Raw genomic sequence first — 272,520 nt, forward strand, 5'->3', positions numbered from 1 at the left:
CAGCGTGGCAGCCGGGGCTCGCCCGGCCAGGGGGGGGGTTTGGGGCTTCACTCCCCGGCGCAGAGGGGTCCCGGCGTTTCCCGGCGGGTTCTCCCACCCTGCCCCGTCCTTCCCGTGACGCCAGGCATAGAAGCTTCTTGACGAGGGCACGGGAAGAGCCACCTCCGTGCCTCGGCACCCCGGTGCCAGGCTGCTGCCCCACGGGCAGGGGGAGGCGAGGGGGGGGAAGGGGACACGACACGGCGCACCAGCACCTCGAGACTCTGCGGGACGGGGACCTGTCCCGCACCCATTGCCTCCCATTCCCTGACCGGGAGCGATGCCCAAGCGCCGTTGGGTATGGCTTCAGCATGGTCACGGCCATCCCCATTCCCACCGGCTGACGAAGCCACTCCGGACCCAACGTACTCACCCGCTGCCGGAAAACCCTCTCGCCGCGTCTCTGCTTGGGCGCGGGGCGGCGGGAACTGCTTTTCGGGCTGTGCGCGGTAGGAGGTGACGGCGTCTGGCAGAGCAGGAAAGGTGAGTCCGGGAGAGGACAGCTCATGGCACTCTTGAACATTTGAAGAGGTGCCCGGGGATGATTTTGCAACCTCGCTCCCCTGCGAGCTTTCGACACTCGCCGCGGCATTTGCAAAGCACTCCTGAAACCTGTCCCGGTGGCCGGAGGGAAGCTTGGTGGGGCGGGATGCTCACCGGCCCCCCAAGTGCCTCCATCGCCCTAGATAAGACCCCCCACCCCTCCCTCCGCCGCAGCCGCCTGCGCCCAGCGCAGCGCTCCCCTTTCACAGAGCCCCACGAGAGCAGCCCTGTCCCCCCACGACACCCCCCGGGGGAAGGGGTAGGGGTGGCTGTGACCCCCCCCCCCACCCACCCCCAGCAGCCGCTCGCCTTTTGCCGCCCCCCCCGTGCCCCGCTTGCGGCTGCACCACCATCTCTCCCGTGCGCGGGGGGCAGACGCGCTGCCGGAGTCGCGGGCAACCCCAGGAGCAGTAGCCGTGGCGGGGGACGGCGGTGCCCCCTCCCCCGGCTGAAAGGGCGATGGGCGCAGTGGGGTGCGTGGGGCTGTGGGGTCCCCCCCCTCCTCACCCCACGCCCGTGGCCGGGCAGGGTGGAGCGGGGCTGCCGGCGGGTTTATCATCTGCAAAACAAGTCCGGGCTCCGCACCTTCTAATTTGGGATCCTTCCTAATTGCAGGCACCTGCCCATCGGGAGAAACAGGAGAGGGGGCATGGGAAAAGTGGATTGGGGAAGGGGGGGGGGGCGCGCATCTGCTCAGCCCCCCCCCGATGCCACCGGTGTGGGGGGCCGGGGAGGCAGCCCCTCACCCAGGGACCCCTCCTCCCGCTACAGCCGGAGCGAAGACCCCCCAACACCCACCCCCAGCACAGGCTGTGTCCGGCGGTGACCCACGGCGGGACACACACACACACACACACACACACACACACACACACACACACACACACACAGACGATCCCTCCGGCCCCTCGCCGCGCGTTTCCCCCGCACATGTGGTCCCTGAGCGGCGCCGGACATCTGGGGCAGAGCTTCGCGGCCCCTCGGGAAGCACCGGCTGCTGCCGCCGCCGGGGCCAGCGCTGCCCGGGAGCGCCGAGAACGGCGCGGGACGGGCGGACGCGCTCCGTGAATAGGGCTGAGACGGGGCCCCGGTGCTGCCTTCACGCCGCGCTCCAAGCGAACAGCTGTTAAACCTCTTTTTTTTTTTTTTTTTTGGGTGGTTTGGTTGGTTTTTTTTTTTTCTGTGTGTGGGGTTTTTTTTTTTTGCTTGGTTTTTTTTTTTTTTTTTTTTTTTTTTTTCCCCTTCTTTTTTCCCCAATGTCAGCAACTCCGCAGCTCACGCAGGAGGGGAGTTTGCCAAGGAGCGCTCTGGCTTTCTCATTCCAGGACTTCAAAGATGCTGGTAACGTTCCCAAAGGCCGGAGCAAGCACATACTGGAACCGGTATTTTAAAGAGAGCAAACAGGACGGCCGGGTGATTGCGAGCTGCCAGCTCGAAGGAATAGAGGGGAGTCTGTCCGGAGGCCACAGCAGCCCGAGCGCGGCCGGACGCGGCCATCGGCGCGAGCTGTGGGAGAGATGGCACCAAGCTAATTTGCCCGCGAGGTTCGGCGGATGGGGACAGCCGTAGGATTTACTCCGCTTTTTTCTACCGCGGCCGCCTCGGCGCAACGGGACATTTTGATGAAAAAAAATAAGAAAATAAAATAAAATAATATAAAATAAAATAAAATAAAATAAAATAATATAAAATAATATAAAATAATATAAAATAATATAAAATAATATAAAATAATATAAAATAAAATAAAATAATATAAAATAATATAAAATAAAATAATATAAAATAGAATAATATAAAATAAAATAAAATATAAAATAAAATAATATAAAATAAAACAATATAAAATAAAATAAAAAATAAAATAAAATAAAATAAAAATAAAATAAAATAATATAAAATAATATAAAATAAAAAATAAAATAAAATAGAAATAAAATAAAATAAAAAATAAAATAAAATAAAATAAAAATAAAATAAAAAATAAAATAAAAATAAAATAAAAAATAAAATAAAAAATAAAATAAAAAATAAAATAAAATAAAAAATAAAATAAAATATAAAATAAAATAAAAATAAAATAAAAAATAAAATAAAATAAAATAAAAAATAAAATAAAATAAAATAAAATAAAATAAAAAATAAAATAAAAAATAAAAAATATAAAAAATATAAAATAAAAAATAAAATAAAATAAAATAAAAATAAAATAAAATAATATAAAATAATATAAAATAAAAAATAAAATAAAATAGAAATAAAATAAAATAAAAAATAAAATAAAATAAAATAAAAATAAAATAAAAAATAAAATAAAAATAAAATAAAAAATAAAATAAAAAATAAAATAAAAAATAAAATAAAATAAAAAATAAAATAAAATATAAAATAAAATAAAAATAAAATAAAAAATAAAATAAAATAAAATAAAAAATAAAATAAAATAAAATAAAATAAAATAAAAAATAAAATAAAAAATAAAAAATATAAAAAATATAAAATAAAAAATAAAATAAAAAATAAAATAAAAAATAAAATAAAAAATAAAATAAAAAATAAAATAAAATAAAAATAAAAGAAAAAAATAAAAATAAGATAAAAATAAAATAAAAAATAAAATAAAAAATAAAATAAAATAAAAAATAAAAAATAAAATAAAATAAAAAATAAAATTAGTAGGCTGGGGAAAACCAACAGCACATATGAAACGAATCAAGAGCTGGCGAGCGGCTGAGTCTCCAGCTGCAGCGATAAACAAAGCAGCCACCCGCGGGCCACGGGGACGGAGCCCTCCGGGGCACCCCTTGCCCTTCGCCGCCTCTCCGAGGAAAACCGAGCAATTTCCGAGAGCGTAGAGGAAACACTGACGGGGACGGCGCATACCGGAGGGAGCGCGTCAGGGCTTTACTTGGCGCCCGAGACACACGCGAAGGTTTTAAGGGAGCCACGTGTGGAAGAGTGGTCCAGGAGCTTTCGGGGGGGTGGGGGATGCCGGGGGAGGACTGGGGGGGAACTGGGAAGCGCCGGCGGCAGCAGCCGTAGTGGGACCCCAGCACTGGGAGCACACGCAGCCCCTTGTGCGGGGGCAGGACCCCCGGTCCGTCCTGCACCCCCAGCGGCGGGTCACCTCCCGCTTTCCACCATTGAAGGATGCTGGAAAGGGCAGGGGAAGAGCTGAGCCCCCGGAGCCCCCCCGGCCACACGGTGCCGTCCCTCGCCCAGCCCTGCCCGTCACTTCCAGCGCCACAGGTAGGTCTGGATGGAGTTGGCCGGAGCCGCAGTATGGATGAAACCAACGGCGGGGTCCTGGATCCCGAACGGCACGTCCCAGCCCAACCTGGCGGGGGGGGGGGCGAGAGGGGTTGAACAGCGCAGCCGGGGCCGAGCGTCCCCCTGCCCGGGCTGCCCCGCTGACCTGTTGAGGACCACCAGGACGAGGGCCCCGTCGGGACGTAGGAGGGCCACGTGTTCCAGCTGACAGACGAGGCACCGGCGGCTGCTGTGCAGCCCCACGCGCCGGGAGCCCTCGGGGATGAACTTACTGCGGGGAGAGGAGCGGGAAGAGGGATCGTAGCCCCAATCTCGGGCTGGCAGCAGCGCCTCAGCCTCGCCGGCCCCGACCCACCTGAAGTGGCCCAAGTGGTAGAACATGGGCTGCTTGTAGAAGACGTCCTTGCTGGTGTCCACGATGACGGGGCTGTCCACGTAGTTCTTGACCCAGTTGGGGCCCCCTTCCAGGTCCAGGGCAAGGTTCCAGTCGGTCCAACCGGCCACAAAGTGGTTCAGGACCTGGGCAGGTGGGGAGCGGGGCTAAACCGGGTCCCCAGCCCCGGGCGGGCAGTGCCCGGAGGGGGGGGCGGGGGGGGAGGGGGCCGTACCGTCAGGATGCTGTGGCTGTAGCGTTCCCCTCGATCCCAGCAGCCCAGGGACACGGCGAACCGGAGGGTGAGGAAGCCGCTGCAGGCCTCCGTGTAGAGGAGAAAATGGTCGGGGAAGAGCTTGTGGGTGGCCTCCAGGCTGCAACCGGCCGGGACGATGCTGTCCAGGTACCAGTGAACCCCCATGCCGGCCACGTAGCGGGCAGCAGTGGCATTGCCCAGAACCTGGGGGAGGAGGGGGGGAGAGCAGAGAAGACGCCTCTCACCAAAGGCCACCGCTGCCCCGAGCCCCGTGGGGACGGACACACAGCCTCCACGTCCCCCAGCGCCGCCTGCCTCCCGTCTTGTCACCTCCTGCCACCGCCCCAAGCGGGAACCCGGGAGCAGCAATGGGTACGCGGCGGGGGGAGACGTGCCCCGTGATGGGCTCCTCTCCCCCATGGCGGCTCCCGTCGCTGCCCGGTCCTCCCTCCACCCCACGGCCCTGCGTGGTCCCCGGGTGCTGCCGGGCGGAGGCGAGGAGGGGACGACGCGCTGCGCCCTCCCCTTGCAGCTGCAGCCTCCCTCGAGGCAGGGGCCGGAGCACGTTTTCTTTTCTTTTCTTTCCTTTAAGTTGAAGGTAATTCCCACCACCAGCTTTTCGGCATCGCGAAGGAACACGCCGAAGCGGCTTGCGGCTCTGCCGGGAGAAGGAGCTGGGGTGCCGGCAGCGCCTCCGCTGCAGGACCGCGGGACGCGGATGCCACCTCCTGTCCCTGGTACACACGGAGGCGGTTGCTACCGAATTAGCCGGCTCCGGCTCCCTGTCCGGCAGACCCGGTTTGCCTCCCGCTCTGCCTAGGGCTGGGAGCGGCTGCTGGCTTAATTTTCAGCTAAATCCCAAATACTTTGATGGGCTACAGAGGGGAGGAGGCGGGCAGGGGGATGGGCTTTGCTCTTCACCACTTTGGCCCAGTGCGGGAGGTGGATGCGCTGGTCGTCCAGGATGATGAGCCGGGTGCGGTGGGGGCTGCGGGTCAACGCGGGGCCCAGGTCACGGACAACAAAATCCCGCTGTTGGGCGGCGGTGAAGGCGATAGTGGGGAACTGGGGGGGGGTGAAGAGCGCTGCGAGGGGCTCGTTCTGCGCTGTCACCGCCCAGAAGGTCACGTTGTGTTTGGCATATTCGTCCAGGAACCTGGCACGGGGAAGAGGGCTCAGCATCAACCGCCTCTGCCCACCCTCCGCCCACCCCATCCCCCAGTCCTTGAGCATCCCGGCTCCGGGGCACAGTACTTGACGAAGTAGTTGGCCCAGGTCTTGTGGTACTTGTCCCCCGCTTGTCCCTTCAGCGTTCCCTTCCCACGGACGTCCCCATTGCTCTTCATCCAGGCTGGGGAGGTCCAGGGACTGGCGTACAGCGACAGCGGCCGCCGGCTCATGGCCGAGGCTCGGTGCAGGAGGGGGATCTGCGGGAGGGGACAGAGGGACCGGCTCAGCTATGGTCGCAACCCCCCACCCCCCTTCTCCCCAAAACCAGACGGCTCAGCGCAGGATGATGGGGAGCACTCAGGCGACCTCTGTGGGAAACGGCAGCCTGCGAGCACCACCCCATGGCACGCTGCCCCGGCTCTGCACCCTGCCAGCGCCAGCCGGGATGCGCCGGGACGTGCCCCGGAGGAGGTGCCAGCTCCCGTGGGTTGTCCCCACGCATCCTGCCACCTCGCGAGGGGCTCGGCAGCACCCAGGCACAGGGGTCCCGGCCCAGGCAGGAGCTCCGGCAGGAGAGGGGATAAGGCGCCAACGGCAGCAGCTTCAGCCTCCCACCTTCAGCTTCACGTCCTCCTCTGCCAGCCTGAAGTGCTTCAGCTCGTAGTCGTGGGGGACGTCGTCGTAGCTGTAGGGGCGCACGGAGAAGTCGCTGCAAGCCATGGGGAGGCGGACGAGGTTGTACTCGATCCCTGCGGAGCGGGAAAAGCCTCAGGCAGCGCCGGAGCAGGTGCCCAGGTGATGAGCCACCCTGGAGCGGGGAGAGGGGCAGCCGCCTCCGGGACCCCGCGACGGACCCCGCGCTGCCGGCACCGCTCACCGCTCTCAGAGAAGTAGGAGCGCAGCAGGTTGTCCTGGGCAGGCTGCGACAGCCCCAGGATGTTGATGGCAGCGGCGTCAGAGAGGGACCCGCCGAAGCCCTTCACGTGCTGGTACAGCGTGGAGACGTTGATCGTCAGCAGCAGCCCTGCGGGGGAGAGCCCAGCTCAGCTCGCCGTGCCCAGGGGTCCCGCGGTGGCACCCACCACCCGCCCGGCCGCGGCGGGTACCTGGGGCGTGCAGGCTGCGCTGGAAGCTCCCCTCGCTGCGTTCCAGCCGCTTCCCGGCTTTGCTGCTCTCGTACTTGACGTAGGTGCCCGGGGCCGGCAGGACCACGGGGTCCAGCGTGTCGCAGTACGTGGCGTTGCAGACGCACACCATGGCGTCACGGCCGAAGTACTTGGGGCTACAGGGCCGGGCGCCTGCGGGTAGGGGCAGGGTGGGGGGTGGGCAGGATGGGGGCAGCCACCGGGTTGGGGACACGTCCCCGCCAGAGCTCTCCTGCCCGCACGGGGGGCTGCCTCCGCCCCCGCGCCCCGTCCCCTCCCCGCGCACCCCGACTCCGGCGCTGCCTCCGGCTCCTGACCCTGTCCCAGGGCACCCCGGCACCCAAGCCACTGCCACCCCCGCCACGTCCCCGTGCTCACCTGCGGCCCGAGGCGCTGCCATCAGCAGCAGGAGCCATCCCAGGACGCCGCCAGCCCCCATGGCCCCAGCTCCGGCAGGTCCCGGGGAGCGGAGCCTGCGAGCGGGGGCACCCTCAGCCGAGGCAGGCGCGGGCACGGGACGGGGCGGAGGGGCAGGCTGTGCTCCCCGGCTGGATCAGCGCCGTCTCCTCTGCCCTCGCTCCTGCTTCGGCTGCCAGGGAGCTCCTGCCGCACACCCTGTCCTCCCCCCAACCCCAGCAAAGACCCTCGCCTGGCAGGAAGGCAAGGTGGGTTCATCCCTGCCAGGAACCCACCCGCAAGCCCACCCGCCTCCGCCCCGGCTGCTCCCGGACCTGCGCTGCCGCCAGCCTTCCTCCTCCTCCGAAGGCAGCTCTCAGCCTCCCCACCTCGCCTTTACGGCGAACCACTTGGAGACCTCCCTCCGCAGCACACCCTCTCCCACCCCCACAGCTCCTCCTCGCTCCCCTCCCGCTGGTCTTGGACCCGGACCATCAGGACGTCTCCTCGCCAAAGAGCCGGAGCTGGGGAACGCCAGGTCCCCCTCGCCTCCCGCTGCCGTGCAAGGGCGTCAGCCCCCCGAGAGGGGAGACGGGGACATGGTGCTGGCAGCTCTGGCTATGCGAAAGGCCCCAGCGGCACTGGGCGATGCAGCACGGGGCAGCTCCGAGAACCCGCCGAAGGAAGCCCCGATTTCTTTCTTTTCTCGGGCAGGGTCTGGATGAATCCCTGGAAGCACAGCAGAGCCCACGGGCAGCCTCACGGCGCTGTACGGCTGTGCCGCTGATGAGCTCTAACAGCACCTTGGGTGGTTTACCGCTGCCCATCACCCCCAGTTCCACCCGGGGCCACCACCGTGCCTTGCCCGAGCCTTTTGCACCGCTCGCCCCAGCTCAGCGCGCCCCACGGAAGGCAGAAGCGGCGGCGGCGGCAGGCTGGCAAGTGCCCCAGCGGGAACTGCGCTGTCGAGCCAGACCCACAGCGGGGAACGCGCTGCCCCGATGCCGGCCGTGCCGGGAGCAGAGCTCCGCTCCTCCGTGCCTACGGACAAACTTCACCGGGAGCGCTCCCCGCTCTTCCGAGAGCGGTCCACCCAGTCCAAAGAGTCGGGGCTCACCCGGGCACACAGACACCGCCTGACCCCGGTCACATCGGTCACATCGCCCGGGATGCGCCCGCTGACCACGGACAGGCGTGCAGGCACCCAGCGCCGCGGGGACGCCCTTGGCATCTCTCCGCAGGGGTGGCCCAGGGGAGAGAGGACAGCCAGCTCCCAACCGCCGCTCCGCCGGCCCCGGAGCATCGAAATCCGGAGCTCAGAGTTCCCCTCCACAGGGTTAAACCGCTCCGTTAGCTCTCCCTCTCCGGGTGGAGTAGCACTCCATGACTAATTTTCTCCTTTTCTGGCATATCAGATGCAGCTGTGGGGCAATTCAACGCATCGAAGTTCCTCCTACCCTCCAGCGCTGCCCCGCCACGGCTCCCTGCCTCCGCCTGCCGCGCTGGGCCGAGCCACGTGGGGCCGAGCCACGGGGCACCCGGGCTAGCTGCCACCGGGGACGGGGCAGACGGGGCCACGCAGCCCCCGGTTACGACTCATGGGGCAACCGGGCAGCCCCGGAAGGAAGCTCCTGTCCCTGTCCCTCTGCCCCGTGGGTCTCCCACCCCTAAGATGTGACTAACGTGTCAGCCGGGTGCTACACCCAGGCTAATAAGCCCCAATTTGGGGGAGAGGCTAATAGGTCAGCCCTTGCTGCCCCACGGTTAGCAGCTGCCTCCCCATCTCCTGCCAGACACCCCGGGGTGCCCCGTTACACCCTTTCCCTCCCCAGTTCAGGGTCCGGCTCTGCCTTCCCCCCCCCCCCCCCCAACCGGCCACAGCCCCACAGCTGGCTCGCGGCCCCACAGCTGGCTCGGGGCCCCGGAGGAAAAACAGTGCGGAGGCTGCTGGAGCTCATCCCTATCACCACGGGCTGATAAGAGCTTCCTGCTGAGCAGGAAAAGTGAGACCCAGGGGAAGGGCAACGCCTCGGCGCGGAGCGGGTGGCACGGGAGGCGCTGGGCAGCCCCACCAAATCCTCTCAAAGCCGCTTCTCGTTGCCGTTCCCAGCACGGGGGAGGGGGTTCTCACGGGGTTTGCTGCCGGCAGAGGAGCCGGGAGGGGGGTTTGGGGGGGGGAATTTTGCCCCTTAGCCAGGCCAGTGGGGGATGGGGAGCACGGAGCTGCGGCTGAGCAGCCGTTACGGGGAATCACGACTCGGAACGCATCCGTGCCAAAGCGGTAGCCCCGGTGCGGCACGGCAGCGGCAGCTCAGGCTCCGGGGTCCTAGCAGGCAGCTGGAGCTCAGCCCCTGAGCACGGGGAGAGCCGGCTCTTGCTGGTGGTCACTGGTTCCGGGCCAGCTGCTGGGGGTTCCCCTCCTTCCAGCCCCAGCAGCCGCCAGTTGGTGTGCGCCCCAAAACGAGCCAACGCTTTGCACAAGAATTAATGAGCCAAGCCCAAGGACGGCGGAGGAGTCGCCCCCTCTCTATTTAACCTGGAGTTAGTCGGTCCTCCAGAGCTGAGCAGAGCACAGGGACGAGGACGGGTGTCCCTGGGGATCATTCAAGCATCCAGACATCAGCTTTCCTTACCAGGGCCGGTAAAACGTTAAAGGAAACCGGTAAGTAAGAACCTGGGAAAGAAGCAGCAGGTAGAGGAGCGGTCCTGCACCGGGCACGGGGATGCTGGGAGCAGGATGCTGGGAGCAGGATGCTGGGAGCAGGGCTCGCTGCTGCTGCCATCCTGGAGAAATATTTCCCTCTTGTGGACAAACACAAAGAGCCTCCGGCCAGGAGCGGGATGCTCCTGCCCCTCTGCCGAGCCAGTTCTCCCCAGGACGTGGTGTTGCGGGTTCCCAGGGCTCCTACCCCAGAGCCATACCCCGGTGGCACCGCGATGCAGGACGTGCCAGCTTCCCACGGTGACCCTGTCACGCACCTACCCAGCGCCCCGGGCGCTGCCGGAGCCGGTGCTGGGCCGTGCCCGGCCCACGCAGCGTCGCTGCTGTCAGCCCTGATGGCATCCCGGGCCGCATCCCGCCTGCCTCGACCCGGCTGACCCGGATCAGCCCAGCAGCTCCGGCCTCCCTTCCTCACCCTGCCTGCAATCGCGACCTCCCTGTCCTAATCCCCTGCTCAGCACATCCTCCCAGCTCCCTCCCTCCTTCCTGGGTGCGCCGGCGCTCAGCACCCACTCCTGGCCCCGTGCCCGCTTGCTCAAGCTGCCCCGGCTCCGCGGCGGGAGCTGAGCCCCTGCTGCGCCCCGAGCATCCTCGTCACAGCGGGGACCTCTCTCTGCCCCAGCTGCCCCGTCCCCAGGGGTGACGAAATCCACAGCAGCGTCCCTCTCCCTGCAAAGCCCCCGGAGAAGCAGGCAGATGCCCTGACCCCGCATCCAGGGCTGGCTTGTACCCCGAAACCCACCGTGCCGGGATGCTCCCGGAGCTGGTTCTGCCTCCAGCCTCGGCCCTGGGGAACACCCCACCCCCCCACCCCCCCCAGCCCAGCACGGGGCTGCGAGTGGCTCCAGCTTTGGCAGGAAAAGCAGAGAAAGCCGAAGCTTGGCCGCAATCCCTGCCCCGGGCTTCCACCAAGACGGGCGTCCACGCACTTTGCTCCCACTCCCGCTCCGGCGCCCGGAGCGTCTGGGTGCAGGGTAAATCCTAAACTGCCTGCCAGTTCCTAAACCTGCCCACACAGGCAGCAGGAGAGCGGCTGGCCTCAGCTCACCCCCCCCGCCAGGCAGCAGACGCTTGTTCCCAGTCTCAAACTGGAGCCTGCAGCACCATCCCAGTGGTGGGAAGCTCCGCCGCGAGTTGTGGGGAGGAGGGCAGCCGGGGTGGGCAGGGAGAACGGCCACCCCAAAATGCTTCAGGAGCTCCACGCCGCTCCTGGGAGTCCCACGGGCTCCGTGCCCGGGCGGCACCTAGCCACGGCGCCGGGGAGGGACGCGGCCGTCTCTCTTCCAGCCACAGACATAGAGGCAGCATCAGCATTTAATGTCGGAGCAGCAGCAAACAGCATTCACCGCCTGTGGGATCTCCACCCCGAGGGGCGCCGGTGCCCCCGGCCCTCCTGCACGCGCACTGCGCTCCCCAGCCCGGCTCGCTCCTCCGGCTCTCTCCGGCGCTGGGCTCCGCCGCAGCGCAGACAGTGGTGAACCGCCTCCTCCGCGCTCCCAGGCCCGAGCCCGAGGGCAGCGTGGGCTCTCCCAGCCCGGCTCGCTCCGGCCCCTGGCCAGCCACGGGCATCCCAACCCCATCACTGCCGCCGCCACAGGTACGTCTGGATGGAGCTGGCCGGAGCCAGGGCTGCGATGAGGCCAACCGTGTCGGCCAGCCCGAAGGTGACGTTCTGCATGGACCTGGAGGGGGAGGAGCAGCGGGGTCAGATCCGCAGCAGCTCCCGAGAGCCAGCGGTGCGCAAGACCCGTCAAGGATGAACCACACGCCGGGGCCGGCAGGACGGGGTGCCACGCTTGCGGGTTGAGCTGCATCACTCACCGGTTCAGAACCACCACCACCACGGCACCGTCGGGGCGCAGGAAAGCCGTGTACTCCAGGTCCGTCTTCTTGGATTCTTTGGAGGCGACGAGCCCCACGCGCTGGGAGCCCTCGGGGATGAACTTACTGCGCGGGCAGGAACGAGAAGCAACCTCAGGAAGGGAATCAGAGCCCGGCAGAGCTCTCCTCCCACCAAACCTGCCCTGCTCCCCTCCCGCCAAGCTGCTACTGCAACCATGGAGCGGGAGCCCAGGCAGCTGAGAGCACGTCGGGGCGGCCCCGACCCACCTGAAGTGCCCCATGTGGTAGAACATGGGCTGCTTGTAGAAGATGCCTTCGCTGGTGTCCACGATGACGGGGCTGTCCACGTAGTTCTTGACCCAGTTGGGGCCCCCTTCCAGGTCCAGGGCAAGGTTCCAGTCGGTCCAACCGGCCACAAAGTGGTTCAGGTTCTGCAATGGGACAGCCCAGGTGTCTGCCCAAGGAGTTGGGTGCCGACGGGAGAGGGAGCGCACCGGCAGCCCTCTCCGGGGCCTGCCCGTGCAGGGTGGCTCAGGGGCCTCACCGTCAGGATGCTGTGGCTGTACTGGTTCCCCCGGTCCCAGCAGCCCAGGATCACGTCCCTCTCCCAGAAGTGAGCCCCGATGCACGCCTCTGTGGCCAGGATGAAGTAGTCGGGGAAGAGCTCGTGAGTGGGCACCACCGTGTCCTGTATGGGACCAATGAAGTCCAGGTACCAGTGGATGCCGATGCCGTGGACGTAGCGAGCTGCTTCTTCGTCCTCCAGGACCTGGCAGGGAGAAGAGTCAGCCACCGCTGGGTGCCACGGGGCGGAGAGCCATGGCGCCAGCCCTCGCACCGCGGGACGGAGCAGCAGAGCCCCCCCACCCCACCCCTGCAGGGACACGCTGTGCCAGCGGGAGTGGGGCTCTGCCCCGGCTCACCGTGCTGGCCGACCCCATGCCACACTCACCACTTTAGCCCAGTGTGGGAGGTGGAGCCGGTTGTCGTCCAGGATGATGAGCTGGATGTGGCGGTGGGAGCTGTTGGCCAACGCGGGGCCCAGGTCCCGTGCGATGAAATCCCGCTGCTGCTCGGCTGTGAAGCCCAGGCACTGGAAGGGGTAGTTGTTGATCAGCCCGGCCGAGGGCTCGTTCTCCGCCGTCACCGCCCAGAAGGTCAGATTGTGCTTGGCGTATTCATCCAGGAACCTGGGGGGCGGGGGAGAGGGGGTGAGCCACGGGGCCTCCCCAGCGCCACCTTCCCCCGTCCCCTCGCCCCAGGCACCCCTTACCGTACAAAGTAGTTGGCCCACGTCTTGTGGTACTTGTCCCCCGCCTCCCCCTTCAGCGTGCCCTTCCCCACGTAGGACTCGCTGGTCTTCATCCAGGTCGGGGAGGTCCAGGGGCTGGCGTAGAGCGACACCGGCTGCTTGCTCATGGCCAAGGCTCGATGCAGGAGGGGGATCTGCAGGAGAGGGCAGAGGGACCGCCTGAGCTGAGCCCCTGTACTCCCTCCACGCTCGCCCGCTCCCTCCCACCGCTCACCTTCAGCTTCGTGTCCTCATCTCGCAGGCTGAAGTGGGTGAGCTCGTAGTCGAAGGGAACATCGTCGTAGGTGTAGGCGTGGAGGGAGAAATCGCAGCTGGCCATGGGGAGCCGGACGAGGTTGTATTCCAGCCCTGCCAGGCACAGCGAGGGGGGACAGGCAGAGGTGGGACAGGAGGTCTCCAAGCCCTGCTGGCACCCGGGGTCCCCGTCACTGTCCCTCCCACCTGCCCTGATGTCCTCACCTTCCTCAGAGAAGTACGAGCGGAGCAGGTGATCCTGGGCTGTTTCCGGCAGGGAAAGGATGTTGATGGCAGCCGCATCAGTGACAGAGCCACCAAAGCCTTTCACTTTCTGGTACCGCTTCGTCGTGTCCACGGTCAGGACGAGATCTGCAGGGAAGGAACCCAGTGTGACCGCAGGTCGCACGCAAGGTCCGGCCCGTCTCTGTTGGCCGCGGCGGGTACCTGGGGCGTGCAGGCTGCGCTGGAAGCTCCCCTCGCTGCGTTCCAGCCGCTTCCCGGCTTTGCTGCTCTCGTACTTGACGTAGGTGCCCGGGGCCGGCAGGACCACGGGGTCCAGCGTGTCGCAGTACGTGGCGTTGCAGACGCACACCATGGCGTCACGGCCGAAGTACTTGGGGCTACAGGGCCGGGCGCCTGCGGGTAGGGGCAGGGTGGGGGGTGGGCAGGATGGGGGCAGCCACCGGGTTGGGGACACGTCCCCGCCAGAGCTCTCCTGCCCGCACGGGGGGCTGCCTCCGCCCCCGCGCCCCGTCCCCTCCCCGCGCACCCCGACTCCGGCGCTGCCTCCGGCTCCTGACCCTGTCCCAGGGCACCCCGGCACCCAAGCCACTGCCACCCCCGCCACGTCCCCGTGCTCACCTGCGGCCCGGGGCACAACCGGCAGCAGCAGCAGCAGCAGCAGCCAGCCCAGGGCACCGGTACCGGTACCGGCACCCCCCATGGCCCCTCTATGTCCCCCGGGGGCGCAGGCCCTGGGAGCGGCGGCACCGCCGAAGCCCCCCGTCCCGGTGGCACCCCGAGCCGGTCCGGGCCGCGCTGGCTGCCCCGTCACCCCGGTAGCAGCGGGCCCGCTGCCGGCCTCGCCTTTAAGGGCGCCCGGGCTTCCCGTCCCGCCCACGCCCGGGCCGCCGGTGCAGGAGCGGCACCGGCACTGGGCGGGCCGGACCCCGGTTGGGCAAGACCGCGGGCCCGGCCCTAACCCCGCGACGGTAACGGGGCCGCGGACCCGGGGGGAGCCTCACCGGCGGGGCAGCCGCTCACCGTCGTCGTCCCCCCCCCCCCGACCCGGCACCGGGAGGACACCGGGAGGCGCGGGCGGGCACCGGGCGACGCGCTGCGTCCCCGCTCGGCCCGTGATCAGCGCCGGTACCGGCCGTCCCCCGCTGCGGGCCCGCCCCGCGCTCCCGGAACCGCCACCGGCACCCGCGCGCCCGGCGCCCCGCCCGCCGCTCACGTGACCGGTCAGCTGACCCACCCGCTCCGCCCGCCGACGCCCCCCCCCCCCATCCCCATCCCCATCCCCGTTCCCCGGCGCCACCGGTCCCACGGCCCCGGGCGGGCGGCGACCACCTTTATTCGGTGTGTAGCGGGGGGCAGCGCGGCTCCGAGCGCCGCGGGACCGGCCCCGCAACGCGACCCCGGGCGCAGCCGGGCTGGAGGGGGGGGGGACGGGACGGGACGGATGACACCGGGGAGGGGGCGGGCACGGCCAGCGCGGGGCACCGGGGACCGGGCAGGGCCGGGCGGAGGACGGGCAGCGCTGGTGCTAAGGGGGACACAGGGCAGGGACGGGCACGGCCGGCGCAGGGGACAGGCACAGGCGGTGTTGGGGGGGGGGGGGGACAGGGCAGGGGACAGGGGAGGGGACGGGCATGGCCAACACGGGGGGGACAGAGGAGGGGACAGGGCGGGGGACAGGGCAGGGGACAGGGTGGGGGACAGGCATGGCCAATGGCCAACACAGGGGGGGACAGGGCAGGGGACAGGGCAGGGGACAGGGCGGGGGACGGGCATGGCCAACACGGGGGGGGACAGGGCAGGGGGACAGGGGAGGGGACAGGGCAGGGGACAGGGGAGGGGACGGGCATGGCCAACACAGGGGGGGACAGGGAAGGGGACAGGGCAGGGGACGGGCATGGCCAACACGGGGGGGGACAGGGGAGGGGACAGGGCAGGGGACAGGGTGGGGGACAGGCATGGCCAATGGCCAACACAGGGGGGGACAGGGCAGGGGACAGGGTGGGGGACAGGCATGGCCAACACAGGGGGGACAGAGGAGGGGACAGGGCAGGGGACAGGCATGGCCAACACAGGGGGGGACAGGGCAGGGGACAGGGGAGGGGACAGGCACAGCCGGTGTTTGGGGGGGACACACAGGGCAGGGGACAGGGACGGCCATCCCGGGGTACAGTCACAGCCAGCGCAGAGGGGGACGGGGCAGGGGACGGGCATGGCCAGCACAGGGGACCAGGCACAGCCAGTGTGGGGGACAGGCACGGCCAGCGCAGGGGGGGACAAGGCAGGGGCAGGCATGGCCAGCACAGGGACAGACGCAGCCGGTGTTGAGGAGGGACAGGGCAGGGGACAGGCACAGCCGGTGTTGGGGCGGGGGGACAGAGCAGGGCACAGGCACGGCTGGCATAGGGGACAGGGCAGGGCACAGGCATGGCCATCCTGGGGTAGGGGCATGGCCAGCGCAGGGGGGGGACAGGGCAGGGGACGGGCACAGCCGTCTCGGTCCCCCAACAGTCACCCCAGGGGACCAGCCCCTCGCCCTGGCCCAGCCGAGGCCCCCGGGCAGTGGCGCAGGACCCAGCCCCGCCGGGGCAGCAGCCACGTCCGAGCAATGTCCGAGGGTCCTGGCCCGGAGCGGGGACCCCCCTCTCTCTGCAGCGGGAGGGTCCCCGCGGCGGCTGCGCCGTGGGTGGGGGTGCGCTGTCAGAGCACGCTTTCCTTGCAGGTCCCGCTGAGGCTCCGCGGGCGGCCGCGTTCCAGCCGGCGGGCGGACAGGAGCCGCCGCAGGGACGAGGTGGAGCTCAGGTCCCCGCAGCTCTGTAGGTGGATGCCTTCGTGGGGCCGCTCCGCTCCCGGCCAGGCGCTCCGGGGAACCTGCAACCCCGCGGGGACAGGCTGGCACCCCTGCCCGTGGCACCAGGCGCTCGCCCGCCCCGCCGGATGGTCGCCGCTGCGGTGGCAGCCGGGCAGGCGCGCGGGGCAGGACGGCAGGGGTGGCGAGGGATGGCGGAGGCGTGATGGCGGAGGCATGCGTCACGCGTGTACGCCGTCATTAAGGACAGGCTCGTTCCCGTCAGGGCCTCCCCGTGCTGCGCAAGGTCTCCGGTGTCCCGTAAGCCGAGGCCGGGATGTCCCAGCGACTGCCTCCAGGCTGCGGTGACTCAGGGGCAAAGCCAAAGCCGTTGCGACACGCGTGATTTTCCCACTCAGGGCTACAGTGGGGGCCGAGGGGAAGGGGCTGCCATGCCGAGAAGGGCTGGGCAAGGACAGAGCCCCAGGGAGGAGGCTCTCCCCGCAGCCCCGTAGCCAGGGCGCTGACGCCGTGACAGGCTAACGGAGACCCTGGAAGGGCCAGCGTGGAGGTGCTGGTGGGGACCGGAGGGAGAGAGGGGGTGTGGATGGGGCTCCCTGGGAAAAAGGACATACCCCTGTCCCCTGGGGCACCGCGGCTACCAAAGCTCACCTGCTTGTGCCCTTGGGAACTGTGCCCGGGCACCTCCACGCCGGCTGCTGGGCTGCGCTTGGGTCTCTGCAGGAACCTGGCCACCAGCCCACGGGTGCCCCGGCAGACCTTGAGGTCCCCCAGGGAACGGGTTGTCGTCTTCGACAGCTGCTGCGTCACCTTCTTGGGGGGCAGCGGCTTGCTCTTCCCCACCGAGCCGGCCCGGAGCAGCGGTGGGGAGTCACAGTGCGAACGGCGGAGCAGGCAGGCCTCCGAGCACAGCCCTGCGGAGATGCCACCCTCAGATGCCGGGACACTGCTCCTGCCCGGGACCTGTCCCCGCAGCCCCCGGGGGTCCCGTCTCCCGTCCCCAGCCGGTGGGAGCAGTACCGCCGCGGGTCTCCATCATCCCAGCCCCAGCGGGGTGAGCCCGATCCCCAAAGGGAAACGCTCCCCCCACCTTTTGGTGTATCCCAGTACAGCGCCGTGCCCTGACCTGTATCCGCGGAGGAGTTGGACACGGTGTCCTCCAGTGCTTTGGTATAAAGTACTTCCCTGAAATCTGCTGGGAGCAGAAAGAGCGCTCAGACCCTGGGCAGTGCCCCACGCTGCTGTGCGGACCCCCAGCACGAACCCCAGCAGCACAACCTGCCCGGCACCCCTCTCCCCCCATTCCCCTGGGACAACCCCGCCCTGGCTCTAATCCCACCTGGCCGCAGATAAACGCCACCCAAACCCACGGTGCATCCCGGCTGCACCGCTCCGGCGCTGCCGCCTGCGCGTCCCCATCCCGGCAGCCTTTGCCACCTACCAGCATGGCCGGCCGTCACGACGCCGGGGTCACTGTGCGACCTCACGAGCGGGCGCTGGTTCAGCCCCGGGGCCGGGGATGAGGGGCAGGAGGTCTCGCTGTTGCGCCGCGGTTGGCGGAGGCGCCCGGCGCCGAGCCCTGGGGAGCAGCCACCCCCGCGCCCCTGCAGCGCGCCCTTCTCCTTGAGCCGCACCTCGGGGAAACAGGGGCCGATGCAGCGGGACAACCCCTCCAGGCGATTGCAGCTGTGGGTGACGGCTCCCCCCACCAAGATGCCGTCGTGGCCGGGCTCCGCCGTGGAGCAGGAGTAGGAGCGCTCCCCCCGCACCCGGGGCTGGGGCGTCTCCTCGAAGGGCCCCTGCAAGGCCAGCGTGGGGCTGCGCGCGTGGTGGCTGCACTGCACGCAGTCCACGCTCAGGCAGTAGTCCGCGCGACTGCGCTGGATGGAGCGGAAGAGGACGTAGTCGACGGAGCGCATGGAGCCTTGCAGCTCCAGCAGGCACGAGTCCTCAGAGGGACTGCTGTCCCCGGGGATGTCCATGATCTCAGACATGATCAGGGATCCGCTGTCCATGGACACTGCGAGGAGCGGAGCGGGTGTGGGTGAAGAGGATCCGGGAAGGGCTGGTCAGCCCACGAGCCCTCTCCCATCCCGCCGACGCTCCAGCCCGAGGTGCGCCGATGGGGCGCGCTCACCTTCTCCGCTGAGCACGATGGAGGGGACACGGTCGCAGGTGCAGGCGTGCGAGCCATCCGTCAGCTGCGAGTCAAACAGGGTGGCCTGCGGGACGGCGCGGTGAGGGAACAGGGAGAAGAGGGACCCTGCCTGGCCCTCCCCTGCCTGCAGCCCCCCGTCTCCCACCTGGCTGTCTCCCCGTAGCCCCATCACGGTCTCGTAGGAGGGGGGGAAGTCGGTCGGGTAGAGGGGCACGGGGCTGTCCATGGAGCCGTTGTAGGTGATGCTGTGCAGGCAAGAGCAGAGAAGCCACGTCGGGTGGGACGAGCCCCGCTTGGGGTCCACCGCTCCCGCACCACGGCGGCCCCGCTGCACCAGCCCCGCTCCCAGCCGGTACCTCTGCGCATCTGTCTCGGAGCTGCAGGTGTACTCGGGTGGGTAGTAGGGGGGGGGTGGCACCGGCGGGACGAACTCCTCGAAATCCATCATGCTCTGCAGAAAGGTGTCGGGGGGGGAGGTGCATTCCAGCGTCACGGAGCTCGAGCGCTGGGGGACCAACTGCAGGGAGAGGGGAGGAAGAAGAGCTGGGACCCCCTGGCCAGTGGTGTGGTGAGCGACACGGGTCCTGGGCCTTAATTGCCACCCGGCTGGGGCCAGGTCCTGCCCTGGCACCCTGCTGCCCCCCCCCAACTCCCACCAGCTTGGGAGTGCTGCTCAGCTCCATCTGCTCCTGGGCCAGGGCCGGGACTCACCACATGGACGATGTCGAGGGAGAAGATCTGGATGCAGCACACGACAGCGGAGAGCGTGCAGATGATGGTGGAGAGGACAGTCAAGCCGCAGACGCTGAAGAGGAGATCCTGGGGAGGAGCGGGGTGAGCTGCGGACGCCCACAGAGCATGGCGGGGTGCGCGGCTACTCCCCAGGGAGCCCTTGTAGCCACCCCCACCCCCACCCTGGGTCCCCCACCTTGAGTGCCACGCGGATGCTCCGGCAGTCGGGGTTGGGGAACATGGTCAGCATCTCGCTCTGCCGGCTGCAGGGGGCTGGTGGGGGTTCCGAGCGGGCCTGGCAGCAGACGCACGAGTCCCTTTCCTGGGGACAAGAAACACCGTGATGGACCTCTGGATGCCATACCGTCCCCCAAGAGCCACCGGTGCGTCCCGCCACCGGAACCCTGCTCCGCAGCTCCCGGTGTCCCCAGAGCCCTGCAGCCAGGGAGGAGCTGCGCGCAGTGGCCCATGTGCATGGAGGCACTCGGCAGCCCCCGGCCAGCCTCACCCTCTCGCAGGCCTCCAAGGACTTCACCAGTTGCGCGTTCTGGCAGGACAGGATGGACCCAGCGAGGCTCAGCATGACGCCCAGCACCGACAGCAGCGTGAAGAAGGTGATCTGCAGCGGGGAGGAGAGGGGCTGCCAGCCGGGCAGGGCGCCGACGCACGTGGCTGCACGTCTGGGGGCATGTGGGTCCCCCCGCGCTGCCCTCCCCAGCCTGGACCCCCATCCGCAGAGGGGGTCCCCCCCTAACACCTACCACCAGGGTGAGTGGCCGCTTCCAGGAGACGATGCCGACGAGCCCAGACAGCGCCAGCTGCAGACGCACAAGCCCGGGGGTGAGGATGAGGAGGGGGTGTCTGCCAGGTAGTGGGGCCCAGAGCAGCCCCTGCCCTTGGGCAGAGCCCCCCCCCCCCAGCCCTGTGGGCCTGGAGCCGGCCCGGGAGCAGCAGGGCCGTAGGGGCAGCCTCGGTGCCGCAAGCCCGGAGAAACTGCTGATTCAGGGCACTGGAGAGCCTGGGGACTGCGGGCAGCTCCATGCCGGGCAGCAAACCTAGGCCAGGATCTGTGCCACGGGGTCACTGCCAGGGGGGACCCCAGGCCTAGCAGGGTCCTGCCCTCACCCCACGTCCCCAGCGGGCAGAGCATCCCCTCCCCAGCAGGGCAGGAGGCTGCCCGGTCCCCCGCCCTGGCGGCACTGCAGCACCCCACGCAGCCCTCCCTGCCTGTGGCTGCACAGACCTCGCTCAGCATTCATCCAGAACCGTGTCACCTCAACGCCTACCCCGGATAGCCCCCCGCACCGCTCCGGGGGTCCCCATCCCTCCCAGAGTCACCCTGGGGCAACCCCCGGGATTCTCCCACAATGCACCACGGCAGCCACAAGCAGAGGGTGGGGGAGCAGCGGGGCTACACTCCCCTGGGACCGGCGGCAAATTCAGCATCCAGGGAGCTGTATGGCCCCGGCAGCGCTGGACCCCTCCACGTGCTGCCCCAGCCCCAAACTCACCGAGAAGCCGGCCCAGGATGGGCAGGAGTGCCGGATCTTGGCAGAAGGCGTGATGGTGGCCGCCACCAGGCTGAAGGTGACGATCAGGACGCCCAGGATCACTTGGATGAAGCCCAGCACCAGCAGGATCTGCAGCCAGGTCCGCTGGACGCGGAGGTGGGTGAGGCTGCGAGACGTGCGGCCGGTCAGCGAGCGGCTGGACTCGCTGGGGGAGGGCATGGCTGCCCCGGGCGGCGAGCGGGGGCAACCGGCCCCAGAGCCCCGGGGCAGCCGGCGGCACCGCGCCAGGACGGGGCCGGCCCGGGGAAAGCAGGAACGGACGATCTGCGGGAACGGGCCGGGCTCCACCTTTCGCCTCCCGGAGGATGCTGACGGCGGCTCTTCCCTGCCCCCCGGGGGCAGCGCCCGGGACCGGGGGCCGCTGCGAACCGAACCGGCTTCACCGGTACCTTCGCATCCCGGCCGCGGAGGCGGCTTAGAGCTCCCGGCCGGAGGCAGAGCGCGGCACCGGGGCTTCCTCTTCTCTCGCCGTCCCTCCAGCGCCGGGCCCCCGCCGGGGGCTCATCCCGCCCTGCGGAGGCCGAGAACCGCCGCCCGGGACGCGGCGCCCGGGACAGCGCCGGGAGACGGGAGCCGCGGACCGGGCAGCGGGAGGGGGGCCGCCCGCCGCCCAGGAGCATCCTCCGCCGGCGGCGGGTCCCGCTGCCCCGGAGCGCCCCCGCCGCGGGCTGCTACCGGCGGAGCGGCCGCCCCGCGCCCCCCAGCCCCGGCCCCGCGCGGAGCGGCTGGCGGGGACGCCCCACCGGCGGAGCGCGGCCGAGCATCTCCCCCCCCCCCCCCCGCCGAACCCCGGCGGCTGCCTCCGGGATGCCCCGCTCCGCCGGGGCCGGTGCCGGGGCTGCGGCAGGAGGCGGGCGGGCGGCGGAGCGGGCGCGCCCGAGGCGTAGGGCAGCTCCGGGGGACGCTCCCGCCGCCGTCCGCACCCCGGGCTGCGCCCGCACCGGGGCCGCCCCTGCGCGGCACGCCGGGAGCTGTAGTCCGGCCCGCCCCGTCGGAGGCTGCGGCACCGGCTCCGCCGCCCCCCCCCCCCTCCTCCCCCTCCCCCCGCCCCCATCTGCGACCCACGGAGACAGCGGAGGCACAGAGTGAAACTTCATTTATTCCTTAAATAAAACCTGAAGGCGGCTTGGCGTCGGGCACGGCAACACACAGGAGGCTGCGGCCGGAGCTGCCCCACGGCGGGATGACCACGGCCGGAGCAGGGACCACCACGGTCACCCAGCACCGGCCCCACCGCAGCGGGACAGGGCAGAGCCACGGCTGCGGGGGACCCACGGCGTGAGCTGGCCCCTACGGATGAAGGCACGAACCCTCTCGCCAGCCCAGGAGCAGCGGGGACAAACCCAGGAGCATCGGAGAGGAGATGGGGCAAAGCAGAACTCATGAGACCCACTGCCATGGTACCAGGCCCAGGGAGCGCTAAGGACACTGGCACATGGGACATCAGGGGCTAGCGGGGACAGAGGGCACGTACTGGGCAGTGCTGGGCAGAGGGACGGGCTCAGCCCCCGAGAAGGGAGGGTGAGAGCGCTGGGGGGGGGGGGAAGGGGGAGTGGGGGGTCACTGGCCCCAGGAAGGGAGAAGCTGTTCACCCCCTCGCTGGAGGCGCAGAGGGAGGTGAGGAGGTACCAGGAGCCCCCCCCCGCCCAGCACCCAGCCCGGCTTTAGGGTCCCCCAGTTGCCAGGCCGGGAGGGCTGTGGCTGGGCACGCAGGCTGAAACCCCACCAGCAGCACATGCCTCTCCCGGCCACGCTCTCCTTATCCCTGTGCCTGGAACGGGATCAGCTCAGCAGCGAGGGAGAGGACAGGGAAAAGGACTTGGAGGGGGGCTGCCTCCCTGCTCAGCATCCCAGGGACAGAGCCTGCCCCACCCCACCGGAGCAAGCCCCTGGGAGACGATGTTCTTGGCAGAGAACCGAGTCCTGCGTCAAAGGGAAGGCAAGCGAAAGCCTCCAGGGAAGAGCCGGCCCCTGCACGCCCTGGGACTGGGCACAAGGGGAACCCTTCAGGTCCCAGGGCACGCAAGTGCCACCACCAGGTGGGGAAACAGGAGAGCCCAGGGAAGGTGAGCAGCCGTTTGGGTCCCTGTCACACGTCCGGTGCTGGAAGGGAGGGCGGTGACAGCCACAGGGCTTGGCCACAGCACCTTCCCAGTCCGTCGAGGGAAGGGGACCAGCACAAACCAGAACAGCCTCCAGCTGTGAGGAAAAGGGGTTAGAGCAGCAGACGATTCAGGCACCAGCACTTCCAAGCTGGGATGAGGCAGCCTCTGACAGCTGATGCAGACACACGGGGATCCAATGAAAGTGCAACTTGGATTTCCTCTTCCTTAAAACGAGCCCACGTGCAATGAGAAGCCGGGGCCCCCGCCTGGCTAAGGCGCCCGGAAGGCATTAGTGGCAGCACCCGCGGCAGCATTGGCCGCGGCGGTGCGCACCGCCTGGTTGGAGAAAACCCCCGCAGCAAACTCCTCCTGCGCTTTCTGGAAGCTGGCGCCCGTCCGGCGGTACAGAGAGTGGATCTGGAAGAGAGCAACAGGCTCGGGGTCAGGGCACCGGTCCCGTTCCGGCCCCCCAGTGTATGGAGCTGTGCCCCCGCGCCCGCCGAAACCCGCTCTCGTCCTCCCAAAGGGGCACTCTTCGATCCAAACTCACCTTTTTCAGCATAATGATGCCCAAAACAGCCACTGCTGTGAAGAACAAGGACACCAGGATCATCATCACAGCCACGGCCGTGTTCGTCCGCAGCGCTATCAGGCTCAATATCCAGCCACTGCAAAACAAGAGGCAGTTGCCCACGGGTGGCCCCGTCCCCACCCACCACCTCCCTTTCCGGGGTAGTCGGCCGGCCAGGGCTCCCCAGGGTCGGCACAACGCGCACCTGAATCCCCAGTTTGGTATGCCAATCGCCTGCAGCACGTACATGACGTTCTGGGCAAAGAAGACGAAGAAGAAGACAAAGAAGTTGAACGAACTGTCACTCCTGGGAGAAAGAGACAGAAAACAACTCTCAAACCTTCCTCGAAGGCGGGGGTGCAAGGAGAACACGCAGGCCCCAGAGGCGCAGCCACTGGCGAAGAGACTTAAAGCGAGGAGAAATCTGAGGAAGAGGCGTAAGGCGGCGCAGGGATCTTCAACAGCAAGGTCCACGGGAAAACACACTCCCGTGACCTCCTCGGAACAGCCCCGTGCCAAGCAAGATCCGCTCCTCAGCCAGAAGCTCAACGCAGGATCGCCACATCCCCCAGAGCCAAAGGCCACAAGGAGCCGGGACACCTTTGGGGCCATGGCTCAGGGCAGGGGCAGTTCTACCGAGCAGCCCAGTTTCCCCAGTTTCAAGCACCAGCCTCGCAGCCATCCCACCCCGCTCCTTTACTGGCCTGGGAGCTCGAACAGATACGCACCTGAAAGCTTTGTACATCGGCCTATACCAGCAGACAAAGGAGCAGGGCGTGTAGAGGAGAGCCCAGAGAATGGAGAGGCCGAACCCAGAACCGGACGAGGGCTCCACGCAGAACCAGGCCAGAGAGGACAAGAAGTTCAGGAAGAGAGCAATGGTGCTGGCTGAGAGAGAGGACAGAGAATCACAGAATCGTTACGGTCGGAAATGACCTTTAAGATCACCGAGTCCAAACATTAACCCAGCACTGCCAAGTCCACCACTAACCCACGTCCCTCAGCACCACATCTGCCCATTTTCTAAACCCTTCCAGGGATGGCGACTCCACCACCGCCCTGGGCAGCCTGTTCCAACGCTGGACAACCCTTTCGGTGAAAATATTTCTCCTAATATCCATCCTAAAACTCCCCCGGTGCAATTTAAAGCTGTTTCCTCTTCTCCTATCGCTTGTTACGTGGGAGAAGAGACTGACACCCCCCCCCTCGCTACACCCTCCTTTCAAGTAGTTGTGGAGAGCGAGAAGGTCTCCCCTCATCCTCCTTTCCTCCAGGCTCCCTCAGTCGCTCCTCATAACACTTGTGCTCCAGACTCCTCACCAGTTGCCCTTCTCTGGGCACGCTCCAACACATCGGTGAGGCAACACGAGCAAGGCTCCCCCCCTCCCCCACGAGCTCAGCCCCCCAAATCCAGGCACTGAGTGTTAATTGCGATTTCTCCAGAGCAGCAGCATCCACCCCTACGAAGACAGGCTAAGAGAGTTGGGGGGGGGTCAGCCTGGAGAAGAGAAGGCTCCGCGGAGACCTCAGAGCCCCTTCCAGTGCCTAAAGGGGCTCCAGGAGAGCTGGGGGGGGACTCTGGGTCAGGGAGGGGAGCGATGGGATGAGGGGGAACAGTTTGACACAGAGAGGGGAGATTGAGATGAGATATTGGGAAGAAATTGTTGGCTGTGGGGGCGGTGAGCCCCTGGCGCAGGGTGCCCCGAGAAGCTGTGGCTGCCCCATCCCTGGAGGTGTTCAAGGCCGGGTTGGACGGGGCTGGGAGCAACCTGGGCTGGGGGGAGGTGGCCCTGCCCAGGGCAGGGGGTGGCACTGGATGGTCTTCAAGGTCCCTTCCAACCCAAACCAGTCTGTGATCCACTCGAACGCAGAACACTTATTCCTCTGCCTCCTCCCAGGCTCTGCCCTTGGGTTTTCCCCAGGGACTCACCCATCCAGAGGTAATACATGGTCGAAACGGTCTTCTGGAAGTCAGCGGGGATCTCCACGGGGATGTCTTGGTAGAAACACGGCTTCACCGGGCAGAAGGCTGGCAGCGGGGGCCAGTTGTTCAGCCGCGCTGCGGAGAGAAGGAGGGGAGAAGGAGAGAGCGGTAGTGCCCGGACTGGGGGGGGGGGGGGGAGGGGGGGGAAGGCGGACGCCTTCCCGCCCTCCCTTTCCCCCGGTCCCGCAGCCCACTCACCGGCGCCGCCGCCGAGGGCCGCGTTCTGCAGCTCCCGCTCCCTCCGGTCCAGCTCCTCCGCTTTCCGGTTCAGCTCCTCCTGCCGCTTCAGCAGCTCAGCCGTGGCGGCCGCCGCCGAGGCCTGCGGGGGAACGGAGGCCCTGGGGCTCCCGCCTTCTCCCGGTTCCCCCCCGGCGGACGGGCCGCCGCTCCCCCCCCCGGTACCTGCGTGCCGTAGGAGCCGTAGTTCCGGGGCTCTGTGGGGCTGGCTTTCCGCGGGGGCTGCGCGGCGGGCTGCGGCGGGGCCACGCCGGCGGTTGGCGGAGGCGGCGGCGGCGGCGCCGCCGACGGGGCCTGGTACGGCGGCGGCGGCTGCGGGAAGAAGGAGGGGGGCGGTGAGGCGCCGCCGGCCACGGGGAGGGCCCCGCCGCCGGGAAGCGGCCCCGCCGTCCCGCCCGCCGCCTCACCGCGCCGCTGCCGAAGGGGTTGTAGGCGTCCAGCGCCGCGCGCTCGGGACCGGGCCGCGCCGTGGGGTCCTGCGAGAGACACGGTGTGACACCGGGACAACCGGGGCCACCGGAGCCGCCCCTCCCCGGGCGGGACGTACCTGGAAGGGGTTGTCCGGGAGCGCCGCGGGGCCGCCGCGCTGGGCCATGGTGGGACCGGGAACCGGGAGCGGGACCCGGACCGGGACCGCCGCCGCCGCAGACCCCGCCCCGCCGCCGCCGATTGGTCGCCGCACCGTGACGTCACCGGCACTACCCGCGGCGCGGTGGAGCCCCACTGCAGGGAGCTTCTGCGCACGCGCGGGGCCGGGCCGGGCTGGGCTGGGCGGAGGTGAGCACGTGATGCGGCCACATGTCCGCGAGTCACGTGCCGGCGCCTTGCCCACCCGTCCCACACTCCTTCGCGCGCAGGGCCCGCCGGGAGCGCGTCTCCGTGGCAACAGCGGGGCCATGGCAACGCCGGCCCAGGCCCCACCGCGTCCCCCGGGGCTCCCGGTGTCTCTTCCCAGGGCCGGGCCCCGGGTTCCCCATGCCTGCCCCCACGCCCCCCCGGGTCCCCTATGTTCCCCCCGGGGCCCCCGCGCAGGGCCGGCTCAGTTCCGCCAGGCCCACGGCGGCAGCAGGCCCCTCCTGCGGGTCCCCCCGAGGCCTCACGTCCAAAGCCCTCGGTGGGGCTCCCGCCTCGTACCGGCACGGCCGCGGCACCGGCCGTCCCCGGCCTGCGTGGAACACCCCCTCTTCACGCCCCGGCTTTACTCTCGGGGAGGTCGGCGGGGGTGCAGCGGAGCAGCAGTTTCACCGGGCCCACCCGAGCCAGCCGACTCCATGGAAGTAAAAGGGTGAGGGAAGAACTTGTGGCACAACGAGCAGCTTGGGGAATTTCACTTTTGTGTCTCCTGGACCAGTTATTTATGGGGATCCCTGATTCCATCAGCTGCCAGCCCCATGTGGACGGCACCCCCTCCGGAACGGGGGTTCCTCAGCACCCGGAGAGCAGCACAGGACATCTATCCGTACCTGCCTCTAGTTCCCGGCCCAGCTCTCAGTGCTCGGCAGCAACTGCACCCCTCCGCTGAAAATGTTCTTTAGCCTCTGAACAAAGACTCACAAAATTACAAACAAACCTGTGAGCTCCCGCTTCAGCCCAGATAGCTGGCACCTTGAGCCCTGCTCTCTGCTGGGAATTCAGGTTTTGGACTCTGATATGGGTTATTTTTTGTTGTTTTTTTTTTAAAGCCCGAGACAGATTGCAGGTGTTACTCGATCAGTCTAACTCTCCTCCAGTCTCAGCCAGGGGCTGGCTACACAGGCAGCAGGACCTGGTCTTCCCCTGCTGCCCTTCCCTGGCACACACCGCCTGGCTGGCTGCTGCCCAGCGCAGTGATACCGCAGGAGGCAGGTGAGAGCTCCCAGCCCAAGCTCTTTAAGTTGGGATCACAAGCTCATGAAGACAACTCAACTTCGCCCCTCCTGAGACTTCCCCACACTAACTCCAGGTGAAGCTGGACTTTTCCTTTATTCCTCTGCGTGGTGACAGCCTGCCAGAGTCAGGATACAGTCTGCCACAGACAGATGGTGCCACAGCAAAGCGATAAGCTCCTGCGGAACACTGTGAGTGTGTCCACCCTGTTACTATCACCACCCCAGCGAGGCTCTTCCAGATGCAGTGGCAAAGCATCTACACAGAGTTGCCATCAGGTCTGATACAGCCCCAGCAATTGCCATGGAAAAGCCCAAGCCAAGGCCCCAGCCTCACTGCAGAGCCAGTAAGAGCCAAAAAAGTCCAGACAGACACCGGGGTATGTGACAGCTGAACGTGGGCACCGGGGCACACATTTTCCAACAGCCATCACCAGTAGCCAGCACTCTACCCCGTCCAGGGGGCAAGAGGCTTCTCTACTACTAAAGAATAAGGACCTGGATTTGCTCCTTCAGGCCTTTTTCACCTGGATTTGTCACACCTATCTTGAAGTACCCACTGTCCTCCTTTTTCTATATCCCACCTCAATACCGATCACAGGGTGTGACTAAGGGGCAGCCTGTTTTGCTACCCCTCCCCACCAGAATGTGCTCAGGTCCAGCTGCAGCCCTGAAGGCCAAAAGCAGCTCCTACCCAGTGCGAGCTTAGCCACTAGGCCAGCATCCAAGCTCGGGAGGAGCTGTGCAGGTGGAAAGAGCTGGCTTCATTACTGAAGTTTCCTGGGACACAAAGTACCTTTCATCCCACAAGAGGACGGGCCTTCCTTCCCTCTGCAGGGCGCAGCATACAGCCACTGCACATAAGGAGCACAACCGACCAGCAGAACGGCCCCAAGAAGGTCCAAACCCAGACCAGATGGTTTATTCACTTCATATTTATTTTTCACAAAGACTGTACAAAATTCTTATAAAACTCTGGTGTGGGGATGGGCTATGACATTGATCCAAAAAATAATTCCCATGCAGTCCCACCAGTTTCATAACTTACAAGGAAACATACAAGCTACAGAGAGCTGCGAGTCCTGGAGTATTTACACCGAGGAGGGCAGGAGAGAACAGGAGACAAAGCAACACGTGAACAGAGGTATTTACAATATGGACATACAGGCCCCCTTGCCTCACAACAGCGGCAGCAGCAACAGCAGGAGGTCGGGCCCATGGTGCTCAGAAGCCGATATAGAATATGGGCTATTTACAGTATCTCACATATTAACAGCTTTACAAACATGTCCAGGGAGTTCTTCTCATGTATAAAAAAAAAGCACCAAGTGTCTGACTAGAAATCACACAGGCCTCCACGGGGGCTAGAATCTGAGGGCAGGCTGGCACCCGTGGCGTCACCGGCTGATGTCTCTGCTAGAGTCCCACATTTTTGTGCTCGGCTCCATCTCCAACACATCAAAGAAGGGGTGCTTGAGGGCTTCGGCTAGGGAGATGCGCTTGGACGGCTCGTACTCCAGCATGCTCTCAATGAGGTCGAAAAGGCGGTGATGGTCCTCAGCCTCCGAGGTCAGGTATCGCTGGGGAGATGAGGGGAGAGGTTAGGGGCAAGGATGCTGCACTCTGTCCCGGTCGCGATACATTCCCTGGGCTGAACAGCTAAGCTGAGGGAAGACTGGTGTGTTCAGACCATCACTCATCCTAGACCTGAGCTCTGGGCCGCTTTACCAAGCAAGGAACTGATGAGATTTCACCCCCCCGCCATCTTTCCCAGGCACTTCCTGAGGTCTCCGTGCCCTCGGGAGCAGGACCTCCTCATCCATGTCAGAATAAGCTCAGGTTGCTGCCGTCTTCCTAGTTTATGTCTGGGACAGCCAAGGCGTCTTTGGGAAGACACTGGTCTGACCCTTTCAGTGGCCCAACCTTGCCCACAGGAAGAATCTTCAAAACTGGGGCAGGCACTATTAGACTCTGCAAAGAGAAAATGATAAAGTAACCGTGTGCTTCTGCCCACCCTGCCTTACCCGCAGCGGCTTGCAGTTTTCCCTAACATAGCGGCCAGCAGAGGTGTTCTCGTCCCAGTCCAGGCGGCCATGGTAGAAATATTTCTGTTTCCTGTCAGAGTTAGAGGTGGGAACAGGTTACACCCAAGCACAAAATGTCTTGCAACAGCAACATGCCAGCCCTGGCAGCGCATGCTGCTCAGGACGCTGCAGCAGCGTGGACAACTGGCTCAGCAGGCTGCTTCAAAGCTCGATCACTCAGAGAGAACTGCTATATATGAAGCAGGAGAGAGCTGGCAAGCCTGCAGTGCCCAGCTGGCCTTGCTCACCTTGTCTTCCGGATCATCCGAGAAGGAATTGGCCCCAAGATCCTCTCCATCATGGCCAGGTGCTCCCGGTTGTCATGTGTCTGAGAGAGAGAAATGTAAAGGGAAGGCATGGAACAGATTCCAGTCGTTCCACCTCCAGCCCTGGGTGTTCCCCAGTGCAGAACCCCTTGCTGGGCAACACCTCGGTCACCTCTACAAGACTGCAGTGATGGAGGGAACCCCATCAGTCCCAGAGGCTTCTGGCTGTACTGGGAAACAGCCAGCATCCTCTTTCATCAGTTGTGAGGTAGCCATACAGCATACAGTTCTCACCTGAAACAGGGTGAAACCCACATAATACTCAAAGATGATGCAGCCAATGCTCCACACATCACAGGGCTGGCTCCAGCCAAGCTCTAAAAAACAATGGTTTTTAAATAAAAGATCCAGTTATGGCCCAAGATTTCAAATCCCTCTCCCTTTTAAAAACAAACAGCTGAAAAAACAATTCCCACTCTAGCCAGGCTCCTGATATAGTGGTGGCAATATACCACCCAGCTGGTAGCAATGCCAAAACACCAACTTATCAGTTGTTGACCCTCCCAGAAAACAGAGAGTACAGCATGTTAAATAAAGCACTTATCTCCCAGGGTAAACCCAGGACCGCTACGGAGTGATGTGGAGGCAAAATGCTTCTTAATCCAGCAGGCAGCACCCAGTGCCCTCCAGGCAAACAGCTGCCTCCGCAGAAAGACCAAGCAGTACCTACCCAGTATGACTTCAGGGGCCCGGTAATGCCTGGTAGAGACAATCGTGCTGTGATGCTCATGATCAAACGTGGCACTGCCGAAGTCCACCACTCTGATGGCTGTGCTCTTCACGCTCCGCTCATCCCGCTTCTTTGCGAAGGAGAATGGTATCAGTTACTCAAGAGTTTTGAGATGCAGACTTAGCCCCTTCCTTACACAGCTGAGGCTTCGCCACAGGGCGCCACGGGAGGGGAAGGCTTCGGAGGGCACATTAGTGCTGGCACAGCCCCGCAGCACAACCCCTAAACACACTCTCACAATCACACAGGTAAGCCTGTGGTCCCTATGGCTTATTTACAGACTACACAGTCCGTTCATATACAATATAGGCCCTGAACAAGTGCATGAACATTGTTGGTCAACTCTGTGTCTCCTGGGGCCACATTCCGACTCCTCCCACCTGCTGATAAGGTATGGAATACCAAGAGCAGACCTCTAACGCAAGGCAGCGCTGTTACCTTTTCCAGGTTATAGGAGAGTTCATAGTCAGAGTTCACGAAGAGGATGTTCTCCGGCTTGAGGTCAGTGTGAGTGAGTTTATTGTCGTGCAGAACTGAGGAAGCAAACAGAGTTGGGATGATGGAACAGAAGCAAAGCGAGGCTGCACCCACCCGAACAGCAAACACCATTGATTCAGTTTGCTTACGCTGGCACCAGTTTAGCCCACATTTAGAACTGTGCACGAACAGCCAGGCTAGTCCAGGCCAAGATGCTTCGGCAGAAGCACAAAGATTGATCATATCGATCACCAGAATGTGTGTGGAGGTGGATGCTGAAGTGCCCTGAGCTATTGCCAGCCCACATGCATCGGAAAACATTACAATCAGGAAAAGAAAAAGGATTAATTCTAAGCACGCATTCACCGCATTCAAGGCTCAAGTCTCAGAACTGGCACAGGGGCACCGCGGCAAGAACTCGCTGCCGTGGGCCACCAGTTGAACTGGCACAGATGCTGGGAGCTACACAGCTCTCCAAGTCAGTCAAGGACCAGCGGCGAGAAGCGCAGTGAACACTTACATTTCACAGCCTGGCACACCTGGTAAGCCATGTGCCGTACTTGGTGGATGGGGTAAGGCAGATAGTTGTTGTCCTTCAGGAAATCAAAGGTGCTGAGCCCCAGCAGTTCGAAGGAGATGCACATGTGGCCATGGTAGTCAAACCAGTCAAACATCCTGACACAGAGACTGAGAGAAAAATTCTGATTCGGGACAGATCTGCACGCACCACTTGGCTGTTATCCCTGCGCCAGGCTCCTCCCTTCCTTGCTCAGTCTGTACCCCACAGCAAGCCAATATGCCTCCAAAAACTAGCTACAAACTAATACAGTCACGTGACATCAAGTACCTCTCTCATCCCATCCCTGCAACTGCGCTAAGGCGATGCTTGCCCTTCCATTTTAACATCAAGAGCACACTCACTTCGTGTTCTCAGGATCCTTCTCGTTGATTTTCTCCAGCACATTAATTTCCAGTCGAGCAGCCTCTTTGTATTTCTCTACGTTTTTAATGATTTTGAGAGCAACACGTGCACCACCCCTGAAACAGGAAGAAAGCGCAAGATCACCCCTGAGCTGGGTCAGAGAGACTGTGCCCTGCAAAAAGGACTTTCTGACCCAGCCTCATCCTGTGCAGCACAGCCTTCCACCACCCCTACTCAAGCCAGAATCGGCTGTTATTAAGGGGGGGGCCACCAAAGCAGTGCCTTTTCCCTCCCTACAGACAGCCCTGAGGTTCACCCCGACCCCTCTCCAACACGTGGGCGACCCCAGATGGCGACTGCCCAGACCAGCAGAGGAACACTGGAAACCAAGAGACTCATTTTCACTCCCGCCTCCCACGTTAAGCACAAAAGGCTCTGTCGCCAGCCTGGTCTCTCTTTTCCCCTCACAACCATGTCCCTCCCTGTCCCAGGAGCAGACATACCTCCTGTGATCGATGCACTGCACCACTCTGCCGAATGTGCCCTCCCCTAAGGTGCTAATAATCTCATCTGGGAGGGAGAGAAAGAAAGGAAGGCAGATGAGAGAGCGAGCACGACCTGGATGCAGCGCATACACAAGGCAGAGAAGAATGCATTGCAACACCTAACCTGCACACAGCTTGAGAGACCGGAGCAGCGGAAGGCTGACACCGGCTGCACAAGGCAACTGCCCTAGTTCCCTGGCACTTCAGTAACAATACAAAATATAAACGTAGCTTTAACAAAAGGGGGAGGAAAAGGAGAGGGTTTCTCTTTAATAAACAATGAAAATAAAATGAAACAGAAAGATAAGACAGATCTGCGACTGCGATGGGAGCTTAACTAGAGAGCTAAATTATGTTACGATTTGGCTGTACATCTTTCTTGTAGCCAGTCGCCGACGCGATAGATCAGATGCCCCTCGTCGTCGTCCTCCACACTCTTGGCCCTTCTGCTGCTCTGTCGACTCCGCTGCTGGCCCAGGCAGACAGGGAATTCATCATTCACCAATCAGATTTTCAAACCAGCGCAGCAGCCAGCGTCACGCATTGGTTGGTTTGGAAATTCACATGGTTGTTTGAGGAGGGGTTGCAGGAGGAGATTCCCAGCCAATTCATACGGCACAGAGGAATATATAACGATAGGGATATTGCAAGGGAACATGTCAAGATACAACACACTAGCTCAGAAAAGAAAAAAACAGTTTGCTTTTCGTTGTAGCAAAAAAAAAAAAAAAAAAGAAAAAAAAAAGAAAAAAAGAACCTATAAACAGCCCCACCCGAACCAGTGTGAGAGCAGAGACGGTCAGAACAAGGGCTAGCGGAGGGGCAGTGGAAGCGGCCAGCTGCTCTCGCTCCTAGGGGGGCTCAGAGAGGAATGGCACTGGCCTCCGGGTCCTGGATAATGCCAAGAGAGCACGCCGAAGCACAACTCTGCAGCCGGGCACTCAGTGGCCGCGGGGAGAGGCTCAGTTCAGCCTCACGGCAGCCACTGAGGAAAGGCAGCAGAAGGCAGGTGCTGGGAAGTCCTGCACAAGCAAAGGGCCAGGCTGCCCCACACAGACACTCCCCATCCCGTTCCAACAACCGCCCACATAGCTTCCCCCAGCCCCAACACTCAGAAAAAGATGAACTCGGAGATTTCGGAAGCAACTCTTGGTACAACGATCCATTCAAAACCAGAGAGAATTTACGAGTGACTGCCTGGGGGAAGATGTGACACTTCTTCTAGACCCTCCCCCAAAGAAGCTAACCTTGGAAGGACTAACTTCCAGGAGAGAAGCAGAGGCCCAACAGGGAATAGGGACAGCCTGGGATGAGGCAGATAAGAGGTTTATGCCAGAGAAGAGAAAACTCCTGCCTTCAGTTCTTCAGCTAAGTATCCCCACACCTGGGAGCAACCAGCCAGCAGACTTGGGACCCGAATCCAGCCCACAATCCCATCCCTGGACATACAGCCAGAACAGACCAGACAACACTGAGAGCTCCACACACAGAGCAGAGGACTTGTCTGGAGTCTAACAGAAGTGGAAGGTGAACAGCAGAACAGACGAGAAGAGAAAGCCAGGGACACTGCCGAGAAGAGCCTGTGATGGTGGCTGCCTCTACCTGAATTGACCGGTCCACAAGCTCTACTCCTTTGCAAAGCTCCTTGCACGACATCCCACGTCAGCTGGGCCCACCCAGAAGGATCCCGCTCTGACGCAGGACCTAACCCTCAGAGATGGGGGGGCTTCCTGCCACAGAACACAGGCCCGAACCAGCGAGCACGGGGACCAAGCCGCCTGTCGCAGACAGACTGAGCTCTCTGGGACCAGGATCAGCTGAGCGTTTGCTGTACAAATCTCGTACAAAAGATTGGTTGGCTGGGGTTCCTAAACAGCTCTTAATGAGCATCACCAAACAAAAGCAGCGCTCTGCAGGGATAAAGGAGCTGAGGACTGCAGCACCACCCCGGGGGACACGCCAGCCTCGCAAGGCACGCCTGTCCTCCTCCCACCTTGGAGCGGGCAACACTAAGAGAGGGTCTGAGCCGCCTGTGCCCAGCTGGCACAGGGCAGCCACTGCCCAGGCGCATCAGGATGGTGGACAGGAACCGCTGTCTGCATCAAAGGCTTTCTACGCATTTCTCAAGCTGAGTCCGAGAGCGTTAGAAAGTGAGTTTTCCACTTACCCAGCTCGCCACCTGGGAGAGAAAGGTTACAGGGGAGGCCCAGCACAGCAGGATACTCACCGATGAGGAGCGACTAAAGGACCGGCTGCGGCGCCGCCTCCGCCTGTGCTTACGCCGGCTGCTTTTGCAGCTCCGGTAGCTGCCCTCGCGGTCCCGGGAGCGTCGGTACTCGTAGGAATGACGGTACTCGGGTTCATAGTAGGCTTCCCCTCGCTCACGGCTGTAATCGTTCCGCCGGTAGCTGTCACAGTAACGCCGGTCGTAGGCCCTCCTGTCTGCTGAGTGGTCATCGTAGCTAGGGAGGGGAAGCAAGACGAGGGGATTTGATTACAAACACCGCCAGGGAAGTTATGGCTCAGAGCACACGAGGGAACAGGGCCCAGGCCACCCAGAAGCTGGGCTGACCACAGTTGCCTCCAGCTGAGCTGGAGAAACACTAAAACACTGCAGGGTTTAAGGTCCCGCCTCATCTTTGCAGACTCACCTCCTGGACCGAACGTGGTAACTATCTTCCCGACGGTGCCGACGGTCACGCTCGCTGCTGCTCGATCGCGACCGTGTCCGCCGTCTCTTGTGTTTGCGACTTCTGTAGCGCTCATGATAGCTGCCTCGGCTGCTGCGCTCCGACGAGCGGTACCTTCTAGAGTGAGGCATCTAAGGGACAACAGATGGTGATGAATTTGTGAGGCAACTGCAAGGGAGAGAAACCAGCAAAGAGAGTCAGGGGCCAAGGAGCGGCAAGAGCAAGGAGAGGGGAGGCAATCAGCAGGGCATCCGAGCGAGCACAGGGGATTTGAGAGATCCCAGAACCCTGTATGAGAGAGGATGCGACGTGGGCCGTGTCTGCTGCAGTTCTGTTTTCCAGGTTACTTTCCCCTCTTCACCCCCCATCTCAGGCCAGAGCTCCAGGAGCGGTATTTGCACCTTCAGGGCTTCCACCTTCTCTCTTTAAACTAATGTGCTCCCCAGGAAGGAGAGAAGCACCACCAGGGAAAAAAAATAGGATGGTGAAATGAAGCTCAGGGTACCACTGGTGCTTGAACCAAAGTCCTTGCACACCAGTACCGAAGACACCTAAGTGGGCAGCTCCTGTCTCCAGTTTACTGCCAATCAAGTGACATCTACACTTCCCACTCCAAGTGGGGAGGGACCTACAGCATCCAGGGAGCAAAAAGCTCCTTTCCATGCACGGAGGTGTTAACAAAGCCCTGCTGACCCTACCTCAGAGGGAAGGAGTGCTCACATCTACCTCCCTGGTGGGATTCGAGAGTCAAGAGCTAAGGAGAAAACTCCTCGGTAAGATGGCACACGAGGTCCCAACCTTAGAGTTCTTCGGATGCCGCTCCCATCCTCACTCCACAGCTCTAAGATATTTCCCATGTGTATTTTGGTTCCGAAGCACCAGGCAGCTCCATCTGCCCCATCTCCATGGGAGCTCCCTTTGTCCACAGACCTCCCCGCCAGCAGTTTTTCCCCCCCTGAAAGGTTCACTGTGCACCGGGCTGCTGCCCCACACCCACGCTGATGTTACCACCACGGCCACCGAAAGGCCCCGGTGATGCGGTGACCTGAGGGCACGGGCTGTCACCCTCCAGAACCGGGCCGGGCTCCGCGTGGCAGCTCACAGTTCCCCCCGGTTCGGCGGCTCAGCCGGGTCTGGCTGCGCCAGTGGCGGGCGGCCGCTTCCAGCCTCTAATTACCGGCGGCAGACGCGGCTGGCGGCCCGCCGAGGCCGGGCGCCCTCGTTAGGCGCGGGCAGAGTCCGCACCGGGGCGCTTCGCAGCAGGTCTGGAACCGGTTTGGGGACGATGATGGCGGCCGCCGGGCGGGGCCTCCGCCGGGCGCGGGGCCGCGCTGAGCCCCAAAAGCGGAAGAACCGGGGTTCGGCCACCGGGACAGACCGGGGCGGCGGGAAGGGGCGGCGGGCGGGGAACCTCCCGACCCGACGCCCCAAGGCCCGGCCGGGGCCTTCTCGGGCCATCCGGCCCGGCCCGCCCCGGCAATCCCCGGGCCGCCGGCCTGCACTCACGGCCCCGCGAAGAGTCGCTGGCCGGGCCTGCTCCGCGCGGCCCCGGGCCGCCCCCGCCGGCCGCGGAGGCCGAGGCCTACCCCCGCCCCGCCCCGCCGCGCCCCGCGCCGCACCGTCCTCGCAGCCAGCCCGGTGCGCTTGTCCCACAGGAAATCCGTGATGGCGGCCGTGGGCCCCCGGAAATCCCGGGCCCCGCTCCAGCTGCTCCGGCTCCGCCGCTCGCTGCCGCCGCCCCGCCGATCCGGGTCCCCGCCAGGCCGCGCGCAGCTTGCCGCGGCGCCGCGCACGTAGCACGCACACACGCACGCACGCGTGCGTCACACGGCGGGGCAGGGGCGGGGCGGAGGGGCGGGGCGCGGCGCCGGCCGTCGCTCCCGGAGCCCCGCCCGCCCCGCCCCGCCCCGCCCGCCGCGGGGTCCCGCGCCGCCGCCGCCGCCGCCGCCGCCGCCACCCGGGCCTCGCTGCTGGGCGCGCCGCCGCTCCGGTGCTGCCGGCGCCTCCCCGCTGGCGGCGGGGCCCGGCCGCCGCGCCAGGGCGTGCGCAACAGGCAGGTGCCGGCGGAGCTGCGGGCGCCGGCGAGCGAGAGCGGCCGGTGACCGAGCGGCCGGGGGCGGCGAGCGAGCGCCCGCCCGCCCGCCCGGGGCCGGGCATGTGCGGCGGGGCGGCGGGCAGGGCGCCCGGGCAAGGGCGTTTGAAGGAAACGTGAGGCGCGGCGGCGGCGGCGGCGGTGTCGGCGGCGGCATGGATGCGGCGCCGGGCCGGAGCCCCGAGCCGCGGGAGAAGCCGCCGGTGCTGGACGGGGAAGCGGCGGGGGCGCCCGCGGGAGCGGCGGGCGCGGCCCCGGCCTCACCGGCGGCGGCGGAGCAGATCGTGGCGGAGGGCGAGGCGGCGGCGGGCACGTTCGTGCAGCGGCAGCTCGGGGCCATGCTGCAGCCCGCCGTGAACAAGTTCTCGCTGCGCATGTTCGGCAGCCACCGGGCCGTGGAGATCGAGCGGCAGCGGGTGAAGTCGGCCGGCGCCTGGATCATCCACCCCTACAGCGACTTCAGGTGGGACCCGGGCCCCGCGCCCGTCCCGGTCCCGGTCCCGGTCCCGGTCCCGGTCCCGGCCCCGGCCCCGGCCCCGCCGTCCCGGCCCCGGCCCCGCCGCCGCTGTCCGTGGTGCTGAGCGCGGCTCCGCCGCCCCGCTCGGCCCGGCCCCTCCATCGACCGTCGGGGCAACAAGTGACGGGCGCCGGGGCTCCGCACGGGGCCGGCGAGACGCGGCTGCCGGGCGAGCCGCGGGGCCGGCGCTCACCGGGGCCGCGCTGCCCCAACCCCTTCTCCGTCCTCGGGTTATCCCGCACCGCCCCTCCGGGGAACGCGGGCAACTTTCTCCCGCCTCAGCCCCTCCCGGGCCCCGCACCCCGGGGCCCCGCACCCGGGGGCAGCCCTCCCGAGGCGGGGAGCTCCGCTGTCTCGGCTCTGGGCGTGTGGAGGGGGAGGCAGGGGCCGCTTCTCCTCGCCTCCCGCACAGCTTCCCCAGCTCCTTGTTGCCGCTGTGTTTAATTTCTGACCTGATGAGGAGCCGCGCCGTCCCCACGGGGACACGGGCCCCGCGAGCTGCCCGCAGCGCCGGCCCAGCACCGGCAGCTGCTGGAGGAAGGCAGGGTGCCGAGCGAGGAGCTGGGCCTGGCTCACAGTGTCACCGGGATCACAGGGAGAGCTCAGGGATGGATGATGTGGGAGGAACTGGGTGTCACGGGGATGTTGAGTCATATAGGGTGGGCTTTCTCTATGGGGGATGGAGCTGCCAGGCAGTCATCTCCCACAGCCAGCTGTGACATGGCCGATGTCCCCAGCCTGGTGAGGCACCCTGGAGCGGGGCCGGCAACCCCCGTGGCTCCCTGGCACCTGTAGCCAGCTCTCCTCGCTGCTGGGCCCTGACCTGTGCGTGCCAGCTCCCCCATGCTGCTCCGAGGGCTGCAAGCCCTTAGAGCCCTTTTCCCGGGGAAGCTGCCCCAAAGTTTGTGAGCCTGAGCTCGGCAGGAGCGGCTTGCGCAGCCGGTGTCCTGCGCTGAAGGTGACATGAAGTGAGCTGGCAGGTGGACAGCCGGCGGGATTACGCCGGTGTTTATCACATTATGGGGATACATAAAGGCCACTGAGATCAGGGCCCCGCGCATTGGCCCTGACACAGAGTAAAGGACAAGGCCTGCCCTAAAGCGCTTAAGCCTAAATCTGAATCAAGAGCTCCCGGCAGGTTCAGGCAGCTGCGGGGGGAGGCAGTTTCCCCGCTTGACGTGCGGTGTTTCTCAGGGTGTGGTGTGGGGGTGCGGGAGGCGATTGCTGGGCCAGGTCAGGCCCCTTCTGCCTGGCTGGCGTCTCCTTGCCTGCAGGCAGGAAGGTGTTAATTTGTGCGAGGCTCCTGGGCCCTGGGGAGCTCCCGGGGAGGTGGTTCCCCCCCACCAGGCTCTGGTGCTCTCTCGGCTGGAGGAGCCTCACGTGATGCCACAACTTCTCCTTTCTCCTCCCTCCTCTTCCCTGCCACCTGCAGAAAGCCGGGCGCCTGTGCCCCACCGAGGACGTGGGGTACAAAACACCCGTGGGCTTCTTGTCACGTGTGAAGGCCAGTTTGGATCTACCAGGCACTGAGTTGCCCTGAGGTCACCTTTGGAGATTCAGGTCTATACCCGTAACCAGAACTGGGGGTAATGGGGCACCCGTAAAGACTTTGAGCAGGGAGCCCAGGAGTCCACCCGGCCGTTGCAGGACCGTCGCGGGCTCGTGAAGAAAGGCATTACATGCATTTGTGTGAAGATTGAAAACATCCCCGCCACATTTCATGTGAATGTGGATGCGGAATTTCATGGCATAACCAAACGCTAATCAACTGCTGCCCGGTGTCTCTTGGCTTTTCTTCCAAAGCCTCTAAGCTTGTCCACTCTCAGAGAAAGGATGCGGATTAGGGGGTCCTGCATGCCCAGGGCTGTGTAGCTTCTGCCCAGTGCTCCTGAACTGCCCCTTTGGGGTTAGACATGTCGCTCCCACCTTCCCCATGGTGATGGCACTTGTCTGTCCTTGTGGCTGCTGCCTGGCTCAACCAGGCTACAATCCCGACAGCTTCCCTGGCCCCTGAGCCCCTTGGCCACCCCAGGAGCCTGGCACTCAGTTTGCATAACCAGCAAAGCTTATTCTAAATCCTGCTAAGCCAGCCCGGGCGGTGGCGGGGAGCTCGCGGATGACAGGGAGCTCCAGGGAGCAAAGCCCACGTCCTCCCTGAGTTTTCCACAGGGCAGATGTCAAGACTGGAGTGGGGGCGTATGTCTGCATGCACTGCCATGCCACGAGGAGAGGGAGGAGCGACAGCCATGCTCCTCCAGCCACAGCCCTCCGTTCCCACACTCACAGGGTGATATTTCCTCCCTCAGACCCTTGGCCCTGCTCTGCCTCGAGAGCCGGTGCAGAATCGCTCCTCTCCGCACACATGTACTTGCATCTGTCCCCACCGAGCAGCAGGGTCTTAGTCATGTGTGTGGGCAGGCACGTGTGCGTGTGTCCTGAGCGCCTGTCTCTCCGTCATGCGTTGGGATCTCTCTAACTTTGAACCTGGGTTTGCTTTCTAACCAGCTGTGTCCTGCCTCTCCCCACATCTCCCTGCCCTGCTCCATCCCCCATGCTCCTTCCCTGCAGGTTTTACTGGGACCTCATCATGCTGCTCCTGATGGTGGGGAATTTGATCATCCTGCCTGTGGGCATCACCTTCTTCAAGGATGAGAACACCCCTCCCTGGATTGTTTTCAACGTGCTTTCGGACACTTTCTTCCTGGCTGACCTAGTGCTGAACTTCCGGACAGGCATTGTGGTGGAGGACAACACAGAGATCATCCTTGACCCTCACACCATCAAAATGAAGTACTTGAAGAGCTGGTTCCTGGTCGACTTCATCTCCTCCATCCCGGTTGACTACATCTTCCTCATCGTTGACCTGGAGACCCAGGTGGATTCTGAAGTCTACAAGACAGCCCGGGCCTTGCGCATTGTCCGCTTCACCAAGATCCTCAGCCTGCTGCGCCTGCTGCGCCTCTCGCGCCTCATCCGCTACATCCACCAGTGGGAGGAGGTGAGAACCCCTTGGGGGTCCAAGGCCGCTGGTCATGGTCTCGGGCCAGGTCAGCGATCCCTGGCTGCAGAGTCGGGGTTCAGAGGGCCGTTCTGGGAAAAGAGTTTCTCTGTAGCTCTGCTCCTGCCTCTTTCCCAGATCTTCCATATGACATACGACCTGGCCAGTGCTGTGGTGAGGATCTTCAACCTCATTGGCATGATGCTGCTGCTGTGTCACTGGGATGGCTGCCTCCAGTTCCTGGTGCCCATGCTGCAAGACTTTCCCGAAGACTGCTGGGTCTCCATCAACCACATGGTGGTGAGTGCCCTGGGCAGGGGAGATACTGGCTGTGCATCTGCTGGGGGGAGGAGAGGATTTGGTTACACATCTTGTACTCTAAGGATGGAACTGCCCAGATCCACGTGCTGCGGAGCAGCATCTCTCTGGTCACAGCCCCGCAATAGCAGTGAGATGGGGTAGAGGGAATCTCTGCATCACCTTCCCATCTCAGCCTGCCTCAGCTCTTGGAGTCGGAGCAGCCAGGAGAATCCCTCACACCCTACCAGGAGGGAAGGGGGCAGTGGGGGTCCTGCCTCCTCCCCAGAGCAGGGGCTGGTGCAGGCTCAGGGCTTTGCACAGTTCCCAATGCCTCCTCCAGGAGCAGAGCTCTGCTCTTTGTGCTTGGACACATCAGGAACCTTTTCCTCGCTGGGGCTCTGGACTCCCTGGGGTGGGGAGAGGGGACTGGAGGGTTCAGCCCAGCAGCTCCTTCCGACAGACCCCCCAGCGCCGCTCTTCCCTCGTCTGCAGAATGACTCCTGGGGGAAGCAGTACTCGCACGCCCTGTTCAAGGCCATGAGCCACATGCTCTGCATCGGCTACGGCCAGCAGGCGCCCGAGGGCATGACTGATGTCTGGCTCACGATGCTGAGCATGATCGTGGGGGCCACCTGCTACGCCATGTTCATCGGCCACGCCACCGCCCTCATCCAGTCGCTGGACTCATCCCGGCGCCAGTACCAGGAGAAGGTCAGCGGGATGGGGTAGTGAGTGCCTGAGTGCTGGGGGAAGACGCCCTGGCACGAGTGGGTCCAGCTTCAGAACCTGCTCAGCATGGGCTGCCCTGCCCTGCAGATTCCTGCCCTTGCCACTCACCTGGGGGGTGTGGGAGGGGGGGTCCGGCTCCCCATTTGGATAGAGACGCCCCATTCATGATGTTGGGGTTTACCCCAGCATAGTGAGGCCCCATCCTGGCCTCCGCCCTGGGACCCTCTGCATCCTGAGCGCATGGGGGGTCGTATCCTCTGCCCCAGAGGTGGCCTTTGGGACAGGGCCCCGGAGCAGGGGTGCCTGGATCCCAGCTCTGGCAGCAGCTGCTTCTCACTGCTGAGGAGAGGGAAAGCGTTGGCCGGCCGTGCCGCCGGCCTCTGGTGCGGTGCAGCTTGTTTCAGTGCCGCCCTGTGTGGCTCTGCCTCTTGTCCCTGCAGTACAAGCAAGTGGAGCAGTACATGTCATTCCACAAGCTGCCTGGGGACACGCGCCAGCGGATCCACGAGTACTACGAGCACCGCTACCAGGGCAAGATGTTTGATGAGGAGAACATCCTAGGGGAGCTCAGTGAGCCACTCAAAGAGGTACAGGCAGGCACCCAAGTGCTGGTGACTTGGGGGAAGGGGGGCTGGTGCTTGCTGGGGGCTGGCTCGGTGATGTCTCTGCTGACCTGCTCCTCGCCCTGCAGGAGATCATCAACTTCAACTGCCGCAACCTGGTGGCCAACATGCCCCTGTTTGCCAATGCGGACCCCAACTTTGTGACAGCCATGCTGACCAAGCTGCGCTTTGAGGTCTTCCAGCCCGGGGACTTTATCATCCGTGAGGGCACCGTCGGCAAAAAGATGTACTTCATCCAGCACGGGGTTGTCAGCATCCTCACCAAGGGCAACAAGGAGACAAAGCTGTCTGATGGCTCCTACTTTGGGGGTGAGGCTGGGCTGGGGGACCTGGAGAGCAGAGGGGAGCGAGAGCTTCCAGGGTGCAGGAACCAGGGCATCCCTGATGTGTCTGCCTGCTGCACCCTCTGCCCATCACCTCTTGCCCAGTGCCAAAGGCTTGGCATCCACCTCACGCCAGGCTCTGGGGCTCAGAAGTCCACCACCCCTGTTCTTATGGGCTACCTTGTCCAGCAGATTGAATCAGAGGCACCAGCAGTCAGAGTGCTGAATTCTGGCTGGCTCGGGCAGAGGGGGCATCCACCCAGCCCACCTGTGGCTGGAGAGGAGGTTGGTTTAGAACAGCGCATCTGAGATAGTTTATAGGCTGCAAATACAGGTTTGGGAGAGAAACGGGCCGGGCAGTCACAGCAGCCGTGCCCAAAGATGTCTCCATGGCCTGGGGAGGGTGGAAAAGGCTGTGCCTGGTCGAGGGCACGGCCATGGCTGTCTGGACTCCCAGGTCTGTCGCTCCTGAGTCATCCTCTGTTTCTGTGCAGGGTGTGGGAGTGCTGCCCTGTCCCCGCTCCGGCTGCCGTTACCTGGGTAGGCTGTTGGGAAGGGGATGGATGGTTGCATCATCCTGACACCCAAACCTGTCTGCCTGCAGAAATCTGCCTGCTGACACGGGGCAGGCGGACGGCCAGCGTGCGAGCTGACACCTACTGCCGCCTCTACTCCTTGTCGGTGGATAATTTCAATGAGGTGCTGGAGGAGTATCCCATGATGCGCAGGGCCTTCGAGACGGTGGCCATGGACCGGCTGGACCGCATAGGTGAGGAGCCGCCCCTGGGCCCAGCAAGGTCACCTCTGCAGTTGCTCCCAGGGGCTACGGCAACCCTGCCCCGTGGGTGATGGCATCGTGGACCCCATGGGTGACGGCATGATGGACCCCACAATGAGGATGAGGGGGAGCACAGGGAAGGAGCCTGCCTCCAGGATCCCTCTCTCCTACCAACCAGGCAAGATCCAGGCAATGCCGTATGACAGGCTCCCCAGGGGAACTGTCACCCCCCGCCACGTTTGCACTGTCTGGCATTGGCCAGCTGCTGTCCTTGTTGTCTGCCGCCCCTGCCACCTGCAGAGGACAAGCAGGACCACGGACCCTGGCCCCTAGCTGGAACCTTTGGAGCCAGGACTCCCCTGTTTTGTCCCTGCTTCTCCCTCTGCCCCAGCCTGGACCCTCTCCAGGGTCTTGCTTCCCTTCGGCACACCGATGAGGTTTTACTGTCCCTTCCCCACTGCCACCCGCCCTCCATGGTGTCCCTGAGACCAAGCGCTCCCAGGGTCGGTGACACTGCTGCCTCCCCCTCCAGGGAAGAAGAACTCCATCTTGCTCCGCAAGCGAGCCGAGCACAGCGCGGGGTCCATGAACAACGAGATGATCCAGCAGATTGTAAAGCACGACCAGGACATGGCCCACAACATCCAGGACCTGCAGCAGATGGCGATGGGCCGGGAGCTGAGCGGCAAGCCGGTGATCTGGGAGCCGCTGGTGCACGCGCCCCTTCAGACAGCCGCCGCCACCACCAACGTAGCCATTGCCTTGACTCACCAGCACAGCCTGCAGGCCCACATCTTCCTGCCGCCCTCCTCCATCTCCAGCCCGCTCTCACCTGAGGCCACCCTGCTCACGAAGCAGGTGCGCAGGTCCCAGCCCAGCCTGGGGGGCTCCCGGCCCTCCTCCGTGAGCTCCCCGTCAGGGACGCAGTCCCACCTCCAGACGCCCGCCGCCGGTTCGCCTTCCTCCCCCATGGTCCAGTCCCAGGTGCCCCTGGAGAGTGGGGGCCAGAGACCAAGCCACGGGGCGCAGCCCCTGCCGCGCGCGGTGCAGAAGGGGGAGCTGCCCGCAGCAGCCAAGCAGCCCCCGGCCAGCTCCCAGCCCCAGCTCTCCAAGTCCCGGGGCGCCTCGGTTTCCACCTCGCTGCTGCAGCAGGCGGCAGGGGCTCCGTCCCCCAGCTCAGAGCAGGCGCTGCCAGCGGGGAGAACGCTCCACTACAGCCTGTCCCGAGCCACCGGCTCCCACATCTCTCTTCTGATGCAGCCCCAGCAGCTGGTGAAGCACAGGAGCATCCAGGGCCTGCCCGTGGGGCGGCTCACCCAGGACGTCCGGCTCCTCTCCGCCTCCCAGCCCTCCCTTCCCAATAAAGTGTCCCAGCAAGCCGACGGGAGCTCCTTGCAGCAGGGCAGGAAATCCGCAGGGAACCTGGCCCGCAGATCCTCTCCCTCGGTAGCCGGACTCCTCACCAAGCCATGTCCAGGGATCCCAGGCCAGCCGGCACACCCGCAGCAGATGCCTTCAGGATCACTGGCTCAACCCAGCCGCTCCGTGGCGGGAGCATCCACCCCGCAGTCCCCGGTCTCTGCGTCCAGGCAGGCAGCAGGTCCCTCCCGCAAGGGCTCCGTGGCCTTCAGCCCCGAGGTGGAAACGGGGAAGCCCAAACTCCCGTCCAACATGTGAGTCCTCGGCAGCACCCGTGCACAGGCAGGAGGGACCCGGGCAGCCTGGCGGCAGAGGCGGCAGGAGAGGCAGAGCATCTGGCGAAGGTTCCCAGCCCCGGCTGTGTTGGAGCGAAGGTGAGGTGAGAGGCAGTGCCTGGGGCTGTAGACTGGTTGGTCCGGGCATGGGGGCACGGCAGGGATGGGTGTGGGGCAGCCCCAGAGCTGGCCCGGCTGGATCAGGAAGGGGCTCTGCTGACTGCCCTGAGAGGGGATACTCTGCCCGGGCATTCCCCTCCTTGCTCCATCACCATCTGTCCTGAGTCCTGCCCTCCTGGAGGCCACAGGATGGGTCGGAGCCCTCGCCCAAACTCCAGCCTCCCTGGGGAGTCTGGGTCCTCGCAACTGCTCCTTGGGGGCCAGGGCCCCCCGCACTCTGCCCTCGCACCCCATGGCCTCTCCTCGGGCCCAGGCTGGCGCTGGTGGTTCCTCCGGTTTGTCCTCTGTTGCAGCGGTGGCCGCCATACGCCCACCTTGATCCCCACACAGCTCTGCCCAAGCACTTTCATTTTTTGGGAGAGGAGGAGAGGCAGCCCCCCCGGGGCCCACTGCTGAGGGCGGAGCGAGGGGGCCGGAGCCCATGGTGGGGTCTTGCCCGGGCAGGCAGAGTGTGGGTATCCAGGGCCAGCGGGGACCAGGTCCCCCCTCCCTGAAGCCCTGGCATGTCCCTTGGGGCACAGTGCCAGGACCTGGGGGTCCCAGGCAGGGTCTCTCTGGTGTGACGAGTGCCACACAGCAGAGCCGGGGGCGGAGGGTCTCCCACTGAGCAGTCCCCCAGGTGCCTCTCCCCGGCTTGGGAGTGCATCTCGCCTCGTACGTGTTGGGTCCCCGTGGGGTTGGGATGTGCTGCCAGACAGGGCTCTGCCCCCACACCCGGGCGCTGTGGCCTGGACCCTCACCGTACGCTGGCAAGGGGGCAGCCGGAGGGGGACCGCGCTGCCTGCGGCTCCCGGGAGGATGCTCAGCCTGAGCTCTGCTTCCTCCCTGCCCTGCACTGCCGTCCCGTTTCCAGACTGCCTGGAGATGCCGGTCACCAGCGCCGCAGTGAGCGAAAGGGTATTGCAAAGCGATGCCAACCCCGGGCAGCACCTGGGTGACGTTCGGGCCCATGGGGCTGCCTCCCCTCGTCCTCCTGGGTCTCCGTGTGGGAGGGCAGGGGCCCGGGGTCCCCGCAGCCAACCCGCATCGCCCCTCCAGGGCCAGTAGTCAGCAATGTGTGTTCGAGCCGTGGCTCTGCCGAGCAGCTGAGCTCTGCTTACAGTGTCGCTTTGGGCCAACCGTGTTAACAGTCCTGGTTAGAATAGTGTCCCCTCCCGACCCCGCTGCGCTGCGCAAGCTGCTTCCCACTACTGGAGTCAGGAACCATGGCTTGTAGTCGTGCTCTGGGGCTTGGCTGCCGCCGAGCAGGGCCCGCCGGACCCCTGGCGCAGCAGGTGAGGGTCTTGCTCCACGTGGTACTTCTCGAAGTGAGGTCTTCAGTTCTCCCCTCTCGTGTTTTGGGATGTCGGGATTAGTCCGGACTGCAGGGAGAGCCCAGCCTGCGGGCCACAGCAGCCCGGCGGGAATCCCATCAGCGTGTCTGTCGGAGGGGATGTCCAGCACTGCCTTTTTTTCACGGACTTCAACTCCCCTTCCCTGTCCACCCCCGCGTCCCACTCCATCCCCATGGTCAGTGTCTCCCCGGTAGCCCCTCGGGAAGGGGTCTGCAGCCGGGCCGCGTAGTCAGACGTTCCCAGGCTGTGTTTACACTGCGTGATGTAGATGTTTTAGCGGTCATCCTAGGTGTCCCCCGCAGAGCACGCAGGCCGGCCCGGATGGCACCGAGCACAGCTCTGCTTCCGTTGGCCATGCCGCCGGTGCACCCTTCCCACCCTGCAGCCCTGTGCCAGGAGCCAGAGCCACCCTGTGCTCCGGTCACGCCATGGCGGACCCCTGCCACGAGCCGTGTCAGTTTGTGGCCCCAGCGCCCCGTCCTGGCGGGGGGCTGGTGGGGCCGGGGGTGCCGGCCGTGCGCGTGCGTGTCTCTGCGGCGTGCGTGGGCGCAAGTCTAGTCACCAAAGACCATGATCCTTCACTCTTGCACTCACGGCAGTCGATGTACAGAGCTTGTAGTTTTCATATCGCAGAGAATTTAAAAGCGTTTTTTTATTTTTGGTCGTTGTACATAATGGATTTAAATAATAAAGAGAGATTCTGAGCTGGTCTGGGGCAGCCTCCTTCGGCACCGCCCGCCGGCACCCCCCCGGGGGGCTCGAGATGGGGCAGGGGGGACATTGAGGTCCCTCTCCTGCTTAAAAGCTGGATCTGATCCTGGCCCTCCCCGGAGCCCAGAGCAGCCGGGGCATCCTCGGGTGCCCTGCGAGGGGCCTCTCCCCAGGCCCGGGCAGCGCAGTGGGAGCCCGAAGGCAACAGGTCCCCTCTTGCCCACCCCATCCCTTTAGGCCCTGGGGAGATTAACGTTTAATCTTTGGTTATTTTCCCCTTCCATCTCCCTTCCGTTTATTAACCGAGGGGGGCGGGGGGAGAGGTTTGATACTGCCTGATTGCAGAGCAGACTCTGGGCATTAACTAGATTAAATGAAGGTCATGCAGCGCGAGATGGGCTGGGGTGCCCGAGCTACGGCAGCCGGGGCGTTTGTGGCGCAGAGCCCCACACGGTGCTGCCGGCGCGCCCGGCGCAGGTCTGGGGGCACAGCTTTGCTCTGACTGCCCCCCCTCCGCAGCAGCTCCGCACCCTCCGCAGCACCATCCGCACGGCGCAGGCCCTGCCGGCTCTCCCCACCGCAGCCCCTGCCCGCGGGATGCTGATGGCAGCTCCGCCGTCAGCAGGAGTTAGGCTCTGTGATACACGATAAGATCAGAACCGATTAGCGGTTTCTTTCTAATTTGATTATTTCAGATTACACTGATTAAGAGCGCGTGTAGGCTAACAGTCCCCAACCCCAGCGTCCTGCTGGAGGGCCGGGCTGTGCTGCCAGCACCCGGGCCTGGCTCTGGCCGGTCAGCGAGCCGCTCTGCAGCACGCGTGCCGAAGCTGCCGGAAGCGAAAAGAGCATTTTCTTGGAAATACAATTCCAGCCCATGTGTCTCATGCTCAGCCGCGATTTACCCACCATCTGCAGGGCTGGGCTGCTCAGGCAGCCGACGCAGCTGGGGCTGGGGAGGAGGCGAAGGGACCTGCTGGCTCCCACCGTGTCCGGGGGGGATGGATGCAGAGCCCCGGGGGTGACAGCAGAGACGCTGCCAGCACCCTGGGCCCAGCACCGCACAGGGACCCGGCCGTGGCGTGGGGTGGCTCTGCCCCAAGCCCCCGCGTTCCGCAATGGCGGGGAGGGGGGGGGGGGGGGGGGGGCGGATTAGCAGGCAACAAGGCAGAGATTGATTAAACCGGGGTTAGCCGAGATTAGAGGATTACGGCGGATAAACGGGAGATTGCCAATCAGCGGAGCGGGCGGTGGGGAGGGGGCTGCAGGGCAGTGTCCCTCGGCAAGGCCGACGGGTGCCACGCAGCAGCAGGGTGGCCGCGGGGACAGCAGGAAGCCAGAGCCCCCCCCGCACCCAGGTTCTCGCCCGTAGGCAAAGGTGTGTGGCGCACGCTCCCCCGCACTGCACCCCCACCCCCGGCACCTGCACCCCCCTGCACTGCACCCCGCATTACACTGCACCCCCCGACACTGCACCCCCCGACACCGCACCCCGCGTCACACCGCACCCCACGTTACACCGCACCCCAGCTGCTCGCCTCGCCCCGCCCCGCCCCGCCCCGCCCCGCCCCCGCGCTCCGGCCGAGCGCTCGCTCCATCCTCTCTCCCCACCAATCGACCGTCTCGGTCCCGCCCTTCCCGCGCTCCTACTGGCTCAGCGTCCTTGGGCTCATCCTCATACGATGGAGCGGGCCAATGAGTGCGGGCGCCGGCCGTGGCCCGCGGCAGGCTCCGCCCCCAGCGCGGGGCACGCCGGGAGCTGTAGTCGGGCGGCGGAGAGGCACCGGCGGCCCCCGCGGCTCCGCACTACGCGCCCCGACGGGCCCCGCGCCCGGCACCGGGGGCGGAGCGCCTCAAAAGACCGCCGGCGGTGGGATCAGGTCGCGCTCCCGGTCACCATGAGCGGCAGCGGGGCAGCGGCCGAGCGGGAGGAGTTCGCGGCCTTCTTTCCCCAGATCGTCCGCGACCTGACGGAGGGCGGCCTGGGCCACCCGGAGGTGGGCGACGCCGTGGCGCGGCTGAAGGAGGTGAGGTGAGGGGAAGGGAGAGGAGGCTGGGGGGCGGCGGGCCCGGTTCCCCCCCCCCCGCTGCCCGGTTCCCCCCCCCCCCCCCCCGCTGCCCGCAGGTGCTGGAGTACAACGCGCCGGGCGGGAAGTGCAACCGCGGGCTGACGGTGCTGGCCGCCTTCCGCCAGCTGGCGAGCCCTGGGCAACGCGATCCGGAGAGCCTCCGATGCGCCCTGGCCGTCGGCTGGTGCATCGAGCTGGTGAGAGCCGGGGCGGGCGAGGGCGGGCGGGGACCCCGTGTGTCGCCCTCCCGGCCCTAACCCAGTCTCTCGCAGTTCCAAGCCTTTTTCCTGGTGGCTGATGACATCATGGATGCGTCCCTCACCCGCCGGGGACAGCTCTGCTGGTACAAGAAGGTGAGAGCACTTGGAAGGGCGCCTGTGCACCGGGGGGGGTGGGGGTCCTGTGGGGTCAATGGGTTCTGTGACACCTCCCTGCCTACCTGGTGCAGGAGGGGATCGGTCTGGACGCCATCAACGACGCCTTCCTCCTCGAGTCGTCCGTCTACAGGCTGCTGAAGAAGTACTGTGGGGAGCGCCCCTACTACCTGCACCTGCTGGAGCTGTTCTTGCAGGTGAGCCCGGCCCCTGCATCCCCCTCCTGCAGGCTTACCGTGGCTCCAGGCCGTTCCTGGAGGTTTTTGTAGAATCACAGAATGGTTTGGGTTGGAAGAGACCTTGAAGATCACCTTGTTCCAATGCCCCTGCCCTGGGCAGGGCCACCTCCCCCCAGCCCAGGTTGCCCCAAGCCCCATCCAACCCGGCCTTGAACCCCTCCAGGGATGGGGCAGCCACAGATTCTCGGGGCACCCTGCGCCAGGGGCTCACCGCCCCCACAGCCAACAATTTCTTCCCAATATCTCATCTCACTCTCCCCTCTGTCAGTGTCAAACCACTCCCCCTCGTCCCACGGCTCCCCTCCCTGACCCAGAGTCCCCCCCCCAGCTCTCCTGGAGCCCCTTTAAGGCACTGGAAGGGGCTCTGAGGTCTCGGCGGAGCCTTCTCTTCTCCAGGCTGAACCCCCTCCCCCCCAACTCTCTCAGCCTGTCAGAGAGACAGGCCCGTGGGTCTCCGACTGTTCCTTAACTCCCTGAGGCATCCTGCCAGACAGGCTCACAGAGGAGCCGAAACAGGGCTGGGGTTTGAGGTTTTCACTGTGCTGTGGGGACTCCCCTGGGGGACTGCCTGAATAAATCCTTTCTTTCCTCTTCAGACTGCCTACCAGACCGAGCTCGGGCAGATGCTGGACCTCATTACTGCTCCTGTTTCCCAGGTGGATTTGAATCGTTTCAGTGAGCAGAGGTAAAGATGCGGAAGGGGACAGAGATGCCAGCCCAGCTGTGGCAGGGTGACTCTGCTCGCAGTCCCTTCCAGACTGTGGGACAATCGTTTGCTGAAATGCAGCTGTCTCCTACCGGGCGTTGGGGAGCGAGCCTTGCTCACGCTGTCGGAGCTTGGGCGCTGGTTTGGAGGGAGCTGCCGCTTTTCTCCTGCTGGCCTTCATCTGCAGAGCCCTGGTGGGAGGGGAGGGCCTGGGCTTTGTCGCTGAGCGTGGCTCCTTTACCGCAGGTATAAGGCAATCGTTAAGTACAAGACGGCGTTCTACTCCTTCTACCTGCCTGTGGCCGCTGCCATGTACATGGTGAGTCTTACGGAAAAGTCTCTGGAGGGGCCTAACCCTCGGTATGAGGCTGTTGAGGAGGGCAGAGGGGGCGGGAGAAGTAAGGGTGGAAGGTGGGTACCGGAAGGCTTTATTCCTTTTACCCTCTCTTAGACTGGTATTGACAGTAAGGAGGAGCATGACAATGCCAAAGCCATCTTGCTGGAGATGGGCGAATTCTTTCAGATCCAGGTAGGAGGTGGCTCCCTGTCCCTCAAGGGCTTGCAAGGCGCTGGTTGTGGCGCTCAGGTGTTTCCATCTTTGTTCAGGATGATTACCTGGACTGCTTTGGGGACCCGGAGCTGACAGGGAAAGTTGGCACTGATATCCAGGACAATAAGTGCAGCTGGCTGGTGGTGGAATGTCTCCGTCGGGTGACACCAGAGCAGAGACAGATCCTGGAGGTAATGCCACCAGGCTGATGAACCCCCTGGAGAGGGGGGAGAGGTGGTGTGGACTTCCTCCCTCAGGACATAGTGTAGAGGGAGTGTAGTGCTGTAACGTACACCTGAAAAGCCACGTGGCACCCCGTGTAGCTGCGCTGGGCTGGTGCCTGGCTGGGAGAAGGGTTGGTGGTGTTGAGCAGTGCAGCATGGCACCAGGGAGGTGGCTCCTGCCACGCTTTGAAGGAGCAGAGACAGCAGAGGCTTGTTCTGATGTCTTCTCAGGAGAACTATGGCCGTAAGGAGCCCGAGAAGGTGGCAAAGGTGAAGGAGCTCTATGAGACTCTGGGCATGAAGGCCGCTTTTCAGGAGTACGAGGAGAACAGCTATCGGCGCCTGCAGGAACTGATCAAAAAGCACGCCAACCGCCTGCCCAAGGAGATCTTCCTTGGCCTCGCTCAGAAGATTTACAAGCGGCAGAAGTGATGGTGGGCTTGGCTGTGGACTGCTTAGCCTTTGCCAAGGGGGGCCCGGTGGGCTTCTCCGCCTGCCCCCCACCCTCCCCAGCTGTAGCTGCCTGGAGCCGGTCCCTGCCGGGGGTGGAGGGGCCGGGGGGGCTGTTTGTGACCCTGTGCGGGGGGTGTTGGAGGGAGGGGTTGGGAGGGTGTCGTAGATGATCTACCTGCCCTTGTGTCAATAAACATAAGTTATTTTGAGTGCGTCGCTGCCTGTTGTGAGCTGGGGCCGGGGCGGGGTGGGGAGATGCTGCCGGGAGTCGGCGGGAGGGGGACGGACACGAGACCGGAGAGCCGCCCCCACCGTCTGCCGGGAGGGGCGGGCCCGGGGCGGTTCCCGGGCGGTTCCCGGGGCTCCTCCCTCCCGCCAGCCGCATTCGCTGCCGCAGCGCGACGAGGTGAGCGGGGCTGGGGGGGGCTCCGGGGGTGGGGTGGGGGGCAGCGGCGAAGGGAGGGGGGGCGGCTGCCGCCGCGGGGCCGGTGGATGCTCGGGGCCGTGCGGGGGTCGCGGCTCTCCCCCCGGCAGCGGAAGGGCCGAGCGATGCGGCGGGCTGCAGCGGCTGCCATGGCCGGGGCCGGGGCTGAGCACCTCCCTCGGCCGGCAGCTCCCGGCTGAGGGGTCAAGGGCGTTTTCCCCTTGACGGCATCTCTGAGATGCTCCGGAGACCCACCACGGCGGCTGCCTGGACTGGCCAGAGCTTTCTCGGACCACGCTCCGGTTGTGCTCTGGGGATGGGCTGTCAGCTCCCCCGCCACCGGCTGCAGCCCGAGATTGATGGGGAGCTGTGGGGCAGCCCCTCTCTGCTGGGCATATTCCCATCTCTGAACCCACAGGCCCTCGCGCGGGTCCCCTGCAGCCGTCTGTTCCCTGCTCGGTGGCTGCCGCAAGGTCACTGCCATCCCTCTTGCCCTGTCCGTTGCTCTCCAGGTTTGTGCTGCCGTGTTCTCCCCCCGCTGACGGAAAGGGCGTTTGATGTTTGCAGGGAGCTGGATGGTCTGAAGAGAGGAGCTGTGGGGCTCTCTGAGGAGCCCTGGCACTACCAGCGGGCAGCATCATGCTGGCTCCGAAGAAAGGCCTGCTGTGCAACCTCAACCACATCCATCTGCAGCACATCTCCCTGGGGCTGCACCTCTCCCGGCACCCAGAGCTCCAAGAGACCTCTGCCTCCATGGGTGGAGGAGACCAGACCGGCTGCAGCGACTGCCCACAGAACTGTGAGCAAGTGGATGCCAATTCCAACAATCCTTCCTTGAAATGCCGGTGTTGTGAGTCCCACACTCCGCAGCCGGTGACGTTGAGTCTCCAGAACCAGGCAGCTCAAGAGGATTTCCCCTACCTGCATGCTGGGGAGGAGGTGGCTTCCCCTTGTGATCCCCCTTGTGATCTGGCTTCCTCCTCCTCCTCCTCCTCCTCCTCTGTCAGTAGCTGCTCAGATTTCAGCTTGGATGACTCCCCTGTCTCTGTGTACTGCAAGGGGTTCTCCAGAGAAGAGTCCCAATCCCCCGAAAATCAGCCCAGCGTCATTCCCATAGAAGACAGCCAGTCGTTGGCTGGCCAGGGTAGGACGTGTGATGGAAGAGACGCCAACCTCAACCCTCCGGTGCTCCAGAGATCTGGAGCCTTGGCTGGGGAGAGCCCGGACAGCCTCTGCGGCAGCCCCTCGCTTGACTCCCAGCGTGATGAGACCTCTCCCAGCACGGTGCTGCAGGAGCCCACCAGCATCTGCGCCAACCTAGACCCTAACTGCAACTCCCTCCCCAACCCTGATGCTGTGCCTCTGGCACCGCCCGCGCCAGGACTGTGGGATCCCGGTCAGAGCAGAGCTCCTGAGCTGCGGCCCCGGCCTGGCAGCGTCCCCCCGCCTGTGCCCCCCCGGCCCAGGAGACGGCTGCAGGTTCTCAATGCACACAGGGCAGAACAGCCACTCCAGCCCGTGGAGCCGAAGCCCGGCTCGGGTGACCTCTGCAGAGACACGGGCAAGAAGACCATCACCTCTTTCCATGAGCTTGCCCAGAAGAGGAAGAGGAACACCGCTGGGCCCACTCTTGCCCAGACCAAGGTTGACCGGAGCGACTGGCTGATCGTATTCTCGCCTGACACGGAGCTGCCACCCCCCAGTGAGCTCCTCTCCGGTGCCGCGGGCCAGGAGCCAGCCCGGCCCCAGCTCCAGCACAACTGGCCGGTGAAACCAGCCAGCTCCAGGCAGAGAGAGGTGACCACGTTCAAGGAGCTGCGGTACCGCAGTGCCTCCAACAAGCCCAAGGGCCAGCCAGCCGGCGAGCGGGCAGAGCCGGCGGCATCTCAGCACCCCTCTGCGCCCCTTGAGATGGCTGTGGGCAGCGACAGCTCGGGCTGGATGCCACCCGTGCCTCTGGGGGGACACTTGCTGGCACCTATGGAAAGCCACCAGCCGAAGAAGAGGCGATCCCGACCGGGACTGCAGCCCATTGTGGAGGCACAGGCGGGGGCCGCAGAGGAGGGGGTGCTGCCAGCGGCGAGCTGCCTCCCAGGAGAGCGGGGGGTGGGCTCCGGCTGCGATAAAGACCCCCTGGTTCTTCGGCGACCCGGTGGGGACCCCTGGGCGCCAGGGCTGACCGGCCGAGGAGATGAGACCCGCAAGGAGGGTAAGAGTTTGGGTCCCCTCTGGTTCCTTTTGGGGGCCGAGGGGGGCGGTGGGTGCTTCTGCCCCGCTGCCGCCCGCCGCTGCCGGCGAGCGGGGATCTCCGTCGGGGCTGCCCCCGGGGCCGGGCTGGCCCCGCCGCGGCGGCGCCTCCTCCTCCTCCTCCCGCTCCGCCCGCCGCCCTTCGCCCCGCCGCGGTCTCCGCTTCCATGGCCGAGAGCGGCCCGGCGGGCCCCGGCGGGGAGCGGGGCCGGGGCGGCGGAGGGGGCTGCGGGCGGGGAGCGCTCACCGGCGGCGGCGGCGAGGCCGGTCCGGGCCCCGCGGGCTGCGCTCACCCCGCCGCCCCGCTCTCTCCAGCCAGGGCCCCGCCGCCCGCCGCTGGAGCCGCCCCGGGCGCAGCCCGGCCCGGCGGGGGGAGCACGGAGGGAGCCCGCCGCCCCCGGGGGGAGCAGAAGAAAGGTACCGGCCCGGCGGGGCTGAACCGGGGCGCCTTCCCCCGCAGTGCCCCCGCCGAGCGCGGCTCCGCGGCGGTGGCGGGGGGTGACGGAGAGGGGCGGGGGGGGGTGGGGATGGCGGCGGGGCCCGGCGCCGCCGCCGCTCGGCAGGTGGAGCCGTGGAGCCGGAGAAGGGGGGTGGAGCCGTCCCGGTATCTTCGGGGGGGGGGGGGGGTGTCTCCTGCCCCGCCTCCCCCCCCCCCCATTCCCCCGCGGAAACGGCGGGTCCTTCATCCCTGCGGTCCAGAGCTACAGGTCGCCATGGCAACGGCCCGGGATGCTCCCTTAGCCGGTGCCGGCCCGCTCCTCCCCCGCTCCACCGGGGCTCCGCGTCCATCCGGAGCCGCTTCTCCCCTGCGGCGGTGCCGGTCAGCCCCGGCCACCGCCCGCCGCCCTGTTGCCATCTTCCTTTCCTTTGCCCGACAGCTCTGCTGATCGCCGTCAGCACTGCCGTGGACAAGATTGTCGCCCACTTCAGCACTGCGCGGAACCTGGTGCAGAAGGTGAGGAGCTGAGGCTCTGGCCGGGCTGGGGTGGGCAGGAGGGAGGGCAGGCGCGGTCGGCTTTGGGCAGGAGGGGGGGCTTTGGGAGCTCCAGGGGGGGGATCCCACCATCCCTCCCTGCAGACTCCGCGTTAGGCGCTCCCCTTCCCTTCCCTCTCCTCTCCTTGGGCCTCCCTACTTCAGGCCCAGCTGGGAGACAGCCGGCTCAGCCCAGATGTGGGGTACCTGCTGCTGCACACCCTCTGCCCTGCGCTCTACGCCTTGGTGGAGGACGGGCTGAAGCCGTTCCAGAAGGATGTTATCACAGGCCAGAGGAAAAATTCCCCCTGGAGTGTGGTGGAAGCCTCCGTGAAGACAGGTCGGTGTGAGGAACATGCACCTGGAGGTGGTGGCATCTCAAGGTGCCCGGAGTCCTTTTCCAGCCTGGGCTGGGGGAGGATGTGCGCCCAGAGCGGCGATTCCCCATGTGGTGTGTTCCGCAGGTCCCAACACCCGCTCTCTCCACTCCCTGTGCTGGCACGTGGCCGGGCTCGCCCCTCTCAACAGCACCAGGCAGAAGTTTCATGCCTTTATCCTTGGTCTTCTGAAGTGAGTACCGGTCCTGCTGACCCAGGCTGTCCTTGCTGCGATGGCAGGTTGGAACAGAGTCCCAAGAGCTCTAACTTGAGTTCTCTTTGTCTTGTTTAGCATTAAGCAGCTGGAGCTGTGGATCTCTCACTTGCAGAAGAGCCCAGGTAAGGACACAGTGCCCGGATGCTCCCCACCCAAGTGATAATTCCATACCCGCTCCACCCGCAATGCTTGGCTGGGATTTCCGTCGTGGATACGGGTTTTCCATGGTGCATCTTCAATACGGCTCTCAGCAGAAGCTCGTCTCACCTGCTAGGACAGACCGGCTGGCCCTGGGAGGGGTGTGTGGGCAAGAGCAGAGCATTTTGCGGCTGTCCAACACTGTCCATCTCTCGTAGGTGTAATTTCCGTGCTCTATTCACCCACGGCCTTCTTGGCCCTGAGCCAAGGCCCTCTTCCCCACCTCGCCGATGAACTGCTGCTGCTCATCCAGCCCCTCTCAGTGCTGACTTTCCACCTCGACCTGCTCTTTGAACACCACCACCTCTCCGTGGATGTAAGACCCTTGTCCCGTCGGCTGGAGTCACCCCTGCCTCCTGCCCAACGCTCCGCTCAGCCTCGGGGGCCTGCGCAGCATTCTCCGGAGGACCAAAGCGGTGCTGCCGGGGGAAGCCTGGAAGATGAGATTCCCCCCGACGCTGTGGGGAGGGCAGCCGACGCAGAGGGCAGCACAGGATCCCGGTCCCAAGCAGCTGTGCGTGGGCTGGTCCCTGGCCCCGAGGTGGGCGCTGCCCTGCAGCAGACCTTCCAGCAGGTGCTGCGGTGGGGCGACCAGCTCAGTCGCACTTTCCTGGGAGCTGACAGCGCCCCGGAGACCCACAGGCCCGAGGCAGGCCCTCGGGATGCTGGGGCTGGCCTCAGTGGCTGGTGGGGCCAGCTGAGCCAGGCCTCCAGGGTTTACGCTGCTCCTAGCAAGGAAAAGTTCCCCTTCGTCTGGTGGACAAAGCTGCGGACGGCTGCGGGGGATTCCAGCCCCGGCCAGACTGCGCGAGCCCAACCAGCCGTGAATGAGCCCAGAGGCACGGAGCTGCAGCTCCTTCAGACCAAAGCTGTCCCTGAACTCTCCGGTCCAAAGCCCAGTAGCAGTTCTGACACCTCTGGGACCTCTTCCCCTGAAGACCTCCTCGTGCCTGCTGGAGCTGGAGCACCCACCAAGCCAGATGATCCCGCTGCCGGGGAGAAACTCCTGGATGTTTCCCCAGAGCCTTGTGCGACTAGCAATCGGGCAGCACCTTCTGACCCAGAGGCGGGTGGTCCTCCTGGTCCTGACAAGGGCAGCTGGCTGGGCCGGCTCTTTGGGGCCACCAGCCCCTCTGCCAGGAGCTTCCCTCCCAGTCCTGAGACCATCTCAGCTAGGTCCAGGTAAGACCCAGCTTGGGCAGGTTGGGGGAAGCGGCACGTGCTGAGGAAGGGTTTTTCTCCCGGGCAACGAACAGAGCGCCCACCATGGGACTCACTGGCCTCGGGGGGTGTCTTGTACTGCCCATTATCCCGGTTTTGTGCTCCTGGGATTATCTCATGTCCCAGGTTCTGCTGCCATCACGTTGCATCGGTCCTTTAGAGCAGCAGGAGCTCACGGTGGAGGTTCAGTGGTGCTTGTCAGCTCCCTGATTGCCTGAATAGTCTGGGCAGGATGGGTGGGAAGAGGCATCCCAGACAAGCTTGTGGCTTCCTTTGCTTTGTGGCAGGAGACCTTCAAGCTGGCTGACCCCCAGCGCGCGTGTCCTGGCTGGGGTGGTGAAGGGGCTGGCGTCGGAGAAGACCCATGCTCAAGACCAGCCCGAGAAGAACACATCTGACTCGCCCCAGGCCCACAGGTGACACAGGGCACTGCGGTGGTTGTGGCTGGGAAGCTGGCAGTGGATTTTTCTGGGTGGGGGGAAGCAGGGGCTGTTTTCAGACACAGCTTGGGTATCCCTTGTGCCTTTCTAGGGAAGGGCTTGCACCACTCCTTGTTGCTCACTTGCACCTTGACTTCCCCCCCCCTCCCTGGGATTCCCCCAGCTCCTGCTGAGCTTTGGGTGAACCTGTGTGTCTGCCTGGCTGTGGTCAGTTCTTTTTCCCAGACTTTTTTTACGGGGAACTGAGCATTTTGAGGTTGGTGAGATGCTGGAACAGGTTGCCCAGAGAAGTTCTAGATGCCCCATCCCTGGAGGTGTTCAAGGCCAGGTTGGATGGGGCTGGGAGCAACCTGGGCTGGTGGGAGGTGTCTCTGCCCAGGGCAGGGGGGTTGGAACAAGATGAGCTTTAAGGCCCCTTCCAACCTAAACCATTCTATGATTTTCTTTCTGTGTGCTTTCTGGATTCATAGCAGCTTGTTTGGAGAAACCATGTGGCGAATCTGACCAAATTGTGGCAGGTCAGAAAAGTCGTAGTCGCCCATGGGTGCTTGCGCAGCGTCTGTCCCACCAAGCACGGCAGGCCAGTGGCTGTCCCACGCCACGTTTGGCCAGCTCCCTCCTCCCCAGCTCTGACCTGCCTCTCCCCGCCACGTCTGCGCATGAGCTGCTCATGCTCTGCTGCCGCACTGAGGGTCTGCTTGGCCGGATGCTCTTGTGATGTGGCTTCTCGATCAAATCCATCATCCGATGGCATCTGTGCCCGAGGAAAGGGGGGTCATTGGTGCCACACATCAGTGTCAGAACCTCCCCCAAGTGCTGTGGGAGACTCTCAGTGGTACCTGAGGTCCCAGGGGAGGTGAATCCCTGACGGTGTTTGTTGTGCAGGGCAGTTCGGGCGCTGTGTGATCACACTGGCACCGCCGACGGTCACCTGAGCTTCCAAAAAGGGGATGTCCTGCAGCTGCTCTCCACCGTGGATGAAGACTGGATCCGTTGCTGCCATGGAAACAACACTGGCCTAGTTCCTGTCGGCTACACGTCGCTCATTTTGTGAGGAGGTGGAGGAGACCTGAGGCAGCAACTGAGCTTGCGGAAGCAGACACCACCTCTGGGAAGGCCCATCTCCTGCCAGGCCTTCACCACCTCCGGGCCTTCACCACCTCCGGGCCTTCACCACCTCCGGGCCTTCACCACCTCTGGGCCTTCACCACCTCCGGGGCTGGCAGTCCCGCAGGGGACCCGGCCCTGCTCCCCGTGGCTGCTGCTCGCTCACATGCCATTCCCGGCTGCCGTGGGTGCATCCCGTGAGCCATCGCGGCGCCTCCCCCCGCAGAACCTGCTGGCGCTTCACCGTGGCTCCTCTTGGGGAACTGCTCTCGCTCGTGTTTCCTCAGCTGCTGCCCACGCCTGTGCCGGGGGAGGGAAGGGCCCCGTCCCTGCGCGGTACTCGCGGTCCCGTATGTCGTCTCTGTGCTGTCATGTCCCGCCACCGCTGCCACCTCCACATGCCCTGCTCTGCCCTGGGGCTGGTGGCCCAGGCCGGTCCCAGCTGCCGATGCACAGTCCCAACACTGTAAATAGTCATAACCACGGGAATAAGCTTATTCCAGGGGGAAAAAAAGCTGGAAATAAAGGTTCTGACTCATATACCCGCATGTGTGAATGGCTCGTTGTGGGGTGGGTGCTGGAAATGGCCACGTGCCTTCTCCCGGCCCGGGTGTGCGGGGAGAAGGCAGCGGGCGCCGGGGCTGCGCTCAGCACCCCGAGGTCAGACGCTGCCCGCAGAGTGCAGCCGGGCTCCTGCACCGTGCCAGAAGGTGCAGAGAGCCCGAGCCAGAAATAACCCTGGCAAAGCGCGCATCACGCCGGCCGGCTGGTAACCGGCCCCAGTACCTTTACACTGGTAAAGGTTCAAGTTGGTCGGGTGGTGGGTTTATTTAAATTAAACTAATCCTTTTCCTAAGGCGCAGGATTTCAGTAGGGGGCGGGACAGCTTGTCTTGTCTTTTCAAGCTTTTCTCATGGCTTGCGATGACATCCCACACCATTTACATTTCCTACCGGGCTCCCCAGTAGAAGAGAGAGGCGGAGGCACTGGAGAGCATCCAGCGAAGGGCCACCAGGCAATAGCAGTCCGTCCCACGGGCGCTGTTTGGGCCCGTGCCCTCTCCTATGGCCCCGGCCACACAGTTCAGCCATTTAGTGGCCAAGGTGCCCCCGCTTCAGCCAACGGGCGGTGTTCTGCTTCGGGGACACCACCACTCTCTTTTTACTCTGTTCCCATTTTCGTTTCTCTCGCTGGAATTTTCACTCTCAGACAAGGGACGTTATAGCTTAATCGGAATGTTATTCGGCTTGCCTTAAGTAGGTTTGATTGAATTCCACAGCTGCCTCTGGACTTTGAAACGGGGTCAAGCCAGCAGGAGCTGAATCCAGGTACCTTTTGCAACCTTTTTTAATAAAAAAAATGCGCACTACAGTCCTTGCCATGGTGTCGCTAGTTCAAAAGGACGACAAGTGTACGGGTCAAGCACGGCATTTTAATGACCACAGAGATTCAGGCGAGGAAACGGAAAAATAAAGATCAAGTTACATTCAAGGAGGGTGTGTGTGCGTGCGTGTCATCGAGAAGCTGTTTCATTCCCGAGTGACTAACGCAAACAGTTACCAAACTTATTCCCAGAAACCGCTTTTGAACCAGAGGAAGTTTAAATCCTGAAAGATTTGTAAGGACCAAATCTAATTAGTGCCAACAGAGGCTATTGGAGGAAACGCCAGGCTCGAAGAAGCTGCAGGGTGGTGCGCAGGGACAAAAAGCTCTGCGTGTGCTGCCGCGTGCCAGGAGGCAGAGGTCTGGCAGGACAACGGTCCGAGATGGGGCCAACAGCTCCCAGCAATCCCAAATGCCTCCGAGCCGTTCTGGCTGCCCTGACATTTTGGGGACGGAGGGAACGTACCCGGCAGTGCGCAGCACTGACGTGACTCGGGTCCGGTATCGGCGGTGGTAAGTGCACTGCCCCCACGACGCAGTAACGATGCTGAGAACCGAACCTGCTGTCAACGCAGGCGTGGGAGGCGACGTCTCGAGGCACCGGGGGTTTATGTTCTGGGAACAGACACCAAATTTGTAGATTTAACGGTTCCTGCATGGATCTGACTGCCAACCGGGGAACGTCTGTGCTGATGCTCCTGTCTCTGCGTACGTGCGCTGCCATCATCCCTCCTGCCAAGCTCTGACCAGGAGAACCGGCAGCATCAACTGAAACCCTCGCAAAAGGCCATCCCCTATCCGGCACATCTGAAAGAGCCGGGGCGAGACCGCCCGGAGCAGCGGCTGTAAGAGAGTCAGAACACGAGAGGAGGGGTTGAAACAAAGAAGCGAGAAAAGAAAACCCAAGACATGTCAAAGAAAACCCCACAAGCCATCGATAGGAAAAGATTTTCCATTTAATACTAGACTCTCTCAGGATTGAGATGCAGGCTTTTTATGCAATTACATCCAATGTTAAAATTGGTAATACATAATTTACAAAGATTAACATCAAAACAATGATCTATTTAGATATGCTTTGTAAAAAGGAAATATATTAGCAGCATTTATTTTCAGCAATCACACAGCCTACACCCATGCAGACTAAGAGTTCATATCTATTTGCAATAATGTAGTGCTTCCTGGTCTTAAAACAGCGATCCTGGTGACACACTGGTCTTCTCATTATTATAAAATAACCGAAAAATAAAAAAAGTCATTAATTTCTACACCAGTAAGAAAAACAATTCTTTGCACTTACCTAACATTTGATTGTCTAAAAAACATTTTGTTTAGTCTTTCAACAAAAGAAAGATAAAATGACAGAGCTAGTGTCTCGCTTCTGTACGCACTTTATTTTTTTTAAAAACTTTTTAGTGTTTAACACCATTTGAGACAATGATTTCTGTTTTAAACTAAATGAGACAACTCAAGATTTTGGACATGCGATATTCCTACTACACGCACGAGTATTTTATACTCAGGGTTCCTTGTACTGTACAGTGCTTCTCTACAGTAAGAAAATATTCCAAACTATTTTCTTATTTCTTTTTTTTTAATAAAATATTTTTTCTCAAAGGGTTTTTTCCTTTCTTTTTTTTTTTTTTTCTTTTTAAATCAACACATAAAAGTTAATGGAATGAGTCATGTTCCACTAAGAGTAAAATAATTATAATAATAACAAGAATGTACATTAGGACAAGCTTGGTCCATTAAAAAGGAACATGTAACTACTGTATTGCTTTACATCCACGCAGCAGATATATACAACTTGGCACATTAAAAACTGTTTTTCTTATAAGAACATCTAAAACAGGACTGTATATGCATATGTACGTCTGAAAGACAAAAAAGCAAAGCCATTTTAAGGGGCAGCGTACACCGACCACCCCCTCCCTTTGCCACAGCTCCGTGGCTCCGCACGCCGGGAAGGTCGCGGGGGGCAGGTCCTGCCGCAGCCCCGCTTCGGGGTACGCGACGGCAATGGCAATTTCCTGCGGTGAGGAATCAGTGCCTCGGCTGTTGCTTTCGGGAATAATACTTTTCGTCAGGGCAGAGAGAGAGGGCGGTGCCAGATACACTGTCTCTTAATTTAAGAGACGGACATTTTAAGCTGTACAACCAGAACACAAGAATAGTGTTAGAAGTTGATATATTCTACAGTTCACAACAAATACTCGCTCTGAATACTGCTTGACGGTTCATGTAGTGAAGGTTTCCTTTTTTTTTTTTTCTTTTTCTTTTTCTTTTAACAGATTTTAATTTGCACAACACACTAGACACACAAGAACCACAGCTTATCAAAAAAACCAACAGCACTGGTGTTGTCAGGATTTGACTTGCTTTATAAAATTTCTCTGCAGAAAAAAGTGAAAAAAAAAAAAAAAATCACACCCCGCTCCCTCCCCCCCCCGACGACGCAGAACAAGTGCCTCAACCAGCCAACTCCTGCTTTGCTCCAAGGTGACTTCGGAAGTTTCTCCTTGTCACAGACCAAAGGTACACGTGTGCACCGGCCGTTCCGCGGTGAACCTTTCGCACGTTTGGGTACGTTTCTCTCTTCTTGGAACTTGTGCAAATCAGAGGCCACAACTTTAGGGCAGCCTTTCATTTTAAGCCACTGGGCCTTCGCCCTCCCATCTGGTTTTCGTTCACTGCCATGGGCCACGGTGGTGCCAACAGCATCTTGTACAATCACAGGTTAATTGGTGAACATGGGGAATATTCTCATCAGAGTAAGCCAGTCCTTATCCTTTTTACCTCCCCATTTTTTAATCTTTTTTTTTCTTTTTTTTTTTTTTTTTTTTCCTCTCTCCTCTGAGTGGGAATATCAAGCAAAAATAAATTAAATTTGACCATCCTGGACAATAACCACGAGGTTTTTCTCAGTACCTAACATCAATACAAGGCACGCCCAACAACACACACACCATAAGAGCACTGCAGAGCAGGGCAGGGCAACCTGCCAACCCAGACATCTAAGTGCTAACTGTTTGTATATTTGTCAGTTTGCTGCTGCTCTCTTTTCCTTGGCTGGTGCAGAGGAAGTTGGGCTCCTGCCCTCAGTCCTCAGCAGACCTTGTAGCAGACTCCAGACCGCAGCTTCCTCTCAGGGCATCACTTCCTGAAGCTGCTCTCCGGGATGGTGAGAGTGCGCCGTCTCAGTTTTCTTCCTGATCCTTCCTCCAGCAAGTAAGTGACATCAATAGCTGCAACAGACCACAGGCTTTTGGTAAAAGGCGGTGATACGACTAACAGTTTTCCTATTTCCCCCATCCACGGTTCTTTCAAGGATGTTTCCATCCATAGCCATACTCAAAACTCCACGGGACACCTTGCGCAATTTGAAGTTAGCCCAGCTCTGAGTCATGTTTGGACCAGATGACCTCCAAAGATCCCTCCAACCTAAATTATTCTATGAGTCACAAAATCAGAATGGTTTAGGTTGGAAGGAACCTTCAAGATCATCCAGTGCCACCCCCTGCCCTGGGCAGGGCCACCTCCCCCCAGCCCAGGTTGCTCCCAGCCCCGTCCAACCCGGCCTTGAACCCCTCCAGGGATGGGGCAGCCACAGCTTCTCGGGGCACCCTGCGCCAGGGGCTCACCGCCCCCACAGCCCACAATTTCTTCCCAATATCTCATCTCAAACTCCCCTCTCTCAGTGTCAAACTGTTCCCCCTCGTCCCACGGCTCCCCTCCCTGACCCAGAGTCCCCCCCCAGCTCTCCTGGAGCCCCTTTAGGCACTGGAAGGGGCTCTGAGGTCTCCGCGGAGCCTTCTCTTCTCCAGGCTGACCCCCCCACCTCTCCCAGCCTGTCCTCCCAGCAGAGGGGCTCCAGCCCTCCCAGCACCTCCGGGGCCCCCTCTGGCCCTGCTCTGCATTAACTCCCAGAACATGACAGAGACTGGACAGACCTCATCCTACGCTTTAAATCAAAAACAAAGACATACTTAACCCATGCAACCACTGCACCCGTATTCCACAGCTTAGACAATAAATACAAAAGTTACTTAAAACCTAAGGAAAAGCTCATTAAAGGTCAAAAGAGACTTTCCAAATTCTCTTCAGTCTTTCTTTGCATGTCTGTTAAGTTTTCAGTTGTAAACACAGAATGATGGGGGGAAATTTGCCTTCAGACAGTTTTTGTGCTTACTAAAAATATTATACAAAACACAGTGTCTGTCGGAAAAGATTTAATTCGGATTCAGTGGAAATTGATACCGTAGCAAAAGAAACCATTGCTGCAAAGAAAACTAATTATTAATACTGTCCACTAGCAATAAATTCAGACAAAACCACTTATTTTATCAACATGGTCTGCAGTGAAATGAAAACAAACCCGTAGAAGAAATGCTACCGTGTAATCATAGCATAAAATCTCACCATTTTTCCCTGGGATTTTCTCTAAGAGGTTTAGCAGGATTTGATTAAGTCTCTCTCTCTGAACGTGCCGCCTTTCCTCTGGAGTGCACAGCTGCCTTGTGTCGGAATTGCTTTCTTCCACCTTTTTATCCGTTTCACAGGTCTCACCAGAGACCGCCTCTTTTTCCGGCTCCTCTAGGCTAGGCATCTCACTTGAAGTTTGATCTTGGTTTCCTAATACATCCTCAATAAGCGGAAGAGAATCTTCTTCTTGGTTTAAGTCTTTAATCTGTGGTTTTGAGCGATCTGTTTTCCAGGACGATCTAGCAGGAAAAAAAGGGTTTAAATACCACAGTTTTTCAGAGACTCACCTGAAAGGCCAATTACTAGTGAGTCAAGGGCCTCCCAGTAGGTAGGGGGCTTTCTGGAATCTCGGTCATTTGATTTAATACGTGCCTTCAAGCCCATCAGTCACTACCTTCGGGGGCTGCGTTCCCATAACCTTGTGTTATTTTGCATACCATCAAATGCAGTCTTTCAAAAACAAACTGCTTTTTAAATTTCAATTTGTAAAGGTTTTTATCTTGCAAAACAGTTGAGCTCAGCACTTACTGATGTTTTTTTGGCAATAGTCATGGCTCTCGATGGGGTATTTTTACAGTCTGTAACAGAACAGAGCGAAGGAATCAGCCCTGGCTCTTAGGGCAACGCAAACGTGGGCAGTGTGTTTGGGGATCCGATGTCCCTCGGTGCAGGAAGGCTGATGCTCTTGTCCCGGGCTCTGCCGTCTCCCACATTCAGCTGCTTTTGCTGACTTTCGAAACAGGTTCTGTACTCTTATTAAGGAACTCTAAGGCTGCTTCTATACTCTATCTCTCCTCACTGGTTCCCTTTTATCTCATTGAAAGTTTAGAGGGTTGCTTTTAATAATTTACATTTATTTACATAGCACCCGGGGAAATGGGTAGGAAAACGAGTGGACGCTTGACAAACAAATGGGATTATCTCATCTCTTCTCAATGGGCAATCCGGTAGGTAAGACTCACCTGCCTCCATTTCTCTTGTAGTTGTCTGGTACATAATGAGGCTGTAACGACAATAAAGGTTATAGTTAATACCAAATAAAACTCACAGCGGAAGAAAGTGCTGGTCTATCAAATATTCTGGAAGTACCAATACCGGACTCGCCTACTCGACACTGGAAATGCCAGTGCATGGCATCTCGCACATCAGATGAATTCAAAGGAGAAGGCATAACCATATAATAAGGATAAATTAGAGCCAGACTTATCGGATTCTTCATATCTTCTGAATAAATTTCAACCCATAGACCATCATGATAAAAATCATCTTTGCTTTCCGCACAGCAGAAGTTTGGAACCAACTCGAAACTCACTACAAAACCCTCTCTGCTTCCAGGAAGAGAAGTGCTTACTTGCAAAAGATTTGTCAGATCCAATACCTCTGTGCTCAGAGACAAAGCAGTGCTGTGTAGGAGGACACACACAACGAAGAGTTGCTACCTCCATGGAAGAGGGGAAAATGAGACAGTGAAATGAACGGATATTCAGATGGAGGATGTTAAGGGAAGCTGTACTTCATGACTTTGCTGCCTATCCGTCTGGTGTTGTTTTGATAAGATATCCATTTTCAGTGAGAATTATACATAAAGTAAGCGGTACGTCATTTGATAGAACAGGGAAATGGAAATAGGAAAATACTGTTTTTCTATATTGGGAATCACTATACAAAGGTACTGCTGAAATCCATGTTTTAAGCAAGTTTATCAAGACATGGAGTAATTACACCGAAGGAAATAAAGCCAGACAGAGACAGGCTAACAAACTCACATTGGACTTTATGTTGTGCAATTCTCTAAGACATATAAAATTCTTTTACAGTTGCAGAATTGCAGCTGAAGAGTGAGTTTTAAGACTTCCTTCATTCAGGAATGGCTTAAATGAAATTAGCATCTAGTTTTCAGTCAGAAACCACAATCTCTAAACTTATACATCACCACTCATTCAAAGTCTGTTTCTCTTTCAACTGCATATTCTCTGTCTACAGTCACTTTTTCTTTCCAAGCTTTTTTTCCAGCTGACTTTTCATCCAGACTATGTATGCTTTTGTGTCAGCATCCTTCATTCATAATCAGAGAGCCAAGGGCTTTCCAAAAATATGTGCAGTCTTCTAGTAAAAAGTAAGGCAGCTAAGAGAAGAAACACTTACTGAAAAGTCTCTCTTGGGCGTGAGTTTCTTGGGGAAGTGGTCAAAGGCATAGGGCTTGGTGCAGACAGGGTAACGATTCCGGTGGATCTTGTAGAAGAGATGAGCTGATTTATCAAGGCGGTAATCACAAATATATACATCCTGCTCCTTCACGCCTTTTGGCCTCCCTGCAGTTTCACAACAAATCCCGTAGGAAAAAACGTTAATCAGATTGAAGAGGATTCATGGTATGCCACAACAAGAACAAGCCATACACGGTGTCAGAGAAGTAGGCGGCTGTCGGAGCTGTTCCGTGGGATGGCAGGCATTCCTGTTTGTCCTCCTTCATTCAGAATCATCATAGTGGACACACTGCTAGTCCAGTTTAAGAGGAAAACCTGTCTACTCTAATCAAATAGTACCCAAACTTTTACAAAAAACATTATCAACTACCATCACTTTCTTTTCCTTGCCCACCACAATCCCACTCTGCTGCTGCCTCGTCAGTACTGGCCCTCTTCAAACACAAATCACTGTCCCGGTGCTAAAGCAATAGCGCTTCCTCAGCTCTGATACCCTGTAAACACTGGCTACGGCTTTTTTGCAGCAGTTACTATTTTAGCGTACTTTCCAAATTATTAGAAAGGTGTATTATATTTAATTTTTCATCCTGTTGAGTTTCCTTACCTTTGCAGTAGGTGTATAGGTCAAGAACACAGCACGTTCCCACCACAGCCTCTAAGGGGATTATTTCATACAACGGCACCCGGAAGAGCTCATTGTGATAAAACTTTCGAGAAGGGGAATGATGTGTTTCATGTGGACGGAAATAATGATGACCAAATGCAAATCGCTCCTCTCTGTTTGAAGGTGTAAAGGTAAGAGAAAAAGAAACAGAAGAAGAAAAAAAAAAAGAGTATTTCTATAAGCCCGTGATACAACTTTACTTAATGCCCTCCACTCAATTTTGAATTATCTATCTTGCAGTTTTGCAACGACTGTGATCAAGAGCGAAGTCACATGAATATTACACATTCAACTTTATCTCCTTCGGTAAGTGGAAATACTCCTAGTGTGACTTTTATGAACACAGTAGACACACTGCTGCTATCTTTGGGGCAGATGCATTTAATCACGTTACAGTGGCTTAGCAAGGCAGTGACCGTTAGCTGAGCCAATTCAGCTGTCGGTGTGTATGCTCAGCCTGTTCCAACAGCGAGGACAGTGCATCAACTTGTATCTCTTACCCCTTGCTTAAACCTCCAACCTTATACGTCTTTACTTCATGGTTGCGGAACACAAGCAGAGACGAGTGGGAAATCATCATGCCTTTATAACCGAACCATGTTCAGTCCTGCATTTTTAAGCTATGACAAAGACTTTCACAAAATTACTGTGTTTTGACAGGTAGCTATACGGAACGTCTCAAATTCAACAGATGCCTTGAACATACTTCTCATTTTTCCAGAGTTTTTCAATGCGGAAAATATCGAGTTTCTCCCTGTTGATGTGGGACAGCAGCCGATAGGACTGCCTGACAGGGTGTCCATCTGGAGTTCTACGGCTGTCTCTCATCAGGTAAACGCAATCACCTGGCAACAGGCACAAAAATACACACCTGTAAAGAACTTTTAATGAGTCCAGCACACCATAAATAGAGGAGTAAACGGTTTCATTAAAACTAACACGACAGAGCTACCTAATGTTGAATTGCAAAGACTGATGCAGAACCAACGCAGAACCCGCTAGAGGAGGAACGGTTACCTCGACCATTTTCACAAAAGCTTTATAGCAAGAAGTAAACATAACTTGAATTGTACACCCAGACCGAAAACATTAACATGTAATGAATCAAAATAAATTATGATAGATCACAGGACATGGGAAAAAATAGTTTTGATTAGGAAAATGCGTAGAAATAAGTGATAGCCGCAATGTTTAAAGACAAAATCTTAAAGATTTGAGAAGATACTTAGAAAGAAGATTATTATTGAGAAAATAAATCATTGACGGAGAAGCCCCAAGCTGCAGCAGAACTCAAATAAGATGCATGGCTCAGGAAAAGGTAAACAGAACTCAAAACGGGCTGAACAAAATGACACTCCTGGCAACTAAAAAAAGTCTTTCCCAAGTGGGAAAAAAAGGACCCTAAACAGGTCCCTAAATGTCTGTTTATTCATTTCTTCCCATGAGTAAATTAACTCTTTAATTTCTCTGCTCTGATCTGTGGAACGGCATTAAAAGTACTTCCTCTCCACCCCCCCCAGACTCGACTGCCGTTCTGACTTGTACACGGCACCCTTCTTTGTGACAACGACTATCATCCGACAGGGGGAAAATACAGTGCTCCATTCAAAAAGCCCTTCTCCTTTAGGGAAAAAGCTTTAATCAATAATGTTCACAAAGAACTCGAAGAGTCTCAGAAGGAAAACATTTGGGAAACTCAACGTATTACTGAAACTATCACTGAATTTAGTATATAGTATTTAAAAATCAATTCCATCTTTTCTGTTATTTATCTTACAATGAACAAAAACCTGCAAAGTCCCAAAACATAAAAACTTAAGAAAAACTACCCTGGGTAAGAACAAAGGTCATGTAGTGTAGCATTCTGGCTAGGAAAGTGGGCAGTAGCAGACGTTTAGGAGGAAAAAGCATAGGAATAAGGCGAGCATAGGAAAAGCCTTCCCGTGGTAGCCCCTTCAGGCTTCCTTTAATCTGCGTTTCATGGCCTTTTCGAGCTAAAGGCTACAGCTGCACATAAATAGGCAGGGATTAATCCTTCCTCCAAGAATCTGCCTCATCTATTTGGAACCATTTATACTCTTGACCTCTCAAACCTCCTGTTGCAATGCTTTCCATAGTTTAGTTATGTTTTTGCCAAAAAATACTTCCTATTGTTTAAATTTGTTGCCTGCTAATTTCAGTGTTCCCTAATTTCTGCATTGTTGCACTTTCCTATGCCACTCGTGATTTCACAGACCTTTATCATATCACCCTCCAAATGATCTGCGTAGACTTTGTTCACACCAAAGATGTTTCATATCTGATTATCCTTGCCATCGTGCTTGTTTTTACAAGTAGTGAGATACTCTTTTTGAGATGGGATGACAAGAACAGCATGCAAGAGACACACACACTGTAAGATTATAGAATGGTACAATTACTTTTTCTATTTTGTTCCCAATAATTTCTAATACTCAGTTTGCCTTTTTGACTCATGATGAACATTCCTCTTACGTTTCCATTAAACTGCAAGGACTCCTGGATTTTTTTCCCCATAGTACCTGCCTATTTTTGTGTATGTGTAGTTACGTCTAATTTCCTTCCATGTACATTACTGTTATTTAATTAGCAGGTTCGGTCTATTACCTCCACAGCTCAGTTAAACGATGCCAGGGAACCACCAAGTACAGTGTGGCCCCAGGTTCGTGAACACCTCAGTTTTCACAGTATCACAGAATTTTCAGAGTTGGAAGGGACCTCTAGAGGTCATCCAGTCCCACTGCCCTGCTAACGCAGGATTGCCTAGAGCACATCCCTCAGGACTGCATCCAGGCAGGTCTTGAAGATCTCCAGAGAAGGCGACTCCCCCCCCTCCCTGGGCAGCCTGTGCCAGTGCTCTGTCACCCTCACCGTAAAGAAGTTTTTCTGTGTATTTGAATGGAACTTCCTGTGTTCTAACTTGTGCCCATTGCCCCTCGTCCTGTCACTGGGAACCATTGAAAAGAGCCTGGCTCCATCCTCCTTCAACCCACCCTTTAGATACTTGTACGCCATAATAAGGTCTCCCCTCAGCCTTCTCCAGGCTAAAGAGTCCCAGCTCTCGCAGCCTTTCCTCTTAAGGGAGATGCTCCAAGCCCTTAATCATCTTAGTTGCCCTTCGCTGGACTCGCTCCAGCAGTTCCCTGGCTCTCTTGAACTGGGGAGCCCAAAACTGGACACAGTATTCCAGTTGTGGCCTCACCAGTGCAGAGTAGAGGGGGAGAATGACCTCCCTCGACCTACTGGCCACACTCTTCCCTGTGCAGCCCAGGATTCCATCGGCCTTCTTGGCCACCAGGGCACATTGCTGGGCCATGGATAATTTACTGTCTACCACGACCCCCAGATCCTTCTCCTCCGAGCTACTTCCCAGCAGGTCCACCCCTAACCTCTACTGGTGCTTTGCATTCTTCCTCCCCAGGTGCAGGACCTTGCACTTGCTGTTGTTGAACCTCATTAGGTTCTTCTCTGCCCAGCTCTCCAGCCTGTCCAGGTCACACTGGATAGGCTGGATTTTGTTCTCCCTTAGCTTATAACCAATTTAGGATTAAAGTGAGGGACTATGTTTTCATAAATACATTCTCATTTATTGATCTTGTGTAAGTTTAAAAGATGTTGCTAAGGACTTCTCACATGCAAAAATCGCTTTAAGGTGCTATGTTTTCACCTGTCATTGTAATGGTGGAGTACAACACACTGCACTATTAAAAAAAATCATCTGATTTAAACCACTGACACCTGCCTACAACCACAAAGCCAGCTTTTAAACCTTCTGGTACACCAGGATCCCTATAAAACAAATAGAAGCTGTGGTTGTGGGGAGGAGAGACAGAGGCTTGCACATCACCTAGCGGAGTGCAAGCTCTTCGAGGATTCAGCGGTCTATTTGTTGGTGATTAGCCTGTACTCACCCATCGTCTTAGCTCTTCTTACTGTCTGAACTAATGCTGGGACAGTAACAACTTCATTTTAGTAAGTTAAGGATTACTTTTAAGGAACCCACCTCCCTTATTTCTTTAAAAGACTTGTAGAGAAAAAAAAGTAAGGTACATGCTGAGAGCAGGCACTGGCCCCAAGAAGAAGGTAAATAACAGCACCTATTTTTGGCTGTTATTTTAAATCAGCTGCTTTCAACTCTTCTTCCCTACCTCTTCAGCAAGAATAAAACAACTCTAGTACTTATTGTACCTGACTAAAAAAGGAGTATTCAGAAAGAAATTTACATGGATACTCTCTTGCCCTAAGGATCAGGAAGCTTCATTTCAATTCAAGTTTATCCATATGTTATGAACTACTGAAATATCTACCCCTCTGTCTCAAAAGGGAGTTTATAGTTCTGTGTTTTCAAGGAAGAAATGCGGCTGTATTGCTGGTGCATCAGAGACGAGGACATGTGACAGATGCTGGCTGTGTAGGTTTTCCAAGATCCATTTTGACTTCTGTTTATCAACTCGCATCTGAGGTTGAACTCCTTGTTCCCTCTGCATGGTGCGATGGACCAGCTGATCACATCTATTTGCAGAGCCTCCTGTTTTTTTGTCAGGTCATTTTTGCAGAGGAAGCACATCTGTAGTATATAACTCAACAACCTCAAGTAGAATTATCAAGAAATTAAAACCTAAGTCCTCTAACTGGAGACTGAAGGACCTTCACTTATTTAGAGGGATATGATCACAGTAGAGTGCGTGCACTCACACAGTTGGAAGCTTTTCAGCCTTGTTCCTCAAAACCAGGAGTTCTCTGGAAGACAAACTAATTCAATGTACAGACACAACTCCCCAGCAGCGAGGGTGCATCGACTTACAAAGGAAGGCAATGGTCTAAAGCACTTTTGGTCTTTACTGCAAGATCAGCCTCTAATACACAACACATTGGAAAGATGTAATAGGTCTACGCATATAGTGACTGTAGGGCTGAAGGTCACTACGGTCTCTTTTGCTTTGAATTCTGTAAATGACATGGCCTTTTAGAAACCAGAGGGAGTAAAAAACTTTTTATTCTACTGTCTCCAAGATGCCTTCTATGCCTGTGCACCTGCATCCCAATTTCTACAGGCAGGTGTCGTGCCTCAGAACTTTTTGGTGGAGAACTTAAGACCAGCAATGAATCCACAGATTTCCCCTTTTTCTACTGTACAGTGTATTCCTATCCAGCACCTTCTGGCTATACTCCTTGCTTAAGCTATTCCCTGTAACTGCAGGGGCCTGTTAGCAGCAGTTTGGTCTCCTTTGTCCTCTGCCGATGGTACATGGAGTTTATGCCCGTAAGGACTATCATTTCTCTACTTAAAGTCACCAAGGTCAAACTCAGGTATGTGAATGAAATACTACGTGTCCTGGCAAAAATTACCTTAATGCTATGAATGACTGGAAGATGCCACAAAACCAGCTAAAACATAACGCATTTCAACAGAAAACGTAAAAGCAAGTACCAACACAACCCTAGAAAGTGAGCTACTCTCCAGCAAGGAATCCAGCACAAAAAAAATGAGAAAACCAAATGGCTGAACTCTAGACAGGATAGACAATGCAGAGCAACAAAGAAAAATGAAGACTGAGTGCAAATTCTAGAATACTGCAGAGGGGATAAAGAATATAGTGTTCTTCGGCATTTTTTTTTTTTCCTAATTCTCCACTTTCCTGAAGACTCTCCCATTCCTCTCTAGCAAATGTACCAACTAGTTTTACTCATTCAAGAGCACTTCTTTTAATAATTATACAGGCTTCTTTCTAACCTTGTACGTATCTGTAGGATGAAATAAAAAAAATAAAATCAGTGTACTGAATTATGTGGCTGTGTAGCTGCCTCTGAAAGACTCAGGGCTTTGAAGCAATGTCCAGAAAGAATACACTTTAGGGAACAAGCAAGCAATAAATTTGATGTTTTGATGACCATTCTACACTAAAATACTGAAGGCTCAATAGCCGCCTTTGCCTTTACTTCTAAATGTTAACTATCAGGAGTTGGCTCAGCACCTTCCTTCTCTGGCCAGGAGGAGAACGCTATCTGTGCTAAAGGTAATTACTGTTTCTTCATCAACCAGCCTGTGAGAACTCTTACTATGTGTCACTCCCATAATAGCAAAGAGTGCAGCTTTCTGCTTGTAAAAAGATAAAAGCATTTCAAACAGGGTGATGCCAGAAATCTCTGCACGCTCTTATCTGATGGAAACCACAGCAGCCACCAGAGTTAGCACATACCTTGGCGCAGCAGCAGATCATCCCGTAATAAGCATATATAATAAACACAGCCAGGCTGGGCATAATGGGGACGAGGAATCATGGGAACCTCCTGGATGAAAAAAGAAAAAAGGAAGGAATTTCTGAGATGCCCACTATAATCAGTGCAAAACCGGGGCTGAAATCCTTTCGGAAATACGCAGAGGTGGATAGAGAAGAAGAATTGACACTTAATGTGATTAAATCTAAACCAGGGAAGCTACACTATAAAGTGAGAATCTCACGCTGGTCTCACTGATCTCAATAAATATAAATGCAACAGCTGCTTTAGTTTATAACGGTAGTAATGAAGAGGAGACTTTTTTTTTTACCCTATTCACAGATCGAGGTTCACACTGCTCACACAAGTAGTGTTCAACATCAGAATTCACACCCATACAGTCGCAGTGCTGCCAGACCTAGAAAAACAAATATACCCCAGTTAGAAACTCCTGCCATAGATTTTATTTACAGATTGCATTTTCTCAAAAAATATTAAGGAAAGCAAGGAAACAAGCTCCCCAAAGGAAATTAAAGATTTTCTTTGAACTATTTCACACTATGTCAGAAGACAGACAAGATCCCCATGCAACTGTCTGTGTAAGAGCCCACAATTGTTCAAATTAATTGGCCTAAAGACAGGAGCTGCTGGCAGGTGCAGAGAAGTGCTAGCTCCTCTACAAAGAAATGCAAGTTGCATTTCCTCTGTGAAAATCTCTCAACGCTTCCAGAGAGGAAATGAAGGTCTGAAGAAGTAAATAACGCCACAAGCTACATGGAAACTGTGTAAGTCCCACCCGTTACGGAGAACAGAAAGAGAGCAGCAGGCTCCACTTTGCGTTCCCCTGCCTCACCATGCACTTTTCACACTGGATCATGAGTCCTTCGTCTTTGTAAAGGCCACAAATGCAACGGATCACATCCTCGTCCTTCTCGTGCCCATTTTCTTTTTCACAGACCGATGTCTCGCTGCTATCAGCTTCACTTGCTGTTTCTCCCACAATTTCATCAATTTGGGCAGACGCCTCATGGCGAGCATTATAATACGCCTTCCGTAGCCGGCACACATCACGCCCAGTTGGAGATTTTCTGCCATAATATTTCTGAACGAAAACAAAACAAAGAAACAAAGATTTCTTTTCTCCAGGTTCCACGCTTTTGGCGCGTTCCCCCGTCTGCACGCACCCTTAAAGCTGTCTTCACCAAAGCTGCATCCACAAATGTGGTATACACCTGGCCATCGGCTTCCTTCTTACGAACAGCAGGTCCATGTATCTTACATGTGACACTGAAGAACAAGGTACCTCTTACAAAAAATACTGACATTTCTTCAGGTTAGCTATTCATGCATGTTCTTGACCTTCTATTTGTCTGACAAGGCAACCGAAGGGCACTAAGAGTAGGCTGAAGCACATGAATTGCCATCAATGTCTGTTCAGGAGAAACGGATCATCACAAGTTCCCTTTCTCCAGAAGATTTTTCTTCTTTGCTTACTGTAAGTCTGCAAGAGCGCTAAATGAGGGTATATCCCCACTGTCTGTGCAATAGCTTTAAGGCCAGAGAGAGCCTCACCTCTGCATTCCGGAAGACCTTCAGCATGTCCCCATCAAAAGCTTCCACAGTTTTATAATAGCCAGTCAAGATCTGTTTCTCAATTGTGGCAAGGTCCAACGGGTCAGAGATCTTCTCATAATAGTCTGCATTTCTACAATGGGAATGCAGGCACAATGTCATTTTCACTAGCAATTCAAAGCTGTGCAAATCCATTATAGGAAACTACGGGTTGCTCTGAGAAGCAAGGACTTACTTTTTCTTTGGGGGTAGGTTCAGGAGGGGAGCTGCGAGAGCCTGCCTGGAGGAATCTGCAACAGGAACACACAGTTTACCAACATCTACTTGAGCAAAACTAACAAGTAACTAACGACATTCAATCTAGCTTCAAAAAAGGCTCTTCTACTACCTAAGGCACAGGGAATCGAAAAGCTTTTTGCGTTTCTAGAAGTTGGTTGCTGTAATTAGACTACACGTATCAAAATGGAGGATGGCTTCCTTGCAACTCTGTCAACTGTACCATTTTGATGAACTACTGAAAAACCAATTTAAAAGGACAGCAACACCTGCAGATTCTGGTGGCAGAGGAAGGGGTTGAGGATAAAGCAAAATGATTACTGGCAGCAGGAGAAAGAGGAAAAAAAAAAAAGGAAGGTTATTTAACGTCCTGAAATAAACTCTTTTTTTCCCCCTAGTATTTTCTATTCAGAGAGTCCATTGTTACAGAGGCTGAAAAAGTCTCCATGGAGATTTTTTTTAGGAGTGTCACCTTCACCTTTGTAGGATATGATGCTGTCACATATTTCCTTGAAGATTTGCGCTAGGCGGGCAGCACGAGCCACTTCAATATTCTCTTCAGCTGCAGCCAAGCGTCGTGTTCTCACAGAGCGGGAGGTCTGAAGGGCTGAAAACTGGGTCATGAAGACATCTGAAAGAGGGCAAAAATTACCTCTAAGCAAAAAATGAGTTAAAGATCAAATCACAGCATCTTTTCCGATCCAACAACTCCACCACCAATTATTAAAATTAACATGTTTTCTAAGCTACTGTAACAGTAAAAGGCTTCAGTTTCATATTCCCAAGTCGGCTCTCACCGCTTATAGCTCATCTAAACGGTTAAGCTGGTTATCAAAGTAGCTTATGTTGCCAGAGGAAATAAAGCATGTCATTGAATTCACCCAAAACACTCACTTCCCAACTTCTCATGTACCTGAGAGCGGGGACCAAATCCTGCATGGCTGGGAAGATTATGGTCCTACAAACAGACTGCTATTTTTGGAGCAGGATTAGTAAATTTTTTTTTTGATAGTCATATTTTGTCCCAATCCCACAATTGACTGCGTGCCAAAAAGCCTTGTTCTCTAAAGGCCTAAAATCTATCGAATTATGAGGATAAATGGCAATTTTCAAAGTCAGCGCAACTGTTTCTGGTCTAGGGATCGAGAAAGCAGAAAACAGCCCTTCTCTGTAAGGGTCCAATCATAGAAAATGTTAAATATCCTCCTCCTCCTCTGATAAGCCACCCTTGATGAAACACGAGACATGACAACTTCTACCAGGACTTGAGAGACATCAGAGCTGCTGGAGGAACAGAAACGAACCCAGAGAGCGGACAAATAGTTTATATAGTGCAAAGTTCTCATCTTAAGAAAATAGCATTAAGTGTTTCAGAGGAAATTGCAGAATCCCATAATGCAAAAAATACACCGAAAGAGTGAAAGAGCTTCTGTCTTACTCTGCTATGTAAAGGTAAGGGCATGCATACACAAACACATATATAGGTATGTTTTTATCTGTATAGCATTCCCCGTATGCTATGTCTGCTACGGAAGGCATATGGATCTTGTCGTAACTCGACATTTGATTTATAGACAGAGCTGGCTTAAACGCTTCGCGGGCATGCGATATAGGCTCTCCAAGGAGCAACCTGCGGAACCTGTGTTGGCCTCACCAGATTTAATGTTGCCGTCATCCCGACAGATTCCATTCCAGCGGTTGTACAGCGACGTGGTATGGATATTATCACTGACCTGCTTCACTTCCTCTTGTTTTTGTCGGATCTTTTCCCAGTTTCGTACCAAAAATACATGGTGTTTTAGCACAAAATTCCTACAGAAATTAAAAAAGCGTTCAAGAATCACCTTGTTACTCTAAAATCAATTCCTTAATGTGGGGAAAAAGACAGATACCCAGAGGTACACTTCTGTACCTTCTCTCCTCAGTGAAGAGGAATTCCACCCTAGCTGGTTAAAGCAGAACTAAGAACTGCTCGCTCAGATGTTTCCTGATGCCCTATCTTACAGACAAAAATAATTTCAACATTTGCACAACGATCCACTTCTGAGGAAAATCCCACTGAGATCTTTCCTTACCTTTCTCTGTTAGACATGGGCTTCATCTGAAGCTGTGGTGTCAGCCTTGTTGGCGCGTTCACACTTTCACTGGGCTCCTCTGGGATGTGGCCCCTCTGGAAAACAGATCATTCTGATAGACAGGAAAAACTCTGCCAAGAACTGAGCAAAGCGGTAAAAGTAGTTCCCCAGACAGAACCTGTAGTATTTCTCTATAACATTTCTCTGAAGTTTAAAATATACAAACACACAGTTTTTCGGTCCAACGTCACGAACTGATTTCCTATTAACCTTTATCCATGAAAAAAGCTGTCTTTACTACTTACTCTCTTCTTTAGTTTGTGCTTTGACTTCCTTTTCTCTTTTGATCGTCCAGGCCTTCTGTGGGTGCTCACAGGCTGATTGCTTTTGCTTGAGAGTCCATTCATTCGCTGACTTTTACCCCCAATTATTCCTCTGCATTTGTCAAAACCACACTTGCAGAGTTGCTTTGGAAAAAAAAAAAAAAAAGATAAATTATTTTAAATAAAACCCAAACCATTTAAATTATGTCTCGAGAATCCGTTACGTCAAATATAACACAATAGGTTTTGTTAATCGACATTCAACTTTACAGAACTGTTTGTCCTTGGTGATTTTTTTCAAGGTCTTGCACTGTGATCCTTACCTGTTTTTCAACGTTAAATGAATGAAAATTGTAGTCGTAAGTCAATTCGGTACCAGCAGGCATGTCTTTAAGCGCATACAATCCAATCCGGTAAACACCATTAACAGACCTGCAGGGTAAAGACAATAAAATATTCCCAATAATGAAAAAGCAAATTGTCTTTCTCCACATGGTGGAAGCGTTAGACAGGAAACACTTCTGCTGTGCCCTGGATTATGCTTGTTCTTCATTTGTACCGTTCTCTTGTTTATCTCTTACAATAAACTTCGAAAGCCAGTTAAGTGAATACTGTATTTACAAAGAGTAGGAAGTTGTGCTTCAAATAGAGACGCCACAAACTATACTCACCAGCATGGCAGATCCACTTACCGACCGCCAAGGTTCAGGCCCTCACCCTAAATCAAAAGCTTACACCGAACATCATACCTCAGTTCACGAAATGCACTAAAATTAACTGCCTCTCCAATTCTTTTACTTTTTTTTTTTTTTTTATGCTGGACTTTAAAATTTAAAACACGATTACTGCTGCTTAAATCCACCAGAATTATCAGAGAACCCCAAGCTGCTCTGCCGTACTGCTGCCACAGCTGATTCTTATTACGACCGTCTGCTATTTCACTGTGAGTTTTTCACTACAAATTTCTCACCAGTACTTCCTACTACTCTGGCACCGGATTTCTTCTGATAACATAGTACTGATACGACACAGGGTGTTGCTGAAATCAGACTACTTCCCTGTTTGCCTGCTTTAAAAAAAAAAACTAATTGCTAGAAGGAAAGAATATATCCACACACATTATTTTATGGCATTACCTAAGCTTCACAATTTCGAGGAGGTTCACAGTATGACAAACAACAATGTTGGATTTGCTTTGGCAGAAAACTTAGATCCTGTCTCCAAGATGTCCAACAACTAAAAACATTACGTTACTTCTCTTGTGCAATGCAAGCATGGTAGTTAAGTATTATTTACACTGTTCAGCTTGATTCCCCTCCTTATTTTTAGACCAGATTCTCTTAGATGATCTGGTTATCTATGTCTTAGTCACCGGTATACCCATCTTCCAGTAAACAGAATATATTTTTCTTACCATTTCTGCATCTCACAGTTAGGATTACAGCTGTGGTTGATAAAGCGAGCCTCATTGCCCATACGATAACTATCTATCACCATTCCACTGTCTAAATTCAGGCAGTAATGATCACTGTGATTATGGTACTGTTCAATCATCCGGTTCCTAGGAAGCAACACAGGAAAGTTATCTGTGAGTCTGCTTGTTGCTGCGAAGCAAACAGGGAGTGACATAGTAATAGCGCATTCAAGAATTCTGAGAGAGGGTTTTGAAGAAAAAGCAATTATAATCTTTTATATTTTATAGAACCGTACACCTAGAGATGGAGGAAAACCATTATTATACCTATTTTTATAAGTCAAGGCCATTGACAGAGCTTGGATTAGAATTTAGAAATTTGCTCTTCTGGAATGCTCCCTTTTGGGTTCTGCAGATTATTTGTATACATTTCATGTTGGTAACCTGTGTATGGAAGAGAAAATGCAAGTATACATTCTTTGGTGTGTATATGTATGCACGTGTACAACAATCAGCTTCTTCCTTTCATTATCTGGGACTGGGCGCAATTTCTGGAATTACATCCGTGGATTACAGCTACCTCTTTTTAGCAAGAGAGCCACAGCAGCAAGAGTCAGTTGTGTTAGCAGTTATCTCTGTATGAGAAGACTGCATTTGTCTTCTGATGGAGCTCTACAGGTAGCAAGTACGTCCATCCAACTGCAATGATCCTATGAGGCTAGGTAGTTAACAAGAATACAATTTCTTTCTTTCAATGGTTATTAACGCTCCCACTGGTTCTTTCTTCTTCATACCCATCTGCAAAAGCCCTTCCTGCCCCATTCTGCCCCTCAATTCTACCTTGCACAGTTCAAATCCTGCACAGTGTTCATAATTACATCAAATTCATATTTACTTGTGGCATTTGGCATTTAAAGAGCAGATGACGCATTCCAAACACTAATCATTCCTCTCTCTTTGACCGAGAAAAACTTGGTTGATCAAAAAAGCTGAATTCTAAGCCCTCTTTCTGGTGGTGTGACCAGAAAAGCATTCTTTTTTTCCCCTTACTCTCCCCTTCGTTTCTGTCTAAGCATTTCCCAGCAATGATAATAGATGCTAAAGTTATTTATTGAGCCTTCCATGCTAAAGCAGCAAATAAATATTTCTACCTGAATTCCTGCTCACTAACAACTTCTCCCAGATATTCAATGATAAACTGTCCTGCTTTCAGGGGTTCTTTGGTACGAATACCCCATCCTTTCTCCTCAGCCCGGAACCTTTCCAGGCACTGCACCCATTCATGCCTCTGTATCCGCTGATTACAACACTGTTCACCACAAGGGCAGGTGTTTGGTGAACACTCAGCAAAGATCATCCTGAAATAAAAAAAACAAAGAAGTTGCAAGAAGGTGAACAGCATACCTTTAGATCTGTCATACAAGAAAAAAAAAAAAAAGGAAAAAAAGAAAATCCTCTGCTAAACAAAAGTTATTAAAGCACTAAAATGCTTCTTGCTTTCAAGGTATAATTCACACCATGATTCACAGCCTGGCTCTCACTGAGATTTAAAGAGCAAAATGGAGCTTTTAATGGGATCTTCCTCTGAAGAAAGAGGTAGGGTAGCGTACGCGCAGCAGCAAGTTCCCCTCTCCGCTCTGTAACTATACTTTTATTACTGGGATTGCATCCAGCACAACTCTTCTTAAGGTATTATTAGTTGATGTGAAATAATACATTTATTGAACTTATCATAGTCAGTCAACCTATTTCTAACCTGTTAAGGCAGTCCTCCACACAGCCCTTTCCGTTGTCATCGTCCGGTTTCTTACAATTGCAGGTGGTGGCCTCATAGCCAGAAAGAGGTTTGACATCCACATAGACATCTGGAGAAAAAAAAAAAAACAAAAAAAAACCAAAACCAAACCCAAACAGGGAAAAGAATTCTTTCCAGGTGAAAAAACGGAACTATTTATCTACATTATTTTCATTCCAATTGCATAAAGCAAAAAAAAAAAAAAAAAAGGTGGAAGTGTCTTTGGTAGGATGAAGAGCACGACAGAAAGGAGGAGTGTCATGTGAAAATTCCACAGTTAACACATTTTAGTAATAAGATTTTACTTACTAGAACGGATTTTTTTATAAAGTGGAACATCTGGCTTTTTATACAACTAAAAGGAAGAAAAAGAAAAATTTAATACATTGCATAAGTGCATCTGTTATTCAAAAGAATCAGGGAAATTATGTTCTGTACATACATAACAGTATTGTAATAAATACTAGAAAATACGTCTGCATTCCCTTCTTTATGCTCCGACTACATTACCAAACCGTTCAAAAAAAGGGCCCGAATAAGTAGAACTTTGGCTTAGTAAGTTAGCTGAGCAGTTTTTCTAACGTTGTTCATTCTTTCCATGCTATCTGAACAGAACAATATGGGTAAGAGACACCACCAGGACAGACTACTCTGACCAACGCTGCCCTTCCCAGCGCTGAAGAATGATTATTGACGTCTACTTTGGAGAAAGCATCTTTGGTGGAATTACCATGTGCCAACACTTAATAAAGTGAAAAAGAAAAATTAAGGTGCTTATCGCAAAACGGTCGGACTCAGTGATCTCAGGGGTCTTTCCCAACCTAAATGATTCTGTGAAAACTGTGACTCCAGGTAGGAGCCAAGAGAAACGCAGATTCGTCTTCTAATTAGAGAGACTTCCTCTGCAGATGGGGACGACTGGAGAGAAAAGGGAAGCTTAGATCACATTTCATAACTTTGTATTTATTCCATCCTTGCAAACAAGCTTTAAGGAATAATTTCTAATCATTACACGTTTTGCTTACGTTTACTGCATTCGTAGCCTTCCCTCAGTAACGTACGTGGCAACAGGCACTGTACAAACCACGCAACCATCACCCAAACAAAACTACTCTGCAAGGGCTTTCAATACTCTAGGTAGACAGGGAAAACGCCAAGGAAATAGATCACATATATTTAATATTTATGTAATATTGAATAGATAAAATAAGCAGATGTAAGTAATCTTCAATACATGGCAAGAAACTGTCCGCGGCTGAAATGTCAATGATCATTGCTTTGAGATTAGATTTTGGTGGTATTACAAAGAGTAGCTGGAGCCACAACCACCTGGGAATTTGTCTTGCTCATTTACATGCTTAAGTTACATGTTTGGGAGCGCTTTCTTGCTGTAGAGACGGGGATAGATTTACCCTCCAGCCTCAAATCCTGGGTTAAATCACTTGGTGGAAACTTCCCAGGGAAAAAAAAATCTTCCTATTTTTAGGTTTGCACATATTTAAAGCTCTTTAAAAAGAGTGAGACTGTTAAACAGTTTCTCTTTTTTCCTCGGTATGAAAATTTCAGCTTGCAAGTGAAAAATAAATTCCACTCCGCTGGGATTGATCCAAGAAAAATAAGGCCTGAAATTTCTCAGTGCTGTTGGCAGTACATCTGAATTCTCCTGAGGCCTGTCTAAAACAAGATCACTGCAGAAAGCAGGCGCACTACCAAAATAAAAGTCTGCAGCAAAATTAATGACTTTTTTTCAGCAGAAACCCATAGGATTGCTATTTTGCAAGAGATGGAATAATGGAAATTCTTCCCATTAAACACATAGGCAAATCCTTTTTTTCCTCTTACAGCGGCAGCAATAAGAATATTCACCAGTACAGAAGATACATAACCATAGCTTCCATGTAAGAAGCCTGCTCTTTTCTTTCTAACACTCCTGATCATAATCTTGGCAACCCCGTAACTTTTTATCATGTACCTGATTGTGTTTCCACTGCCAGAGGATGTCGTAAGGCAGCTGGAAGTCAATTCTCTTTTGTCTGAGATACTTTCCTGAAACAAAAAGGTTTGTGAGTCGCACACACTCGTATTCACATCTCCCCGAGAGGAAAAAGAGCTGCTCCCAGGCACCCTGCCAAATTCTGAGAGGGCCTCTCGACGTCTGAAAGTCAAACAGGCAGAAGAGCAGAACCCTCCCAGCACATTTTGTTTGTCAGCAGCAAGCAGAGGGAAAAGCACTCCAGGACCAGGACGCTATCTTTGCCCTTCTACTCTGGTGTCGTGGTCAGGTTTAAACCTTTATCGCCAGCGAGGGAAGCTGCTGGCTGAGCCAGGAGATGCCTGGTGAGGTCGGTGGCAGAGGGGAGCTGCCTTCTGCGCTGGTGACCAAACCTGACGGATGCCATGGAACTCCAACAGTGCCAGGTAAACTCTCAGCAGAGGTGCCAGAGCCCGCAGGTGGCGGCCCAGGAGGGGTGACGGACTGTGAGCTACCGAAGGGACAGCAGCAACCGGCTGACACACCTGAGCACAACTCTCTGCCTTGCAGTAAACACTAGTAACTTCTGTGTAGAGATCTCAAAGTTGAGGCTTTCTCCTGAGCTTTTCTGCGTACACGTGAATGCAACGATTTAGCACAGAGAACAAAATCTGCGTGCACAATTCATGCCAGGCGGTACATCACGTCACTGTACTCAAAGAAACCAAAGCAGTCTTGAAAGTAGTTCCTACAACCTTCACCAAAGGAGACTTAAGAACGAATTCAGACTTGGCAAATACATTCCTAAATGTTTTGGAAAGAATTAAAGATGACCTATATTTTGAGCAATAACAGAAACTCATTTTAGACAGGAGTTACTACGTTCATTGCAGATTTCGTCTCTATTCTAAAATTTACTGTCACCCCTAACCTCTTCCCAAAAGATGGAAACTAACCCATTACATACTTCGTTAACGCAAGACCTGAGGTCCGACACAAGCGCTAGGTTAGTTCCAGACAAGATTAAAACGTTCTTTTATCATTTCCTTGGAATATTGTATCACAAAATTGCAGCAAGAAGAGTGACTAAGGATGGGGTTTCAGTCCCGTATCTGATTTTCCCAGCTTTTCTAAATGTTAACAAGCGCCTTTATGTTCCTCCAGCAATAGACTGCGGTTTCACGTAAATTCACACGCATACCCTCACCAATGGAAAATAAAAATTGTAGTGTTTGCCTTACAATTTACTCCTAAATTACATTTTATGTTCAATGCTTTATTCATCCATAGCAGGTTCCAGGAAAGAGCTAAATCTGCCGGGAATTTGCTTTCACTTCTATGACCTCAAGGGGCGAAACAAAAGGCTCTTTCAGGTGCCCTGGCCCCGTGCCCGGAGCGCCTGGAAGGTCCCTGCAGCCCTGCTCAAGCGGGCACTAGTGCAGTCATCTGGCAGAGTCTTCACCCTCTGCGGCGAAGCTGCTCTCCAGCTGCCCCACGCAGAGGAATCGAAGCCGCACAGCGCAGGAGCTGGTTCCTGTCTGCTAGCCCGAAGACACGTGGGGTCGGGGCCACGTGAAGAGGGAAGAGAACAGGACGGTGGCACTGCAGACTGAACCTGAGCGTCCCGACAGATGGCTCGGTCACGCAACAGAGTTATAGGACCCAATTCAAAGAGGCATTAAGAAAGGTCACATTTTTGAGAATTTAAATTAACACCATCAGTTCTGAACCCGGTGTGGTGGTAACTGATTCACACAGATTTGTCAAACGCTGCTACTACCTCTCTGGGAAAGTCAAAGGTGAGTATGGAGCAAAAAAGTTCAGTTAAAGACGACAAACCAATGAAATGTTTGTATTTGGTGGGACAAACATTCCTACTGAACAAAGCGGAATTTCCCAAACTCTCTTTGCATGACAGTACTTGAAGTCAGAAAACACAGCATTTTAAAAGCTGAAACAATTACCTGAAAAATAAATCAATCTTGGTTTATCCAGGGAGATGAGATGAGCTGCAAAAACATTAAGTCTGGAAGTTCATGACCATCCCCTCCAGGCAGTCCAGCCCAGCGGACCGCACTTGTGAAGAGCATCCTGGAACTCCGTGAGTTCTCAGTGCTCATGCTAGCCTTAGGTTTATGGCTTCTTTCTGCAAAATGCCGAGAGAGGCCCTAAACCTCATTTCTGTTCTACCTGAGACCTCAAAACAGGGATGAAATAAGAACTTATATAACAGCGAAGTTTTTAATTGTTTCTCCCTCTTATCCATGTGTGAAGACAGACACCATTAAGTGCATGGGGACATGGGGGAATTTATTATTGCATGCTTAGTTTTTGAGATTTAACAAAGGGTCGTAATTGTCTCTGGCTACTCTACTGTGATATTAGTTTGAAAAGGAGACTATTGTATTGCATTTAAGCAGAAGTATTATGGCAATTACAGCAGGTTTTAAACTAGATTGGTATTTTCTTACAGTAAACAAAAAATGAGAACAAAGTTCACGTAGCCAAAAAAGAAAAGCCAAGAAGCCTCTCTCGAGTCAAACTTCTGCACTGAAGAACCCAGAGAGATGAGCATGACCTTTGGCAAACTTCATAAGCTGAAAGACATGAGTAACCTGGCAAGGCAATAATATTAAAAAAAAAGAGAGGCAGAAAGACTGCGAAGTCCAGAGCACTTCTATGTCCCAAGTCCGATACTTGTTTCCCACCAACTGAAACACACACGAAGTACCCACCAACGTGAATAGGGGCTGGAAACAATCCATGCTCGTGCTCTCCGGGAGTGTACTCCAGCTTTTCTTTCTTTAATTGTATGAGGCGGCTCTTTGGACTGTGGATGATAGCGACAAAAAAAAAAAAAAAATCAGAATGAGGAACACCTGTCATTTGCAAAAACCACAGAACATCAGGTAAGAGAATAATAATAGAAATGGCCAAAAAAAAAAAATTATTTCCAGGTTGCTTGCCAAATACATTTATCCATTTTGCCCTGGTTTGAGGTAACACAGAACTGATTTTCTTTCCAGTAACTTCATGACACATTTCAAAACTCATGATTTGATTTTTCTCCACAACTACTATTCAGGCAACACCTAAAGGGACACCATCAACTTTAAATGCCTAGTACGTGATATGGAAGTAATAACTAAATTTATAAAAGTCAAAGAAGATCAACAAAACATATCCGAGGTTGCTTGCTGAGGTATTTGACACATACATGTACAATGCCTGCTTTCCTAATTTGCTAAGAGCAAACTTTCACGTTTCTACTCCTTTAGAAGGCTGTTCAGCAAGAAAAGCAGGAAAAGAACAGAAATCAGAGTTAAAAAGGCAACGAGATGCCCCCTTTGCAGAAGGAAAAAAAATCGGAATATGAAGTAAGAATGGTTGTACAGGTCAGGCAGACGTCAAACCACCGAGCTCAGTAACCTGTCTTTTATAAACATCTCCTTTTGGCTACTGACAAACTATGGAAAGAAAAAAACGATGTGGTTATATTTAGTACAGCAGCCCTGCAACATTCAGAAGAGACTTCTAAATGTTAATTATACCAAAGATTAAAATTATATTGAAGCCTATTAAAGTTTGCAGAAGTTTTTAAAGGGATTTATTTTAACGACTGAACGTACAACTAAAAGTTGACTCAATAAAAATGTGATATTATTATTTAACTAGTGAATGGGAAATGCAAGTTAAAAACAAATTCTGAGATACAGATATCAACAACTGAAAATAATTACTGAAGGTCAGAAAGACAACTGATGGATGGCAATAATTTCATAGAATCATAGAATGATTCAGGTTGGAAAGGACCTTGAAGATCATCCAGTTCCAACCCCCCTGCCAGAGGCAGGGACACCTCCCACCAGCCCAGGTTGCCCACGGCCACGTCCAGCCTGGCCTTGAACACCTCCAGGGATGGGGCCTCAACAACCTCTCCGGGCAACCTGTGCCAGTGCCTCACCACCCTCACAGGGAAAAACTTCTTCCTAATGTTCAATCTGAACCTGCCCTCTTCCAGTTTAAAGCCATTCCCCCTCGTCCTATCGCTACATGCCCCAGTAAAAAGTCCTTCCCCAGCTCTCCTGTAGGCCCCCGTTAGGGACTGGAAGGCCGCAATAAGGTCTCCCCGGAGCCTTCTCTTCTCCAGGCTGAACAGCCCCAAGTCTTTCAGCCTCTCCTCATGGGAGAGGTGCTCCAGCCCTCGGATCATCCTCGTGACTCTCCTCTGGACGCGCTCCAGCAGGTCCATGTCCTTCTTATGTTGGGGACTCCAGAGCTGGATGCAGTACTCCAGGTGGGGTCTCACGAGAGTGGAGTAGAGGGGCAGAATCCCCCCCCTCGCCCTGCTGGCCACACTTCTTCTGATGCAGCCCAGGATACGGTTGGCCGCCTGGGCTGCGATCGCACACTGTTGGCTCGTGCTGAGCTTCTCGTCAATCAGAACAATTTGTGGTTCATATGCTCTTTTAACACATTCTGGATTTCTGGTACTTATTCCACAAGCCTAACAAATTACTATATTTTAGATAGCGAAAAAAAGCTAAGGCATACAGCTGAAATGAGGGCTCTGTTGAGCTAGATGCTGTATATGCTCTTCTTTAAACAGCCCTCTTAACAGAGTTATACGGCAAGGCTCTACTTATGATGATACACTTGCATTTAACTTAACGCATACAGGTGGACGCACAGCTCTCCTAATCCAAAAGCAGTAACGTTCTCTCAACCAATAGTTTACGGTTTTTAAACATTATGAACCTCTGTTACTGATGGCAGGAATTAATTTCATTTGCTCTGGCAAATGGGCAACTCCTTTGCCCACTAGGCAAAAATTATATTCTAGAGAGTGCACCCTCAGCAAGTTTGCCGATAACACCAAGCTGTTAGGCAAGGCACACACGCTGGAGGGGAGGGATGCCATCCAGAGGGACCCGGACAGGCTGCAGAGGTGGGCCCAAGCCAATCTCACACAATTCAACAAGGCCAAGGGCAAGGTCCTACAACTGGGTTGGGGCAATCCCAAGCACAAATCCAGGCTCGGTGGGGAATGGCTGGAGAGCAGCCCTGAGGAGAAGGATCTGGGGGTGCTGATTGATGAGAAGCTCAGCACAAGCCAACAGTGTGCGACTGCAGCCCAGGCGGCCAACCGTATCCTGGGCTGCATCCAAAGTGTGGCCAGCAGGGCGAGGGGGGGGATTCTGCCCCTCTACTCCACTCTCGTGAGACCCCACCTGGAGTACTGCATCCAGCTCTGGAGCCCCCAACATAAGAAGGCCATGGACCTGCTGGAGCGCGTCCAGAGGAGAGTCACGAGGATGATCCGAGGGCTGGAGCACCTCTCCCATGAGGAGAGGCTGAAAGAGTCGGGGCTGTTCAGCCTGGAGAAGAGAAGGCTCCGGGGAGACCTTATTGCGGCCTTCCAGTCCCTAAAGGGGGCCTACAGGAGAGCTGGGGAAGGACTTTTTACTGGGGCACGTAGCGATAGGACGAGGGGGAATGGCTTTAAACTAGAAGAGGGCAGGTTCAGATCGAACAATAGGAAGAAGCTTTTCCCTGTGAGGGTGGTGAGGCACTGGGACAGGTTGCCCAGAGAGGCTGTTGAGGCCCCATCCCTGGAGGTGTTCATGGCCAGGCTGGATGTGGCCTTGGGCAACCGGGGCTGGTGGGAGGTGTCCCTGCCTCTGGCAGGGGGGTTGGAATTGGATGACCTTCAAGGTCCTTTCCAACCTAAATCATTCTATGATTCTATGAGGATTAAAAGAAACCCCAAACCCTGCAAAAAACCAAACAAACCATCCCCACAACTCACGTCTTCTCTCCTTCCACATTGTGCTGCACTGAATCACTAAGACTTGCAAAGAAAGGCCATAAAGTAACTACTCACAACACCTGGAAAGCAAGTTCTTATCAAGAGGAAATAGAAAGGTATTTTGAAAAAGCGAAGTGTGAACCTCTGTTTCCAAGAGGCAAGGAAATCCTCAAACCAAAGGCAGAGAAAAAGGAAAAATATTCAATAGAAAGGCAACTTAATTCAAGCCAAATGTGCACCCTTTAATGTCCATGTATTCAGTGTAAAGGAAGCCAATGGAGGGATAAATTATAGTAAATAAATTGCAAGGAGGAAACCAGTGTGGAAAAGAAATGCAGAAGACAATTATCTAAAAACACATAACATGATTTTCTTCAGGCACTGCAGACACACCCAGCTTAGACCTCGTCACAAAGAACACTGGGGAACGCACCTATTCTGTTTTCCTTCCCAACACAACGATGAAGTATTGTTAGAGGCATGTAAAAACCTGTTACGGCAAATCAGTAAGCTGAACAAAGGCCGTCAACACTTTAGGGACTTCCAAGGGAAAGGCTGAGATGTCAAAATAAAGCATATTCAAGATGCCAAAATAAAGCAAATTCCCAAAAAAGGGAAAATACTAAGATAACCAAGTATAAACAATACACCCAGTTTTATAAACATAAATACCACACAAAAAAAGCCTCATGAATTAAAAAAGGCCTCTCTATCAAGAAAAGGTCTGTATTAACAGGTGCACGTATCCCTACGAGGAAGATGACGAGCTATTTTAGGCTGGGGTTTCTGGGCAGGCAATAAAGGTTCTGGTTTTGTGTTTAGCTACTATCTTCATGAGAAAACCTCTCCCTTTCACTTTGCTGAGGCATGCTGATAGTCCTGCAGAAGCTTAAATCCGGTGTCAGGGCCCCAAGCGCCACTAACATGCCTTTATGACCCTCACCAGTCTCATGGGGGCTTCCACCCACCCCTTCTGCCCATGGTCCTGCAGATCCATTTACGCTCAGCTCAGGACACTCTCTCCCCACCTGGACTGCCTCCTGGGTGTCCCATCTCCAGCGCAGCCACGGCCACGGGAGCTGTGGAGCTGGTGCCTGAGCCATGTACTGCCTTCCTGCCTTAACCCTGGAGCTGCCTGGCAATCCTGGACTGTGTCAGACCCCGGTTGCCATCACCAGACCCAATCCTGACTTGCAGATTGAGTTCTCCACTTGACCTTGGCCTGTCCCATCACCACAGACTGGTCTGGCAATGCAGGCTCTGGCTGATGCTGGGTACCAGTGCGTGGACTGTCCAACTCGCCTCGCTCGGGGCTGTGGGAATGACAGTAGGTTTCCTCTACTACTGCTCGGATCCCATTGCATTTGTGTGATTTTTTTAACTAAGCTCAAATACTCACTGGCTAGATACAGATGGCGCAGGTCGCAGGAATTCCCAGGACTAAAACGATTGTCCTTGCAGCCTCCTAGGATCGGCTGACTGCACTGCTATCAAGGACAAGTACCGGCTCATTTTCATACCACGCTTTTTAAGATGTTTCCCTCAGATACAGACAGAATAATTGTTGCGGCTGGAAAGCAAAAGATCTCTCCAGAAAGCCAGAATCACTCTCTCCCCCTTTCAAGCAAGCCTGTTAGAATAGGGGGAGACCTCACCAATAATCACAGAGAAATGACACCTTCTCACATTTCGGGTTAGCATACTTTCAACAGTAAGCTGGAGGAGCACATTTCTGATGGCTTGACAGGCTGAAACATAAGCCTGGCTAGATAAGAAATGCTGCCCTCTCTATAATCCACTGCCTAAAGTTGTTTGGTTCAGTTGCTGTAGGGACATATTTAAAACGCCCATTTTGTAAACTGTCCACTTACCAACAACAGACTAAATTGGCCTGTCTTTGCAAGCTCCCAGTAACAGGACAACGGCAAAGTGATTTTTTTTCTGAAGATGAGAACATTTCGTACCGCTCTACAAAGGCTGAAGGTCGGGCTTAGTCTCAGAATGTCAGTCTAAAGTCTCAGGCAAATTAAGAAGGGAACAAAGACCAAAACCGCAGTCTTCTTTCCTGTACCTCCATTTCTCTCCATCCCTCTCCTTCCTTCCTTTCTGATACTGTGTTCCGTTTCTGTTCCTCGTCTCCAGCTTCTAGTGTCTTCTCCCTATGCTCTTACCACATTGGCTGGGATTAGTTACAATTACACAATTACGTTTTTGAGGTGTGGAGCCCAATTTTCTCTCTCAGACCATAGCCTGACAAAAATTTTAAGTCAGTATAAGCTGGTTTTGATGCTCCCCACCTTCTGCTGGCGTAACTGTTGGTATGACCACGAGGTTAACTGCACCAGGCGACCTACAGTGGAAGGTTAGATTTCATCTGAATCACTATCCCAGCCCAGTCCAGTTGCCCTGGTCATCACCATGGGACAAAGGAAGGGGCACCACAGGAATAAGAATAAGCCAAAAGGTGAGGAGAAAGTAAAGCTGATTCTTTTAGTGCAATGTTATGTTACACCAACTCAAAGCATTTAATGGCAATTCATTTGCAGTTCATTTGCACCATCATTTTCATTCAGCTGGCTGATTTTTCAATAGGTTTGCTTCCAAAATGTTCAGTTACTCCTGAGTCACGCTGCAGCTCCACGAACTCTTAACATCAGCAAAACAGAGGCACTGTCAGAGCAACGTGCCTATCACGTGGGAACGTCCCAGGAGAGCATCAGGCCGGCACTGAGCTACACTCCCTGTGCAACCGCGGTCTTTGAGCAGCTGTGGGTACCTAATGGCGGGACAGATGCAATTCGGTCCCCATCACAGCAAATTCTATAGGTTACACTTTTGCAATGAAGACTCATATTTGTTATTACTGGTAAAAATAATGTATTATATAAAAATACTGTATTTCCCTAAAAAACAGACAACATTTTAATTAATTACTAATTTACTAATTATTATTAAATTTCTTTGGTGAACTAGACTTTGCGCTCCTCTAGGAAAGTCACTGCTGGGTAAGCAGATAATGACTCCTGCACAAAATCGTCCTTTGTTTCCAAAGCTGCAGTCTTGTGCAACCACACACTGAACGCCTCTTCGGCAAAAGATGTGTGTGATTCTTCCAGTGGGAGCGGAGGATTCTGGAAAACTCCAGTGGAGGTTCACGTCAGATCAGCTACACTGGCTACAAAATTACATTTGGAAATTGAGGCAGAACTGGAGACTGACTCCAGAAACCATTCCTTTTATTCTTAGTTCATTTGAAAGGAATCAAAGTCTGAGCTTTCCTCACTGTGTTTTAATAAAGTTTCTAGACCAAAGGGAGTTGGAGTGAATCCTGTTAAGGCAAACTGTGCAATTCAAGCGGCTGCAGAGAAGTAATGCAGACTTTTATCTTTTAACAGCAGACTACGACTGGCAATGACAGGACAAACATTTTCGGTGCTGTTGTTTAGCAGTTGGATGTGACTGATGTAGAGAGAGGCTGTAAATTGTAACCGCAAACCTCTAAAACTTTCACTACTTGCACTTCTAATGACGTTGAGGAATTATTTAAGAAAGATGCAATAGAGTAGGCAAAGAGTCTTTTAGGCAAGGTGTCTGCAATTGAAGACTGCAAAGAGGAACACAGAAAAACGCGAGTACAACACCCATTAAGAGAATGGAAGGGCTGTTTCAATGGAGACGGGGATTAACGCTTAACTGTACCATCACTAGAGGGTGCCCTACCATTAGAGTTGCATTTTCGTTCTCAACTAAGACCACGTTCCTCATACTCATACAGCAGGTAGTTATAGAAATAATGGGATAACAACATGAACTTCTGCTCTCCTCTTGCACTGACATATGCCTGATTGTGCGGTAAAACTGGAACAACAACTTAAATCAGCAGAAAATTTAATTATAAAAAAGTGACTATGTTTCTGCCGATTTAGTTTGCTGAACCAACTTAGTAAAGAAGTGACAGTGCCAGCATGAAGGAATGGTGGGATCAGCCCTTCAAGCTGTACCTTGCGGTAAGAAGACACCTAAATGGAGATGGCCATAGTTCCGTCCTTGACCTGCTATGCATTTCCACACCTTGTTTCAGTATCAGCGTTCAAATACTCGTGCAGAGAGGTAGTTCAGACTGTGTAGGCAGCGTTTGCTTCCTTTGTAGTTTCCTCAGTGTTCTTAAGCAGCTCATCACAAACATCAGTATCAGTGCAAGGGAAGAACTCAGCGTGTGGAGCAACAGACAAAGGGAAAGACCAAATCAGACCTCTTCAAGCCTCCAGGCAACCGCAACACAAAATGTGATGGGAGAGGGAGGGTTGTAAGTAGCATTCAGCTTCGTCATGGCCTTCTCCAGGGTGGTGAACTTGATTCCATCCTCATCCACAATACCTACAAACCTTGACTTTCACTTTCTGTATTCATACCATTTTTCAAACCACGTGTTTGCTTACTGTCTATGAAATAAAGGTTCTCCCTGGGCTGACCAGGACTGACAATGTAACTAACATTTAATAATAAAGAAAAGGAGAAGACTTACTCAGGTCCTCTCCTAAGGCAACAGACCTAATTTTTACGATACCATATTTGAAAGTTGCATGACTGTGTATACCAGTGACAGGCCATCCAAATGCTCCAAAATGTAGCACATCTGCTTTCAAACTACTAGAAACATAAGCAGTCTCACTTTGATCAGACTTAGATCTTTATTTCTTCCTTAAGAGTCTTGATCCTTTCATTGATGCCTTCATCCTTCCATGGGAAGAGAATACACCAGGAGCAGCGGATAAACTATACTAGCAGTCCCACAGTGGTGTCTGTAACGCTTTTATGTGGTCTACAACATAGTGAGAAGGTGCCAAATTTTCTCTCCTTTTAATATGTCAGGTCATATTAGAAGAAAAGCGCAGATTCTTGGCTTCCAACACATTTGTTCAAATGGCTGTAGAAAATGTGTGTAACAACAAAAGGAAGCAGAGGAGGGCTGGTTAGCAGGAATGGGAGATGCCCATTTTCTAATGTACACTAGGTTGTGAGCCAACCAGTGGAAAAAAAATAGAACACTAGATTTTTACTCTAAACATCTCATAGAAAATGAAGATGAACTTAAACGTGAAATGAACAGGGTGCATATTTGAAATTCTGTCACACAAAAGACAACCAGTTGTCATCATTCAGTCAATAAAAATAGAAACCTAATGGCCCCTTTTATGTAGACACTGTACTCAGTACCTGAACATCTCAAGCTTTCCCAGCACTTTTACTGCCATGATCGTTAAGGTTGTCGAATGAAGCTCTCTTACCTTCTTCAAGGTCGATAATCAGAAACACTTTCAGACCACTCGAGGCTGCTTTCTGACTGGGGTTACATTTTAAATCTTCACTGGGTCAGATTCTGATAATTATCATACATGTAATTTTTCACAGGCTTGAATTAAGTTGATGGTTTTATTTCAGCCGCTCATTAGTAGCAGCTCTTTATGGCTCTAGTTGAAAGGAGACAGTTTCCCTTGGAATATCAGACAGCAGCTTTTCAGTGGTATTACTTACTCTGTTGTTTTGTACACATCAGAGTAGAGCCCTGCCTTCTGGTACTTCTTCTTCGGGGGTCGGGGGGCTTTTTTCTCACGCTGGGCTAGAGAAGGCAAAGGCTGTTCAGCGTTTTCAGATTCATGTGGTTTCCCAAGGGCATCATGTGGACTGGGAGGTTCAGCTACTGCCTCAGAAAAACTGGAAGAAAAAGTAAAGATTAAAGATTATCTTACTGTATTTCTTACCATATTTCATTATTCCTCTTTATAATCTGGTCAGCAGAAAAAAGTGTCCATGTTTCTGAATTACTATGTCTCAGCTATTTAAAAAAATGCAATTCACTGATCAAGTGGTGGTTAAGCAGAATCATAAGAAATGTACCATCTTTTTATAGTAATGTTATTATTAATTATTACCAGAAGAATGCTGTTTGTACTGCTAATGTTTATCCCTTGGAGCCTCAGCTGAGTAATTCAGAAGGTGGCTTATGCTGTCTGCTTTTGGACTCTAAGAATAGTATGTGGTAAACATTTTCTTAGGCTTCAGGAGAGCCATACGATACACCCTTTGAACATGTGGTTCCAGCAACATTCTGTGAATCTAAATGCCTATATTACAGTATTAATTTCTGAAACATGGATGGTTATTTTTCAGAACTATTCTGAAAACACATGAAGGAAGAGTTCTGGAAGAGTTTGATCCGTTTGTATTGATGACTTTGGGGACGAGCATGTGAAGCTTGGACCAGAGATAGATTTCTGGTGTGGCCCTTTACCAGCCAGTGGTTGCACAGGTGCACACCTGAACTCCTCCTTGCTGCTTTGGTTTCACTCTTTATTTGCTGTATATCAACTGATCTCACCGGACATCCTGTGTTGCTTGTAAGTATTTGTCTGTACTGCACATGAGTGACACTCTAAGACTCCCATGGCACATGTAACTCTTACAGTTCCCTATTCCGCACACGATGAAGGAACAGTATTTGCTACGATATCCCATCAGTAAACCCGTTACCAACTCATTAAAGGTATTCTTCACCAAGACAACCATAATACTTGCTTCGCTTGAGACACAAGCACAAACCCAACGGGTTTAGATCACCTGAGATTCCACCCCACTGTGGGGTGTGTTCGGTAACTTCGGAAGACCCTAAGCGTACTTCCACCTGACATGTTGGTTCCCTCTAAACTGAACTCCTTAATAAAAACAAAAGTAGCAAGAAGAGCTCATCGTTGTACGACTCTTTCATGGATTGAAATGTTACAAAATCAACAATGACTATACTGAGGGTACAAAACTGTAAGAGAATCACCTCTTATTGCTCTCCTGTTCATCTTCTGGTAAAGACTTTTGTCGCTTCCTGGCCTGTTCCTCTGCAAGCCACCTCTTTCTCTTCCAGCCTTTTCGGTGATCTGTATTCAAGTTCACACTCTGCACTACAGCTTCAATCACATCTGTGATGGTATCGGGTCCAAGGTGTAACGGACTGCTGCTTTCTTGTCTTTTATCTAACTCCTGACTGACCAGTCGAGCCGCCTGGAAAGCTTGCATCGAAACGACAGCCTGCATCGGGTATTTCCGGGGCCTACCTGGCCTGCGCTTCACAAAATTATTCCCTGTCCGTGACTGCCTTTGCAGCTTTTTGGCTTTCAGAATTTTATTGACATGGTCAAGATTTTTTTTTGTGGCCAAGATCTTGTTATAATTGCACATTTTCCTAGCTTGTCGCTGCATGGCTTCGACCACACTTCTCTTGAGGTGATGTGGGGAATAGCTGTTTGGTAGTCTGTCTGACAGAAGCGAGATACTATCGCTGCAGGAGCTGCTGGGAATTGCTGGAGCTACGAGGCTGTCCTGTTTCCCCACACCTCGCTCCCTGTTGTGGTTTCGAGCAGGACTAGATGATGGTGGAACAGACACATTTGCAATGACTGCTTCTAAGGTTTTGTCCAAAGTAGCCTGGCCTTCGTGTTGTGCCATGCGCTGCAGTAAGGTATCCACGGAGTCATCCACAGCGGCTGCCAGCCTTGCGCCCCGGGCAGGTACTCCCATCGCTGAAACACAGACACACACATACTGAAACAGACTTGAGATATAATCAAATAAAGTTGGAATTAAAATACAATAGCTGGATTGACCGACAGCCTTTTATATCCTGTAATTGCCCAGAACGTTCAATGACAAGACACCAACTTCTGTAACACAAGTTCTAATGGGAAAGGGACCTAGCGATGCAAGGAAGTGGAAAGCCTACATTTTATATCAGCAGTTTTAACAAACAATTATTTTCTCTTTCTTTACATGCAGTCCCCCACTTCTAATAGCAAAGAGCAATGAGGGCATTCCCTACGTATGTACAGTCCAGAACTCTTCTCAACACTAAATAAGAAACCCGCTGTGCACAGAAAAATTAAATACTGATAAAACATTTGAGCAACATCTGAAATGGTTGTAATCTGCTTTTTCTTTTTTTTTTTTTTTTTTTTTGTAGTTTGGAAGTACTGAAGTAACTTTTTCCTTCCTCTTGAAGCTTCTTTCCAAAAAGACAAACATAGTGGTGACAGAACTGATTGCAATAAAGCACAGGCTTGGATAAAGGTAAATCAAAATGTCTGGACAAAAGAGAAAGGCTAATATACACAGGAAGTGAAGTCAGAGCTTTCTTTTTAAACTAAATGTTATATGCTTTAGAGCTGCAGACTGGCATTTGAAAAAGAGTCAACCATATAGATTATACTGTATTAAAAAGGGATTTGTTCCAAACGAAGAGCTTCCCAAAGCTGCCCTGCTGGTTCTTAGCGATAACATTTAATCAGAAGAAACCATGTTCTTTCTGGAATAAAATGGATGCTGCCTTCTCATAAATATATCACAATTGAACATTAGCATTTACAAAATGTTACTGTAATTGCGGCCGATTATTTAGATGAGATCTACGTATACTAGTGGGTCCCAGGCTGTAGACTGAAGAGCACATACTGGTGTAAAGTGTTAAAGGGAAGACAACAAAATGTTTTTATAAAAGGGTTTCTATTATTTGGCAGGAGGGAAGTTATGCATTAGCTGACAAAGATAAAGCACAAACAGTTTAAAATATTTTCTAGCCCTAGTGCTCACTAGTCCAAGTGTGGTACTCTGAAGAAACGTATTCCTCATTCAGATTCCAAAGTCATGAATTTGCAAGTGCAAATAAAAACGTGCTTCTGAAAGTGCACAATTTAAAGGAGGAAGAATGAGCAGAACACGTTCTAGAAGTCCTCCTATGAACAACGTCCTTCGTACAGGGTAGGAAAGGAACAGAGAAACATGCTTGTCAGGTCACTGCTGCAAGCCTAACTGTAATTACTTGGAAAACCTAGCAACCTGAACAACTTTGAAAGAACTGGAAGGATTTACACTTTCAGCTTTCAATTTTAGATGAAATAATAAAGATAAATTACCCTTTGTATTCTTACGGTCTTTAAATACACATCGGGATGGAGCTGAGGGTTCCTCACAGAAACACCATCTGTTTAGCACAGTGAGCTCTGTAAACAGCTGCCCCATCCAACGATACCCAAACTACACAACACATTTGGACACAAAGTCTAACGAATGTCCTTGAACTAGCGTTTCTGTCTGGAAATCGATCCAAAAGGATGGGACAACTGAAGGCTGTGATCCCCAAAACAGCTGCAGCCCTGGTCAGGCACACTTGCAGCCCTCGGTAACAAAGCAGCGCTCTGCCAAACGCACCGAAATCCCACATGCATTCCAGATTTACAGAAAATACAACAAAGACTGGTCTTTTCAGCTGCATCACCAGTTTAATGACTTTGAAGTTGATAAACTTGTGATTCATTTCATTCCTATGCTCTCCTGCACAAAATATGCCCGAACTTTTAACACCTTCCTATGCACAGACATACACTGATTGCAGCTGCGCCTTTAAAATGGGTACGTAGAAGAAAGTTAACAAAACTAAGAGGAAAAAGAGAGAATGCTTCTTCACTGCAGGTGACTTTCTTTAGTGTACGCTGAATAAAGCATCTGTTGCAAATACCTGTTTAAAGGGATGAAGAAATAGCAGCTTTGGCAGATTCCTCCTATATGGAAATCATAACTCGTTCTGTAAGTACCAATCCTAAGGATGTTTACTACAAATTTACCATCAACTTCGGTGTCTAAGAATGTTTGAATTCTGCTAACAGGAGTTCTTTCTACAACTGGGCTTCTTACAAAATTGGTCTACGCTACGGATTTTTTGTGTCCGATCGCAGGTCAGCTCACACCACATTTTCCTCAGAGGGACTACAAACAAGGTCCGGTTTTACTACACAGCCAACAACTTGCCAGTAATATACAGGAAATGAGTATTTTCAGATCTTCCCTCTGACAATTTGGTCAATGGATTTGACAGTTTCGTAGGCGTGACAACGTGACAGGTAGCAACACGCATGCACTCACACACAGTGTGACGGCACAAGTCTGACCTCCTCACAAAAGAAAGCTCAACACACATCAGGAGTACCTTTCCCTTCCTCGTGAAGCGGACAAAGACAGACTTCCCCAACCAGCAGTCTGCACAGTATGTCACCCCATGGCTCCCTCAACATCCTGGTGGCACAGGTTTGCTGAACTTCCCAGTGATTTTGTGAGACTTGGTCCTTATTTGACAGAATTGATGAGAATGCTACCAGTGCTCCCGTGCCCTTCGGTACTTCCATCTCTCTCCCACTATCGTTTTTGACCTGCCTAGGGTCATTCACAACCGTATCATTACTGACAACTGGGATGAGCTGCTTGTCACCCTCCGTCACCTTAGCAGGATTCTCACGTGCTCTGAAGAAAACAACACGCCCCAGCTTGATCCTAACGGTTATCTACCCAAGGGCAGAAAACTGTCTGCCTTCAGATCTGCGCAGAAGTCAAGCTCTTCCCCATGAAGGAATTAATCTATTCATTTAATTCATCGATTAAATGTAGTATCACAGGTCTCTCTAGCTGTAAAGCATTGAGCTTCATGAAGACTAATTCAGCCTAGTGAGGAACCAAACTCCATTCTGCCATAGCTAAGCTGCTGCTTCTAAAAGCACCGGCTCAAGTTTCCCTATTCTACAACTCAATTTACAGCACTTGTATCAAAAAATTGATGTGGAAAAACTCAGTATCTCCGTGAGCTGCTGCTAAAGTTCTCACAGCAATGCTGCCTCAGCTGCCTGTAGTAGCACAGATCTCAGTACAGTAGTGGTCCCAAAAACAAGGCCACCAAATACGAACAACCTGGTCTAGTGGAAGGTGTTCCTGCCCATGGTGTGGGGGGGTGGAACTAGATGATCTTTAAGGTCCCTTCCCACCCAAACCATTCCGTGGTTCTATGAAATATTACTTGCCTGTAGAAGATGTGCTCTCAGATGTTGATCTCTTTCTGGAAGGGCTGCAATTTGTGCTCTCTGACTGCCTCTGGGAAGGTTTGTCCTGTGTTGGCACAGTGCCTGAAAAGCAGATGAGGGAAAAGCACAAAAAAAAAAAATCATTTCAGTCTGGCGGTGCCAATACAACGCACTGTAGATGCTAAATATTCAAACAAAGATTACTCTTTTTTAGCTTTAGGAAGACTTGCTTGCTATGATGCATGTAGCTGGAGAAGGATGGAAATGGACCATCAAGAAGGAATTTCTCACAGGCTAATGGCACAGGTAGGACAGTAAACAAGCCATGAGAAAAAGCCACTTAATATTATCACAGTATTAGCTGTTATGTAAAAAAAGAAAACAAAACCCCCATACTCCTGCTTTCAAATGAACCCTCTAGCTTCATTCCTTGATTTTTAGAGAACAGCTGAGTTTGGACAGGACCTCTGCCTAGACCGACCACTCTGCTCAAACCAGGGTCAACTAAAGCAGGTTGCTCAGGGCCACCACATTCAGTTGGGTTTTCAACATCTCCAATGATGGAGAGTTTAACCCAGAGTTAAACCACCCTTACAGTAAGACACTTTTTTCTTCTGTACAAACAGAATTTCCTGTACTTCCGTGTGTGCCCATTGCCTCCTGTCCTGTCACTGGGCACCACTGAGAACAGCATGGCTCCTTCTTTACTGCCTCCCATCAGGTACGTGTAGACATTGGTAAGATCTCCCTTGCGCATTCTCTTCTCCAGGCTGAACAATCCCAGTTCCCCCAGCCTCTCTCTGTGGGACAGATGCTCCAATCCCTTTGTCATCTTTGTGGCTTTGCACTGGACTCACTGCAGCATGTCCATGTCTGTCTTGTACTGGGGAGGCCAGAACTGGACACAGCACTCCAGATGTGGTCTCATCAGGGCTGAGCAGAGGCGAATAATCATCACCCTCGACCTGCTGGTAATGCTCTTCATAATGCAGCCTGAGATGCTGTTCCCCATAACGGTGTTTCCAGTCCATTCCACCAGCCAGTGAAGGTCCCTCTGAACAGCAGCACAATCATCTGCTGTATCCACCACTCCTCTCAGCTGTATCATCTGCAAAGTCATGAGGGTGGGCTCTGTCCCATCACCCAGGTCATTAGTGGAGGGGTTAAATAGTACTGGACCCTGTACCGGTCCCTGCGAGTGATGGGCCTCCAGCTGGGCTCTGTGTTGCTGGTCACAACCCTCTGCGCCTGGCAGGTCAGCCGATTTTCAATCCACTTTGCTCTGTAAAAGCATTTCTCTGCCACTCCTCAGGTAGAACCGCTTTATGTAAGACACTATAAACTGCCAAAAACTGAAAAACTAGAAGAAAAAAATCTTATGAAAAAGCACTTCTCTTTTGTCTCTTGCCATGTTAACTTTTCGTTTTTAAGATCCTGTCACAAAAAAAAAAAAAATCTGCTTTGGTCAGCCATGGCAAATACGTAAAAACCCCAGGGTCTAAATAAATGAGAGAGATTATTAGCTACACACAAACAAGTATAATGCATTATTGGATTTCAGGCACCTGCAAAACATGTTTCACTGTATGTTCTGCATGTGCAGGACTTGCTATTACTCGCTAAATCATTAGATACTGGCTTATCACTCCAAGATGCCGTCAGGCAGTGGCAATCACAACTACCACTACTTAAGTTAAAAACAGTTTTTAGAAAGCTATAGAAATCTCATGACTATTGAAAGGTTAAGGGACAAAACTGGTAATGGCGTCTTTGCTGATAACATGAGGAAAGACCTATTTCGGCTTTCTTTCTTACATATACATATTTTCTTAGTGTAACTTGTTTTATTTCCCTAAAACTTAAACTTTTAGAGAATCCCAATTACTCTTGAAAGCAAAGGTTGTAGGATTTGTTAAAATGTCACAGAAAAAGCTGCATATTGCAATTATGAAAATGCTGAGATATTAAAAATTCAGATCTTAGTATAAAAACCTAAGGAGGCACAAATGCATATGGCAGAGTGTAATGAGAATATCTGGAAGATAAAATCTAGAATGCATACTTAAAAACAGACTTTCATTTTTTCCCTTCAAAATATCATTGGTGATAAATTAGCTTAGTGCCGCACGTTGAGTTCTGATCTCTTGCCTTACTAACAGGCTCCAAAGAAACGAGAGAGTGGGCCACTGAAGTCATGCTCTAAACCAAAGCCACAAATTAGCACCTTGCAAATGACCGTTTGCTTCAATGCCTGAATAGAGATCCTAAAGGATAAGACGATGGGAGAATCCTGGAATGCACCAAAACGATTTACCAGAAATCTTCAGGAAAATCTCATTTGAGATCCTGTCTCACCTCAAAGTTTGGATCTTCTTTTTTTTATCACGTGGTGTAACGTCTGAGATAGGCTCAAGCGATAGAAGAAATAAACAATATTCCAAATATTCTAAGTTCTTGACAAGGCAGAGGATAGTTTACTTTTTCATTAGTTCTCATCAATCACAAGGCTGCCGGGCAGTTGGGAATCATATTCCTGGCGAAGATTTTCTGGTTTGCCTGCACAGCATGCCGATGCAGAGATGGTGCTGGTGGGCTCCTGACGAGGGCTTCTGTGCCGCTGGCTCCTGCCACACGCGGGCGAAAAGGAAGCTGCGGTGGAGCTGCGCAGGGAGACCACGCACGGTTGCTCAATATCAGAAAGAGCAGTCAACTGTTTGTTTGTTTGTTTTTTTTCTATTCCAGGATGAATTTTTCTACTAAGAAACTACAAAATTGCACATTGATTTCATAAAGCACTGATTAACACAAATACCCTGGGACCTCAGAGAACAAAAAGCAGGAATAAGCTCAGGAATAGGCTGTAAGTTATAATGGGGGGGGGGAACCAGAGTGAGGAATTTGGAGGCCTGCTTGGATGGCAAAGCTGTTGGTGAGCGGGAGGCAAGCGCGGGATGGCCGGGCGCCATCGCAATGCAGCGTGGCCCTGTCTGGCTGCCCAGGAAGGAGCCAGCGCCGCCCACGACTGTGTGCCCCAAACCCGTCCGCTGATTTCCAGATGGAAGGCAGGAGGGACACCCCATCCCTGGAGGTGTTCAAGGCTGGGTTGGATGGGGCTTGGAGCAACCTGGGTTGGGGGGGGCGGAACTGGGTGAGCTTTAAGGTCCCTTCCAACTCTAATCGTTCCATGATTCCACGTAGGCAGTAAAGACTTTTTAACTGCACCAATTCCCACCAAACGGCTGATTTTTTCATTTCTTCATTTCCTTCCAGGAATTGTGAGCTGCACACCGAGAGCAGTTTATGATAAGCCATCAGTTGTCTGAAATAGCTCGTGGGGTGAAGCTGCAGAAGTTTACTAAAGACCACTGGGAACTTCGGATGCACAGGTATCAGCGTCCTACAAAATCTTAAAGACAAAACTTCAGAGCTTTGCGACCTTCACTGGCCTCACTGCGTGTAGGCGCTGTCCGTATTAACCACCAGCCTGCAGCACGTAAACGCCGATCTTCATCTTCTGTGAAATACCGACCTTCTCTGGGGTCCTCTTTGCCAAAACATGCACGTTCCTAACACAACCTGGACACATGCAATCTCTGAAAATAGCTAGCATCAGGTAATATCATAGCAAGAACCTGTCACTTAACCTGTCAAGGTTTACATTCAAAAACCTATGGAAAGGAAGCGTATTTTCCATACAGAATACTTTGACGTAAAATATCATGAGTATCCCCTATGGATCACACAGAACAACTTTCGACAGCATTCCCCAATGCTGGTCTCTGACGACTCGCTTTAACTGCTCTCATTCACTGTTCTCTCCACCGGGTCCCTAAATTGCATCTGGTTTAATAAAGAAACAATCTTTGATGCACCACAGGTTTTTTTTCTCCATCTGTGGTATGTTCTGAAGTGCACGGAACCATCGAAGTCTTTCACCGTAATAATTTCAGAGTCACAATCCTTCACTATAGTTAAAAGCAAAACACAACAAAACACAACGTGCAACTTGACCCTGATCTAAAAAAAAAAAAAAAACCACAAGCCAGCCTTTTAACTTTACTGGGGCTTTTTACTGGCCACAGTTTTAAGTTTTCTGATATACCACATGCGCGTGATGTGGGGCATTAGGAGCTCCTTGTGAGTAAGAGGAACGCTGAGCTGAAAGCCAGGCTCACAATAAACCCAGCTGTTTCCGTGGCAGGAGATACAGCTGCTGAACGTGGACAGGGCACCCGAGGAACCAGTCAACCGTACGGTAAGAGGGAGAGTTATTCAGAGCCTTCAGGTTTCAGCTTAAAACATCTCTGCTTTTTTCCCTTAATTAGGTTGTTCCTCATAAAAACCCAAGTCAGATCATTCACTGAAATGGAAATCCTCAGGAAATTCCCAGAACTGTACGAGCTACCACAACCAATTCTTCACTCCTCGGAGCCAAATTTAACCCTTTTGGTGACCCAGCGCTTTGAATTCTTCTTTCCATCGCTGCAGGAGAAGCAATCTCATGGCTTTACTGCTTTCTCCTGACTCCCCCTGGCCCTGAGTAGTTTTAGTAATATGCAATAGTATGAAGCAATAGGAACTTCTATAAGAATCCAGCCACCTCCAACTGCCCTTAAAATAAGGCAGCAGAGCATAAAACTCCCCAAGTGTGAAAATAAAGCAGAAAAAACCCCTTCCGTACACAGGTAGTCAGATAAGGGAGGTGGGCAGGAGGCACCAGAACGGGAGTATCACAAGAAAAGGAGGCAGACGAGAGTAAGGAACGTGAGGAGGTATTATTCATTACTCGTAGCTGGTTGCTCGCTTGGCTCTTGGTCTGGGAAACGTTGGTCACAAGTGGCTTTGGACAAATGACTGAAATTTCAAGGGAGAGTGTAGGCAAGTATTGGGGGAGGGAGGAGAAGCTATCAGACTTCCCTTACACATCAGAAGGAGCAAGTAAGAACACAGGTCACCCTTCTGTCTTCTGCAGGTTATCTTTGTTACGTGGTCTCCTATGCGCCCGGGGCAATTATGACAGAAGTGGAGAAAATGTGAAAATTATTCCCACAAACATCTGTAATAATATAGTACAGCACAAAGTGACGCTTTGGCCAGTAGGGAAAGCCCGGCATAATATAGTCTCTTCAAGTCCTAAATTTCACATGAGATTTTATTTTTTTTCCTTAATACTGACAAAGCAAATGACAAAGCTCACAGTCTCAGAGTGGAGGTCTTTGCCTTAAAAAGCAATCCTCCGACAGCGTCGTTGCCGTTTTCTGGTTATGCAGTCTCAGCTAGCTCTGTTTCGGTTTTGCTGGAGGCTAAGGAAGAGCTTCCCAACTACGAAGAAAGCAGCCAGTACAAGGTTTGGTCTCAGGCATTCCCAGCATCATCTAGCAACTGTTCTGAGTTACTGCTAGAGGCCTCCAGTCAAGGATCAAGAGCTTATCAAAATAACTAAAATGGAGTTACAAAAGAAAAAGGAAACATTTTCTTAAACGGCGGTGTTATTCACAACAGTAGCACCAAGGGCTACTCTAAACCAAATCAACCAAACTTCAAAACAAACAGAAACACGGCTTTTAAAACACCAAAAATCATGAGAATTTTTAACCAGAAAGTTAAAATTGTAAGGAAAAAGCAAACGACCTTTTCGTGAGAAAGCACCCTTAGTGTAACTTCATACGCTGCTCGAACAAAGCGAGAAAAATCTGGTGGGAAGCGGTACTTACACAACCCCACAAGCAGCTCTGGAGGAGACACTCGGTTAGTCTGTACCAAATGCTGCCCAGACCGGTGTTTTAACAGAACCGAGACGCTCCGGATTGCTCCAGAGTAGCACTGAAAGTCAACACAGAAAGATTCCTACAAAGCCAAAGCTACGCTTGCCCTCCTTTTCTAGCGCACGTTTGGTGCAAGATAAAATAGCAAGACTCATAGGAAAGCACGCACAATTAGAGCTGCCTTACCTGCCAGCGGTGGTAGTGCCTTTTCAAGAGAAGGCAAGGGTTCCTTTCTGAGAGGCCGATTTAGCGGGGGGTCTTGTGCACTGAAGAGTCCAGGGCTGTCAGTTAATTTTTTACGTCCGTTGGTGCTGGTAGAGTTTGTGACTCTGCAGCTGCCTATTGCACTTGTGAAAAGATTGGTGTGTTCGTCGTTGCTGGCCGGCTCAGAGCTTGGAGTAAATCCCCCCAGAGACAGACCTGGGGAATTTTCTGAACAGTCTATCTGTAGCGGTGTCTGCAATCCCAGTGCTAACGAATTAGACTCCGAAGGCTCTCTCCTGACCCACTGTTCATCTCTGCTTAGCAAACCCTTTGAAGGGGACAGGTGTGGACAAGACATGTGACATCTGTGTTTCTCTTTATGTTTGTACCTCTCGCCAACAGCCTCCTTCCCAAACCGGTAGCGCTTCAAGGACTCCAGAACTGTTCTAGAAGAGCTATTAGCCGTTATAGTGTCCATGGAAACCTGCGGTTGTTCAGAAGAACGATGTTCTCTGTGTTTATGGCGATGTCTATGCTTATGTTCCAGCATCCAGCCATAAGCCATTTCAGGTGGAACACTGGGGTACGTGCTCATTGACAAGAGCGGAGTCCTACTTGTTGTGAGGAAAGCCTCTTGGCGCAAGAGTTTGTGCTTCTTCTTGTGATATTTGGTGGGATTGAGAAGCAAATGGCCTGTATGCATGTAGGAAGGTGGTGGCAGGGGGGTAGTAAAAGAAGGAGAAGGTGGAGGAGGATAAAGAGTTGGAGGGTACCTTCCATAATAACCTAAGCCTATGGGAGCAGCTGCAAGGGGAGAAGGAGAATAAGGCATGCCGTAAGAGGGATAGAACCCGGTACTGGAGAGAGGAAAGCTGAGACTATGCATAAAAGGCATTTCTGCCATAGCCTCCCGCATCTTTGGAGGCCTGCCTCTCTTCTTCTTTAAATCGGGTTTTCTAATGTAGTGCAAAGGATCTAAAGGAAAAGTAGGATGGGTGTAGAAACTGTTGAAATTTATCCTAAAAATGGTAGGCAGTAAATCTCGGGGTATAAAATGGTGACTTCTGTGGGTTATTCTAATTTCACTTAATCGACTTATTAATTCTTCTAATTCGGCGAGGAAATCTGGGTCCTGCCTACCTCGAAGTTGAGGATACTTCTTTTTCCTTTTTCGCTTCTGCCTCTTCATTTTGTCATAGCTAAGGTAATCGTGACTGCGGCGCTTACATTTGTGTTTATGCTTTTCTTTTAGATTACTTAAAACGGTGGAAGTTTCGGGTGGAATAAGGGAAACATGATCAAACGAATGCCTTTTCTTCTTTTGCCCGCAAAACTTCTCCGCTCGATCTGAAGTACTGTTATTATCTGTTCCTATTCCACTGTCGCTGGGAATCGTCTCATCGCTGTGAGACTCGCTTACTGGGGAAGGAGTGGCTTCTTTCAGCGATGTCAGCTCACTCAAGTGAGAAGGAGAGTTTGGCAACAATGTAGGTGGAGATAATCTCCTCCTTCCCTTTGCAGCTTTCTTCATCGCGAGTGTCTGAACAACACTTCCTTGCCTGGAGTGTATGTGTAAATACGGCACTGAGCTGGGCTCGATAAATCCTGCATCGCTGCTGACAGGGCTCTGTCCCCCACTCACTGCAGATGACTGGGAGCAAACTGGAGATGGAAGAATCTCGGAATTATTAGCTGTTGAAGGCAGCAAATGGGGAAGTACTTGTCCTAGTGACGTACCAGGAGCTTGTTGAGCAGACTTCTCAAGAACCGTCAAACTGGCAGAACTGCTTGTTAAAATACCATTCAGGACAGCTTTAGGTTTCCTTCCTCTCCTTTTTCCTATATAAATCGTTCCTTTCTTGCTGACATTTATTTGCTGGCCTAATTTTGAACCAAATGTGGCAGCAAGAGTTGACACTGTATTGTGGAGTTTAGATTGCACTTTCCCTTTGTTATTTGGTTCCACTGTACTGGACAGAATCTGATTCAAAAGTTTCTTGCGCTTCAGAGTTTTCATCTTATTTATTTTTCGAATAATTGTTTTCATTAACTGTCCATTATTTCTCTTGGCAACTTTTCTGTCTGAGTCTACTTCCAAATCAGTCATGCTACAAACAGTGGGTTTTTGGACTTCTTCTGGCCCTCGGAGCTGGTCCTTTCTCTCAAAAAAATCCCCACTTCGATGTTGATCGCTTTCAGACTCTATCTTGCTCGAGTTATCTGTCCCAACAAAAGGTGCCACAGAAAGAATAGGTGGCTTCATTTTAATGGATGACCTGATCTGTCTTTTAGGTCTCCCTCGCTTTTTAGGAAAAGGTTGTCCTGATAAGCTCTGTTTTAGGGAGGGAATTTCTACTTCAGGCTGCAAAATTGGAGGTTCTTGCTCTTCTTTTGACTGCACTGAAAAGACTTTTGATGCTGGGATCTTTAGAGTTCTTTTGGGGGGACCTTCGAGCTCTGGCATCTCCTTGGATTTAGGTCTTCCTCTTTTGGGTTTATACATGTCAGGTAAGAAATCATCTGACATACACAAACTAGAGGGTTGTTTGTGAGTACTGTAGAACTTTGGAGTTTGCTTGTCAGTCTCAGCTAACAGTCCAAGAGACTGTCCACTAGCTTCATTGAGTTTTGGCAACTGATGTTTAACAAATTCATGCTCCACAAATGAAGATGATCCTATGTTTTTCAAGAATTTGGCCTGCTCCAAATTACTGCTTGACAGTGCACTGTATGAAATGTTTTTAAAAAGCTCCGACCTTTCTAGTTCTAGACCCTTTGGAGGTCGACATGTGCTTCTTGACACCACTTTAGTCCATCGTGGTTTCCTTCCTTTTCTTTTCTTTAAAGGTTTTGATTGCTGAGTAGCGCTCAGATTTTTTGCTCCTTGGCAGGATTTATCCGATGCAGCTATTGCACCAATCTTGAGGAACTGCTTGCTACTAAACAAGCTTGTAAAACTAACTACTGAAGGGGTGACAGTAGCATGGATGCTTGTTTCAGCTGCCAAAATGGGCTTTTTCCCTGTAGAAGGACTAGTTCTTGAAGTTTCTACGTAAGTAGCTTTTGAATCATTTAAATCTTTATCAGCACCTTTAAAATCGGTGCTCAGAGTATGGTTCAACGTTCTGTTTATATTCAGAAGTGTACTGTCAGAAGAAAACTGCGTTTTGCCAATCTGATCCGACATACCTTCTAAGAGCTCTGCTGTGGAACTTAAATGCAACGAGTTAGATGCTAACTGTGAAGACGTCGTTGAGAGGCTCCTGTTTAAGGTGGTAACAGACACTGTGGGTGAAGGCGATGGGAGATTTCCTTCTCCTACTGCACTAAACGGGGACTTTGCTGTCGATACGTCTGAAGCACCTCCTGTTCTGAAGTCTGGTGAAGTGCAATATACTGGAGGCTGTTTTTCATGCTTCGATGTTTCATAAATCCCTTTTTCACTGGTTGAGTAAGCATCCTGTGGAACGCAGATTCCTTCATTAAACATCTCTTTGCCTACATCAGCAATTTCTTTCCGAATTGAAAATTTTTCCAGGATACTTTCTTTATTCTGTCTCATAATATGCTTCTCAAATGTTTTGCTAGCAGTATTTTCCTTCAGTAAATCTGTAGTCTCATGGTTTTCAAGGCTACTGAGGTTTGAATTGCAAGGAAGCTTAAAGGGCTCGGAGGCAGGCATAAGAGAGTCTGCTTTCAGAGTTCCAGAGTCCTTGTTAACCAAACCAACTGGACTGCCGATTCCTGTTGGCTTCTTTCCAGTGTCCTTGCTAACCAATCCCACTGGGCTGCTAATCCCTGGCATCTTCCTCCCAGAGTCCTTGCTAACTGGTCCCATTGGGCTGCCAATCGCTGGTGTCTTCCGTCCAGAGTCTTTGTTAGTCAGAACTGTCGTACTGCCAGTCCCTGGCATCTTCCTCCCAGAATCCTTGTTAACCAATCCTGCAGGACCATTTATTCCCAATAACTTCTTCCCAGCATCCTTGTTAATCAATCCTGCTGGAGTGCCAATCCCTACTGGCTTCTTGACAGACTCCTTATTAGTCAATCCAGTTGGAGTGCCAATACCTGGAAGTTTCCTCCCAACATCTTTGCTGATCAACCCAACTGCAGAGCTGGTCACTGGCTGCTTCTTTCCAGAGTCACTGTTAACTAACCTAGTCGGAGTGCTGATCCCTGGTGGCCTCTTCCCAGAGTCCTTGTTAACCAATCCAATTAACGGGCCAATCCCTTGTGGCTTCTTCCCAGAGTCTTTGTTAACCAATATGGCTGCACTACCAATCCCTAATGGCTTCTTCCCTGAGTCCTTGCTAACCAATCCAACAGCGATACCAGATCCTGGCAATTTCTTTACCAAATCTTTATTAACTAACCCGCTTGCATTTATGGTTCCTGGTAGCTTCTTCCCAGAGTCTTTAACCAAACCAGATGCAGTTCCATTGCTGGGCTTCTTCTGCTTTGTTTTGGAAGACTTTGAAGGAGGACAAGTTGCAATAAGTTGAGCCAATTTTTCTGTTACAGTTGTTGCTCCGTTAATTTGTGTTCTATCCTTAAAGTCAGAATTATGGCTACTGATAAGAGTTGGAGGAGATGACTTTATATAATCTGTCATTTCAGAGTGCAATGGGGAAACTTTCTTAGATAAAGGATTTGTTTCTACTTGTATACCTTCTTCCACATGTAATTCAACTGTTGCAACTTCTCCAGCTTTCTTGTACGACTTTGAAGGGTCCTAGAAGTTAATAAAGAAAATAATCTTTAGGAACAGAGCACAAAGACTCTAAGTAACACAGTATCTTTTCGTGTTGAGATGATTAATACCTGCATTTGGTAACAGGGTAACCATATAACCACTCGCTTCATGATCCTATTCATTTTAAAGCAAATACATTTCAGTGGACACGTTAAGGTTTTTCTGATGTTAAGGAAACCTAAACTCACTCCCAGCCAGATGTAAACCATTTAATCTGTCCCCCAATTATAACCATTCTCCTAAAATACTGTTGATGTTTTTTAAAAGAAAACGTTAATAATGTGTTGGACTAACGATTTATAGTGTGACAGCACTTGAAGACCTCACTTGCTACTGAGCAGCAGCTGAGCAACGCACTGCAAGGACAGGCATGGTCTAAACCTGCCCATGCCCAGCTCTGCCAGTGCTTCTCAGTCTTCTCCCATGATACCCTCAACCGCTGTAGGAACAGCTTCTCCCCACAGCAGACTGCTGATAGTAGTAAAATAACTCAAATTATTCTGTTGTTTGTATGGGGTAGCGGGAAAACACACACAACACACAGGGAGCAAATTAAACTTGAAAAGTTATTTTCAGTTCTACTTAACCAAATTTGAAATTTATTCTGTAGAGGTGAAAAAAAAAATATATTGCAATACCCATTACCTCAATAAATTCCATTAGGAACAGCTCAATAAATTAATCTTTTATTTTAGAAGCATATTCTTCTTCACATACAGTGCCCAACACATCTCTGAAACGCACAGGATACATTCACTCCAAGCAGGGGCTGAGAATGGAAGACTCTGATCCCTTATGAGATAATTACATATACACGATTTGAAAACCTTCTGGGATCTACTGTCTCAAACATGAAATAAAGAGTGAAAGGCACCAATTTCACATCTATTCCACTCTTGCAAGACCCAACTTGGAGTACTGCAACCAGCCTTAATAGGCTCAAGAAGTGAGGCTGTGCAAACCTCATGAGGTTCAGCAAGGCCAAGTGCAGGGTCCTGCAGGTGGGTTGGGGCATTCCCAAGCAGAAATCCACACTAGGCAGAGAACAGATGGAGAGCAGCCCTGAGGAGAAGGACTTGGGGGTGGTGGTAGATGCACATCAGCCAGCAATATGCACCGGCAGCCCAGCGAGCCCCCGGCATCCCGGGCTGCATCCCCAGCAGCGTGGCCAGCAGGGCGAGGAGGGGATTGTGCCCCTCTGCTGCGCTCTGCTCTGCTCTGGGGAGACCCCCCCGCAGTGCTGCCTCCAGCTCGGGGGGTCCCCACAGCAGAAGGACACGGAGCTGTCAGAGCGGGGCCAGAAGAGGCCCCGGAGGTGCTGGGAGGGCTGGAGCCCCTCTGCTGGGAGGACAGGCTGGGAGAGGTGGGGGGGTTCAGCCTGGAGAAGAGAAGGCTCCGCGGAGACCTCAGAGCCCCTTCCAGTGCCTAAAGGGGCTCCAGGAGAGCTGGGGGGGGACTCTGGGTCAGGGAGGGGAGCCATGGGGCGAGGGGGAACGGTTTGACACCGACAGAGGGGACATTGAGATGAGATATTGGGAAGAAATTGTTGGCTGTGCGGGCGGTGAGCCCCTGGGGCAGGGTGCCCCAAGAAGCTGTGGCTGCCCCATCCCTGGAGGGGTTCAAGGCCGGGTTGGACGGGGCTGGGAGCAACCTGGGCTGGGGGGAGGTGGCCCTGCCCAGGGCAGGGGGTGGCACTGGATGGTCTTTATGGTCCCTTCCAACTCTAACCATTCTATGATATATGATATTCATACCCTCTGCAATAAAAATCAGTAAGACAATTGCATGGTAATTACTGTACTTGATTACAGTCAGCATTGGATTAATGACGTTTTACAAATCTGTAACTACGGTTGGCCAATATCTAATTATGCTGAAGAAAGATATAGCCTGGATTCCTTTGAAATCATTTGATAAGCAGCAAATTTTTGTGCTGATCATGAATGAAGTATTTGGTCAGTAAGCTACACCACCATGGCTTAAACAGAGGACCACAAGCTGGATTCGGTCTGACAGTTTCCCAGAGATGGGAAGTAGTTGCTCGGGTAATGTGCTGCCTGAGCTGTCAGAGCCTCTGCAGTGCACTCCAAATCCTGAGCTGCTGCCTTTCCACACGGATGGAGCAAGAGGTGTGTTTCTGCCCCCATACAGGCCTGGCGCTTACGTGGAAACTACCGAGTCAGCATGACTCCAAACCTGGAATCCAAACGCGTCTGCTGATGCTCTTGGACATAGCTGGCATAGACTGTGCGTGCTAGAGACATTAACCACACGGGATTAAAGCAGTCTTTCTGATCAACGTGACTGAAAGCCTTCATAGAGTTACATCCTCTTTTCTGCGGTCTTAAATTTTGAAAAGAACTTTGGAACAGAATTTTAATCTTTGTTCAGTGGGCTTAGACGTATTCGAAAAATTCACCTAAATATTGACTTGGGAATTCAACTCTTCATTCCTGTATTTGTTAAGCTACCTGTGCATACACTCTCTTCCCTCTTTCTTCTATTTCTCCTGTATAGTCTGCTACCCTACTAGGTAGCGTCTGTTCTCATACTCTACCATTTCTGGGTATCGAACGCCTCTTGTCAGGCTCCACTTTTTCCTATTCACCTCTGTTTCGAAACAAAGAGCTTGGAAGTTTTATTAGATATTTAAATTTTTATTATTTTTATTTTTTTTATTATTTTATTAGATATTTAAATAAATAAATACATAAATAAGAAGAAAACCTTTCCAAATACTAGCTTTGATCTAATTAAGATGCCAGGATTTTGAAAACACAACTTTAGCATCAAACAAGGATTCTTTGAAAGCTGAAGGCATTTTCCCTGGAAAGTTTCTTTCTCATCTGGGGCAAGTGAATTTTCCAAGCACACTGAAAATTATTTCAAAGAACTTGAAAAACAAAACAAGAAATGTCTATTGCGATTACAGACAAGAAGTCAAAAAAGTCTGAAATTTTTTCAGCATTTTTAAACCCAAAATTTTTATATGGGAAATTATTTTCTTCCCCCCCCATAAACCCACTTAATAATTAGTATGATTAATAGAAACATTCAGCCTGGGGGCGTGGGGGGGATAGTGCTGTGAATTTTTTTAAGCAAAAAATTACAGGCGATAACAGTTAATAGAGACATCTTGATCAAAATATCTAACCTTCTTCAGAGAAGGTTTCACTACTCTGGCTGCTGCAGTAGCTGCAAAAACATTTTTAAAAAAACCCATGGAGCATAGAGTCAGAATTCCTTCTTGCAATTATTTATTATCAAAAATTTAAAATTTTCTGTTAAAGCGAGTGGGAGGCACTGCTATCACTAAGAAGTACAGCACAGGAAGAATAAGACTATTGCAAACAGATAATAAAAATTAAACTCAAGTAGTGCACAACCATGAACTTCAGGAAAAACAAGGACATTTTCTGTATGGAAGGCAACAATGGAAGAAAAGAATTTGAATACACTGCTCACATACTGAGGAAATCGGGTAAATCACTCAGCTTAAGCCAGGATCAGTGCAAGCCTACCAGCACCCGCCATAGCATAAGCAGTTGTACACACCAACTGGAAGTATTTTTAAGAAAGTTATCGAAAAACTAGTGAAAACAGGTCACCTCGTATCTCAGACAAGCCTTCATCACTGCCTGTTTCTTTACTAGGTCCACACTAAACCCCTCGATGTACCAGGAGCTACATTCCACTAACTGTCCCGATGACTGCCCTACCAGCCCAAATATGTGTCCAGAACGTAAATGAGATTTCGCAAGAACAGTGATATGTCACTGATCAAAGTTCTCCTTTTGGGGGAGGGTGTCTACGAGCATCACTTGGGGTCGGATGTCTCCAAACCTGCTGCCGTAGTAGAACAAAACCCACCAGTCATATCCGTTACTGGTTTTAAAGCTGTGGTGTAAAAGAGACCGTGGTCTATGGAGAATAGCTTGGCACTTAGCCCAGCTTTTCTGTGGCAGCTGCAATCTTATGTAAATTATGCTGGAGCGTCACATTTCAGGAACTTCCCCCCAACTTCGCCACCTTCATACTCACAAAACCCACAGCTGGGAGGCGGGGAGCAGCCATGATATGTCCTACTACACTGGAGACAAAAAAAAGGTGGCACGCTTTCCTGAAATAACTTCTATTGCACGAACAATCCCTCCATCAGATGGGAAGGAGAGCGCTGAAGTCCAGCACACGTTACAGAGTGCTTGCAACGCGTCCAGCACTTCAAAGCTTCAGCGGTTGGTGTGGCCACGTTCAGGCGCAGCTCTGCGAATGAGTATCTAGTCTCTGGTTTGCCTTTCACTCCCGGAGCTGGAAGCTGGCCTTACGTGCAGCGCACTCAGCATTTCGATTTTTCTCTTGTGGTTCCAGGCAGCAGAGCGCCCCACTTCACTGTTTGACTTGAACAAATGCACAGTTTTATATCAGAGAAAGTGTAAACTCGGATTTTAATGCAGTTTCGTGAGGACTACTGACAAATCACTCTCAGAAAACAAAAAAAACCCAACAAAACCCCCCTAATCCCCTCTAACCCCCCCTAGGTGTTTCATCCATCTAACTCACCTAATGCGTCTGCAAGCAAGCACATACCTCAAGCTTCTCCATTCATGCCTCTATGTTGCAACGCACACTTACAATGCCACATGACTCTCGAAAACAGTTTTTTCTTGGATTATGCACATTTTCAGTAAAAAGTTCTAGACCTACTCTACATTACTCTGGCTTTCAGATGGTAGGCTTCATCTAGGCACAAAGCTGTTAGAAAGGTCTACGTTACATTACATTAAAAAACATTTTTGTGCTTTAAAACTAAAAGATTTATTCCTCTGCAATCTCTAGCTCTGGCGTAAAACTCTGTCCAATAAAAGAATCACTCAAAGCAATTACATAAAACAGGTAAGTTTTCATGAAATCGTTGTTCTCATTATTAATTTTACACGGAGCCGAATTTAAAATTTTAAATCTCCTATGTGGACATACTGTTAATTTGAGGAATAAAAATTCCAGGTTATTTTGATATAAGCTATTAACAGGTTATATCAACCATTCCAGAATCATCACAGGCACCAACAGCAAAAAATTGGCTTTGCTTCTCAAAAAGGCATTCATTGTTACACTACAGCACGATCTCAGGGTCTATTCTTACTAGATTATTATTTACTGTTGTTATTATTAGTATTTATTTGCAAAAAGTTTAACAGTAGATAATCTTTCACAAGAACAGGGCTATCTCCTATCAAGTCTGGTGTAAAATTCACACTTCTCACACTAGAACCAAATTAGGAAATGCAAGATAGTCTCAGCTTCCAAAAGCTGAAATAGTTAAAAGAAAACAGCGTGTTAATAGAAATTTCATTTCTTAATTCTCTTGAGAACTACCAGCAAGCAATAAGGATTTTTATATGTACATACACACACACACACACAGATTTACCTGTTATTATTTTAGCTGCTGTACTTCTGGCCAATGCACAGGCTACAATTCAAATGGGCATTCTGAAGAACCATGGAAATTGTTTGTGTAGTTGTGGCATCAATATATGAAGTTCCCCAAATAACGAGTGAAGTGAGTCTGCTGTTAATTTTTCACCACCAAGACTTTTTAGTCTTTTCTAAAACCAAGTTTTACCTAACTACCAGGAAAAAAAGGACTTTGTGTAATCAGTCCAAGACAAAAACTTGTCTCTCGGATCCTGCAGAAGATATTCTTCAGCTACTCAAAAAGAAACCCACTTCTTCAGGTTTGTAAATTTTTTTGCTTGAAATTTTTCAGTTAGTGGCTGTGATTTCATCAGCAAACTCTCCTGTAGAGCTTCCCCACATAACCCAGGGCAATAGAAAGAACGAGAGAATCCTGCACTCAGCAGTTTTGCAAAGAAAGAAGGAGATGGAGCAAAAGGGCATGTTCCAACTTGCTTCACTGTTTTACCATGACTATTTTAGAATTACAGCAGGCTGTTACTATCACTTCTCATCTTCCTATTTTCTAGAACTTTAGTGCTGCAACTTTGCTATGCCATTGGCTACATTTACCTTGCAAGCACCGGTAAACCATTCATATGCCTCTTGTGCCAAAACTAACAAGCAAAATTTATATTTATGTCTAAGGCTCAGGTTTTCAGGCTTAGCAAAGGTCACAGCAATGTCTGTCTGTCGCAGGACACTTTTCTGGAAGAAAGAAATACAACTTTCATATTCAGTATCAAAAACCAAATCTAATACTCTTGCTATTACAGGAACTTCTAAATTTGTTTCTCTTAACACCTGGGAATCTTAGCCCTTTCTGGGTCTCTTTTCTGTTCTATGATTTGCTCTTCAGAAGACTATTAACTTTTTTGTCTATGCATTTCTGGAGGACAAATGGCAAATACACTAGTTACCAACCTCACCTACTCACTCACCTTGCCGAATGGAGGTAAACCCTCTATTAACATAACTGAAGACACTCCCCAGGTTTTCAGAGTCCTGAAAAGCACTGAGCTTGAGAAAGAAGCATAACTGTCATAGATGGGAGCGCAAAGTATTTTCCTACTATTTTAATTTCTACACTGATATTCCCAGGAGAAGATTTCCACTACCTTCTCTTTCTTAGTGCTTAACGGAGTATACTGCAAGTGCTAAATTCTCATTCAAATTCTCTATTCCTCCTTTAAAAGTATAGAGAGCTCAGTTTCACAGCGCAAAGTATTGCCGCATCTTGCTCCAAATTGGTCATATATTTGCTTTATTTCCTCTCCTCTCCATCAAAAGGAAAGACTAAGGGATCACTTTCATTTTCTGAAATGTAATTTGCAGTGCTAAAATTTGCTTTATTTCACTGCAGTAAGAAAAAAAAGTCCCTCGGGTATTATATTCAAAACATGCAATGGTTTTAAACCATGTTTGTCATTTGTTTCTAGAAAGACACTTTTTAATCACACTTGCTAGAAATCAGTGGGATGCTGTAAACCATCATTTCTAACAATCCAAAGCGCCACAATGGCAGCAGGGAACATACAGAGTTAAACAACTTGAAAACCATTTCAGTACAATCTGAGAGAGAGCAGAGTATCTAAAGTGAATTAGCATTAGTCAGGGATTTGAAACTATTTTAAGTAATGCAAATTTAATGCAACAAATCTGTTCTTCTCTACACTAAGCGTTTAGGTTGTTCACCAGAAAAGGAGCAGGAGTAACTCCACTTAGAAAAGCTGGAATTAAAAAAAGTGATATGGCATCAATGGTACCATATATAATATCAATAATATTTAATAATACTAGTAATACCTGTTTCCCAGCTTTCTAATTTCCAATTGAAATATGATGGATCTCTTGAAGAAAAACCTAGCATATCAACAAAGATGTCAAGGATGAACAATCTATGCTGCCATCATCTGAGTTTAAATATTAATTATTCTCCCTAGTAAGAATTCCCAGGGCACAATCTCTTGATGCAATGCGGAAGTTTCCATATGTAATGAGTCTCTTTGCTAGTAAGAGATTTTCAGTTGCAAAAACCACCTCAAGTTGGACATAGAGATCAGTGACTGGATATTCCAGATTGGCCCAATACTCAACTCATCACTATATAGTCTTGTTAAAAAAGAAAAAAAGAAATTCATCAGTATAATGACAAATTGTGATCTACTCTTCAAATTTTTCTGAAGATGAAGTTAGAGAAGTCAATAGAAACAATAGACTTGTCCTGAAATGGAAGAATGTAAAATAGAGGCCATAGACCAAACTTCTATGTTCCGTAATGTACAGTTGAGAATTTCTTGTTTGATAGGCTGAGTGAAACACCTGTTTAGAATGGGGGAAAAAAAAAACCAACACGGTTCCACAGTAAAGTCTGGAAAAAGTAATTTTAGTCATTACGCGTAACATATAGCACACTTTTTCTTTCGGGGCGTAATTTTTTATTTCTCTTTGAAGATCCTCCTCCTCAACAAAAACTGAAGTCTGGGTATGCCGGGGCAAAGAAAAAGGTTTGGCTATGTCAGACAGACATCATCTCAGACCAAGATATAGGAATTTTCCTTCCCTTTGGCTAGGCTCTTCCTCATGAGATATGCCAGGACAGATTTATGCAGGTAGATTTATGAACAGGACACAGGCTACAGAAATGAAAAACCTTTCGCCTTGAGAACCTTTGAAACAGGAGCCCCACGAACAGACAACCCCTGTGAAGGAAGGGCTCTAACTTCCAGGGACTCGCTGTCTTCCCCTGCTGAATCACCAGGCGTCACAAAGTTGAAGGAGGCTACGGAAGAACATGCAAGGAAACTGGGAGAGACAAATATGCGCTCATAGGGGAACACAGATAGATGCAGCAAAAACAGGAGCGTAGGGAAAAAGTTCAGCTTTAAAACAGTAGGCACATACCGAAAGGAGACAGCATGGAGGGTATATTCTAACATTCTATTAGTCAGCAACACTTCTACGTATATTGGAAAAAAGAGCATGCTGTAACAAAACACTTCTAAAATTTAGACTCCATGCAACTACATTTATAATTCTTGCCATTTATCCTGTTTTCCCTATCTGTTATTGCTGCTCCTACTTGTTACATCATGCAGATCATAAAAACAAGACATCCTCAAGGCAGGGCTATCTCCTTACATTGGGAAAATACCTGGCACATCTCTCAAGCCACCGCATTTATATGCAGTTTATCATCAGACTGTTTTCTAACACATCTGGAAAAGTATTTTCTACTTTTCAGACACTGCTTGATACTTTCATCGCAGAGCGTCAGTTAAAACGCACAGCAAAACCAATGGTTCTAACAGGTAAGAAAAAATATAAAACCCAAATACTAGAGACAAGCACAGCAAACTCACAGCCCAATTTAAAGAGAGACAAGACCCACCACTTTCTTCTATACAAGAGACTAAAAATGACATTATTGCTTTTCAGAAACATACCTATTATGTTCACTTCAAGTTAACATGGGAATCATCTTTCGCTACTGTTAAAAAACCAACACTGGCAAGCTGTGAAAGAGCAAAAGCATTTTTCCTGTCGATGGAAATTAAATCAAACCATTTATAACTTCAGAATCTTCAATATCAGAGGTTATATGGAAAAACAGTTAGTAGAACATGATCATGCAGAGATGCCAGAAACGTTTAAATACAGTTAAATTTACTGTGACTTGCAAGATGCTACATAAACACGCTACTCACTTGTTTTGAAGGACAGTGCTCGTTCTTCTCATCTGTCATCTTCCCACTCTTCGGTGCCCTTCTTGGTTGCTTGATGCTGGTTTTTATAGCAGGCCGGCACACATAATTCTCAAGGTTCTTGGGAGGCTTTTTCGTTCGCTTTGCTTGAAGACCAATCTTCAGTTTCAAGTTTCCCTCTGAAAAGTTTGTTTCTTTCACTGAAAACTGTTGCTGGGCATCAGTCAGAGCCTCGTTCTTCCCATTCTCAGCACTGTTCCCCTCCCGATTTTTCTTCTTACTGTCGTCGTCTTCCTTGGTGCAACTTTCTAGCTCCCCTTCTCCTTTTCCCACCAACGTGCCAATGTTTACCACAGAGGGGCTTTTCCCAGAAAACCCTTCAGAATCAGAACCCAAGCCTAACATAGCAGTATTCCGAGGGTCCATCACAGGCGAAATATATGCCTTCCGGTAATTTTAGGGAAGATTCACAGAGATATGTTCCACAGAAGGTCTGTTCTACTACTGGCAGCCAGCATCTTTTACTCTGCAGAAGGAAAAGACAAACAGAAGTAAACTTTGATTTTCTAGCAGAAATTAAATTAATATTAAAAACCACTAGAAAGCAGACAATCATATTTCAGACAAGCACAAATATGCAGCTGATGTGTCAAAATGCCAACCCTTCCTATAACGTACTACAAAAATACAATTTATCTGTAAAATCACTTTTAAATGATAAGTGAAAATCAGAAATATGTGAATATTATAATATAATTTCCAATTAATCCACAGGACACTTCAAATGGTGGTTAAGGCTTTTAATATTGATCATCAAATTTTTATTTTTTTTTTTTATTTAAAACGAGAGCCCAGCTACTCCTAGTATTGACACTCGTAGCCTGGACCTACTGAAACAGTTGCATGTGAGGAATGATGCAGCTAATGAAACCTACGATAAAGCATCCAGAACCCAGAGACAATCCAATTTTAATCATCTGAGCCACTAGGAAAGTTGAGCTTAACTCAAGTATGCATTGGTTTACAAACATGCCACAAAATCTGCTTATTAGTTAAGGACTTTCCATAATTCAGGAAGAAGTATGGGAGAAGAGAAAAACACCCCACCAAGCAACCCCGCTAAATACCCTCCCACACTAATTTGTACTTCCTGGAGCATGCAAACAGAAAAGTCCACACTTCTATCATCGGAGACACTGTTATGTTACTATATGTATGTTTTTTACATATATAATCTATATTATAATCTATATTATATGTGTTATATAATTAACCCATTTATCATAAGATATTAGAGGAAACTTCTTCATCTCAACTAAAGCAAAAGTAGATTTGAATGCACTTGCTAACGCAGGGGTTTCAGATCCCTGGCCAGCTGCTCGTGTAGTGCGCTGGCACATGGACCACCACAGAGCTGGAAGCTGCTCTTGCCCCCGCCGCCAAAGAACAACCAGTACCTGTGCACCCCGTTATAGTTTTATCCGTGCAAACCAACATAATCATAGAAAGAATCTGCAGAAGACACAAATATGCTGTGTCGATAACTACCAAAGAGGACAAATCACAGTGACAAAGGAGAAGCTAAACAGGCATTTCAGTTTAGTTAGATACTTGGAGTCTGGCGTAAGAGACAGGACACAAGCAATGTTTTGCAGAACTGGGGACTTGAAAATCAGCAGCCCTCAAGGGGGCTCCGCGCACAGGATGAACAGGACCTCCCAGTGAGATGTGACAGCCACAAGGCTATACACAATCCTGGTGGTGCACTGAAACAGCATCAGGTCTCTCTGACACTGCTGCGGCAGCCCATGGTCCAGAGAGGCCCATCCACCCCGGGGACACGGCACACTGAAAGTTCTCCTTTCTCAAGTTCCAGGAGCCAAAACACAACAATCCAGGTGGAGATATTTGTTTTAGGGGCATTCTAAATACTTTCATCATTTAAATACCTTAATCACTTACTGAAAATAAAGTATACCAGAAAGAGTTCTGAAAAAATATCGGTGTACTGAAAAGAGCATCACAGGAATGAAACCAGAATGATTTTCTGTTCTTACCTTCTATACAGTTATTAAGGCTGAATTGTAAGGAATGCTATGAAAATATTTCAATGGTTTCAGTGAACTTCAAAATGAGTTTCAATGGTCTCAAAAAGGTTTCAATGAGCTTAGCAATTATCTATGACATTTGGCCTCCTGGCAGGTCAGCACATGCATTCTCGAGCCCATCAGCACATGGCAGGTCCCAAAACCACATGCCTCTTGTGCAGACAATAATTAGAAAACCAGCAGTGAGGAGGTGGTATTTGGAGGTGGCTCAGTAAACACCAGCATTGCATAAAAGGGAGGAAAGATAAGGAATGTGAAAGGCGATACTGGAAGAGGACTGAGGCAACTGCAGTGGACACAGGTTGGAAGACAGATGCCAGGATTAGCGGGGACAGAAGAAACACTGCTGAGAACACAAAAAGCAAATCGTTAGCAAGGTAGGCTTCGTTGGCTACGTTCTCAGAGAAAACAAACTTATTTTCACATGTTCTGTGCACATTATTAAAAGGGATTTCTACCTGCAGTTATGACTTTTCAACTGAGAACATCCTGAAAAATCAAACCCACTATTATTACTCATAAAACCAGAGGTAATTAGGTAAAATCTCCATTTTACAACTAGAGAAAAAATGGGTAGAGGAGTGAGACACAGGGGGCTAGAGAGCAAGTCAGTGACAGCTCCTCGTTCAAGGCCCAATGTTCAGTCCATTAGGTTACATCATGTCACCAAAAATGGGCTTTTCCAAACATGTCGGCGCAGGAAGGAAAACTGGCCAGCGGTAAAATAATTCTAAGCTAATGCATGAATTTTTATTATTCAAGTTCAGGAAAAGGAGAGAATCCTATAGGCCATCATGCAATTCTCAAATCTATGTTCACGCAGATTTTTCCTTCTCTAGCGACTATGGTCCAGAACAGCTGCAACACTTCAGTCATTTTCTGACAAATAAAATTAATTAATAAGCTTAAATCCTGAAGCCAAATGAAACTGAAACAGCACCATCTATACTGCTGTATTTGGCTCCATATTTACTTAATAGCACGACTTTAAGTAAGTAATTACACTCATATTAGAAACGGCAAGACCAAGACAAAGTGCACATTGAGATTTAAAGAACTGTGTTAAAATCCTACTCTGTGATAACACAGAATCAGTAACTATCGTAGAAACAAAGTCACAAAATTGATGGCTCTCATAAACACATAGCAGGTCATTTTATTTATCCATTAATTCCTCTCCACACAGACAACAAAAATGCTAATCCTGGACCTAATCATCATTTTGCCTCGATCACTGTAATCTTCTCTCTGACTCTCCAATTACCCCACTCTAATTCACCGAAAATGTGTCTGCCAATTTGATCATTTTCATAACCGTGAACTGATTAGATCTCATCTCTTTGAATCCCAAGAATGCTTCTTCTTCCCTACCTCATCAAGTTCAAGCTTCCTGTCGTTGTCTTCAAGGTCTGCATAACTGTACCTCGACTCTTCACTCACTCCTGTCCCTCAGCGCCTTCTGTTTCACCAGTGACAACCATTATGGGTGTTCTCTTCTATTTTTTCCCCTTTTACTTAAGTAACACCATTGCTTTCCTGTGCTATACTTCACACTCCGTACGCCCCGCTTGCGCCAGTCTACAGGATCTTTACCGTTCTTTTTGCAGGCTGTGCCTTAAAATCTCCTTGTGGATGTCAATGCAAATGAGCAGCCAAACGATGACAGCCATAGTTCAGAGGCAGCTATAAAAGCTTGCATGAATTTACCCTGAAAACTCCCAATGATCTGGTACTTTCAAGACCTAAATCTATCATATTTACCTGTGTGGTAGAGGGTACATATCTGTGCCTTTGCTTTCCACATTTGTTCTGTTAATTTGCAAGTCTTGTTTTGAGTTATATGATAGGCTTCTTCAGGTCAGAAAAATAGACTACGGACTTGCTAAGTATCTGCTCCGACGAGACTGATCCCAGAAAGAGACCTTTGCATGTTTCCCCTGCAAACACCTTTATAAGGAAAGCACTATATCCATTTCTTGCCCTCAATAAGGTTCGTGTGAAATTAAAGCAGTGGAGCCTGACTGCCCGTGCCGCAATTGAGTATTTTCTAAGCTTGCACACTGTCATTTAACCACACTGCTTCGTGACTTCTACGACTAGAAAGTACCGCTATAATTGAGCAGCACGGCACTCTACACCAGGGCAAGAACTCAGCTCAGCAGTTCCTATCCCACTGCTCACATTGTGCAGACCCACAGCAGCTCTTTCCAAAGCAACATCAACATATTTTTATTTAAAGACTTTTTCGTTTGATGAAAGAAACTGCCATTTCCTTGGGGACTCTATTCCAAGACCTAATCCACATTTTGCAACAACTTTCATCCATGGGATCTTAGGCTAACATAAATTTTCCTCGATTGAGAACCATCTAGTATCAAATCTCTACACAGCCTTACAAATGATGATCAAGACACGTCCTAACCATCTCCCTAGGAAGCAAAACACATCAAACTTCCAGTCTCTCATCCAGTAGATTCTGTAGATCTCAAATCCCTCCTGTAATTGTTCTTCCCCAAAAAGATTAACTAGGAAGCATTTCAACAGCCATTTTGACATGTGCTACCTAGAACTAAACGGTGTTCATTAATGATTTTTCTAATGCCATATACAGTTTTAATACCTATTATCCATTCTTATTCCCCTGTTGACATATCCAAAGCCCTTTTTGCCCATCATCTGCTAAGATTTCTATACTTCTGATGCCCTGCTTTTCCTGAGAAAAAATACCAAGGGTTTACTTCTACTGCCAGCTCCTACACACGTTTCCCCCCTGCCCTCTTAGCAATATTAAATGAGATTTTTTTTTTCCTCTGTCCAATTTACTACATCATCTTCATTTCTGCTAATTCTTTTGTTGATGAAAACATATAGTAATTTTATATTTGGAAGGTATCTGCCTTTTGGTTCTTTGTGTTGCTTCAGCTCCAGGGGACATTAAAAAATTTCAGCTGAATGTCTGAAATCCCAGAGTATTCCTAGTAACTCCATGGCCTCCCACACCCCCTTCTCATATTCTTGTCATCTTTCTTCTGCTATGGAAGACAGCTACCACACTCAAAAGTTCTTTCTCATAAAGAAAATAAAATGTGTCATAAAAACTCCACTATATTTCTCCACATCACATAGCCTAAGCAGCAACAAGGACATTGAAACAGAAGTTCAAGGACCTTGGATTACCTATGTGAGTATTTTTTAAATGGTTAGAGATGGAGACACTGGTCAGAAATAAAGTTACTGTTTGCGTTATATGAGGTGACATAGAATATTTCATGAATAGAATCTGTTACATGTGGTTTTGACAGCTATAAAATAACAGAGTACCTGTCTTGTCAAGAAGAATATTCTACCCAAGCGTTTGTAGCAAAGACAGTACAGGCCAAGTGTTGGGAGAGCAAATGACAGCAGGACACTTATTTTGTAGGAAGACATGAAGAGGGCAGACACAATGATCCTCTGCAAGTATGCTCCAGCTGGAGGAAAACTTTGTAAGCAGATAAAATGTTTCTTCTGGTATCTTAACCTTACTTCTTCTGGATATCATACCTTAACTGAAAAGTCTGGAAACACAAGACTGAATTTTGACTTGCCTGATAATTCTGTTGTTTCACTATTCACGTGCAAATTAATATGAAATTGCTAAACACTGCATAACAAAACCCGTATTTGATCAGACAACAGGTTCATTTAGCCTAAGGCTGTTAGTCCCAACATTAGCCAACGCTGATTGCCTAGGGAAAAGCATAAAAAACCCCAACGTATGCAATGGTAATTCTGCTGAAATATTCTCCCAGCCTCTAAATTTGTGATTCAGGAACTTCACAAGTGGTATGTCTCTACATCTAATGCCTTTCAATGGACTCTTCTGAACAAGAAACTCTGTTATTTATACCCACCTAGTAAATATAAGGTAAGGGACATAGTAAACCAGTAGTATTTCACCTTTAACTCCTGACATAATGTGCAAACAATGCCTTTGGTTACGCCAAAAACACCCGAGTGCTAGGACAGCCGTACACATCACATGAGCCACGCTGCACAACAGGTAATGCCGTGAGATACAGAAAATTAGGGACAAATACAGATTTTGCTTTAACAGAATAATCACGTTAAGTCTGCATATCAGATTTTTTCTTTCTTTTTGAAAGCTGCGAGATGAAACACATGACTTCACTGAAGTGGAAGATATGTGTCCACAATGGCAAAAGTCAACCGCTTGCTAAGGGCAGCACAAATTAATTAAAAAAAAAAAAGTCAACAATCCATTTGACAACAATACTTGTTTAAAAATAACTGTAATTCAGTAACCATATGTGCTGTTTCCATTTTTCTCTTGTGACAACAGCATTATAATTTATATCAATAAGCCTGTCTCTTGCACCAAGTGTTTAAACTGCTTTTTGTATCCTCAAGGACAGTTTAAACTTTTGAAAACAACTAAAACCACGCTGCTTCTTTTTGTAAATTACAACTCAAATTATTTTACTGTTTATTATCACTCAAACACTAAGTGCTTTTTAGATGACTGTTGACTGCCTGTAGCAATCAAATGTAACTAAAGTCCAAAAAGAAGTTGCTATAATTCTGTCTTTAAAACCAAGATCTACTAAGACCCGCACAAAATAATAATAATAAAAATAATCTGTCGTATACTCTTATACAGTTTAGAAAAGCTACTGAAGCTTTAACTTTCGAGTAAGAATGCTTCTTAAGAACTCAAGGAGGCAGACAGATGATGATTTTAGAGCCCATCTCCACCCATATGTTCAACCAGCTGCTAGAACTTCCCCATTCACACAGAGGCAGAAGCACCAGGGATGGTCCCAAGGTCCTGAAGGATGACCACATGAAGCACAAGTCTTTCAGGATTCACCCCCAAACCCCATGTTCTTGAAAACACTGCTTTTGCAGGTGCCATCTTCATTAATGCAAGGAAGCCAATCAAAATAAACACCGAAAGATGCAAAAAAGGTACACGTTGTTGCTGAAAATGAAAACTAAGTATATTTAAATGCATGAAAGCAAAGTCACGGATTTTTGCCGCACGTCCATCCTGCAGTCCCAGCTCCCCAAATCTCTCCCAACAAGACTGGAAAGCCAGCGTCAGAACCCACTACCTCACGTTTCCCTTTCTGGCTCCTGACAACACACAACTACCAGGAGAGTGAATGTGTGTCCTGAGGCCATCTGATGGAAAGCCACATTCCACCTAGCTTCTCTTTCCCTGCTAGGTAATTAACAGGGTGAAGGAACCACAAACCAGAGGCGAAAAGCAGAAGTTAGAAAGTCGGGAGACTATCTAACAGAACGAAAAGGACAGCATTTTGGCTGCCGATCTGAGAGACAGGTAAGGCTACGACACATTATGCTCAGCCATCTAATTCCAAGTTACCAGTCAGTAAAGCTAAAACAGGATTAAAAATCCAATGAAAGCAAAATTTCAGAAATATGATTTGGGGAAAGGGGGGAGGACTGCAAGAAGAAGTCTACTAACCACTGACCTAAGAACTAGCCAATATTCCAACCAGCAAAAAAAAACCCCAACCGAATCTGCCAGAGCGACCCCCGCCTCCCCCCCGCCCCGCTCAGGGCAGGCCCGCGCTCTTCCCACCACCTCTGCCTGCAGGAAAATGGAAGTTTCGGGGACGCGGAAACCTGCGCGCAGACCCGATCACCGGGAAATCCCCCGACCCGGCCACCGGGCGGCCCGGGGCTCCCTCGAGGCCGCTACCCGCCGGCGGCCCGGCTGTCAGCCGACATCCCCCCGCTCCGCGGGCCCGGCCCGGCGACGGAGCGCGGCTGTCAGCCTCTCCCCACCCCCGCGGCCCACAGGCCCGGCTCGGCGCGTCCCGCCGGCACACGGCCCCCCCCCCCCCCCCCCGCGGGCACCGCTGCTGTCACCGGGACCCCCCGCGCCGCCCCGGGCCCCGCTGGCGGGGATCCCCCGCCTCCCTTCCCGGCGCGGGCCCGGCTGTCAGGGATCCCCCGCCCCCTCCCGGCGCGGGCCCGGCTGTCAGGGATCCCCCGCCCCGCTTCACGCAAAGGCCCCCACCAGGGTCCCCCCCGCTCGCTTCGGCCGCGGGCCCTAAGCGGGCCCGCCCCCCCTCCCCCCCCCCGCGCGCGCCCGCCCGCCGCCGGGGATCCCCCGCCGCCGCCCCGGCAAGCCCCGCCGCCGGGGATACCCCGCGCCCGCCAACAGGGCCCGGGGCGGCGCGGCGGCCCGCGGCGCGGCGGGGATGCGGTGCAGCGCGCGCTTCGGCGCCGGTGCGGGGCGGGGCGGCCCCCGCGGCGGCTCCCCGGCCAGGCTCCCCTCCCCCCGGGCTCCGGGCCTGAGGCGGTCCCAGTCCCCGCCCGCCGCCCGCTCGCTCACCCGCCCGCCCGCTCCTCACCGTGTCAGCGACAACACGGCCGGGGCCGAGGACGGGCTCCTCCGCGCCGCATCTTCCCGGCCGCCCGCGCGGACGGGGCCAGGGCGGGACCCGGACCGACCGGCCGCCGCTTCGGCCCTGCTCGGAGCCGAGGCAGCGAAACCAAAATGGCGGCGGCTCCTGCTCCACCGCGAGCGAGCGCCCGGCGCCCCGCCTGCCCCGCGCCGGGCCACGCCCCCTCCCGGCCACACCCCCCCGGGCTAGCCCCGCCCCCGCCGGCAGAGGGTGCCGTTAGCCCCGCGGTGGGCGGGGCCCGCCTCGCCTGTCCCTGCGCGGAACCCGTAGCGCCCTGACGTCACCCTCGGCCTCTGGCGCGGCGGATCCTGTCAGCGGGGCGGGCCCGCCGCTAGCGGTGAGTGCCGGGGCGGCCGCCGCCGGCCGGGAGCGGGGGCGACCGCTCGGTAGGGCCCGGCTCGGAGGCCCGGCGGTGGCGGTGGGGCTCAGCAGGCCGGCTGCGGGAGGAAGGGGCAGAGCAGCGGCGGGGGAGGAGGGAAGCGGCCTCCGGCCCGCCGGGAGCCGGGGCGGCCGGGCCGGGCGGCTGTCCCGTCGCCTCTCCCGTCGCCTCACTCCCCTTGGCAGGTTTCGGCCCTCCTTAGCGGGCCCCGTTTCTAGATGCGGTTGGAGGGTGTGCCTTACGCCTCTGTGTTACCTCAGTATGCCCAGAGCAACGGGGCCCGGGGGAGCACGTGGGGCGGGGGGCTGGGGACGAGGCCCGGGGACCGGTGCCCGACGCAGCGGCGGGCCTGCAGGCATCAGCCGTCCGCCGGCGGGGACACCGGGTGGCTCGGGGCGGGGGGGGGGGGCTGTCTCCTGTGTTTCTGGCGCTTGTAGTAAATACGTAGTAGCCAGCAAGCAACCAGAAACGTGGTTTTAATTTAGTCTGGAGAGATGAGGGGTTAGGGTTACTTAATGATGTCTGCAAATATAACTTCCAGGGTTCTCTGCATAGTTTTTACTAGCAAATTACATTCCGATCTATAAAACCTTTTCTAAAGACCACGTGTGAGTTCTGTAATGGAACAGAACGCGGAGTTGGACAGGTCTTTCACTTGCTCCAGGTACAGAGCAGTGAAGCGGCCGCAGTTTTACTCTACTTTTCTGGAACAGCTCCTCTCCCCAGAGAAGAGCCCTTACAACTTCTCTTAAAACAGTCATTCAAGAATTCTATCAGAATGTTAAGGGTGCCAGAATACACAGAAACTTTCAGATTTTTTGTGACTCCTTAATTTTGCCGGTTGTGTTTGAGAAATCAGCTTTCTTTACTGTGAAAACTTAAAACCCTACTCCCTTTACTGTTAAAACTGGGATTTGAAACAAATGGGATACGTTCTCATGCAGGACAGAATTTGTCCTTCCTGTTCTGCTGTACAGACTAGTATGGCAAAGTAAAATGACTAAAAGCCTCCACAGGCTGATATCTTCACTTATTCTTGAAACAGCAAAACTGGGGCTTAGTTTTCAAATATCTATTGTGCATTGATTGTTAGATGAAAGAACGTAAAGCATCTTTACAAAATTAACGTCCTTCAGTGTGGACTTATGTTCTCATTCTATGTTGTAGCAGTTGTAAGTGCCATTCTATGCAGTTAAATCATCTTTGTCTCACTTAGCATCAACACTGCAGTTAACCACTGATTCCACGAAGGCAGCTATTTCTCTTAAGGACTTACAAGGTAATTATCTCGCTTTGAATGCGTTGCGTAACTTACTGCAACCAAGAATTCTTAAAGCATCTTTGTGGGGTATTGTTGTTATTTTCTCCTAAGGAAGTGGTATGAAGGAGGCCTTGAATGCAGGCAGAGATGTCAAATTTAAGTAATTTACTTATCTTTTTCCCTTTATTTTTGCATCACAATTGCTGAAGTGTTTTGTTTGGGTTTTTTTCTCCTGTTGCAATCAAAGATGCCCAAACGGTAGTAGTATAAGATTAGGATGAAGCCGGAAACACAGAAACATCTTCAGTGTCTGCATCATTCCAGTTTCTTCAAAATAATCACTGTGTAGCCCTTGCTCTTACATCTCTGAACAGCTGCAGCCAAATAGATGCCTTTCCCCAATAAAAGAATCTGTCCTCGCTAGATTAATGAAATATCTTTACTTATAAAGTAAGTTATTTTGTAAATGTCTTTCTGAAAAAAAGGCAACATAATTAGTGGAATATTTTTTTATTAGGCAAATGATGCTGATTACCAGTAGTCAACTGTATTGCTGCAGAGCATTCTGACAGTTGTCTGAATTAGTTGTGTGCCTAGACTTTAAGCTCTTTGGGCAGGATCAATTCTTTCTCAGCGTAAGATACATTAAACATAATAAAAAAACCTAAAAAATCCACTTGTGTCTCTGCAGAAAAAATGCTAAGAAGTCTGAAAGGACTTGTCTGCCGTCCTCTAAAGGTAAGTCCTGTAATAGCATGATGCTGCTTGCAGTATTTCAGCTGTCCTGTGGACTGGAATGACAATTTACAACTGTAAAAAGTTACATTCTTCTTACATTCATCATCTAAAAACGTGGTGCCTCCTATAAGCCAGTGGTGTAAACTCCCATGATGGGCAAAGGAGGCAGCATGTGTGTGTTATTCCTTCTACATTCCTCTCTGTTGGCTGGAGAGAGAGGGAGCGCATGCAGGCGAGCCTGGATAGTTGCCTTAAATGAGATGTGTTAGAAGACTAAAGTGTAGCATTCTGCAGCGTCCAGAATGCTGAAATCCTACATCTTCAATGCAAGCGTTTCTCAGAAAACAGAGAATCTACTTGCTCTGCACTGCTGGAAAGTACGAAAGAAGCAGCCCCTTATACAGAACCAGAACCACCAGCCTTTCACAAAGCCGGTGTCGCTGGTGGGAAGATAGTTTTGTCAAAGATGGCTCAGTGCTTCAGGCGGGTGTGGTAATATGAACTCTGCCACAACGACACAGCAGCGCTATGGTATCAGTAAAGCTTCCTTGTATTATAAACAGCATAATGAGTTAACGTTGCATGTCTGAAATGACTTCCTAATGGTAAAGAATTTCAGTTGTTTTGTTTGCTTTTGTCTTTCAAAACCTTTTTCACTAGTACGCAGGGATATGCAGCCATTAAAGAGGGTGATGCGATAACTACTTGTTTCCAGAGAGGAGACTGATTGTACGGTACTGTTCTTGTGATGGCAGCCTTTATGGAATAAAGTCTTTTCTAGAGACTAAGATATGTGGAAACGTGTAGGAACAGCTCCACCTTATGGCACATGACTTTGTGATTAATCTCCATGTACCACGTGACAATTTGCTGCCATTTCAGGAATCCGAGTTAGACTGCCCTTTGGCAGATGGAAACTTACTGTAAAATCCACTCTGCGCTACTAGGATAAACTGCATTAAAAGATGATGTGAAAACGTGAGAACCTTACATACGTGTTAGGATTTACTCTGCAGTAAGCCAGAAAGGGACATGTATGTGTTTCTGGCATTCTGCATGAAGCCAAGGGGATCAGCGATAAACCGCTGTCTTTTGTTCAGGAGGAGGGACCAAGTGGCATGTTGCTACTATAAAGTCAGAATATATAATGCATTAGCAGTGGTATTCTGGGTCACTCGAAGGTACTTTTGTAGCCTGTTAAAGATGTAGATGCATTTTCTGCGTGAATTTTGTAAACGCAGCAATTAAAAAGACGCAGATCTGTATCTCTCAAATTCAGGATTTGAGTGGTGTCGTATTCACTGCTCTAGGATCTTGCGTTGATTTTGTAGCACTTCAGAGTTAGGAAGGATATCGTGTCTTCAGGTGCTTAGAAGCTGCTTCTACAGCCCAGCGCAAGCTTCAGTCCTCAAAGGAAAAGTTCCAAAGCACTGCAAGGCTACACAGTGATTTTGAGGAAGACGTATCATGCTAAGGCTCAAAGAAGTGGTGTTCTGAAATGGTATCCTTCCAGGAGGAACATGTGCTATGTTCTGTTGATGGAAAAACAGAAATTCCGTGTGCTTGGCTGCAAGAACAGAGGACTGGACTTCAGGACAAAGTCCATGCCACACTTGCATCCTGTCTTACTGTGCTGTCTTCTACTCCCTTCATAGACTTACTAGGAACTGGCTTTTGTGCCATAGACAATCCAACTCCTGCTGATCTTCTGAGATTGTGCTTTTAAAAAAGTGGTATTGGTAATATCGGTTTGACTAAGTATCATTCAGCTAAAGTCTTGAGCTGTATCTAGGCACACATAAAAACCAAACACACTTAGAGCAAGAAGCTAATCCTTGCTTAATTTTCCTTCACTGTTCCACAGCTCAGGGACAAGGATTGGTATGGTACTCCAGAGAAGGGATATCCACAGAGCAGTAAGCTTGCCTTTTCTTTTAAGTGAGCAAAGCTCACAGCCCCAAGACGTTCACTCGAGATTTGAGAAGGAGGGAATGCGGGAGGCTCACAGAAAATGAGAGGGACTATGATTCCAGGCTAGGAGTGACTTAGGGCTGACATTGTCTAGGTGAATAGGTGACAATAGTTGCATGCTTTAGTTAGTCATGTATTAAATCAGCATCTTAGTGCCTTGCTCTAGGCTGTAAATGAAGTCACTTCTGTGGACTTAAAACTAAACATAGCCAAATAAGACATCCTAATTGATCATTCGGATTTGAGGAGGGAAAGAACATTGTGGGAACAGGAGAAGAATGTGATGACAGAAGTGAATGTTTAGTGATCATCCGTATTTACACTGCAGTAGTTTGCTATATGGGTAGTTAGTGTTGAGTTCAAACCAGTTTAATTCCTTCCCTAAAAGGGGAGTGAGTGTTGAAATGCTGATTCAGGAGTCCATTGTGTGTTCAACATGGGATGTGGGGTAATCCGACATTACACTTTCTTCTGAGCCCTTGTGGCTTTCAGATGACCCCCTGAGGAAGACTGGGAGGACAGCAGAATTGCATCATGCCACGGAGAACTGAAACAGCTGTTCCTGTCTCTAAACTTTCGTTTATGGTTACTCTCATCTATGCAGACAGACAAAATAGGAAACTACTTGCTGTGTTTACAGTTGGAGCCTGCAACTGTTCCAGTCAGTAATATGAAGAGTGGCTTTCAGTTTTGCTTGCTTTGGTCACAGCCTCTGTTTGGAGTATACGCTTTTTTTATTCATTAACAAATGCTTATATTTTCTTTCACCATAACATAATAAAATGCTTGTCTTTCCGCTACTCACTTTCTTGCCTATTTTGGCTAGGCTTTACAGGCATGCTTCAGCAGCCTGTCTATGGAAAAAAGAATTAATCAGCTTAGCTGGCTGTTTCAGTTTCTCAGCCACGGCTGTATTATAATGAAAGAGTCTGTATGCAGGGACACAGTTAGGAAAATCAGTGCAGGGAATGTAATTATAAATACCAAATAGTGGGCAGCACTGCACTAATCCCTCAATAATTGAGGTGATTATGGATTACTAGACAGCTTGAATTTTCAAGGTACTAACTGCTATTCATTAGTGTAGGCAGAAACATTGTGGGAACTTCCCAGCAATAAGACCTTAATGGCTGTACTTGTGCTCTTAAGCAGTCTTGGAGGCGATAACTCTCTCAGGTACGGGGCTTGGCTCTCTAGATGACTTACGGTGGTAGCCAACTTAAGTGAATGGAAATGGTTTAGAAGCAGGCATCTAAATGTGAAATAGGGTTCTAAGGCATGTGGGTTTTCATGACGAATTTACATTCTAATGATGAATTTTTATTCTAATTGCAGAGAATTCTATTCTGTATTGCATGCCACCTCGACCCCATCACAATGTGCATGCAATGAGTGTGCAAAGCAATCTACTAACTGGATTATTTTACCAGTAATCTGACTGCTGAGAAGTTTGTTGTCTGATTGCCTTTTTCTTTCCATAGTTGGACCACGGGTATGCCCTGCATACAGCAACCAAGGATTGCTTAAGTTCTGTTGTCAGCCAGGATGTCCAAACACCGGCAGAAAGACCAAGAGCAGTTTTCTATACCAGTGAGAATGACCCGGTGAGTTACTGCCCCAATTGTTATTGTCAGACAGCAAGTGCCTAAATTCCATCAGTCTGCCTGTGGACGTGCTGGAGCCAGGAGTGCTTCCTGGGATTGGGTTGTTCTAGGATACGTAAGGGAAGGGAGTACGTGGGCCTAATAACAGGCATCTAGACCATGATCCGCAGCCCAAAGGACAACCGGCCATGGCCGTGCAGTGCACCTGCCTCGGTTTAAACAAGACAGAGCTGGTCCTCTGCCTGAAAACTCCTGGGAACAAGTATTGATTCCTTCGCTATAGTTGCACAGATGAGATAAACTGTGTATTGTAGAAGCTGAGATGTAGCTTAGCTTGTCATCAGACACCATTAATTTCAACTCCAGGGTTATTCTTCCCTGACTAACCTCCCCAAATTGGCTATGAAGAAGGATAAAAAACACACCCCAGATGACCTCAGCACAGCACAGCTCTCCAGCATCATAATTCTAGCCTCACACTCTCCGTCTCAAGCACAAAATGAAGTGGAATAAATGAATGGAATAAGCCTTTGAGGTGCTTTTCTGCTGCCTCTGTAATTGGAGTCTTTCAATACTGATTCCTCTGGGGTCTCTATGGAAACAGCAGCATGCAGATGATCTTACTCACGTGATGCGAGTGTCTCTATAGATTGCACAGAAGAGTCCAGATGGCAAGGATTGTCCCCACTGTCCTGTGCCTACCATTTACGTTGCCAGGCAACTGGCTTTGGCATTCTGACTTCATGTGCCTGATGTTTGGCGACAACCGCCATTGCTTATTAATTTATCAGATCAGCGTTCCTCGGACTTGCTGTATTGCAGATCGCGTGTTGCAGCAGAGAGGCTCCGCTGGCTCGCTGCATCAGCAAACCTGATAGCTCTGACTGCACCCGTACTTGTGCACCGTAAAGTCCCATTAAAAATGGATTAAGAAGACCAGATGAAAACTAAATTTTTAATAAGACTTAGCTTTTATATACCTTTCCATTAGCAAAACTCAAAGTGACTAAACATGAGGATAAAGATACTGACCCACTTTACAGATGTAGGAGCTGAAGAGTGAAGGAATTTACCCAAGGTTATGCAGCAAGTCAGTGATGAAACTGCGAATGAAAATGGTCTCTGGAGTACTGCTCTTCTGTTCGAGTCCATAGATAACACTGCTATGCAAAAACACAGGTGCTGTTAGTCTGTGTCCAACACATGCAGGAAAACTCTAGGGAATCCAGCCCAGAGTTTGAAATACAGCTCTGCTTGGGAAAAGACTGAAGTCTTTTGTAAAAGGTCTCCTCTTTAGTCTATCTCCAAGTAACATCTCCTTACTGCATAGGAGCTATTGACTAGACAGGTTTTTAAAGTTTTCTTCCTGTTAGTAAGATTTACTGACCAATAAGCACAAGATTGGCAAATAAAGCAGCTTGGATAGCAGTTTGCTGAAGTTACCATATAGTTTCTTGCTATGAATAGTTTGGCAAACCTGTGGGTACCTCAGATCCCACAGCTGTACCATGGTTAACCAGACAGTACAGGACGCATTCACCTGTCCTTTGAGTACCTGTCCTCCGTAAGGTATGGACTAGGGGTGTAGTTACCATGGGCTTTTCAGAGTGGAGGGAGGGCAAAAGATAAGAGAACAGGCATGCTGAACGACTGAAAACCTGGTCTGAAGAAAGGGAGAGAGACTGACACGCAGCAAGAATCTTGGGGCTAGAGGATTCATGGGTGTGCAACAGCTGCAGCAGATTTGCATGAAGAGTCCCATCAAGGAACTGGGAAAAGCAAAATCATAGAATGATGGAATGGTTAGAGTTGGAAGGACCTGCCCTGGGCAGGGACACCTCCCCCCAGCCCAGGGTGCTCCCAGCCCCGTCCAACCCGGCCTTGAACCCCTCCAGGGATGGGGCAGCCACAGCTTCTCGGGGCACCCTGCGCCAGGGGCTCACCGCCCCCACAGCCAACAATTTCTTCCCAATATCTCATCTCACTCTCCCCTCTCTCAGTGTCAAACCGCTCCCCCTCCTCCCACGGCTCCCCTCCCTGACCCAGAGTCCCCCCCCAGCTCTCCTGGAGCCCCTTTAGGCACTGGAAGGGGCTCTGAGGTCTCCCCGGAGCCTTCTCTTCTCCATGCTCACCCCCCCACCTCTCCCAGCAGAGGGGCTCCAGCCCTCCCAGCAGCTCCGGGGCCTCCTTGGGCCCCGCTCCACCAGGTCCATGTCTCTCCTGTGCTAAGGCCCCCAAGCTGGAGGCAGCACTGCGGGGGGGTCTCCCCAGAGCAGAGCGCAGCAGAGGGGCACAATCCCCCCCCTTGCCCCGCTGGCCACGCTGCTGGGGATGCAGCCCGGGATGCCGGGGGCTCGCTGGGCTGCCGGTGCGCACTGCCGGCTCATGTTGAGCTTCTCATCCCCCCAACACCTCCAGGTCCCTCTTGGCAGGGCTGATCTCCATTCATTCTCCACCCAGCCTGTATTTGTGCATGGGATTGCCCTCACCCATGTGCAGGACCTTGCACTTGGCCCTGTTGAACTTCATGAAGTTTGCACAGGCCCACCTCTCCAGCCTGTCCAGGTCCCTCTGGATGGCATCCCTTCCCTTCAGCGTGTCAACTGCTCCACACTGTGCAGGACAGTGTCAAATGCTTTGCACAAGTCCAGGTAGATGATGTCAGTTGCTCTTCCTTTATCCATCAATGCTCTAACCCTGTCATAGAAGGCCACCAAATTTGTCAGGTGTTTGCTCTTAATGAAGCCATGTTGGCTGTCACCTATCACCTCCTTATTTTCCGTGTGCCTTAGCAGAGTTTCCAGGAGGACCTGCTCCATGATCTTGCCAGGCACAGAGGTGAGCCTTACCAGCCTGTAGTTCTCTGGGTCTTCCTTTTTTTCCTTTTTAAAAATGGGGGTTACGTTTCCCCTTTTCCAGTCAGTGGGAACTTCACGGGACTGCCATGACTTCTCAAATCTGTAGGATAGTGGCTTGGCAACTTCATCTGCCAGTTCCCTCAGGACCTGCAGATGTATCTTATCAGGTCCCATGGGCTTGTGCACCTTCAGGTTCCTCAGATGGTCTCAAACCTGGTCTTCTACAGTGGGCAGTACCTCATTCTCCCAGTTCCTGCCTTTGCCTTCTGTGACTTGGGCAGTGTGGCTAGAGCACTTTCTGGTGAAGACTGAGGCAAAAAAATCGTTGAATACCTCAGCCTTCTCCATATCCCAGGTGACCAGGTCTCCAGTTTCCTTCTGGAGAGGGCCCACATTTTCCTTAGTTTTCCTTTTGTCACTGACATACCTATAAAAGCTTTTCTTGTTGCCCTTGATGTCCCTGGCCAGATTTACCTCTATCTGGGCTTTAGCTTTTCTAACCTGATGCCAGGCTGCTCAGACAATTTCTTTGTATTCCTCCCAGGGTACCTGTCCTTCCTTCCTTGTTCTGAATTTGTCCAGGAGCTCCTCGTTCATCCATGCCGGCATCCTGGAGTTTTTGCCTGACTTCCTCTTTGTTGGCGTGCATCGCTCCTGAGCTTGGAGGAGGTGATCCTCGACTATTAACCAAGTTTCTTGTTCCCTTCTTCCTTCCAGGGCTTTATCCTATGGTACTCTACCAAGCAGATCACTGAAGAGGCCAAAGTCTTCTCTCCTGAATTCCAGGGTAGCGAGCTTACTGTGTGCCCTAAGGATATGCCCTAAAGGATCTCGAACTCCACCATATTGTGTCACTGCAGCGTAGGCTGCCCTTGAGCTTCACATTCCCCACCAGCCTCTCCTTGTTGGTGAGAACAAGGTCCAGCATGGCACCTCTCCTTGTTGGCTCCTCTGTCACTTGGAGAAGGAAGTAATCATAAACGCATTCCAGGAACCTCCTGAATTGCTTATGCCCTGCTCTGTTGTTCCTCAAACAGATATCGGGGTGGTTAAAGGCCCCCATGAGGCCCAAGGCTTGTGAATGTGAGGCTGCTACTGTCTGTCTATAGAGGGCCTCATCTGCTTGGTCTTCCTCGTCCGGTGGCCTGAAGCAGGCGTGCACTGTAATGTCACCTCTCCCTGCCCTCCCTTTAATGCTGACCCGTAAGCTCTCCGTTGGCTCCTCATCCATCCCCAGACGGAGCTCCATGCACTCCAGCTGGTCACTGACATAGAGGGCGACACCCCCTCCTCGTGTCCCCTGCCTGTTCTTCCTGAAGAGCCTGTATCCTTCCATTCCAACACTGCAGTCGGAGGAGCCATCCCACCACCTCTCCATGATGCCAGTAAGATCATAGCCCTGCAGGCGTGTGCACGTCTCTAACTCCTCTTGTTTGTTCCCCGGGCTATGTGCATTTGCATAGAGGCATCTAAGTTGGGCCCCCGCTGAAGCTGACTTACTGGCTGGAGGGGTTGGAATTCCTTTGTGCAGCACTCCAGGTGCTCTCCTACTGACCTGCGACCTTTCTCCAGGCATCATACTGGTAGGAGTGGGATGGATTGCGGTTCCTCTCCCCCAGCAACTCTAGTTTAAAGCCGTCTTCACGAGCTTGGCAAGCCTCTGACCAAAGATGCTTTTCTCATCGGGAAGGGCCCTATCAGCCCCCAGTAGACCAGATTTCTCAAAGCAAGTCCCATGGTCTAAGAAGCCAAACCCCGGGCTGTGGCACCAGTCCTATAGCCATTTATTGTTTTGCCAGATTCGATTGGCCCTGTCAACCCCCTTCCCTTTGATCGGGAGGCTTGATGAAAAACTACTCGTGGCAAAAGCAGGCAGTAGTCAAACCTGTAGGTACAGCTGCTCACATGGCTCCACGTGAGGAACAGAGCAGGCAGCCAGGTCAGGGTACCAGTACTCATTGCAGCTTTTTCTCCTCATCCCTTCCTGCTGGTCAAACCACGTGTCAGCCAGACCGCACAGGAGAGCGACCAAGCCCAGGCCAGTATTGTCTCATCTGTTTTGGGCCTCAGTAAATTAAGCCCTAGGTCTACACCGAAGCTAATAAGGAATACAAGGAAAGTCTGGATCAGCCTCCAAGTCTGCTAAAGCTGGCAGAAATCATGACTGCTTGTTTTTCTTTCTGAATAGTAAATAAAACTACTTTTCCTGGATCCTTAATGTGCGAAATAAAGAAAACAAGGAAGTAGTTATATTCCAATTCCATCTCAACCCAAATAGAAGCAATAGATCAGCATGCACAAGAATAGAGAGGAGGATTTTTTTACTTTAAATCTGTGGAAAAGTGCAGAAACTGTAGGGCAGGACATGATATTAAGCTTCAAAGCTTACCACAAAGCTGCTAAAAGAGCCAGACAAAGCTTGGCACAAAAGTTGCTAAAAGTCACACTGCAGAATAATGTCTCTCTATATCCTGTCCTAATTCTAACAAGACACAAAAACTGATGACTAGACCGTGAGCAAATAAATAAGTGCTTTGCAGGTATTGCGCGGTAGGAAAATAGAACAGTGAAGGGGAAAAAGAAGTACGTATAACAAGGCATGAAACGGGTATTACATTTTCAGATACCAGTAACAACCTCTCCTTAGAGTGCATAGTCAGAGATCTTAAAGTAATCGCTATAAATAAGTGCAGAAGGATGCAAGTCTGCTGGAGGAATAACGCTGACCGCTTATGTCACGACAAGGGACTTGAAATTACTGCCCCAGAGAACAGACTGTGAGTTCTTAAGCAACCAGGACCAGTTAACAAGGCAAGTGGTGTGTTAGGAATTACTACTGAGAGGCAGCAAAGAACAAACCAGGAAATGTAATTTTGTCACAGACTTAAAGAAAGTAAAATTGAATCCAGCAGATAACTCAAAGGGGGATCATATTGCTGTTACGGTATTGTGATGACCAGAAGTACAAGTGGACTAATAAAAGATTAGATGAATTGATGGAGTGTAGGGCCACTGGTGCCCACCAAACATGATGGTTCATATCCAAGCTCGAGGAGTGCCTTTGTTGCCAGGCAGGATGGCCTTTCTTTAGACTCTTCCTAAGCATCTGCCAGTAGTGTCCTGATACTACAATTCCTGCTTTACTTTAACATGCTTGTTCTTCTGACTCTCAGTAAGTAGACACTGGCTTTGACTGAGCGTTCCCTCCCTGTTCCATTCTCGCAGGCCTTCTGTATCCAGAAAAGAGGTATCTGCCTTTCCTGAGAATTACAGCTTGCGTTTTACCTTCCCAGGCCAACCACGCAGAACACCATGTAGGTCGCCATTACAGCATTCCGCTTGAGGAGGTGAAAGCTGTGTTTCCACACGGACTGCCCTATCGGTTCCAGAAGCAGGTACTTTGTCTTACAGCAGGTTTGTAGGGAGTGGACTGGTGTGTGGGAAGAACCAGATCCACTGGGTAACCACGGTGCTTTCCTGTTGGAATAAGAGAGAGTGACATGCTGCAAGAATGCAATTATTCCTGGTCCTTACTGTTATTTTCTACATCTAAAAGATATGAGTCAACCTAACCAGAATAGTGGCAGAAGGGTGTGAGGATTCCACTTTAGACAACGTGTATTTTTCACCTCTAACTTCTGAGCACATAACGCATTACAGAAATGTTTTCCACAGTTACATTTCTGTATGAAACAGGCCGTCTCATGAAATAAGTTTATATCAGCAACAAAAAAAATCTTGCCTCTTGATTTCTGTTGTGAGACAGATCACACTGTGACTGGATCAGGCTTTGTAAGCAGCTAACGCAGACTAGAGTTTAGGAACAGATTCCTTATCTGTGAGTTATTAATTCTAGGTGGTTGACATCCAATTCATTGACAGGCTGCTCGATCTCCCCTCGACCTCTGGGAACATGACGGAACAGCTAATGCTGGAAACTATTTCCAGGCACACAAAGGACGAGAAAGTCATTAGGAGTAGTAAGCACCAAAGGGAAGTCAAGCTTGACCAACCTGATAGACTTCTCTGATGACAGGCTAGCCTGGTGGACATGGGGAGGGCAGTGAACATTCAGACCCCGCACAGTACCGGTCAGAGATGGAGTCACCAGGATCAGCGGTGGTGTGCCAGCACATGGCATCTTGTTCATACTCTGTTCCTTTTCTCAGATTAAGACCTTCAACGAAGCCTGCCTGATGGTGCGAAAACCAGCTCTAGAACTTTTCACATACCTGAAAAGCTCCAACTTCGCACACCCGGCTGTCAGATATGTGATCTGTATCTTTTATCCCTTACTCGATGGTAGAATGCAAGTTAAATACAAGTGGCTGACGGTTTGATCCTATGCTGGTCATCGTGGTTTACTCTTCAGGAAGTGGTTCTGCCACATGTCTGTTGCCAGCAAAGCTAGTCTGAGAAGTTCATGACGCTTGTATACTTTTATTCTAAGCCAGATTCGGCTTATGGCACAGATCTACAGACAGGGCTAGCAGCACAACTAAGGGAATGGGAATCATCAGTTCTATGTTGTGGGGTGGCGGGAGAAGGAACTCTTTAGGCTAAGTTTGCTGCAGAACAAAGGCATGGACATGGACCTGCTGGAGCATGTCCAAAGGAGAGTCACGAGGATGAAATGGGTTCAAGTTATGTCAGGGCAGGTTTAGATTAGATGTTAGGAAGCATTTTTTCACTGAAAGGGTTATTAAACATTGGAATAAGCTGCCCAGAGAGGTGGTGGATTCACCATCCCTGGAGGTGTTTAAGAAAAGGGTAGATGAGGTGCTTAGGGACATGGTTTAGGAGTGGTGGTGTTTTTATCAGGGTAGGTTAATGGTTGGACTTGATGATCTTAAAGGTCCCTTCCAACCTCACTGATTCTATGATTCTATGATTCTATGATCCGAGGGCTGGAGCACCTCTCCCACGAGGAAAGGCTGAAAGAGTTGGGGCTGTTCAGCCTGGAGAAGAGAAGGCTCCGGGGAGATCTTATTGCGGCCTTCCAGTCCCTAACGGGGGCCTACAGGAGAGCTGGGGAAGGACTTTTTACTGGGGCATGTAGAGATAGGATGAGGGGGAATGGCTTTAAACTAGAAGAAGGCAGGTTCAGATTGAACATTAGGAAGAAGGTTTTCACTGTGAGGGTGGTGCGGCACTGGGACAGGTTGCCCAGAGAGGCTGTTGAGGCCCCATCCCTGGAGGTGTTCAAGGCCAGGCTGGACATGGCCTTGGGCAACCGGGGCTGGGGGGAGGTGTCCCTGCCTATGGCAGGGGGGTTGGAACTGGATGATCTTCAAGGTCCCTTCCAACCTAAACCATTCTATGATTCTGTGATTCTATGTTGGAATGCCATCCTTGCTTTTACGAATTTTGAACTTCCCTTATGCCTTTTGCAAAAGAATTACAGTCAAGTAGAAACGGCAGCTGTTTTTTTTAGAGACTTTCCTTGACAGTCCGTGTTGGAGATGGTGAGAAGGGAACAGGGAAAACCATGACGCTGTGTCACGTGGTTCACTACTGCGCAAGGCAAGGCTGGCTGGTGCTGCACATCCCGGACGGTAAGAGCGCCGCCCTGTCTGTGTTACTACAGCAAATACATGCGCTGGTCCGTAAGATGCTGCTTCAAGACAAAGGTGTAGGGTAGGCCACAGCAAATTACCTTTGTTTTTCCATAGTGGAGAAGGCTTATAAAGCACAACCCCCCAAAATAAAGTAGAACAGAAAGGTATTTTCACCTGCTCTCACATGCTTATTATAGTCAGTCTTTTTTCCCCACGGTTAAGGAGTGTGCCAAGAGATATACTGCGTGTGGGTCTGTGCAACCTCCTCTGTTCTGAAGGAAGAGTCTCCTCCGCTAAGGATGGCAGACTTCTCTTACCAGTGTAGCAGAATAAGGATGAGAGAGACAGACACACCCCGCACCCCCCAACTCATACAATTATTTTGACTCAAAAAAACGCAACTGTTTTATTTTGCTTGCAGCTCATCTCTGGGTGAAAAACTGCAGGGAGCTTATGCAGTCTTCCTACAACAAAGAACGGCTTGACCAGCCTTTGCAAGCATCTTTCTGGCTCAAGAACTTCAAAACCTCAAATGAGCGCTTCCTAAAAGAGGTCTGTAGAGCCTGTCAGGCTCTGTCGGGGGCTGCACCTTGACACGAATTCTAGGTTTGCTCATTTTACAGAAATGCTTCATGTATTATCGCATGCAAACCCACAAACCCTCCCCTTCACTGGAATTTGATTTTTGTAGAAAAAGAAGTGCTTTGAATCCCCACTGTGGGGATGGCTATTTGCGATGAATACTTCTCCCAGATTCTGCACTAGTCTTTACCGCTGGCAAAGAACCAGGAATCTTGCCATCCAGACTTCCTGAGCTGCCTTTGCACTATGTATATCCCAATCTACTTGTCGTTCTCTCACCGCAGATAAAAACACAAAAAAAATACGTGTGGGGCAAACGAGAAAGCACTGAGGCGGGCAGACCGTTGGGTGAAGTGGTGGAGCAGGTAAGGAATAACAACTGCTTCTGGCTTTGTCTCACCTTTTATCATAAGATCCCGTCATTGCATGTGTGTAGAACAAATTGCTTCTAAAGAGCTTACAAATCTGAGTTCCAGGAAACGGAAGGCATTTCCCCATCAACGAGGTGGCGGCAAAAAATGTTGTGGAAGATGCGATGGGAGTTGTACAGAGAACTTGGGTGGAAGCAAAAAATTAGAATTTGAATATTCCTCCGTCTTTGACGCTGGGTACTGTAGACCAGATTGCTCCTTTGAAAGGGACAAACAGACCGTTGACTGTCAGTTTATCTTCCTTCCCCCTTAGAAAGGGCAGACAGTACCCGAAGTTGCCAGCATTATATATTAGCAAGAAAAACAAGCTGAGTTACGTGCCTTTTCCTACTTAAAGGGTTTAGCTCGCGTGAGAAATGCCAGCGATGCTGTAGGGGTTGTGCTGAAAGAGATTAAGCAGCAATGTCATCTTGGCTCATTCCGACTTCTCGTGGCAGTGGACGGTGTCAACGCGCTCTGGGGAAGGACGACATTAAAGAAGGAAGACAAAAGCCCCGTAAGAAGTGATCTGCTGTGATGATATTTCTGCATTCCTACTGCAAGGGAGAGCAGGGGAGGGGGTTCTGTTGATTTTTAAGTTCTATAGTAATCCCTGAATGATGTACATTTGGCTTTGCTAGCTTGGAGGGATCTGCAAAATTCATATTATGTTTTAGACAATTTTTTACTGAAGAGAGTTCTCTCAGTAAGAAGAAAAGTGCATCTACGTCTTGTTACAGCAGGAAAGGTTGGGGCATGTCTCTGTGTGAAGTTACTGAGGCCGAATGCTACGGTGCTAAGTAAAAGCAAGGAAAAAAATGCACCTGCGCAATGCAAATGATCCCTCCAGTCTGATTTAAAGTAGGGGAGAGAAATGTATGTCTCGGGTAGAAACTGCTGGCAAAAAACCTCATACAGACAATCTTCACCAGGTTTCTCCAGAGGAGCTGACGCTTGTGTACAATCTAAGGAAGATGATGATGAATGATTGGGTGAGTTTGGTCTGTACCTTTGGGTGTGTTACTCTCAGCAGTTACAGCTACGTGCTGATAAGCATAAAACTGCAAATTTAGCATCCCACTGTCCCTTCAGCAAAGGAGAGGAGGAGCACAGCGCAGCTGTTAAGGGTTAGTCTCTCATCAGCGTTTCTGACATCACCCAAAGAGAGTAAGAACAGGTCGAATAGATAACAATGCTTTTCTTGATTACTGTGCCAAACGCTACCCGCGCTAGAGGTATTTAATAACCCGTAGGACACTTTATGATTTTTGAACTAATGAGAACTTCTAGTTTCTAAACGTTTTGCTATAGGAGGTCAGCTCCTTCTGCTTCTTTTTTGGTCCCCTGGATGCTAGTATCTCAAACAGGTAGTCTTCAGATTTAAAAGTATACAGAAAAGTCCTTTCTAAAGTTGTGTGAATAGAAAGCCATTTATAGGTAAGAATAAATGCCAGCCCTGGAAACACTGGCTGCACGCTCCCTGTGCCGCAGGTGTACTTGGAGTAGCCAGGGTTAAGGTAGGTCGGAGCATTACAGAGGTCCATTATATATCTGAACTACAACAAGGGAAAGTGTAGGGTCCTACATCTGGGCAGAAACAACCCCAGGTTCCAGTATAGGATGGGGAGCTACCTGTTAGAGAGCAGTGTAGAGGAAAGGGACCTGGGGGTCCTGGTGGACAGCAGGATGACCATGAGCCAGCACTGTGCCCTTGTGGCCAAGAAGGCCAATGGCATCCTGGGCTGTATTAGAAGGGGGGTGGTTAGCAGATCGAGAGAGGTCCTCCTTCCCCTCTACTCTGCCCTGGTGAGACCGCATCTGGAATATTGTGTCCAGTTCTGGGCCCCTCAGTTCAAGAAGGACAGAGAGCTGCTGGAGAGAGTCCAGCGTAGGGCAACTAAGATGATTAAGGGAGTGGAGCATCTCCCTTATGAGGAAAGACTGAGGGAGCTGGGTCTCTTTAGTTTGGAGAAGAGGAGACTGAGGGGTGATCTTATTAGCGTTTATAAATATATAAAGGGGGAATGTCATGAGGATGGAGCCAGGCTCTTCTCAGTAGCAACCAATGATAGGACAAGGGGTAATGGATTCAAGCTGGAACACAAGAGGTTCCACTTAAATTTGAGAAGAAACTTCTTCTCAGTGAGGGTGACAGAGCACTGGAACAGGCTGCCCAGGGAGGTTGTGGAGTCTCCTTCTCTGGAGACATTCAAAACTCGCCTGGACGCCTTCCTGTGCAACCTCATCTAGGTGTTCCTGCTCCGACAGGGGGATTGGACTAGATGATCTTTTTTGAGGTCCCTTCCAATCCCTAGCATACTGTGATACTGTGTGATACTGTGATATAGAATTTTGGAATTGAAGTAACTGTAAGATCAAAGAAGAAGATAACCTCACTTGTTCGAATCAATCCGTACCTAGTTCACAAATGCTACGTTTGCAGCTGAACGGGTTCCTAATCTGCCTTTTAGAACGGAGGTGCTATTGTGGCAACCCTCAGCCAGACCGGCTCGCTCTTCAGACCCAGTTCTGCCTATCTGCCCCAGCAGCTGCTGGGAAAGGTGAGTCACGGCCCCGTTTTTTTCCGCCCTTTCACACTGGGGAAACAAACAGAACCATGGTTTGGGAAAGCAGTTTCGACAGCCAGCTGAATATGAGCCGGCAGTGTGCCCAGGTGGCCGAGAAGGCCAACAGCATCCTGGCTTGTGTCAGCAATAGTGTGGCCAGCAGGACTGGGGCAGTGATGATCTCCCTGTACTCGGCACTGGTGAGGCCCCACCTCAAATACTGCGTCCAGTTTAACGCCCCTCATGACAAGAAAGACATTGAGGCGCTGGAGCGTGTCCAGAGAAGGGCAACGGAGCTGTGAGGGGGTCTGGAGCACACGTCTGATGAGGAGTGGCTGAGGGACCTGGGGGTGGTTCAGCCTGGAGAAAAGGAGGCTGAGGGGAGACCTTCTTCGCTCTCTACAGCGCCCTGAAAGGAGGGGGTAGCGAGGGGGATGTTGGTCTCTTCTCCCAAGGAACAGGCGATAGGACAAGAGGAAAATGACCTCAAGTTGCACCAGGGGAGGTTTAGGATGGAGATTAGAAATTTCTTCACCAAAAGGGTTGTCCAGCATTGGAAGGGGCTGCCCAGGGACGCGGTGGAATCGCGTGTTTAGAAGAAGAATAGCCGTGGTGCTGAGGGACATGGTTTAGCGGTGGGTTTGGCAGTGCTGGGTTGATGGTTGGACTCAAATGAGCTTGCTGGTCTTTCCCAACCATGACGATTCTGTGATTCCATAGCTGCCTTCAGGTCAGGGTGGCAGACGCTGCCTCGCTCCCCGTTCAGACCCCTACACCCTTATTCTGCCCCGTGAGCTCTGCCGGAAAGGGAATACCATAAATGTCACAGTAATTTTAGTTACTTACAAAAACATTTGTAAAGATTTTAATATCATCTACTATATGTGAGCACTATCGTCCTAAGTAAGTGAATCCATAAAGAACAGGTTTTATTATAAGGTAATCTTAACCTTGGTGAAATAATCAGTATTCCCGAATCACCTCCAGTTTGGTTAATGTTGATAGTTCTTCCGGATAAACCTAAGATAAAAAGATGATATGCAGCATTGAAGACACTATGAATTTGGGACAGTTATAGAATTTTGGATCCACTGAAAACACTACAATGAAATGAAATATAATGATTCCTTATGTGCCAAATATTCTGTCTGGTTTTGTTTGGTTCACATAACAACCCAAAATCCAAGTACTCATTCTTCTCAAAGCAGCACCTCACAATTTCAAATAGTAAGCATGAATAACTGATGTTATACCTATATATATATATTTCCACACCTATATATATACATTTCCAGCTTGGGGTGGCCGGGCCGTGTCCTCTCCCCGGGCGAGCAGCGGGGGCCATGGCGGGGGGCGTCTCACCCTCGCTTCTCCTTCCAGGAGGGCTTCGATGCGCTGGACCCCTTCGTGCCCATCCCGGTCCCCAACTACAGCCCGCGGGAGTTCGAGAGCTGCTACGGCTACTACCTGGACCGCAAGTGGCTGCAGCACGAGAAAGGTCAGCTCCCGGCGGGGGGCGGGGGGGGGGGGTGGTGGGGGTGTCCCGGTGGAACCGGTGTCCCCAAGGTGCCTTCTCTTTCTCTCCCGCAGCGCGCACGGAGGACGGCAAAGCGGAGCTGCGGTTCCTGAGCGGCTCCAACCCGCGGCAGCTGGAGCGGCTGGCGGCGCCCCTGTAGCGCCAATAGAGGCCGCCGTCGCGGCGGCGGATCCTTCCCGGTGTCGGTGTCGGTGTTCTCCGCCTCTCGGGGAGGGCGGGGGGGGGGGGGAGGGCGTGGCCCCGCCGCTGACGCGCTTCCTGCCTGGCGCCGCCGCCGTCGCCATCACTATCGCGACCATGCCGGGGGAGGCGGTGACGCTGCAGCTGGGGCACTACGCGGGCTGCGTGGGAGCCCACTGGTGGGGGCTGCAGGTGCGGGGGGGGGGGGGGGGGACAACGACACCGGGACAACAGGACCACCCGGGGGGGGGGGACACGGGCACAACGCCACTGGGACCGGGGAGGAGAGAAATAACGGGGCCGGGGCACAACGGGACCGGGATCGGGATCGGGACCGGGACCGGGATCGGGATCGGGACCGGGATCGGGATCGGGATCGGGAGGGAGGGAGGGGGGGGGGTGAAGGAGGGGACGGGACGGGACACAAGAGAACAACCGGGGGGGTACACAGACACAACGCCACCGGGACCGGGGAGGAGAGAAATAACGGGGCCGGGGCACAACGGGACCGGGATCGGGACCGGGACCGGGACCGGGATCGGGATCGGGATCGGGGGTGTGTGTGTGTGAAGGAGGGGACGGGACGGGACACAAGAGAACAACCGGGGGGGTACACGGACACAACGCCACCGGGACCGGGGAGGAGAGAAACACCGGGACCGGGACCGGGACCGGGGCGGGGTGGGAGGGGGGGCGGGATGGACAACGACGCCGGGGCCGGGGTGGGGAGACAGCGGGACTACCGGGGGGGGGGGGGCACAAAGCCACTAGGACCGGGACCGGGGAGAACCAACGGGGCACAACGGGACCGGGGCGGGGTGAGGGGACACACACACGGACAATGCCACCGGGACTGAGGGTGGGGGGGGACACGACGTCGCCGGGTGGGGTGGGGGGTGTCGTGGCGGCGGGTAACGGCCCCGGCCTTGTTCTGAGCCTCTTACCCCCCCTCAGGCCGCCGTTCCCCGCGGCCCCGCCGAGCTCCGCGCCGCCGCGCTGCTCCGCACCGAGCGGGAGACCCGCACCCCGCGGTTGGTGGCGCTGGAGCTGAAAGGTACCGGGGGGGGCCGGAGAAGAGGGGCCGGAGGATGACCGGGGCCGGGGAGGGGGCGGACAGCGGGGTCACCCTGCCGTGCCGGCCTCTCTCGCAGGCGGTGTGGGAGCGCTGAGGGCCGGCGACGGGGGCGCGGAGGCGGCGGCGGCGGCGGCCTGGTGAGCGCGGGAACCGGCGGTAAGGCTGAGGGGGGGGAGGGCGGGGGGGGGGGGGGGGAGAAGCGGGGACGGCGCTGCCGGAGCTGCCGCCGGTTTGTGTTGCAGGGACGGGGAGGTGGCGAACTACCTGGAGGAGGGCTCGGCGCCGCGGGAGGCCGGGAAGCGGACGGTGAGGATGGTCGGGGGTATCACGGGGCTCCTCCCGGGGTTCCTTCAGGCGCGGCGTCGGCTTTAACCTCCCGTCCCGGGAAGGATCATAGAATGGTTTAGGTTGGAAGGGACCTTGAAGATCATCCAGTTCCAACCCCCCCGCCATGGGCAGGGACCCCTCCCACCAGCCCTGGTTGCCCACGGCCACGTCCAGCCTGGCCTTGAGCACCTCCAGGGATGGGGCCTCAACAGCCTCTCTGGGCAGCCTGTGCCAGTGCCTCACCACCCTCACAATGAAAACCTTCTTCCTAATGTTCAATCTGAACCTGCGCTCTTCTAGTTTAAAGCCATTCCCCCTCGTCCTGTCGCTACGTGCCCCAGTAAAAAGCCCTTCCCCAGGATGAGGCAAAGTGTTGAGTAACGGCCGTATCCCGGCTTTTTCCTCAGGAAGACACTTCCTCGGATGGGAAGGGAAGTTCCGGTTCTGCAGTTCAAGGTGTGTAGGTGTTTTCGGGGCTTTACTGGTTGTTTTGTGCAGTTTGCGCTGTCACGGTGGCGTTGGTTTAATTAGAATCACAGAGTCATCTAGGTCGGAAAAGACCCGTAAGATCACCGAGTCCAGCCCTTCCCCCGACACTGCCAAACCCACCACTAACCCGTGTCCCTCAGCACCGCGGCTCTCTGTCTTTTAAACACCTCCAGGGTGTTCAAATGGTGACTCCACCACTGCCCTGGGCAGCCTGTTCCAGTGCTGGACAACCCTTTCGGTGAAGAACTTTCTCCTGATCTCCATCCTAAACCTCCCCTGGCGCAGCTTGAGGCCGTTTCCTCCAGTCCCATCACCTGTTCCGCGGGAGAAGAGCCCGACCCCCCCTCGCTACCCCCTCCTGTCAGGGAGCTGTAGGGACCGAGAAAAGCTCTTCACATCTCTCTCATTCCAGATGCATCTCCTGCTGCTTCGCGACTCACCGTTTCCCAGGAAGTTCTCTCAGGAGGCAGCGCGCAGGTCTGGTCCGATTACCTCAGTGTGCGCTTGCACCCCAAGAGCATCTATGTCATCCGTCAGTACATGCATGATGGGTATGGCCTAGAGGTTTGGTTCAGAATGTGTTCTCCAGAACAGGATCTTAGTTTTGCCTTCAAGGAAGAATAAAGAGGGGATAGAATAAGCTCCCCCCCCTCCTCCATTTTTTTTTTTCTTTAGAGACTGTGGTTGTCTAGAAGCATTTGGACAAGGTGAAAGTCTCCTGCAGGATCCCGGCTGCATAGAGGAGCTGGAAGATCGGTTGCACTTTTATGTTGAAGAGTGTGATTATCTCCAGGTTTGACAGCTTACTCCGAACTCCTCTTTCTTTGAAGAAACTTCCTGTCCAAGATTAAGCAGAATCTCAGATGCTGCCATTGTTTTACACAGGGGTTTCAGGTCCTCTGTGACCTTCACAATGGATTCTCGGGAGTCGGTGCCAAGGTGACGGAACTGCTCTGCGATGAATATTCAGGAAAAGGAATCCTGACCTGGGGCTTGACTCCAGTCACGAGTAGTGTGGGAGTAAGTAAAGAATGGGGAAAACCCAAGAAGAGGTGATGCGTTCATGCCCAGCCTGGATTAGACCGTTTCTTGCTTGTCTTATTCTAATGGTTGGATTTTTTTCCCCCCAGAATTCCCAGAAGAACGTTTACAGAGTGATGAACACAGCCCTGGGAATTGCCCGTCTCTCCAGTCACAGTTCGCTCTTTTGCCCCCTGTCACTCAGTGGGAGTCTGGGACTCAAGCCACAGCCCCCCGTTACATTTCCGTATATAAACTATGATGTACGTGTGTGCTGTGCAGTGGTTCACCTGCCATCGCCGCCTGCTGTGGCCGGCTCTCGGCTTTCTCAGATTTACACTCTCTAAAAGCGTTTTCTGCAGCTACGCGTTTTCAGCAGTGTTTTTTCACGGCGATGTTCTGCTAAGCAGAACATACTTTTTTCCCTGCTTTTTCCCCTGTTAGCAGAGACTTAACTGTCAACTTTTCATTCCCGTAGTTTTTTCATACTTTAAAAAAAATATTAACACATTTCCTTTCTCTCAGTCTTTCTGTTGGTGTAGTACCTTCAGTTTTCGGCACTGAAAAAAAATGCTTTACTGCATTATTCTTCGCAGGCAGAGTCTGTAAATCCGGCCTTGCCTGAGCGCTAAGAAGCTGCTGACAGGAAAACTGGCAACGGATCATCTGTTAGCAAACAGCTGACTCGCTTAGCTGAAACCCGCAATAACTGTTAAACACAACCTATGTAACAGCACAATTTACCTCAAACCACGACATTGCTGAAGTTGAATGTACAAAAAGTGTTGAAGGAACAGATGAATTTAACTTGTCCTGTAACTCTTCCCTTTGTCTCCCTCTGTAGGCATCACTGAACTACCACAGCAGCGCGATTTTGGCAGCAGCGCTCGATACCCTTACTGCGCCGTACCGGCTCTCTTCCTCTCAGGGCTCCATGATGCACCTTGCCGAAACGCTCACCTTCTGCGGGAGAAAGGTAAGGGTGGAGGGAACCGCAGCCTCTCATCCTTCCGGCTCCTCCTGAGCCGCTGCTCTTCTGCTTCACATCCCGACAGACGCGTAACGGGACATGGCGAGCGTGTTCTAGATTGTGACTTGTCTCCCGCTCTCTGACTTGTAGGTCGTGGCTGCATGGGCTTCTCTTCCCTTCCCTGCCCTACACGGCTCCTCGCTCCCCGATACTTTATGTGCCTACCCACAGGCCCTGCCCTGGAAGCTTTTGTCTCCGTGCAGGGAACGAAAGGTCAGATGCTGTTTTGCTCAGTCTGTTGTGCTACGAGGAATTTGCAAAGAAAGCCGTGTCAGGTAAGCGGCGTTTTAACTGCACTTTTCCCTGGGGAGTGCCGGCGCTCTCAGCAGCAATGACTTCTTACCAAAGTTCTTTGCAATCCTTCTGTTAGGAGGGTCAGCTGAATGGAGGGGGGGGGGGGGGGGGGGGGAAGTCTGGGGATCGGGCCAGTTCTGTGCTACTAACTTTATAGCGAAAGAGGTAAAAAGCAGCCGAGTCACCCGAGTCACTGACATTTTCAGTCATTTGTTTTCTTTGCAGCAGCTGTCCAGGAAAGCAGCCCACTTCTCCCCTCCACGCTTGCGAGAGCACGGAGCAGACTCTGCAGCGTTACTTACACACTCTGTTTCCTGGGGCATTCAGGTTGGTAACAGTCTTTTTTTTTTGAAGAGGGAACAGTAACGGGAAGCTGAAGGTCGAGTGAGTTTTGGATAACTTCTATTCACCTTCTTCCTTACAGCACATCCCACGTGCTCGAGCAGCCATGTCATACTCTACCTCCATACCCCCAGTTTTTTTCTCCTCTTCTGACCAGAGAAGGCTTCCTCCTGGACAAACCTCCCCGTTACTCCTCAGCAGGTAACAAGTGCCCCTTAAACTTACTTGGCAGCAGAAAGAGATTATGTGGCAGGCCCGAGCACAAACCCAGACTGGGCAGAGAACAGATGGAGAGCAGCCCTGAGGAGAAGGACTTGGGGGTGGTGGTAGATGGGAAGCTCAACATGAGCCAGCACCGTGCGCACCGGCAGCCCAGCGAGCCCCCGGCACCCCGGGCTGCATCCCCAGCAGCGTGGCCAGCAGGGCAAGGGGGGATCATGCCCCTCTGCTGCGCTCTGCTCTGGGGAGACCCCCCCGCAGTGCTGCCTCCAGCTCGGGGGCCTCAGCACAGGAGAGACATGGAGCTGGTGGAGCGGGGCCAGAGGAGGCCCCGGAGCTGCTGGGAGGGCTGGAGCCCCTCTGCTGGGAGAGGTGGGGGGGTCAGCCTGGAGAAGAGAAGGCTCCGCAGAGACCTCAGAGCCCCTTCCAGTGCCTAAAGGGGCTCCAGGAGAGCTGGGGGGGGACTCTGGATCAGGGAGGGGAGCCATGGGACGAGGGGGAGCAGTTTGCACTGACAGAGGGGAGATTGAGATGAGATATTGGGAAGAAATTGTTGGCTGTGGGGGCGGTGAGCCCCTGGGGCAGGGTGCCCCGAGGAGCTGTGGCTGCCCCATCCCTGGAGGGGTTCAAGGCCGGGTTGGACGGGGCTGGGAGCAACCTGGGCTGGGGGGAGGTGGCCCTGCCCAGGGCAGGGGGTGGCACTGGGTGGGCTTTAAGGTCCCTTCCAACCCAAACCCTTCTAATGTGGGGGCAGTAGGGTCTAACAGGGGAATCACTTTAAAAAAACCAAAACGCTACTGCGTGGTTGTAGGGCAAAAATTTTAAGTGTTAAGCAACTCCTCTGCTACATTGAAGTAAAGTAGAATAGGGTAGGGAAACAAATTTTGATTTGGTGTATTTAAATAAAGACGTTTTTCCCTGCAGCTGTTGAAAGCGTCCCTGTTCTAGCAGCCCTGCAGTCATCGCCGCTTCTGCACACGCTGCTCTACGGTTTGTACAAGGATCTACAGAAGCTGAACACACGGCGCTGGGCCAGCTTCTTCTCTGCCGGAGTTGAACAGGATGACTTCCAGGAGGCCTTAGAGGAGCTAAGAACTCTGTCCCAGTGCTACGAAATGGGGTTTGAAGCAGATGAATCTGAAGATGAAGCAGATTCAGACTAACTCATCTTTATTACTAGAGAGAGCAGAAGAATATCTTTATTCTGAAAGTGATCTTAAAGGGAATGGCTTTAAAGATGGCCCAACTGCTACTTCCTTTTCATTTCAGCAAAATCCTGTAACAAGGGCTGTCTGAAGTTGTCCAGTTACTCGCAGCTGTGTTGTAAAGGAGAAAAGCTGCTTTTTTGGGGGGCTGGTTTTGTACATTTGTTTTTTGTTTTTTTTTTTTAAACTTTGCAAAATGAATTTGCTCCACCTGTTAGATATAAGACCACACAATAAATACAGAATGCAGATTGTAACTTTCCCACGTACAAACACAAGGGGAAAACTTACAAAAAAAATCATGTGTGTGTTCCACGTGAAAACAGACACCTTATGATACAGTATTTACATGTTCTTTTCAAAGGCTGGTGGCCCAGTCTTCACCAGGGAGTGAGGTCAGTGTCCATAAGCATCACTTCTGTCATGTTGTTGTTGAAGCTCCCCATGTAGGTTCTGGAGGACGCTAGCGCCCTTCCTCATTCCTTTACTTTGAGACAGATGTGAGCGCAGCTTTTCAGAAGTATAGCAGGAAAGTGAACAACAACAAAAAAAAAAGGTGCTGTCTTTTTTGCTGTGCAAATATTTTTCCTTTATCCACAGCACCTGTCTAGCAGCAAACTGGCAAACGAGTCTCCTCCTGATGCAGTCAGGAGCTTATCAAGCCAGAAAAGCCTTAGTCATCAGGCTCATCCTCAGAAAGCAGAAGATCTTTATCTGATAACTGGTCTGTGTTACTGGTGCTGGTGGCATCCTCCTCATCTTCAGAGCTGCCATCACAGGATGTGTGAAACAGCCTCATCAGTTCTCTGAACCTGTGGGATACCTGTAAAGAACAAGGGAAAGCCAAGATGACTAGTGACATAAAAGGTGGTACAAAATGGAAGTTTCCTATTACAATGTTCAGGGTGTTCTGTGCTTCTACAGTAAAAAACCCCACAATCACATTTTATACAAGATTCGTTCATGAAAGGAAAGAGGAATGGAAGAGCATTGGCTCATTCTGTTTTCTTTGGAAGAACAGTTACATTCTACTGGCTTGCAGGTAAAAAACTGGCAGTTTGGGAAGACTGCCAGGCAGTGATGTGGGGAAGGTTGAGACAAACCCCGACAGATTCCTTGTGTGCTGAAGCAGAAGGCTGAAGACCCAAGTAGCAGCTGCTGAAACAGTTCTGGCACCAAAGATAAAGCTGGAATGTCAATGGTAACGTTGTAAAAGGGACCGTGGCAGTCAGCTTTTGGGTCCACCAGAACAGATCAGTGTTTGTTTTGTTTGTTTTTTTTTTTTTTTTTCCTATTTGCAATTAAGATTATTTTTCTCTGATGCAACATCAAATTAAGGTTAGGAGACCAATATGACAGCAAACCTCCACCTTTCCTTCCTTTCCACCCCCTTTCCCTTTCGCTGTAGTGGGTGAAAGCTTTCCCACCCCTCACCTCGCTGGCAGTCTTGTTGCCCAGTTTCTGCGAGATGGCATGGAAGGTTTCCAGGTGGGCTCCTTTCTCCTGGCAGGTGGTAAGGATGACTCTGTCAGCCTCCCTGCAAAACAGAACAATAGTTAAAAAGCAGCCGAAAACAAGTGCTGACAGACTTCAACCACCACAAGCCCGAGAGACCTCTTCCCGGGTCAGGGTAACAGTCACCAAGCAGGTCCAGCAGGCTTGTTCCTTTACTGCCACCACCCATCACAAGACGTAGCTCTAAGCAGAGCTGCATTTAGGCTGGGTTTAAGCTTTTTTGAAGGAGAAAATAAATTCTTTCCCAGCCTGAAGTACTACAATAACTACCCCGCCTCAAGCAGACAGTGTTTCTCGTAGGACCAAGAGGGCAACTACGACAGATGGTGGTCAGAGGAAACAAGGCAGGACTATTCAAAGGGAGGGGGCAGAAGGCATTAGAAAAAGGGGATACAAAATGAAAATAAAGGATAACGTGAAAACTGAAAGCACACACTGAATGCACGAAGGATGCAAGATGCAGTTCAGGCAGATGTACCTGGTCCAGAGGACAACCTTCTCCCCGGTCGAGCTGACTTTGCTGTTCTTCGCACACACAGTTGCTTCTGTGACTCGCTGCTGTTGCTGCTCCTCTTCCTTTTGCCCCAGGGAGGCAGTCACCACGCTATATTCTAGCTGCTCAGAATGCCGATGCACCTGGAAGCAGTTGTTTGCATTTGACTTTAATCTGCTCTCAGGAAAATTTCCGGTGCGGCCCGTGTCATCTGTTTCCAAACTGCAGTTATCAGGGGACTGCGCGCTGCAGCCCTTACCCAGCGTTTGTTTTCTGCCCGCTGTTACCCAGCTCTGTTTTACTTCAGGTTTTCCTTCCAGCGGCAAAGGCGGTCCCTCAAATTCTTTCACACCCGATTTTGAAGCATGACCAAAGACAGCAAGCTTATCTGATGAATCCAAAGCAGGCCCTTTAGTCTGACATAAACTCTTTCCAGAAGAGGAACTACGTCCCGTTACATCTTTTATTGTGGCAGAACGAGAGGACAGCACCAGATCTCTGCTCAGCCCAAGGGAGGCCTCTGCATTCCCTTGCTGCGGCTGGTTTAGTCCCTCACTCTCTCTTCCCGCAGCGCAGGGGCAGTCTTTGGTTTCTTGAGGTAGTTTTAGAGTAGGTTTCTGTAGGTGTGTGCATCTGGGGTCAGTGATGGAAGAGTCACTGTCCTTCGCAGTATTCACAACAGCTCTGACAGCTGCTTCTTGAACCTGATTATCAGGCAGCGCGGCTTTTTCAGAAGATGCGTGTCTGCCAGAGACAATCTTTCCTTCCAGGTGACATCCTGATAAGAAACCCAAACAAGTTTAGACTAGCTGTTAGTAAGAAAAAATTCTGGAGGCTTAGTTTTTAAGATTTTTTTTTTTTTTTAGTTATTTTTCTAGAGCACAATACTGTAAATGAGAACACAGTTTGGGAGCAGCTTTGTAATTCTATCTGCAGTTTACCCATCCTGTAATTCAAAGGCGGCACTCTGCAGTCAATTTTATTCACCATTGTGGGTTACAACAACCACCTGCTGCGCAAAGAAGTGATGAACACATGAAAAAGCTGGAGTGCATGGCCCAGAACAAAATTCTGAAGTGAAACACATATTGCTGCTCTTGGCACCCTATTTACAAAACCACTATAAACCAGTCATCGGATTGCGTTACACTGAAACCACTCTATTTAACCTGTGCATTGTCTCCAACGCAGCATTAATGGAGACATGGCTGCTGGAAGGAGGACAAGATCTCTTTAAGGTTGTTTATCCTGCAATAATCATGTTTCCCCTTGTCTGTACCAGACTGAAGGAAAAAACAAGTAACACGAAGGAGATTATTTAAAAGAAGATGAGAGAGATGGTGATTGTGAACTGCTGTGCTAAAATGAAAACTGGAAAAAAAACCCCACCCAGTATCATGGACTGGTAGTACTGGGAATCGGATTAGTATGCTAGCAAGGGAAGCTTCAATGGAGAAATCATTCTGAAAAGGGGAGACTATTTCTCTAGTCAGGAAAGCTTTTTTTGAAGGGAACGCTCTGGATATGTGCATGTTCAGAGCGTCCAGAGTGGATGAACACAAGGAAAAAAATGAAAAAAGATTTTTAGGAGTTCTCATTATCTCAATAAATTTGCATTAGAAAGTCCTATACTTATTTTCATTTGTGTGAACCAGTTTGGAGATGAATGATACACCTGTCTGTACACAAGACTTTCACGTACCTGAAGTCGGAGAGTCCACTTTCCTGCATACGGCTTTTGTTCTGCTCTGGACATCCTCTCCCTCATCTCTGTTCTCCAGGCTTTCTTCTGCACGTTCCTTAGACATGCCAGAATCCTTCCCTTCAGGCTGAGGACTCGATTCTTGTTGAGCAAGGCTTGCAATCAGCTCTTGAGAATCTTTATTTTTATAAAATTTGTTTTCACACACCTGCAAATCAATATATAGGCATACAATTACAGATGTGATATATCAGTCCAGACCCAACGCTCTGGTCTTTGCTTCCAAAGCATTCCTTGACCCTAGCAAAGGCTGCAGGTTGGCAATATGCTTGCATTTAGAAAGCTGAATCTTTTTTATTGTTATGAACAGGCACGGTTCTTTTCACATAGTGGCCACACAAGCATCTTCCACTAGAAAAGCTTATACTTAACTCAAAAGAACATCAAAACTAACACCGTTGAGCACAGCGAGGAGGGGCAGTAGAAAGTAAGCAGGAGACAGACGGGGGAAAGGCCAGGTCGTGCAGTCAGAGCTCCAAAGAGGGAGACACTACTGGTCATCTTTTGATTTATTTTCTTCCTCAACACATTATTTTGGAGACACGAGGCCCGAGGCTGGACAGATCATCACAACAGGGGGACTCTTGGCAGGACTCTACTTTCCACTCACCACTCCAATGACTTGGCCTATCAACTAACCTTACTACTACAATGGCTGCAGGTCCTCCTTTTGCTTTTCTTTAGCTTGAGATCGCTACTCCCTTCATGGCAGGAACAAGAACATTCCTTCATCCCATCTACCCACTCGACCTCCTGGAAACAGACATACTCCAGCTGACAAATGTGCATGGTACACAAAGATGACAGTCAGGGGAAGGTTAACCCCAGAGGGAGCCCGGAAGGGCCGAGTGACACTCTGCGCACACCTGGAGAGAACTAAAGCAATTACGCTGCTAGCAAGCGAAGCACAATGGAAACATTTCAATCCCCTTTCTTCAAATCTTTTTAGGCTGTTGTCACGTCTCTCGGTAAGACACGTTTATCCTCATGGGCGTGCATTTGCTCAGAGTCAGGATGTGCGGACTAGCGAGATACCCCGGGCCCACCTTATCATTATTCTGGCCTCCGATCTCTTTCCGCTTCTTATTTTTTGAGGCTGCATGCATCTTGGGTGGTTCATCCTCCTCTTCTACATCCGGCAAAGACACCTCTTCAAACCCATCAAACTACAGAAAAAAGAAACACAGAAAAACTGCTCTATTGTGACAGCTCTTCAGCAGATCAAACTTCATCTTCCCCATGAATTTCTGAATACTGAGCTCAGTTCCAGGACATGAGAAGTTCAATTATGTTAGAACAGACATAAACAAAGACATAAGCGCTTAAAAAAAAATAAAATTGGAAAGTCAGCTTCAGTCCACCAACACCTATCCCACCCTGCTGCTTCCTTCTCTCTGGAAACACAGCCAATATTTGAGTTCAAGTTCAAACATCTCTAGTATCTCTGCTTTCGTCTTTTCTAGTCTTGGGGAAAAGATTGCTCCACCTCATATTCCTTCTCTTCTGTCCAGTTGATCTCCTCAAAGTCTCCCATGCGGCTGGCTGAGGGCCTTAAGTGATCAAAGAAAATGGAGAATTCATCCTGCAAATGGTCGTGTCCTTTCAACAGTTGCCACATTTGGGTCTTCAGCTGAAAGACAGAAATCCAGAGAAAAATCAGTGTTTCGTCCCATGTCGTCATATTCTTCTCAGAAGGATTTCTCAAATCAAGTAGAACATCAAGGCTTATTAGACCTCCAACCTGGAAGTTTATGCTTGCACTGGTACTCCTTCATCAATATTTTGAGATCATTCCACAACCAGCTATCAAATTAGCATAGAAATATCCCTCCAAAATTCTAGGCAGACTCTGTAGGAGGCACTAAGCTAAATTTTCACCTGCAAGGTGATGAAAGCAAGGTGGAGGTCGCAGAAAGGAGACATGCAGGCCAGTTAAATGTAAAGCCTCTTGAAGAGGCAGCTTCAATTCTTTACCATGCCCCACAGATGGAGATCGCACTCGGTAAACTTTCATGGTCTCAAAGAGCAGTGAAGCAGGCTAGCTACTGCCGTTCCCAGGGGTTTTGAGAGCAAGGAGATACCTGGATGCCCAATTACCTCTGCAATCTCCTGGGGGAGGCAGTCTGCACAGCTCTGCAGAACTTTGATGATCTTTTGATGGTGGGCAGGATTTTCAGCAAAACAAATCTCCAGCTGCCTGAGGAACTTCCGGCTTTTTTCAAATGCTTGCTGCTCTTCAAACTGACCAAAAGAAAAAGATTCACCCCTCATATTCAAGAATATATTTCTGAGCATCTCTAGTTGGCTTAAGCAAGCTATAAAACGCCTGCCTCGCTATTTGTTCTCCATTTGTGCTGACACCCATTGCAAAACTGGGAAGAGGTGGAGGAACAGAAACAAGACTTTGTATAATCAATACTTACGCGAGCTATAAAGTTTTGCTTCAGCCATACGCACATTAGGAAGAAAATCCAGAAAGAAGGTAACGGGTGAAAACCTATATCTTACAAAGCGGAAGGTGGATTTGTGAGACAAGTGGAAGGCGGATTTGTGAGACAAGGGAATCATTCCACTTGCTGCACATTGTCTCTGCAGGCAGGTTCTGCGATGCAGCTGGGAAAGGCAAATTCTCCACAGTAATACTTAGTATGAGACTTAAAACAAACGCCAGACTTTTCCGTTCTGATTAATAAAACAGCAAGGTAAGCAAATGATTTACCATCTGTTTACCTTTCTTGCCTTAGGAAGAATTCCTTACTCTTTCACTCCCACAAGCGTTCACATTGCCTGCTTAAAATTTGGTCTCCTCCTTTCCTTATACCTACCAGGCCACACTCCAAAGCTTGTTCTGGTAAAAGAAAGGCAGCAAAATCTGTGAGCAACTGTGGCCAGTCGTGCAACAGTTTTTGTAAAGTGGAATAGAGATCCACAGCTGTTCGCTTGTCCGGGCTAATCTCAAACTCATAGATAACGCGCAGAAAGTCTTCATACTTTCCAGGAACATGCTGCAAGGCTTCACGCACCTGGAAAAAGCAACAGACCTTTACAAGAATACGTAACATCCAGGAAGAAAACAAGTTAATTTAGTAGTCTTTGATCTCTTGCTACTCAGAATTTACACAGTGCTTCCAGTTTGGTTGAGCCAACCAAGTCTCTTCTTTAAAGATAAATTTGAACTGCTCACAAGAGAGGAGAGAACCAAATCCAAGACTATGAAATTCTGAAATTAAAAGAGGCCCCGTGTTGCGGATTGACTGCAGCCAGCAGCTAAGCACTCCCCGACAGCCACTCACTCGCTCCCTGCCTTCCCCAAGCGGCACAGGGGAGGGAAGAAGAAGAGCAAAAGCAGGAGAACTCATAGGTCAAGATAAAAACAGTTTAATAAGTAAAGGACCACCATATGGGGTGCTATGAAGAAAGATAACTCCATCCTGGCCAGATCCAGTATGCTCAGTTAGAACTGGCAGTTACGAGGCTCAGGCATGAACCGTGACGGAGGACTCAAAGCGTCCAGCGTTCCTATTTCTGGGTTACAACCTGGTCTGGCGTACCCTGGTTAGATAGGCTTGTGCAAATGCCAGATCCTTCTGTTCCCGCAGGGGATCTCTCTCCAGGATGTCTTCATCATACAAGAGGAGCAGTTTAGATGTATCTTTGCTAGCACGAGCCCGGCCCCTCTTATTTCTGGTTCTGTGGGAGCTCCTGCTCTTCCCAGGGGCTTTCATATTTTCGCCTGTGAAGCAGCACAAAGCAAGTTGTACAGTTACTTTTCATACATTCCCTCGGCTGGCCGACAACTACTCCTCCAGGTCAATGTTGCAATAGAAAAGTAGGTTTTCAGAGTTAGTGATGAGTTAACTGTTTACGCTCTCCTGTAAGTGTATGAGCAATATGTTTTTCATTAGTCAGGCTGGCTAACATATTTTAAATTGGCTATTTCTTTTTATACTGTCCAACGGGAAAAATCTCTGGATACAGCAACAAACCCGTGCTAGCTGTTACTCAGCTAGAATGTACTGAGAACTAATAGATACATTTCCCGCACACCGGGGGAAAAAAAGCATAGTGGGTGAACAGAGAGAAGATACGAGCATCAGAGCTGGCTGTTAACACTTGCAAATTATTCTCTTAGCTTATCATTTACATGAATAGAGTTAACATCACATATAAATAACTGGTGTCACATAATAGAGAACGAAATAGTGTACTAAGAGTTGCTACATCACGGTTTTTATGTCTTTAGATTAGGAATCTGTTGGTCTAATTGGCTGCTCAAATTCATCTACCACTTGCAACCTCAACGTGACCTTATAACACAAAATTCAATTTCGCAAAGATTTGACTATTTAATATTGTTCTTATATAGGTATTGGGTATGAGCTGACACAAATCACAGACCTGCAAATTTCTGAAGCATAAATGCATTACAACAGACTGAAGACACTCGGTTCACATGCACAAGGGCTTCTATGATAAGAACCGTTTTTACAGAATTGTGACTGTGCTGCAAAATTTAATCTTCAGATGAAAAGCATCACTACGCTAAGTGAAATTAAACCCAGATACGGCTTCCCCATTGTTTTGCTTTTAATGCAGAGAGCACCTCTATTTCCCCATGCCCTGTGTCTAAAGAAACCCACAGAACTTACCTGCTGGCATTCTGTGAGCTTCCACCTGCGGGGCTGTCTTTGTCAATGTGAAAGCAGATTTAGGTTCCTCAGATATATCACCACATATTTCATCATCTTTCTGTAAACTCTCTATTCCTTCCCCCTCCTCTTCCTCCTCCTCCTCCTCCGGCTCAGAGTTTTCCTCCTGGGAATTCTCTTCTTCAGAATCTCCTTCTTGGCTTAAACGTCTCTCTGTTGCAAGCCAAGTAAGTTTTTCCATTGTCTCCTTAGAAAGCAACAACAAAACGTCACATTGTTTTCTTTCAGTGTTTGTTTTAATGTCATTCAGCAACAAGCTCACTCCATCATAATTCTAACAGCCAATTTCACATATCAACGTCTGACCAACTAGAGGATTCTACTAAAGGGACAGAACTCAACAACAACCAGAACTGCCTATTTTTGTATCACGCACAAAATTAAATTTCAGAATCTGCCACTTATAAAAGCCTTAAGTTAGAAGGGAATCCTTAATTATCATCTTAGTTCTTAAAGGCTTGCTGTAACGGTGACCTGGAAAACAATTTTCACTTCTTATTAAAGAACAGCCTCAGTTGAGGAAGTCCTTACAACTCTGCAGAATTTAAAGTTGTGTATTTGCAAGATATTCTTTTAGTTTGGACTTAAAATCTTCTCAGAAGAAACATGGTGTGCAATTTCTCTGTAAAACAGCACAATACCATGCTATTATATAGTTAACAGTCCATCCTTCCAATTGGATTCAAATGGTGATTTGCCCTGACTCCACTAGGGTGTTTCAGGATGCTGATATTTGTCATTAGCAAGTTTCTTAAAGTTTTGTTTGCTTTTACCTGAAGTTCTGGCACTGAAAGAATAGATTCTTCTGAGGCCGATGACATTTCTTCCTCCTCATCTTGTGTAAAATCATCAAAGTCGTCTTCTTCCTCTTCTTCTTGCCCTTCTCTCTCTCCTCCGGCTTCAGGGCCAGCTGGTGTCCCAACAGACTGGCCATCTATACTGGACGAATCCTCTGGTCTTCCTAGCGGACTACTAAATTCTGCCTCAACATCTGCTGTATAAGAAAGATTCTTTGGAGACTCATTGCTTACTTGTGGTCCAGCAACACCACCTGCATCCATCTGTTCACCCTGAGGAGATGACTGCAAAGCCCGTCGTTCTTCTTCTCCCTTCTCTTCACACGAAGTATGCTCCTTTTTAATCTCTTTCAGGTCATTTGAACATGAACACGCAGCCTCCATGTTCAGCTCCTGGCCAAGATCCAGCATGAATTCCTCCTTCACTTCACCACACAAAAGATCCCTCTTCTGTACTGGATTTACTTCCTTGCTAGCATCATTTGAATCTTCAGGCTCGGTTTTCACTGTTTCATCTGGATCTTCTAAATGAGGCAAAAGGTCCACAGACAGTGGCTCTGAAGCATTCTCATCTCCTTCTACCACAGTCCAGCTACAGCAGTCGCTCTTATTTACCTTTTCCTGACTGCCGTTATTCGAAGTGGCAGGATTTGTACTACACTCCTTCTTGGGGGAGACGGCAGAGCATGAAACGTACAGCTCTGGGGGTTCAGCCTTGGGCTCTACTGTGGGATAGGTATTTTTGTTGTTTCCGGCAGGGCAGGAAGGAACCAGATTCAGCTGTTCTTCATTTTCACCAACAGATGATGCAGAAAGACCCACAGGGTTAGAAGTGACTAACAACGAAGGGATTGAAGAAGTCACTAGAGGCTGATTTAATGGACACGGGAAAGTAGATGGATTTACCAATAAGGTTGTCACTGGAATAGCCTGAGTGCCTCTACCAACTGTTGTATTTATGGGCTGAATCATATTGCAACCATTGCCTATATTGACCACTTTCACTGTGGTAGCAGGTACAGTGAGGATGACGGGAGACGGCTGAATCAAAGGCGAAGTCTTTATCGATGGGGCAGATTTTGTCCCTTTTTTCTTTTGATATCCCTTACGAACGCAAGGCTTGCGTATTTTTGCTCCAGCCAAAGCTGGCAACATCAGTTTTGGCTGAAGAGTTACTGGATTTGAGGACAGTAGAGCTGGTGGTACAGCAGCTGAGAAAGCTTGTCTGGAGTCTGAATGCAAAGTGGACAGCACATTCTGAAATTCCAAGCCATCCCCACTTCCTACCACTGCTGGAACATTCAAAGGCTGCACTCCCGGCACCGTCTGCATAACTGTAGCTGGCTGGATTAGCCGAGGAATCTGAACCATAACTTTGCTGGGAGGAGCTTCTGACTGGGACAACTTCACAGTTTTCTGGATGTTAATAGTGTTGGAACTGGGCTGCAGACAAGGACTCGGTCGAATGAGGACAGGCTTTAGAGCTGAAGACCTCTGCCTTCTCCATGCTCTCCTAGAGAATCGATTGGCAAGGGGCTTTAAGGTCAGTACTAGTCCCTTTGGCATGAGTAGAGGGTATTTTTCATCATATTCTGCGTCTGAAGTTTCCTTTCCTGTCCCCAAAAAGACAGATTCTGCATCAGGTGAACCTGGCATCTCCCTGGCATCTTCCGCTAATTGCTTCAATTCTCCCTGAATGGAGGGCAAGCTTGCCTAAAGGGAACAAGAGTTTATTAGTCCAGTCCATAGGCTATTCCTCTGTTACCACCTTCAAACAGCACCACAGAAGGTGACAGACAGCAACTTGCTTCTGAAATTGAAGCCTTTTTTTTATTTTCTAGTGCTGTACATTACTTTGTATTAATGAGTTCTACTCCAAACCCTTCAAAAGAATCAGAGTCTGACAGAAACAACAGAACTGAACTGCTTTATAAAGGTTCCTTTAGTAAATACAAGATTTTGTGGGAAGGAAGCTTCACTGTAACAATGACATACAATGGGCGATTAAGAGAACTGGATTTTATGACATCTGAGTGCAATTCTTTCCTCGGGGACAGTCCTCCCTCCCTGACTCACAAACACAGTTACTGCACCTCCAACTTAGTCTTGTGCAAAGAGTCTCAGAGAAAGAATCCTTAAAAAGCGTGAGACGTGGGTGTAACGAAAACAACAGCCATATTCCAGGTGAAGATAACCTTACCAAAAGCCACCCCAGTCCCCAGCTTTCTTCTTTCCTCCCAGAAGGTGAGGTTTTGAGGGGGAAGAACACACCCTCTCTCATGGTTGTAATACACTGGGAAAGATTGCAACACTGCTAACCATAAGGCACGGGTCAGACTATGTTGGTAAACAAATTAACAAAGCCAAATAACAAAATCAACACATCAAACCAGAGAAATGATAAAATACACCCATGTAGCAAAACACGGACGTGACGACACACATTGTGTGTGCATAACTTCAATCCTGTGCTGCAGCTGGGCAGACAAGCACCAAGAGTATGTTGCTAAGCACTACTGTTCTTGCTACGTTAACGAGCTAGGCTCAGGATAACACAGGCTCCCGTGCAATACAACCAGACTGCCTTTTGACTTCAGAGCTGTAGGCTAACCAAACAACCCACTCTGGACCTAGGCTGTACAGAAAAAGAAAGAAAGAAAAAGCCCAAACAAAAAAAAATCCCCGAAGAAATCAACCAACCACCACCACCACCAAACCCCCCCTATGCTGGACGAAGAACAGCAGAAACTACCTTTAGCCAAAACGGCAGGCGATGTTCTTCTCTCTCCACAGGTGGCTTCCACTCATTAGGCTGGATTTCCTCACAGCACTTGAACAGAATGGGCAACTGTTTTGTCTTTTTATAGTACTACGTGGAGACAGGAGAGAATGCAACACAAGATGACTGCGGTCAGACCACCTGTCCGGTAACCGCTGGGATGTAGGATAAGGACTGTGCTCTGTAAAAGTGTTCATGTGAATAAAGCAATTCTCATCACTGCTACTTTAATAAGGCGCTACCCACAGAAACATTAAAAAAGAATAATAAAGGCTGAACAAGAGCTCACCGCCATCGTGGTTTCTCTCGAAAGCAAGCATGAAGTCCTAGCAGATGTGCAGGCATACTTGCTTTAAGTGCTTCTGGTTCTTATTCTCCCTTCAGCAGTGGCCGTTAGCATATGGGACAGGATATTTAGCCAGCTGGACCTTCAGCCTGACTGGACACAGCACTTTTGTTTAAGCTTCACTACTCAAAGTTTATTTGTATGAATTTGTCAGGATTACTGAAGCCACAGTTGTACTAGAACTGTGTGCAAGCGCTGGGCTCTAAAGAGTCAAAATAGTAATATAAGCACTTGCAAAGTACAGAGGATAAGGTCTTCAAAAAGAAATCCTCATTGCTAATAAAAGGATGGCATTTTCTTTTAAGAAAGCGTCACCACGTATACAAAAATGTCCTTGGAACAAACAGTACATCTCTTCTTGTATAACAAACACAAATCTGAAAAAGACCAAATCACAATCTGAATGCAACACTTACTCTGATGATATTATCAGGGGCTCGATTCATGTTCAGATTCTTGATTCGCACTGTAAGCTGGTGGGCAGTTTTTGTTGGCAAGAGATACTTGCTGATCAAAGGCTTTGGGAACTCTGTCCCTTCAAAATGTTTCAAACCTAATGCTAATAAACTGAAGAAGGAAGGAAGGAGGGGAAAAAAAAAAAAGATAAAGTCTTTTAGACAGTACAGCAGATTGCTATTTGGATGTGCTGTTGTACAATACACAGATATCCTGAAAGACTGCATCCTAGAAATTCTCCTTAACAAGTAAGTCTAATTTGTACGCATTTTATTCAATAATTATTTAATAATTCTAAGCACCTACTTGTCCTCTGCCTTGGTGAAGATAATCTTGTCCCGGGGAGGGTTTGCTTTCAAGGAACATATTGGCAGTAACTCTGGATACATGAAGACTCTCCTTGTTGCCAAAATCCATGCCACTTGCTTTGGCAAACATGGAAATTCACTGCCTGTGAAAAGAATTAACAGATAAGGATAGACATATACATGGACAAATAATGTTTTTTTATAAGTGCCTTCTTGGAGACACTGTTTCTTTTACTCCCTTCACTGCAAAGAGAGAGACTTTCTCCCTGGTTTTTAGAACTTGCATATTTTCTAGTTTTTGCTCTTAAGTTTACATCAGCAAATGGTAAAATTACTTTCCCCTTCCATCTTTTCTTTTGCTCTATAATAAAAAAGCACTTTTAAAAAGCTCTGTTTATGTCAAGTGAGTTCACTCTCTACATAGCAGAAAAATCACAAACCAACAAAATACTAAAATACTCCAATGAAAGGAGTATTTCCTTGATGTGTGTTAACCAACACATTTGGAACAATTATTTCCAGTTTCATAGTTTCTTGATGGACTTCTGCAGCTCAAACCATCAATGCAGAACAATAAACGGCAGGGTTATGATGTCAAACAAAAGTCAACAGCTCCATATAACATGTTGTAAGTTTAAGCTGCCAAAAGGTAGACCATAAAGTGCCAACATCTTCCCACCTCTCGTCCCTTCTAGTACGTACCACTCTTCTTCACAGCTTTGCGAGGGCTCCAGTCCACCTGGACTTGGGCATGAAAATCTTCAATGAGCTGCAGTGCTCCCTTCAAGTTACATGGCTGGAACATCGTTTGAAATTTAGGATTGAATGACTGACGAAGGAGCGTAGAGCTTCGAGCAAAGTTACCAAGCTCACTCTGCAAAGTCAAACGCAGAAAAAGCTAAGAGAACGTACCTTCAAATGGAAGGTGACAAATACATGCAATGCAGTAATGCAAAAAATAAAAGCTGGGGAAGTGACAGGCATAAAAAAGTAGAGTGTTACAGGTCTTACTTTTGAGCATTACAAATCTAGGAACAATCAGAGGAATTTATTTATTTATTTTAATTCCCCCATTTTCCAGAACCTTCCAAGGTCACAGAATGTTCACTAATTACAGAAACTGTATTTTTTGAACTTTGTTTTCAGTATTTCAAAGAAAACAATAAAAAACCCTCAAAGACATGCCAATTCAAAGCACTGTTATTAGTCAGCACAATGTGAATTATTTCTCCGAGTACTGAGCACGTTCATAGTAGGCTAACAACATCATTGCCTTATTGAGTGGTAGTCTCTCTCAATTTAATAGGATCAGTTAAATCAATTAAGCTCTCTGAATATCTCCAGTGACCAGCAATCATTAAAATTCATGTAGCTCTGATTTTAGACATATCCTTACCAAAAACATCCTGGTAGTACTGGCCTCTGAACTTAAAGCAGGGTTGGAACTTGCAAGAAGATGGATTTGAGTCAGAAGCTGAACATGCTTGAAGAATAAAATCAGACAAATGTTTTTTTCAGTGTATCAGAAATCCAAGAAACTGGAAAGCATAAGTATAGAGGCAGAAGAAATATCTCCTGAGCACCCCAAAAATCACATTCTGACTTCAAAAAACCTTTTAAGCAATAGAAAACTGAGGGGAAACTTTAGTATCCACTGGCAGGAAGTTTCTTACACATATTTTGAACACATCTGTCTAAGCTTTAGGGCAGGTTCCTAGCTTTTGTGCCAAAGTCTCATAACATAACGATCAATACAGAAAGGACATTTTTTTCTCATTAAATACTAAAGTATTTCTTCAGAAACAACGACTTCAACTATCAGAACTTCCCATATGCACATGAACATCATACATCTTGCATTGCAGCTGAAAAATTTAAAAAGTCATTTACTCTACACGTCTAATGCAAGATCTATTTCTTTAGCTTGTGTTTCAGAGGTCTGTGTCCTCTCCTTGCTGTCACAGACCAAGACATAACCCTGTATGAGGTATGCAGAATAATAAAAAAATTACTCAGCACGACTTGTATCAAGTTCACACAAAACCAGTGCACTTTGACATCAAGTTGACGGTAAGTTTCAAGTTTTGAGAAGTCCTCTTGAACTTTGTATGGATATGGAAAAAGACTCTCTCAGTACAGCTTCTCATCTATGCTGCTGGCAGCCTTTCAAATGTTCAAGCTGAATTTCCACACAGTTCTACGTGGTAGGAGGAGGAAAAATAGAATCCAAACTACATCAAGAGTAATACTCTTAGAAAGTAATAAAGAAGTTGGTGAAAACAGAGGAGTTTGACAGACTGCAGTCAGAATTCAGACACGGCCAAGGCATCTACCTCACGTGAGAACAATATAGATGCCAAGAAATACGCTCTACTTTCAATTCAATTCAAAGTGTCTTTCAGTGTGGGATCGGGAATGTAAGTATCACCCACTAAAGCTCCAGCCTCAAATGTAGCTTTTTCAATTAAGAAAGCCAAAGTGCATGCTGTACCACTGGCTTCCCTGCCCCCCAGAGTATACAGCAAATATTCACTAGGTCAGACCAGGTAGCACTTTATTACCTGCTGCATTTGCTGCTGGAGCCTCTTTCTTTGCATACTGTCCAGAACAAGGCTCTGGAGAGGCTTCTCATTTTGAGGTTTTGATTTTTCTATCTCTTGAGGTGGCTTGATCGAGGACTTCTTCATTCTCAACTGCTCAAGCTGTTCCTTCACTGTCCGATGTTGTTCATTCAGTAAATTGGCCAGAGGCTCTTCAAATCTGTTTGAGATCAGGCAGACAGAAATAGAATAAACGTATGATTTAATAGCCATTCATATTTATTTAGAATATTTTACTCTGTATCTGGGATGCACAGTTTAAGAATTATCATCCCTGTACTACTCAATACTCTGACAGTATACTTCAACTTGAAAACAGAGCTATTCATACAGTTGACTTACACATAAATTTATTCTACCACAGCACTGCTGTAGTTCTGGGATGCAATGCTTCAACTGTATACTCCAAGGACAGTGTCGTGGTTTTACCCCAGCCAGCAACTAAGCACCATGCCCCCGGTGGGAGGGGGGAGAGAATTGGAAGAGTAAAAGTGAAAAAACTCGTGGGTTGAGATAAAGACAGTTTAGTAAGTAAGGCAAGAGTTGCACACACAAGCAAAGAAAACCAAGGAATTCATTCCCTGCTTCACATGGACAGGCGGGTGTTCAGACATCTGCAGGAAAGCAGGGCTCCATCACACGTAACAGTTAACTGGGGAGACACACTCCACCACTCCAAACATTCCCCACCCTTTCCTCCTCCTCCTTCCCCCAGCTTTACTGCTGAGCATGACATCATATGGTATGGGATATCCCTTTGAGCAGCTGGGGTCAGCTGTCCCATCCGTGTCTCCTCCCAACTGCTTGTGCCCCCCAGCCCATCGCTGGTGGGGCGGCATGAGGAGCAGAAAGACCTTGGCTCTGTGTCAGCACTGCTCAGCAGTAACTAACACATCCCTGTTATCAACGCTGTTTCCAGCACAAATCCAAAGCACAGCCCCGTGCTAGCTTCTGTGAAGAAAACTAACTCTATCCAGCCAAAACCAGCACAGACAGTTAACAGTCTTGTTCACCATTCCCAGATATCCCATGTGGGTTCCACTCAAGTACTCAGATAATAGCAACAGCAGTCAGGATCTAAGATAATCTAAAATACATTAGAGCCAATCCTATTTAACTTGTATCATCAGCAAGGTCTGAACCCAAGGTATTATGAGTGGCATTTTACCACAAAGGTCTCCAGAAAGATCACACACTGACTCAAATGCTGTTACTTTAAAAAAAAAAAAAAAAAAAAAAAAAGTATTACCTAGTTTTATGCAGAGTACTCTACTAGACTTCTGCTGATACTATAGCAAGAGCTACGCCTGTAGCAGAAAAGAGGATGTACATATTACCGTCCTTTCATAACCAGCTTCAACTATCCCTTGTTTTATGATAGATTTTTATTTATTTTAGCTACACCAGTTAATATTCTGATTTCTGCTAGTTATCAGCTTCACTCCTGTAGTAGGCCTGACATCAGTTATAAGTAAAGTTGTTCCATGCCGCTTCTATCGTAAAAATAACAATAAACCTGGCAAATGGATATTTTGCCACAAAACAACTTTAACAATCTTGTATACATATAAAACTGGGGAAGAAACAGTTGGGAGAACCAAAGAAAAATAAATACAACTAGCCATTATCAAAGACAAATGCATACAAATAATAAGAGAGCACATAAAGTTTCCCTGCTTTCAGTCTGTAGCTGGTTTAAGAATTGCTGCACTCCCCTCTGGTACTGCTCATCCCAGAGAGAGTATCAAGAAACTCCAGCCTTCATTTTATCTCCTTTCCCAAACAGATACAGCTTGATCTCGAGCTGATCTGCCCCATAAACAAGGAGACACCGTTCATACCGCAGTTCACCTCTAGCCAGCTTCTTTAATTAGTTAAACAGAGCAGTAGTATTACACAGAAAGAAACACTTTCGACCCTTTCCTCTTCAAGGCATTGTTTCAAGTATAATCCATACCAAAAATCATCAAAAACCAACTTTCCAAACTTTATAGTCATTTCAGACCTAGGCCTCAGCTACCTTATGCAGCCTTTTTCCTTAGAAAAGGCCACCATTACATCCAAGCCACTTACTTAAAAGATAAAGTGACAGTCAAAACCAGCTCCTCATGTGTTTCTTGCCATCAAAAAAAAAAAAAAGTAAGGGCAGTAAGTGATCTTTACCCCTCTCCTTAACAATAAGGCACAAGAATTAAGAGAGCTAGAGTGGCTATCACTTTGAGGTCGGGACCTTCTTTGCACAGGTCCTACAGAGCTTTGATCACACAAGCAGCATCGCCTCAGTATCCACTGTTTGTCTACCCCTCGCTTTGAAGTATGATCGCCAGTCATGCAATATCCTGCTCCGCTAAACTATTGTTAGTTTAACAGCTGAAGTAAGCAACTTAGCTGGTAGTAAAGCAATTTTTTCAGAAGAATTAGTCTAATAAGGGGGGGGATATGTGGACAGATTTGAGAAATAAACACAATTTAAATACAGAGGATAGTATCATGGAGACTAAAGCAGCAGGAACAGAATCCCCCACTAAATATGCTGCCTTGTTGGAAAAGATCACCCTTCTGAAAGACCTCAGCTGTTTTCGGCTATGATACAGAACAGCCAGCACCAATCTTTCAGTGCAGCCATTCTTGCTGGCTCTTTCCGAACAGTTACATTTTCATTGTTGTCATCATCTTCTTCAGATGCATCACAATAAGTAAAGTGAAAGGTGGCAGAGAGAAAAAAAAAAAAAAAAAAAGAGGGTCAAGTTAAATGTTCATTCTCATAAATAAAAATGGCTCAGAGCTTTCAAAAAGGTGGCCTGTGCTGAAAAGGCATTACTTCTTTGGTGGCTGACATAGCACAGCTGCAAAGTAACCATAGGCTTTTCATCGGAACAGAGCAGTAGTTATTTTTTTAATTTTACAACCATAATCAAATGATCCTACCTTAGTGCTTGTGGTGTATTAAAATTTGGCCGTGACTCAGTAACATTATCTTCGTCTTCTGGACCTTCATCTTCCATGTTTGAGAAACCCATCTCGTCCTGAAACTGACAGCAAATGTGTAGCAACAGTCAGGAATAGAAAGCTCGAGTAGTACAGTTACCACCAACTGTCTTTAGCTAATAAAGCTCATGATGATCCTCTTAGCATGGACATTAATCTCCGCACGGGCTTAAGGAAGTTCCTACATACGTTCCTTCTCAAGGCTAAAACCCACACTTTTATGGTAGGGTCCTTTGCGCATGGTCAGCACTAAGCATCTTACAGAGACCACCTCTTCACAGCTTTAGAGATTTCATGTCAGATCTAAGAAAGCTCTGTTCTTCAGTGCTATACCCAATGTATCACTTACTGTCTCAAACAGCTCCTCCATCAGTTCATTCACTTCCTTTTCTGCAAGTAAAATTAAAAAGAAGTATGAAAAGTTCATTTTCGGAGAAGCATTTAGCAATCCTGTCCTAGTATCAGGTCATTTGAGGACTCTCTCTTGCAAAGGGAAACCCCCTGCTTGCAAAGAGAGGATCAAGAAGGAAAGGCCGCTGGTATTATATCCCTTTTGAATGCTGGGCCCCAAAAAACCTCAGCTGAGACTGTTTTGATTCAAAAATATACAAAAACTAATTTTCAGAATTAATTTTAGAGTTATGTTAACCAGTAGTAACGCATAAACCAAGCGCGCCTTATTGAGAAGATGAGAAGTGGTATGTATGTTTATAAAACTAACTCAAAGATCGTAAGGACTCAGAGAAAATTTCATTACATTCAAGTCATTAGGCAAGCATTCAATTCTGATTTGGCTGAAGCTTTATGAAAGACCGTACTATCACACAAGTATTATTCTTTAGTCTTGGCTATGGAGTAAAGGTGCATCTGAGAGCACAGCAGCTCTGGCTAGATGCTTTCATCTATTCACCGACAGCCAACTTTGCAAAGATTTTGCAGTGTAGGCCAATTAAAACAAATACGCATACTTCCTTGAACAGCTTTAGGAAAGCAACAGAACATTCACTTTTCAAAATGAATTACTAATCCTAACAAGAAAGGAGGTGGGATTGCCAAAGGACTTACTGGTAATTCTCACAGCACGATCATTTCTGAAGTCTTCTGTATCTGGTTCATCCAGATCTTCCAGGAAGTTGTACTCCGGGTCATCATCATCATCTGCTTCATCTAATAAGAAGCATGTTTTGAAACGTCATTACCCTGCTCCGAGACCAATTGGATGCCAGGAACAGAAGCACTTTGTTTACGGCCTGACCTGGCGCAAAGAGGGCTAGGATTACTGCTTGAAATTAACAGTATGTTCCTTTTTATGGAAGCAGTATCATCTTTTCAGCGGGGGTTGTTCAGCCTGGAGAAAAGGAGGCTGAGGGGAGACCTTACTGCTCTCCGCAACTACCTGAAAGGAGGCTGTGGCGAGGGGGGATTTGGTCTCTTCTCCTGAGTAACAGGTGATGGGACAAGAGGAAACCACCTCAAGTTGTGCCACGGGAGGTTTAGGATGGAGATTAGGAGAAATTTCTTCACCAATAGGGTTGCCAAGCATTGGAACAGGCTGCCCAGGGAAGTGGGGAGGTGTTTAATCACCATCCTCGGACGTGTTTGAAAGATGGGTGGACATGGTGCTGAGGGACACAGTTTAGTGGTGGTTTGGCAGTGTTATGTTAACGGTCGGACTCGATGATCTTAAAGGTCCCTTCCAACCTAGAAAATTCTACAATTTTGTGATTGAAACTGAGCTACAAGCACCCTTATTTGCAGCCATTTCCATTTAGAAAAACTAGATCTAGCCTCTGGGATCTGAGTTCCAGCTAAATTCAGAAAGAGCAAAGTAGTATTATTTCAATTTGTGGTTTATATTCAATTTGCACAACTGTAAGCAACCGGTAAATTCAGGACAAAAGGAAATCAAGCCCCAAAGCTTGTTCTTTTTTCTTCTCAGAGAATAAAATAGTTGTTTCTACCAAAACAAGTTATGTCCCTAACAAGAAGAATGACACACTCAGATAGATTCAGGTGTATCAATGCTACCAGCTTCATGACACAGCACAGTGGATTAAGGGCTGAAACATATAACTTTCATTTATGGTTGCCAGTTACTGCACCTGCTGGCTCGTAAGCATTTACAAGTGAAACACCTGAAGTTTAAAAACACTCACAAGTGTCCACAGAGAAGATAAACTGATGGCATGAAAAACAAATGCAGGTTACTAAACAAGATAATGGCTACAGCCAAGAACATCATGTATAAACAGGAAGAAAAAGCCCCAGGCTTTCAATGTAATGCCAAATTCCAGCGAACAACAACAAAACATCTGTCATATACCTTCATTCTCCACATCGTCATTCATGAGTCCTCCAAGCCACCTTTTCCATTCTTCATCATCTGCAGTATTGGGATCATACATATCAGGCGTGATATCTGGGGCTCGGAGCTCAGCCTCCAGCTGACCAAGAGGAACATCCTTCAGTGGTCTCTTAGATCGGGTTCGGAAGGCAATGAGGCTGTCTTCCAGAGACTGAAAGGTGAAGAAAAAGCACAATAGAAAAACAGAGAGGTTGTCATTCCGTTTCTGGGGCAGCAAGGTTTTCAGCCCAGCCAAAAAAGTCCAATACCAAAAGTATTAGATTCCTGCCACAAAGAATCATTTACTCTGACAGTCCAAGCAAGCTGATGTTTCATTAATCCCACTATTAAGCTGTTATTCTTTATAAATATATTACTGTTCATTTAGCTCCTGTGAAACTGGAGATATGTGCTACTGAGGAAGCAATCTCCACTTGCAATATTTGATTCTTTCGCATATGTTTTACTCTGGTTGCCCTCTTCACTATCTGAAATTCATCTTGAGCAGCAGCACAGGACTGGACCTTCATGACTCCTCACCCTCGCACAGTAACACAGATCAGGAACATTTTTCTCATTATTAATACGGAACGATGGTTCTCTTTATAACCAAGCTTCCTTAGCTGTTAACAGTATACTTGCCTGCAAAACACAGCTAAGCTGACAGGGTATCTTCCAAAAGGAAAACTATTTTCGTTAGTTATGTCAGTGTCATAGAATTACATTTAACAGTCAAAACAATGGCAGTGAGAGACTTATGAGCATAAATAGAAAGTGTAGTTACGATACAAGAAACAAAGTATATGTCATTAGCAACTCTTTTCTAACAGCTACCTCTATTCTCTCACAGAGCTAGCGTCCTACACACTATAGAGATTCAACCTATTATTTAAAGTTAAAAACTGAGAGCAGAATGCAATAAAAGTAATAGCAGAGAACACCAGAAAGCTACCTCCTTTCTAACAAATTTTCTTCAAACTAAAACCAGTACCTGGTAAGAATCCATGCACACTGGGCTTGAAGCCAATTCTTCATCCACTGCATGCAGCTTCTCCATGAACGTGCTGTCTCTGTTTTGCTTTGGTTTAGGAGGTGGTGGAGGTCCCATGGGAACTACTTCAGCGCTAATATGTCTAACAACAGGTGTAGTAACCTTCTCCATCTAATTAAAAAGGCCTTTGTGTTAAAAGGTTTTATTTAGAACATAAATTTCCAAGGACAGAATAAGTCTCTTTCTGCTTGACCAGAGTCTAGCACAACAGAAAATAGAGAAACGCTTCACAGAAGGAAATGGATTCTTCATATTACGCTCACTTTGATTTTTCAGAAAGGACAAATAAATTTACTATTCAGAAGACTCGCAGGAAAGGAGACATTTGGAAGATTTGAGTATCAGTCTCAACATTACTAAAGCTGATAAACCTGAACATTAGTAATTGTGGCACACTCCCAACCCTCCCAAAAACAATGGTTCCATTGTGAGTGGAACGTGGAATATCAATACATCCTTGCTCCTTCCCCAATTCCAGTGTCAGTCGTCAGTTCTCACAGTCAGTTTCTCATTATTGTCTGCTGATACTCAGGTCTTATCACAGTGCACATACTCCTTCAACTGATTTGACAGGGTGTGCAGTCACCAGAAATAGCTTTATGCTTTTATCAAAATCACTTTCTCCTCCTAAGCCAAGCACAGAAAGCAATTCTCCTGCACCGCTCTTAAAAATAATCAGAAAAATAAACATTATCTGAAGAAGAGCCGACTGTTTCCATTGCCAGTGCTTTTTTTAAGTACTCGTGTTTATTCTAGGCTAAGCTCTTTCTGCAAGGGTTGCACCTCACTGCTTATGCAGGAACCATTGCAGTGGGACCCTAAAGCCACGCAGCACCTGTAATGTCACCACGACTTTGAGCAATAATATGTATCTTTGCTTTTACATTAATAGTTTAGGAATAATGACTGAAAGCTGTTTTACAGAAAGCAAAAACTCTCTTGCAAGTTTACCTCGCAGAGTGTCCCTCCCTCTTCATCAGATGATCGCCTTGTCCTAGATCGCTTTGCTCCCCGAGGAGAAGAAGCAGTGCTCTCTACATCACTTTCCAGCAAGCTCTATAATGCAAAAGATGCAGAATGCAACCAAACAATCAGGCCACAAATAAACACTGCTTCAATTAATATTCCAAAGACTCTTTCTAGCCAAATGAATAATACAGCATTGAAGAAAGATTATACTAGACGGTCCGGGACAACTTACAAGTTTTCACGGGTTAAAATAAAGGGAGCATTCTACTGCCACAAACATGCGGACAACTCCATGCCAAACAGAACAGATCTTTGTACAAGCTGCATTTACCTCTTCTGCAGTCTCATCCTCATCCTCATCATCAGGCTGGTATTCTTCATCAGATGAATCATCTTCCTCAAGAGGAATGTCCACAAACTGAGGCGGCTGCAACAGAACAGAAGCAAGGTGACAACTTTTTACAGGCAAGATAAAGAGTTGCACTCTAATGGTGCACTATCAGATGAAGGATTTCTAAGTGAGGAAATACCCTGAAGCTCAGAAAGGAAGGAGACTACTGAAATAGGCTGAAGAAACCAAAGAAATTGCTTTACCAATCTTACTTTAGTGAAGTAAGTGGTTTGAAAAGGTGCAAGGGTGGGCACAAATGATTTAGCATTTATACGGTGGAAACACTGCATGAGCAGACATTATCTCAAAGACATGTTTCTGTTACTGGAATGGTCTTTCACTCCCGCTACACTGCTGAATCCTGCCTACACCTAGATAACAAATCTTTCGGAGCAGGCAGAGCTCCGAGAAAAAAAAAAAAAAAAAAGAAAGAAGGAGCACCTCGCAGCATGAGGGCTGAGCAGTGGCGTTCACTGTCAGGAGTTTCACTCATGCTGCAGTACCAGCATGAGAAGCCAGACCATGAAGACATCCCTATGGCACGTCACCACTTCATCATCTTCAGTCTTCCCCCAAAGGCAGCTCTTTTGGGCTCCCTGTGCACCTGCTGCTACGTTAACTGCCTCGTGTACCCTGTTTGCAACACTCCTGGTCACCAATACTCCCAACATGCTTAGACAGGAGCCCACTCCACCCCTCCAAAAGATTCCCGGCTCAGCAGGGTGCCTCTAGGTCTCCACTTTCCCAGCAGTAGTTCACCTACCTTCACCTCATTTGCCTTCTTAATTGGAGAAATGTTCCACGTTGGAATCACCTAAAGATAGCAAAACCACTTTTAAGTATCTCTGAAAAGCGAGGTGTTGCACAGCTTAGACAATCAATCAAATGCGTACTTGAGCTCGAGGCCTTGTTCTCCAAAGCAGCCAAGTAACAGCAGACTTCAAACAAAGGCTTTCTAAACTGCCCACGTGATCTCTACAGGCAATAACTTTAGTAGAATAGATACTGTCAGTTCGCTGCATTTTCTAACTCTGACCTGGTTCTATTCTGCTTATCTAAAATGAATTCCTTCTTACACTATTTTAACTTATTTTTTAATTTTAAGAATAAATCACAAACCCACGCTTTACACTTTGTTTAGAAGACTCAACAATTAAAACCATTTGGGTAGGGGGAGGGCGCAAAAGCAAAAGCAGATGTACTTACCACTCCTTTCTCCACAACTTCCTTCAGTTTGGAACGAGTCATTTTGGGCTCCTGAGAATTTAAAACAGGACAACAGCAATCTATTCAGCTATTTTCCTTCACTGCAAACTTTCCCCCAGTAACTCTTTTACTACAAGACTTTTCTCTTTATTAAAATTTATTAAAATTCTAGACACAGAGTGACATCAAAAACAACCCCTCATAATTCTGTTTCATAATTTACACTCATACACAGACACTACTCACTTCATCCAGGTGGCAAATCTGATAATGAAACGTAAAGTATGGTACTACCTCTTCTACCTACTCTCTCCATACCCCATCATGGACCAAGAAGAGAGACTAGTGAAGGGTATCACGGATTTGGAACAACTGAAAAACCTAACTGGAAAAGCTTTTTACTTACAAACAAAGGTATATCTTCTGTCTCACTGATGGCTGCTTTCATCATGGCAACCACATGCTCATTTGTAATCACTTCCTACAGGAACACACAAAAAAGTATCCTTTACATTCTGTTTGTTAAAAAGAAACGAACTTAAGTTTAAAATAAACTAGTTAGAAACACGATGAAGAAATAGTCAGTGTACTACATACTTTGTAATTATACTATAATAAAAAGAGATTGTTCAGCGATTGGACAAGAAAACATGAAGTAAGCACAGCAGTGATAAAAACATTTGCACTACATTCTCTGTGAATGGTCCATGGAATAAATTTCCAGCAGAAGGAAAGAAAAAAGTTAAAACATGCCAGTTTCCCTTCCCTCCTGTCATGTAATCAGTAAAACGTGCTGATCCCAGCCACATGAGAAACGCAGCTATGAAGCTGCAACAGAACACTCAAATCCTTAAGCACGGAAGGCAGAAGAGACTGGTATCCATGACTACATTTCCTGAATGCCACCATAAGGTTCCAGGGAAGGTGGGCGACTGAGATATTTACAGCCCTTCCATGGTGCCATGTGACAGAGATTCATGTATGGCACTTGCACAAAATCAGCTGCTGAATCTGCCCGAAAGAATCACGCCAGTCTCCAGTTTGTTTCCCACAGGGATGGCAAAAAGGGAAAATATCTGAGATCACCTGGATTAGAACAACAGTAGCTGCGGGGGGGGGGGGGGGGGGGGGGGGCAAAAAAAAAAAAAAGGCAGCACAGTTTTTGATCCTGTGGAAAAATAAATGCTATTGCTCTGCAGACCATGCTCACGGGATAAACTGAAATCTATACCTAATGTAGGTGTAGAATTCAAATTTCACTACACAGCTGTCACAGCACAGATATTCTTCTTGTAGCTCCTTTCTCACTGGAAGTTGTGTGATGGTCTACAAGGTTGGCTGGGGTCGTTAACCAAGAGTAATGCATTTCTGTCAGCACCACTAGAATTCCATCAGGACTTTGTCGTGAAACAGCTCACTCAAAACAAGAAACAGTGAGTTCACAGTCTACATCTCCTCACCGGGAACCAGAAGCATGCATTTTAGTTCAATTACTCCTGCTACTGCGGTACAGTAAAACAGACCCATTAGCCATTGTAAATAAATGGAAGTCAGGGATCAATACCTAATAAGAAAGCCAGGTCCAACTAACCTATCCGTACACCGCATGATTCTCTCTTTATAGCCTTTTATAGGAGAGATTAGGACATGGGTGCCTACCAAGCCTTCCTTGTTCATGAAATCAAGTGCTATCATTAGTACTATACCCAAGTCTAGACTGTGCTTTCTGAAAAAGCCGGGCACTTCTCCGTTGCCTGTCAGAGTCCCACCGCACTCACATGCAGGATGTTTCGCACATTGACAACTGTCAGGTTATGTTGTTTAGCTCCATCTTCTAAGGTTCGATCAAGGGTATCATCTAGCTTGATGTCACAAGACAAAGATCCCTCCTCTTCTTGACTTCTCCCTTCTCTTTTCCGTTTGGTTGCCTTCCTCCTCCTCTTCCTTCTCTCAATATCCTCTCCATCTTGCTCCTCTGAAAATTAATAAAAAATGAGTAAAAAAAAAATCAGACAATTCACATCCAGTACATTCTGACAGTATGAGTTGAAAAAAAAAAAAAAAAAAAAAAAGCTAGAATTCTGCAGACACTGAAGTGGCAGCAGCTTTCCAACAGCTGATAAGATCACTCGAGTGAAAATGGCCATAAGAACTAGAAACAGCCTTTTGAATAACGGATTCAAATTCTGCAGGACCTGAGTGAGTCACATTAGCCAAGCAAATAAAGGTTATGTATTTGTCATCTCTACAAGACTGATTTTACAGAATGGTCTTTGCAGCCTTTTTATGTCTTTTCCAGAAGGAATTTTAAGTATACCGTTGAGATTAAAACAGTTGCAAAACTCCAGGCATCACACAGCAAGAGCACATTACAGTTTCCAGGACTTCAAGTGTTTCCCAAGTGGTGCTGTTTTGCTGACTCAGGGAAATGAAAGAATCATAACTTCCTCTGAAGGAAAGCAGTGTTTTTAGTAACCAAAACTGCAGAGATCGGTTCCAGCAAGTTTCACTTGGATGCCTGTAGTTTATTTGGTCACTGAATTACAGAGCTCAGGATGCAAAACACAAAAAATGTTGCACCTAAAAAGCCCCTGTCGTGGTGTACACAATTCCAGAGTTCTGCGTCTATTGTATCAAGTCACAGGTCTGTTCCTTGCACAAAGCTTACCCAATGGAATAAACAGCCCCAAATCCTCATTTTCCTCATCAGTCTGCTGGGGCCACTCACCAGCTCTGGTGTTCTTCAGTGGCTTCATCACAGTAGGGCTTCTAACAGCCAGCTGCAAAGAACTTCTCACTGGAGACTCCTGCACTGCAGACTGGTTTTCAGTCAGATATGGATCTCTCTGCGAATTCACTTCCACCTCTGTGTACAGCTTAGGTGTTTTTCCTGCAAACAGTACACACTAAGTTGTAGTCAGATATGCCATATGGAGACAGCTGAGCAAGGTTAAGGGGCTGCTGCAACTACAAAAGCTTTTCATGACCCATTCCAATCTGTTAAATCAACTGCACAGGTCTAACCTAGCCTGTGACAGCAGTCCAGACACACTGAACACTGCAGCAGCAGTCCCATCCCACTGGAAACAAATCCAGGTGAAGATTCCCACCTCCAGCTATCCAGTCCTGCTCCCTCCACTAACAGTTTTGCACAGCCGTGCTCAAAACCGTTCCTGTCACATGATCCGGTCGTACAAAAACGATGATTTGTTTAAAACACGGTTATACTCCCTGTTGTATAAATGCAACTGCAACAGAAATGAACAGCCAGGGGCAGGCACTCCTTCACCCAGACAGGTTATTCGCAGCTAGAACAGCCCCGCTGACTGCAACCTCAGGACGAAGCTTCACAGCCACCTTGGGCCAATTTAAACCCACCCTCCTGCTGACAGGGGTGGCTACACACCCTTCCTCGGACTCTGCACAGTGCTCGAAGTTACACAGGACTAGAAAACAACTGTGAACTGGCCCCTGTTCCACTCCCATTTCTCCCAACACAAAACCAGCTGTTGGTCAAATCAGCGAGCTCACTGCAGCAGCATGAGAACCAGAAACAACCCTTTTCACAAGGAACAGAGGAAGCCTTGTCCCTTTTTGCTGCCACTTGTAGTTAGACGGGCTTACAACGGCTATTAAAAAAACCTGAAGTTTCACGAACACCTTAAGCCAGTATGAAAACACATTGCCACCCAATAAAACCAAATTCCTGACACCGCAGTAGCTGCTGCTCTGGGCTGGCACAGCTATTGGTGTAGCTGCGCCAAAAGTCCCATCAGGGAGTTGATCCAGACAGAGAGAAAAAACCACCCCCACCCCCACACTTCCCACACTCCCTCTTTTTTTTTTTTTTTTTCCCAGTTCAATTCTCCAATCTCATTGAGCTCAGAGACAAAGATGTACACCAGGAAAAGAGAAAAAGAATAGGACAGACAATTTGGGGAAAGGGCGAACAACCACTTATTTCAGTAGACTTAAAAGATGACCAGAGATACACAACAGGCATCGCTTTGATGGTGAATACCTCTCATCTCCCTCCCAAGCTCACACATCATGCTTTCACTCAGTGAACCTCAGAGCAAGCAAGGTTCACCTGGGCTTTTTAAACAAACTTCCAAAATATCTGTGTCCCATTTCTAACTTGGTATTAACACAAGCTCTACTCACACCAGCTCTGGCAAAGGATCACATTAGAGCCCCTGGATCTACAAGTGCCCCTCTAGACTACTCTTCTGAATGCCTGAAAGAATTATCTTCTGAGAACGAAAGTAAACATGAAAAAAAAAAAAACCTCAGCAAACCAGCATTTTTGGAAGCAGCAGCTTGCCCTTTTGCCAGCTTCACAACTCACTAGCCAAACATTTCTTTTTAAAAACTACACACGAGGTGGGTGTTTCAAATCAAAGTCTGAATTTACAAAGACTAGTTGAAAGCAATATATCCTGCGCCGTGTAAAACTTGTGAAACGTGTCCACGGAAGTTACTGTTAGGACTGATCGCTGATGGGTGTCAGTCCATAAAAGATTAGACACAGAGGCAAGATTAGGAAAATGTGTGCAAGTTTGTAAAACTGGGTATTTCAGGTTGGAAATTTGGGGGGGGAAAAAGCCAACCCCAACTTTTAAAGCGCTTAGCGTTCGGCAGCAGTAGAGGTAATCGGTTTAAGTTCTGCATTCGTTTTCTAATGGTTTATGGGAGGAAACTCCCCAAACTTTGGGAACAAGATGCCTGTTAACCTGGAATACTTCAGAGAAAAAGAAAGCGCACCACCAAAGCCAGACACCCAAAGGAGACGCTTTATACAAACACGCCCAGGAAGGCTCCCGGCGCCGGCCCCGGCGAGGGGCAGCGGGCAGGGGCCCGTGGAGCCCCACCGCGCCGGGCCGCCCTCACATTTACCTTCCGCCGCCGCCTCGGGGCTCCCGCGGCCCTCCGGGAGTGGGGCGGCCCCGCAGGCCTCCTTGGCGCCCGGCGCCTCCGGACCGGGGCCCGACGCCGGCCGGACAGGGGGCCGCCTCCCGCCCTTCAGCGAGGCCTCCCCGGGCCCCCGCCACACGCCCGGGACGGAGGAGGACGGCCCGCCGGCTCGGGCCGCCGGTGCAAGTTTGGCCGGGGAACCGCCATCGGCAGCGCCCGCCGAGGAAGAGCCGGCGGCGCCGGGCAGCTCCCCGTCCTCCCGCGGGCTCTGCGGCCCCGCCGCCGCCGCTCTCCTCTTCTTGCAGGGCAGCATCTTCAGCGAGAACGACATCCCGGCGCCCACCTGGAAGACAGGAAAGCGGCTGGCCGCGGGGCTGCTCCGCCGCCCGGGCCCGGGCCCCGCCGCCCCGTCCCGCTCGGCGCCGCAGGAAGCGGAAGCGCCGCGGGGCCCGCCCGCCGCGCAGGCGCCGAGCGCCGCCATGTTGGTCGGGCGCCGGGCGAGCAGCCGCCATGTTGGCGGCGCGCGGGCCGCCCGCCCCGCCGTGACGACGCGAGGTGGCGGGGGCGGCGAGCGCCGTCGCCGCCGCCATCTTGGCTGGGCGACGCCGCCGGGCGCCGCGCCCGCTGCCTAGCTCCGGGCTCCCCCCCCCGCCGGCTCGGAGGGTCCTCCCGTGAGGGAGGGCGGGCCGCCCCGGCACCGCTGCCCGCGCTCCTCAGCGGAGCACCGCCGGCCCCGGTGCTGTCCCCCTCACGGCGGGAGCGAGGTCTCCGGCCCCGCCAGCCCACGCACACGCCCCGCCGCTCTACTGCCGCCCGGCTCTTCGCCCGGGAGGCGCGGCCGGAGCCCCGCCGCTTGCCGAGTCACCGCCGGGCGGGGCCGGGCGCGGGCGGGGCCGGGCGGGGCCTGCGCCGCGTCGGGACCAGTCGGCGGCTCCTGCATCCCGGGCTCGAGCATCCTGCGGGCGGGGCCGGCACCGCGGGCGCCTCCGCACCGGGCTCCGCACCCCGGCCTCAGCGGGGCCATGGCGGAGATCACCAGCGTCCACCCCGGCTTCGGTGAGTGGTGTCGGGCGGCGCGGAGGGCCCTTTCCTCCGCCCCGGCGGCGCCCAGGCAGGCGAGGCCCCCGGCCGCCCCCCGAGGCCGGGTCCCACTCCCCCCTTCCCCCCCTCCCCCCCCTCCCCCGGCCGGTCGCCCCGCCGCCGGCAGCCAGTACCCGCCGCCGGCCCTGGGTCGGTGCCAGTGCTCGGCCCCGGAGCCGCCGCGGGAGCGGGGCCCGGGCCGGCGGGGAGCAGGTGGCGGCTGGGCCCGACGGTCCCCGCCGCATGACGTGATGTCTGTGCCGGGCCGCGCCGCGCCCCGGCCTTTGTTCGCGCCTCCCCGGGGACTGGGGGGGGGGGCTGCGGCACCGGCACCGGTTGCCCGGCCAGGCGGGGGCCTGCCGAGGCGGCGCGGCGGAGGTGCGGGGGGGGGGGGCGGGCGGGCGCGGCCGGGCCCCGGTGGAGGCGGGAGCCCCTCGGTGAGGAGCTGCGGCCCTCAGGTGAGGCGGCCCCTGTGCGGCTCCGCGCATCGCCGGTGGAATAACTCTCCCGGGTTGGTACTGGCTGGTTTTTAAGATGGTTTTTGCTGTAGCCCGGCGGGTGCCGAGGGCCGGTGCTGCGGCAGGGGAGGGCCGTGTCGGTTGGGTTTCTCCAGCCCCGAGGAGTCAAACTGCTGCCTCCGTCCTCCAGCCACTGACTGACCTTCCCCTCAGACCGTAAAGCCCCATAGTTAAAGCACGGTTCCTACGTTTTCTTTAAATTCTGAAGGGCTTAGTAATAATTCTCCATCCTATGTGGTTTATCTAACATGCTTACCTTTTACATTCTGTGTTTCCGGGAACCTAAGAGCCAGGTGCTGCCATCATTTAACCGTTGGCCACCATTAGCCATTAGGGTATAATTAGCAAGCATCAGTTTTAAGAGCAAGTTTTCAATTATTTTTCATCAATTGAAAAATAATTTCATATGCCAAAAAGTTGGTTTTGTTTTGGTTACATCTTAGCATCACATCAGAACAAAGATCTCTTCTACAAAGTTGGACTAAAATAGCGCGGCTCTGCTCTTCTTGAGAGAGGAGATGGGCTGTGGTGCCATTTAAAATGGACATTGTGCATGGCAAAGTGCTTTGAAAATTGCAAAACCTTATCCAAAATTGTTTTTAGGCAGCTTTACATCAGCGTAGTTTTCACCCGTAAGGAATTACAGAGACAGGACTAATGAATGTATGGAATGATGACATAAGTGGGAGTCTTCAGCCAAGAAAAGAGGGGTGTCATAAGCAGCACAGAGTAGGGAACGGTCGCTCCCTGTTTCTTCTAATGCAAGAACAGTCATCAAATAAAAAGAGGTGGGGTGGGCTTAAAATAAAAGCCCTTGTTTTCTCATGCCACGTAATCAGGCTGAGGAACTCTTTGCCACAGAATGTTATGGAAGCCAAATTCAAGAGCTGAGATAATTTGGTGGAAGAAAGACCACAAAGACTTATTTGGTGCTTTCTAGTGTGACTGCTGGTTGCTGCTTCTAAAATTGTCCCTTCGGATCTGCAGGAAATGAAGGTACAAGAGGTGATTCTATGAAGACGCAATAGAGACAAAACACATACAAAAAAAGAGATCAGAATAAGCATGGAGTTTCAGCAATTATCCTTTTTTACATATCAAGTGAAGCTTTTAATATCTGTATATGGCTGTTGTATTCAAATTAGCTTTTAAAGACCACTTTCAAAGAGGGAACATTAAATAACAAAATAAAGTGTTGTTTGGGGGGTGTTTTGTTAATATTATGAATTGTTCTTGCTTTAGTTACTTAATCCAAGGCTGTACTTCCAGTGGGGCCTGAGGTAGATTTATCTGTGAAGTCAGTCACCATCACAAAAGATTTCCAGATTCAATCTGGGAAGGCTTCTGTCTAACCAAAAGTGATTTTGCTGTTTTTGCAAAAAGGAGACGTATTTTCTTGAAAATCACAGTTTTCCCTGAGCCTATCAGATATTCAGATTATAGTCTGGCAGTCTTGACTTCTTGCCTGTTAACCTCAATAAATAGTAATGTGGAAAGAACAGAGAAAATACTAAATCAAGGAGCTCTCTATAGCTTCAAGTGTGAGGTTGGAAGATTATTTTCTCCTGTGGCACAGAATGAAGATAGGAAAACAAGACAAGCTTACCTTTTTTAGTAGTTGTTCCATTTAGCTATTGCCGTGATTGTCATGGCAATGATTTTTAGCTTTCCCTTTTACTATGGAAGCAGTTTGTACCATTTGTAACAGAAGAGATGTAGGGCTAGAGGGCTTTTTTTGTTTGCTTGCTTCCAAAACCACCAAATTGCTTTAATGATGATTAAACCTGTAATACAATAATCAGTTATAAGAAGGGCCTGGCTCTACCATCCCTACAACCTCCCACCAAGAAATTGAAGACAGCAAAAATATCTCTCCCGTTTCCTTCCCTTTTAAGACTGAGCAAACCCCGCTCGTTTTGGCCTCTCCTTGTCTTCCATCTGCTCTCCATTCTCCATCCTCCGTGTGCTCCAGCTTTCAATCATCTTGGTAGCTCTTGACTGGAATTGCTTGAGGATGTCAATATAATGTACTGGGGAGCTCAACACCACTGGTTTCATTCTGTGTCTTGGTAATACTTGTCCAAAGTCAACCGTTATAAATAGAGAATAACTAACATGGTTGCTAAAAATGAACGCGGTGCTTTTTTATTCTGGCTTGACATTACTGGAGAACATAGTTGACGTAAACTGTAGAAAATATCAAATAATCCCTAAATCCAAATACAGGATTTTCTGTCCATTGGTTTTGGACATTTGGTATACATTTGGTGTATACCATTGGCCCCATATCTGCTGTAAGGGGCTAAGTTGAAACAATCAACCATTTCAGGCCAAAGCGATTTTTTAAAAGTTGTTAATAAAGGATAGCTCCAGATCCAGTGTTATGGCCGTATTTATTACTCCCTTTCAGTTGTTAAAATAGAATAGTGTAATGTTTCTGAACAGGGCATTAAAAAAAAGTGCTTCCTGCAAACCAAGAAACTGTTTTCCTGTGGAGATGCTGCTAATGCAGGAGCTTGATTTGGCAAGTTAAGGCAATCAACCGTTTGAAATACTTAGCACATGAAGCATATGTCAAGAACGTCTTAGGAGTATAAAATATTTCCCATGTGGGAAAATATGAATTAAATGAAGTAGTAGTTTTATTCTGGGGAAGCTTTGATACCAAGATCATTCAATTAATAACAACACAATAGTAGTGTATAGATCCCCATCCAGATGTGTTTGGCCCTGTGGGGGCACGGCCACTGCAAAGGTTCAAGCCCGTTCCTGACTGCCTTGTCTTCTCCGCAGATGTCTCTCCAGTTGTGGCAGGCCTCATTGGTGCTACTGTCCTTGTGGTTTCTGTCTCAGTAACAGTTTTTGTGTGGACATGCTGTCACCAGCAAGCAGAAAAGAAGCACAAAACCCCACCGTATAAATTCATTCACATGTTGAAAGGCATCAGTATCTATCCGGAGACCTTGAGTAACAAGAAGAAAATTAACCGAATCCGGAGAGACAAGAATGGCACTCCTAAGGAGACTGGGAGGGGAAACCTCTTGGTGGATGCTGCTGAATCTGGTTTAATAGGCTCTGATAAGGCTCCAGATGGGCCAAATGCCGTCCCTCATGTCGACCAGCTCCCAATAAAAGTAGATTATGGAGATGAACTAAGTCCAGATCAAAGCCTCACTCCAGGAGGAAGTAAAACCTCCTCCCCATCTTCTCCAGGGGATGATGTCATGCTGGGTGAACTGACTTTCTCGGTGGACTACAACTTCCCTAAAAAAGCGCTGGTAGTTACCATTCAGGAGGCTCACGGGCTGCCAGTGATGGATGAGCACACTCAGAGCTCTGACCCTTACATCAAGATGACAATTCTTCCAGATAAAAGGCATCGAGTGAAGACTCGTGTACTTCGCAAGACGCTAGACCCAGTCTTTGATGAAACCTTCACCTTCTATGGGATCCCATACAGCCAGCTCCAGGATTTGGTGCTTCACTTCCTCGTGTTGAGCTTCGATCGCTTTTCTCGAGATGATGTTATTGGAGAGGTCATGGTGCCCCTTGCAGGGGTGGATCCAAGCACTGGAAAGGTTCAGCTGACCAGGGAGATCCTCAAAAGGAACATACAAGTAAGTCCCTTCATGTACTGTGACACAAGACTCCTTGCATTGTATTTGATCCCAGTTGTTTTGATTTGGGAGCCTCCATGGTCTAATAAGCAGGAATACTGTAGATCCTTAGCCATGAAACCCATTTTTCCACAGACACTTGTTATTGGTATTGTACGGCTGTGCTTTTTTAGTTAGGCAGTTCTGTGCCGTGTGGTTATGGTGATTTGATAAGACATGGTCACTATTTAGGCAAAGAAATGATGGATGTTATAACTCATGATGCCAAGAAAAACGGCAAAGTCCTCATCTCCAAGTAAAAGAGCTGATGTGATAACTGCAAAGACAAACCTCACTTAGAGAGGGAGATTTGTCTGGTCTGACCATTTTAGATGCCTATACTTGTAATTATCTACATCTGAATGGTTACTGTAAGCCCCAAGTGGGAATACATGGACACAGTCAGCAGAGTCTGACGTGATTCCTCTTGTTCTGGAGCAGAAATCTAAATCAGCTCAGATGAATCCCACCCTAGATTACTCCATTTTTTTCTCATTTGAGAACAAAGTGTGTCTAAGATGGCTTTGTCTAACGTAGACATCTAAAATTCAGGTGACGTGAATCCCACTCTTAGTGTCTAGTGCTGTAAAGTAGAAAGATGAGCGATCCATAGGAGCTATTAAGGCTTACAATGGGGAAGATGTCTTCTGTCCTCAGGAAATACACTATGCTCAGGTAGGAGGATGAGATGCTACTTAAGATTTTTGTTTTCTTGCTTAGTTTATTTTCGCTACCCATCTTTCAGGTTCAATAGAAGAAGGTGTTTGGGCTCACTTACTGCCTTAAGGTATTGGAAATTGTTGCTGGGCTCTATAAAATATTTCATTATGTCCTACAGTGGCAGTATTTTACTTGAAAAGTTTTTTTTACTATATGGGGCATTTAACATGTTTTTTTTTTTTAAGTTATTTAAAGGAGACTCTGTGTCAATGACCCAAAACAAACCAAAGCAATCCCAACAAAACCAGAGTTCTGGTAATTACTTTGCTTTTCTTACATTCTTGAGGTGCTTTACTTAATGATAAAACAAGTGGCTGGCTTAGGATCTTTTAATAGTATTGTTTTCAGTGTACTGACCCTATCTTTTAGAAGTAACATTAAAAATAGAGGAAAAAGTCACGCTAAATAAAAATAGATCTAATCAAGGATGCAAATTATTTAACGTTTATTAGTAATAAAAAATAGATTTACCTTGGTGCCAGGTCTGCATTATTGAAAATCTGCGCAGTTCCACAATGTCAAAACAGCTGTTACTGAACAAAGTTTTTAGTGTCAGGAAGTTTCAAAATCTGGAATACAGAATTGCATTTAAAGCCTAGTAAATTATTGCACTGATCCAAGCCAGCAAAGGTGTACATCCCATCCTGGTGAACGTTCCCAATAATTTCTAACATACAATCTAAGAATACAAATTACTTTGAAGTCACTGCATTAAATTACTGCAGACCAAAAGAACCCCAAAACTCTAACAACATAGACCCCCACACCACCCCTTCTCTCTCTGGCTGTTGCCTTCTGGTGTATCCAAGGAGCCAAAGTTCTGAACGTTTCCCTTCCAGGGCCGGGAACTTGCTCATAGATTTACTCTCCTCCCAGATTTTTGCATGAGCAGCAATAGCCTTCATTCCTTGCATTTGGAAAACTTATCTTAAACACACAGGAACTCCTCGAATAAAAAGAAACCACCAAAACAATAATGAACATTTTCCGTGTTTAAGTTTACACGCACAATTTTTTCCCCGCGAAGCTGAATGACAGCACTAGAAAGAACAGCTTGACCTCTTGGGTGATCCCCAGAGCGTTTTGTGTGACATCTACTGTAGTGCTTCGCTGGTTTGAGGTGAGAAACGTTCCTTCATTTGGTGCCCCTCCACCCCCTGTGCTCTGCTGGGTTACCCGTACCAGACACTGATGGGGGCAGGAGGAGGACCAGGTACTAAGAGCCAAAACCTTCGGCAGGCAGCTGTTGGAGTTGCTGCAATAGCTCTGCTGTCGGTGTGCTACTGACACCACATGATTTCATACCTATTGCTGATACTGTTTGCCTTGAGAGCAAATAAACTTAATCTAAATTAGTGCCATCTCAATGAAAGTTAACGAATGCCACCTGGAGACCAAACCTAATTATTTTAATATTACGTTACTCTTTGAAAGGATATACAGTGAGTTTAACTGAGTAGACCCGGTTTTCTCATTTTGTCTTCATCCTGTACCTTTGCAGGCTAAACTGACGGTGAAACGGTCAAAGCATACCTAAAGAACTTGAGGGGCTCGGCCATCCAAGCTCCACCAAAGCCAATGAAACTTCAGTTGCTAAAACCCACAAATGCCTGTAGTAGCAGACCTCAGAAGGCAGCCATGGCCGCTGTTCTATCAGCAGGTGCCCCCCAGGTTTGCCCTCATGGAAACACGGAATTCAAGGGGAGAGGCTGTAGTGATGCTCCCTGTGCCCAACAGGCGTTGGGTGAACAGCACAGGACGATTTACCCTATGCCACTCGCTCACTCGTTCCTTTTCCCAGAGACTCCATCTGCCTGAGGCACTTAAAATGGCCTGCATCTAATTTTCCAACTTTTTAGGCAAGGAAACTCTGGTGACCTCCAACTTTTGCCCCTATTTATAAGACCACCTTGTCCTAATAAGTTCTTTCTGTTTCTTTTTCACAGAAATGCATTAGCAGAGGGGAGCTGCAAGTCTCCTTGTCTTACCAGCCTGTGGCGCAGAGAATGACTGTTGTGGTGCTTAAAGCCAGACATTTGCCAAAGATGGATATCACTGGGCTCTCAGGTAGAAGCTATTTTCTCCAGCTCTAAATGTGTAGCAAAAAAAATCTCCAAGTTCCCTTTCAGATCTTTTCACCTGTCCTATCTGAAGATTTTCTTTGTTTGCGCACTTTTCCTCAAACTCTTTCTAAGGGCGATGGATCACTGAGTGATCCGTCACTCCCTAACAGATGGTTAGACAAACAAGACCAAATCCTTCCTACTGCGAGACCAACGGTTGCATCTTTCTGGCATCATCTGGTTTATTTATGAAGGCAGTAGTTGCCAAATTGAGCAGATCTCCGTGTTGCTTTTGGCCAGAGTGTGCAGGCTCTGTGCCTCCATGCTGCTGTCACTCCTCATTGCCCTTAGCAGCACTTTTTCCATGGCACGGCCGCTGCTTGCTGCGTCTACCTCAAACCCTGCCCCCAGAAGCGGAGGGTAAGAGAAAGCAGGCGTAAAAAAGAGGAGGGTAAGAGAAAGCAGGTGTAAAAAAGAGGAGGGATAGGCTCGGAATAGAGAGGAGTGAATTCATGTGACATGAGAAACAATTCATTTTGGTTTTGGGCTTTTTGTTTTTGTTTGTTTGGTTGGTTTGGTTTGGTTTTGGTTTTGCTGGTTTTGTTGTTCCTCTGTTTGAAGAGAAGAGCAGCTCTTCTGGCTTTCCTGTTTTGTATTTACAGATTCCCGGACTCCTGAATCCCCTTAGCAAAGTTTCCTTCAGGATTGTGGGAAAATGATTGGAATCAACTTGAGATTCAATAATAGCCTGACTGATAGCAGTCCTGTTTTTGCAGCTTTCTCCTGTATGCCTCAGAAAGAATGCGGGCTAGGCTTAATTATCTGTTGTAGGCCTTAAATTTTACTCTTTCTTAAAAAAAAAAAAAAAAAGCTTTCCATACGTGGTCTCCAGCTACAGGATAAATTTTTCAGTAACTTCTTCTACCTGCTGAATCTTGCAAGGCTAACGTCATTTCTTTACTTGATCTTTATATCATGCATAAGATCATCATTTTGGTTGGATAAAAAAAAAGTCAAAATTAGCCAGTGTCAGCTGGGCAAGTGACTTCCAGCTTCAAAGCTTGTGTTACATGAAGAAAAAGCACTGTGTGCCTGGTATCTTAATTTTAATCCTAAACAAGCACCCGCATAAAGAGCAAGAGGACTGATAAAGTAACACAGTGAAGTTAATGGAAAAGTGAAGACTTTGTTTTAAACTTCCTTCTTTTTCAGTACCTTTCACTGTAAATGTTTTCCATCTCCAAATACTTAAAAGTGTTTTGACACTTTGGGCTATTTCCTGAAGTAGAGTAAAAATATTTCTTGTTATAGATGACAGTGAAAAGTGAAAGTTTTGGCCAGTCAGGTGCCTGTTTGGTATTTCTAGGATTAATCACCGCAATTTGCACACGACTTGCTTCCCCCCAGTCCCCGTGCAGTGTTGAAACTCATGAAGAACTTGTGCTGCTCACATCAGCTGGTCGCTTTGCAGTGAGAAAAGGTGCCCAGAGTGCCCCCCTCCTGGGGGAGCTGAAGGGAGTAGCCCAGATTCACACCATTTTCTCGAGCTGGCACAAGTTCAGCAAGCTATATCCATCCGTTACTTCCAGGAGCATTACTGGGCTGTGTTATTAGTTTATTTCTCTCTCTTCTCCAGCAGATCCGTACGTTAAGGTGAATGTTTATTACGGAAGAAAGCGCATAGCAAAAAAGAAGACTCACGTGAAGAAGTGCACTTTGAATCCTGTCTTCAATGAATCCTTCATTTACGATATCCCCGTCGATCTCCTTCCTGACATCAGCATTGAATTTCTAGTTATTGATTTCGACCGTACCACGAAAAATGAAGTGGTGGGACGGCTGATTTTGGGAGCGCACAGCATCACCGCAGGTGGTGTGGAACACTGGCGAGAGGTGTGTGAGAACCCTAGAAAGCCAGTTGCCAAATGGCACAGCCTGAGCGAATACTAGCAGAGGTTGCGGCAGCGACAGCCGATCCGTAGAACAGACTTAAACCTTGTTTTAGCTGTAGAACTAAACTTTCGTAAGAAGCAGCAGCTGATTGGTTCTCTAGTGATGTGATTTTGCAGGGCACTAAAATTCTAAAGAGCATTAAATGAAAAAAAAAAAAAGATATCACGAATATATATAACAGTGTAATCACGCTATTGCATGCCTAATACAAACTGAAATTAGTATAACTACCAATATCAAGTTGCAGATTTTAATACAATTATCTGTCACTATGGAAGTTGTGTTTGTGCCGAACTGTCTTTGCTGGTATTCACCAAGATTGGCCTGTCTTTATTAGGCTTCTCCCAAAGTTTCCGAATTCTGCTGTTTAACCTCTAGTTTCTTGTTAGTTTGCCTGCCCATTGGTTCTTGCAGTTCTGTTCTTGGCTGGTTTGGGAGTACCAACCGCATTTCAATATAAAGGTGGTTTAGAATTCTGCACTAGAGCAAAAGGAAAATACAGGGGAAAATGGCACTTTCGTTCAGAGAAGAAATAATTCTGTTGTCAGGTACTGAAATTCTTGCCTTTGCGAGGTACTTGTGGAGCCATAAGGCCACAGCATCAAAGATTGGCATCTAAAATTCAGACACCAACAAACTGATCACGTTGCTTTTGCCACATGGAAGTTAGAGCAGGCCTGAGCTCGCAGACTGTCAGAACTGGGGAAACTCCGCACTATTTCATTTTGTTTAACTCTGTCTGTGCGTGAAGGGCCCAAGAAAAAGACAAAACCTAATGTGTCATTGATTGGTAAGGAAACTCTTGCTGATTCTTTTACACATTAAATGTGAAATTCTGCATGATTGATAAGTTCTGTTATAATGGTGTAACATAGCTGAGATAGGAAAATATCTTGAGGGAAGAAGTTGGAAGTGAAAAAATTAAAAAGCTTCCCTTCATTCATACTTGAGTCAATTTGCGTTATATACGATCTTGTCAGCCAGCTCTCAAAAAAGGACTAAACGTAGGGCAGAGCGTGGCACTACGAAACGTGTCAGATGCTTCAAGAAGTTGTTTTTCAGCGTTTCAAGGCAGCTTGAGTGAGTTCTTAAATTGTGAATGACTTCTGATATGCTTACCGTCACCTCTGAAGCGTAAAAGCGTTACTTGGCAAGTGTGACCTGTAGCACTTCAGGCTATTAACCCTGAATAGTCAGTAGTTCTGGACAGAAGTTCATAAAGTTCCACAAGTACAAATTTGGAAGTAGCTGCACTAGATCTCGTGGTAAACGCGCTAGCCTAGGAGCTGGTTTTGTACAAGACAGTAGCGTCCTGGCAAGTAACTCGATTTGGTTTCTTATTACATTCAGGGAAAGATGTAAGGATGATAATTGGCAGCAAATAATTGGTTGTAAACATCATTGGTAAACTAAGCGGAAATAGTTATAACAGGCTGTAGAAACTACAATTCTTCCTGAACTCTCCAATGGAAATGCGAAGCAGAAGTGAGCTTGCAAAGAAGCACGTAGAAGATTGCAAATTTTCAGTAAACCTTTAGTTGCTTCCAGGCAGCCAATCTGTTCTGTGCCCTGTGGAATGTAAATAATGTATTATAATTAAAAAATTTTGAGATCATTTAACTACTTACAGGACTTGACTACTGAATTTTAGAGGCCTGTTGGAAAAAATGATCCTTTCCACCTTCGTCCTAATGAAAGTAGAGTAATTGAGCAAGTCTTACTCAGTTCCCTCTCCAGCCACCGTGTAAAGCAACAGCCGCTGGGAGGGCTCTTCATGCAGTCAGCACTTTGTTACTTGGTGATACTTTGGCATCTCTTCCTAAGAAATGATTTTTGGAAAGCTGCATTTTTCCCGCTCATAACTAGTTACTCATTGAAACTTCCTTCCAGGCAGAGTATCTTTTTAGCGGCAGAAGTGGCATGGAAGCTGAAGGTCTCTGTTCTCAGCCTTGCACGGCAGACAGGAGCGTGGACGTCGTTCCTGCTTTATCAATCCCGATCACGGGGATTTCTGCCCGGGGCTGTAGTCGATTTTATCTTTGTCTTAAATGCTTTCTAGCTCATGCTCTATTAGTGGCTCGCAGCCACAAACCAGAGAACGAGTTCTCCCTTGGAAATTGTTGTAGACCTATTTCAGTCCCAGTTTTTGCACTAAGCAATTGTGCTGCTGAAGTTTAGCAACTGTCATGACTTTTCCTCGGAACATGCTTTCCAACACCGCTCCAAACGCCCGAATAGGGACGTACTAACAACAACAACAAAGTTCCCGTTTTTCCCTCGGTGTGAAAAGCATGCTTAAGCCTAGATGATCTTAAGATTCCTTTAGTTGGAAAGGAAAGATGAACTTCTTGTCAAGGAAACATGCTCAGGGTAAATAGACTTAGGCTATCGGGCAGGTAGGAGTAGCTCCAACACTCTTCTGGAATAATAGGAAACTGAAGATGTGCAGATATATATTTTTTAAAACGTAAAATAGACAGTAAGTGACAGCGGACTCACTGTAAAATCTCCCAGGTGTGGTTATTCTTTACCTTGTGTCTTCTATTGTAAAATTAACTTGGACAGTTACCACTTTGTGTGAAAAAAAATAAAAAAAAAGGCAAAAAACCTAACTCAACATGTGTGAAACTGCATAATGCTATAAGCTAATCTACATTATGTAATGCTATCTTGTATGTTGAATTTGTTAATGCACATTGAGCGTGCAAATAAAAATTAAATCACTTTAGCTGCTGACTGGGCCATGTTTGACCGTAGGCAACACATACGTGACTACACTGAATACTTTAAGAATTTGTCTCTAAAACCACGCATTTCTGCTCTGACAATCCACAGGAAAAGTACATGCAAAATAAATCTCAAAGAAATAAAGGAATGTCACAGGATCCTGGCAAATGAAGTGTAACACTATTAATTCAGTGTTAGCACATACAAAAACTCTCAGTAATCCTACACAGCATTAGGAGTTGGTATCATTTGGCACGACTAGATATTCATTTGCTAAGTTGAATCGAAGTGCAAAAAAGAGGACAGGATGGGCAGAAAAAGAAGCCATTTGACGCTAACATTGGTAATTCAGAGGCATTCCTGGGTCCTTAGTCAAAACTGGATCCGGGAACACTTTTGTGCATCTCGCTCTGTGCGAGATGCAACAGTCTCTCCTCCAGTGCCATGATCTGGCTTCTCTGACTTGTTTTTCTGCAGCTCCCTGTCAGCGCTGCACAGAGCAGCACTGCCAGGCACAAAGCCACGGCTTTAGAAAGTGCCAAATAGTCCCGAGCCGCGAGCTGTGTTTCCCCAGCAACACAGACTGCAGCGAGCACTTCGCCGCCGCACTTCACCCGCTTTGACAGCAAAGGACCAGGCTCCAGAGGCGGTTTGGGTGTCTCGATATACTTATAACGAGGTTCAGGTCTCATCTTCAAGGAACCAGACAGTTTCACAGCCCGAACCTTCTGGAAAGATTGCCCGATGTCCCAGTGTCCTGGTTTGAGGTAAAACAGGACCAATTTTGTTCAGTAACTTTGCTTCTTAGCTGGGCCTCTTCTGACTACTGACATTAACAGCGTATTGTGCAGACAGTGTTCACTCTCTCAGAGTGATCAGACCCACGTCTATAGCCGATGCCCGGGCGTGGGATGCAGAGAGGCTCCTGCTCATACTCATTGCTATAACCCCCACGGCCAAACAACTTTGTTATTTGCCCCGTCGGAGGGTCGGAAGCGGAAAAGCATAGTGGGGTCCCACCTGCAGGGAGGAGCGGACAGGACAGGGGACCCCAAACTGACCAACAGGGTATTCCATCCCATCTGCCTCATGCTCAGTATAAAAGCTGAGGGATCAAAGGGTCAGCGCTCTTCCTTCAATGGCCGACGTCTGAGGAGGACTCTGTTCACAGTCTGCCTGTGATCCCAATCCTGAATCCAGATCCAGAATCCAGTTCCCGTCTGTCACTGAGTCCAGCCTGGGACTGCTCCAGTGCCAGCCGGTGACGTGATCGTCATCTCAGGAGCTTGATATGGTTTCGTATATATTTCATTATTTCTTTTTATTTTATTATTAATATTTCATTAAAGTAGTTAGTTCCTTCTAAACTCCTAAGTCTCTTTTTCCTCCTCTGCCTCTCTCTTTGAAGAAGGGTAGAGGGGAGCACCTGTCGATCCCATCTGGGGTCCCCCAGGTCCCCAGTAGCCGATTTGGCCTAAACCATGACACCCAGATAAAGGGATGTGCCCAGTGCTTCAGCTCTTCACACGTGGCTCTGCACCGGGGTAAGAGCATCACAAGCTTTTCACCGGGCGCAGAGTGGAGCACCCTGCGTGCCGCCTCTAGTGCAAACACACCACAGTTAATGCTAAAAAACAAATCGCTCTGACTTCACTCTGGGACAAAGATGAAAACGATCAAACTGCAACAGCCACTGGTCCCATCACCTGGTTCACCAGCGACTCTCGGCTGTTTCGGTAGCCCTGAGAAAGGAGTGACCGAAGCACTCATGAGGTTTAGTTAGCTTGACCTGACTCCTGCTTTGGCGGTTCAGTTCCACTGTATCGCTCAATGATGGTGTTCGGAGAAGGTGCCAAACACAGGAAAATATCAGAAGCCACTGAGATTCCGCAAGGAGTGATCCACGTGGCTTTACATCCATTGGAATCCAATGCCCAGTGACTCAAGACGCAGTGGTTTATCTAACACCTGGGCTTGCCCTTAATTACATTGTTCTCTGCACTGCAACTGATTGCGGTGTTTAACCACTTTCAGTTATTTATCATGGTAATAACTGCGGTTATTAGAGCGGTTGGCTAAAACTGCTCGGCCAAAGCACACAGTTGCCGATTATTTTCTACTTACTGTGCAAGACGTGAAAGAAGATCTCTCTTCATCCTTCCCTGCTTGGCTTCTGCATCACATGCCTTTAACAAAAGTCCCATTTCAGGTTCTTATACCATTTGGCTGAAACAGAAACAAAAGAATTTGCATAAGAAAAAGAAAAAAAGTCAAACAGAATGGGTTTGACAAACCATGAAAAGAGAAACGGTTTTGTGGAGAGCATGGAAGCTCAGCTCTGACTCTCTTCCCACCTCCCTTCGGTCTGGGTGCTTGTGCCATTTCAACCAGCAGGATTTTGTGCTGCACAATTGGGTCTTTCCTCCTCCGACAGCTTCTGCCTCCCCTAATTCCCTGGAGGAGCTCCTCGCGTTGCCACGGCAATGGGATTCCCTTTTGATGGCAGACACTGGCTCAGGGCTCTTTTGGTATTGCCTTTGAGCAGGCAGGGTCAGGAATCGCTCTGTCTTCTTTCCAAGCCCCAAACACGGGATTGTGCTGCGAGGGAAGCAGCTCCCACCAGACGGGTCCCTCCGATGGGCTCCAGAGCGCCATTATTTCACCCTCATTAAAATGCCACAACTAGATCTGGAGCGTTCGACGGTCATTCCACCACGCTGGACAGCCCGCAGGGCCCTGGCGTTAACACTGTTATTGTTAAAACTCGAGAAGTCTTCACCAAGAACTATTCAAAGTCGAGTCAGTCCCTCTCGGATCCTCCAGCGCCAGAGCCACCGTGCCTGCTGACTGCGGGTCTGTCACACAGCACCTGCCTGGACGTCTGCGAGCGCTCGGTCTGAGCTCCCGGTTTCACTTCTGTACTGCAGAAAAGTCCATGATCCTTGGGGAGATAATTCCCCTATCGGGCCAAACAGGAAACAGGACAGGAAAGGAAAAACATCCCAAGAAATTAGTAGGACATAAGGAAGCGGCAGAAAAGGCAACACCAAGAAAAAACACAACCACACACCGCAAACAAACAAACAAACTAACAAAAAACAACCCAAACCCCAAACCCTCAAACAAACCAAACCGACCCCCCCCCCCTTACGATCTTGCACAAGAGTGCTCCCTTCTTCCCACCATGGCCGGGCCCGGATAGACTGTTTTCAGCCTACATCAACACAGAACCTGTTGCCTCACGTACATCAGTGTGTTAATTCATCTGAGCCTGAATTGCAAATTAGTCATCTCAAAGGGCTCAGTAGCCACTGAGGGATACCCCATTAGCACAGAAGAAAAGCATCCAGCAGATGGAAAAAAAAAAAAAAAAAACAAAACAGATGTGTACCCAAAATAAATGAGAGTGTGGGGAGTGTGTCGTCACCCCCCACTCCCCCCACCGGAGGCGCAGGGACACCGGGCACGTGTGGGCTGAGGGGGGTGAGGACACATTCATCTCAGCTGGGACGGGTAAGGGCTGGACCCACCTGCACCAGATCGGTAGATTGAGATGAGATCTGAGGGAGAAATTGTTGGCTGTGGGGGGCGCAGGGTGCCCCGAGAAGCTGTGGCTGCCCCATCCCTGGAGGGGTTCAAGGCCGGGTTGGACGGGGCTGGGAGCACCCTGGGCTGGGGGGAGGTGGCCCTGCCCCGGGCAGGGGGTGGCACTGGATGGGCTTTAAGGTCCCTTCCAATTCTAGCTGTTCTGTGATTCTATGATTCACTCCTCCAGGCTTGTGACACAAACGTTGCTGCTTTGATTCAGTGGGAATTTTGGCAGGGTTGTTTTTCTGTTCTCAGTTACATGTAATTAACTTCCACGTGCCTTAAATGTTAAGAGTTTTGCGTTTTCGTAAACAACAACTTGTTATCTCAGCAAAAAACTGACCTGTATTTACAGCAAGGAGGCATTATAGTTTTGCATTCCCATAATGAAATCACACGAAGTAAATCTGTATCAGCACCACAGAATATGGGAAAGACTTTCTTAGTACAGAGTAAACAGCAAAATTTGCTGAACCACACACACACGCTATGACAGTGTTAGACACTTCTTCGTTGAGATTTCTTCATTCCTGGTGATGGATTCACTCTTTGCGGGCAGATCTCGGCAATTACAACCTTAAACGCCTTTGAGCTCGGCTTCGGGGAGGTGAAACGCTGTAAAGCTCTCTTATACGTGTGACACCATTGCGAAGTCCCAGCAACCCGTGTGCACGGCCCCCACTTCTTCGATCCGTGAGGTAGTTGTTATTTAAAGGCTCCATTACAGTAAGCTTTTATATAAAACCCCACTCCTGTAACTATTTAGACGACAGATAAATGGCACTCAACCATCATGTTGGAGAAAGAATTGTAGGAATGCAGTGGCAGGAATTTTTTCATTCCATAGATTTGCTCCCGCCCTTTAAGAACGGGGTCACCACTGAGCAGCTTCTGGATTTCTAGGGAGAAGCCTAAAAAACTACGCTCATAGTCATCTGCTTCTAACAAGTTAATTAGAGGTCTTCCCCTAATTCGTCTCTGGATCCTACCACAGTACCTACATACTTAGGAATTTTCAGTACGAATATCTGCAAAGTAATTTGTTTTGGTCTATATTTGAAAGACACGTAGCCAAAAAATATGCAAGAATAGCCCTTTTCTTTTGGTGTAAATTATATTTCCTGTATTGAATGGAGAACACAACAGAGATGTAGCAAAATTATGGAAGAACTGCTACCTGTCACTGAACACACTCAAATGCGCTGACTTTGGGTAAACTGGCCCAATCCATAGAAAACACCACCACCAGCAGCACGATCAAGGACAGCGCAGCGTTAGGGGTAGCTCTGCTTCAGCTCTTTCTTCCGTATATATTGACGGATTAAGCGGGGTGTGTGTGTGTGTGTGTGTGTGTGTGAAACAGCTGGTGAACTGTATTTGGGTATTTTGTATCTCACCTCTTACTCTTAAGCAAAGCTCTCCTGGAATAAGGAGGAACTCTGAAAAAGGATCTCCAAAAGGAGCAAGGTGACACCATTCCCAGCAGAGGAGTTACTGGGAAGCCCCGACAGCATGCGCGGTAAGGGGCAGTGCTGTTCAATATATTCTTAACTTGCCTGCGAACGGAATGAGCTGTCACGCTTTTGAGATACTAGAAGCTAAATAGACCTGGAATATTTCCTAGCAGGCTTAGAGAGAAGCCGTACGGTTAAATGACTGGATGAAAACTGCACAGAGAAAGGAAATAACACCGCCAAAGCCTTCACCATTGTATTACATACTACTACTTAAAAAAATACCCTCACATTATTTGATGTTGCTAAAAACACCTTGCAGGTCTACCAAATTTTCATTAATTTCCAGTTTTTCAAAGCTTCTCGGACACAAATCAGCTTCCAAAGTGTGCTTTAAACTCTCTTCTAACCATCAGCTAGGTGGTGATGGGCAAAGACATTCCTCCTGTGAAGTGGACAATCAGGGAAGAACCACAACATCTGCATGCCACTTTATGATTCACAGCTGTCAACCGCAGAACATGTTGAACACAACTATGTAAGCATTAACCTTCTAGGAATCTTGTGTTTGGTCCAAAATTCTAGTTCAAGAGGCTTTCTCAGGAGCACAGAAGCGGGTGAGACCCATCAGGCTGTAAACCAGGGGAAGACTTTTCTGCCAACTCATCTCATTTGACAGCAGAACAGATAAAGCTGTGAACCCAGTCAGGGACCATATTGCCACAACCACTGCCGTTTCAGCAATATCTCTCCAGACTCGAAAAACGCACAGCGGAGTTCCTGCCATGAACGAGCCGGCCCTTGTTAAGAGGTGGGGAAGCTGCCCCCGAATACCCAGCGAATGCTCGAGGAGACATTTCTGCCATGCGCAGGAGAAACTGAGACACTCTGTGCCTCTACCACCAGATTGTCATTCACATGATACTGCAGGGAGAGATCCCCTCTCACCCAGCGCAGGTGATGCCATTGGCCTCTTGGTAAGTCACAAAGCCAGAGTTATACCGCAAATCTGGCTACAGTATAAACACCTCAAGGGAAGGAACAACTACAGCTACTCCAAAGCCCCAAAGGAGCCTGAACCCAGCTGCTTGCTCCTATTACAAAATAATGAAATGCAACCGACCAGCGCACAGAGCGATGGAGGCAATAGCAAACACCAAGGGATTACTCTGGCCCATGCCCAGTGCTCAAGTACCTGGGCAAAGATTTGGACACTTGCCCCACGCAGCTGCTATTGCCCTCGGAAAGTCAACACACCTTACACGGAGCACACAAAGGTAAAAGCAATGCAGTTCCAAAGCGTCCAGATCGTATTTAAAGGCTTTAGCACCAGACTTGCATCACAGAATTTTTAGGCTTTGCAACACTTAAACATAACGTACCAACTCCTTTTTTGTCAAGCAAGATAAGCATCTTCCAAAATCATTTACAAATACCCTGTGAGCTTTCCTTCTTCAGCGCGCTCAGGCTGAATGGCCTTCTACCCATCAGGCTAGACACCAAAGATTGAAACATCAAATGCGAACGTTTGTATTAAAAATTATATATTGTGTCAAATAAAACAATAATTCTGTGTACAAATTTATACATGACAAAAATAAAACTCTTTTTGAATAATACTGTAAAAAAAGTGCTTGCTGCTGTTCTGATGTCATAATTCCATAAGCAACAGGCTCACAAAAGGCATTAGTAAACACTGAAGTGGCATTGAAGGCATCATGTAAGGCACAGACATGTTATTTAAAGGTAAGAATAGTCACATACAGCTTCCAGTACTGCTGACAGGTTACCTTCACATATTATCTGAAAAATTTGAATGTAGGAAGCTGACAAATGTTTTACGTTCACTTGCTGCATCAAGGAAAAGCACAGGGAAAACGCGTCATCACCATCAGGCCCCTGCTCAGTGCTTCCAGAAGGCTGGTCTGAAATAATCTGCAGGATGACAGATTCAGCGACTGCTTTTAGAGCAACTTCTTAGCTGCTGCCCCCTCCTTCTCCTCACATTTGCTGCTAAACGGTTTTCATCTGAGTTACAGACAGCACTGAATCCAAACAGGAATCATTTGGAGGGCTTTCCATCCTAAACCAGTAAATACTGAAAAGACGCATGCAACCACTCACACAGTTAACGTAAAAGTGGTCTTAAATTTGAAACAAACTGAATTATTCTCAGCCTTTTTCAAACAATCTATGTGTGATCATTGCCTGTGTAGCATAACACTGGAACACTAGAGGATGTGGGAAACAGAAACCAATTTAAATGTTTAGCTCAGCCACAAACAAAAAAAAAACGTAACCCCCCTCCAAATTACTCATTATAATTATTTTTAAATCTTACACAAAGACAATAACTCTTAAAACCAACAGGCACGGAATTTCCAGTTGTATCTTAAGCAATAAGGAGTTTAGCAAGAAAAAACGCTTAAGTTTATATATTTGCTGTCCTCACTTCTTGTACTAAGCCTTTCACGTAGGAATTTTCAGTTTTGACTGCACTATCACATGCAGCACACTAAGACTGACATTACAGATCTGATTTTTTGATCGGTAAGATTAACAGTCACTGACACAGATGATCGACGATTAACAGAAGCTACGCTACATTTAGCTCTATTAAGCGCTTTCACTCTTAAACTCAAAGATTCTAGGCACTTAGCTCTCCAGAAACTTGTTTTAACCATGTCTGAGCTACCTATGATTTGTTCCATTATTAAAAAACAAAACAACATCAGAAATCCCTCTCTCTGCTGGATTTAAATTCTGTAACTGATCTATGCATAAATCAGCTTGGAAGCAGAGAGTATCTCTACATATGGAGGGTTTGTCTCAGCAGCACTTTCTTAACCAAACCATTCTTTACTGAGCGTAAGAAAACCTGCACCTGCACTGCCTGCGTAGGGAAGGGCAGGGACGTGAGTACCTGTCAGGACTGTCGCTGTGCCCAGGTAATCGCCTCCTTCCACTGCACTGGCAGCTCTGCTTCTAAGACTGCACTGGAAGAATTTTACCAGTATTAGGGACATTAACTCTAGGACCAGATACCTCGGTATCAGTCATTTTCTCTACAAAGTAGTTACCATAGAATAATCTGAAATTGCTATGTTAGAGATTTCTACTTAATACAGATACTGGCTCCTTTTAAGACAAGAACATAAAACTGAATGTAAATAAATAAGCCAGCGCACCATTACAGCTACGATTTTTAAGTAGCAAGTCAGAAAATTCAAAGCTGTGGTTTTCTACAGCATCATTACATTACACATGCTGTGGCAACGCAGTAAATGCTATATACAGGAGGAAAATGCTACATATTCGTGCACTGTTGCCAAGTTACAGCTGCCATAGGAACCATAATTTGCTTTTTCTGACTTGTTTAGAATCCCACCTACAACACTGCTGATTAACTGATAATTTAGATAAGCTTGTACAAGTATTCCACACTACTTTTGCTGGAAAGAATCTATTCGATGAGAACACAAGAACTCTAGCACAGCTCTGTTCGATAACACCTGTACACAGCCCAGGCTGCTAGTCACGACATGCACTTTGTAAACTACTTTTCAGCACGACCTCAACAAGCCGCTTCTCGTGATGTGGGTTACTGTTCCAGAGAGCAGCAAAATTTTCTTGTGCAAACAACTAGGGAAAAAAATAATTAAGTTAGGTTGGGTAGAACTTCAGCAATATTTTACACAATTCAGTTTCCAGTACTCAGTGACTGAAAACAAACATTGGAAAGTGCAGGGACATAAACCTATCAGCATTTGTAACCAACAACATACAAGGAACATCTGCTGGATCCAGTAAAAAAATGACAACAAACAAAGTACAACTGTTACTGTGTGTTAAGTTAAATATCCAAAATTAAGGGAATATCATTCTAAACAAAAGTAAGCCGTAAAAGTTAAGCATTCCCTCATAAAAGTCCCATCAGGTTTAAAACACACTGTCAAAATGTTGTCACTAAACCACTTTGGTTACAAATGGCTGTTCACAGGTTTTGTTTTATTTTGCAGAGGAATTCTCTCTGGTTCAAGTGACTGAATCCTTCTTCCTTCTAAATGGTGACTTCAGTCTTTTCCACACGCTGCTTTTAGGTTTTGATTTCCTTTCCATTGCCATTACTGCTTCCTTTTCTTTCCTGCGGATTTCTCGCACAAGAGCATGAAATACATCATCAATATAATAACGGTATGCAGCTGAAGTTTCAAAAAAAGGGCAGTTGAATTCTCGTGCTAAAGCAGAGCCTTCTTCTTTGGAGATCTGAAAAATAAAAAGTTCACATTTGCCAAGAAAGAGAAAACCAGGAAGTTTCTTTACCATTTCTTGTTCTGCTTGCTCTGTAACTGCGTGCGGCACCCTCCGAGTTCTAGAACAGCTCGTTTCCACTCACCTCTAAATCTTTCTCTACAAAACTGTTTCTTTCACTCATTGCTTCTCTAGCAATGCTACACATTCATGAAACAACAAAGTCCCTTGAAAGGATGTTCTTCGCTTGGAGCTGAATCTAGAAGTTGCCTAACGTGAGAAGTCCTCAGCCCTAACCCAAGCATTTGTCAGTTTGGGTATTTGCTTCTTCCTGGTCAAAATCTATTATGTTTGTCAAACTACTGCCCAGAACCAAGCAAAACTGTTCCAAAAAACACCCAAAAGAACAAAAAAAAGAACCCCAGTCTCATGGAGGCCTTAGAAAAGCAACACCCACCGCTCTTCCAGTACTTTCCATCTCTTAGCATGGGTGTTCTACCATAACTACCATCATTTTCCTGCTACAACACACTGAAAATTCATCTAATTCCAGATATACAAACAGCACCTCTCAAACTTGTTTTCCAAAGTACGTTTCCTTTGAGTGAAGTTCTGCTTCATACTGTTTTCCCACAAGATGGTAGTCACTGTTTTCTTAAGCTGAAAGTAATTTTCCTTTCTGTCCATTCTTATGCAAGTTCTCCATTATTTCGTGCCCACTCTTAGCACACTTGCATCTGTAATTCGCACTAGTATCTGCAAGTGGTCTATGGAATGCTAAATTTCTACCAACATCATCTCCTCTCAGGAATTAAAAAGAAAAGCCCAAGACCAGCTGACAGCAAAAGCATCAACCTGAAGACTTTACTTTTGTGATGGCTATATGCATTTGGGTATTCAACACATTTTGGGTTAAACAAATACTTCCCTACTGTTCAACTTATTATATAGTAAACATGCAAAAAAATTAAGAAAGAAAATATAACCACTTGTATTACTGCATTTTACAAAAGAAATAGCTAGTCATTGTGAGCCTCTTTCGTGCCATTTACCTGCCGGAGCTGTGTCAGATCAGATTTATTTCCCACCAGGACCACAGGAGTGTCATCGGTGCGTCGAACACGATAGATTAGCTGTTTGAACTCACGAACTTCATGGAAACTGCGCCGGTCTGTGATTGAATAACAGATGATAAATCCCTCGCCAGCTCTCATGTACTGGTCTCTCATGGCCGTAAACTCTGCCTAGAAACAGACAATTACATTTCAATTGCACAAACACAATCACTTTCTAATGTGCTCAGAATGGGAAACACAACATGCATTCCAAAAACAGCTGCATAGGAACTCTGTAAACAAGCCCGTCATCTATCTTCTCATCCTGTTAGATACTACATAGGCTTGGGATTAACACCAAGTTTCCCTCGCCACAGAAATCATACCAATATAACTTTTATCAGCCAATATGTACTGCTTGTCGATCATGAACAGCAAGGTGCAACAGAGAAAGCAGTGCATGAAACCAGAGTACTGTCTAAGCTGCCTAAATGTAAACGGTATGATACTGATGCTATAAGGAACACGATACTTAAAAGAAATAAGAGAGCTCAAAAACCAATTTGGCAGAAAAGAGAGGCATGCTTTTACAGAATTTCTGTCTCTACACCTGACCATTATAGGCTCCTTAACATCCTCCCAATTCACTTACTATTACTCACATACCTGTCCTGCTGTGTCCAAGATATCCAGATTGGCAGGTTCATCATCAATACGTATCCGTATTTTATAAGCATCCTCTGCGAATTCATGGCACATTGGAAAGAACAAGATCAGAATACAATTGCAATATTCATTAGTCATCAATTCACAAAGAGAATGTTACACTAGAATAATATAATCTGGTAATATTACTATACTACATTAGTCTGAGCTTTGTTTAACAATAAATTAAATTTTTAATTGTCCTGGTGTGATTTAGTATCCTCCCAACTGTTTGCTAAAATCATGCTACTTCTGACAGACACGTGCCCACAACCTATACGTTCATTTTGAACACCTTGGTGGAAAGCATGGAGTAAAAGCATTACATTTTTCTCAAAGCCAGAAAATCCCTGTGATTCAAGAGAAGAACTGGCCACCACCAACTGCCATTTTCTTAAAAGTACAACAATAATTATTGTCTCCCTCTAAGTCAGAACTCCCACTCTCCAACAGTCCGCTTTCAACAAGCAGCTGGCTGGTTTCCCACTTTTCCTTTGACAGTGTTGGTTAAGGATTCCCTTACAGATGCTGCAAAAGTTATCTAGCAACACAGTAAGTTGTTAAGCACTTTCATCCCTCCCAATTTCTAAAACACAGAGCACAATTTGGCCAGACAAACTAATAGCAGAGAGCTGATCTACAGCATGGAGACTAGCTTTTTTGAACAGGCAACTAATAATCGCTTATCAGCAGTTTTTCATCCTTTTCTGCCAATGTACAAACAAATATACATAGCACACAGACTGAATACGTGTGACAGGAAAACCATTAAAGATCTAAACCTCAGGATATGTATCCCAATCCTCACAGCAGTCTCAGAACTCTTTCAATCAGTCATCTAAAGGACTTAGGTCTCAGTTTACAGCCAAATTTATAGCTTTCTTTAAATTAAGTGCTTTAAAGCAATGGACTCCACAACAGCTTAACCTGCCACGACTGGGAGCGAATAGCAAAGAGAGATTTTTCTTACCAATTGTGGGATCATGATCCTCTGGAAACCGGTGACTGATGAACTGCATGGTCATGGCTGGAAACAAAAATCAGAGTACACATTTGCACAAGCCTCGGTAAACATCTGCCGCTTCAGCATTCCGTACGCAACGTGCTCGAGCTCATTGTTTCACTAACAGCTAAAACATAAAACCACACTCGGTGCAAGGCTTGAAAGAAACACAGTAAACAAAATAAGTTAAATAACTCTGAAATGGAGAACTACGCCCTCGTCCTCAGCAAGGCACTCCGTTAGCAGCTTCAGAAACAAAGCTGGACGCGGCCAAGACTCACAGAACGGTTTGGGTTGGAAGGGACAGGGACACCTCCCACCAGCCCAGGTTGCTCCAAGCCCCGTCCAACCTGGCCTTAAAGACGCGGAAGCCGATGACACACCGTGCTCCCGGGACACCGGGGGGGAGGGGGGGGGGGCGGCGGAGCAGCGCCCCAAACCGGCCTGTTTTGCTCAAGAAACGTCACTTTGGCGGCTGCCGAGCCGAACCCCCCGGGCCGCTCGGTAGGGCCCGGCCCGGCGGCAGGGAGCCGCTCTGCGGGCCCGGCCGCCCCCCGCCGTTCCCCCCGCCCCCGGCCCGAGGAGCCGTACGCACCGCTCTTGCCGACGCCGCCGGCGCCCAGCATCACCAGCTTGTACTCGCGGGACTGCCCCGGAGCGCCGCCGCCCGGGCGGGCTGCGGAATCCATCTCCTCAGCGCCGAAGAAGCCACCGCTGAAGAGGAGAAAAGAGCGTGAGCGCCGGCAGCCGCTCGCCCGGCCCCGCACCCGCCGCCACCCCCTTTCTCCTCACCGTCAGGCACCGCCGCGCCGCACCCGACCGCCCGCGCTCAGGCCCCGGGCGGCGACACCAAAATGGCGGCCGCTCCTCCACCGCCAGCGAGCGCTCGGCCCCGCCCCCACCCGGCGCATGCGCGGTGCCGCCCACCCCTCCCTCAGCCCTGAAGGGGCCGAGAAGCCCGCGCGCAGCGGAGCCAACGCTCGCCCACAAAGGCAGCAAGAAGCAGACTATTTATACATTTATTTATAATGAAAGTATGGTTCTAATTATTTACAACACATACGAAAGACAATGTTTGTACAAGTGAGCCGGCAAAGTCCGTCAGTGTGGAGCAGCGACACACATTCCCCCTTTTCAAAACGACTTCGAGAGCTGCCCAGCGCCTCATCGCAGTCTCAGGCGTCACCTCTCCACACAAGAGAGTTCTTTCTCCACCAGCCCACCCCATGTCACGGTTCAGGTCCGTAAAGAGTCCAACAGTCCAACAACTTATTCCCAGGTTCAAGGGAAGAGCAGGGCCTGCGCGGGCTGGTGGTGCCTGCCTTCCCTTTGTGAAACCACACCGGAATGGAACGGGTAGCACAGAGCGAGTGAGGGAAGAGACGGGGCAGAACCTCCTGGGAAGGAGTTCCGTCCGAACTGCGGGATGGGAAGGAATCCAGGGGTGACTGGAGAAGATTAAGTACCAGTGCTACAGCCCCAGGCCCACCTGGGGAGCTGCGGCAAGATGAACCCATCTGAAAAACTGAGCATCCTCCCCCCCCCGCCCCGGCATCTGGCTAGAAGGAGAAGTTGTGGGGTTAGTAAAACCACATTTGAAAGAAAAAACAGTGCGGAGTTACAGGAGATGCTTAAAGTAAAAACAAATTAAGAGTTTTAGGAAACGTGATCCTCCAGTTTTTCAGAACCACTGTATATTCCTTTCCTTTGTTGAGAGTCCAAACAAACATCGAAGCTGGGGTCACCATTAGCTCAACAGGACTGCAAACGCAGTCTGACAGCAAGAATGCTCAATAAAATATGAACATCAGGTGTAGAATGAAGTCAGTGCGACTGACACTTTCCATTTTTAAGTTATCCTGGAAAAATGGGAAATGCAGACCAACAGGCTTCCCTAGCTTCTCTTTACAGTACTTCCCCCATTGTGTAAGGGACTAGCCCTGTCAGAATACTACTTCAAATATTCCTTTTATAATCGACAAATTCACTGCAGAAATAAGGATTTTAAAAATAATGGAGCCCTTTTGAGGGGGAATACCGAACCTTTAGCTTCTGCAAATGTAAAAACAATGTGTATTTGCAAAGTTCATTCTGTAATATACATGCATTATTGCTAGAGGGAAAAAAAAATAAGATGAATGAAAACTCTTCTGCAGCTTTTATGGTGCCATCCAAAATGGCATCTGTTGTTTAGCGCGCTGTTGTGATGAAGGGTACTGGTATCCCAAACTCCATCCCTGTGAAAAAGTACTTGCGTTTTTATGGCCACCATGTTCCTCCTCTTCATCTGACGAATCTCCAGCATATGCCACTAATCCAAAGCCCTTTTCTGCAGTTTTCATCTTCTTAGCTTGATGATCTAGGAGGGGAGAACAAAACAATCCCCCCAGCCCCCCAAGAAGGAAAAATAAAAATAAAGAGATAAAATGCCCCAAAACGAGTTAATAAAAAAGAGACGTTAATTGTAAATTGTTAGTTGGACACCATTTTGAGGTCACAAGGCCAATGGTCATCCAAGGTCGAAGGCCACACGAAACAGCACCAGCAACAGCACATGTGATCCATCAGAACCATGTAAGAGAACAGAGAAAGAAGAAAGAAACACACAAAAAAGTTAAAGTTAGCAAATGGGTCTAAGCGATGGCAATTTCACCGTTAAAGAGATAAATATGTAAAGAAAAGTAGAAATTTTGTTCAAAAGAAAGCTTAACAGAAGAACAATCTCTGGTACCAGTACTGCAGAAAAACTAAGGTTAAACAGGCTAAACTAAGGTTAAACAGATGTACCTGCAGACCTGAAAGGCACTAAACTACCAGGAGAGTTAAAATGATTACGTTTTACCAAGTTGCAAATACTTGATGTATGACACAGCCCTGAGATGATGAAATCTGACAGCACTTCTGTTGTTTGCAGACATGACTCAGGTCTGTAAATACACACCTGAACCGTAACTCCCACCGATACTCCTTAGTGCCTCTAGAGGTAGCTGCTCACAGTGTAAAGCCACGAGATCTGTGTTACACAACAGTCCTATGAGATTCTGTGCCTCAGCTGACTGATGGGTCAAAAATACCCATCTTTAGTCCTTCACTTAATTACACTCTCCACAGTGATACAGATATTTACTAAAGTTTTAAGAGAAGCATCATGTGTGTATAATTACAGACCACATAAGTGATTTCAGAGCAGTGCAACATGACCTGCTTTTCACTTTAACAGTGCGGTATAAAGAACAGCCGAAAAAAAAATGAATCACCTATTTAGAACAAATGTTAAGACCACTGCAAACTCCTTTGGGAAAGGAAACTTGACTTACAAGTCTATTTTATTCATTGCACTCACCATGGTTGCCTGGTAAAGAGCCCGCACCATTTCTTTCTTCAGATTCCGATTTCATCCCAGTGACAGGAAAAGCTGGCGGAGGCATCAACTGCCTATTTAAACCAAGGCAAGCCCTTATTTTTTCTTTTTTTAAAACAAGCAAAGTGTCAACAGTAATAGCAAACAAATTCATAACTCAGTCCTCGACCTGAGGAGTTTAACTTTTACTTGCCTGACTAATCTAGTGGCCTTCTACAGTGACCGCATCAGTTGACAAGGGAAGAGCAACTGATGTGACCTACCTGGACTTCTGTAAGGTCTTCAATATGGTCCCCCCCAACATTCTTGCCCCAAAATCAGAAAGAAATGGATTTGACGGACAGGCTATTAGATGGGTAAGGAATTGGCTGGATGGCCACATCCAAAGAGTTACAGTCAACATCCAAGTGGAAACCAGTAACAAGTGGTACCCCTTAAGGGTCCATACTGCAACCAATACTATTTCATGTCTTCATCAATGACAGACAGTGGGATCAAGTGCACCCTCATCAAGGTTGCAGATGACACCAAGCTGAGTGGTGCAGTCTATACATTAAACAGAAGGGATGCCAGCCAGAGGGACCTTGACAGGCTTGAGGAGTGGGCCTATGCAAACCTCATGAAGTTCAACAAGGCCTGCACTTGGGTCACAGCAAGCCCTGGCCAGGGAAAAAGGGATTGAGAGCAGCCCTGGAGAGGAGGACTTGGGGATACTGGTGCATGAGAAACTGGACACGAGCCAGCAATGTGCACTTGCAGCCCAGAAAGCCAATCATGTCCTGGGCTGCATAAAAAGCATGACCAGCAAGTTGAGGGAGGCGATTCTCTCCCTCTCCTCTGCTCTGAAGACCCCACCTGGAGCACTGCATCCAGCTCCAGGGTTCCCAGCACAAGACACGGGCTTGTTGGAGTGGGTCCAGAGGAGGGCCGCAAAAATGATCTGAGGGACGGAGCACCTCTCCTATGAGGATAGGCTGAGGGAGTTGGGGTTGCTCGGCCTGAAGAAGAGAAGACTCTGGGGAGACCTTACTACGACCTTTCAGTACCATAAAGGGGCCTTATAATTATGAAAGATGTAGAGAAACTTTTTACCAAGGCCTTTAGTGACAGGACATGGGTAACGGTTTTAAACTAAAAGAGGGCAGATTTAGATTAGATACAAGCAAGAAATTCTTTCCTGAATGGTGATGAGACACTGAGTTTCCAGAGAAGCTGTGGATGCCCCATCCCTGGAAGTGTTCAACATCAGGTTGGACAGGGTTTTGAACAACCTGATCTAGTAGAAGATGTCCCACCTCACAGCAGAGGGGGACAACTTGATGATCTTTAAAGGTCCCTTCCAACCCAAATCATGCTTTCAAGTAAAGTGCAAGCCCGAGAGTTTTGTAGCTCAATGAACTGGAGTGCATAAGGAAAAGTAGTGATGCCTGATGAATTCAAATAGCTATGCTGAACTTAGGACTACATGCAAGGTGGAGAACACAGAAAACTTTACCAATACCCTTGATGATAGTCCATTTTGTTTTCTGGTCATTATGAAATACAAGTAAATCCTTCCCTGAAACTTCAGACTGCAAAATTTCAAGCTTACAACTTTTTCAGATTTATTTTAAAATTGAAATAATTAAAAGTGTAAGTGCTAAACTTTTTCACAAGAATATCCTGTTATCTCAAGAAGTTGGCAAAATACCAGACCCAGACAAAGTAAGAGCACACAGACTCAAACGGAGTGGAAATTAGGCTATTTTCATTGTGTAGCATGAAAAAGTAACCCTTGCATCCCTTCTTAAAAACGTAAAACAAACAACAACAGCAAAAAAAAAAAACAAAACAAAAAACCCCACAACAAAACAAGTAGTCCCCCCCCAATGCCCAAGTCAGAGAAAAGAACATGAAACAGATCATTTCTCAAGTAATCTTTCCATCAGAATCAGAAGAGACCTGAACATAATCCCTTCATCACTCACCTGTCCCTCTCTCTCTCCTTTCCTGAGGAACTTGCTGGCTTGGAACCGGCTCCATCGATTTCACTCTGACTGGAGAAGCCTGTACCTAAATTAGTCATATGAATGGGTCCATGCTATGAGCAGAAAAACACACGGCATTAGCAAATCTACAACTACAACATAAGCTATAGCTCCTTAATGATAATGACAGGAAACCCAACTTTTCAGAGCATATTGCCAACTAGCTGAAGAAATCACTAATGGCCATTGTTAAACAAAATGCTTTCTCCTAAAAAATACTGAGGGTTATGTAGTAAGAAACATGCCTGAGCACCAATATGGAAGACACCTGACCACCTACTCCATCTTTTCAGCAGTGTGGGCCAGTAAAGATAGCTGCTTAGTTCACAGATCAACTTACTACCTCCTCAGTCAGCTAATTCTGAATAGTGCGTAGACCTTGTGCCACAGTAAACTCTGCTCGAGGTACTAATAATAGGTCTAACATATAGGCAGTTCCTTATTGTCTCTAGGCAAAGCTTTTATTATGGGTTTCTGCCTGTAAGCAGGGGTGTATCATCAGAGAAGGATTTGCAGAAACTCCCTTTTCTCACATACAAGCTTGAAGAACTCAATTATTTTTATTAAAATCAACTGTTTAAAATTTGCTATCTAAAAAAATAACAAAATTAATCTCTTAAAATTAGGTTTCTTGAAATCCTCAAGTGCAACCTGCAAGAAAGGTAAACAGGGAAAATCTGGAAGTTATTACCACACTTCCCTCCCACTCCTCAAACAAGCCCACCCAGAAGACCCACAAAAAACCCAAACAAACTCCCAAATAATCTCCCTTTACACTCATCAGTAACATGCTGTTGCCATCTCTTTGACCTGAAGGCACCGCTATTCTTCACAAAAGACTGAGGGTGTGGAAAGCAAGCTGCCAATGAATCAAGTCACTCAGAATTTAAGAACAGTGCATCCACTCAAAGAGACCAAAGCGTGGTCTCCATGTTTTGTAACAATTGCTGCCATCTGCCAAAGGTCTTGCATGACCGTTGCCAAATAAACTGCGCTAATAACAATCTCTTTCCAGCCAAGTTCCATTTTGGTGAATGAAGTAAAATTGTCGATTTTATTCCACCTGATATCCCAGCAGTCCTGACTCTCTCTCATCCGGTAGTTCCTCAGTGAAGCGCCTCTTTTGACCTTGGGGATGGGGTTGGACTTGTGGCTGTGTACCAGTCGGCATGGTTGTTTTTACTGGGGCAGCAGGAAGAAAAGGACCGCTCAGTGGACTCTGATATGCAGAAGTTGGAAACAAAACACAAGAAAGTTTGATAATACGCATATAAAGTATTAATTCAATGTAGAGTTTCACACCTAGAACACACAACTAGTATCTCTTTGCAGAACCTAAGAGAACCTAAAAGGAAATTCACAACTTAAAGCAAGTATTTAATTTATAGAATGCTTCCACCTCAAACTAATCACTGTCTGTAACTCAAGCTCATTGTACAACACAGCTGCATCACAGACCGTGATAATGCTTTTCATAAACAAGTGACCACCCCCTGCAAATATCCTGGCTATGATATGAAAAATGCAGTATGAAGCAGCCATACCAACAATTTAGTTGCTTAGACAGAAGCATCAGCAAAGTAATAACAAAAAAAAAGATGCCCCAAAGAAGAATTCACCATCTGGAACTACTGCAAGTATTTTATCATTAGCAAAACAACAGTTTAGTAAGTTGACAACTATAGAGCAAACAAATAATCTGTGTCAGTACCTGGCCGGTGCTGGCTGGAGGCTGTACTTGAGATATTGGGTACTGGGTTGGCACAGGTGGAACTCCTGTAGGTAGTGTTGTTAAGACTCCGGGTGCCAATGGCACTGCAGGTGGTACTATGCCTGGGACACCGTATGCTGGCTGAACTGGTTGTTGAGGAGGGGGAACAACAGGATAACCAGACTGATACCCATTGGAAGGGTAATACGATGGCTGGGAAGGTACGCTATTTATAGCAGCAGGCTGCGTGAAGCCTGGTGAGAGAAAGGGAGGAAAGAAAGGGTCGTCTTTAATTTAGCTAGAGTCACAAAAATATCATATTTAATTACCAAACGTAAAAGAAGCTGGACTCCTTTTCAACTGAAGGACTTAGGTAAATAAATTCCACAAAACTAACTGTAAGTACAGCTCTGCAGAATGCAATTCTAAAGACTTGGTTATTGCTAACGTTTACCTGCCAAGGGTACTGCAGTAGTTATCTGATTCACAAATCGGGAATATTCAGCATGAACCTAAAAAGAATTTTCAAAGATTAGATAATAAACTTCTATTGACTATATTAACCTTCTGCAGGCAGAAGGCATCTTACACTGCAACCCCATAAAACTGTAAGGGGACTTTGATTACAGAACATACCGTGCACAAAGACAGCAATAATCCAAGTATAAAAACTGAAAATAAAAACCCACCGACCAAAATCACCACCAAAACCCTACTGAACATCCCACTAACCCTGCTGGTCTGTGTGACAGATTTGTGTAAAATACAGGACAATCTTTCACAAGAAATAGTGGGAAACTAATTACTTCAGTAGAGACAAAATACCCAAAGTCGAAGAATCTAAAAGCTTCTGTATATTTTTCCAAAGACACTCTGTAGCCCATACTCAATTATCAATACTAACAGGAAGACTGTCTCACGGGATTTCACTCTATTTGCATTCATATAATATTATTGCATTAATATAAGAAAAGCTGAGAAATTAATTTTCTGCGTGTACATGTGAGAGATTTTCTGAAATGTTTTTGGTACAACAATCACTTTAGGAAAGATAAAGCAGACAGCATGGCTCTGGACAACATTCAAAGCCAAAGCAAGGGAAGCTACAGCAATCAGAAGAAAGCAGGATTCCTTTATGCATACAGTTGGACAATCCCCTGCCCCCCTCTCCAGCTCTACTCAGGAAGCATTTGCATATTTTCCCCCCCAAAATTCTACTACTACAGCTCCATCCTGAGAAAAGCTTATTCACTGTACAAAAATTAGACAGCAGTACTTAGAAGGAAAAACCTATTAGCAAGTCAGAACACATGGACAATTTTTGAGAGCGTAAAAAAAAAAAAATCATGAGCGAGGCACATGCTAAAGCTACAACAGACTCTGAAATCCCATATTTGTAAGAGCTACTTACAGTTTGCAATAGATTCTCACACAGCTTTTTAGCAGCTGCCAAACCTTCTGGCTTTGGGTGACTGAAAACATATACAAAAAATACCTCATAAGCACAAACGTTTCCGCCAAATTTGGAAGCTACTTCTTTCATCAGCAAGTTGCTGTCAGATCTTATCCCTTTAATGAGTGATCAGTCACCTCAACAGGACTCTAGCAGCTCTGCAGCTATCTACCACAATTGCAAACAAAAGCAATGAATATTTTCTACATGAAAATTCAGGTTAGTCTAAATACTGCAAGAAAGGAGCCCAGAACACTGACCTGATTGGTCAATGCATTTTGTAGTCTTCCCTTAAAGCTCAACATTGCAACTTGAGCCCAAAAAGAACGCAGCTTTACTGTGTTCCCAATAAAAGTAGTACCTTATGGGTCGAGTATCACTTTATACCATATCACTATCTTTATCGCTTTAGAGAGATCGCTATTAAAATGGAAGTCAGCTTCAAAACCTATTTCATTTGCACTAAGTCAGTCAGAATTAAGAATTCCCCATGTCGATTAAACATTAAGCTACATTCGTGACTGGGATTTTTTTTTTTTTTTTAAATCCTCATACCTAATATAGATGTACATGGGTTCAAATGCTTCTCTGCCCGATGCTGGTTCTATGCAACCTGAGCCTTTCCCACGAAGAAAGACTTTAGCACCCGTTTCAATTTGAATGTGCTGCAAGTAGGAGCAACCAGGGCCTTCCACCTTCTCCTTCACATTAAAGGTAGGTACAGCATGTTCCAGACCAACAAATAACTTGTCCTGAACATAATGCATCTGTAAATGTAACAGTAAAAGCTTTATTATTTCACTCTAAGAATTAGGATGTTCATTTCACTGGAGGCCAGAAACCTTATTTCTATGGCAGTCGGAACAGTGAAGTGTTGGATGGCACAGTCAGTCCTTTGCTCTTCTGTAAGAAGGACTGCTCTCCCCATCCCTTTTCTTTTAGGAGGCTACTGTCATCCAAGTCTCACTCTTCAGACTTGGTCTGATTAGTCCTCCACTTTTCACAACACACAATGGGTTTTTTGATTTTTTTTTGGGGGGGGGCGAGGGGGAGGGGGGGGACTGCTGCTGGTGGTTTGTTGGTTTTGTGTTTTTTTGTTTTTTTTTTTTTTTTCTTCTTCCACATAAATAGCACATTACATGTATACTTTTTAATATGTAAATCTTGTAGTCAATGATATTCAATGAAATTCACATAAATGAATTACTCACCCCTGACTGGAATGGAGGTTTTTGGCCAACTGCTGGAGACATCTGAGTAATAGGGGCTGGCTGGTGATAGACAGTAACTGTAGCTCCGTTGAATGTCGGACTAGAACCTGTGGCTGCTTTCACTACTCCATTAGTAATTATCTCTTTAATTCGGTTAACAGCTCCTAGATGACAGAATATGAAATTCCATTTACATTTTGGCTCTTGTCAACTGCCCAGATTAACCAAATCATGAAATGAGCAGGTTACTTTCCCCATATCCTGTGATGGCAGATCTACAGGCAAAAAGATTGCATTTGACAATGACACCCAATATTAGCATTCTGGGATTGGATCCCAAAGGATGGCAACAAGCATCAGGATTCTTTCTCCACTCCCACTGTGATAAAGCTTAGGCTAATATATGCAGGTGGGCAATTTTAGCCCACACGTTTTTAGCAAATGCTAGAATCATTTACACTAGCTCCATATAGAATTTACAGCTGAATGAATGAGAAAACTAACACCTGAAAAATTGTTTACTAGCTGTGGAAATGAAGGTAGCTACAAGTGAGCAGCTTCAAGTTTCAAGAGACAACTGAGGGCAAGCCCATGACCTGATACACAGAACAAACACACGCCTGAATAGCTCAGTATTCCTTTTATTCCAGCAGGCATAGGCAAGACAGGAGTTCTTTGTCTATCTACATGGAAATGTAGATATTTCACAAAAAATGTTCCTTCTTGTATATTAAAGAGAAGGTCTCCCTGTCACACACCCACCTCAGCGTGTTATCAGTGAATAAACTCATACGTAAGAGCTGCACCTGCCTAGGAACCCTACCCACTCCTCTCACTTTCCTCAGTCTATCAAGTTTTATTTTCATGACTAATGCAGTACAGAGCACCTTAGGTAGTTCTGAGCAGAGATCTTAACATCAATGTTTAAATGGGGTCTGTTATCAACACTGATATATTTATAGTCCAAATCCATACTGATCATAACAAAGCCCCTCAGTAAAACCCCTTTATCACAAATAATGAGAGAAAAAGCAGAATGCTTTGTAAACTTACTGTCAACCAATTCCCGTGTCTGACCCTGGACATGAAGATACAAAGGACGATCTCTGGAAAGCAAAGGTCAAATATTCCATTAAATTCATAGAAAACATGCAGTAATGGATTCAATCTAATTATATTACAGTCATCTAGACACGTTAAGTCTACCATAAAGATTTTAAATACTCTTCAATAAGGAAGTAAATACACATTCATTGAATATCACAGTGCTCTGCAAAGCTTCTGCTTTGCACTGAAAACTAAAAAGACTCAGAAATTATTTACATGATGACTTATTGAAGTTATACTGGTGAAAACTTTGCTTGTCCATATGAAAGGTTAACTAACTAAAAGCACTGAATCTATGATGTATTAGCTCTTTATAATTGGAAAGTTGCCCATTCTCAGCAAAATGTCCAAGAGATCCAGTATAGCGTTCAGTCAGAAGACACAGTTCAGTCCAGTCTGCCACTTTTTATTTTTAATTTCACCCTATCAATACTAAGCAGGTAGGGAAGCAGCTATGCAGTCAGTCCTATCATAACGGCAAACATATTCCAAACACTCAATAGTCAATTTGCTCTGGCAGCCAAAGGTGACACTGCTCATGGAAAACAAACCAAACAAAACCCCCACCACTTAGCCACCCCATGAGGAAAAAAAAAAAAAAAAAAAGCAGCAGAAATCCCAGAAGAGAAATACAAACCCGGGTCCCACTTTTGCTTTCTCTTCCGCAGTCATGAATCTCCCTCGAGTAGACACAGCTGCTCCACTCAGCCGACTTATCTACAAACAATTTAAAAACCCCAGTGACAAGTTTACCAATAATAAATGAAGCACACACAAAAACCCCAAAGTGGTTCAAGCTATGCTGCTGTATAAAGAGACCAGAAGACATTAATAAAGTGGTAAGAGAACGAATGGTGCCCGCTAAAGGATACCAGCTATGCTACCCTACCTCATCTTCTGACATTTTATTGAACAAACCAATAAACTACTAAAAAAGTGTCTTAGAAAACACAGCGAGTTTTGTAAAAAGAAGAAACCACCACAGCATATAGTTTATTACAAGCTCTTTTAACCTTACAAACAGGTACAAACGTGCTGCCAAGCCTAACAAATCTGACATAGATCCTGTACATACCTCATCCTGAGTCTGTCCTCTTGTCAACAGGTTTCTGCACGTGAGGGGGACATCATTGATTTCTACCTCTGCCACCACGAGGTCATCTTTGCTTTTACTTGTAGCCGGACCTTTTCCCAGAGCCTGCAGCTTCAAAGACAACCATTGCAAAAGACCAGTGGTTGGAAAGCAGAGATAAATGATGTAACAAACAAATTGACCCGAGTGCTCCAGAGGTGAATATCCTTTTCATTCTCCCCTTTCAGCTGTTAAACACAAAAGCTTTACAAATATTAGCAGAAAGCCCTTTATCCTACCTCTTTGCAATCTTGACCCCAAATAGAAAGCTGGTTTTATCTTCAGCACATTTTAATATAATAAGTAATAACTGTTTCTGTCCTATAAATGGGGAAACAGACGAGCAGTACAGTTGTTCAAATGGAAACCAAGGCATCTTACACTTGAACTGGCATGTCTGACAGACATCTGTGAGACTAATAAAACATGTAATTCATACTTCTCTCAACTCCCCTTATACAGACATAGAATTTAGAATTTCTGTTCAAGATCTAAACTCATCCACACTGACTCCCTCCCCTCACCTTTTTAAAAAGGGCATAATATTTTTTGTCAGTACGTAAGCACTAAAAAAGAAAAAGCAACGGAGTCACAGATTCAGAAGATGTGGCGGAAGAGCTGGAGTTACAACACAGACTTTACAGCTTTTTCCATATATACACAGTTAGATAGTACATCCTTCTAAAAATTCTGAAATGCTTTTGAGGACATAAACATAAGACAAAAGTCTACAAAGAGGGAACTTTCCAGTAACACCCAAAAGGTATCCATCCACTCTCATAAATACCACATGAGGCATGGCACATGCATGAGAGCCAGAAGGCAGCTACAGAGGGACATCTAATGCATTGTACACACATTCTATTTCTCTGTTCCTTGCATGCTTTTTCTAACAAAAAAACCCAAACAACTACCTTCATTAACCTCCAGGCTCCCTAATTTCCATTCGCTCACAATCTGAAGTGCCCTCAGAGTTAATTACTCTGGAAATATCATCACTGAACATTTCCTAACAAAAGCAACATATGCAATAAAACAAAACAAAACAAAACCAAATCCCATTTGCAAATTAATTAATAGCTTAAGTGGTTCCCACAGCAATACAATTTGCCACGGGATGCCAGAAGGCCACCACAGCTTATGGAGACACCAAAGCATCTTCCAATTTTTCGGTGTATCAAACTGCCAGTCAGCAAATAGACTGGTCTCACTACAGAGGAGACTACCTGAAACCAAGCCATGTGTTCAACACTGACGATTTCACATCCTCAGGAAGATGTAATGTCTTGAAAAGCAGACACCATGTTTGTGCAGCAAACAATACGTGAACTCACCTAGGATTGCTGAGCAGCAATCAAAAAAACACTACTAAACTACTAAAAAGGCTCTAATGATCATTTTGGACGCAGAACCTACAGAGAACCAATTACAGTGAATATGTGGCAGGGCACATTTGCCACTCTTTCTTATATTATCTGTGAATGAATCCAATGACAAAAAGAACACTCATTTTGATACTGCCTCAAAAGGCAAACTCTTACAACATTATTCGCAGTCCCACCAACACTATGCATGTGAAAAAGAAGATACAGCACACTGTGAAAGCATACTCTTCTGGTTAACTTTACATTTGAACAAGTTGGGAAGGAAACTTGAAACAGCCTCCTAAACTCAGCTCTAGGAGAGGCTAGTAATATGCAGAAAAGCAAAGTTACTTAAACTAGAAAACAGGCTTTGGATTACATTTCACGGAATCACAGAGTTTTCAGAGTTGGAAGGGACCTCTAGAGATCATCTAGTCCAACTCCCCTGCTAACGCAGGATTGCCCAGAGCACATTACTCAGGACTGCATCCAGGCAGCTCTTGAAAACCTCCAGAGAAGGGGACTCCACAACCTCCCTGGGCAGCCTGTGCCAGTGCTCTGTCACCCTCAGCGCAAAGAAGTTTTTCCGTGTATTTGAACGGAACTTCCTGTGTTCTAACTTGCCCCTCGTCCTGTCACTGGGAACCATTGAAAAGAGCCTGACTCCATCCTCCTTCAACCCACCCTTTAGATACTTGTATGCCATAATAAGGTCTCCCCTCAGCCTTCTCCAGGCTAAAGAGTCCCAGCTCTCTCAGCCTTTCCTCTTAAGGGAGATGCTCCAAGCCCTTAATCATCTTAGTTGCCCTTCGCTGGACTCGCTCCAGCAGTTCCCTGGCCCTCTTGAACTGGGGAGCCCAAAACTGGACACAGTATTCCAGTTGTGGCCTCACCAGTGCAGAGTAGAGGGGGAGAATGATCTCTTTCGACCTACTGGCCACACTCTTCCCTGTGCAGCCCAGGATTCCATTGGCCTTTTTGGCAACAAGGGCACATTACTGGGTCATGGATAATTTACTGTCTACCATGACCCCCAGATCCTTCTCCTCAGAGCTACTTCCCAGCAGGTCCCGCCCCTAACCTCTACTGGTGCTTTGCATTCTTCCTCCCCAGGTGCAGGACCTTGCACTTGCTGTTGCTGAACCTCATTAGGTTCTTTTTGCCTTAGAATAGAAAAGTTCAGTCGGAAGGGACCTCCAACAATTGCTTTGGCCAACTGCCTGACCACTCCAGGGCTGACCAGAAGCTGACCAAGTGGTTTCGAACTCGAACATATGGTTCCTACTAACAACTTGTTTAAGCATGAAAATAATTTGGTCTCATGTTTTACACTGCCTGTTTTATACAGCTGTATTACTTAGAAAATACTCCACAAAAAAAGTTTATCTTGCTACAGATCACTTTGGTTAAGCCTTATGGAAGAGCGACAGGACTGACCTCACACCAATGCCACTGTATTCTGTTATTCTGAGCAAAAATTAAAGGAAGGTTTTCCATTTTTTGTTACATACTTCTTTAGGAAGCAAACCTCCGATATTCCCTGTCTCACTATTCCGACAAGTGGAGGTAGGCGGTCTTCACAAGACAAAAGGGACACCCACCCTCGCCCCTCACCGCCGGGCCCGGCGCGGCTTCTGCCGCCCCTGCGGGCACCCACCTTGTCCGCCGTGCTGGGCGCCGGTTTCAGCTTCCCTTTGGCCATTAACATGGCGTTGATCTTCGCGGCCACGGCCGCGGCCGCATCCAGCGCTCCCGAGGGGGCGGCGGAGCTCTCGGAGCCCGCCACCGTGGAACCGCCATCTCCACCGCCGGGAAAGGGGCGCCCGGGCAGCGGCGCCGTGCCGGGGAGAAGGAAGGCGGGGGGCGGGCCGGGCTGGTCCCACTTACTGCGGCGCCTGGGAGAGAGAGAGAGGCCTCAGCCCCGGCCTGCCCCGTGGGAGCTCCGCCGCCCGCCGCGCCTCACCCCCGCCGCGCCTCGGCCGTTCCCCAGCCTCGCCCGAGGACCCGCCGCACCCGCGTCCCGGCCTCACCCGCCCGCGGCTGCCGCGTCGCGCTGCACTCCGCCACCCGCTGACATGGCTCCGGCCCGGCTCCACCGCCTCCGCGCCACCCGCAGCGTCATTTCCGGCCTCAGGGCTGCCTCGAAACGCCCCTTCCGGGCGTTGCCACGGAGACGGAGCGACCCGCGTGCGGTGCCCCCGCAGACAAGGGGCGGGAACTGGCACCGGGAGGGCCCGAAGGGCCGCGGCGAGATGGGGCGCGGCACCTGCCCCCGCGCTCCGGGCGGATAGGCCCGCGCAGCTCGGCGGCGAGGGCGGAGCGGGCCGGAGAGCGCCTGCGTCACGTTGACGTCACGGAAGGCGATGGCAGAGCACGCGCGCTGAGGGCGCTGAGGGCAGGGGTCTCACGCATGCGCACCGTTTTTCCTGGCGGGCTGCTCTCCCGTCTCGCAGCCGGGCGGCTGACGCATGCGCACTGGCGCGAGCCACGCTCCGCGCTGCCCCCTGGCACATGCGCGCTGCGCCCACTTACCTCTTCCCCCCCCTCCCGCTGGCGGCCGGGGGAGAGGGGATTCCGCCATGTTGGGCCCAGGGGGCTTCCGCCATGTTGAGCCCAAGGGCCGCCCTGGGCTGTCGCCTGGGGTCTGCTCTGGGTCCCCCGAGGCGCACCAGGCGTGTCCCTAGGCAGGTGTCCAGGTGGTGTGGAGAGAAGTGGTGTGTAAGGGGCTGCACAGGTGCTTGTTCTCTCCCTCTCTCTGTTCAGTTTTATAGAATCACAGAATTACAGAATGGTTTAGGTTGGAAGGGACCTTGAAGATCATCGAGTTCCAACCCCTCAGCCCTGGACAGGGACACCTCCCACCAGCCCAGATTGCTCCCAGTCCCGTCCAACCTGGCCTTGAACTCCAGGGATGGGGCAGCCACAGCTTCTCGGGGCAACCTGCGCCAGGGGCTCACCGCCCTCAGAGGCAACAATTTCCTCCTGATATCTCATCTAAATGTCCCCTCTTCTAGTTTGAAGCCATTCCCCCTCATCCTATTGTGATAAGCTCAGTATCGTTTGTTCACCAAACCTAGAAACTCACATTTCCACAAGAAGGTAACTGCTTAACAAGATGTGGCAAGATAGCCAACATTTTACTGTGTAAAAAAGATATGCATGATTGTGCAGTCAAGGCTAAGCTGCAAGGTCAAGTTATGTAGACAAAGTATAATAAATTGTGAAAAGACTTGAAAGAAAGGAGCCTTCACCCCAAGACCACTAGCAACACTAGTGTTTAGGATATTAATTTGTGTAATTTTAAAAGTGTTTGTTTAGTGTTGCCAGAGTTCTAGAGATGCCTATAGCATCTGGGCGAATATTTTGAGAAAATGTTAGATGAAGAATCATTGTAGTAATATAATAAAAGAATTTAATAACTCTTTAAAAAAAGGAGGGGACTGAGTCAAGGATATAGTACTAACTGACTAGTAGTAATTCATAACCTAAAAGACAGGCCTGATAAAAAATGGACGAAGCAAGAAGTCTTGAGACATTGCCAAGGACAGCTCCTGATAACGAATAAGAGAAGGCCTTGAAAAGCGGCTGAAACCAACCCTGCAGTCTGGACAGAGACCAAAGAAAAACTGAGTCTGCGCAGGGACAAAAGGTTACTTGAAGTGATGAAGAAGAATTTGCAGCCTTCATCCTCAAAGACCCTCAGCGACCACCACCAAAAAGCATTGCGCAAAGCGCAGTTAGGAGGAGTTTATGAAAATGACTTCTTAAAGCTAATTTTAATACGAAGCGGGGATAGGTTATGCATATGTATAGGCGTATTAAGAAATCTTATGATTATGTAAATAAGTACCATATATATTTGAGAAGGCTGCTGCATTGGGCACGCGCCGTCAGTGGAGTGAGGCTCCCGGGCTGCCCAGCGCTGTTTTGCTTGCTGCCACTTGCTAATAAATACTTCAAATTTTAATTGACTCTGTTTCACATCAATTTTGTGGGATCAACTTATAACCCTATCACTACACGCCCTTGTAAAAAGTTCCTCTTCAGCTTTCTCTTAGGTGCCCTTCAGATACTGGAAAGGCCTCTGAGGTCTCCACGGAGCCTTCTCTTCTCCAGGCTGACCCCCCCACCTCTCCCAGCCTGTCCTCCCAGCAGAGGGGCTCCAGCCCTCCCAGCATCTCCCGGGCCTCCTCTGGCCCCGCTCCACCAGGTCTATGTCATTATGTTGAGGGCTCCAGAGCTGTCAAGTCTGGGTCAAGTGCTCAGGTCTTGCTCCTCCTCATCCCCGCACCTGGGGAGCTCAAAAACACTGAGACCTTGAGACCCACACACCATAGCTGGCTGTAAAGTAAATATTTTCACAAATTCAGACACTGGAGTCTTCTAAAAGTGCAGTTTTCCAAGTATTAGAAGAGAAATTGGTCCTGTGTCGCTTAAACCAGGACACTGACTTAGACATAAGATAGCAAAATGTAACTTCTGGACCAAATTTGCGTGTATCCCAAACTAACATTGGATAATTATAATGCTAAAGTACACACTGCTCTGTGAATAATGAACACGCTAATCAGGTAACCTCCCCAAATGTTTTAAACATGAGCTTAGATGCATATGTATAGTTAGGAGTGGTAAATGAATCATTATTGACCGATCAGCTGTATTTTATTGTTATAGATATTGGGCAGTTTGAGACATGAGGCGTGCTGGCTGTTGTTAAATGCCCAGCACCCCATTCTGCAGAATTGAAATAAAGACAAATATCTCAACTCAGTGTGTTGATTAGTTTTTGCACACAAGGTGAAGAACCCTCATTTAGGGACAACATGACCATGACACAGATATCACTTTATCTGTGTGCGGATGGAATTGTAGACTTTCTTTGAAGAATTAAATATCAGTTTCAGATCAGTCTGAAAATCCTGTGTGTGGTGCCTGATGCTCAAATTTGCCCGCTTGCTGTCCATGGCAGCTGCCCCATAGTTTACTTGCCCTTGATGTGGTGAATTCTTCTTGCTAAAAAAGCAGGACAGAAACATTTCCCTGGGAAAGGGATTGTGTTTCATGGGCTCGCCCAGGAGGGAAACCTCTCACAAATTTGGTTTCCCTCCAAATTATTATCCTATTCCTGATGGAAAAAGCAGGGAAGAATTCAGCTGGGGACTTGCTAAGCCAAGGATGGCAGCAGGAGCTGGCCCTGCCCCATGATGAGACTGATGAATGATCATCATAGCCCAGTAATGACTCTTCAGGTGTCATGAGGGAAGGGACCATTACGGCACCAAGTACTGTGACAGGCTCCTGCGCAGGAGTCATTTATCTGCATTAACTAATAAACAATTGCTTTATTCTTTGCACTCGTAACTGGGGTTCCTGCGATCCTTCTCCAGGATCCACCACCCTGATTTCTCTCCTGGGACTGAACTAGAGGCTCAGTGACTTGGAGACCATCTGAGCCCTGCCACGTGTTTTGCAGATGGCTGCTCCACAGAGCCCCCAGCATCCCTCTGCCACCAGGCAGGGTCAGTCCTTGGGAACCAGCAGTGCCACCTGCCACCTGGGGAAGGGTCTGATCCTGGTGGCTGGATGTGGACCAGGGTGTCCCTTCACCACCCACTGCCCACACACACACTTCAGCTACAGCTATTGGGCTCAGGAAACGTGGTGTTCGTTATCCGACACAAAATGCCAAGGCCTTTTGTTACCAGGCGAGCAGAAAAGCTCCCAGCTGAGAAGTGTATTTTGTGGTCAGTCCAGCTCCCACACCTTCAGCTTGACTATACACTCTTTAATTAATCCACTTATTTTATCCAGAAGTGAGGTGCAGATCCTCTGAGCTGACTGAGGGATCACAAAGCTGTGCACACATCTCCTGCTGCTTGGAGAAGAGCTTCAGGTGGAGTTGGTCTCCTTGAAGGTAGTGTCTCCAGAGGCTGAGTGTCCTGGCTCACTGAGGAGGTAGCTGCAGTCAGGGCTTTAGATGACATGGTAGACAGGCCTAGTTGGACGAACACAGCTGAACAAGGCATGTGTCCTGTCATGCCGCTTTTCAGGAAAGTAAAGGTATAGCTTGTCCAGGAGATGACCTGGCCAGAACTTATTGTCACTTGTCATTCGCATCTTATTCCTCTGAAGATAACTGTGAAAAAAAGCCGGGGGGGAGAGGGGGAAGGGGAAGAAAAACTTATATGAGAGAGAATATCATGCTTTACAAAAATAAAATTCTGGGCAGTTTTCACTGCTTCTTTTAGTTAGGGCAAAAGTGAGCCTGACAAGAACCAGCTGTCTGGGCTTCCAGGCCACAGGAAGCTCTACCAGATCTGTGTGCAGACCATGTCAGTCCTTATTAGACATGACTGACGCTGGAAATGCCAGCTTGTGAAGCTATCTTAAGAGCTGGTACATTGCCCATCACTAAGCACTTTAAGTCAGATAAACAAAGATTGTGCTCTGCTTTGCGATGTTTTTGTCTCTCCAAAAGCTTCTCCAGCCACCCAAAGCTTGGCTCTTCAGGACTGTTTTTCTTCCACAAGAATAAACATTCTCTGAGGAGATTTCAGACAAGCATTGGGTTGGTCTGAGGAGAAGTTTTGTCACCTCTGTAGTTCACAGCACAGAGCTAGTCCCAACTAGCCTACAAGGCTTCTGCCAGGCACCACAAACTGTTCACCAGCACCACTGCAAGCCAATGACTTGGCTAAGCCATAGGAGTGGCCGTGTAGCTGAGAAGAGGATCTGCCTCTTCGCTGTTGCTTGCTGCTCCCTTGCAGCATCCTCATGGTTCACTCCAGTACCTCGGTACTGCCTCTGCCATGGGGACTGAGCACAGCGGGGTGATACACAGCAGGGCAGCAGGAGGGCACTGATCTTAAGCCTTCTTTGAACAGACCTATCTTCCGCCTCGTCCTGGCTTCCAGATCTGGAGGTGCTCCCACGTAATCGACCATCAGCACGTCCTGTGCTGTAGTATCCTCCAGGCTGCCTGATTTTCTTTATGTCTTCTCCCTCCTTGATGATCTTGTCTCCTGGGTGCAGCAGGCCTGTTGGCAAAGTGCACAGAGAAAACAGTCATGCATTGCCCTGGGATTAGGAGCCCTGTTTCAGCTCAGACATTGTGGGCACAGCAGTCTGCAGCTCATCCACAGCACTGTTGGTTCCTGGCTATGGACCCGATCCTGACCGTGGTCTGACTTCCTGACTTGACCTTGGACCTGCCCCATCACCACGAACTGGCCTCATGAGCTGCACTCTCGGTTGAACTTGGCTATGGTCCCAGGGGCAACGGGAGAAGGCCCTGGCTGATCAGCAGCACCCTTTTATATCTCATCCCTGCTCTGGCCCTGCTGATGATATTGCTGATTGTAACTGGCAGCATCTGCCATGGCCCTCTGAGGGCTGCAAACATGCTCCATCAGCAGTGCCCCCTGACATTAGTCATGATTCTGGGCTTAGGAAGAGACGCGAACTTGTCAGATTTAGTGCATTCACATCAGACCCTTGGTCTTTGCTTTACCTTTCTGCAGCGTTGGATTGGTGATGTGAACATTGCGGTCTTTGCACAGCTTGGAGCTCTGCATATAGCTCATGATGGCCTTCCTGCGATATTGGTCAACCAGTTCTCCAAAGTCAGTCTCTACAGTTGTCGGCAGGCAGTGGTCATCAATGGGGCCATCCCCAGATCTCACCATCCGACACTTTTCTTTCCTTTCTATCGGGCTGTCTTTGTTCTGCAAGTAAAGGGCAGGTCCCAGTTAGCCTTCAGAGGGGGCCTGGAGCTGCTGTATTCCCTTCAGAGAAGCTACAGGCAGGGATTCGTCTCAAAAGTGTGTGCAAACAGGAGTCAGCACCCTGCAGTGGGATCACAGGGACAGCACACCGGGCACAGGTGCCTTGGATGAAAAAAGTCTTGCAGCCACCTTCTCGTTTCTGATTGTGTCAGGGAGCCAGAGGCTCTCCCCATACTTTGGCGCAGTACTTTGGCAAGAGGAGGTAGCCCTGGATTCTGCCAGAGTTCATCCAACCCAAGATGCTCCAAAGAAAACATTTGGGAGTGAGTGAATGAGTTGTTTCTGTTGGAACATTTTGCATGGAACAGGACAAACTGCTTATCAGCACCTTAAAGGATAAATCACAGTCTGGTGGACAGGTTGACTAGATGATCAGAAGTTGACCCCATCCCCAGACACAGAAACTGCATCAAATTCTCCTCCTCCTCCTCCTTCTTCTTCTTCTTGCCAGTTACTCAGAAAAAGTGTTTATCTCACCAGAGTGTTCAGAAGCCAAACAGATTGTTTGAGACGGCTTGTAGCACCTCAGCTGCAAGGCACCATGTGGTCAAAGGACTAATGAGAAGCTAATACTTACAATAACCCCTCATCCTTTCCTTTACTGCTGGACTGTGCTCTAATTACCTCACATTCACTAGGGCATGCAGGTGCGCTTGTTCTCCTGTCACATACACAGTATCTTACCTTCTCCCACCGTCTCCTCTCTCTTAATCGTTTTCCAATCTCTTCCATTTCTTCACAGTTCAGATGTCGTTGTTCTGGCTCAGTGTTGACTGGTGGAACTTCCAAGTGTATTAACTTTCTTTCAGGCTTGGTAGGAGCATGAGGCTTCATCCTTTTAGCTGTGTCCCCAGCAGAAGGTGGAAAAGTGGCAGTTTGGCAGGTGGCTTTCTGGAACTGAACTTTTACACCTAGGATAGAATAAAAAACAAACAAACAAACAAAAAGCCCAGAGAATCCATGTTTAAGACAAAGGGGTTTGGCTTGTGCTGATTGGAACTGTCAACAGAGCTTACTAAGAATAAGCTCTTCTGAATCTGGCATTTTCCAGCTGCCACCAACAGCTGGAGAAAGGGTCTGCTTTGGATGAGCTGTATGATGAATGCTAACAAACAAAATCCAGTACAGGCTGTTAAACTACAGGGTTCAGAGTTTTATCCCAAGCTGAAAGACTGGATAACTTGTCTCCTGGAATTGGGCTGACTACAGTATTGCACATCCCCGGGATCCTTCAGCTTTTCCCTAAAAGTTTCCTCTGGCCACTCTGCTCTAGGACAATGGTCTCAAGAAGTCATATTCTGGACCCACTCTGGGATTTCCTGTCTGTACAGAGATGCTTTCTGAAACTAGTGCTCTCCTCTCACCTCTTTTGGTCTCTTGGGATTTTCTTTTCTTCATTTCCTGCCACTGCTTTTGACAGCCAATCAGATCTTCAGGGCTTATAAAATTCCCTGGTTTTGAGGAAGTCAAGAAGATGAACACATCCTCCAGGTCCTTGTCGCTGATGGGAACCTTGGCCTGGCAACCAGAAAATGACAGCGGGATCACCAAAAGATCAAGGCTTGCCCCAGAGCGGGAGGGGTGAGCTTTGATGTTGTTCCAGATGCTTTTGCAGGGCAGCATGGCACAAGGGCAACCTCCTGAGGTTTCCTTGGGTTTATCAAGCATTCACAACTCGACCTGACTTCTGCTGCCCCCTGCAGAGCACTCGGCTTTTATTGTGCCAAAGTTCCCAGTCCTCTGGGTTTCAGGAAGGTATTTTGGCTTGGAGTATCAGTTAACATCTGAACTGCTAAACCCTAATAAACCTGAACATGCTGTTCACAGCTCTGGCTCGTGGAAAGTGAGACCCAGTGTGAGCTGGGCTGTGCAAACATGTACCGAAAGGCAGCGCAGTGGGGAGATGTAGGAGCCTGATGCGGGAAGGACCAAGTTATCAACACGGGGAAACTCAATGCCAGTTCAGGGTTTACAGCAGGATTCCAACAGCCACACTACTGAGCAGTGACTGTCTTCCAAATCTGTGAGGCAGTGGGTTTCTTCACTCCCTCCTGGGACTCGACCTAGGTGCACCTCTGCAGCTTTCCCTTCCCTCTGCCCTTCAGCTTTTCACAGGTTGTGGGAGCCATTCTTTGACAGTAAGGCAAGCGAAAACACCCCTTGCTGAAGCTCTTCCATTTGCTCTGGGTTGACATGCAGGAAAATAGGGCAGAGTTGAAGCAGTTCATTACTTTTCTGTTCCCTCATACCTCCTTGATGACTTTAATGAAGTCCTCTCTATTGATCTTCTTCCCGCCCATACGAGCTGCCTTGAATACGGACAGTATGTTCAGCCTCTTTTCATGCAGGAGGTTATGCAGCATGATGAGAGCCTGGGGATATGGTGCACAAACAATGGGAACAGTACTGTTCTTCTGGAGCTGGCTGCTCTTTGGTGGTACGAGCTGAAAAGGATTAGAAAATACCCTGAGACCACTGTTATCCAGGATCACCATGCCCATCAATGTGGCATCAGCTGGGGTAAAGCAGTGTGACTCTACTGATTTGATGGCAGATGCTATTTCCCATGCCCTTCCGTACTTACATCCAGGCTGTCGGTCACACGTGATTTGGCAGCAGCCCTCCTGTCTGCTCTGCATGCCTTTAATTTTTCCAGGTATCTTTCTTCTTGTTGGCTGAGGAAAGGTTTTTGAGTCAGCCATCTTTCAACATCCCCTAAGCTTTCCAGATCAGTTCGAAAATTCCTCCTCGGCTGAATCCAAGCCTCCACTGTTTGTAGACCCTCTTCTGTATTGGAGGTGGTCTCTGGGGATCTAAGGCTATCTTCTGCCTCCTGAGGCAGCTGTAAGACAGACAAATGACAGAAATCTGTAGCCCGAGCTGGTTTCTAAAAGGGAGAAGCTGGTCTTGCCACAGGTGGAGCAAAAATAATGTGATATCTGGATTTGGATAGCCCAGACCTACTTGCTTTCCCTTTGAAAGCAAAAGTTGGACACATATTTCTCCAACGGTGCCATTGGAAACTATGCTCCAATCTAATTCTGGCTTGACAATAGTCATATCCTCAGTCACATCCTTGCTGCTCATGCTGGTACTTTATGTGACAAGAGATGCACTTGTAGAATTGAGTTGGGCTCAGGCAGGTATGGTGGTTTTCAAAAATGGCAGGAAGCCCATCGGAGAACAGTATGGAAACACACATGGTAGGATGTGGTTAAAAGTGGCAGCCTCCATGTGTATAGTGGGCAGGGGCCTCTGGTTCTGATGTGCTTCTGGCTGAACTGGGAGGGGTGGGGTGGGGTGGAGACAAGGCCATCAGCAAACCATAGAGCAGCATAAAACCAGGTGGGTCCTGCCCACAAAATGCTGGCTCCCTGCCACCAAGGAGCAGCTGAAATAACGTGTCAGCCATTTTGCTTATGAAGAATGGCTGGAAGGCTACTGGGAGAGACAGCTCTCCCCCTCCATGCTGCTGGCTGGAGCTGGCTTAAGCCATGTGACTGGGACAGATCCTGCTCGAGCTCCAGGCTGGCACCGGGGCAGATGTGGCCTCTTTCCAGGGATGGACCTGATCCACTGATGCCCTCACCCTGGCCAGCTGCTTGTTTTGCCCCTTGGCCTCTACTGGCAATTCCTCCCTCGCAGCAGTGAGCAGGCGAGAATGAAAACCACAGCTGCCTGCCCTGCTCTTTGGAGGGAGCAACGTTGCTGGGACTTGGAGACCTCCCCAGCTCAGTGCCACTCCAACCAGAAAAAGGCTGCTCTGTTGATACTCCCGTACCTGGGCCCTCCGCATCTTGTCGCTTTCTCTCCCAGCTTGCTGTTGAGGCAATTCTGCTTCTCTGTTCTTTTCTTTTTCCTTCCTTTTGGCCACAGATGCCTCCAGTTTCCTTCTACTGTTCATCCCAAATACAGACTGTATTTTCTACAAGGACCCAGAAATGCAATAGCAATGGTTAGTCTCATCTGTCTCTCTTTTTTTTTCTTTAAATAGTGCTCTTCTCTCTGTCATCTTCCCTTTTTTTCCAGTTTCTGTCAGTAGACAGTTCTTACAGACGGAACCAGAAATCCCTTCTGTTATAATCAATGAACTAAGTCATCAAAGAGCTGCTTTTTAAAAAGGGCTACAGTTCCTTCTCTGAGATGAACAATACCCAAAACAGGTAACTGAATGAGAAAATGAGCCACAGTAAGAGATCTACTCAGAATCGGTATCTACATATTTTTTTATGTACCTATTTCTCCTAAAATATCCCCACTTGATTTTCTACAATCAAGTGACACAACAATTGCCTCAATCGATATTACGTACCTGTCCTGTCTGCCTGTGCTCTTCAGAAGTAGGCAATGGCAATTCAGGGCTCTCAAAAGGAGTTTCTTTGTTCTGCCTTCCTTCTGTGCCTGCACTTTGTGGCAACAGTCTGAAAATACACACCAGGGTGAGTCAGTATGAGTGCAGGAAGAGTTTCTTCTCCATCTTGTGCTCACACTGCTCACCTGCTTTGGCAGCACACCGAGTTCTCTTCACCCAGTTGTCTTCCCCTCCACAGAGACGGGGATAACCCTGAGCTGTAATGCTCAGGTGTACCACTAAGGAAATCAAGGAGATGAGCTTTTTCCATAAGGAAGGCTCTGGGACATGCAGCCTGATGCAGCCCTCTTGATGGAATGATTAGAGGACTTACATCCTGTGCGATGACAGGTACCTGGAGATACTGGTATCCCCCTCCTGGCCATTACACTGACAGCTGCAAAGCTGTCCCAAATGCTGTGGGACTTCCCATCCAGCAAAGAAAATGCACTGTGTGGTGATGTGTGTTAACAGCCATTCTGAGTTAACGCAACCACTGGGTCCAAAGGAAACAGGAGATAAGGTTTCTCAGAGAGCTTGGGCAGTCTCCATCCCTGAAGGCTTTGAAGACAAGACTGCATGAAGTCCTGAGAAAACTGGTCTGACCTCAGCTCATAGCTGACTCTGCTTAGAGCAGCTAGTTGTACTAGGACCTCCCAAGAGCCCTTCCAACCCCCATTATTATATGAGCTTATAAAACATCCCGCACCAGCACTAAAGCACAAGGCCACTCTAATTGAGTCCTTTCACAGTCTCACCTGCCAGGAGGCCATTTTCTCTCTGTTTTCTTCTGTGCTTCTTCCTTCATCTCACCTCTGGCTAAGCGGTCTGGAGAAACGCTCCTTCGCAGAAGGAGTAATGTGCGATGAGCAGGTGCTGCAAGCGTGAATGGAGAAAATGTCTTAGAACAGCAGGAGGAGGGACAGATCTGCTTCGCAATGTTAGAAGCTATTTGAGGCCTCACTGGCCCTCAATCACTGGGATTCCTTCTGAGACCTGTTTTCTCAGAGGCACATCTTAAGCCCTTCCTGACACCAGCCCTTGATCCTCTTAAACCCTCAATAGACACATTATTCTCTTCGGTGTGAATTTTCTCCTGCTGCAGCTAGTCCTTTCTCTGCACAGCAGCTTTCAGGAGGAGACAGATCTTGGCACTTAACAATCTCTTCTAGGGGAACAATTTCTTGGTGTTGCATACATGTTTGGTATACAAAAATTTGCTATCATGGCGCATTCAACTCAAACATGTTATAACTCTGATGTTCCTGAGGAATTTAAGCTGAGGAGCGAGACTTCCCAGCTTTAAGAGAAGTGAGGTCTTGGCACAGCTTAGCAACCTTCGCACAGTTGTTCTCTACGTGATTTTTGTCATTGAATCATGCCACAGTGATTCCAAGAGATATGCCAACCCCCCAATCTCCTAAAACTCACAGCAGAGTTTGTGATTCACAGTGCCAATGGACTTCCCCAAACATTTACTCCCTCCTGCACAAAACCTTAAAATGGAAGAGCTGCACTCCAGGGTATGGAGTGCAGGGGCAAAACACACTTCAGCACCATCAACTGCAGCTGGTGGTGCTGAGCCCTTCTGGGATCTTGCTCCAAAACAAGTCCCTAGAGATTTACCAGGAGGAGTAAATAGAGGTACACAGGGTGCCTCTACCATCCCAGGCATCTATTGTAGCCTGGGCCCTAAACACCCACCAGTAATGAAGACAGGCAAACGCACAAACCTCTGCCAGGAATCAGTGGATAACATTACCTCTTATTCCTCTGCTGCTCGTACCACTCTCAACTTCTGTAAATTTCTTTAGGTCTGTGAGAGAAATTCTTCGAGGCACTACCCTCATCTCAAACCTGGAAATAGGAAGAAGGCACCATTCTGAGAGAAGGACTTCTTTGTCAAGTGAATGTCAAGGTATCTCTATAGAGTCAGCGTCACATCCTAGGCCATTAAGGGAACCACTGAGCAGTGCTAGCCTCAAGAACAGCTCAGGAGCCCATTGCTAGGCAGACGTTTTATTTTTTTGCCTCAGTCCTCTTGTGCCATCTTGACCCAAGAAGGCATTTTGGAGTTACTTTGATTCACGTGAGTTTCACAGAAGGCATGGAAACATCACAGACATGCATGGATCTGGTCTTTGATCCACCCACTTAAGAGAAGATTTCCATGTTATATTCAAAACAATGGCAATATTAGGATCTTATTTCTGTTAAATGTCTGGGCAGTCTCTACCAATGGAAAGAGAACGAGCAGATGAAACATTAGGAGGGTTGCCTAAATTCCTCTGTCTAGCAAACCAGTTCCCTCTGATGGCCGTAATGGTAAAATGCAAACCACAATCAGTAATGGAGGATGCATAACTCCAGACTAAGAAAAAGCAAGGATGAAATTAACTGCAAACCAGTAATTTGGCAGAGCCCTACTAAACATGAGCAGAGCATATCTGCACTTGGTCAGATAAGGGCTGCAGAAACAAATATACTCACTGTGGGAACTGGTGGACACGGCCAAAAAGGCTCGGAAACAGAGTGACTTCTTTGTCTGATATGACCCATTTCTTCTGCAACAGGGACAGAAACATCTGAAGTGACTCCAGGGATGTCAACTCAATGCTCACAACAGCCTTTCCATAGCTCTAAGAATTAGCAACCCCTCAGCAAACTTCTGGCCAAGTGCCTCAGCCCCTTGCTAAAACAAGCTGCACAGCATATCATCTGCTAGGGTGAGGTACATTGCCAGCCTTTTTGCAAGGACAAGAGTTAATGGCGTCAGACAGGAGATTCCTTGTTTAGCAGGGAAGAAGTCAATCCAGGCCAACACAAGGGAAGGCCCATTATGAGCCTGGGTTCCTGGCTGCTGGTTGCAGTGACGTGGCTTGCTTTAAGTACTGCTGAACCAAGAGCAAATGTTTACGACTCTGGTTTTATCCCCAGAGTCCTTCCAAAGGCTTTCAAAGAGACTGCATGCTTCTGCAGCATGGAGGAACCCAGCCATTGTCTCCTTCTGTCACGCCAGGAAAACTACACCAACAGGGTGCCAGCAGCCACAAGGGGCTGGTCTCAGCAAGGCCTTGGTGTCTCTGCACCTCAGCCTTGTCTCCAGAGTGTGGAGTGATCATCATCACCCCTGCCATTGCTTTGGCCTTTTTCCTATTTATGGCAAGGCCGGTCCAGGGTTTTTCCTTGCCCAGCAAAAGTAGTACTGAGTACCTTGCCTTTAACCACAGCAAATAAAAGAAAGAAACTACACCAAGCTTTCACTGCTACAGACAATGCCTAGTCCAAGTGACCCAGCAGGTTACAGCTGGCCAGCAGGGCTCAGTTCCCCAGTCCTTTGACAGAACGTCAAACCCAGTGTAAACTTACAGTGAGCAACTTCTCTACCATGTCTGTAGACTTGTTGAGGCTTAGTAAAAAGTCTTCACAAAATGTCATTGTCACTTCTGTTCCCCGAATAGCAAGAGTGCCAACATCCTTTAAAATGAAGTCTGCATCTTCCTTCTTTTTTAGGATGAAGTAGAAATAGTTCAGGGTCTCCTGCATACAGTGCTGCACAACTTTCTCAGAATAGCGCACATCCGAGTGGATCTTCTTGTAGCTCACTGACACTTTCTTAATCTCTTCTGGAAAAGAGGAGGAAGACTGTAACTCAGACAGCAGTTGGACAGACTCAAATAAAGTGCCAGCAGCTCCCAGGTATAGCACTTTCTGGTCTAACCACCCTGTACATCTCCTTAAAGGGCCTGATGTAGGCTCCTCTACAAGTTAAGGTCAAATCACTCTATTAACAGATGTGCCAAGCCGCAGCCACGATTCCCTACACAGAAACAGGAACCAAGAACCTTGGCCACCTGTGTCCACATGGCGCAGGAGGGCAGGACAAGGTGGGAAGAATAGGGCTGGTTCCCATGGGGAGAGTGGAGGGTGCTGGGCCATGGAGCTGAGCCCACATGTAGTGCGCTTCTGGTCTGGGGAGACTTGGGTATAAACACAAACAAACCACCACTTAGTGCTGCACAGGCCCCATTGATGGCACACTGCAGATACAGCAACTGCAGCAATGGTCTGAAACGGCAGCAGATCTGGTCATTGCCAGGTTTCTGTGCTAGCTATCATTTCCATCTCACATTCAAGGTTGTCTACAGCTGACTTTGACCCACTTCTCTGCATGAAAGTAGCTCTAAGGGCCTGTGGGCATTTGCCTAAACAAGGTCTAGTGCGGTGCAAGAACAAAGCATCAGCATCATCTCAATGCCTTAATGGTAAACAGTTCTAAGAAAGGACCATCAGCCAGCAGGCATTCTACAAAGCCATAAAAGTGGCTGGCACAAAGCCAGTTGCTAAAGCAGATCAGGGAGAGACGGTCCAACATTTTACAGCCTTAATAAAGACTAGTCCAAATGAAATGGCCCCTGTCTAGGCATTGCTACTTGGTGGGCTGTTTGTGTCCTCCCACCGTGGTTGTTCTCAGGGCCTTCTGAAGGCCTCTGATATGTCCATCATCACTTCTAAACAGCAACCAGCATAAATCACAAGTATATGGATATAGGGAAAAACAATGAATTTCATTGCTCTCTTACCAGGAATGGGTACAGAAGTATGTTGCAGCTCACGGATCTGTGCAACAGTCCTGGACAGTGAAAATACAGGTCCCTGTAATGTGAGCACCTTGCCATTTTCAAAACAGTGCCATTTTTTAATATGAAATGTCCCCAGTCCTGTTATGCTGACAGCCTGAGGCTGGAAAAAAGAAGAGAATGGCAAGCATTTGTAGGTTGAAAAACAGAGTGAGGACTTGTGAGATCTTGCAAGGGGGGGTGCCTTGTGCCCTGCCAACTCCTGGTGCAGAACACTTTTGCACACTTCAACCAGACTTTTATTTCTGTATTTATACATTGCATGTATATAAAATACGTATTTTATGTTATTATTTTTCTTTTAATGTAGGTATTTATTTGATGTGTCTCCATTTATGGAGAAGCTAGTCTTTGGCACATTTGTGGCAGATCTGTAAATCGCAATGCAGTTCTGGGAAGAACAACAGCACTTGCTGGCACAGGGGTGCCGGGATCCCTGAAGCCATCTAGGTGAAGGGAGGCAGTAGGGTAGGATCTCACCTTTTCCTTCAGGAGCTGTTGCCGGACATGCTTAGACACACTGCTCCAAATAGTAATGACATCTGGAAAACAAGGAAAAGACACGTCAAGCTCTAAGTCAGCCAGCTCATGTCCCATCAGCATGTCTGTAGACAAGGAGATGCAAGTGTGCTTCAACAGTCCTCACAGGATAAACCCATCTGTGACACAGGCCGAATCTTTGACTGGCCTTGGCCTTCTTCCAACGGGACATCTTTACCTTCAGAGCCAGATCCCTGAGTGTGACCCACTGCCGAGGGAAACCCATCCACGGGACTTCCACCACGGCAAAAGGAGGTGCTGCATGCACTGGACCCTATGGGGCGCAGGGTGTCCCTAGGGGCCTCCCCTGCAGGGACACACCCCACTTCCCACAGTTTGTGCCCTTCATCTTGTCTGCAGTGATGCTCATCAGAGAGCTCCCAAAGGCCTTACCATTGGCGGAAAGCTTCTTGAGGGTAGGAAATGTGATGGTGCTGCAGAGCTCGACGTTGGTGACCAGTGCTTCCAGTTTTGCCATGTTCTTGCTTGGGCTCAGCACACCAGGCTGCTGGAGGATTTTGATGTCTTCTACTGGAAGCACCCCCTCTCTGATGTGCTCGCCTGTGCTTCACCAAACAGCTCCTGCACTGTCCCACCGCCTCCCTTCGTCCTCTGCGTCTCTGAGGTACAGGAGAGACTTCTCAGGTCCCCTGGATCCAAGAGCTTGCCAAGGCGTTGCACGGAGGCAAAGGGAGGGCCTGGGGTGCAGGGTTGTGATGGGGGGGCTCTGTGACACAGGCTGATGTCACAGAGGGACGCTCCCACATCACCCCCACACCTGCTGGCCTGGGCAGGTTTGGTCCTGCAGTCAAAAGGGGGCTGATCTCTAAAACAGTCCTCAGTCCCTGAGGAGGCCGTGGGGCAGGGTCAGCCTCTGAGATGCCACCAAATGACGGAAACGGGGACACAGAATATGTGAGCCCACACAAGGCAGGACCTGGGAACAAAATCCTATGAGAATGCATTGTCTCAAATTGTTACTTCTAATTCAAAAGGATATCCTTGCCCAGGAGTGTATAATTACACATGCTCAATCAAAACATTTTTTTCAGGCATCAAAAGACTTCCTGTTGCTGCTTGGTTCCCTGCCAAACAACTTTCTTCCTAGTTAATTTCTGCAGAAGGCACATTAATATCACCAGACATGGGATAAAAGTTCTTCAATACCCTAGTCCTCAAAAGGTCTGTAGCTGTTTTACTGTGATTGGTACAGGAAATCTCTGGACTGTTTGCTCTACCATATTTGGTATTTCTCTAATCTGTCCGTGCCAAACTATTCCCAAAAACTGTACAGTAGTATTAGGGCCCTGTATTTTCTCTGGATTAATTGCCCAGCCTCCTGTAAATGCGCTTTCAGCAATTTGGCAGTTGTTTCAATTTCTTGTTGTGACTCTGCCATAACCAATAGATCATCAATGTAGTGGTAAACAGTAATGGTACCCGACCATAGAGCTACATCAGCTGCTCTCATTAGGTGGCAAATGGAGGGACTGTGTTGGATATCGCTTTTGTTGCCAGGTAACCTCTTGTACGGATGTGGCAGGTGGGGAAGAGGTGGGGCAAGGAGTTAGTGATAGGGATGGAGGCGGTCAGCTTTTTTGTGCTAACGCTAGCTTTTGCCATCGGTGAAACATTTCTGATGCTGTGATCCCATCTATTTCCGATTGTGGGATACTGGCTTGTACAAGATCGTTCCACATTTGCTTCCTCATCACCCGTGCTGTAACTCCTTTTGGTTTTGCCGGCTTTCCTTTATTCACCACCCGGCACAGATGGTCCCGAAATTACAGCCCCTTGAGGTATTTGCTTGGGCAAATACACTGCCCATAGCATTTGTCACTGCTGATATAATGAAGGGGTTTAGTGAGGCAGGCGCTCCTCTCAAAAACTGCATTTTGATACTTCTTGTTACTGCTACACTGTCTGGATGGGATCCCGTAGCCCACGCATGAACCATCCCCATCTGCCGCACTGAATTAATACCTTCTTCCATTGTACACCAGTTTCTGAGGCATGACATTAATTCAGCACGTTCTGCATATGCTGTTAAAAATTTACACAACCATTGATATAGTGTAGGTGCAATAATGTCTCTCCTGTCAGGACCTCTGACATTTTGCAACTGAGCATATCCTCACTGTATCTGATCATCATTAGCTATAGGGCTTAATAAATCTTTTTCAGCCACCAATGAATGGATAGATGCAGCTCCCCTACCCCAAGCTTGCAAAATCCATGCCAGTATGCGTTCTCCACTCTTTTGCTGATAGATCTTTCAAAATTCCCTTAACTCTTTCAGAGTGTAAGTACCTGTGATCTGTATTCCCCTATGCGCTTGTTCCTGCTCCCCCCTCATTTGTATGAGGTGCTTCCACCATGTCATTGCTTTTTAAGTCCTGATCAAATTCAAACTCAGCCTCGGAGTCTGAGGATTCACTCCTAATATTTTCATCCCATTCCTCAGTATCCCATGACTGATTCCCCACACGGAATCACACACTCATGGACTGGTTGAGGTTGAAGGGACCTCTGGAGGTCATCTGGTTGAACCCCCCTGTGGGGAAAAAATGGAAGATCAGTGAGGAGGATTGTGAGTCACTTGCACCTGGGGTGTTGGAAAACACATATATCACACTAATTGTTGTTTAGTTTTATGTGCTCGACAAGTAGAACATCTGTACTTAGACAACACAGGCCTGTGATGGACTCAGAGGCACCTTATTAAACATGCCTGAGATTCCTGCCCTGCTGCTGGGAAGATCAAAGCACAGTGGAAAACTACGCCTGCTTGAATTCCTGGTCTATAGGCGAGAACAGCAGGTTCAGACTCTCTCTCTCTCCCACTAACAAGAAAAAAACCCTCTAGCAAGGACTGAGGTCCATGGCGCCAGTGTTCCCACTTGCATGCTTCTGCCCGGGTGCTGCTTCAGAGATCTGCTGGTTTGTGAGGTATCAAGATTAAATTTATGCTTTGCATTTCATCCGTTTTGTGGTTGTTCCTGTGTTCTGCCTGTATCGGCTCACGCACCCCCTGCTCAAGCAGAGACACCTCACAGAATCAGAAAATCACAGACTGGCAGGGTTTGGCAGGGACCTCTGGAGATCATCCAGTCCAACTCCCCTGCCAAAGCAGGTTCACTCAGAGCAGGTTGCACAGGATGGCATCCAGGTGGGTTTTGAATATCTCCAGAGAAGGAGACTCCACAACCTCTCTTGGCAGCCTGTGCCAGTGCTCCACCACCCTCAAAGTAAAGAAGCTTCTCCTCATGTTCCGGCACAATTTCCCATGTTCCAGTTTGTGCCTGTTGCCCCTTGTCCTGTTGGCAGGCACCACTGAAAAGAGCCTGGCCTCATCCTCTTGACACCCGCCCTTTAGATATTGCTCAGCGTTGATGAGATCCCCTCTAAGCCTTCTCTTCTCCAGGCTAAACAACCTCAGGTGTCTCATCCTTTCCTCATCAGAGAGATGCTCCAGTCCCTTGATCATCTTTGTAGCCCTCCGCTGGACTCTCTCCAGCAGTTCCTTGTCTTTCTTGATCTGGGGAGCCCGGTACCGGACACAGTGCTCCAGATTTGGCCTCACGAGGGCAGAGGACACGGAAAGATGACCTCCCTCGACCTGCTGGCTACGCTCTTTTTTATGCCCCCCAGGATGCCATTGGCCTTCTTGACAACAAGGACACATTGCTGGCTCGTGGTCAACTTGCTGTCGACCACGACTCCCAGGTCCCTCTCTGCAGAGCTGCTTTCCAGCAGGTCAGCCCCTAACCCGTACCAGTGCACGGGGTTATTCCTCCCTAGGTGCAGGACCTTACACTTGCCCTTGTTGAACTTCATGAGGTTCCTCTCTGCCCAACTCTCCAGCCTGTCCAGGTCACGCTGTATGGAGGCACAGCCTTCTGGTGTGTCAGCCACTCCTCCCAGTTTTGTATCATCAGCAAACTTGCTGAGGGTACACTCTGTCCCCTCATTCAAGTCGTTGATGAATATGTTGAACAAGACTGGACCCAGTACTGACCCCTGGGGAACACTGCTAGTTACAGGCCTCCAACTGGACTCTGCACCACTGATTATAACCCTCTCAGCTCTGCCAGTCAGCCAGTTCTCCATCCACCTCACTGTCCACTCATCCAACCCACACTTCCTAAGTTTACCTATGAGAGTGTTACGGGAGACAGTGTCAAAAGCCTTGCTAAACTTGAGGTAGACAACATCCAGTGCTCTCCCCTCATCTACCCAGCCAGTCATGCCATCACAGAAGGCTGTCAGGTTGGTCACCCCTTGGTGAATCCAGGTTGACCGCCCCCGATAAACTTATTTTCCTCCACATGCTTAAAGATGACATCCAGAATGAGCTGTTCCATCACCTTTCCAGAGATGGAGGTGCAGCTGACTGGCCTGTAGTTTCCTGGGTCCTCCTTCTTGCCCTTTTTGAAAACTGGAGAGACGCTGGCTTTCCATTAGTCCTCAGGCACCTCTCCTGTTCTCCATGACCTTTCGAAGATGCTGGAGAGTGGCTTAGCAAAAACATCTGCCAGCTCCCTCAGCACTGGTGGGTGCATCCCATCAGGGCCCATGGATTTCTGGGTGTTGAGTTTGCCTATATGATCTCTAACCTGATCCTCCTCAACCAAGCAGAAGCCTTCCTTTCTCCAGACTTTTCCCTCCAGGGTCTGGGGTTCCTGGGGGATGGCCTTAGCAGTAAAGACTGTAGTAAAGAAGGTATTGAGTAACTCTGCCTTCTCTGCATCCTCTATCACCAGGGCACCCACCTCATTCAGCAGTGGGACCACATTTTCCTTAGTCTTCCTTTTGCTACTGATGTACTTGAAGAAGCTCTTCTTGTTGATCTTGACATCCCTTGCCAGATTTAATTACAACTGGGCCTTGGCCTTCCTTGTTGCATCCCTGCATACTCTGCCAGTGTTCCTATATTCCTCCCAAGTGGCCAGTCCCTTTTTCCACATTCTGTAAAGTTCCTTCTTCCATTTGAGTTTTTCCAGAAGCTCCTTGTTCAGCCATGCAGGTCTCCTGCCTCCTTTGCTTGACTTCTTACTCCTAGGGATGCACCAATCTTGAGCGTGGAGGAAGCAGTGCTTGAATATTAACCAGCTCTCTTGGACCCCCCTACCTTCTAGAGCCCTAACCCTCTTTTTTTTTTTTTTTTTTTTCTGAGTAAAACTGTGGTGCCTACAGTCATAAAGGACTTCCCATTTTCCTCCCTCTAGTTCAGTACTGAGTATTGGGACGATGACACAGGTATCACTTTATCTCTGTGCACTGTTGATTAAATTCTTTGAAGAATTAAATATCTGATTCACTGTCTGAAGCCTTGAATGTGGTGTCTGGAGGCAGGAATAGGTGGCAGAGGGAATTCAGCTGGCCTGGCTCTAGCTGGTTCTTTGCCATCTGGTGGTGCCCCCCAAGGAGGTACCTCTCGCAAAATGCTTCATCTTCCTTTTCCTACAGCCCAGCTGTTTGATGCTCAAATTTGCCCGCTTGCTGTCCCTGGCAGCTGCCCCATAGTTTGGTTGTCTGTGGTATGGTGAATTCTTCTTGCTAAAAAAGCAGGACAGAAACATTTCCTTGGGAAAGGGATGGTGTTTCAAGGGCTCCCCCAGGTGGGAAACCTCTCACAAACCATGTGCCCCTCCCACAAACCATGTTCCCCTCCCACACCTTCAGCTTGAGTATACACTCTTTTAAAAATCTGTTTATTTAATCCAGAAGCGAGGCCCAGATTCCCTGAGCTGACTGAGGAATCACAAAGCTGTGCACACATCTCCTGCTCCTTGGAGAAGAGCTTCAGGTGGAGTTGGTCTCCTTGAAGGCAGTGTCTCTGGAGGCCAAGTGTCCTCGCCTCCCATCGTCCTACTGAGACCCTCACCTTGGCTGGCTGCTCTGTATTTTTGTTTTGTTTGTCATTTGGAAATGGAGGATATAAACCTCATGAGGTTCAGCAAGGCCAAGTGCAGGGTCCTGCAAGTGGGTCGGGGCATTCCAGCACAAATCCAGACTGGGCAGAGAACAGATGGAGAGCAGCCCTGAGGAGAAGGACTTGGGGGCATTGGTAGATGAGAAACTCAACATGAGCCAGCACCGTGCGCTGGAGCCCAGCAAGCCCCCGGCATCCTGGGCTGCATCCCCAGCAGCGTGGCCAGCAGGGCAAGGGGGGGATCATGCCCCTCTGCTGCGCTCTGCTCTGCTCTGGGGAGACCCCCCTACAGTGCTACCTCCAGCTTGGGGGCCTTAGCACAGGAGAGACATGGACCTGGTGGAGCGGGGCCAGAGGAGGCCCCGGAGATGCTGGGAGGGCTGGAGCCCCTCTGCTGGGAGGACAGGCTGGGAGAGGTGGGGGGGGTCAGCCTGGAGAAGAGAAGGCTCCGCAGAGACCTCAGAGCCCCTTCCAGTGCTTAAAGGGGCTTCAGGAGAGCTGGGGAGGGACTCTGGATCAGGGAGGGGAGCGATGGGACGAGGGGGAACGGTTTGACACTGAAAGAGGGGAGATTGAGATGAGATCTGAGGAAGAAATTGTTGCCTGTGAGGGCGATGAGCCCCTGGCGCAGGGTGCCCCGAGAAGCTGTGGCTGCCCCATCCCTGGAGGTGTTCAAGGCCGGGTTGGACGGGGCTGGGGGCAACCTGGGCTGGGGGGAGGTGGCCCTGCCCAGGGCAGGGGGTGGCACTGGATGGTCTTCAAGGTTCATAGAATTGTCTAGGTTGGAAGAGACCCTTGGGATCATCGAGTCCAACCATCTACCCTACTCTACAAAGTTCTCCCCTACACCATATCCCCCAACACCACATCTAAACGTCTCTTAAACACATCCAGGGATGGTGACTCAACCACCTCCCTGGGCAGTCTATTCCAATGCCCGACCACTCTTTCTGTGAAAAATTCTTTCCTAGTATTCAGTCTAAACTGTTCCTTCCAACCTAAACCACTCTGTGATTCTATGACCATTCTATAATTCTATGATTCTTTCTCTTCTGAAAGGCCTTCCTGTGTAAATTGTTGGTTGGGACTGCAATCTCACAAAACCCTTTTATTTGCATTTCAACATATATTACATTGCCATAAGGCCTACATGCTGGCTTAAAAATGTTTCAATGAACAACAGCTGCTGTGAATCACTGTTGGACTATGTTGGGCTAAAGAACGAGGAGCGCGGCCCTGCAGGCCCTTCACCCGCCGGGGAGGTGAAGCTTAGGCCCGCCCCGCCGCCTTCGTCGCTGTCGAGGAGGGTGTGAGGAGGCGGCTCGGCGCACAGCGCTGCATGCCGGGAGGGCGAGCCCCGCCCCTCCGTTTGCACACGGCCCCTTGCGCTATAAAAGCGGAGGCTTCGGTCGAGCCGCTGCAGTGTGTGGCGGTGCGTCTGTGGCGTTGGTATGTGCGGGCCGGAGAACTTTGTGCGCTCTGTCCATCATCAGCTTGGGCTGTTCTTGCCTTTTGGCTTCGTTTGTGGGTGGCCTTTATACCTTGAGGAGGCGGGTTGTCTCTTCTAGGGGTGGCAGTGCTGAGAAGGGGTTTTTCTCACAGAAGAGCTGAGCTCAGCTGCATACTGAGATCAAGTGGGTTTGGGGAGGCTCAGCTGAGGGGATTTTGATTCACTGTATGGTCCAGGGCCAAGGTCCTACTTAGAAAAGGTGTTTCTGGTGTTTGTCAGTGCATTTCATGTTTACAGGTGGTGATGAAGGCTTGTCTTGGCGAGTCGGGCTCATGGTGCTGAGAGTCAAAGGCTTAATGAAAACATGGCCCAACAGAGTAGCTGGAGAGGGGTTGCTTTCTCCAGTGCTTAAATTACAGAGGAAAACAACCCAACCAAGGAGGTGTTTTCCAAAGGTGATGGTTCATCTCTGGCTGGAGGTGACTTAAATGTGGAGAGCCTCTTCTGAGGGTTCTTTGAAAATCTGCTGCTTTGGGTGACAGTTGGTGCTTCAGAGCATTGCTTTGAAAGGCTCATGTTTCAACTGCAACCTTGGGAGATGGCTGCGCTGGTGTGAAAATCAAGACTGTAGTACTGGTGATTATTAGATGAACTGTCCTGCCACATTTCTTTAAAATTGTGAGGTTGGTTTGAGCTGATAGAGATCAATTGTGCAGGCAGCGTTGGTAGGTTCAGGTAACTAAAGCTGAAAAGCTGCAGCCTGGGCTTGCGTGCACTTGTGAGTGTGGTCGTACTTGTGTTCATGCAGATGTTTTATTAACAGCCAGAAGAGGATCTGCAAAATGGCAACTGCTCAGAAGCAAAGGAATTGTGTGGTATGATTTTCTTTTGTGTTTCAGCACAGTATATTATTTGAATTGGAAAAATTAGTGAATTCTAGCTGAAATAGTCCACCCAGGTGCTCTGTAATATTTCTTCACTTGAAAATTACAAGCTAATTAAATCTTTTAACTACAAATAAAGATGCTTAATAGCAAAATAGCTTGAGTCTGAACTTTGTGATTGTGCACTTGGTAGAAATCAGCTATGTCTTAAAGACATGGTAACACCAAGTGTTAGGAGTATCCTTAACTTTATAAATGGTGAAAGTCATACTTCTCAATTAAATTAAAATGTTACACAGGTATTGGACCAGATTGTAGACTGTACAGGTTTGTTGTGGACAGAGATCAATTCTCTTCCTTCTCTGACTTGCAGAGTGCAGTTGTATTTCCTAACAAAATATCTACTGAACAGCAATCCCTGATGCTAGTGAAGAGGCTCCTGGCAGTAGCAGTGTCCTGCATTACATATTTGAGAGGAATCTTTCCTGAAAGTGCCTATGGAACAAGATACATGGATGGTAACAGTCTGGTTTCATGATTCTTTGCAAAATCTATTGTCATAGAGTAGTTACAAAGTCAATGAGTCTTAAAGCTGCTTGGTCTCCTTAATTAAAGCTAATAGCCATTTGCAATGACCGTAATGGAAATTTCACTAATACAGTCATAGCTGAATTTTGTTAGATAGTGGTGATACTAATTCTGCAATTAAAACTGTCTGTGCCCGTCAGTAATGTTAATTTCAGTCTGCTTTTCATATATACTTTTAGGGAATGAGCTTCACTTTCTTAACAATGTAGCTGTATTTTGTCCTAAATAAATATACATGTATATATATATTTTTTTTTTGAGATGTCTGTGTCAAAATTCTAAGGGAAGACAAGAACTGTCCTGGCTCTACTCAGCTGGTGAAATGGTATGTTAATTACAATGCATACATAACACTTCCATAGCATGTCAGTTCTGAAAGATACTTTTCTGGTTGTTTCCAGATATAAAGAAAAAGGTTCACTTGCAGTGAGTGAACAGCCATGCAGTGCTTTTAATGCATAGTATTTACCATGTTGACAATTATTTTTTTGATGGAAGGTCAAAATGTGTGTGTTTCGGTAGAGATGTAACTGACTTGGTCCAGAAGAGGGCCACAAAGTTGATCCAAGGCCTGGAGCCCCTCTGCTGGGAGGAGAGGCTGAGAGAGTTGGGGGTGTTCAGCTTGGAGAAGAGAAGGCTCTGGGGAGATCTTATTGTGACCTTCCAATACCTAAAGGGGTCCTACAGGAGAGCTGGGGAAGGACTTTTTACAAGGGCATGTAGTGATAGGATGAGGGGGAATGGCTTTAAACTGGAAGAGGGGAATTTTAGATTAGGTATTAGGAAGAAGTTTTTCACTTTAAGGGTGGTAAGGCACTAGAACAGGTTGCCCCGAGAAGCTGTGGCTGCCCCGTCCCTGGAGGTGTTCAAGGTCAGGCTGGACGGGGCTTGGAGCAACCTGGGCTGGTGGGAGGTGTCCCTGCCCCGGGCAGGGGGGGTGGAATGGGCTTGTCTTTAAGGTCCCTTCCAACCCAAGTGATTCTGTGATTCGTACAGTTTCATTTCTAGAAAGGCTTACAACTTGGTGTTTAGTAGAGGACAAATCTTTGTTTACATAGCAATTATACTTTACATTTAGTTTCAGTGGGTGTATATGAGTGCTCAAGGCTGTACATAGATACACAAACCTAATTAGTAGTTCCCCTTTAGTTGAACAGGAGATGCAGCATTACAGTTTTATATCTTGCATTGAAAGATCTTTCAGACTTCTTTAAGAAAGGGGTACTGTTGGCCTTTGTATTCAGGCAGAATTGTGTCTGCAAACGATAGTCTGTCAGCTTGTATATTCACACAGTTGAGTGTATGTATGTCACTTAGGACCAGAGGTATTTATTTTAATTTTCTTTCTGTTCTTAGTAACTGCAAGATTTGTTCATTGCTGTTCTCCTTGCTGTTTAGAAAAGATTATATATTCATTAAATACACATAGCTATTTTTTGTTACCTTTACAAAGGCCATCTTTTTTTCTTGACATGCTTTTACCAGTTGTAGTACAAGGTGAGGCATCGGAAATGCTGCTGCACTCAGCAGCGGGGTTTTGCAGCTGCTGTCAGTGTTGAGGTGTTCAGAGGTGTAGGTCTGAGTTCTGATGTTAAAGGTGAAATTGGTCATCTGCTCTTTGTCCATGTGCTGCCAGTAAGATGGGGGGAGGAGAGGCTTCCTTTGCTGTAACCTGGAATTTCTTACTCAATCTTCTATGGTAGAGGAAACTGAAGTGGCGCCGAGTGCATTTCACCTTACCCTCATGCATCAGACATTAGTGAGGGCAGTGGTGTGGCAGCCTGTGGATGCTGACAAGGAAAAGCTCCCTGGTTTTTGTGTGAAAGGTGTGTGCTACTTGTCTGGAGTTTACAGGTGAGTGGCCTTTCTTAACTTGGCGTTGTGTACACATCCAAACCAATTGTTGCTTCTTGACTACACAAAAGAAATGCTAGAAAAAAAAAATAGGGCAAGATTTTTTTTTTGCTATTTGGCAGCTTTTTGCATGTTATATAAAAAGCAAATTGCAACAGCTAAATAATGGCAATAATGTAACTTCTTTGTGCTTCAGAGATGTTGGCGTTCAGCCGAAGTATGTATTTATAAATAGATTAATGAATACATGTGTTAGAAGGTGTTTGAAAATGGTAGGTGTAAAATTGCGTTATGATTTTAATGATAAATTATTTATTTACAGATTATATTTTTACTTATTCTGCAGATAGTTTAGGATGATTTGGTGTTACAAACACCAAATATTTACAAGCAATATTGCTTGTATTACTACTAATAAGAACATAGAATAATGTGGTGTTGTTTATTGCTCAGAGTATTAAGGAGGTGATACACAAGAACTTCATTTTTTGGGACTATTTTATTTAGCAGTGAAGCAAGTGGAAATTAGTAGTAGATGGACAATATTATTTGACTTTTGCAGGATGTTAGGATGCTACGATGCCTTGCAGAAGAAATATGTAAGTCTTCCAGTGTCATTTAGCTATTTTAAATGTATTGAAACACTCATTTATTTAAGTCCATTAGCTGCCAGCATAGTTATAGGACTTTCTGGCTAGGGAGTAACTGGTTAGTATCTTAAACCAGTTAGCTACAATGTGGGATGCACAGACATTTCAGGATAATATTATGTGTAAACAGAAACACAAAGTCAGGGATACATAGGAATTTTCTTCTGCCAGTTGAGGAAGTCCTTTCTTAAACAAATAAGGAGTTAAGTGTATGAAGAGGTTTCTCTTCAAACAGGCCTTAGTTGTCTATATTGGTTTCCAGAGCTAGAGAAATGAAACAGCTCTGCAAGCAGAAATGGGCTATGGCATACATTTAATGTTCTTTTTCTTTCTCTAATTATGTTTCCGACAGCTAAGAATGATTGTCCTAGCAGTAAGTATCTTTGAAAAGTAAGGGACACCATTTTTTAAGGTAGCTGGTTAGTGATATGTACAGTTCTTACTCTGCTTTCTCTCTTCACATTAAAAATACAGGTCTATACCCACCCAGAAGATCCTCAGGTAAATCTGCTAGAATATTTTACCGGATGACTAATAATAGTATGGATATAATGAAATGCATATACAAGCAATAGTACTTAACAGTCACATAAAAAAAGGCATCTTAAAATATCAGATACAAGAATCACTAGAGCTAATCAGAATTGCCATGTAGTGAATTGCATTTGAATATCTAGTGTCAGATTATTCTCAGACCAGTACAAGAAAACCAAAGTGTAGTTTATGTGCCCATAAATGTGCATCGTCCTAACTCTGCATAACAAATGTATGGAACTTCTTCATGAAAAACACAGTATGTTTTAACTAACCACTGGGTGTCACCAAGTCTGTTATGTGTGTGAAACACTTTCAAAATTATGAAAATTTGAATTAATATTTAATTCTAAAAACTTAAGCTGTTGTTTCAAAAATGTTATGGTGATTCCTGGAAAATAGCGTAGATCCTCATTTTTACTTGCTGACAATTATATACAGTAATACTGTTAATTGTTAAAGCATTGGAAAGCTGTATTCAATGCATGTAAATGGGTTAGACAGGAGTTGGGCAATTATTTTCTTTAAATGCAAGGTTAATAGATGACAGGAGCAGCAGCAGTAGTAGTTTGCTTGACAGCTGATAGTTTAATAATTACTGGATTTGTTTGCAGACAATTACCGAGTGTTACCACTTCAAATTCAAATACACCCACAATGGGCCGCTCCTGGATTTCAGCAGGTACTGTCACTGACTTTATTCTGTGGTTTTACATTCCATTTGCATACACCTGAATGTAAAAACTTCAGATTGTATCTGTTTGGTGTTTCCCTTTTTAATTCTGGATCTTAATACTAATTTTATCAACATACACTATTAGCTTAAACTTACTCTTAAAATACAGTGAGTCATTTTGTCAGATTATGCTCATATTTTTAAATATCCACTGAAAGATGATTCTTAGGGTCAGAGTCCAGTACTCTCTGATCAGGTTCTTTAAGGTATTCCGTGTGTGGAGGGTGAAATGTTTAATTTCAGATTTACTTATCTGAAGATACTTGGTGTTATGTGGGATTTCTCCTTTAGCAGCAATGATACAAAGTACACTGAAAATGCAATGCGAATGTAACATACGTTTAGAAAAACATAGCTGTTGCAATACACAGTTCAATCACAATACCAGTGTGATTCTGATTATGGGTCTCTAAGACTCTCACCATCATGATGCTGGGCATCCCCAGTCATGGGGAAGGAATATGTGGGTTGAAGCCAGGTCCAACCCATTGCTCTCTTTGAAATTCTGTTGTTAGTTGTTTAGTTTTTATACGTTTGGGCCTGAGCCACATATTCACTCCCCCCATGCTGGTCTGGCTAACTGAAGGAGACATTCACATGCTTTTAATGAACTCGGGGAGAAACATTTACACCACCAGTTGATCCATTTAACTCTGATAGTAGTTGATCCACTCAACTGACATAGCTCTTTATCTAAAATGAAGGCCATGCTCGGGTCCCCTGTGTGTTGAAAGTCAGCTTGCTTCGCCACAGCTGTGTTAACACCCTGTGTTATTCCCTGAGCTTCATGAGCACATCACCCTTGCCCATCTCTGAGCCTTCTTCCATTGTAGGGGTTTATTGGTCAGTCACAACTGCAAGGAAATGGCTTATTTTAAGACAAGTAATTGAAATGTAGCAAGTTCATACCTAACAAACTTCTCCCATCTTGCTTTCTGCATATAATGGTTTTTAAATTAAAAAATAAAAAAGGCGGGGGGGGGGGGAGGGGGAAGGCTGCAGTGCTCTAGACCTAGGTCCTTTGGCCTAAGTTTAGTTAAATAAAAAACCCTGGTGGAAGGGGATGTGACTCAGCCACACCAGGATGCCTTAGCTGCATAAGTTCACACCAGACTAATTTGAAAATACAAGGGATGAGCCTACTTCACTGACACCCTGCAGGGAAGGAGATAACCATCTGCAGAGGGGTGAGAGGTTTGAAACCACTGCAGTGAAGGGTGTGTTTCCAAAAGACAGGATTACCCAATGAAATAACTCACAGTTGCTTGCCTTGTGCTGGCTGTTCAGCTCTCTAAGGTGTATGGAGCAGGGAAGCAGAGGGAAAGCATTTTCAGTGGCAGTAAGGTAGGGTTTGGGTCAGCTGCTGGTAGAATGAGAGCATGGAAATGTCAGAGCTGGATGCCAAGAGTCACTTAGGCATGCATTTTCTTATCAGTAACCATTCTTGTCAAAGTCACTAGTGCTACTTGTTTTATTTAAGGCAAAGTAAGTGTGTAAGACTTTGCAGAATTGGGCCTTTCAAAAGTACCTACCCCTTTCTTTTAGGTTGGGTATCTTTTAAGCATTGTGTGATGTAAAATACAGTAGTTGGTCACTGCTGTTGAACCATAGCACTTTCATGATGTCCCTGGCTCAGGATTTGATCTTCCAAGGGGCAGCAAACACACAGGTCACTTAGACAGTGTTAGGAATTGCAGCGGTTGTAATCTCAGACCTTAGGCAATTAATGTGATGTCTGCTTCTGACTCATAGAGTCTTTTAAACAGTCATGTATCTTAAAACTAGAAAGAGCTTGCTCTATGTGTATATATATAAAATAATCTGAATACTTGTCCATTTTTAGTAAGAATAAGACAAATGATTCCACAATCACCTGTGCAGACACCAAGAAAGCAAGTATCCTCCTGATTCGCAAGATTTATGTTCTGATGCAAAACCTGAGTCCGTTACCAAATGATGTTTGCCTGACTATGAAGCTATTTTATTATGATGAAGGTAGTATTTCTATATTACCTTGATTCATCAACTGTGTTCAGACATTGGAAAACAATTCAAAGAAATATTTTAATATATAATCTTGATGGTTGCTGGGACTTGTTAAATGATGTTAGTTTGCAAGTGTCTGTTTCTCATGACAATTTCTAAGATCCAAGGGGAACAGATTTGATCTCACTGTAGGAACACAATCTTGTCACTGACTTTATTGTAGCAAGGATTTCAGTATGTTTTAAAAACAAATTGAATTTTCCTGAGTGTGTTAGGATGTAACATGTTTGCCAGACTAGTTCTAGTTTGGATGGCTAAATGTCTAGGTCTGCTTTCAGGATTTATTATTGCTTTATAATGAAAAATCAGAGCTTCCAGCTCATCTCTCTGCATGTGTAAACTGTTCAAAATAGCTTTAATTGCGTTTTGCCTGTTGCTTAGAGGGGGGCACGACGGATGGGGACACATGCTCATTTAGTACAAGTTGGATATTGCTTATTCTCCTCCCCTCACAATTTTTTTGGAGTAGCCCTTTGTATTTAAAGGGGAATAGAGTCTTTTTGCCAAACAAGTTAAAATTAATTAATTTTACAAGAATGTATTTCACTCTAACATATTTAATGAATTCTGTTCTGCAGTTACACCATCTGATTACCAACCTCCTGGTTTTAAGGAGGGTGAATGTGAGGGGATGATATTTGAGGGGGAGCCTATGTATCTGAATGTGGGTGAAGTGCCAACGCCTTTTCATATGCTGAAAGTTAAAGTTACAACTGAAAAACAACGAATGGAGAATGTTGATAAAAGCATCCTAAAGCGTGGAGAGACTAACATGCCTCTCCAGGTGCTCAGAGTGGACAGAGATGATCCAGAAGAGAACCAGGACATGAATGTAAGAGAGCAAATGTTTTGTGTAGCATGTTGAATTTTTTTGTGTTTTATCTAGAAAAGAGCCATTAATTGTTTTACTGCATGTCTTACTATAACATTAACAAAAAAACTCTGTTTCTAGATACATTTAAGTAAGACAATGTCTTCAATACATTTTTGCTTTAATTTTACTGCTCCAATTACCAATCTGTCATTGTTAAAGCAGTACTGAATGAGTGCATCAGCATAATGCCTGTCAGCAGCAGCATGGTTGGTAGTCCTCTCTCTTGAGACTAGAGAGGAGCTGAGGGGCAGCTTCGTGCTGTGGGTACAGGTGCCTTTTGTTCAGCTCCATGCAGAGGATCCAAGTGAAACCTCCCTGGAGCTGTCCCATACCAGTCCCAAGGGAGCTGCTGCAGCCAGACGGTATTGACTGGCAGTAAATTTGCCCTGGGATCCTCTTGTACAGCAGTATACATACAGCTAGTGCTGCCACAGCTTGAGTTAAAGCAAGCTCCATTCTGTATTGGGATTCTGCCTAGGGAAAAGCACTAGGCGAAGTTTGCTGGAGGCAGGAGTGTGTGGCAGACGTGTGCAGCCTGATGCTGGAGTGCCCAAGAGGGTTCTTGGGACTGTGCTTGGGCAAGCTTCAGCAATTGGAGGTGTATATTTCTGGGGTCAGTTGAGGCAGGCGGCAAACACCTGTAGTCATGTTAGAATTTGCCAATATGTGTGCTGATCTAAACTGTCCATAGGTGAAAAGGAGGTGGGGCTTTTGGCCCCGCCCCCTCAATTAGCATTGCTATGGTGGCCTGTAGTTGATGAGATGGAAATAAACCACTTAGCCCTCTTAAATTTGCATATGTCTCTGAATTGCGATTTCACAGGCAATAGGAAGGCACTGGTATTCTTTCAATATCTATTGTTACAATTTTAGTATTTTTTTACAGATGTTTTTCTTGGTAGTTGAATTATGTATGTGCTTGCATTAATAGTTAAGTAATCCTGAGCTAGTCTGTACATTCCATGTCAGATTTAATTACTTCTGTACCCATTGTTCCACTGAGAATCCATCTAGTAAGCTCTGTCCCTAAGCATCAGAGTACAAACCTCTTCTTTATTTGTCTGCAGTTAAGTGATAGACCTATTTCTTAATCTAGGAAGATCCTGTCTTGGATAATAAAGTGGAAGATAGGAATAATGTAAACATTTCAGAAGCTCAAGGTAACATTTATGTATGTTTTCAAGTCTCTTCAGTTTGTGCCTCTTGTTTCCTGACATTACTAAAACAAAAAATTAATTCTCTGATGTAGACCACTATTCAAATTTACATACTGTTTTCTTCACATACATTGCTATGCCTTTATTTTCTATCATGGCTTTGTTCTGTGAAGCACTTGGTTAGGAAATGCAGGTTTTCATGTTCCTAAAATTCTGATCTTCTGTTCCATTTTACCAGGTAAGCTAAATTTGATGTGTTGTATATTTAGAAGTAAAACTTGTTGTTTGATTTTTCTATTATTGTTCCAGTTACTGTGTTTTTACTAATACCTCTGCAAGCTTTATGTGAAAATTAAATGTATTGTGGTCTTGAGTCCATTATTGCAGACCTGGGAAGCAGAATTCTCTGTTCAAAAAATGGTCCAGGGCTCTACTTTTTTTTAAAAAAAAAAATCACAGCTGTTTGGACTGTATCCTCACAGCTTCAGCCACTAAATAAATTTAGCAGAAATACCACTTAGCCAACTTTTTTCCTTAAGCTTTGACTACACTAGGACCATGGTCTGATTCTGCAATCCATATGTGCTTCAGTCTGTGTAGTTGTGGAGGAATTGAGACAACTGGGACTTTTGTACACAAAATTCCGAGTTTTAACGTTGTGGTAGACTGAATGATATACAAGTAAAAAAAACCCTATCTGTGGTGTTCTGTGCAATGGAAACTGTTCATTACGGTGGCTTGCTATTCCTGATACAATCAGTAACTTCATCTCAGAGTATGTGTTGTTTAATGAATGATTGTATGATTACTTATGTGCCTTTTCTTGCTGCTTGCTTTCACAGCTTAGTCTGGACCTGTGTGTCCTTTCTCTTACCGCACACATGGAGCATTTTGATAATTGCAAGTGACAATTTTTAACTTTAGTTTTAACTGGTACAAGTTCTAGCAAAGCATTTTTGTTAGTATGAATCTCGGTAAACTGAGTTCACTCAAGTAAAATCCTGTCAGTGTAACACTACGTAAACGATGTGAGTAGCAGCAAAAAGCAAATTCTGGGTTGAAGCCTACAGGGCAGCACTTCTCAAGAAGGTACCCAAACCACTTTTTTATTTTAAAAAGTTTCATGTAACAACTTTGATAAGCAATTGAATTGAGAGTTCTGCAGAGTATAAATGAAATCTTACATTTTGGAAGCAGTCTGAGGACGCTGCAAGGAAAAACTGCCTTCTCCCTTGTTATCAAATAAACAATTATGCCTTTCTTGCTATGCAGGACATCAGGAAGTACCTGCTTGTCCTTTCTGATGAAAAATAGCAGCACCTGGCTTGTTGGATGTGGTGGTTTGTGTGTGTGTGTGTTTTTTTTTTTTTTTTTTAGCCTTTATAAATAAGATAGTTTCTGTGTTGTTTGCTTACAATCATATAAATGTCCTCCACTGTAAGCTCTGAATGCAGAAGTGCCAATAAAATAACTGTCCTGGCTACACCAGCCTGATTGCAGCTGCTACCCTGGAAGCACTCCACTGTGTTTTGTTTTGTTTTTTTTTTTTTTAATTGGTGCTCCAAGATGTGGACCCAGACTGTCTCCAATTCAAAACATGAGACAGCAAACTCTGTCCTTGGGGATCTCCGTGAGCAGAAGCTTCCCTTTATGATTTCAGAGCAACCCTAGTTGCTCTAGGAAAAGTAGATGATGATTTGTCTTCCTGTTCCCCAAGGTAGCCTGGAGCTCAAAGATTGAACTTTGCTACCAAACAAACTGAAGAATGAATTGCTGTGTATTGATCTGCTCATCTTGGACAGGCCATATAGGCAGCATCCAGACAATACCCACATTCATTTGCTGTACATAAAGCATTTCAAACATAGCAAAGAAAGATCAAAAGAGGAAATAAGTGCCCTTTTTCAAAGAGGATTAAGTAGAGGTTATGTAGATGAGTATGCTCAGATATGCTGATGTGAAATAGGATAGCTAAAGGAACAGCGTTCTTAAGACTGAAGAAAAAAAAACAAGCTTTTTTGACCAAAATTGGAGGGGGGGAGGTGCGGACGATGATACACAGGCATGTACCTTTATTTGGATGAGAAGCCTGTGTAAAATGCTTCATTTCTGTAGCGGAGGTAGAGGTTTCTGTGGAGATGACAAATATGTGGCACTCCTAGAAGAAATGCACATTAGTGCATTTAGTGCATTTCTTCTAGGACTAATGCACATTAGTGCATTAGTCCTAGAAGAAATGCACATTAGAGCTGCTTGCTCTGTTCACTGGTCTTAATGCATTTCCCTGAAGCTGCACCTGCTTTGAAATATAATCCTGGTTCTACAGAAATCGGAAACCAATTTTCCATAAATTCCAGATATATTTATTTCCATGTAACTATAAAAGCAGTGACTTGGTCCTCCCGACCTGAACAAGTTGAGCAGCTTGTTGGGGCTGCTCTGGTGTCCGAGGGCTTGTTGAAGGCAGCTGGACAAAGCAAATTGAGCCTGGATTTTTTTTTTTTTTTTTTAAATGGAGTGTCCTGTCATTCAAGCCCAACACTGAACAGGCTGTGCTATGTATTTAAATAGTGGCATTAATGTTGCTTTTTTTTTTTTTTTTTTTTCCCAGAAATAAAATGTGGAACTTGGCAAAACCAGCTAACTATCCATAGTAATGGAAGTGTGTAGGAAACAGCATGTGTAGATCAGCGTTTTTATCTTGACAATGCTATTAGGCTGGTTGCAGAACTGGAATAACCACATAAAGCTGGATCTGGTGCTTTTAGAAATTCCTAGAAGTTCCAAAACCACATCAAAATGGAGCAAATTGCTTTTCTTAAAGACTTGGTCTAATGTTTACAGGAACTACAAGACACAGGAAAAGGCATTTGTCTCCCTGAAATTCTTAGTCATTTCCACAGCTGAAGCACAGTCATTTTTAACCAGTTCAAGCTTATATTTGTATGCTAGGAAAAAGAAACAGCAACAACAAAAACATCTCCAGCACTGACTGCTCTGTCGTCTGTTCCTGCAGATGCAGGCAGGGGTGTGGGGGACTGTAGCTACAGGCACTGCAGCCAAAGTTGCCAGGCTGTGCGTGGTTGGGTTACAAAATGGGAGCTGTCTGCTGGCAGTGGGTTCAGAATAGGCAGAAGCTGGGCCAGAGTGGCCCGCAGCGCTGTGTGCCTATCCTGCAGTGTGAAATGGGCTTCTGAGGCTTTTTACTTGGAAGCAAATCCCAATGTAGATGAGCCTCTAGTGGTGCAGTGTGTGAACCAGCTTGGGGATCAAGCCCAGTCCTCCAAAGATCCTGTGTGTGAATTTGTGTTATATAGCATCAGCATCTCTTGCGTGCCTGTGGTAGGAAGTTGTGATAGGAAATCACTGAATTAAAGACGTAAGAGAGTGTAATGCTTGGTGGAGTTCAAGACTTGCTTGCACATAGAGAATTAGAGCCCTTTCGAAGCACCTGTTCCTGCATTTTTAAAGCATTCTTTGTGGCAAAACATCAGTGTTAAGAGGCTGCTAGTGTCTTATCAACAATGTGCTTTATTACTTAAAAACTCTTTTATAGAACCAAATTTAACTTGTGAAGAAGATGAAGTTAGGAAGGCTGGAGGGAACCAGAATCTGTGTGTTCCTAATCCTCAGGTATGAAAACTGCACCCTATTGCCTTAAAGTTTTACTAGAGCTTTTGTGACGCTTCTTTCCTACTTTGGGTAATCTGCTAAAATACTTACCACTGTTGGTATTTTCAGGAATAAAACGCCTTTACATTTTACAAAAATGGCTTTAGAAAATTTAGCCATCAAAAGCAATAAAAAAGGCTGTTTATCTGTCATACAGTTTTCAAACCAAACAGATGGTCTGACTGTTATTTGGAGACATGGGAACGTAATTTCCATGTTTATAAACTGCCACAACTAACCACTCTGCCTAATAGAAATTTGTCTGCTAATTCTGACACACCAAAACTTGTTTAAAGGTTGATTGAAACTTAAAATGCAGGTTTATCACTCAGCCTTAGAACTCAGTCTATATTCCCTGCATCTAGCAAAATGGTATAATTTAAATGTGGAGGACTAGTTCAAACACAGGTCCTTAAAACAGAGTGGTCTTAGGTAACTGTGAGTGACTTACTGTATTAAAAATAACTGACGGTTTGATGTGTCAGGGTTCTGACGCATTCAGCTGTGAATAGTGCTGTTGACTTCAATGGGTATATTCCTGTATTTAAATTTCAGCTCAGGCGCAGTGGTGAGCAGAGACAGAGCTCTTTGCACACTGCTGCACTGAACCCTGCTGTAGCCTCTAATATATATATTTTTTTTACTGCTGTCACAAGGCAACATGTATTTTCCATTTTTTAGGTTGATCATTTGGCAAGTAAGACGTCTGAACTTAATGTGTCAGAGAGCAGGACAAGAAGTGGAAAGATATTTCAAGCCAGCACTGTTAGTATTTTTTTTTTCTCTAGTACTGTTCTGTTTCTCTTCATCTTTAAGTCTTTTTTCTGTTCCAAACAGTGAATAAGCCATACTACATTTCATGTTGACAGAATGAAATTCTCACAACTTCTAAAATTTCCATTAGATTCAACAAATTTGGATTCTTACTGTCAAAAAATCCTGTCCCAAAGAGTTAAAAGCTGAGTGTTGATGTGGTTAACACAGGTTGAGAAAGATTCATTAGGACTGATTTATGTCTTTTTGAGAATGCATTTAGCCAAATTCCACGCTGGTTTAATCCGTTGTTGATGGGAGCGTGTGCCAGCAGAGATCCCCAGCCCAGTGTACCATATGCTTGCTAGTGATTTTACTGGGAAAACATGAGGCCAAAATTCTAACCTCAGCTCTATGACTCACTCACACCAAGAAAAATCTGTTATTTCTTTGCTTAATCCCATTGCAGCAGATGAGTCTTGTTATTGGTGCTACTTGGGGAGAGCCACATTCCTCCAGCCTTGCACAGGTCAAGCAGAAGTTGTCTTTAGGGTGGAATTTGGCCTTTGGGGGTGGCATTGGCCCCCACCTGTCTACTGCTGCTGCTTTCACCAGCTGAGCTTGGTAGCTTCGGCTTTGTGAGCCTCTGGGGGGCCTTCACAGGACCTCAGCATCTCCCTTACTTGTGAATTTTCAGGGTTACTGGTAGCTTCTTCTCAGAAAAAGCTGTGGGGGGAACGGTACCATTCTAGTAAACAAGTAAGCGCTCCTCATTTACAGTCAGGAGAGGGAATTGCATGTCAGGGCCAAGGAAAATCATAGCCTTCCTGTCCCTGCTCAGGAAAGCTCTTCATTAATTTTTAGTGCAGTAGTTGTGTAAGGATTTGTAATGTGCAGCTCAATCGTTGCCAGTAATTTTCTCTTTAACTAATAGTTCCTTTATTTCTGTAGAGGCTGGTAGAAATCAAGCTTGGGAGCATGCACAATTTATTCCTCAGCAGAATGTTCTAAAGAAATCCAGAAGAGAAATTGGTCTGTGTCTTAAAAATATCTGTGTATGAAAGCTGCATGTGAAAAGGGCTATCGGAGTTTGCAGCAAATTCATGAAGCAGAGATGTTGAATTCAGAATATAGAACTAGGAGATTCAGTCTTCTTGTAAAGTACTGCTTACTGTGGAATAGAATTTTTTTGTTTCCAACCCCAGGGTCATATGCGTTATTTTTTGTTACTCACTGATGTGGGGAAAAAAAAAAACAACAAACACCAACATAACAACCAACCCATCATTCTGAGTGCTCACTATCACCTTATCTTTCTTTTTAAAAAAAAAAAAAAAAGGTTTTGTTAATGAACTTAATATTAGAGTTTAAACAAAGCACAGTTGCTTTAATTAATCAAAAGCACAGCAGAGCTAAAGGCTAAATTGTCATTTTCCACATGTGTGCAAGTTCAGGAATAGCTGGATTGCCCTCAGTAAGGGGAGGCCGTGTGGTGCTGAGCCCTCTCCCCATGGCATGGGGGGCTGTACTGCTGGGCTGAGCCCTCCTGGTGCCGCCGGCTCTGCCCGGTCCCTGCCTGGGGCTGTGGCCTTGGCTCCTGCTCAGGTGTTGGGCTTGAGGCGTGCTGCCTCTGTGGAGGGGGCTCAGCCTTCCTGACCTTCTCTTGGAGCTGTGACACGCAGGAGGTCCTGCTGGTATGGCATAAACACAGCCCAGCCCTCCTGCAGGAATTTGGAGGGAGGGTCGATTCTGCCAGAAAAGAGCATCCAGGTGTTACTCCAGGCTCAGCACCTCTGGGCAGGGACCACGTAAAGGCAAGGTAGAGCCTGATGTTTGACGTGCAGCTCTTGATGCGTCACGTAGCGTCTCGCTCAGGGTGGGGGTTTCTGCCCAGGTTGAAGTTGGTAACACCAGGGAGCAGGTGGCAATTGGGGCCGGGCAGCAGCCTGTAATGCTGTATTTATTTTCCCTTGGCAGGTTCATCAGTTTGAGCTGTCGTCTAGTCAAGATGTGCTGCCCAAAAGGAGAAAGATCAGTGAACCAAAGGAGCAGTTTTAGATACCCAACTCCCTGCAGTTTGTTTACGGAGTTCTCCACGCTGCTTCCAGTTTGTTGTTTCGTGTGAATGTTCTTATTTAGATAACTTTTAGGGATCTTTTCTGTTCTATTTGTAATCAAAATGGAGAGTACGTTAAGGAAAGAAGATCTGTCAAGAAGCCCGGCTGCAGAAATCAGAACTTACTTTTCATCTGTACCCCATCAGAGAGGACGGAAGGAGGAGATGCGTGATGTGGGGGATTTGACTCCCTGCTGATGATGTGTCAGTCCTGATGGCGACCGTGTCACGGTCACTGCCCACAGCCCGGGTGTCACTGGTACCTTCAGCTCTGTCTCCAAGCTGAGGAGCTGCGGGTGCCTCCTGAGGGCTTCCAGAGCTTTACCCACTGTCAGCCCTTACAGCGGGGTTATGTTTTTGCTTTTACTGCTGAGGCTGTGAGGGGGTTTGATTCTTTCCGTTTCTTCAGGCTGAAGGCACCAGACTCATGTGAAAAACAAGTGTTCTTCGTACCCTCAGTGATGTATTTTGTGCCAAAACGCATGAGTTTCTGTACAGCTGTGCTGAGACATATGTGTGATTACAAACAAAGTATTGGCATCTATTATAGTGGTGTGAGAGGATTTGAAGAGACCTGTATGTATTTACAGTGATTAATTGCAGCAGTTGCACGTGGTGCTGTTTGTGTTGCTGACCAAAACCTGTTAATTGTTCCCGTGCTGTAACTGACCGGGAGTGAAGCCGTTTCTGCGCGGCGAAGGGCAGGCGGGCGGAGCTGAACGTTTATTGATGTCTTTGATTTGTACTTTAAAGCTCTCTTTTTACTATTCTTCAATTAAAACAACGTTGACGTTAAGGCGGCCGTCTGCTTCCGTACCGCGCGGGCTGGCGCGCCTATGAATGGCGTAGGCTGGCGGCCGCGCCCCTCTCGGCCCCGCGCCACGCCCCCCCAGCCCCGCGCCTATTGGCGGCGCCGGCAGCGCGAACTCCCATTGGCCGCCTTACCGGAGACCAGGAAGCGGCCGGCCCGGCCCCGCCCCCGGCCCCGCAGGAAGCGCTTCCGCGCTCCGGCCCCGCAGTCGGGCGGGGGGGGGAACGGGCCTGGGGCACGTCTGGCAGGACCCGCCGGGCGGGGTAAGGTCGTCCGGAACGGCAACCCGGGCTTTGCTGTGGGTGGGTGGGCGGACACGGCCGCGCTGCCCCGGTCGTCCCCCCCACCCCGCCTCGGTTCGGCACGTTTCGCGGGGGAAAGCTGCGGGGTGTCGGTACTGCTGCGCGGGGCGCCGGGTGCTCGGGGGGGGGGGCGTCGGGGTTGGGGGCTCGTTACCCGCCGTGGAGGGGGGGGAAGGGGGAGCGGGGCCAAGGACGGTGCTGGGTGTCCCGCGTCCAGTCCGGCTGCGGGGCCTCGTCTCCCTTGGAGATTCCCGGGGGAAAGGACTCGGCTGTGCCTCCCATCACGTCTCCACAAGCACATCCTTAGGCCGCGGCCGGCGGCTCCCTGGCGGTGAGTGCGTTGGAGCCATTCTGGGAAGGGTGGGCTGAAAGTCCCCGGGTAGAGGGGACAAGTGTCCCTCGTCCTTGTCTGTACCTCCCTGGGGTTTGGGGCTTGGGGCGTAGCACTGGCGTAGCCCATCGTGTTTAGGAGCGGGGCAGACCTCGGTTCTCTGTGTGCCCAGCTGGAGGGGGAGATGACGACGCTAACGCACCGAGCACGGCGTGCTGAGGCGGGAAGGAACTTGGACAAGAAGCCTGACGGCGAGGAAGATGCGGCTGTGGACAGAGACCTGAATGATGATGATCCGGATGACTCCAAAGATATCCGCCTCACGCTCATGGAGGAGGTGCTGCTCCTGGGGCTGAAGGACAAGGAGGTAAGGCAGGCGTTTCTGGTGGTGAGGTTCTCAGTGAGCAGCAGAAGGAATTGTACGGGTTCCTCTGAATCCTCTTCAACAAAGCCAGCCTGGTGAGCGCAAGCCACCTTTATCTGCAGCTTAAACTGAGTGGTGGAGACTGCTTCCAAGTGCTGTCCCACCAGCTCTGCCACAGGGACTGTGAGAAGAGGCTGGAGGCAAGGGTGCTGTATGGTGGTGTGTCACTGCCATTCCCAGAGCAAAGGTGGGTTTGTTCTTTGTCGGGGTCAAAGACGTGGGGTAAAAGGAGCTTCACCTTGTGTGTCAGATGGTAAATGTCCTCTTCCTGAGCCCAAGTGCACCTATCCAAAACCATCAGCTGAAGCACAGGGACGATCTGAGCACTGTTTCCGCTTTGTGAAAAACGGATGTGAAAAGAGCAGGAGCAGGTTTTGAGAGAAGAGGATGAGGCGAGAGAAGGCAGCTGGACTGGGAGCTGAGAGCAGGTGCAGGATGGGTCTGAACGAAGCAATGGCAAAGGAGGTGGGAGCCACGTCTCCGTTTTCAGGCTGGCAATTGCCTTAGCTGGGCAGGAATGGCATTGTGCAGCCCTGGCCGGGAGGGGAGCGGTGCTGGATGGGAATCCCTTTGCTGGACGCTCATCTCGCCCACGTGTGCCTGGTTAATGGCTTTCCTTGGCAGCAGCAAATGAACTTCACAGCCGGTGATTTTCAGGGGGTTGTTCTCTGCTGGAGAGGGACCCTGGTCAAACGGAATGGTTTTGTGCTTATCAGCTGGTAGGAACTTGTTTCTCAACTCTGCTTAGAACAAGCCATGGGGAAAGGAGAAGACACCTTGTGCTGAGTTCTTTGAGGTGCTTGGCTCTTATCTGCCGTGTCAGCATGCCTTGTCCTTTTTGGTGCATGCATCATCTTGATCTCTTTGGGGGGAATCTGCTACTGCTATTCCTGTCAAGCAGATAGGGAAATGGAGACCAGGGGAAGCTAACCAGTTGCTCAAGGTGCTTCTTGGGATGATAATGGCAGAGGAGAGCCTTAAACACAGGTTTTTCAGCTCCAGGAGCACTCTGCCTGTGAGCCTGTCTCCCATCCTGAGGAAAGGAGACACTCTGGTCATCAAAGCCATGATAGATGGGCCACCTTCCCTTCACATTTCTCTGGGTTGAAATTAAGACTCTGTGAGGGGCCTGAACCTTTTTCCCCCGTAGGGCCCTGCTGGTGCTGAGTTGGTCTGAGCTGGTGCCTTGCACTGACACTGACCTGCTCCAGCCACAGCCTCTGACGTGGACTGGGCAGGGGAGAGCTGCTGGTTGTGTGAGAGACAGAGGCTTGTAGCTGTCCTGTTTAACAAACCCAGATAAGATCTAGGACTTGCTGAGCTGATAAGGAAGTAACGAGACAACAGGGCTGTCATGAGAACATCATGTAAATATTTGAGAGCAGCCTTGGAGCGTGGCACGGTCTGCTTTCTTCCTGGGCTATGTTTAGCATTCTTGGTTTGGTTAATGTATTCCTGGGAACGGTCCTTCAGCCACCAGGAAGTTAGGAGAGCACAATAGATAAGAAACAAACCTTGTCACGCTTTTTTTTTTTTTTTTTTTCCCCCCATCCTGTCCTTCCACATTCCTCTGTCTCTAAAGGAAGACCAGAGGCAGCAGTAGCCTGGCCATGAGCTGGGCTCCCAGGTGTTGGGTTTTCCCAGCTCTGTTGTTCACTCATGTGTTGATGATTGCAAAAAAAACCAAAAAAAAAAAAAAAAAAAAAACCCCAAGGCAATTTTGGCCAAATCCTATGAGCTCACAGTGTAATTTCATTAATTTAAGTACCAGTCTGTACATCTAGGAGAAACTGGCTGCACACCAGCCTGGCATTTGTAACCAGTCTGATTCCAGAAGCTAAAAGTAACCCAGGATCTTGCAACTTGTTTGATTTTAGACCTCTTAACATTTTCTGGGGGTAATGTGCCTTCCAGCCCAGTGAATTGAACTTTTGGCCACCTCCACACCCTTTTGTGGAGAACTTGTTCCTAAAGGGCGCGTGCAAAAAACAGTGCGTCTCCCATGGAGGGAAATCAGCAGGGGCGGGGATGAAAGGTTGCTTTGTCTTTCCTCACAAGGAAATGAAGAAAGCAAATAAGGATTTTCATTTCTTTTATGGTTCTCTGTGCTATGCGAGCTGAGCAACCAACCTGGTGTCCAGATGCACTCTATAAACAGACACGCTGGGGACAAGAGTTTATCCATATGGACTGTAAAAACTGCCATGTAGGAGGGCTGTGTGTTCTCAGCCGTTTTTCCTTAGGAAGGGGGCTTGGTAGGCTGCTCTGTCTGCAGTCTCCTGATATTAGACCTGCCCTTTCTCCCCTCCCCCCCGCTCCCTCCAGAGGAAAAAAAAAAAAAGGCAACGAAAAGGGAGTTATGAACGGGCTGTAGCATTTCTGGCATATTGGCGTCCCCCTGCGAATAAGCCCATTGTGACTTTGCATCCCGCTTGGCTCTCCCTTCCTTTGGGCTCGTCTCAGACCCCAGCGCCTGCCTCTTTCCTAGCCTCTGCCTGCTGCCCTGCCTGCTCCCTGCTTGCCCTGCAATCCAAGGACTGCTGCCCAGGTCACTGCCAGGACGTAGCAGTCATTGGGGCAGAACAACAGGGCTTTGTTCTCAACAGGGGATAAAAGACAAGCGGAAGAAGGGAACAGAGAGGTCTCCTAGGCTGTCCCATTGCTTCAAACTAGGGTCAGCTCTCTCCTGAGAAGCATCAGTTGAATGTTCTTAAACCTCAAGAGACAGAGACTTCCCTTCCCTGCCCCCTCCCTCCACGGGCAAACCGTTCCTGGGCTTTCTTGTCCAGGTGGTTATTTCTTCGTTGTGCTAGCTCCAATCTCTTTGGCTACAATTTTAGCCCAGGACTCTGTCCTGTGCACAGTGGAAGTGGGAACGGGCCATTCCCTTCCTTTTTGCTGCTGCCTTTTATGTCTGACCGCCCGTTATCCTATTCTCCCTCCGTCTCCTCTTCCCTGGACCAAAACCCCCTGACTCAGTTGCGGGTTTCTTGTGGGTCATATTTTCCAGACCTCTGCACCTTCTTGTTGCTTTGCCAAATGCCTTAATGATTTTGGAGCTTATGCCTCTGGGGATGAGGACCCCATCCCGTGGCGGGCTCGGAGAACAGGGCTTGGGGCCGGATGTGGAATGTGCCGAGCCCGAGAGGATCTGGTCAGGAGCAGCCCCAGCGCTGACCTGCTGGTGGGACCCGAACTGCTGCCCCCCAGCCCCGAGGTGCCCGCTCTGGGGGGAGAGGAGGGATGTATTTTCCTGTCCTTCATCCCTGACTGGGAACCTTCTCTTCCCTCCCAGAAGTGTGCGGGTGGATTTGAGGGGGGGGTGGGGGGGGTATGCACTGAGGGGGGGGTGAGCGAGGGGCTGGGGAAGCTCCTGAGCCCTGTGGTGGGGCTGGGGCTTGCTGCAGCCTGTGTGCTAAAGGAGGAGCCGCTGCCTGGGCACTCACACAGCGTTTCTGGTGTCGCACATACACACACTTACTCCCGGACGCACTTCCTCCTTCTTCAGGCACAACACTAGGCTTCCCGCAGCAGTCTCAGGCGACGGATTTCATAAAATAATTAATTTAATTGAAAGGTGCAGCAGCCCTGGGCTGAGTGCCTCCAAAGAGAGGGACCCTGAACAAGGCAATCCCTGGAAAATTATACCCCTGTGATCCATACACCCGCCTTCCTGCGCTGCCCACACATCTAGTCCAATGGTGATTTTTGGTCTGGGGTCTTCTAACATCTCATTGGATTCTTTTTCCTGTGTCCCGGCAGGCACGCATGGTCTTATCTTGTTGATTTGCAGTTTCAGCCGAGGGTTGGAGCTTCTCTATCTTCTGGTTTATGTTCCTTGTGCACCTGCCCTTGTTGGCAGAACGTGGGGGAACTGAGAAGTCCCAGACTCGAGAGAAACACTACCAAAGCATCAGTGCGATACTCAGCGCTTTCCCATCCTAAAAGGCTAAACAACGCTGTATCATCTGCTAGGAAAATTATTAAGAAGAATAGCTTTCTCACGGCCTACAGGTTTCAGCCAATCTAGCTTATGCTAAGTAGAGCTAAGAAAGCAGCACAAATCACACCAAATTATAATCCTAAGTAATTTATTCTACTTGAAACTTACTTATTTATACTAACCAATAAATATCCCTCAACACCGTGCCCTGTGAGACGGTGCGGGGGGGTAGCAGGGAAACTCTTCTTTACTGTCCTGATGGGCAATTTCTTTGTATGGCTAATTACTGTCAGGGCATGCCTGGAGCTGGTGGGGGGTTTCTTCAAGGAGAAGAGCAGATTTTGCCTCCTGTTTCCCCCGGGCATGTCTGCAGCAGGCACCAAGGCAGGGCAGAGCAGAGCTCGTGTGGCTAGTTCTGTGTCCTTCTGTGGCCGGGGGAAAGGGCCCTACTTTGTCTCATTCTTGCTTGGATGTTTTACGATGCGGGGTTGAGCGCAGCTGCCTGGCAAGTGCCGGGGTGTGCCGGGTGGTTGTGGGTGCAGCAGGAAGGGCACAGCCTGTATTGTTCAATGTTTGCAGGGAGGTTTTGGGCAGGGAGGGGGTTCGTTGGGGCAGCACTTTTCACCTGGTGGGGAAAGCCCTTTGGCCTGGGAGGCAGAGCGGGAGGCAGAGCTGTTAGTGGGAGTCTGGAGAGTCGCCTGGGCAGGGCCCAGGAGGGGTGGTGGGCTTGGCGGAGCTCCCCTGCCTGTCTCTCTTCTCCCCTTCCCATCTCTCTTCTCCCCTGTCCATCTATCCTCTCTCTCCCAGGGCTACACCTCCTTCTGGAATGACTGCATCTCTTCAGGCCTGCGGGGCGGCATCCTCATTGAGCTGGCTTTGCGCGGCCGGATCCGCCTGGAGCCGCTCTCCATCAGGAAGAAGAGGCTGCTGGAGAGGAAGGTGAAGGAGCCACAGGAGCTGGGCTGGGGGCCTGACAAGCTTTGGGGCTCCATCCACCCCAGCCGAGCCCGCTGGTGGCAAGCTTTGCCAAGGCAGCGCTGCATGCTGGGGCTGGCCCCATTCCTTCAGGAAGGGAGCGGCAGGTCTGCGTCCAGCTTTACGCCATGTTTCCGCTTTGTCCTTCCAGGTGCTCTTGAAGTCGGATGCGCCGACTGGTGACGTCTTGCTGGATGAGACCCTCCGACACATCAAGGCCACAGAGTCTGCAGAAACGGTGCAGACGTGGATAGAGCTGCTCACTGGTAGGGCCAGTTAGAGATGCTGGCTCCCTCGGGGCCTGTCCTTGCCTCCTGACCCCTCTCTGCCACTTGGCCATCCCCTTGCTTCGCTGGAGATGGGCAGAATACTGACAGCAGAGCAGGGGAAGGCTGAATGTAGGGGCAGAGAATGGTTTTCTGGGTCTTTTTTGTTGGGAGCTCCGTAGAAAACTTGGACCTTGCTCCCCATTGCCTCTTTTTTCATGCTGAGTCTTCACCGAGTCTGGGGTCTAAGGTCCTGGGTGGAAGGTGCTTTCTAAAGGGATCTGCCCCAGGCTGTTGAGCCCTGTGGCTGCTGGGAGCTGTGCCAGCTTGGACTGATGGGAGAAGTGGGTCAGAATCAGACCAAGGGGAGGAAGAGGGTTCCTGCAGTGGGCATGGGTGTCCATGCAAGCACAGATGGTCCTGGGCTGGAAGGAGCCTGGGTGCTGGGGTTGGGTTGCAAAGCTGTTGCTGCCCTGGTGTTGAACAGGATCTCCTCTCCTGCAGGGGAGACCTGGAACCCCTTCAAGCTGCAGTATCAGCTGAGGAACGTGCGTGAGCGCATTGCCAAGGCCCTGGTGGAGAAGGGCATCCTCACCACAGAGAAGCAGAACTTCCTGCTCTTCGACATGACCACCCACCCTGTCAGCAACGCCACTGAGAAGCAGCGCTTGGTGAAGAAGCTCCAGGAGAGCATGCTGGAGCGGTGGGTGAACGACCCCCACCGCATGGACCGCAGGACTCTGGCTCTCCTGGTGCTGGCCCACTCCTCAGATGTGCTGGAGAACGTGTTCGCCAGCCTGGCAGACGACAAGTATGATGTGGCCATGAACAGGACCAAGGACCTCCTCGATATGGACCCTGAGGTGGAAGCTGCCAAAGCCAGGGGCACAGAGATGATCTGGGCTGTCCTGGCAGCCTTCAATAAGTCCTAAAAAGCCCCTGAGTCCCCCAAACCGGATAGAGGAGCCTCACCCCCTTGACACGAGGCCAGGGGTATTTGGGCATGGAGTTCTTGCAGCAGCGGGTGGGCTCGGCTCAGGGGGACTGGGTGGTTTCGCTCTCCCCCCCCAGGCAGGGCTGGGAGAGGGAGAGCACACCCGTGTGGCAGGTTGCACACTCCTCCAAAGGCCGGTGCCTCTGGGAGAGCTGATGGCAGCTCTTCACTCCCCTTCCAGTGCTCCTTGCCTGTGGGCTTCCTTCTTGGGCCGGTGCAGAGCCGGGAGCTGGCAGAGCCCAGCCCTGCCTCTGCGTGCAGGAGCCGAGCTGCTCGGATGGGCCAAACCCTGGCAGAAGTGGGGCTGCGCTCCCTGGGCGCTCCCGGCGTCCTGACTTCTCCAGCTGCCCCCACGGCTCCCTCATCCACGCACAGGTCTTGCCTTTGAGCTGCCTGGGCAGCGCAGATTCCCCTGCGGAGCATGATGAAGGCTTCCTGGGGCAGGGGAGTGGGCAGGAGGCTGGTTCGGGGTGTCAGGCAGCTGGGACCGCTCCGTGCGCTGGCTGGGAAGCCCTCAGCCCATGTCACCATCGAGGAGCAGCTCTGCAAAGGCCACGGAGCCCCCTGGGCTGCGCTCCTGTCACACACCTGCTCTTTCTAGTAAGAGGGAAAGTTAAACTGTGATATTTTTTTTGGTCCCTTCTCTCCCCTTTCCACCACCACTTTAATCTGTAGTTCATTTCAATGTATTTCTCTGCAGCCCGAGGGAGTCCTGGGTATTTCAGTCTGTCGTTGGCGGCTGCGGTGGGTCCAGCTGCGGCAGGGTCTGCAGGGCAGTGCCCGGGCACGGTGAAGGGAGCCCTTGGGGTTCCCACAGGCGACGGTGGCACTTGTGTCACGTGCCTGGGTGGTCTCAGCCGCGTCCCTGCCTGCACCCAGCAGCGTGTCCGCGAGCAGCGGGGCCGAGTGCTGTCCCCTGTCCTGCGTGGCCCAGACCTGGGGCCACCTCGGGCTGCCGGTGGCGTCACCCCGGGATCCGTTTGCCCCCCGACGGGCCTGTCCTGTCCTGTCCCCTCCCCTCGCGGTTCCCGCCTGCCTGGCGCTCCCGCCAGCTGTCCCGGCCTCTTTCCATGTGGCTGCTGCCCAGGCGTCGCTAAAGCCCGTGGGTGGGGGTGACCTCTCCCCCGCCGTGCCCCGGTCAGGCCCGCAGCGCGGGGTGCTCCCGGGTGTCACCGGCGGACCCGTACCCAGCCGGGGCAGCGGCGGGCGGCGCGTGCCGCCCCCGGGTCCAGCTGCCTGCGGGGCTGGGGGCGGGAGCCGGTGCCAGTCACCCCACATCCCCCCCTCCTCCCCCCCGGGCCCCGTCGCGGTGGGTGCCGGTGTCCCGGCAGCACCGGCGCTGCCGCGGCGGTCTCACCGCCCGGTCCCCCAGCCCCGGGGAGGCGGTGGAGGCGGGCGGCCCCGCCCACGCGCTGCTGCCTCACTTCCCATTGGTCCCTCCAGGAGGGGCGGTCCCGCCCCTCTCCCCGCCCCCCGCGGGCGCTGGTTGGTCAGGTATGATATCACCGCGGCCGCC

The 272,520-nt window shown here is 49.4% G+C and overlaps 17 protein-coding genes and 1 pseudogene across 28 annotated transcripts in view; 8 read left to right on the forward strand and 10 right to left on the reverse strand.

Moving 5' to 3' along the window:
- LOC309682100 (uncharacterized protein) overlaps positions 1-7,007 on the reverse strand; it is a gene marked incomplete at its 3' end in the record, with an annotated part of 11,173 nt that extends 4,166 nt beyond the window's left edge. Inside the window, exons 1-8 of the mRNA XM_082496119.1 lie at positions 6,758-7,007; positions 6,529-6,675; positions 6,267-6,400; positions 5,736-5,908; positions 5,403-5,637; positions 4,461-4,685; positions 4,208-4,371; positions 3,818-4,123 (exon numbers count right to left, since the gene is read on the reverse strand). Coding sequence (XP_082352245.1) covers positions 3,818-4,123; positions 4,208-4,371; positions 4,461-4,685; positions 5,403-5,637; positions 5,736-5,908; positions 6,267-6,400; positions 6,529-6,675; positions 6,758-6,908 — 1,535 coding nt within the window. The 5' untranslated portion in view covers positions 6,909-7,007. The remainder of the gene's footprint in view (positions 1-3,817; positions 4,124-4,207; positions 4,372-4,460; positions 4,686-5,402; positions 5,638-5,735; positions 5,909-6,266; positions 6,401-6,528; positions 6,676-6,757) is intronic.
- A 4,210-nt stretch (positions 7,008-11,217) lies between these two features.
- Positions 11,218-14,323, reverse strand: LOC309682187 (lysosomal acid glucosylceramidase-like). Its single transcript, XM_082496212.1, has 10 exons — positions 14,167-14,323; positions 13,750-13,941; positions 13,528-13,674; positions 13,283-13,416; positions 13,030-13,202; positions 12,709-12,946; positions 12,301-12,525; positions 12,024-12,187; positions 11,736-11,861; positions 11,218-11,596 (listed from the first exon to the last, which is right to left on the reverse strand). The coding sequence occupies exons 1-10, from the start codon at positions 14,246-14,248 to the stop codon at positions 11,494-11,496; spliced, it is 1,584 nt and encodes a 527-aa protein (XP_082352338.1). The 5' UTR covers positions 14,249-14,323; the 3' UTR covers positions 11,218-11,493.
- Positions 14,324-16,171: 1,848 nt separating this feature from the next.
- On the reverse strand, positions 16,172-20,974 carry ENTREP3 (endosomal transmembrane epsin interactor 3; the record flags this gene model as incomplete). The annotated part of the gene is made up of 12 exons (XM_082496223.1): positions 16,172-16,416; positions 17,006-17,268; positions 17,481-17,546; positions 17,796-18,374; positions 18,492-18,576; positions 18,658-18,757; positions 18,869-19,029; positions 19,224-19,331; positions 19,441-19,566; positions 19,753-19,863; positions 20,006-20,062; positions 20,756-20,974. 12 exons carry the CDS (start codon positions 20,972-20,974, stop codon positions 16,246-16,248), a joined length of 2,046 nt encoding a protein of 681 aa, XP_082352349.1. The 3' UTR covers positions 16,172-16,245.
- A 922-nt stretch (positions 20,975-21,896) lies between these two features.
- SCAMP3 (secretory carrier membrane protein 3) lies at positions 21,897-26,320 on the reverse strand. The gene is made up of 9 exons (XM_082496006.1): positions 26,260-26,320; positions 26,120-26,188; positions 25,878-26,024; positions 25,674-25,794; positions 25,422-25,550; positions 24,220-24,379; positions 23,697-23,798; positions 23,471-23,588; positions 21,897-23,337 (listed from the first exon to the last, which is right to left on the reverse strand). The coding sequence occupies exons 1-9, from the start codon at positions 26,305-26,307 to the stop codon at positions 23,191-23,193; spliced, it is 1,041 nt and encodes a 346-aa protein (XP_082352132.1). The 5' UTR covers positions 26,308-26,320; the 3' UTR covers positions 21,897-23,190.
- Positions 26,321-28,502: 2,182 nt separating this feature from the next.
- On the reverse strand, positions 28,503-37,103 carry CLK2 (CDC like kinase 2). Its single transcript, XM_082496073.1, has 13 exons — positions 36,971-37,103; positions 35,313-35,482; positions 34,889-35,123; positions 33,034-33,130; positions 32,620-32,686; positions 32,116-32,232; positions 31,715-31,881; positions 31,156-31,250; positions 30,658-30,787; positions 30,222-30,304; positions 29,910-29,989; positions 29,602-29,692; positions 28,503-29,157 (listed from the first exon to the last, which is right to left on the reverse strand). Exons 2-13 carry the CDS (start codon positions 35,480-35,482, stop codon positions 28,975-28,977), a joined length of 1,515 nt encoding a protein of 504 aa, XP_082352199.1. The 5' UTR covers positions 36,971-37,103; the 3' UTR covers positions 28,503-28,974.
- Positions 37,104-37,598: 495 nt separating this feature from the next.
- HCN3 (hyperpolarization activated cyclic nucleotide gated potassium channel 3) lies at positions 37,599-45,543 on the forward strand (the record flags this gene model as incomplete). The annotated part of the gene is made up of 8 exons (XM_082496133.1): positions 37,599-37,906; positions 40,529-40,958; positions 41,097-41,258; positions 41,751-41,969; positions 42,428-42,574; positions 42,679-42,919; positions 43,538-43,702; positions 44,244-45,543. 8 exons carry the CDS (start codon positions 37,599-37,601, stop codon positions 45,386-45,388), a joined length of 2,817 nt encoding a protein of 938 aa, XP_082352259.1. The 3' UTR covers positions 45,389-45,543.
- Positions 45,544-49,409: 3,866 nt separating this feature from the next.
- FDPS (farnesyl diphosphate synthase) lies at positions 49,410-52,415 on the forward strand. The gene is made up of 9 exons (XM_082496235.1): positions 49,410-49,657; positions 49,756-49,896; positions 49,972-50,052; positions 50,148-50,270; positions 50,909-50,997; positions 51,265-51,337; positions 51,470-51,547; positions 51,625-51,759; positions 52,024-52,415. The coding sequence occupies exons 1-9, from the start codon at positions 49,529-49,531 to the stop codon at positions 52,222-52,224; spliced, it is 1,050 nt and encodes a 349-aa protein (XP_082352361.1). The 5' UTR covers positions 49,410-49,528; the 3' UTR covers positions 52,225-52,415.
- An 825-nt stretch (positions 52,416-53,240) lies between these two features.
- Positions 53,241-60,002, forward strand: RUSC1 (RUN and SH3 domain containing 1). The gene is made up of 9 exons (XM_082495990.1): positions 53,241-54,878; positions 55,232-55,333; positions 55,795-55,871; positions 56,055-56,229; positions 56,354-56,459; positions 56,559-56,605; positions 56,840-57,863; positions 58,190-58,318; positions 59,228-60,002. The coding sequence occupies exons 1-9, from the start codon at positions 53,309-53,311 to the stop codon at positions 59,394-59,396; spliced, it is 3,399 nt and encodes a 1,132-aa protein (XP_082352116.1). The 5' UTR covers positions 53,241-53,308; the 3' UTR covers positions 59,397-60,002.
- A 2,277-nt stretch (positions 60,003-62,279) lies between these two features.
- ASH1L (ASH1 like histone lysine methyltransferase) lies at positions 62,280-129,110 on the reverse strand. 2 transcript variants are annotated; one of them, XM_082495911.1, is made up of 28 exons: positions 128,928-129,110; positions 120,437-120,959; positions 106,502-111,251; positions 100,551-100,652; positions 96,491-97,232; positions 95,197-95,376; positions 86,588-86,682; positions 83,853-83,926; positions 82,190-82,235; positions 81,842-81,950; positions 81,237-81,443; positions 80,086-80,232; positions 78,995-79,103; positions 78,654-78,815; positions 78,349-78,443; positions 77,928-78,085; positions 76,752-76,904; positions 76,233-76,287; positions 75,998-76,130; positions 75,279-75,527; positions 74,757-74,843; positions 74,407-74,497; positions 68,895-69,033; positions 68,129-68,301; positions 67,463-67,629; positions 66,280-66,320; positions 65,255-65,556; positions 62,280-64,080 (listed from the first exon to the last, which is right to left on the reverse strand). In XM_082495911.1, the coding sequence occupies exons 2-28, from the start codon at positions 120,857-120,859 to the stop codon at positions 63,989-63,991; spliced, it is 9,081 nt and encodes a 3,026-aa protein (XP_082352037.1). In that variant the 5' UTR covers positions 120,860-120,959; positions 128,928-129,110; the 3' UTR covers positions 62,280-63,988. The 2 variants fall into 2 exon arrangements, with proteins under 2 accessions (XP_082352037.1, XP_082352038.1); XM_082495912.1 differs by lacking the exons at positions 80,086-80,232; positions 120,437-120,959; positions 128,928-129,110 and having other exon boundaries at positions 106,502-110,375.
- A 149-nt stretch (positions 129,111-129,259) lies between these two features.
- On the forward strand, positions 129,260-148,621 carry DAP3 (death associated protein 3). 4 transcript variants are annotated; one of them, XM_082496058.1, is made up of 15 exons: positions 129,260-129,318; positions 130,577-130,639; positions 131,313-131,359; positions 133,935-133,991; positions 134,812-134,934; positions 141,086-141,187; positions 141,962-142,070; positions 143,255-143,347; positions 143,772-143,902; positions 144,217-144,297; positions 144,701-144,859; positions 145,275-145,334; positions 146,814-146,903; positions 148,290-148,407; positions 148,500-148,621. In XM_082496058.1, exons 3-15 carry the CDS (start codon positions 131,318-131,320, stop codon positions 148,583-148,585), a joined length of 1,251 nt encoding a protein of 416 aa, XP_082352184.1. In that variant the 5' UTR covers positions 129,260-129,318; positions 130,577-130,639; positions 131,313-131,317; the 3' UTR covers positions 148,586-148,621. The 4 variants fall into 4 exon arrangements, with proteins under 4 accessions (XP_082352184.1, XP_082352185.1, XP_082352186.1 ...); XM_082496060.1 differs by having other exon boundaries at positions 129,280-129,367; XM_082496059.1 differs by lacking the exon at positions 133,935-133,991 and having other exon boundaries at positions 129,272-129,318.
- Positions 148,622-148,718: 97 nt separating this feature from the next.
- MSTO1 (misato mitochondrial distribution and morphology regulator 1) lies at positions 148,719-154,603 on the forward strand. Of its 2 annotated transcripts, none has more exons than XM_082495941.1 (14): positions 148,719-148,818; positions 149,581-149,680; positions 149,778-149,838; positions 149,944-150,007; positions 150,436-150,484; positions 150,930-151,068; positions 151,193-151,310; positions 151,403-151,537; positions 151,648-151,800; positions 152,382-152,513; positions 152,658-152,842; positions 153,087-153,188; positions 153,286-153,404; positions 154,347-154,603. In XM_082495941.1, the coding sequence occupies exons 1-14, from the start codon at positions 148,744-148,746 to the stop codon at positions 154,583-154,585; spliced, it is 1,671 nt and encodes a 556-aa protein (XP_082352067.1). In that variant the 5' UTR covers positions 148,719-148,743; the 3' UTR covers positions 154,586-154,603. The 2 variants fall into 2 exon arrangements, with proteins under 2 accessions (XP_082352067.1, XP_082352068.1); XM_082495942.1 differs by having other exon boundaries at positions 153,090-153,188.
- Positions 154,604-155,297: 694 nt separating this feature from the next.
- LOC309681949 (GON-4-like protein) lies at positions 155,298-184,588 on the reverse strand. Of its 2 annotated transcripts, none has more exons than XM_082495937.1 (31): positions 184,238-184,588; positions 182,070-182,231; positions 181,120-181,316; positions 179,748-179,822; positions 179,342-179,392; positions 178,899-178,949; positions 178,076-178,171; positions 177,727-177,831; positions 176,716-176,886; positions 175,704-175,896; positions 174,446-174,547; positions 173,730-173,770; positions 173,321-173,424; positions 170,354-170,552; positions 169,189-169,275; positions 168,495-168,666; positions 167,791-167,935; positions 167,445-167,595; positions 166,656-166,772; positions 163,880-165,616; positions 163,047-163,293; positions 161,949-162,130; positions 161,223-161,420; positions 160,495-160,638; positions 159,884-160,027; positions 159,444-159,563; positions 159,037-159,150; positions 158,338-158,545; positions 156,621-157,413; positions 156,062-156,164; positions 155,298-155,450 (listed from the first exon to the last, which is right to left on the reverse strand). In XM_082495937.1, the coding sequence occupies exons 1-31, from the start codon at positions 184,584-184,586 to the stop codon at positions 155,301-155,303; spliced, it is 6,708 nt and encodes a 2,235-aa protein (XP_082352063.1). In that variant the 5' UTR covers positions 184,587-184,588; the 3' UTR covers positions 155,298-155,300. The 2 variants fall into 2 exon arrangements, with proteins under 2 accessions (XP_082352063.1, XP_082352062.1); XM_082495936.1 differs by having other exon boundaries at positions 182,010-182,231.
- A 573-nt stretch (positions 184,589-185,161) lies between these two features.
- On the forward strand, positions 185,162-196,973 carry SYT11 (synaptotagmin 11). Its single transcript, XM_082495943.1, has 4 exons — positions 185,162-185,311; positions 188,647-189,470; positions 192,176-192,296; positions 193,929-196,973. The coding sequence occupies exons 1-4, from the start codon at positions 185,278-185,280 to the stop codon at positions 194,240-194,242; spliced, it is 1,293 nt and encodes a 430-aa protein (XP_082352069.1). The 5' UTR covers positions 185,162-185,277; the 3' UTR covers positions 194,243-196,973.
- Positions 196,974-204,325: 7,352 nt separating this feature from the next.
- Positions 204,326-209,922, reverse strand: RIT1 (Ras like without CAAX 1). Of its 2 annotated transcripts, XM_082496134.1 has the most exons (6): positions 209,821-209,922; positions 209,624-209,742; positions 208,996-209,052; positions 207,987-208,060; positions 207,318-207,509; positions 204,326-206,280 (listed from the first exon to the last, which is right to left on the reverse strand). In XM_082496134.1, exons 2-6 carry the CDS (start codon positions 209,715-209,717, stop codon positions 206,050-206,052), a joined length of 648 nt encoding a protein of 215 aa, XP_082352260.1. In that variant the 5' UTR covers positions 209,718-209,742; positions 209,821-209,922; the 3' UTR covers positions 204,326-206,049. The 2 variants fall into 2 exon arrangements, with proteins under 2 accessions (XP_082352260.1, XP_082352261.1); XM_082496135.1 differs by lacking the exon at positions 209,821-209,922 and having other exon boundaries at positions 209,624-209,806.
- A 109-nt stretch (positions 209,923-210,031) lies between these two features.
- Positions 210,032-224,549, reverse strand: KHDC4 (KH domain containing 4, pre-mRNA splicing factor). 3 transcript variants are annotated; one of them, XM_082495913.1, is made up of 14 exons: positions 224,425-224,549; positions 224,052-224,289; positions 220,974-221,102; positions 220,536-220,615; positions 219,845-219,897; positions 218,792-218,955; positions 218,136-218,347; positions 217,539-217,599; positions 216,582-216,639; positions 216,128-216,381; positions 215,480-215,635; positions 214,357-214,469; positions 212,372-212,463; positions 210,032-211,387 (listed from the first exon to the last, which is right to left on the reverse strand). In XM_082495913.1, the coding sequence occupies exons 1-14, from the start codon at positions 224,514-224,516 to the stop codon at positions 211,188-211,190; spliced, it is 1,902 nt and encodes a 633-aa protein (XP_082352039.1). In that variant the 5' UTR covers positions 224,517-224,549; the 3' UTR covers positions 210,032-211,187. The 3 variants fall into 3 exon arrangements, with proteins under 3 accessions (XP_082352039.1, XP_082352041.1, XP_082352040.1); XM_082495915.1 differs by lacking the exon at positions 210,032-211,387 and having other exon boundaries at positions 214,357-214,441; XM_082495914.1 differs by lacking the exon at positions 210,032-211,387 and having other exon boundaries at positions 212,396-212,459.
- Positions 224,550-228,192: 3,643 nt separating this feature from the next.
- Positions 228,193-240,187, reverse strand: LOC309682101 (annotated as a pseudogene). Its single transcript has 10 exons — positions 240,103-240,187; positions 239,650-239,711; positions 239,113-239,272; positions 237,899-238,155; positions 237,020-237,093; positions 234,491-234,599; positions 233,960-234,103; positions 232,763-233,020; positions 229,905-230,118; positions 228,193-228,530 (listed from the first exon to the last, which is right to left on the reverse strand). The product of its transcript is annotated as an uncharacterized misc_RNA (transcript).
- Positions 240,188-247,936: 7,749 nt separating this feature from the next.
- Positions 247,937-262,900, forward strand: HORMAD1 (HORMA domain containing 1; the record flags this gene model as incomplete). The annotated part of the gene is made up of 13 exons (XM_082496062.1): positions 247,937-247,969; positions 248,352-248,496; positions 248,828-248,891; positions 250,983-251,019; positions 251,423-251,443; positions 251,545-251,571; positions 252,219-252,286; positions 254,184-254,335; positions 254,965-255,218; positions 256,357-256,420; positions 259,974-260,050; positions 260,771-260,854; positions 262,820-262,900. The coding sequence occupies 13 exons, from the start codon at positions 247,937-247,939 to the stop codon at positions 262,898-262,900; spliced, it is 1,107 nt and encodes a 368-aa protein (XP_082352188.1).
- Positions 262,901-264,586: 1,686 nt separating this feature from the next.
- GOLPH3L (golgi phosphoprotein 3 like) lies at positions 264,587-271,704 on the forward strand (the record flags this gene model as incomplete). 2 transcript variants are annotated; one of them, XR_014270085.1, is made up of 5 exons in its annotated part: positions 264,587-264,769; positions 269,577-269,708; positions 269,896-270,010; positions 270,515-271,379; positions 271,556-271,704. XR_014270085.1 is itself a non-coding variant. In XM_082495964.1 (4 exons), the coding sequence occupies 4 exons, from the start codon at positions 264,587-264,589 to the stop codon at positions 270,940-270,942; spliced, it is 858 nt and encodes a 285-aa protein (XP_082352090.1). In that variant the 3' UTR covers positions 270,943-271,704. The 2 variants fall into 2 exon arrangements, 1 of the variants encoding a protein (XP_082352090.1); XM_082495964.1 differs by having other exon boundaries at positions 270,515-271,704.
- Positions 271,705-272,520: the final 816 nt, after the last annotated feature.

Source organism: Vanellus vanellus (genome assembly GCF_965231255.1).
Source record: "Vanellus vanellus genome assembly, chromosome: 27".
NCBI lineage: Eukaryota > Metazoa > Chordata > Aves > Charadriiformes > Charadriidae > Vanellus > Vanellus vanellus.

Bases quoted from the DNA above. Each gene is read 5' to 3' on its own strand.
- LOC309682187 (XM_082496212.1), bottom strand. From the start codon at position 14,248: ATGGGGGGTGCCGGTACCGGTACCGGTGCCCTGGGCTGGCTGCTGCTG. The intron at 13,942-14,166 runs GTGAGCACGGGG...CCCTACCCGCAG, and splicing joins GGTTGTGCCCCGGGCCGCAG to GCGCCCGGCCCTGTAGCCCC. The intron at 13,417-13,527 runs GTGAGGACATCA...TGTGCCTGGCAG, and splicing joins CTCGTACTTCTCTGAGGAAG to GGCTGGAATACAACCTCGTC.
- SCAMP3 (XM_082496006.1), bottom strand. From the start codon at position 26,307: ATGGCCCAGCGCGGCGGCCCCGCGGCGCTCCCGGACAACCCCTTCCAG. The intron at 26,189-26,259 runs GTACGTCCCGCC...TGTCTCTCGCAG, and splicing joins TCCCGGACAACCCCTTCCAG to GACCCCACGGCGCGGCCCGG. The intron at 23,589-23,696 runs GTGCGCGTTGTG...CTTGTTTTGCAG, and splicing joins ATACCAAACTGGGGATTCAG to TGGCTGGATATTGAGCCTGA.
- CLK2 (XM_082496073.1), bottom strand. From the start codon at position 35,482: ATGCCTCACTCTAGAAGGTACCGCTCGTCGGAGCGCAGCAGCCGAGGC. The intron at 31,882-32,115 runs GTGAGTGTGCTC...TTTTTCTCTCAG, and splicing joins AAGGATCCTGAGAACACGAA to TCTCTGTGTCAGGATGTTTG. The intron at 29,158-29,601 runs GTAAGGCAGGGT...TCATCTCCCCAG, and splicing joins AAAACTGCAAGCCGCTGCGG to CGATACCTGACCTCGGAGGC.
- FDPS (XM_082496235.1), top strand. From the start codon at position 49,529: ATGAGCGGCAGCGGGGCAGCGGCCGAGCGGGAGGAGTTCGCGGCCTTC. The intron at 50,271-50,908 runs GTGAGCCCGGCC...TTTCCTCTTCAG, and splicing joins TGCTGGAGCTGTTCTTGCAG to ACTGCCTACCAGACCGAGCT. The intron at 51,548-51,624 runs GTAGGAGGTGGC...ATCTTTGTTCAG, and splicing joins GCGAATTCTTTCAGATCCAG to GATGATTACCTGGACTGCTT.
- RUSC1 (XM_082495990.1), top strand. From the start codon at position 53,309: ATGCTGGCTCCGAAGAAAGGCCTGCTGTGCAACCTCAACCACATCCAT. The intron at 55,334-55,794 runs GTACCGGCCCGG...TTTGCCCGACAG, and splicing joins CCGGGGGGAGCAGAAGAAAG to CTCTGCTGATCGCCGTCAGC. The intron at 56,460-56,558 runs GTGAGTACCGGT...TGTCTTGTTTAG, and splicing joins TTTATCCTTGGTCTTCTGAA to CATTAAGCAGCTGGAGCTGT.
- ASH1L (XM_082495911.1), bottom strand. From the start codon at position 120,859: ATGGACCCTCGGAATACTGCTATGTTAGGCTTGGGTTCTGATTCTGAA. The intron at 82,236-83,852 runs GTACATGATAAA...TCTTCCTTTTAG, and splicing joins GGCAGTGGAAACACAATCAG to TTGTATAAAAAGCCAGATGT. The intron at 75,528-75,997 runs GTGAGGCTCTCT...GTTTTCGTTCAG, and splicing joins AGGTCTTCCGGAATGCAGAG to AAATATTATGGCAGAAAATC.
- DAP3 (XM_082496058.1), top strand. From the start codon at position 131,318: ATGCTAAGAAGTCTGAAAGGACTTGTCTGCCGTCCTCTAAAG. The intron at 142,071-143,254 runs GTATCTTTTATC...TCCGTGTTGGAG, and splicing joins GGCTGTCAGATATGTGATCT to ATGGTGAGAAGGGAACAGGG. The intron at 143,348-143,771 runs GTAAGAGCGCCG...TTTTGCTTGCAG, and splicing joins GGTGCTGCACATCCCGGACG to CTCATCTCTGGGTGAAAAAC.
- MSTO1 (XM_082495941.1), top strand. From the start codon at position 148,744: ATGCCGGGGGAGGCGGTGACGCTGCAGCTGGGGCACTACGCGGGCTGC. The intron at 150,485-150,929 runs GTGTGTAGGTGT...CTCTCATTCCAG, and splicing joins TTCCGGTTCTGCAGTTCAAG to ATGCATCTCCTGCTGCTTCG. The intron at 151,069-151,192 runs GTATGGCCTAGA...TTTTTTCTTTAG, and splicing joins CGTCAGTACATGCATGATGG to AGACTGTGGTTGTCTAGAAG.
- LOC309681949 (XM_082495936.1), bottom strand. From the start codon at position 184,586: ATGTCGTTCTCGCTGAAGATGCTGCCCTGCAAGAAGAGGAGAGCGGCG. The intron at 167,936-168,494 runs GTACGTACTAGA...TTCTTTTCACAG, and splicing joins CAAAGCTGTGAAGAAGAGTG to GCAGTGAATTTCCATGTTTG. The intron at 156,165-156,620 runs GTACATCTGCCT...TCTGTTTTGCAG, and splicing joins AAGGTTGTCCTCTGGACCAG to GGAGGCTGACAGAGTCATCC.
- SYT11 (XM_082495943.1), top strand. From the start codon at position 185,278: ATGGCGGAGATCACCAGCGTCCACCCCGGCTTCG. The intron at 185,312-188,646 runs GTGAGTGGTGTC...TCTTCTCCGCAG, and splicing joins CAGCGTCCACCCCGGCTTCG to ATGTCTCTCCAGTTGTGGCA. The intron at 189,471-192,175 runs GTAAGTCCCTTC...TCTTTTTCACAG, and splicing joins TCCTCAAAAGGAACATACAA to AAATGCATTAGCAGAGGGGA.
- RIT1 (XM_082496134.1), bottom strand. From the start codon at position 209,717: ATGGATTCCGCAGCCCGCCCGGGCGGCGGCGCTCCGGGGCAGTCCCGC. The intron at 208,061-208,995 runs GTAAGAAAAATC...ATGAATTCGCAG, and splicing joins GGATCATGATCCCACAATTG to AGGATGCTTATAAAATACGG. The intron at 207,510-207,986 runs GTATGTGAGTAA...GTCTGTTTCTAG, and splicing joins TCTTGGACACAGCAGGACAG to GCAGAGTTTACGGCCATGAG.
- KHDC4 (XM_082495913.1), bottom strand. From the start codon at position 224,516: ATGACGCTGCGGGTGGCGCGGAGGCGGTGGAGCCGGGCCGGAGCCATG. The intron at 216,640-217,538 runs GTAAGTAGCTCT...AATTCTTTTTAG, and splicing joins GTGAGAATCTATTGCAAACT to GTTCATGCTGAATATTCCCG. The intron at 214,470-215,479 runs GTGGAATAAAAT...TTCTGCTCATAG, and splicing joins CAGGACTGCTGGGATATCAG to CATGGACCCATTCATATGAC.